Source organism: Chroicocephalus ridibundus, chromosome 4, assembly GCF_963924245.1.
Source record: "Chroicocephalus ridibundus chromosome 4, bChrRid1.1, whole genome shotgun sequence".
Lineage (NCBI taxonomy): Eukaryota > Metazoa > Chordata > Aves > Charadriiformes > Laridae > Chroicocephalus > Chroicocephalus ridibundus.
In genome coordinates, this window is record NC_086287.1 from 9648273 (window position 1) to 9854217 (window position 205945).

The following is a 205945-nucleotide window of genomic DNA, read 5'->3' on the forward strand; positions in this document are numbered from 1 at the left end:
AAGAACACTGCAATAAATACAGAGAACAAGCTATTTATAATGGAGAAAAATAAAAGGTGAGTCAAGGAAAACAGCAAACAAAGAGTACAGCCCTACAAAAGTTTGTCATTTTTCCTGGGTATGTCTTACATTTCTGCCCAGTTCCACTGGGCTACTTCTTTTGTGTGCGTGTTTAGTTTTGGTTGGGTTTTGTTGTTGTGTTTTCGTTTTGGTTTTAGCTACACGATGCGCAATGGAAGTGGCAATAACAGCAGTGCCCATGAGCAGGACTGAAGGAGCAGCTAAGGCCCTTTAGGAGAAACAGACTGAATAAGGTGGGAAGGCTCCTGTGTATGTGACGGATCATATAGGAGGACTGTGAGGGAGGAGTGGGAAGTTGGCAGAAAAGTGGGTCAGATGTGGGAGGACTTTGGAAAGGCTAAGGCTCAAGGAGCTTCTGGAGTGTAGGTAGTTGAGGAGCAGAGGGTGTAGGAGTCAGGAGTGGTCCGAGTTAGGGAATAGCTTCAATTAGGCACGCTGCAACGGATACACTGGCTGAAAAGCGATGACAAGCCAGCAAAGTGATCTGGTGGCAGGTGGTTATTCCTAGCAGAGGGTCCCACCAGAGGGCTGTTAGCATTTTTGCCACACACGATGGCTTTAAAAGATTAATTCAGTCTAGTCCTAATTCTGCCTTTTGTTTTGCTGTAAAAAGGAGGTTTCTTCAGTTTTGGAAAGCGGGGGTGCCAGTATATCGCTGCAGACAAGCAGTGGTTTTTCAGCGCCTCTTACTACAATCCTTTTTTGAGCGTGTGTATTAATGGACTGTGGTTCCTACTCGGGTCATCCTGTATTGTCAGTGCTCCAACAAGTATGAGGAGAGTAAAAGCCCTTTCAATAAGTATTTGTGTTGCAGTCACCCGAGACAAGAATTTTTATTTTATCTTTGCAAATGCAGGTATATCATTACAAGTTTGGCACTTACTTCAGATGTCCATGTGAAGGGTTAAAAAAAAAACCCTACGACTGTGTCGTAGCACGAGTGGATTTTTCTCTGAGTGTAGAGTGTTTGAATTATGATTATTCCAAATAAAGCCAAAAAATGCTACAGCCCTGTGCAAATTGTGACTTTGACATAGCTAAGGAAATTTTTTGGCAACAAGTTGCTAATATTTTAATTAATCCAGTCAGGTCTTTTACCTTGATGTAGAGAAATGTGTGTATGGTGAGTGTACACTGAACCGGCCATTAGAAGGGGGGCATTCAAGTAAGTGCACGTTAGCAAGAATAGGAGTAATATGAAAATGTGAGAAATGCTAGCAGTAAACTAAACTGTTAAAATTTCCATCCAGTGTACAATTAATATATTAACTTCAAAATACTATAACTGAGTCCTCATGGAACATGCTGAGCAGTTAACTATTAATCATGTAGTTTGTGTAAAAGCTTCAAAATCAAAGTATTTATCATCTTCTAGACACGCTGGAATGTTTACACACAGGAGAATTCGAATTGTGTATCTGATCCTGTGTGTGATAAAGGTTATAGATGGTAGCAGCTGCTCTTGGCTCCAGTTACTATTTTTTCATAGGTGTTTTTGGTTCAAATTATGATTAAATTAAGTCTCTCTTTATTCTACATGTGTTACTTGATTTTAAACTATGTCATTGGTAGTACAGGCTGTAGCCTTCTAAGACTTCCAGGGCTTGTGATAGCAAGACATTTTAAGTAAAATTACGTTGTTTGTTATCATCCTCTCCTTTCTAACTGTGGTGGCTGCTAGTGTGATTTGTCTGTGTATTATTTGTATCATGTATTTTTCCTGCGGCAACAGAAGGTAAATGGTATGATAATTGAATGAAAGCTGAAGCATCAATGTTTTATCATGTGGTTATGTCAGATTGGTAACTTGTTCAAAGCTCTGGGTGAATAAGGTCTTGGATCTGTTCTCTAAGTAAAGCAGCTTTGGTGGGTTCTGAAACCTCCCAGATTTTTGTTGTTGGTCAGCATGTAGAAATTACCATCCCTACAGCTTTGGTAACAGCACAGAGTAAGTGAATGCTTTTTATTTGCTTTAGTGCAAGGTCCAGCAACTTTGTTTAAACAGCCAGAGAGGTAGTTTGACCACAGGCAATGGACTTTGCACTAAAGGAGTTGAAGAGAAAGCTGGCGTGTTGTGTGAGAATTCAAGTGTCGCAATTCTGGAACCAGCTGGTAAAAAAAAAAAGGTAGTAAGACGTGCTTGTGCTTGGCCAGGGATTGTTATTTTCTTTTTGATGTGAACTCTGCAAGTTCTCTTTTGGTTTTAGTTGGGGTAACAAGGCTCTCTGCAGGGTGCTTCTGGGGCTGTTTTCCCATCCTAAACTGTGGGCTTGGCAAAACATGGCATAATTGAGTTTGGTGGCACCAGCACATTGTACAGTAATATAAAAGGTGAATTACAGATTCCTGCTTGTACCGTACATGAACAATAAGCCTGATCCTCTGCCCTAGAACGCAAGCCTTACACTCAGCGTAAGTATAATGGGCATGTAGCTGTTTTCTAAAGAAGCCAAAACAAATGGTCAAAATCAGGGAATCAGTTAAGCTTGGCAAATCCATTTAGAGTTCTCCCCTTTTATCTATCAGCTCCTATCCCATTAAGCTGGTGCCACTAGTGGCTGTTTACTTTGGGAGCAGAGACATGAAACTTGTCCCCAGTAGATCAGTGTAAGTTACTACCTCACCATGCTTCAGCTGGAAATCACTGCTCATTCAGCTGGAGCCCCACAGGCTGACACAGTTGTATGAGACAGTGAGAGCTGCTCCCCTAATGACCTACCTAAAGCCTCTTTCGGTAGTAATACAAGTTAGTGAGTTTGGTTTTGTGTTGCAATATATAGAAGTTCACATTCAGTCAGTTACTGCAGCTCACCTGAGAAATGCTCTCCCAGCTGGGCAGATGGTAACTTTCAATTATTTGTGTCTGATTGTACTTGCTCATTCTGGTTGAACAGGTTTCTGGTGTGTAGATGACAGTGAGTCCGTACTGTTCTGTGAGGAGTCTTTGACCAAACAGTGTTGCTAGGATCATGCCATCCTGCGCACATTTAGGCCTGCTGTAATCCATCTCTGGTCGTAATATATAATAATTCTTGGAAGTCACAGAGAACTTCCACAAGAGGAAAAGTTGAAAAATCCATTTAAGACAAAATGCCTTACTGTTTATTAAGATTGAGAAGCAGAGGCCTGTCCCTGTGTTTTTGGTGACATCGATAATAGTCTTTGATCCCTGTACGCTTCCGTACAGTAGGCCATGTCAAGTAATTCTGTTCTGTCTCCAATTCGCTCCCTTTCCAGCCGCTGTGTGTGGATTCCTACTCGGAGTGCAGTGTGTTCCACCGGAGGTCAGTGTGTACCAGCGCAGGCTCGGCACGTTGCCTCCCTGCCCTTCACTTGCCATTGCCCTGCTTGACTTGGTCCCGCAGCCACATTGGTATTCCAGCCCAGGAATGGAAGGACTGCACTCCTCAACAATGCACCCTTTGTCAATTCAGTCAGTCATCCAGAAGCTTCTGTCCTGGGAACTTGTTTATTGTTCCAGTCTCTTCAAAAATGCAAGGGTGGAATCCTTACAGATTTCGCATCGGTATAAAATACTGGAGATTGCATTTTGGGAATACATTGTACTCTTGCCCAAGCAAGAGTGCACCTGCAAGTATCCTCTCTGCGGTGGGGCAGATGTGGTTGGTATGGGTTGAATTTTGCAGGATGGCATCACTATGTCCCACAGAACCTACTACTGCATGATCTTTTTTAATTCAAATGTAGATGGGAAATGGGGACTAAGCAGAGTGGATTTGTGAATAACCTGCTCTGCATCTTGAGGGAGAGTGTCCGTCCTCTGTAACCCATGGAGTTCCGCCCCAGGCAAACCTCTCGAGCTCTTTAGTACGAATAGCAGAACACGTTACTTAGTAATAAGGCAGAATCACCGTGGGAGTTCTTTCAGCTTCCTTCATATCTGTCTAGCATATCAAAAAGCCTTTTGCAATCCAATATTGTATGTATAGATGTTCATTTTCTTAAATGTGATACTAATAAAGGTGGAAGAGAAAGTTTTCTGGTTTTTACAGGACAGTTTCAGTATTAAACACATACTGGACTTTGTATATTCATGCAATGAAATAGAGGGGATTTGATAATGTTATGATAACTGTGACTTAAAAAAATAGTAGTTTCTGTAACTGAAGCTGTTGATTTTCCCTTAGATGGATATCTTTATGTGACAGTGAACCATATGTCAAAATTTCATTTGTCTCATCATTTGTGAATGGAAGGGAGCAACATTTTAAGGGTTACTGTTTAAAATGTTCTCCTTTCATCAACTTCAGCACTGCAGTGAATACAGGCATTGTTGATATTTAAGTGGGGAAAAAACAAAAGAGTAACTGTTCTAAATAACTGGAATATTTTTCTGAATTTTTATGGTAATTATTAATTGCTATGCTTTTTCAGAAACAGCCATAAAGATTGGGCTCAATAGATCGTTGCGATTATGGCAATAAAATTGTATGTATACATAAATTTAAGCTGTGTTGACATACACTTAATCTTTAAAGCTTATGTTGTTATGGGAAGGCATTTTAAATCAAAAAAAAAAAAGCTTGGTGTAAAACAGATAGTCTTCTGTAGTCTGACGTGTTTATGAGATGTAAGATTAGCATTTAAAATGGAGAGTCTATGTTAATCCTTCAGAAAAGTGGAATCTAAATTCTTTTGAAAATAAATTGGATAGTACTCTTCTGCAAGAATGACTTTATTTCATAGTCAGTTTTCAGTGACATCAATATTTTTTTCCTATTCTTTTGTCACTGAAAATGTGAATAATAATTGGAACATTGAATACTTCTTGGGTGTAGAACATTTTATTTTCTAGGTTTGGGGTCCTTTCAGTTTTTCTAAAACTTTTGAAATTGAAACAGCCTTTTTCCTTTGTTTCTTTCAAGAACACATAACATTTTCCAGTCACTTAACCAAGCATTGATCTGCCATAGATAAAACAGCAGGACCCCATCTTTTCAATTAATATGCCTCCATCTTTATAGGCAACACATCCTCCAACTTTTGTCTTTTCGGTAATGATATCGAAAGGCTTAATCACACAGTCATTTTTACAGTTTGTAACATCTTGTATTCAATTGCATCTCCTTCATTTGTGCCCAGAATACCTGGAAATTACAGGTGCTCTCACGTCCAAATACTGGTTGGCTGTCCAACTTCCAACTTCATTATGGAAACAGCTAGACAGCGCTTTACATAAAGGTATTCATCACTTTCTCACTTTGTGATGATACAAGTTTCCATTTTGCCTTCTCTCTCCTCATAATCAGAGAAGACCTGAATGTGGATGAGAGCCCACGTTATCCTTTATCATCATCTTTATCCTCAAGCAAACACTTAATTGACATGAGTAAGTGAATCGGAACCTGAGCAGCAGACTTGCCTGAAATTATGGCTGTTGAATTTAAATACTCTTTCTGCTCTATGCTTCTGATTAAACCCTACAGTTCTTACAAAAGACTCACAGAAATTCTTGAAAACTAAGTTTGTAAATTCTTCAAAATGTAGGCCGCTCTCTCGATCCTCTTGTAGTTGGTGAGAGAGTTCCTAGATGACCTAGAAATAAATCAAAATAGATTTTTCTTTTGCCGGCCCTCACTGTAAATGTTCTTTATAACAGTTTCAAAGAATTTGACACAACTGTACAAATTAGGACTCGGCTGCATAATTTGTTAAAAATGCATTTTAGTCACCATGACTAGATCACATGCAACTTCACATAACATTATTAGACAGGGAGCCATCAGTAAAGCTTTCCATATTATCAAACTTCCTTCATTGGTGCTGTTTATAATCTCCCTTGCACACCTACACCCTGCAGACCAGGTTTTGATATATTTGCCTCCAGTAGTATCTGTCTCTGTATGCAGTCCTGTATTTTTTTTCAGTAGAACTGCTTTTGGAGCAAGGTTACTGTTCCATGTGCACGTAGGAATGCCACTAAGTTGGTCCTAAGTGTTTTGTTGAATTAATTATGTTAATTATGTCTTTGTAATTAGCATTCTCTTACGCATCCTGTGTTCAACTTCATGGAGGTTAATTTGGGAAAAACACTGTGGAAGGTGAAGCCAAATACGATGCCTTGCCATCTCATTCTCAGATCTTTCCACTGCAGTCTAAGGAATTAAGCAGCTAAGAATGACCATAATGGCTGCACAAGATTGCATTCTTTAAAAGTACTATAGAAAAGTATAAATAAATTAATTGCGTATATATTAATAATTACATAAAAGTACATCTGTGCTTTAGGAAAGCATTTTATAATAATGTAATGTAAGAATTACTAAAAGTTGTATCGCGTTTTTCAACATCCTTTGATACCAGATACTGTTCAAGAGCAGCTGGCTGACCAGCCAGTAGCTGCCCACCAGCCCATGGAGGAACTGGTGTGTTGTGGTTGTGGTCACTGTGGGAAAATGCGGAGGCAAAGGCAGAAATCCGAGGTAGGCTGCTTATCACTTATCATAAAATACAAGAATAAAAAACCTTATTAGCAGGTCACAGTGCATTAGCCATGGTTCACTCTGTTCCCTGCAAGCAATATTTTGTAAGGTGTAATGTTCTTGTTCGCTGGTACACCTCCTATCTGAAAATGTTTGTAATTCTAACCTCTCTCAAGATTATGTTGAACCATTGCAGGATTATTGACTGTGTCACTTTATTTCAACAACTATGCAAAAATAAATTATTTTTAAAAATGAACTCAGGCATTTGCTGATTTGCAGTTAATATATTTTGGCAATGCATCAAAAAACTCTAGCATCAAACTATTCCAAAAGCAGGGAATAATAAAATAATGTATCATAGAAATCCCCATTGACCCGTGCGTTACAGATTTTTTATTAGGTTCTGAAAGGCAACTGTCAAAACAGACACCTGTGAGTCGGAACTGGGGTTTTTTTAAACATCTTTCCCTTGTCCACCAAGAAAGAAATCTCTGTTTGTCACTTCCTATTGTTGAACAACAATATGAACTTTCATTTTCAAAGGCTGGCATTCTGTTACAGTTTGAATGGATTCCTTTCTCTCTGGGCTTAAGCCCAGAGACTTAAGACTTCTTTATGGGAAAAACTTAACAAGAACTTCCACTCTTGGAACTCCATTATTAAGTACTTTATTGCTGTGTCAGTGAAACACGAAGAAATGTTTGTTTGCTGTAAGTTTGTGGTTTCTAGTTCCCTGTACCAATTTTTCACAGCCTAAAATGAAGTCCATTGTTTATTCATTTGTATACGATGAAAAAACTTGGAGTGCCCTACCTTTAAGCGTGACAAATAAGGATAAAAGAAGGCTAACTTGAGCTTCAGGGGATAGCAGATGTCCTGCTCTTCACACCTGCTTGCATGGAACTCATCGTAGAACAGGCTAAAGTTTCACGGGAGATTTTGTTTTGCAGAACTAGCATCAACATTTCAATAATGTGAGAACTCAAAATGAATTTTTGTGTCACTTGTGATATCTATATTATTTGGGTTTTAATGTGCATTATAGAGTTTTTGAGTTTGTTTATCATGGAGATCAATTTGGCTTTGTGCCTGCTCCTATTGAAATCAGTCCGAAAACAGATTCAATTAATGTTGTCCTAATACACTATCATTGAGTAAGGAATCATCAAAATATCCCCTACTTAGCAGAAAGTGATGTTGGATCTCTCAGCTGTTTCCTGCAGACAGTAGAAAAAACTTTTATTACCCTGAAAGTGAATTTATTATTTCATTCTAATAAAAAAATGCCTACTGCTATAATAAACAGCTCATATAATACATCAGAGGGAAATTTCAACCATATGTGATTGTTAAAGCCATATGTTGTGGTAACAAGCAAGAACACTATTGAATGGTCACGTACGAGGCCTATTCTTGGGTTAACTTAAAGAAATTGAGATGACCGGCTTGATTTTTTTTAAATTACAGAGTACATTCAGGGAAAAGTGCTTTACCAACAGGGTCATGTGCCCCGTTGCTAGGAATGCAGGGTAGCGTTTGTATCCTTGTGGGAGGCATTGGGGATTTCACAGCTCGGGTGTTTCGGTGCAGTGTTGTTATCCAGCTGTACCCTCTCGCACCAGAACCGTAGTGTTAGTAAACACACACAGACTCTTTGCCGCATTTTCTCCCCAGGGACAGTCACCGTTTATGGATCTTGATGGTGTTCGCATTCACAGCCACAAAATCACGTCAACCTGTCCGGCTGCGAGTCAGGCAGTGCCCGGTTGGCGGATGGCCCCTCGGCGCGGCTCCGGGGCGGGGCGGCTAGAGGGCCTTTCGCTGCTCTTTCTGCCGCCGCAGGCCCTTGGGAGAAGGGCGGCGGGGCTGGATTTCTCCTCAGCGCACCCCCGCCCCCCGAGCCGCCATCTTCGCGGCCGGCTCCTCTGAGGCGCCCCGGCCTCGCGGCAGGCATGCGGGCAGCCGTTCAACCGCCGCCGCCGCGCGCGCCCCGCCCCGCCCTCTCGCCCGGGACCGACCAATAGGGGCGGGCACGGGCGCGAGACGGCCCCGCCCCTCGGCGGGCTACTTCTCCGCGCGGGCGGCGCGCGGCGCGGCAGTGCGCGGAGCAGCCGTCGGTCATGGCGACGGTGCGGGAGAAGGCGGCGGCTCTCAGCCTCAGCGGTGTCTGCAGCCCCGCCGCTCGGCCACCGGGTACGGGGCGGGACGCCTGAGAGGGGCCGGGGTGGGGGGGGCACGGGGAACAAGCTGCCCTCAGCTCGGGCTTGGTGGGGGCGGCTGGTGAGGTGAGGTAAGGTGAGGCGAGGCGAGACGGGTCTGTCCCGCTCCGCGCCGGGCCCCTGCCCGCCGGGAGCTCCGTACCCGGCGCCTTTCCCGGCTGTACAGAAGTTCAAAAGTTGGCCGCTCTCCGCCGGTGAAGGGGGGTGTTTCCGCTCGGGAGGCCCCGTCCGGGCTTCGCGCCTGCCCCGCCGCCGCCGCCCCGAGCTCGGCCGTCGCGGTGGGCTCGGGCGAGGGGGCGGTGGCGAGAACGCGATGTCTGTCAGGTGCCGCGGGGCGGCGGTGAGTAACGGGGAGACTCGAGCAGCTGTTTCTGTCCTAAAAGCGGGTAAAAAAGCAGGTGGGTCGTTAATGTGATGTAAAAGGCTAAAGGGCTTGTTGAGAACAGTTTTTGCTTTTTTTTCCCCACCTTGAGCACCTTAATGCTTAATGCCACACTTAATACCACATTCCCTGAAAGGTTTGGGGTGTGTGTTTGAAAGGAAGAGGTGATAAAGTAGTGGTTAATAATAGAATTATTGCAGGTAGTATGTGTTGATATTTATTTTAGCAGCAGAAACCAACGTTGGTGTATGCTTGGTGGTGTTGGGTTTGGGTTGGTTTGGTGTTGTTTTTTTTCCGCAGCAAAATGTAGGACTGGAAGGAAATGCTGTATCCTGTTTTGTTTGTTCTGCCTATCTGAAGGTGTCATCGCGTTAAAGTATCAGCAAGCGCGTGCTTTGTCTCTCTTGTACTTCTGTAGCTTTAGAAACTGGAGGTTCTGGAAGGCTTCTACCTAGTCTGGTTCAATGCCTTGTATTAAAAAGCTTTTTTTTTCCTGATACAAGTCTTTTCAGAAAGTAGGTGTTTATTTGATAATGTCTCTGAAGCTGTCTGTTGCTTTCCTTTATGACAGTGTTGGTGTGCTCAAATGCTATTGAGTTCTCTGTCTTCCCCCCCCACACACAATCTTTACTGCATGCCCTAGCTTTCCCCCTGTGCCTCCTCCCCCTGCCAACTTGCTAATTTCTGGGCTCTCTGGTAGATGGAGATCAGCTGGAAGTTCTGGTGCCTAAAATTGGAATACAATTCTCTAATGCCACTTCAGACTGAACAGAAAAAAAATACCTCCTGCATCTCTGTGGAAAATGTTCATGGTAATATGTTCCAGAATGAGTTTCATGTTGTTTTTTTTTAAACACTGCATCACACTGTTAATTCATTTGGTTTGAGGTCTGTCATAACCCCAGATGGCTTTCTGTAGGATTGCTGCCAACTCCTCATTCCATATTTTGCCCTTCAGCTTTTGATTTCGCTCCTCTTCCTCTGCTTTCTGTCTTAATAAATTATTCATTTGATTTACTGAGAAACATATAAGCTAATTCTAGCCTCTCTGGTGGCTGCAACTCTTCCCAGTTGGGTGCCACCTGCAAACTTTGTAAGTGTATCCTGTATTTTTAAGTCCTTGTGGAGGCTGGGTCTAGCCTCTGGTCAAACTTAGTTGTTAGCATGCTATTCTTAATCAGACTGGTAAATGAGTAATAGTTCAGTGGTTTTATTGTGGGAGGGAAGACTGGTTGGCTCAGGGAAGTGGTACTGAGTACACAGAGCTTAAGTCTTAGTTGGAGCAGAGGTGGTAGAAGGCTGTTTTGTGGGATAAGTGTTGAGTGAGTGGTGTCTCAAGAGAATTCTTGATCTTATTAGTGTTATGCTAAGCACTGGTACTAGGTAGCTTATGTGTATGCACAGTCCTGTAGTAAACAAGGTTCTGATGTGTCTCTTCATCCCTGCTTCCCTCTTCCCTGCCCACGTGAATAGTTTTGTCAGTGTCAGTAGAGGAACTAGGGAGTTACAAGTACATGCAGCTAGCTTTTCCTTGTGCGAACATGTGTGCTTAGGAGGAGGTTCTGTAAGAGTAACAATTAGGTGATGGAGGAACATGGAAAAGCATAGTGCCACAAAGTGACAGGCTGAAAAAGTAGAAAGTCCTGGTTACAAAGCTTCAGGCTAATTGGTGAGAGCAATCACCAGAGTGAGGTACATTGGTACTTTGGCAGACTTCCTGAGGAAGTAACAAAATGTTAATACATGAGCGACTCAAGCCAAACTGGAAATCTCAAAGATTTTTAAATCCTTACAAGATTTGTGAAAGCTAGTAGCCAGAAAGGGGGCAGTTCTCTTCTAGTTGCAGCATGAATTCAATCTTTATGCTTTCTCTGTTCTTAGGCTTTAGCTTGGCGCAGAAACCATTTGGGGCAACATATGTCTGGAGCAGCATTATCAATGCACTTCAAACTCAAGTGGAAGTGAAAAAGCGTCGCCAGAACCTGAAGTGCTACCATGACTGTTTTATTGGTTCGGACGCGGTGGATGTTGTCTTTGCCCATCTTCTACAGAACAAGTATTTTGGGGATGTTGATATTTCCCGTGCTAAAATAGTGCGTGTATGTCAAGCCCTGATGGATTACAAAGTATTCGAGGCTGTTTCAACTAGGGTCTTTGGAAAAGACAAACGCTCTGTATTTGAAGACAGTAGCAGTAGCCTCTACAGATTCACAAATGTCTCAAACCAAACAGAACTCGATAAAGATTACCAGCAGGGTACACCACAAAGGTTAGTACATAATGGAACATGAAGATAAGAAAATTTTTGCAATAAGAAAATGTTCTGGGGGAGAGAAGACAAAACTGTCATACAATTACAGGACGTGGGTGGGGGGAAAAGTAGATACAGATGTTTGTGGGTGGAAGATAGGTAGGAAACAGCAATTTGAAGCGAGTAAATCATTCAGCCTGCATAGTTACTGGTTTTCTGTGTCTGTTATCACATTGCCTTAGGGAAGGAGGGTAGAAATTAAGTGCATTACAGATACTGATCTGTTGGGCTCTAAACCAGTATAACGAACTGGAATTCAGGTGCATCGGGCTAAGGCAAGGGAACAATCTTTAGTCATTGCACACCTAGCTCTGGCATAAGGAAAAGAACAGGTAAAAAATAGGTTTTTTTTCTTTTGTCATCTTAATTTCACTATGCTTCAAATTTAGCTTTTTGAAATGTTTTCAGCTGTTTCTTCATGTGTGTATGAGTTGTTCACAGGCTAGGTAGCAGGCTGTTATGCTATTGCATGCCATTGTAGAACCAGAGGGAAGTGCAATGGTGTGGTTTTGTTTCCCTGTCTCTTTAGGAGTGGGCAAAGAAAACCCCGGTACTAACTGAACAATCACAAAACAGAACACACTGCTGTGTAGATGAGACTTTGCCAAATAACTTCCCTTAAACGGTTTTTGTCAAGTGTTTGTCTCCGAACATACTGTTACAAGAAACTACATTTGTGTAGCTATTGCAATAGTTTTAGCAATGCACACTTTTGAAAATTGCGAATAGTATTGACCTAAAAAGAAAATACCTTAAATGATTGATGTGTTCATGAGTAGCAAATGCAAACTCAAGTGCATCAACCTAACTGATCAGAAAATTCTAGAAGCAGAGATTAAAAATTGATAGTTCCTTCGTCCTGTTTCTCCCCCCTCTTTCCCCCAACTAGCTTTTTTTCTGTGCTAAAGCAAACAGTCCCATGCCTTTATATGGAAAGGGGAGGATTTGTGAGGAATAAAAAACACTTTAATCAAATGTGATATTTTCAAATATATTCATCACAAGGGCTGTTAAAGCAAGACCTAGAATATATTGGACAAACAGTCATGAAACAAGGTTATTCATGTTCTATTAGTGTAGAACGAAGGTGTTTTTCTTCTGGGCAGGGCACAGATACGTTGAATTGCACTTCTCCGTTTAGTGAAAGGAACAGATCTGTTGATACATACAGCTTGTCACATACATAGCAAAGATAGTGGACATCAAAAGGATTTTACAGTGCCCTAAAACAAAGAAGCTATAGAAATTGAAATTAAACAAATATGCTTGGAGAAGTAGTCATTTTGTAGCTACCTGAGAATATATGAAAGCAGTTATGAGAAGAACCAGCCAAAACACAGGAATGGGTGACAGGTTTCTGAAGCCTTCCACTAGTTGATGGCATAAAAAAACCCTCATAACTTTAGGAGTGGTGATGCTACAGAACAACCACCTTCTGGGTTTTTCAAGAACAGCTCTTAATTTTTGTCCTCACTTGACCATCAGGAATAATGTTTCAAAACTCAGGAGGTTTTGAGAGGGGGTTGTTTTTTGTGTTTTTTTTTTTTTCTTAAATAATTTCTCCTCCTTAACTATTTCCTCTCTTAGATTTTTTTTTTTTTTTTTTCCCTGTGGTAATTGAAGTATTTTGCCAATGCTGGCTGTGACAAGTTCCAAGAGAGGAACTATGCACTTGCATGCGACAGCTGCATGCTGGTAATTCTTTAAGGTATCATACATTCTCTCCTGTGTGACTTGGACAAAAGAAGTGTCGGGGGGAGAAAATTATGTAAATATTTATATAGAGAAAACATTTTTTAAATCTCAGACAGTTATCCGCATCTGTATGTTACATGATACGTTTGGTTATCCATACGTATGTATATAAATATATATAAAAACTGTTTTTTAATCTCAGGCATGAGAAGAGCATGTTGTTTCACTCTACTCCTGTCAAACCAGAAAGCTTGGAGGATCTCTGGGAAAACCTGAGTTTAAAGCCTGCAAATACCCCTCAAGTAAATATCTTGGATAGTTTGTCCCGTCAAGGTAAGCCAAATGATGTCTCGGTCATTTATATGTGGGAGAAGGAAGATAATGACTGGAGAGGCTTATACCTGTCAGACTGGAGAGGGAGTCAAACTGACTCTCATAATATTTTGTGTTGAGCACCATGTTTAACAAAGGCCAATTATATTTGTTGCAGGCTTGCTTTTTACCTTTTCATTTCATCAGACAAGGACCCGTTATCTCTAGTTGAAATAAATCAGTGTTGAATTTTGTGGAGAAGAATACACAATTGTTTAGAGCTTGATTTGTGTTAGGAGCATTCTTTGTAATATTTAACTACCTGCATTTTATCTGTGCTTGACTTAATCACAGACAATGGTCTACTGTTAGCTAAAACTCTTCCCTAGCTTTTCAACTGTGTATCTGTAGCGTCCAGTGTTCCTTCAGTATTACATAAAACTGTTATTGACAATTCATGTCTTCTCTCAGACTAAACTATGATCTAATGCGTTTTTTCATTTGGTTAAAAATGCTAATACATCCTAGAAACTTGAAACTCAAAACTCGAGCCAGATCATAATTGTGGACGCTGTGGACTAAGGATAGTGTCGCTGTTACACTTTTTTTAATCCTTTATCTAGAACAAAGATTGCTTGCAAATTAGAGCACAAAGACTGTAAGGCATTTCAGGCTTACCCAAAAAGCAGTTCTCTGACGCTTGTAGTTAACTAAACAAATGGCTAATTATTTCCTTTTTTGGTGATAAAATGCACTTAAAGCTGATAAAGGCCTCACTCTCTGCTACTGTATATCTTTATTTTGGTAAAATCTGTTAGATTAGGACTGATGGGAGGATGGGGAGTTGTCCTTTTCATAATCTCTCTTTTTGCACATGCTGAATCTCTGTGTGCTTTGTGTGTTCCATCCTTCCTAGTTATTAATGAAGTATGGCGAGAACAAACAATTGCTCGTCTGCTGCAGCTTGTAGACCTTCCACTCCTTGAGTCTTTACTTGAGCACCAAGAGGTCAGACCTCAGCTTCCACAACCACGGAAGGGAACTGGATATGTCATCACAAGTAACTACCTAGACAGAGAGATTCTCAAGGCTTTCAGTGACTCACAGTAAGTATTCATCGCTCACCTCTGCAACTCTGAAAAACTTTCTGCTTTCAGTACCGCAGAAAGGATGCAAGTAGGCACTTTTCTCCGCTAGACTTTACTGGATTAATTGGTAAATAGCAACTGCTAAGCTCTAAATCAGAAGTAGCTGAGACAATTTCTGCTGAACAGTGGAAGAGTTGTTGAATGCAATGGTAGTATTTGATAGTATTCAGAGGGGAAATTTTTGCTGCATTGAGGGAAGAAAAGAGCATTTTGCTATTACCTTGAAATTTCTTCCTTAAAAATTACCAAGAGGGAATAGTTTAATTTCTCCTACTATATTAAAAAAGCCAAGAATGCTGAGCCTGAAACCATGTATAAATACAGTTAAAAACATAGAATCAGATCAAGGTTCATGTTTCTGTTTATCTAGTGATAATTATGTCCTTGTCTAACAGCAGAGGACATCACTATCTTTAGGTGTAACTGCTTGTGACTATTTACCTGTGCGGGTTACTAATTCTTCATCTTGATTAAATACATAACAAAGAGGTATATGGTGGTGATCTACCTGAGTGTCAGGAAAAGTGTATTTTTAATTTGTGTGTCAATTTCTAATGTATTTAAGGGCCTACACAAGCAGTGGGAAACCAGTCTATTTACTTTCCGTGAAAAACAACACAAACAACTCTGAAAGGCATCAGTAATGCTACAAACTTTAAACCACTCTCTCTTCTAGAACGGATGAATGGCTCTCAGCAGCAATAGATTGCTTGGAATATCTTCCAGATCATATGGTGGTAGATATTAGCAGGAACTTGCCTGATCAACCAGATAAAGCAGACACATGGAAACTGCTGCTGTTTGAAAGTATTGGTACATATTACGGCCAAAAAAAGGAGCCGCTGTTAAGCCACGCATCTGAAATTCATTCAGGAATTGCAGAACTATTAGGTAAGTAAAACAAAGCTCCTAAGCTTATGTGAGAGATGTTCTGACAAACTGAGTATTTACTACAGCAGCCAAGCTTAAAGGCTAACTTCTGCAAATTTCTCTTGTTTGGTTGGTTGGGGTTTTTTTTAATTTCTAGTCATAAAGACTGTGGTTTGAAATTATTGGTCCTGACTGTATGCGTTTCTGTAGTTTGTCTCCAGGTCTGTGTAGGATGGCTCTGAAACTGGTGTGCTAGAATCTGGGAGTAGTTGGTATCCATGGAAATTAAATGTCTCTGTGAAATTAAATATAAATACAGCCTAATAATAAATATTTAGGCAATAAGATCTAAAGTTAAAAAGCTGCGTGGATGCTTTGTATCCCATTCGCAACTCTTCCCCTCTTGTCCATAGAAATGTGCATTTCTTAAAACTTATGTTTTGATGGCATTTTAGAAAACTCTTGATGTTTTAGTCATCAATTAACATCTACTCATCCCTGTTCTCCTTATTTTTCATCCTCCTCTGGCTTGATTGTTCTTCTTATTCCATGTTGGTAGGAATGTTTTGCATTTATATCTCATTCCTCCTTCCTACATGATAAAGGGGGGGCTATCAGTATAACATACTTTGTGTAAATAATTCATGCATCTAAAATGGGAAAAAGATTCCTTCACTGCATAGTAAGGCAAACTAAATAAAACTTAGTGAAGCTCTACAAAATGGCTTGCAATTAATTCATCAAGCTAACCCATTTATCCAGGACATATTCCTCATCTCTTGAGAGATCTCTATTTCTACAACAAGTCGTCATTCATTTTGTTATCAGAACTGTTTTCTTCTTTTCAGTATTTCACATTCCATTCAAGATGGCTGAACTGTAATTGAACTTAATTGAAAGTGAGTTTTCTTAAATATCAGGCTAAAAGCCTGGGTGTGGGCTGTTCTCAGACTGTAAGCAAACAGCTCTCGTCAGCCTGTGAGAAATTTTCGTGAGAATGGATTGCTCTGTTTGACCAGCTCTGTTTAGAGAGATGAATGTCTCTTCAGTGGCTAATTTATGTGGTTTATTGTAACACTTCTGTAAATAAATATGGCAATAGATATCTTTATCTCTCCCCAGTGAATGGGAAGATGGAACAATCTTTAGAAGCTGTTCAACTCTATTTGAAACTTCTAGACAGCCAAGTCAGGGAGGAGTTCAGAAGGCTACTGTACTTCATGGCTGTTGCAGCACATAATTCTGAGCTCAAACTACAGAGGGAGGTAAATGTGCATACTGAACTTGTTGCTTTACGCTTACTGAAATCTAGAAGTCCTGGGTACTGGTCAGAAAACATATTTGTAGCTTAAATATGTGACTACAAGAAAAGCTATGACTCAAAAAGAACAAAGACCATGCCCTTCTTAAAGGGGCAGACTAATTCTCCTCTTCTGGTCATTATTTCACACTATTCTTTAGAGTGACAACAGGATGGTTGTGAAAAGAACATTTTCTAAAGCTATTATCAACAATAAAACCTTATGCAGAGGGAAAACTGACCTCCTGATCTTGTTCCTTGTGGATCACCAAAAAGATGTGTTAAAGGTAAGTACTAGAAAATGACCGGGTTTTTGTGACCTTGTATGCTTATGCAGAATTGCCTTTTTCTGAGCTGCTGTTTGACTGTCTTTTCTTTCTATTCAAGATCCCAGGGACACTGCATAAAATGGTCAGCAATAAACTGGTGGCTTTGCAGAAAGGCCAAGATCCTAGTAAGATAACAGGTAACAGTTTAAACTGAACCTTTTATTCTTGTCATGCACCCAGATAAGAAATGGAAGGGGCTGAGATGATGCAAAAAGACTTGCTGAAACAAGACCTAATTTGCCTCAAAAGGAAGATGAGTCTGTAAAATCTTGAAGGTGGTTGACTGTGGTGGTAATTATCTGAATGTCTCGTGTTTCCTTTTAGGCTATACCTTTTGCCAAAAACTCGATGAAGGAGAGTATCGTTCCAGTACAGAGAAGACCACAAAAGAAGAGCTATTGTCTCTATTGAAAGCTATTGATGAAGATTCAAAGCTTTCTGACAAAGAGAGAAAGAGACTGCTAGGTCAGTTTCATAGTAGTAATCCAAGTATTTTTATGCAGTATTTTGGAGACAGAGTTACTAATATGTGTGTGTGACTTTAAATATCGATTACTTTCTATACTCCAGCATTGAAAACACTAATATATTTGTAAATCTTTTGTATTCATGTATCTAATAAAATTATTTTGTGGAAATGGATGGAATTTATACAGTTATTACCAAAGCCAACAGTACCCAAGTTTAGCCTGTACTTACAATTTAGCTTTGCTCATTCTTAATTGCCGTAGGGCCAAAATGATCCTTTCTTTTCCTCACCTAAAGCCAAGTCTATTGACTCCCTCTATTCAAGTATTGAAATTACTGAGGATGGGAGATGCCTCTCCAAGAGTGAGATCTCTCTGCCTTCTTTTGTACCAGCACTGAATTTTGTTGAACATGTTTTGGTTTTTTTCCTAATTCCCCTTGCGTTATGTGACTCCCTCATGTAGCATTGATCTATGACTTGCTGTGTAATGGACAGAGCTGAGTAGCATCTTCTGCTTGATATTCCACTGCTTTTCTTCAAGCTTGCCAGCTAACTGTACTGTGTATGTATAGGACAAATTACTATGCTGTTTTAAGGTGAAGTGGCACCATATTGAGGAATTGCCAGGGAAGATGGCTCTTTCCCAGCTGAATCCTGCTCTGTACCCTGAACTGTTGAGTCTCCTGGGATGGTGAAGATATTCTGGATTTTTAAGTCAGTCTGGCTTTGGCTGCCACAGAATGTACTGTTTATGGCTAGTTATCTTCATCCCTGCAGTGTTTTGCTCTGTCTGTAAGTCTTATTGATGTCACCAGCTGTAATTAGAAAAGAGCTAGAACAAATGAAAGGCCTTTGGGTCTTCTTATGGCTGTATATTTTATCTGTGTCTAGTCTACAGTGGAAATCCCAAGCTGTGCCAACACAGGCAATTGCAAGCAGGAAAATAGATAACATAATCAGAGATCTAATTTTGACTTCTGTGGAGCTATCTTTGGGATGATGCCAGCAAAACTTCATTAGAGTCACTGTTGCAAGAACTCACAAATTTTGTTCCCATACCCAGTGTTGGTAGAGCTCTGTTCTTTCATTTGAGGGGGGAAAAGGCTAGTGTAATTGGGATCAAAAGTAACTTAATCATGAAAGCAAAGTGGTAGTAACTGTTACAGAGAAAACCACAGTCCTATTTGAGACACTACCCTGTAAGGTATCGCTAAGTAACTCTTCAGTCATTAGTGGCATCTGTTGCCACTGGTTATTTCTTCTCCAGAGCACTTTCTCTGAAAGTGAGATGCAGACGTGGTGTGTAACAGGACAATGTGTTACTGTATTCTGAGGGGGGATGGAAGACAAACGTACAAGAGGCTTATTCTAGTCAGTTAGAAAAGACTTCTAAAAGATAATCAGTTCTTGAAAACTAATAGTAGGGGGGAAGCGTAACCCTTTTTAGCAATTTTGGGGGTTTTTTTTGTGGTTCTTAGTTTTAACTGAAAGCTTTTGATTATAAATGCACTTTCTCAGAAAACGTGGCTTAATCCACGCTTTAAAATGTGAGGGTGGAAAGGCAGAGTCTTGTTCTTAGAATCTCTGATCGTATTTTTAAGTTACTTGTGCTGTTGCGTCAGCAGAATTATATTCCTTCTCTGCCTGCTGATTCTGTGTGCTGTCTGGGCTGACCTCACTGGGAAGAGGATGAGATTTCGATCTTGACAATGAGCTCCTGCCTATGGGCATCGCCAGCTGGAGAACGAGTTCTGAATTACAGACACCACTGTGTGGTGTGAGTCACCGCCTGGCTTCGGTGCCAACTTTGCTTTCAGGCTCCCCAAAAGCAGTCTGCAGAGAAGAACCGGGCAGGAGAGATGTTTGGGAGCCTTCGCTGATAGGTACGAGGCAGGGCCAGCATGGCCTTTCCTCTACTTGGGTGTGATACAGCTTGTCTGACAGTAGCTAAGATTTAAGTATGGCTGAAGGGACTGATGGTCGCAGTGTCAGTGAGTGAACACATCCCAGGGGGACAGCAAGGAAAAGCCACAGCTGCTTTACCTGGTTGCTGGGTGGATTTAGTCTAAATGAGCAGAGTGTGGTATGTGTTAAGAGTCCAGGTGGAGGCTGTTGTGGTGCAGCTCTCTTGAGTGCCCCTTGCCTACATGGTGGCAAACCCCCCCCTCCCCCCCCAAAAAAAAGCACCGGTGACCCATAATATTGAAGATTATACTCGCACCCTTGGAACGGAGGAGAGCGGTGCCCCATCGCCTCCCCTGTGGGCCCGCTTTCTGATGAAAAAACCCCCCAATAAATACTCAGAGAGGCGCGGGGCGGAGTTCCTCGCCCCGCCCCGGCGCGGGGAGGTGGCAGGGCCCGGTGCGGGGCGGGCCGCCGGCAGGCGCTGGGCCCGCCCTGCGCTCGGGCTGCGCCTCTGGCCCAGCCTCGCACCGCCGGCCGGCAGCAGCGGGGAGCCGGGGCTGGGAGCACCGTTAGAGCTGGTGGCCGCGGCTCCTTCTCCCAGCGGCGGTAAGGCGGCGGGGGCCTGAGGCGGAGGGCGGCGGCGGCGGCGGCGGGGGGGTGCGGGGCTGGGAGGCCGCCGGGCCTCCGTGGGCCTGGGGCGGCGTGGAGGGCCCCGGGCCCGCCGGCGGGACTGGGCCCGGGCCCTGTTTGCTGGGGAAGGCGGCTGGGATTCGCTGCTGTGACATCCCCTTTTCTGTTCTCTCCCTGCCTCGCCCGTTTGGCGTCTGGAAACACGCACCACACACACACACCCCCACACACACCCGGCCGCGCCGCGCCGGGGCTCGTTTTCCGTGTGGCCCGTTTATGAGCCCCTGTGGCATCTGTGCCTGGAGCTGTTGCCACCAGCCCGGCTGGGCGACGCAGGGAGAGCGCCCCGAAACTTCCCGACCCGTGTGAAATGCGTATTGCAGGAAAATCAGCGCTCAGCGAGGGTCAGGGGGTGGAATGGTAAGATTACTGCTATGTGATACGGTGTTTCTGTTGTGGTACCTTGTATTTTGTCAGACCCTGCTGATGGACCAGGACTTTCAGGGCCTTACACAGAACAGGTTGCAGGTAGAGAGAACAGTAGAAGTTCACAGGCATCCCTTTTAATTTGGAAGAGGGGACAGAGGACAGGCTGCAGCTGCACCACGCAGAGCTGAGGTGCTGCTTGCCTTCTAGTGGGTTACCAGGTTTTGGTGTGGCAGGCGAAGGGAGGGAAGAGGAGACAGTTCAGCGTTGGAACGGAGCTTGGAGAAAGGTGGCCTTCAGGGCCTGTGTGTTTGGCCTGCAGGTAAGGGGAATTGTGGAGTCTTATCTCACACAGACCAGTGGGGTCGCGCGTGAAGCGAGGAGGATCTGCTTCAGTCTTGTGCATGCTCCACAGAAGCGCAATGGAGCTTACTTAATGCTGGTGTGTGCATCAAATGATTTGAGGACCTTAGATGGAAACAACCCGTGGAAATCTTTTTGTTTTAATTTGTGGGGTTTTCTCTTGCACTTCGGTTTTTACTAAAAATAAATCGGAGGAAAGCGTGAAGAAACAGATTCTGTTCTATTAAGAGTCAGAATCGTTTCTGTGAAAAGAAAGATGATGATCACATTTCTGGAAGAGGTATTGTCAAGCTTACTTACCCAGTGGAAAGAGGATTTGTTCTAGATGTATTCTGGCAAATAATAGCAGTAATCCAGCAGAAAAGAGTAGACTATTGCAAACTAAACAACTAAACCAACAAGTGTGCCTGTTTACCTCATCTGCTGAACAGTCATTTGGTAAAATGGCCCAGGAGTTCTTGTTCCCACTTTATGCAGCTGAAATAGGAAATTTTTTTTTAACAAATGGTATTTAAATGAAATCGTTCATTTTGAGACTGTAGCTCTTGTTCTGCCATTTTATGGAAGGCAATACTTTAGGATGTAGTCTGCATGGTAGGAATGATGGCCTGGTGGGCAAAGCTGGGGCTGGTAATCATGAGACTGATAATCACCTTGGCCCTGTCATTTATCTTCTGTGAGTCCTCAAGCAGCTTAACTGACACCTCAGTTTCCTTTCTGTAAGTAAGATATAGTATTTCTCTGCTTTTCTAAGGGTAGTGAGGATAAAGCACAGCGAGAGATTGCAAGGCATTATGAAGTGTCATGTGTATTAAAGACCTAAGTGAGTCTTAGTTGAGTCATCTTTATGCTTCAGATTTTCACTTTAGGAGGATGCTTTGTGGTAGAGAACAGATAGGAAGAACCACTGTCTAGTCTGGTTGGATGAATGTGGAAGCCTTTATGATCATGCTTTTATTCTAGCCAAATTCAACAACACATTTCCCTCCTGTCTTTAACCAGTCCTATCTTATAATTTCTACTGCAATTGTTGCTATGATCTTCTCTACTAACTGCTTCTTTATTAACAGGGCTACTCATCTTCTTACTGATAGACTGTTTGCAGTAACAGCCCTTTTCTCTGCTAGACAGGAGATTCACTTCTCCTGGAGCACGTCACCGGTCTCCCGCTTGCATGCTGGTTTGGGTGCCTTGCGTTACACCTAGCTGGAGGCTATCTCTGCCTTAGTCAAATGGGTGGCAATATGACTCCAGCTTTGCACAGACTACCACTTTCTTGTCCCAGCTGGGACTGTCTGTGTGTGCGCAGTGGGAGACGATCAAGAATTTGGGGCAGGGACATGAGTGTCTCTCTTCCAGCTAGAGATGGGGGCTAATATATGGGGTCTAACAACACCCGTGTTGATATCTTAGTTTTCCTGTGTAGTTTATCCCATGCTTTGTTTTATTTTCTAAAATAGAAATCACACAGTGCTGGGGACAAGTGTTGCGTGCTGTTGTGTATCTCATGCATCTAGCAACATGATGATCCTGAGTCATTGCTGTAGAACAAAACCATTTCTTACAGGCACTGAACTTTCCATCTGTCCTGGAGAATCACATTGGCGCAATCAATTTAAGCACTGATGGAGTAGGGTTAGTTATTACAGCTGTTCTATGAAAATAAAAAAAAAAATCTCAGTGCTGTGTTTTATATTTCTACACTGTTGCTTGCTTATGCTGCATCCTCCTCGGTGTAGTCTTTGATGCTGCAAGTATTTTTTCCTAGGAGCTGTGAGGCGTCTCCGGAGGCTGTATCACTTGTTGGAGTGGGGATGGTGGGATACATGGTCCACTTTTATTCTTTTTTTGAAAGGCTTCCTGACTTCCCACTTCACAGAACATCCAGGTTATTTAATCAAGTAGAGACATCACATGCTCTCTAATAGATTTTTGTAAAATTGAAGTGTGAACAGTAGCCTTCTGTATGACAGAGAGTTTTCAGTGGTAAGACGTGCAAATTACGTTATTTGGAGGGAAATCTGTATGTGAAATAAGTGAAGATAATGAATGGTGAGACATGCTTTTCTAGCAGTCATTTTTTCAGTGTAATTTTGGGTACACTGCAGGTATCTGTGATGTAATATAAATATTATTTAATATCTAATGTTTAATAAACAAATATTTTAAATACTATAACTATGTTCTTTACTGTCTTAATGTTTTGGGGTTTTTTAAATAATCCTGATATTTTATGCAGAAATCATGACTCTTGCATGGAATGAAAATAAGGGAGTAGTATTTTATATTAATTTCTCTCTAGTCCTTTTCCTGCTTCTTAACGCATTTGGATGGCTCAGAGTGAAAACTTAAGTTCTGAGCAGTTGGGGAAGATCATAATTCAGGAGTGTGTTATGTTCAGAAAGCTTTATTGTTATGTAGTGGGGAAATGTCTCGTTTGGCACAATTTTTTTGTAAACCATGTTTGTAATACTATTCTGAAGGTGTTTTTCATAAGCAATGCTAAGAAAGAAAATAAAACATATTTTTCTTTCTCATCTGTATGCATTGCGGTGAGGGAACAGTTTCAGATTTTTGAGAATTTACTAGGAATGCAGATTAAGTAAACGGAAGCTGTGTTGAAAGCATCCTGTTCTGTGTAAGATGGGAAGTGAGTCATGGAGTCCAGGTCCCCTACCATTATGGGAATGACATCATATAATTCCTCATAGGATTCTTTTTATTCTTATTTTTTTCTTAATCAGGAGAGCTCCTGGTGATGTTTTCCCACTCAGCCCTGTCAGAAAATGCTTATTCATTCCCTTTTTCATCTTTTTTCTTTTTTTTTTTTTTTTTTTTGAAAAGAACCAACTGAAAATGTCTCAGAATCCTGACAAGCCACATTCAAGTGAAGAACAGTTGAGTGGTTTGGAGGATGGTCAAGAGGAGAGCTTGGACAACCCAGATCCATCTATCAGAAAAAGAATACGACAGAGTGCTCCAGGGTCACACAGAGATGATACACCGAAGTGTAAGCAAAACTGCTTTATAAAAAAAAAAAAAGTAAATTCTAGAATTTTGTTGGTGGAGACAATCATGGCATTTTATAGCATCTGTGCGAGTTTGACTGTTTTGCAAATAAATGTCGTATGACTCCTGATCATTTGCTTTGAAACTGTGTGTAACACCTTTCTCTCCATTTTGTTTTAATACTTAATTGCTCACAATAACCATGTTGCTCTGAGCCAGATACCTTTGTGTGTCTGCACCCAGGGAGAGGACAGGCACTACTCCAGTATATTCTAGCTAAATTCTAGCTAAATTCTAGCTGTTGCTGCTCTTTGCATTATCAGCTGAACCTTCTGGATTGTTGCAGCTCCTGCTTCTACCGCAGGGCAAGGGAGGCTGTTATCAACAAAGTAATGTCCTGTCACACCACACACACCCCCCAATACAGATGGAAAGCTGTATATTTAATCCTAATAGTACTTCTAGTGTCAAGCAGGACTGCATATTTTACGTTTCTTCCTAGGGCGTATTTTTCTTTGTCATTCTGCTTTTAAAATGAGAAGCTGGATGCAATATGGCTGCCAATTATTTCTGGCAAATCTAAAGATAAAACCAAGGGGAAGTTGTCTGGTCACAGGGGTTCAATTCAAAGAGGCAGAATTGCTCAGATAACTAGTTCCAAATTTCTGTAGAGAGTGTCTCAGCGTGCAACATTCTCAGCATGTTGCATTCTTTTTATTTTTTAATAGTGTTCATGATTACTTGAAATTTAATGTTGGTTTTAGTGTCACGTTACACAAAGGAGACGTTCTGAGGGAGTTTATGTTGTTTTGTCTTGCTGGTTGCCTGATAGGAAAAGCGGTGTATGTATGGAGAGAGGCTACAAACATGTGAAAGTAAAATGCATACCACAGTCTTGCGCTGCGTTGTACCACAAAGAAGTCGTTGATCTCAAACCCTCTCCTCTTGTAAGGGAGCAGATATAATATGAGGATGAAGTAACATGATTTAAGAGCATTCTTTGGTAAATGAAAGAGTCTTAGCTTTTAGTGCATCCACTGCTGGAGTGAAGTCATTTGGCAGTCGGACAAGAGCACTCTCATTCAGCTGTGAACTTTGTTGTCCTGCTAGTTCTTCTCAGAATATCAATCCTTGCTGTGTTCCTGGAGCCATGGTGCAAGATTAAACTCCAAGCAGAAGGAAGTAGGGTTTAAGAGCGCTGCACGAAAAGAGCAAGATATTAATGAAACATTAGCCCATTGGAACCATACTGTGTGTACTTGGAACAGCTTTGAATGGCAGACAAGTGACGGACAGTTACTTTTGAAGGACCTTTTCTATGTTACTAGTTTAAGTCCAGTCAAACTGGATTATCAAATGAGGCAGACGTGACAGTTTGCCTAAAACGTATCTCAGTGAACCCAGCCTATGAAGGTCCCTGGTTGGTTGCTTTCATTTTGAGAATTAGTATGTCTTTTCTATGCCCAGACTGTAGTTGAAGTGAACGAACTACAGAGAGGAATCAATCCGTTAGGGCAATTCTGTTGCGGCTCTTTTCCCCCTGTTGTGCTCCGCTAGATGTTTTCTGGAGGAGCCAAGATGAACCTTGCCATTCCTGTCTGCCTCGCCTGAGGACACTAATTGACCTAGCCTTCTCCTTTAACTCAAATACCCGGACCAGAGAAGAGCTGTGGTGCTTCTAGCTTTTGTCAAGGCATTTCAGGGCACCCACACGCACTGCTTGCACTGATGCTGGCACAGCTAGGAGGAATCTTCACCACAAAGAATCCGTGGCAACAGATTGCAGTTGACTTCGGTGGGGATGGGATTGCTCCCCTCACCAGCATGGTCTACACCCATGGCGCCTTCTCTGTCTTTATGTTGCCTTGTTTTTAGGGCTGTGATGCTTCCTGCACTACAGCAATGCCAGTAGCGTCCCAGGAGTATGTTATGTAGTCCAGAACAATAAGGAGCTGTAATTCCCACTTCATCCAGGAAGCTGAGATTGTCCCTGTCCCTCTTCTACCTTCTAGATTTCTACAGTCATTCACTACCTTTGTCTCCTGCCTAATGAAAACTGGCCTGTTTTTTCAGGTTTGGTGCTTCCTCTTACTCGCTTGTGTGCCCCAGGGCCCAATTTGAAGCTGCTTATTCATCCTTGTCAGTCCCAAATGCCTTCCAGAGGAAGAAGTCTTAGGCATTGGTGCTGGAACTAGGTCTTGACGTCCTTTGTCACTTGGACGATGGCCTCTGGGGAAAAAGTTTGGAGAGGTGCCAGTTGCACTGGAAGTATTGAGAATAATTAGCTACTAGTACGTTATTGCTTAATGTTAATGGTGGTTTCTTTGCTGACTGCTTTAGAGATGAAGTCACTTCCTTGAAAAATATAAAATTGAAATGGCAACATCTGCACAACAATTGGAGAAATTAGTGCAGTGAAAATACTAGTATTTTTAATGATTTCTTCCTACTGTATGGAGAAAGATGACATTAAGCAACGCTTAAGAAGTGGGGGTTTGTGTATGAGGTTTATTTTTGCTTTTTAAAAGAGCTTGATGGAACTTGGAAGCAATTGGCATACTGAGCCCAGAATATCCACTTGGGTTCACTCCTTTGTTTCCTGTAAAACTCCAAACCTGCATCATCTGCCAGCTGGGAAGAGGCAGAGAAGGAAAAGAGGAGAATCTTCAGATGATACTGTCTTTTGGCCCTTTGTACTGTCGAGAAGGTGGAAAGTGTCCAAAAGTATTAGGACACTCTTTTCCACAGAATTTTATATATAGCTGTCTGACAGTTTAATTTATGTTGCAGCTAGCCCTCCTCGGCCTGTGTCAATAGAAGAGCTCATGGAAACAGCTAAGGGAGTAACCAACATGGCATTAGCACACGAAATTGTTGTTAATGGAGACTTCCAGATAAAACCAGCTGAATTGCCAGAGCACAGGTAAGATTGTTATCAAACAAGTACATAAATTAAACGTGCGTTTGCAGAAGTGCATTAACAGCTCTAGTGGATCAGGCAAAGGCTCTGCCTAGTATCTTGTCTGGCAGTGCCTGACAAGAGATAGGAAAGAGCATAAGCAGAAGAACGTAAGCGTGCAGTTCTGCTTCTTCAGAAACGTGTGTGTGTGAAAGTTGAACCTCTTGGAGTAATTGTTTGTGTACGTGTGGTGTGGTTTTTGTCAGTGTCCCCTTGTCTGCAGTCTTCTGAACAGCCAAGTGTAGCTGCAGATGCAGGTACTGCTCTTAGCATCCTTTAAGATTTCACTGCCCGCGGGAGTAAGATGAAACCGATCATTTTAGCTTTTTCTGAGCCTAATGTCTGTTTCGGCAGGGATCTTTTTGGGAAGAGACTCACATATTTTATTAAGTTAGTCCTCCTTTTAACTTTCGAAGTCTTTCCTTCTCTTTCTGACCTACAGTAGTTCTTTCCCCTGCTGAGAGGGGAGAGGGAGAACAGAAGAGACCTTGATGTCTGGTCGCATATTGGCCTGCATAGCTGCCCCAGTCCTGTCGACAGATGCTTCATCTGCTGTTCCTTTTTCTTTCAGACACAGAGATGTGGCTGACAGTGTGTTTCTTGGGTTAATTTGTGAAAGTTGTGTGCATATTTCATAGAAGAAACTTGGTCCACATTGGACCCAGTGTTGTCTGAAGGTGTCAACATTTGAGAGAGAGACCCCAGAGCACATTACCTTCACGGGTGCTGCAGGAGAATATGCTTTGGGTGGCTCTTAGAAGACTGGCATTGGTTGTCCTCTATAGAAAGTGGTCATACTGAGACAAAAGGTCTGGTGCCAATCTCCACCAAATCAAGGTGGCGGTGGTTCCAGTTAGTAATGAGAGGATGTTGCTTGGAATTAGAATTGTCCCTGAGTGAAAAGGCAGTAATGGGAAGTCTCATCTTGCCTTCACACCTGGACTATTACTGTCTCTCCAGCTCTGACACCAGCATATTATACCAGTGGTGTTTCATTAATGGCCGTGGACTGAAAATATGCTCGTGCTATTAAATGCACTGAACCTCATGGTCTCAGCAGGAATTGCCTTTGAGTAGGGGTTGAATGGAGCAGATGAGGGTCTTTGCTGTACTTTGTTCACCTGTCTCAGCCTCTGAGGTAGGAAACAGAATTGTGGCCCCCTTAAATGCTGAGGACAAACAACATTTAACTGAGCTAGCATATGACAATAAATTTCTCTGTTGTCCAGCAAGACTCATGTACTCTAGAGCTCAAGCAATGATTTGATCTGTCTTCTCAGCACCTTCTTCCAGTGTCTGCCTTGTCTGTTAGATGGACCTGGGCAGGGTGGTCCAGTCCTACTTTGTTGGCTTACGTGCAGGTTGTGTGCAACTCATGTGTGGTCCCATGAGCTGGAACCTGTCTCTAGCCTGCACAAATGCTGCCTCTAGAAGCAAGCATTTGGGAAGTACGTCTGAGACATGCAAAGCTCGTTCTCCTCATTCAACGTTATCTTCTCTGTCCCAGCATCTTTTGGGGGAACTTCCATCAGGTATTTTCTGCTCGGCAGTTGATGGCTGAGAATAAATACTTCATCTAAAGTCCCACAGTTAAGAGAGTGCTGTTCTGTTCAGTGTCTGCTTCTGCTCCATGTTCCTTCACACGGACTTCTCAAGTAAAAACGTGCTGTGATAATGGATGAGTTTTCTGGTATGCCTCAGTGCCATAAAATTGATCTCAGCATTTTTCAGGGAAGAAGAATTTTAGCATATTTTCTTTTTTCCATCCCCCTTTAAAAAAAAAAAAAAAAAAAGAAAAAGGAGGAAAAGAGCTGGAGACCTACACTGTACTTTGGAAAGTTGGATGCTTTTGCTCACTGATGCGGAGCAGTGGCTGTAGATGTTCACCAGAGCAGGTGATTTGCATTTCTTCACTTGATCACAGAAACAAATGTACTGCAGAGGTCACCTTGCTCGGGAGGTTTTGTGATGGGCCGGGCCTGCCTTAGTACGAGATCCCTGTATTTGGCTTTGGTGAGGATTTTGTGTACAGCACTTTACCACCTAGAAAAGAAAGAGCAGTCCTTCAGATTTTGCTTGAAGAGACACTCTGGAATCTTCCTTGGATTAAACGTTTTGTGTGAGTATAGAGTCCCCTGCAGCTTTAGCGTATGTGTAGACAAGTGGTTGGAGGAGGAAGCAGTTGTGGCTGTATTTGCAGTTGTAGGCACTGTCAGTAGAGCATGTATTGGCCCCTCTTAGAGGGCCACAGGGCATAAGGGCCTCTGGGCGCTGCCTGAACCTCAGCTGCACATGGAGTCAGAGCTTTGGGAATCTGGTGTTTGTTGTGGGCATTCTTTGTGTGCATGCCTGTACGTGTGAGCATTTTACTTTGGTGTTGAAGTTAAACCTGGTGTGAACAGGAGCCTGCCTGCTGAAGAGGAGTAAATTCCAGTATTTTGAATTCGGAATTTGTATTGAAGCACTGGAATTCGTTTATTTTCTTACACAAACTGAAATTGGCCTTTATCTCAGAGTTGTTGCAATATTTATGCATTGAAATGCAGAAGTTTGTATGTCAGGGAAGTTACTTCATGTCTGTTAGGTTTACTTAATGAATATTACTTAGTAGAATGGCATTTCCTTAGTAAGGCTTTTGAAAAGAATATGAATACTTGTCTTTTGAAGACAAGCTATAATTTTTGTGATTTCTTTTTTTTTTTTCTTCCAGTTGTTTTCTCTAGAGGTAGCATATAATAGATACTTTCAAGGATTGTAATTTGTAGCTGCCTTTGCTTGTGTGTAACCCTTTATTAGGATATAAGCCATTCCAAATCCCACGTCCAGTTTTTCTTGCTTTTCTGAGGAACTTAAAATGACAGATCTCTGTTAATCGTCATATATTCATTACTACGTTATGTTCATATTATTACATGCTGTTCTTCAGGAGCTGCAGGTTATCTATGTAAGGTGGTGCAGAGACAAGTATCGTTCTTTTTAACTGGTCATATTTACCCACAGCTTAGAAAAAAAAGTAAGAGATATTGTTCATAAAGCTTTCTGGGATTGTCTGGAAGCTCAGCTAAAGGAAGATCCACCAACGTATGACCATGCAATTAAACTATTGGGAGAAATTAAAGAGGTAAGATGATGTGATATCAAGGTAACTTAGTGAATTTGTGTAGCTGCATTGATATGAATGGGCAAAAGTGGTTGAAGTTGGGCTTTTCATAAAGGACTCTCTTGATCTTTTTCATTACTATAACATTAGCTGTGAACATATATAATTTGCGTAACCCCAGAGGAGAAATTTGAATGTAAAAACAAATGCAAAACCATGTAAGATGAATAAAAGGTAAGCCATACTAGTTTTATAATTCCAAGCTTCCTTCATGTTACGATAGTGGTATTAATTACGGAATCAATGAGATGCGCCAATGCTGGGCTGACAAAACCAAGTACAGTAGTCTTAAGTGCGACCTGTACTACAGAATATTCACCGCTTAGTCATTTCACTGTCTTTCAGAATGAGGTGAAACACTTGGAGTTGGTGAACAATTGGTTAAAAAAAAAAAAAAAGAAAAAAAAAAGAGGTTCCACTTGTAAAGGGCAATTAGTTTAAATAAAAAGTGGTTCAGTAACTGTTTTGATCCTTGTAGTCTTTGATATGTAGAACTAATGGACTGTTAAAAACTTTCCATTTCAGAATCTCCTGTCTTTCTTGTTGCCTGGTCATACTAGACTGAGGAGCCAGATTACAGAAGTTCTTGATCTGGATTTGATAAAACAGGAGGCAGAGAATGGGGCCCTTGACATTTCTAAATTGGTCGAATTTGTTATTGGCATGATGGGAACTCTCTGTGCTCCAGCTCGAGATGAAGAAATTAAGAAACTGAAAGATATTAATGAAATAGTTCCTCTGTTCAGGTACTGAAATGGTATTTATTAGTCATGTTGAGAATCTGTTAAATACTTTTAGATGTGGGGAGGGGGTTCCAGCAGGGCAACCTGCAAATCTTCGTAGAAAAAAAGAGTGATAGGGAAAGGGATGTAGTTGTGAAGGGGAGAGATGTTCCAGAAGCCTTTAACAAGGACCCTCTTTGTTCTGGTGAATTGGAGTGTTTGTCTGGCTCCTGCATGTCACTGAAGGACATTTTCTTAAATACCAAATGCATGTAAGGCTTAAGATAGCAGGTGAACAGTCAGTTTGTATCAGAATTTAATATCGACAGCAGAATGGGAAAAAAAGCAAGCAGGAGCATAGGAAAAAGTTATTATTGTTTTTCCTTTCCCCCCCAGTTTGAGCGCTCTCTACCCTCTACCTCACTCCCTGTATAATACCCTTTCAGCTCTAAAGGGAGTGTAGACACCACATCTGGGAGCTCAGAGGCTTCTGCTTTGTCACCGATTGAAGAGCTCAAGGTCTCAACAGTTAGAAGAAATTTCATTAACTTTGTTGTTTTCTAATTTGATAAGCTTCTAGGAGTTCAGGATTGACTTGGCAGAAATATTGCCAGCAGGAATTAGGTTACTTTGAAATTAAGGTGGTTTTCTTTGTTTGGGTTTTTTTTTTTCCTTTTTTTTCCCCTTGGGTCTGATTATTCACTTCCCACTGAGGCTGGCTTTATAGACATATACAATATATAAAAAATATATGGCCAAGAGATATAGTACGCAAGCTTGGAAATCCAGATGTCTTCTTATGTATTCAGCATACAATATTGCACGTCCTGGGATATATAATCTGTGGAGCTAGTAAAGTTAATTCCATGGAGGCTTTTTTACAGGAGAGCAGGTTTTATTTCCTAGTTGGAAGAGGCACATGCATGTGTGTACGTGCTTGCTCAAGCTTTCTCTCTGTCTCGTGCTCTTAAGGTGTTAAGCCCCCTGTTAATGTTTCCCATGCATGTTTTTGCTCTTTCCTTAGACAATCTGTAATAAATCTTGTATATAGTACCTCTTAAACATCTGCAGCCTTGAATAACTGTTTCTGTTTGTTTGTTTAGAGCAATTTTCTCTGTATTAGACCTAATGAAAATGGATATGGCAAACTTCGCTGTCAGTAGTATTAGGCCAAAATTAATGCAGCAGTCTGCTGAATATGAAAGAAAGAAGTTTCAGGAGTTTCTTGAGAAACAGCCAAGTATGACTTTGTTCCTTTCTTTCTTCCCCTCTGATCTCCCAGTAAACTGCGTGTCTTTGCTTGTAGATCATGAAAAGAAATTAGATTTTCTTGTAAGTTCTAGAATTCATCTGGTAAATGACAGCTTGTGCCCCAAAACTGTGGTTTGAAAAAAGTCTGCCAGAACAATAGTTCTGCGCTTTGTACACTGGAGTTTACTTTCATTTCAATACAGTGTAGGGCGTAATTAGCTGGCATCAGCTCACCTCCAATTTCCTGTAGCTGTATGGTTTTAATTTTGTTTTAGATGTTCTGCTTAATGCAATAAATGAAATGCATGTCAAAAACTAATATAATGGGTATTAGTAATAGTAACTAATGGGATTATTTGGAAACGATTGGTGGAAAAACCTAACTTTGAAAAGGAATTTTCCTAACAAGATTTTCTTTTTTTCCCCTGCTCTTCCAGATTCTTTAGACCTTGTCACAAGGTGGTTGCAAGAAGCAGCAGATGATCTTGCAAAGCTGAGGTGTAAAATGTTGCCTCCCCACTGTAGTAGTGATGGTGCCACTGGTGGAGCTTCCGCCCTGTGCTCCACTGCTGTACAAAACCAGGCCTACCTGAAGCTCCTAAAGTGGGATCATGTAAACAGGCCTTTTCCGGAAGTAGGTATTTAACAGAAAAATGGATTTCTGTGCTTGTTCTACTTTTCTATTTCTGGGATGTAACAGAAGCTGTTTCGATTTGTAGCCTTGCAACAAGTACAATACTGAAACATTTATCTCTTGATTGAGAGCTCTTGTACCTCTTCTATGAGGTACTTCTTGTCAGTATGGAAACCTACTTAAGCTGGAAAAGAGGAGTTAATTCTTTCATTTTGTTTCTGTTACTCTCCTGCTGACCGTGTGTTGCTTTTTTCCGTGTCTTTGTCTTACCCTCACTGCTGTGAACAGGTAGGCACCGCCGTGTCACTTCACAGCCCAGAATTCTGACTTTATTCTATGCCGGCTTCCTCGTTCTTTGCAGACAGTGCTGATGGACCAGACCCGCTTTCAGGAAATACAGCTGGAGCTGGAGCAGCTCCTCTTGGTTGGGACAGTCCTCCTGGTCACGTTCAGTGCAGCAGGCTCGGCGCTCGTCGATATGCCTGGATTTGCTGAGAAAATCAAAACCATTGTGAAGGTGCTGCTGACGGGAATGCATCTTCCGTGAGTGTTGAATAATCCTTGTCACGCAGAGGCAGGTGTAGGTCCATTTTCAGCCTAGTAAATAATCAGTTTAAGCCTCTCTCTGGAGGAGTATGTAGAGGACCCAGAGTATGTAGAGGAAGTGACGAAGACTTTTGATGAGCCCAGGCTGACAATTTTCACCCAGCTTACTTGGACAGAACAGTCTTTTCTTGCTCTGTTCTTTTCTGTTATGTACATGCGCTTTTTTTCAGCCTGTGTTTTTCAGGATGCCTGGTTGGCACAGGAGAGTGCGAGCAGCCAACCACGCTCACGGTTTGGGCCAGGCTCTCTCGAGGATTTGAGTGTGGTACAGCAAGCTGCTTGCGGGTTTAGAATGACGGCTGTACACGGTCGGGGGTGATAACTGGTTTTTGCATCAGGCAGAGCTGTCTGTGTAGTAGGAAAGTCAGCTCTTACTTGCATGGGTTGTTCAGGATGGAAAACTTGAATGCTATCCCACCTCCTTGTTTTATATCCCAACTTTATTTTTCATATATAAAAAATGTGTTATTGTTTATAGTTCTGGCCTTTATGTGGATTACACTTCTTCCGTTACATTTGATAAATCAGGCAACTGTAATTGGATAGTTTCTTTTTAAAAAGTGGGGAAAAAAGTGAATAACTGAAATAGCTGAGTAATGTTCCACTCCGCATTCTCTAGCTCCTTTAACCTGAAGGAATCTTTGGCTACCATCGGTGAAAAGGTGTGTGCGGAAGTTAACAGCTGCCTGTCCCAGCATGGCTTTACACCGTTCTCAGCCGAGAGAGAGACTGTACTTAAAGGACAAATCCAAGCAGTGGCCAACCCAGATAACACCATATGCAAGCTAATAGGTATGCTGTGGCACAACCGCTCTCGTCTCAAGTGACCGCTCGTCTGTCTTTGTAAAACTGTTGGTGGCATTTCGTGCATGGTTTCTTATTTAATCTGTTTCAAATACTTGTTTACTATGTTCGGGCTTTCTGTATTTTACATGAGATTACACTATTTCTAATTGACTGTCTTTTTTTGAAAACAAACCAAAACCCTTGGTCCAATTTTTCCAGATTCTCGAATTCAAAAGTTTCTGGAGAATCATCTTGCATCTAGTCAGCAGAAATCATCACCTGCCGTTCCTGGAGGATTAGGCCCTATTCAAAGAGAGCTGGAAGAAATTGCTGTGAAGTACGTTCGTCTCGTCAACTACAACAAAATGGTCTTCAGCCCTTACTATGATGCAGTCCTTGGCAAAATACTGACTCAGGAGGAATCCCGACTTGTAGGGAAGCCAGAAGAATCATAAAACCAGTTTGTATGCTGCCAATACGGTATTAACTTTGTCGGCTATTTTAAAAAATTGCACCAATATTTGTCTAGGAAAACAGCTTTCCGTGTAAATATCGGTTCCTTTTAATTCACTAGTGGTGTTTGATGAGGAAAATCCATGAGATGGAAAAGAGGTTTGCGAGTAAATGGTGAGAGAGAGATGCATTTTTAATGTAAGTATGCAACCTGGGGGGGTGTCTTGGTAGTTTTCTGGCTGCGATTTTTAGATTTTTGAGCTGATGCCAGGTAGGACAAGATTAAGAACCAAACTTTGTATTTAAGTGGCTCATTTTAGGGCGTTTTACTCTAATTTACCGTGAGTTTAGTTTAATTAATCCAGAGCAGATTAGCAAAGGTTCTTCCCAGAAGGGGTGATTTGGCTTTAAAGAAATCTTACTTTAAAGACTTCAGAAGTAAGCTAAAATTCTAGATAAGAGAAACTTTAACAGGCAAAATACAAAGTCAAACAGCACTTTATTGTAACATTATGGTTAGTATGGTAGTCTACTAGTTTTTTCTGCATTTTACTGCATTTTTAATAGCATTTTTTTGCTGTTTACCTGCAGATGTTACAAAACACATAATATATTTTTGTAGCAAATTTTCTGGTTATTGGGTAACTGTCCTCTGCTATGTACAGTACTTACAAAGGTGGCAATCTTATAGATTGCAGCTGTATTTATCTCTTGTAAAGACTTCAGAAGGGCAGAGCTAAAATGTTTTGATAAAGTGGCATTTCTTACCTTTTTTTGCTAGTCGTTTTCTCCTTTTTATGTGAAATACTGATTTTAAAGTAAATCTTTGTCATTTTCAGAAGGTGGATTTAAAGTGTGTGAAACATTAGGCTGAAAATTTTACTTGTTTTTTAAAACTACACCTAGAGATGGTTGCATATTCAATCATGTCTTCAAAAATATCCAGGAAGTGCAGAGCACTATTGAAAGTGTAAGTGATTTTAATGTCCTGTGAGAAGTGAACGGTTTAATGTTCGTTTGAACACACAGGGAATATTTTCAATAGATTTCTTTCTGCTTTGTAGAAATGTTCTTGAAACTTAAAATATTTATAGGTCTTGAATTTAATTAGCTACATGTTGTATAGATGACCGTTCACAGAAGAGTTCAATGATCAACCACATCCTGGGCTGCATCACAAGAAGCGTGGCCAGCAGGTCGAGAGAGGTGGTTCTGCCCCTCTACTCCACTCTGGTGAGACCCCACCTGGAGTGCTGCATCCAGCTCTGGAGTCCTCAGCACAGGAAGGATGTGGACCTGTTGGAGAAGGTCCAGAGGAGGTCCACAGAGATGATCAGAGCTGGAGCACCTCTCCTATGAGGACAGGCTGAGAGAATCGGGGTTGTTGAGCCTGGAGAAGAGAAAGCTTCGGGTAGAACTTATAGCCCCTTCCAGTACCTAAAGGGGGCCTACAGGAAAGCTGGGGAGGGACTCTTTATCAGGGAGTGGAGTGATAGGACGAGGGGTACCAGTTTTATACTGAAAGAGGGTAGGTTTAGATTACGTATTAGTAAGGAATTCTTTCCTGTGAGGGTGGTGAGGCACTGGCACAGGTTGCCCAGAGAAGCTGTGGAAGCCCCATCCCTGGAGGGGTCCAAAGCCAGGCTGGACGGGGCTTTGAGCAGCCTGGTCTGGTGGGAGGTGGAGGTGTCCCTGCCCAGGGCAGCAGGGTGGAACTAGATGATCTTTAAGGTCCCTTCCGACCCAAAGTGGTTTATGATTTGATGATCTTACAGCCTTATTGCAATTTCAGGCCCAGCTAGGAGGTAAGTACATGTGAAATTTTCCTCTAGTTGAGCACGATGCTGTATTACAGTAATCAAAATTTGATGATTTTATGAAAGCAAAGTTCATAGTTATAAACAGTTAAGTGTCCCAAGTACGAGACTATCCAAAATAGAACGTTGTCTTCTTTTACATAATTTTTAATTTAAAAAAAAGTAAAATAAATAAAAGGCCCCTTTTATTGCTAACATCCAGGTTCATTTTATTCATCAACCAGCCAACTGAAACAATAGAACTTCCAGAAGGAAGCACGTGATTATGAATCAGTGTCGATGCTTCCCTTCCCAGTTTTCCTTTAAATGTCAGCGTGTATATAGCTACACAAACGATGAGTTTGGAGGAAAGTGGGGTAAGTAAGACCTTTTATTCCATATTAGCCTGTCCAACTATAAAACAAATCTTCTCTCATTCATTACAAACCCCCTTCCCCAAGGAAAAAAACTACCCAAACCCCGTAAGAGATCACCAGCTCAGACAAGTGATTTTTCTCTTGGCTAAATGTACTCGGATAGTAAAATGGCCGTTTGTCTTTGAATCTTTCTTTGGTAACTCAAAAATGAATAGGTTGGTTAGCCAGAAAAACAGAGTTCTGAGTAGGTTTTTGGGGTGGCCTATTTCACGGTTGGAATCAGCAAAGGATACTACAGAGGTCTTCAAGACTGCTGCATCTGCCTGCTCTGCTTTGCTCTTAGTGCAGGATCCACCTCAGAACACAGCCTATAGCGCTGCCGCGCCAAAAAATTCATTCAGTAGTCCGCGTAACAAAAGAGCTACCAGAAACATTATTGCTAGAGATATAAAAAAAATAAACAATCAGGACAAAGCTATTTTTCATTTTTGTTAAATGACGGTGGCAGAAGTTATAAACCGCCGCTGTTATTTTATACTTCAGTATTGCCTAGAAAGCTGCCTTTAAAGGCCCCTGTGAATTACGCGTGCTGCAAAATCGTAGATGCTGCAGGGGATGAGCTCAAGGGTGTGGGGAGGAACAACATCGTGCTGAAACAACGTACGTAGAAAAGGCTTTGAAAAGTGTGTGACTGATGCCCAAATGAATGGCACTCCGGCAGCAAGAGATGAAATTGTACGTGCTTCATCTCGGCGATGGCTGCTCCCAGTCCTGGAACTCAGGGTCCAGATGTCCACGACGACTGATTCCTGCTTACGCTGACATCGAAGCATGGATTGTGCTGCCACTTGTGTGTGTGTATTGCTCGCAGGGTCAGTACAGTAAGTCCCATCTCTCCTCGCCGAAGGGGTTCGATCCTAAGGCTTCGATCCCAAGGCTTAGAAAAAGACGTAGAAAAAAAGAGCACCCCCCACATCTGGCTCCAGTCTGACCTTTGGGGGTGCACGCAGTGGGAACGCGTGCCTCTGTGGGGAGGTGCCGGAGGCCTTTCAACGGTAAAGATGTGAAGAGACTGTCATAAACATCCATGAGCGCAAATCACATTTGTGATTTTTTCCCAGGTTGTTTTCTTTTTTAACGGTAGTGGTTGACAAATACTTTCTCTACATTCTCTTTAAAAGAAAGGGGGAGATACGACTCAGTGGCAAAGCAAACCAGAAATTCTAGGGTTGATAAAGCCAGACCCTCCCTCCCTGTGAACATTTATATGGTTATCCGTACGCTCTTTCACCTTTTAGGTAGACAGGAGCGCTGACCTGCAGTCACCTACACTGCCGGGGGCAGGAATGTCTTGCAACTTGTCCGAGTATCTGACCTTCCTGTAGTCCCCAGGGGTTCTTGGGGTCTCACCAGAGTGCAATTCTGAGGAGTCAATTACAAGTTACAATCTCCAGTATGCATAGAAACCGCTTTGAAAGTAAGTTCATATAGTGTTTTTGTTAGCTTGTTTAAAAATAACAGGTGAAACTACGTAGCTAATCTATAGCATTTAGCTTTGTATAGTAAGCGGAAGACCAATGCAGTTATCCAGGACCAGACTGCGTTAGCGCATCCTCCCGGACAATCCCCATTAGAAATATGTACCGAGTTTGTCTTACGATGCTGTTTTCTTTAAACAGTCATGGAATTCAAAGCAAAAGTATACTGTATCCTCTAGAAAAATGGGGAAAAAGCTAATTCTAATATGTATGCTCTGATCAATTTCCTGTGATGGTCTTATTAACATCGCTTTTGAAGTGGCTGAGTAATATTTAAGAAGTAACTTGTTGTGTTTGAATAAAACCGGAATGAGGCATGACGTTATGGATATCCTTTTATTTTAAAGGAATGTTTTTTTCCATTTTCAACTACAAAACAGATTCCATACATTCTGCCATAAATAAAAATGAACAATAAGGCAGGACACTACATGAACAAACTGAGAACAACTGTTTTCCAGAAAATGTGAATTAAAAATGCTTCACAAGTATAAGCCATCCAGTTTTTAAAATAAAACTGTTGAAAACCCACAAGATTTCAAGTGGTAGATGCGAACACCCTTGAAGAACAAAATGCAGTTTTGCCATTTTGCACTTTTGGTTTTGAAAACCTAGTTTTGTTCAGAGCACATTCTAAGGTTGTTCTGGCTGTTTTCGGATCAAGAACCATATGGGAGAAGAGGCACCACAGTAACAAAACCATTTTCCAGATTTTTCTGTTTGCAGCTGTCCCTTTTAGATGGTTGACGTTAAGAGACTGACGGACTCGATGCAAGTCTTTGTCTATCACAGCAGAATCCAAGCTTGTTTCACCGGATTCTCTTCTGCTGTCGTGCTCTGTAAATGTCGTGTACAGGGGGAACTACGGATCCTTTCTCCTCGTCGTCGTCAGAATCTTCATGTGGTCTCTTAACAGCCTTGTTCAGCATAGCGTTATTTTCCACAGGTCCGTTGCCTTCCACAGCTATTTCAGGCAGGCCTCCGGTAATTATTCGTACAGCTTCATCAACAGCTTCGGAAGGAGAAAAAGATTCATTTAATTTGGGAAACTAAACTCCCTGATGAGAAATAAGCATGCAGACGGGGACACTGAGATAATAGATACGTTGTGGAGATTTCTGGAACACGAGACATTTTCCTGCCCTCTTCTACAAATGTTAAGAATGAAGTCTCGACTGTCGAAAACTCTGAGCTATGGCAAACACTAATTATAAAGCAAATGCCGCCGCTTCGGCTCGAGACCTCCCTTTATACAAGTATTTAGGTCATTTGCAAGCTTAATAAAACAGGAGAGCCTGTTGGGGAAACTGTATAGCTAGTTCATGATTCATCCGAAAGTACGCAGAGCAAGTCAGTTTCTGCTTATGAGCAGAGAAAGCTTTAAAAATACCATGTATAATTTAGATAGATGTTTTATTTTCACTCTAAAAGAAATTAAATCCTACCTTGCTCTCTGATCATTTCCTCCTTAAACTAACAGAGGGGGTGAAAAGTAGCATATTATCATGTGCTGTAGTTTACGTGAAGCCTGGAGCATGGATCTGTCCTCTTTTTAGAGTTCAGAACTCTGCCTTCCTTGGAGGAGCTCCCAGAACGCTGTTCTGAAGCACTGCAACAATGTGCATTCCCAGTTACGCCTCCCAATGAACCTACCGTACTGCAAATTCGTAATTTCATTTTACAGCTGCAACGCTGCTAGAAATAATGCCTTGCTGCTTTTAAAGCCTATTCCAAAAATTTTAATTTATTTAACGGGTACCACCAAAATGTTATTAAAGCAGCAGCTGGTGATTTTCAGCTTTTTGTTGATCTCCCCACAGTGAAATGCGCAAACATCTCTATGTAGACTCCAACCTACGAACGCAGCCGATTCAACAGTACACTCTTAAATAATAATTACACATCTGTAAATGAGGTCTGGGTTTTAGACAGTAATATCCATAGGTAAAACAAAGTCACAGGCAGCACTATCACAGACTCCAGAGCAAACAAATAACTTACTGTCTGGCAGTTTGCATCTCCTGAATATTTCCATGAGCTCATCCACTTGGACAAAGGGACCCTGATGTGTTAAAAAAAGGAGAAAAAAGTTTAAAGGATTATTTTCAATGGAGTGATACATACCGCGGTTCTGTCCAAACAGAACCTCTTCCACAACTTTTTGAAGCTTTCAGCGTTCATTAAAACACACCTGAAAACAAACAGGAGGTGGCAGGAGCTTCATGAGAACTACAGCTGCTGGTGGAACAGGAAATACACCACCCGGGACGGGATGTAAACCTGGAGCTGTGGGAAGAAAGACACTGTGATGCCAGTGCAAGACAGCTAGACTTCAATTGCTTTGGCAGCGTTATTATTTGATGCAAATAATTACTACCCTGTCACTTTTGCCTCTAATTACATATTGTTTAGTCAGTGATCTGAAGTCTGTAAGCAGTATAACAGCTTATTACCATTTACCAGACTCCAAACTACTTGTACTTATTTCCATGTGACCTTAGTAAGTAAAATACATATGCCTTTAGCGATCCAATTAAATAACAGCCTAACATTTAAGTACATGTTTAGATGACTGAAGAGCAGGGAAGTCTCTGTGATTAGCTTTGCTAAACGCACAGGTTAATGACTTGCCGCCAGGTGAAATATAACCACTTCCAAGAGAACATCTGACTTACGTGCTAAGTGTCTTGGCTGAAATGGAATCATTTGTTGAGTGTCCGGTTTGGGATATTCCGGTTTTCTGTCTACCTCGTCTTTGAGAACAGGCACGATGGAAGGTGCAACCACAGGGTCGGGAATTATAGCTGCCAGCTTGGCCCGGGAGACATCCTGCGAAAGCCAGTTAGAGAGCACTGAACCCAGCAGGATCGCACCGCTTGTTTAAATTACAGAACAAAACATCTCTCTAGACCGGTCGCTTATTCTCATTTTGTCATCATTATAATTTCAGATGTCCTCCTAGAAGACCATCTGGGCAAAACTTGCGTGTTCTCATCAAACATTTTAGTCCTACAGTGTCCCAGCTGGGAGCGGAAACGCTTGTTTTTGTTACCGAATGGGACGGTATTCGTCATTTTTGAGTGGCCCCTTTGTGTAGGTTGAAAAGATTTAGGTGAACAGGTGCAGAGCACTAGGCCTTCACAACTATCATTTCTCCCTCATTTCATTCCCTAGATTGCTTTAGCTGGAAAAGAAAGCAAGCATAAGGCAGTCAGCAGGCATGCAAAGCATCGGTTCAAACAGGATTCTATTTTGGCATGTTGCGAGCAATAGAAACCAGCCCAAGGGCTGAATCATCTCGGGCACACGCCACCTCGCCTGCATTTATCAAGACGTTACTCTCTTGTAAGCACACCTGTAACTTCACACTAACTTTGTCACCACCACATTTAAAGTATTCAGTGGCTCAACGGGACTCTTACTTCCCCCCATCCGATTATTTTACAACTGCATGAAGACCAGTAATCCGTCTGCTTTGCTAACTCTAACGACTTCTGTATTTTTCAAAAATTCCTTGTCTCTGTAAGAAATAAAGGCAGCTGAGGCACTATTTTTGAGACATGAATTAACGGTTCATGCAAATGGGAAACAGCAGTTCCTCCAACAGAGCTGTTCCTGCTTCTCTGGCAGCCTATTTTACGTCATGCTTAACAAAAATAATAAAATCAACGCTTTATTCTGTTCTAATTGTTTGCCAAAGCGTTATGGCCTTCCACACGACTAAAGCAGTAGTTAAGATAGATGTGGTCAGAAATGAGATGGGAGACCACCAGAGACGGGTGTCTGACCTAGACTTTAAATTCCAAATCATGGCACCAGAGCACTTGAACCATAATAAACACCTGAAAAAAAAGCAGGCAGCCACTGATCCCTACAGATCATCTTCCTCAGCCGGCTGTTTGCAGCACTCATTGGGACTGTAGGTGTTGGTTTTAATACGGCTCCCAAGGAAGCGAGCGGAGCTTTGCCAGCTGGGGCGCAAGGGCAGCCAGCGATGCTGCACACAGGTGCCCTGATGCTACAAACTTCTGAAAGAATTGTGGGTTTTGTAAAAGCTGTAGCTGAGTGGCGATGGCATTAACACATCGCCCTTTCCGTGGGCTGATGCGAGGCAAACAGGAACGTGTGAAGTTGCACCTGCGTCACGTTCCTCGCCCTGTTCTGCCCTCGGCCCACAACGCCTGGCACTTTGCTGCCAAACCCGACAAGGAGGCGGCACACCAGGCCTGTTTTACCTGCTTCTCTACCAAGGGAGAAAAGCGTAATGCAAGTCCTAAACAAGGAATTGCTTAAGTTTGCTAGGAATTAAAAGAATATCAGTGAAATTAAGCGTTCTTATCCACTTACCTTATAACCAAGAGCCTTCAGTTCGCTAGCAGAGCAAGGGTACAAATCCATGAACTTATACCTGTCTACCAGCAGAGCTGTTTCTTTACCCTCATATTCTTCCTTGAACGCCGTAAACCTCCGTTTTTCAACTTTCAGTATACTAGCTAGATCACCAATGTTACTTTCAAAAGCTAAAAACCGAGCCCAGATTTCCCTGTAAAAGAACAGATAAACAGACAGTTGCTGAAGGAGGAAGAATTACTGCTCACGACCCAACCACAAAACACACCAGAGGAGGGATTCAAAGGGAATCTGGGAACAGGTGACCATTTCTGTTATTTATTTCAGACGCGTCTATAACGTGCATTACCTTCCCAGCGCCTTACATATTTCTGTAAAAGCTTTCAATCTAGCGGATTGTAAAGGACTTTGTTGCGAAAAGGAAAGGATTACTGGAGTAAATGACTTCAGCGTTTGCGGCAAGCTTTTATCGCCAATGTAAGATGCACAAATAGACTCTACTCAGCCTGCTGCACAGAATTTCCCGCTGATCCTGATACGTGAAGGACTTTTCAACATAGATTACGATTTAGTTCATCTGCCTAGACCAGCATATTCTAGCAGGCAAGAGCAACACCCTAGAACACAACAGGCAGCACTGCAGGATTTTACACAGCCCAATATAGAGAGAGTAACTGCTTATTTCTCTGCAGAAAATCTCACATATAACTCAAGCAACATCTGACCATGTTTCTGGACTTGATTCAGCTTTCAGTTTAGCTTTGGAGTTCACCTTCGAAGAAGGTTCAGCTTTTAAATTCTTGGGTTTTCTCACTTTTCAAATGGACAGAAAAACATTTCTCGCGAAAGATGAGAGCTGAAGCGCAGGATGAATGTGCACAGCAGCGCGATGTTTGATTTCGTAGGTTTGACGCCTTTTGTCTGCCAGAATAATAACGGTGAACGCTTGGACCGCAAAGGGTTTTAGTAAGCATTTTTTCAGAGAAACAACTTTAAAAACTAGTAATGAAAATGCGGCGGTGAGTGGTTAATCCAAGTCTTTTCTGGTTCTTTCACTGTTTCATTTTCAGTTGGCTGGGAGCTGTTCAGCATTCCCCTCAATAAATTCCTGACTCACCTGCTCTCGTATAATCCTCCTAAAAAACCTTCTCCTCTCCCCACCTACCGTCTGCCTGGTGAGCGACACATGCCATTAGCCCTGCCACCTGCTCAAACCCTCCAATCCTTCACTGCGCAGGAGGATTTTGCGCTCTATCCTCAACAATCCTGCGTCAACAAGGTTTTAAAGTCAATAAATTAATGAATTTCACCGCAAGTGGGATAGGGACTTTCACAAATCTGTCACAGTCGTTGCTATTTTAGACAGCATGAAGAAGGGAAGGAACATCTGTACCTAATTTTGTCCTGCTGTTTATTTTTCTAATTTCTTTGGGATGTTTGTAGCTGAAAGGGTATTTTTTTTAGTGTAGTGAAACTGCTTTCGCAGACGTACCCAGATTTCTCAGGTGGAAGGCTCCCTGAAGTTAAAACACGTTCAAACAAAACTCTTGTATTATTGTCCTCTTTAAAAATAGAAAGAAAAAAGAAAAATGACACTGTGTAAAATACATTAAAGACAATTTTAAAATCATTTCCATTCAAATAAATGCGTACATTGAATTAAATATGAGGCCGATATTCTGATACCTGCATTTGAATTTCAGTAAAGAAGAAAAAAAACCTGAACACCTGCATAAAACTTTACCAACGGTAAATTCTACTGTGAATTTTTTATCTGAAAGTCTGTTTTTGTTGATAGCAACAAACCAATCCTAATACGGGTTCTTTTATGACAGCACAGCTATTGCTTGGCATCTCTTCAGGATCTCTATTTTTTCCCATTAATTATCACAACAGCGTATCTCGGTAATTTTACATTTGGCATTCCAATCCATTACTTCCCTTCTAAATTAGGGCAGTATTAACATATTCCTCAGAAGTCTTCGCAAAGTTACTAGAGCTGGTTCCCAACGAGCAGTCAGCCTTTGTACGTGGCCAGCTGGGGGAAAGGAGCGGCTGGTGGTTTTGTCCTAAGAACTCCCACTTCTGCCCCGTCTCTCGCGCCGTGTATTTTACCGTAGCTTACATTTACGAAAGTTTAGTGATCAATTTTCTTGTTTTACAGTAAAGTCTGCTGGGTGTTGCAGAGCAATACACTGGCAAGTTTTGAGATAATGTTTTCAGATGGCAATCTATGCAAAGGCGTTGCAAATATTCATGTAAGCTTAACACCATTTCTTGCAAAATTAAATATATTTTGATTTGAAAAAAATCTCTCTGTTTACAGCTCACAGGAGGGGAAAAAACCCTCTAAATCTGTTGAGACTTTCAGAGCCTGCGAAAAAGGTACTGACAGGAGAGATTCACGTGCCTGGTGCCTACAGAACGTGCTGGGAGGTTCAGAAGATGCAGCAGCACAGTTACCTGCAGCCACCGCTCACCCCAGCGGCGTGGAGGCCGCCTCACAAAACTGAGCTGGCGATTTGCAATAAAAACCAGATTGTGTTACACCTCTGCGTTGTTATGCTACAAATAGTGAGCCAGACTGCTGAACACGTGACAAAAGAGCTGAAGAAATGTGAAAATCTAATGAGTACCTGGCAGACAGGACTGTGCAGGGGAAGAGCCTGGGATGAACCGCTCTTCTCCCACTTCTCTAATTCCCCATGAAACAGGGACCAGGAGAGTTCCACAGAAAGCTCTCTGTCGGCCCCTGCTCCCCACAGCAGCTCGGGTTTCTTTTGATATCTTAACTCCTCCATTAAGGAATCACACACAGAGACCTTCCGACACCACCACCTCCTGGCCCGGGGTTCCCCAGCTGAGTTTTATGAAGAGGTTTGATTGCTCTCCAAGAATAATTAAAACTAAAATACAAAGAACTAGGCCTGAACCTGAACTCACAGAGAAGGCAAATTAACGCTTCATTAGACCTCTCAAAGCTTAAAGCTTACCATTAAGGTGAGAAAGGTAGTCGATGTACGCCAGTACGTATTCTGGAATGTCCCCGTATTTTTTCAGCCCTAGCTCAAAAATCTTGAAGGCCACAGATTTATCCTGCAAACATTTAAAAGAAAAAAGTTATTTAGCTTCAGTGAGCTACATGCCCTCCTGACACTAATATCAAATTGAGCATCTCCGATTACCTTACTACAATAATACTCCATTAAAGCTGCTGTGACATAGACGTGGTGGCGGGTCCGGGCATCCTCTCTTGCTTTCTTAAATATCATTCTTCCAGATTTTATGCCTTCTGCTCGCCTTGCAAATTTCATATATTGGATATAAACCTAAGGTGCACATTAATATTTATATAGTATCAGTGCTAACAAAGAATGCTAGGATATAATAAAGTTTTTTACTACATCTGAAATAACCTTTACTCACAAATACAGCTAATAAGTCATAACAGAAACCAGACTGCGTTGTGCTTCCATATGGTTTTGCTGGAAATACAGAGGCAAGGCTTTTTATATACTTTTTTAAAAAACCGGAATATACCTAAGACTGATCCCCTGAAATGACAACAGTTAATATACAGATTTTTCAAGGAAGGGGAGGTAAGTAGATGAATGTCATTTACATAAGCTGGTGCCTTCAGAGAATTAGAGGCTTACTGTAAAAATGGTAACTTTCCAATAAAGTTAAGACATCCATAAGGCTGAAGGAACAGCCAAAAGGCCTGATGAAGCATTTCACTGTACATTATACAATCCAAGATACAAATCGTCCTGTCTGCGAATATTTATACCCAATCAAGGAAAAAATGAATGTGCTATTAAATGCAGCGGCCAATTTGTGATTTGCATTTCTTTGGGATTTGACTTCCCTCCACTCTGAATCAGATCACAAATAACAGCATTCCGCAAACAGGGAAAAATGGTAGGTGGCTTCTCAGAAAACGTGTATTTGGGAAGCATTATGATCCGCCTTTCACAAATCGAGCATGTCAGTAAATGGATACCTGTCCTCTGATGCTGACCTGTTGTTTAATTTTAGACCCGGGACCACCTTCTTCCTCTTCATGCTTTGTTGTGTCTATTTATAAACTAAATAACTTTTTGAGGGCAGGTGACATCTTACACCATTTGTTCAGTACCGCTGGCACTACAGACAATGTTGTTCACTGTATAACTTAAGCAGATGTGCAGCAGTACTCTTTGATACTACATGCTGCATTACAAAGTTATTTGCAAACGACATGTATGCGGGACGGTGTATTTCTATGTGGGGAGAACAACGGGCAAAAGCAACGTGCTTCTCATCAGTTAAGGGCAGGCAAAGTGAAATTTTAGTCGAGCCAACAAAACATACACCGATTCTTATGAGCTGCGTCATGAAATCTTTAATATCTTACATCTTCATTGCTTCTTTTAAGAGATTTTCCAAGAGAGACAGAGGGGAAAAGTGCACATGACTCGGTGTATCTGAGTGGACTAAAGGCTATAATTATCAACCTTGCTGAAATTTTAATCTCACTCTGTCATCTCAGTACTCCACCTGCTCAATCATCCTGTGACCCAATGAACTCCTCTGGGCACTTCCCCATTCTTCGGGTGTACCCAGGTGACTATCCAGCCACACGTGGAAGAACTCGATACTAAGGATCATCTTACCAGAGTGGGATCAATGTCTTCGATAGCCAGGAGTCGGTTATATATGCTGTGTACTTTCTCATACTTCATTCGACTCTAAGTAAACAAAAAGGAAGTACAGACTGCTTGGTAATACTACTACAAATCACCTGTAAGAATGCAAAAATCAGTCCGGAGAGAAAACCTAAAATTTTTGTTTCCTTTTTTCCCCTCAGTTGAACACTATGTATGTCAGTCCCTTTTATCAGATGCATTTTTTGTCTTGTGCAGTCATTTCTTTACTTCCCACATTAATTTCTCAGTAATAGCTTACGTACATGCTTTTCGAGAGTCTCTGAAGTCTTTTTCTGATTTAGTAATACTGCGGCAGAGCTGCCATTGTAGGTGTTTGGGATAAAACGACTGTTTCCTTTACCTCTGTCTAAAAGTAACATGCAGCCAGCTCAGGAAACCACCTTCAGCACTCTCCAACCTACGCATTGCAAATAAGCCATTCTGCTCCCTGCCAGCTGCAGCCCTCCAAGTTGTATTGTGGAATGTTAAAAAATTTAAACAGGCAACACACTTAGGATACAAGAGGCTGCACTGAAAGCCAAGGAAGCGTTTTTCTTTTAAGGGCAAAGGTTGGTTTTTTTTTTTTTTGCTGTTGTCCTCAAGATCTTCCTGCAAAGACTCTTCCATATCATGGTAAGTTGGCAAAATATATCCTGCAGAGAACTCCATTGTCCTCATCTGGTCAGCGGGAGACAGCCCTTATTCCTGATGGTTAAGGAAAACCAACTCATTGCGGAGGCTGTGCAATAAGGTGGTAGCCTGGGCAAAGAGATGCCCCAAGAAAGCGGCAGTACAGGGTGCCTCCCATCCTCCCTCACGGCCGTGCAGATACAAACACTAAGCTCCCAAGAATTAAACAGGAAAGGTGTTCTTTAGCACCATTTTAAATGTAAAGAAGCCGATGCTCTGGTAAATGTAAACCTATCAGCCTTTCAGCTTCACGGTAATTTGAAAAACATAGTCAATATGTAAGTGGAAAGATAGTAGATTTTAAGAAAATTTGTAACTCATGTTATGGGCTTTTCCCCTCCATTTTGTCAACTCAGTCTCCGAAACACTGAATGAAGTTAAGGCTAGAAGAATCAGTGCATTAATTCTACAGAACTCTGTGTATTCGGTATGTTTCAAATCGATAACATTATTCATGGGACATGTCCTTAGGTTTTAACGTCAGTACATCACTATTTTTGCTCACCTCTTCATAATCTGCATATGCAAAATAAAGAAGCATATTCTTCTTTAATAAAGTGCTGATCGCTCTTTCATAAATATTAGCAGCCTCATCACTGAAAAGTTTAGCATTGTTCATGTCCTGTTACAAAATAAGTACGACAATATAATTGTTCAGCATTGGTGACAATGAAGGCTGATCTATGGAATATCTTCTGTCTGTGAAAAGTCCCCGCAAACTTCCATGCAGTGCTCCAATAAAGAGATAATCATCTCCCCAGTACTTAAGGAATCGCAAGATCAGGCCAAATAAACCACCCCAGACCTAAAACTGGCCAACGTTGAAATAAGTTTGTCATAATTCTTATCTCAAATGCAATTATTTTTATTTCTTAAAATAGCTCCAATTTTAAAATTCTGAACATGACAGAACTTGCGGTGCTAAATATTTTTCACCCTTCCCCACCCTGGTTCTTAAGTATTTGAGGAAAAATTAACAGTACACCATGTCAAAGCAATCAAACAAGAAAGAAAAGCAACGGCAATCTGCTTACCCCCTTTTCAGCTAGCAGTTTACTAGATTGCTCGAGGTACTGTGCAGCTTCATACCAGATATCTGGGTGATGTCCCAGAACCAAAAGGCATTGCTCATAGGCAAACATAACTGGGGGGAAAAACGCAAGAAATACGCCTCATATATTATCCCAGAAATGGTACCATCTTGCACAACAGAGGTAGGAAATACAAAACCCAGCAAATAACTTGGGCAATATTAACACTAATTGGCTTTGAATACAATGATTACAACTGCAGTTCTTTTATATTGCCAGGGACTTCATGAATCATAACCAGCAGCTAAAACCTGCCTCCTCCACAGAGGAGGCAGCAGAACTCATTCAAGAACACCAGCCATGAAATTAGGCTGTGATCCACCGTTTCCTGACCTCCAGTGAAAATTCAGTGGCACAGGACTATAGCACTGGCCCCCAAATCCCACGTCTCACTTTCAGCTTGGCTTGAGCAAAAACGAAAAAGCAGTTTAAATGAAATGCCCCCACAATTCAAGAAACTTGATTAACTTCTGCTCCAGCATGATCATTGAACAGTAAATCACATCATAACTACGCTGGAGGCCATTAATGGAGCTAAGAAATACAGTTGTACATGTACTAGCACAGTATCTAATTACCTCTTTTTGTTATGAGAGTTTGATCTTCCGTGCGCAGGGGATTGCTCTTTTCCCACTGGATGTATTTCTTCCACATGTCTACCTGCTGAGCCTCCTGGGGGGTATTTTGTGGGGGGACGGAGGGAGCATTGCGGTCCAGCCCTTTCATCACTGTCTCATACTCCTGAAACAGAAGCAATGTTTTGAACAGCAGATTTAAACACATTAAACACTTATTTGAGGTTAGGCTTTAAAATACCCATACAAACACTTTAGCACATCAACCTTATTAGTCTAACACGTAATTGAAAATAACAACCAAGTTTAATGCTAGTTTGGAGAAATAAATAGAACAAAGAAAAGTCAACAGAAGGTTGTACCTTTGCTACACGTCGTGCATTCATATAATCTCTACTCCTGTCTTCAATCATCTTCTTAGCTAAGTGAATATTGATGCCCTGGAGAAGGGTGAAAAAAGGAATTGGGAATGTGCAATTTCACTTTGGAAATACTGAATCTCATTTCATACAGAAAACAGCCTGAAAGGGGATGCAAAAGTGAGCAAAAAGGACAGTTATTTTAAAAGACTGATCTCGAAATGTACTGTGTTTCTCCTAATAAGTATATGGGCAAGAATTTATTTACCAGGGTATAAACTCACTACCAAAAATCAACTGACCTGAAGCACCTCAATATATTTTTAATCTCTTACAGCTTTTAAAAATACAATGAACTTCGCATCAACCTGCTGGAGGAGAAAGTGGAAAGGATCTATTTGTGATTTAGAGATTTACATTTTTTCTTTTAAATCCTGGCCAGTGCCCGCTCAGAGCGACAGCTCCCTGCCTCACTGCTGCCTGCCGCTCACCAGGCGGAGACTGAGACAGCACACGAGCAATGCAGTTTCCTTGGACAACTAATAACAGAGATTGACCTCAAAGCTCTGCCTTCTCCTCTGTTCCTGAAGCAGCTGACAGCTTCCAAAGGAGGTTATATTCAACACACACCCAGCCATACACATCAGCTGAGAGACACTTGAGACCCGTCACGGCAGAGAGTGACCCCCTCCAGGAGCGCACACTGTGCTGCTGAGCAAGAGCAGCGGGGGATCTGGGGCAGCCAGGCCCCCAGGTACAACCCACACCTCAACATCAGCAACACAGGCCCGGTCACGGGGTCCCAGGCACGAACAAAACCTCCAAGAATCGCTCTTATGGCAGAATAAGCAGCCGCCCTTTTGTTCGCGCCTGTGCCAGGGCGGATTTTGGTGGCGTGGCCTGCCAGGAGTTCGAGGAAGGCGAGCAAAGCTTTCAGTCCTATTCCATACAGGCACCCGGGCAGGCTACCGACTCATCACAGAAAATGTACTGCCCGGACTCGCACCGAGTGCTGTCTGGGGGAGCTATCTGGGCCACTTGGCATACAAAACCAGCAACGCTCCATATAAACCAGGAGCAGGCTGAGGACGCAGCAGTGTTCTCCCAGGATGCACTCCCAGCCTCGTGAGGTGCAGCTTTGTGAACAAAAATTGTCACTTCTCCATTCACTAGGGGGGTTACCACTTTTGACTCTGTGTTGAATTAAAGATACTGCTGACTGACAGGCCGATATTGCTACCCAGCGGCTACTGACTGAGCTAAAGGGAAGTCTGAGCGTATTTTAGTTGCAGCAAATAGCCGGTAACCTTTTGCACCGAGACCTGCACGTGATCTCCGAATTGTTGGGCTACTGATGTGGGGAATCGCTTCCCCCTCAAAGAACCCTTCTGGTGAGCAGCACGTCCGTCCCTGTGCCAGGACACCTGCAGGTAGCAGCCCTTTCCCTTGAGGCCAGCCCAGCCACAACAGGGCGTGCAGAAACCCATGTCCAAGCAGAGCACTGGCCCTTGGCTTCCAGCAGCTCCGAACAGCCCGAGGAACTGGTTTGTGTTACAGGTGTCAGCCAAAGCTGCCTCAACTAGTAGGAGATACAGATCGAACGTAGGACATTTCTCAGCTACTGTTTGGACAGTCTCCCTACGTGTTAATGAAAGCAGTAAGAACCCGCAGTGAAGGCCTCCATTTGCTATGTGGGAGGGGAAGAGGAGGTTTACAGGGAAGTTGTAGCAGGGATTTTTCTAGGCAGGAGAAGGCATGTCGCTGGGTATCTGCCCTGGTGGCCAGCAGGCTCTCTGTGGTACCCCTGAATATCAACGTGGTGATGAGCTGCTACAGCACATGCTGTGGCCGTGGATGCCAGCGGGTACTCCCACTGGCTAAGCACAGTGGCCTTATTAGTGTCGGGTCACCAACCCTACAACTTGCACAATTAACAACAAGGAAAGAGAAATTGTCCCTTCTTTCCCGCTCAGCGTGCGGCTGACCCGCAGCATGCCGGCATCTGCAACCCCAGGAACAATCTGCGGGACAAGGGGGAGGGCTGTATGAGCATCCCTGCTTGACAGCGCCGAGCATGAGGGCATCTGCCCTCAGTTCTGCATTCCCACCTCTGCTCATGGGGAGAGGTTAATATGCTGTTACCAAATGTGTTTACAAATACACTATAAAGTTGCAGCTACAAATTAGCGTGCAAGGTCAACGAGCTGAGATTAGGCTTGCTGAAGACAGTGTGGTAGCAGACTCACCTGAATTGATGCTGTAATGGCTTCAGGTGAAGGATGGTGAGGAACATTTTACATGTACTTGAGACCATATAACTTAATACTGTGAAGGAAGTCCAAACCATCGCAGCCAAATGCCATTTTACCCTGTTCAACTATAACTGAAAGGAGGGGAGTGCCTCCTTGGGGAAGCAAGCCCTCATTACCAGCTGATCTGCTCTAGCTTCTGTTAAATATATTCTCTTTCATTGATACCACTGATTTCTAATTCACCAGCAACTCTACTGGGCCAACTAGGAAATGGGAGAGTTCAATGTATCCTATAGAATGTCTTTAAAATAATTAACACTCAGGTACCTGTACAGTTTTGCCATGGGTCTTGGTACATACTGCATACGCAAAATGTGTTTATAATGCTGGTCATCTCTTTCACACGTTAATTATTTAGTGGATACAGTTTGGGCACCATACTTAATTATATATACATATTTTTTTTTTTAAATGTCACAAACAAATGTCATGTTCTTGATTACCTCTTCGTATTTGTTATAATCTCTCCAGAGCTGTTCTATGTTTATCATTGGATTCACGCAACCACGCTGGTAAACCCTACGGACAGCTGTTATCCTCTGGTTTTCTGCATAAGATCCTACTGCTTCTCTAAATAGTGGGGAGAGAGATTAACGTCAGCTATTACAGATTATAACTCGTATGAACATCAACGTTACATTAACTGAGTTTAAAAAAAATTCTTTTAAGGTACTTACACGCCCTTCAAAAAATTGATGTAATCCACCCAGATCTATGTGAGAAAAAATATTACATTTAATGAAACCAATGTTTAGTTTTAATTCTTATAAAGTAAGAAATAAAATGGGTTTTTTTGATAAAAAAAACATACCTGGTATGACATGATTTCCATGCCAATCTTATCCAGAGCAAAATCATATGCCTGAGCCATTTTTTCTCTGAGGAAAAAAACAAACCACAAAGACCATAGAGCAAGTCTTTAGTATTAAAAAAATTCTTTATTTAAGAGCATTCTTTTGTGCAGCAAATTCTAAACAAGTATTGAGGTATGAAAAGTATCATTCAACAGTTGAGAGTAGAAACTGGCATTCAGATAGGTTTAAATTCTGCATTTAGGGGTTTGGTTGTTTGTTTCATGTTTTAAGAAAATTATTTAAATCTATCGGTGGTGATCTAGCGCACTAACGGCTCCTGAGACACCCCCTTCCTTAAGTAAGTAGAAATCCAGACGTACTATGCGCACTGGAAATTGAGAAGACAGAGAACAACTGCTCTCTACATCTTCTTAGCTGACAGATGTACCTGTGGTTTCTTTTTTATTCCCCTCACCCAAACCTTGCTGTAGTTCTCCAGGAACACCAAAAGGCTGGAGCAATTAGGAGTAGCTCCCCTGCGTGGAAACTCACCAAAATCTTTCACATGATTTCTTATCCCTTAGATTCAAAGTATTTCCCCCCAAATTTAAAATGTTAACACAGTACTTCCTTGCAAAGAAAACAGCTTTTCCTCTCTCCCACTTTTCTCCCAGTTTCCTTTACTCAAGCATCTTTCAGTAACTTACTAATTCCTTGACTATATTAGCAGGAAAAAAAGAGGAATGTTAAATTAGATAAAAAGGGGGGGGGTGCTGATATGTTTTAAAACTGTTTCAAAACAGTCTTGTAAAAAAATAAATTAAAAATCTTCTTGTTTCTGTTAATGCGTTAGTTATCTTGCCAGTTATAATACAAATAAATTATGGTGGGCTGGGAAAGAAACAGTTTATAGATGGCGAAAGGTACTGATATTTTTTGAAACCTCAATCAGGAAGAAAAAAACATTAGACTCAGTCTGCAGGATTATAAACAAGCAAAACGTAGTAAATGAAAAGGGATGAAGATTACTGCATCCCAAAATTATGATACCCCAACTTTTATGCTTTTTTATGCCTTCAGAAACTTTCTCTAATTACTGAACTATTTACTAGTGCTAGTCAAATACAGTACCTCAGCTGGAATCAATGCTGAATCTTGACTCTAAACAGGGCCCTAAGGGGGGGGACAGCAAAAGGTCCCGACTGCAGCAGAGTGTTTCAGTTTGGCTCAAGCACCAACCTCACCTGCAGGGAACCAGCACGGATACTCCAGCTGCTCCCTGCTCTTGTCCCACCCTGCTATACGGATCCGGACTAAGGAAGCAATTTTACCCAACAAGGTCAATTAAAGAAACTTTAAAGAAAATGTTTCTAAGTGCAGATTATATGTTATCCCCCCAACACTCTACCCCAGCCAGGTTTGCCACCCAGGTTCCTCCCCACCTCTTAGTCAAAAATCAAGAAGAAATTCACCGTAAACTAGGATAAATTCAGAGCGACTCTGTTAACTTACTTGTAACTAGGTAGCTTCCCCTTGGTTTCTCGTACATAGGAAAGGTAACATTTCCATAAATCAATGTGTAAAACCTTCATAAGGCATCGCTGAAATAACTGTTTAATACATCAAGAAGACGTGATCAGGATTCCAGATACAGGAAGTAGGTTTCTACTTGTAAAGCTATACAGTATGAATTAAAATAACCTTTGTAATTATGATTGAGATTTGTAAGAAAGAGTAAGTTAAACTACTCATCTTTTTGACTAAAGCATCTCCATGCTGTGCAAGCGAGCCGGAGAGAATTAAGCAGAGAAATTCCTCCGCACACTTCAGTGGTTACAGCTTGGTTGCAACAACAAATCGACTTTAGCAATACTTCTTATCTGTGTTTTTGAATAGCGCATTCAATGACAACTATAGTTCTTTACAACCTGCTTTAGCCCAATCACAAGATACTTGTTCTTGCTATAGAGATATATTACATATATTGATAGGACTCACCTTTTCCACTTTGTCATAATTTTTTGCTTTAATCTATAGGGAAGCAGAAAAAAACAAATCACTTCAGAAACTATTTTAGAATAGTAGGAATATATTCTTCATACAGTACTAAAACATTTCAGTTTGTACTTCGGCTGCCTAAACTAATTACATTGTACCACCACATAATGTTGCAAAAATATAATTAAACACACAAAAATCATGTACTTTGCTTAGTTTTCTCAAAATTAGCATTTTTAATATTTTTTTTTTTTAAATTTTTCACTTCCACTAGGGCCAAAACTTAGGTATCGGTAGGTAAAGTTGATTTCCTTAAGTCTGATTTGGAGACCCAGACTTAGCCTCTTATTTCAAGGTACTCTGTTGCCTTAAGTGCATATATTGACTTAGGTACCAAAGCCTGTAGATCAGGATTTAGTAAATTAAGGGTAAAATATCACATTTACAAAACTAACAGGCTAATAAATGTATTATATTTGAATATTTATTTCTCAAAGTACACTTTGCTATAATATGCTGATGCTGAATAAGGGAATAATAAACCATAGAGAACCTGGTTTTGGACAGGTGCCCCCCAGCCCTGGTGCTCCCTTCCAGGAGGGACCAAACCACGCTCACACCTCGGCACTCGTTTCATTCAGACAGCACGCACACCGCAAGGGCAGAGGGTGAAACCTAGTCTCGAAGTAACAGGTTGCCTTTCGGACAGGACAAAGAAAAGCACGAGACAGATGCAGAGGGCAGACTGGCACCCTTCATGTATTTATTAGCTCCGGTTACGTTAACATAGCAGGCAATCTGTAGAGACATATCCTGAAGAAACAAGGAAAATCTACAATGCCTCTAGAAGATGCTTACCTGCATTGAAATAAAGAGCCTTTAACAAAATAAGGATTTGTTACGCTGGATTGCATTTTTTTAAAGCATCAAAACCCCCTTTTAAATCTCATTGCTCTTTGCCTACTTCAGGGATTCACAGCTTTCATTTTAGTGTGAAACACAAGAACCACAGGAGCAGCTCTGAAAGCCTTTCCTTTTCCCCAAGGAGCTCGGCGGTGGGCAGCAAACAGCACCCTTTTGCACCAGGTATTAATTATACCATTCCCATTCTAAAGCACAAGAGAATTTTTAACGGGAGCATTAGGAGACACCGACCCATCTGCAGGAGGCCTTAAAATAAGTACGTCCTGTGCTGCACCATGCACTGCTGTTCTTGTTTCCCGAGTTTTCATACTCCAGCAACAGCCTGGCCTTCCAGAGCCCTAACAGAGCACCCCCATTTCTTTCACTCCTCAACAAGATCAATTAAGAATAACAGAATTCAAACAAGTTTTGCAGAAAAATTTTAATGGTACACATGGCAGACTGGATCCTTGTGTCTGTACCACTTTCGAACCGGAGTAGTATCCTGCCCTGGTTGAAAGGATTTCACAAAACTCCAGTTTGCAGAAAGTTAAGCCTAATTACGTCCTGCACACACGATTTTCACAGTGTTTCTGCAAACTATTCAGTTAAAAATTAGATGACCAGAGAAACGACTGATTACAGAAATAACAATGCTCTGAAGTAACACTTAACTAAAATCAGGAGGTGGCATGTCCATGCTACGGGGAACACCTCCAACCCCTGTGGAAAGACACGCTGACCCAGCACACCCTCAGGTACGGGTATGTATCCCCACCCCTACTTTCTCATAGCTTTTTTTGGGTAAAGCACAATTTTTCAACCTTTAAAAAGCACTTATAATAATTGTAAGGTTGTTTAGAACTTTTGTGGACACAAATTAAGGAGTCTGATCCTGTCCTATTTCTAGTTGAGGGAAAGTAAGTTTTTGTATTTTAAATTTCTCGTCCATTGTAAAGTCCAAAAAAGACATCTCCCATTTTTACTCCCTCCTTTTTTGCCAGTAACTTTTCAGATTCCTCAGTACCTCTTAGGATATGACAAAAAAGATGCATCTCTCACTAAAGAATATGAGCTTGCAGTCTACACCTCCCGCCCCCTGCAAACTCCTTTTATTCTTCTTCACTGGGTGGAAAAGAACAAATTAATCCTGGTTTGCGTGTCTAGCACAGACAACAGCTGCCTGCACTGCTTTTTCCATTGTACTTAGTCAAGTAAAATCTTCAATAAGATGAGCAGAAGCTTTTTTTTTTTTAAAAAAAAAAAAAAATAGTAAATCCCCAGGAAATAGTATAAATCCCTTTTTTGGTGAAAATTAAACAAAATTAATCCATGGCTTTGCCACTGACAAAAGGCATCACCTTGTACTTATTCAAGAACAAGACAAAAAATAATTTTTAAAAGCTCAGAATGAAAAGCTGTAAGCAGGCAGGACAAAAATCAGTGTGCCCTCCTGGTTTAGCCACGTAAAATGTGTTTTGTGTGTCTGCCTTGAAATACTATGCCACAGAGAATTCCTAGACGTAGCTCATGGGGCTGCGAATGCTCTCCGCCTGCTTAGCATATCTCCCTGCCCCTTGTCACCCAAACGCCCAGTGACCGCTATTACTCAGCGTAAGTGACCCAGACCAACCTCAGCCATTGTTCACAGCACCAGGTAAGTGCACAGTAATCCCACTTAATTGTTTACTCGAGCAACTTTATTAGCACCTGGCAGCACTGTCGCCAAGCAACACCAAAAGACGGAGCACAAGGAGTACTTATCAGTTAGACTACATGCGCTTCCAATAACCAAACACCTTTAAAAGTAAAATATTTTTCTAGGAAAAAAAGCTATTTTCTTTATTTGCATGTGTTATGACTCAAAGAAAAAAATACTTTCTACATGAATTATCAGATATTTGAAAAGCTGACCACATCAGGACTTCAAGTCAGTGTTATATATTTGTTAAATCCACACAAGTGGTTTGATATTGATATCTGAGAATTCAGAAATGTTGGTACCCATGAAGTTAGGAGGTTGGGGATGGGCAGGATTTGTTAAAAATACGGGAAAAGAAAAAGCAGTATTGGTCAATGCTTACTGGGTGTCTCTCACTGGAGAGATTTTACCAAGCAGAGCCAGAGGGAAGAGCAGCTTTCTCCTGCAGGAATTTGTTTGCATTTCTTGGCTCACCACTGCCAGGCAAACATCCTGGAGCCCTGGCTCAGGAATGCCACAGGGATGGGGAAAGCCCATCACCAGAGAGGGCACACATTGCCTCCAGGACCCACTGTCACACATTTCTGTGACATTTCTTGTTTTTCCTATTACAGACACAGGAACAGGCAGTGATTAGACGCGGACAAGCATTAAAGAATTGTCATTAATACTGTATTTTTGTCCTTAAAGACAAACATAAAGTCAACTATAGATCTTTACAGCTGATTATCCTTCAATTTCTAACACTGCCTGTATTCCTATTCAGATTGCTTTAATTCAAGAGGTAGGTGTTACCCTCATGGAGGCTAACATACAGGGGTGTCTCCACCATGAATCCACCACCTACAGAATGAGCTTAGGCATATTGTTATTCTAAGGTAAAATTGGTATATACGAGTATCTCCCCTCCGTCCTTGAAGCCTATACAAAAGCCACCCAGCCTAACCTTACTTAGACACTCCTGTAGTAAAACACACCTGACCTTGCCTTCCCCTGCCTGTTACTGAAAGAGTAACTTTAAATTTGATGCTTCAATAGGAAATTTAAGTCACTACTGTATTGGCTTTGTACAAGATGAATTTATAACAACAGGGTCTTCCCAATAACGAGCTTCACAAACATTCAAGGGCAAAATTTAATCCATAAATTACACTGCCCTTCACCCTTTTTAATAGACTTATTAAAAGACACAGGTGTCATTTATGATTATACAAAGCAAGTGATTTTATTAATCTAGAGATTCTCTTGCCCTCTCCTCTACTCACCGCCCCTGCACTGCTCTTCAACATTTTTTTTGAACTTTATTTGGAAGAGAGACCTGAAGAGAAACACCATACAGCGCTGGTGAGGGACACGCTGGGAGAGGAGAAACCACCACAGCAGTGTTAACTTTCCAAGGATTTAGTCTGTAGTGGCTGGTATTTTTAGAATTACTATTTCCTAAAATCTGGTTTTGTCATAAATACTGCCATGTATGCTACATCTTTAATTTTTTTCTTTTAAAAACATACACACAACATATGTTTCAGAGTACAAAATGACAACCAGAGCATACATGTATGTATTTGGAAGCATTGCTTTTGCTTATTAACTGAAGGGAGCTCACAGTTAAAGACCTATATTTATTCAAACAGTTAGATGACTAGGTATTAGATAATTAAAAGTTAAATTTTAAAAATAAAATCAGACTACACAAAATCTATTATCACTGAATCCATCTGTGTTGATCATTTGCCTTTTTATGTTTTGGTTTGGTTTTTTTTTTTTTTTCATCTTGACTGCTAAGGTAAATCCTCAACTAGCCACTGTCAAGCCCAGTGGGATGTAATTCGGGTCTCTACTAGTAGAGAACCGTAGGTATAATAAGAAACATTCACATTTCTCCACCCGTTTCCAAAATATAGGCTAGGGTTGGCTGGAGAGATGTTTCCACTACATTTGCAGGATAAATACTGCTTGGACCATAGCAGTTCAAACTTTTCAGACTGCCTCAACAAAATGTAATCTTTGAAAGGATGTGGAGAGTGCAACACACTAATTCACTCTTCTATCTTTAGCACATTCAGCCTTTTGCTATTTGCTGAGGCTTCCAGCCACTGACTAATTGCGTGAGTGCTTAACACGACAAATTTGTTTTCCTACAGGTCAAGTAACAGCAATTACCTTTGCAAATAGCGAACCAAGCTCTGTTCAAGTACATGAAATGCAGGTGAAATGCAGGACTAACATTGCACTCACATGTGGTCATTAACCCAAGGAGGCTGGATTACAACTGCCTAGATAACTTGATGTAAAACATATCTTATGTATGATGAACAAAGCACATATTCCATTCGTGCAAGATATTCCAAGGCTAAACCAGTGAAATCCTTTATTTAAAAACATTAGCATACAATTGCAGGTGTAATTTCTGCAATATAGAATTTTACTGCAATTTGTACCAGATAAGGATTGAATGATTCGGTGTTTCTGCAGTCATCATTCGGAGTTTTAATATTCCTTGTGAAGATACAGCTTTTATCTTGCTATTAGTGAAAACTGCAAGGAAGAGCTATAGTACACCGAGTATGGGAAAACTAATTTTCTCAAAATGTAATAAAACGACATTCTAAGTATCTTCATTCAGCAGGGTGTATTTTTTCACATGGCTGTGTCTCAATTTCACACTGCCATAAAATAGGATTTGAAAAGTTCCTTAAAATTATTCTAAATGAAATGTCTCCAACTACTATCACATGTATTATTTCTAGAGCTTCCACAACCATGACATTACATTAAAATTTAAAAATCATGTTGTTTCTACTAGATATGTCATCACTCGAAACAACAGCCTCCTTACAGGATGCGGTCCCAGCTGCCATACAGGCAGACACAACACAGACCCGAAAAAAGCACCATTTTGCATTCGCTTCCTGATCACAACCATCCTTTAGGTTTCACGGCTGTTTCCTGATTAACAAAATAGCAGCCTATCATATACACTATCATGTATTTTTATTTATATTTAGACATACTTTGAATTTGCTCACGGTATTTAAGAATAAATCAACTTTTCAGTAATTAAGACTATTGTTTAAGCTAATGAACAGGACCTGTAATTCCGTGAACCCAATTACCAGTTAGTATCCTACACATATATGCCCATATATGGGCAGCTAGTGAAAATGTTAACTTTCTATAGCAAAATTAAGGGCCACGTCCCCGTTCTCTGTTAAAGACAAAAAACCCGCAAAAGGCAGCCCTGCCTACAGGAAAAGCGATCAATAGTAAATGACGGGCAGCATTTTTCGTAAGGAGCCAAGTTGCAGCGGGAGACTGGGACAGAACAGTGGCAAAGCTGGAGAGAGCTGCTGCGTGAATAATGCGTGAATATGCAAGGTTGCTCCTCACTCTCTAACTTCTTGAAAATTGTTATTACAGCCTCATGACCTCAAGCTTTTAATAGCCTTCAGGAACAATTAACTAAAGCACATTAGGTTAACGCACTCGACCAACCTTTCTCCTCTCGGAGGCAGCAGCCTAGAGAGAGCTCTACATGAGCATCTCCACCATCCGACTAAACGTAAAAAAAAATAGGCATGACTGAAGACCTGAAAAGTCTATTTCCACGTCTGTGAACATAAAACTAGATTTATCTGGAAGCTCAGGAAAGGGAGGAACCCAGCTGCGCCTGCTGAAGGGCAGTGAGGGAGCAGCTCAGAGCAGAAGTCTTCAGAAAAAAGTGCAAACGAAGAAATTGTGAAATGTTACTCTGAAGCCAGAGTAATGTATGCCCCAGCTAAAACAGAGTTAAAGCATTCTTAATCAAAAAACCTACATAAACAAGTAATTACCAATTAAAAAAAAATATCTGCAAGTGGAAGATGTCTTTTTGTTTAATCTATTAGACTAAAAAACCCAATACCTTTAATTTTCAGATGCACCAGGAAAGAAATCAATCCAGAAGAATACATGAATCCAACATCCTTAGGTACCAGCAAGCTGTTTGCATTCTGTAGGTGCAGTAATACAGGGACTGAGAATCTGGACAACCTTGCTGAACAAACTTACAGTAAATGGACTGATCTAGAAGTGAATAAAGATTAATGCATCCCAGTAAAGAAACTTAACTTTGCTACTTAATAGTTTGGAATATTACAGAACTACCTCCCCCACTTAATTCCTAAATATCTACTCCAGCGTAAAGAAGAACAAGGACTTAGTAAATAACAGAGATCAGAGGTGGAGTTACTAATAAAATAGCTACTGTGCTTTAATTTACATCTTAGTGCAATTTGAATTAATTTCCACGTCCAGACAAATCTTTAGCACTAGCACCTGCCTCTACTCCCTTACAGAAGATGCTGGCCTCTTGGTCCTGCAGCGAGGCACTTTATTCATGTTAATACTTGGAAAAGCAAGCATAAATCTCAGGCACCACTGTCAAGAGACTAGCCAGAGGCTGTACAGAGAAATATTTCAGCCTTAAAAAAAAAGTTTTGTGGTGACAAAACTGTTAAATGATTTCGCTAGTTGGGGAATGGTACTGAATTGTGATCACTGATTCACTATCTCATATATTTCTGATGTCACATATACTTCTAATATTTCTTCCTTTTTTCCCCCAATGTGGATTACAAAAATGAAGAAGCAATTTCTCAAGCTTATTTCCCCTTTCTTCCTATCTATTTCATTCTGCTGCTGTTTTTTCTTATTTTGCTTCTTTGTGTTTTACTTCCTTTCCAGAACATTTCTCATTCCTTCTTCCAGACCAGAACAAGTTTTCAGAAAAGAACACTTCAGGTTTGCGGTTATCTTGAAACACCAAACCCACCTCATGTTAATCTTTTGCACTGCTATTTTCCTCTCTCTTTTACCTGTGAGTACGGCCTCAGTCTACTGAACTGACTTTGCTGTATGGGTAAAGTTCATGTATATATGGCTCACGTCAAGCAGCAGCACTGCCAGCTTTTCTTGCTTGTTCTATCTCCTCAAACTCTTTTGTGCAAAATAATTCAGAAGTTCCCCTTACTAATGTTGTGAGACAACTGTCCCCAACAAAAATTTCATATTAAGTATATAATCAATAGTTACACTTTCCCCCACAAATCAGTCTTCGTATACCTGCTCTTAGCATAAGCAGTTCTTATACACCAATTTAAAAATCAATAGATGGTAAGACCTCTTTAATAAACACCTTGTTTGTGGTCATACCATATTTAGTAGATGGAAATCAGTATTTCCTGATTAGAGAAAGGCAGGACGACATTATCACTACAGTTACTTTTCTTAAATATTTTTTTAATAGAAAAATCTTGATCCATTCTTTTCTGTTTAGTCAATTTTGGCCCCTATACTAACTTTTGCTCACTTTTTGCATCTACCAGCTTCACATGGTCATTCTGAGATACTGTTCACTGATTTCACCTGACTGAACTGCACCATCCCCTTCACTCTCCCTGCTCCGAAACGTGCCTGTAACACTCCAGCAGCCTACTGCGAAACACATCTGACTTAAAGCACCAAGACCTCCTACCCAACATCAGGAAGATGTCTCTCCTGCTCCTTCCTCAGCACTATTCAAGGAAACAAGAACTTGTCTTAGGTGTTTAGGTCTTGCCATGTACAAGCATATTTTCTGTAACAGTGTCTCGCTTTATGCTTCTAATTGGGGAAGTATGAGTTACCTACTCCAGTAATTTTTCCAAATAATGGGAGACGATCCAATGTTCTTTGTTCCTTCAGTATTTATTGCGTTTTACTGTATGACACATCTTTATCTGTGCTACCCACTCTTTAATATTTTCTCCAAATCAGGAAAATCGTCACCATTTTCATTTAGGCAATTTGCCCATTATCAAATTTAATGTAATATTAACTGCACTAATTTACAAATGCTAAGCATCCTTCCGTTTTCCACTCCTTTCTAGCCAGATTCAACTTCATGCCTAGATTCTCAATTTGCCTGCAAATCTCATTTTAATAAAAAGTCAATTTTCAACGTGCCCTGTGGCTTGTAATTTCCTCTTCAATTTCACACTCACTTTAAGCCACAGCAGAAAACATCACCCCATATTCACACTCCTGCAAACGACCTTGCTTCCTTCCCGACTTAGCCATTTTGGTTCTTCCTATGTATTTCAGTTCTCTTTCGCTCCTCATTCCTGTTTCTCCATGTCTTTTGTATTTTACAGAAGCAGTGGGAAGTTTTAAAATGCATTTTCATATAGCTAACATTAACAGATCTACTGATACCCTTTGCAGTTATTAGGAAGTATGCCATTTCACAAAGAAGCAGTGCTTTTTTGCCTAGAATTAATTTTATATTGGTTTAACTCTCAGAGGAACAAATTTATAGGACTCAAAAGCACATACAGCACCCGTGGATTGCAAGATAATCTGTTAACATGACAAAACGCAATGAGATAAAGACTTGCCGTCTTATCTATTGTCCAGATCATCAACGTTAACATGTTAAATTAAGAGGGAAACCTAAAAGCATGGTATCTGGCCCATGTCATTGGGCTACAGATCCCTAATTTATAAACTCAGATGAATTACACCGGTCGTCTACCTCAAATGTGTATCGTAAGCAAACAGTCCCTCAGCAGGTGCAATGGAATTGGACATATGCACTCCTCTAATGCTTTTTTTCAGCTAGTTTAGTAAGATAAGAGGTGCCAGTATCTTACACAAGGTTGCCTAACTGAGGAACACAGACAAATTGCAGTCTGCCATCACCACTAGTGAGGCACTAAGCTCATAAAACTCCTTGCAATACTGACTTTAAAAACAAGGCAGGGACCACACCGCTGCAACAGATTACATGTCGTAAGACGTACGTGGGGCATCACTACCTAGGAAAAATAAAAGCCAATTGTTTCATCACACAGATCTTGCACCTTACAATGCTCTAACTTAAGATCAAACTTAAGACCCTTAATTTAAAATAATCTAGTTGCTTTTCACTTCTATCAGAAATCAGTGTTCATTACAGTAACACCCTGCTCTAAAAAAAATAATTCCTTTGATTTTGGTATCTTCAAGATATCTCAGAGAAAGTAAGAAAGCAAAGTTTGTAAGCAAATGGTGATTTGATGACATAGCTGAGGAAAATGGGACATTTTAGGGGGCATTAAGTTCCCCATTAGGTTTATAGTTCCGTGATTTCTCACTACACTCATCACATGCCTACACTTTTGATGTATTCTTTTCAAATATGCTTGCATAAAAGTGCAGAAAAGGAGAAGTCTGATATCTGTAATTGTTTCACACTGGATTATGATATTTCAGAGAATCTCCTTCTGTAGAATAAAGTTATCAAATAATAATAATTTTTGCATGGAAGGTTTTAAGAATTCTCCACTCACTAACCAAGATTATATGTTAATACTACACTCGAACAAACTAGAATTTCAGAAAGATCTTACTTTTTAAAGGGAACCTTGAATATCTATTTAAAAAAAAGAATTAACACATCTAGAAGTCAGCAACAGTCCCTTAAACAGCCCGGAAACATCTTAGTACCAGAAAGAACTGCTGCCCTTTTGAGCGGTCAAATTCATTCAGAGACTGTGCATTAATTCCTTGCATTTTCTAGCATGGAACTGGTCTAATAAAGGCTGTCCCCGCCAAAAAAGACACCCAAACAAGCAATTCTCCTGAAGAAAAAGAACACGAGCTTCTCAAAGAGTAAAAAATGGTACTAGAAGATTGTAATTGTATCATACAGCATAATCCTCTTACTGTTACAACATTAGCACAACACTAGCTCGGCCAGTCAGCAGAGGACAAATTGTTCTTAATATTTCTTCTCCATGGCTGGAACGTAAAGAGTAATTCTCCAATAATTTGTTGCAAAAATGGTCCAAAGAATGGTTCTCAAAACCGTTAGATTGGACCTAAGTCTCCGAAGGTGCTGAGGGCCTTAATGTTTGACCACATTAGACAGTTGTCTCAGCACAGGAAAACAAGAATCAGAAATCTCAAAGTTAATAGTGGAGAATAATGCTCAGGCAGAAGTAATTCTCTTCAACTGCTCGCAGCATCAATTTGCCGTTGACAGGATGTATACTGCATCACAAAATAAACCTTACTAAACCCAAACCAAGTGTACTTGAACTGCAATGCTACAAAAATAATTTTCTAAGGAAGGGATGCGTGTCCTGGCTTTGCCATGAATTTCCTACAAAATCATGAAGAAACATCTATTATGTCAGTCATTTACTAAACTGGGAAAATAATCTGCCTCAGAAACATTAGATTAACCTAATGACTGAGCTGTCTTTGTTCTACAGCAATGAGATATTCCAGCTGAAGTTCAGGGAATTATCCTATTTTTCTAATACAGGCAGCTGCCCTAATTAAAAATCTTTCCATCTTAAAAGTCTGTCAGAAATCAAGGAAATGTCTACTGTTTCCTTTCTGAGAATGCATATTCTTAATTATAGTTACTGAAAAGTCTCATCTATAACGTTAAAAAAGGAAAGACTGTATTTTAGAAGCTGATTACAGAATTAAACATCCATATGAAGAGGAAAAACAATTCACTATAAAAGTAAAATTCAGTGGTAAGAATTAATGGTTTCCTTCAACATATAAGTTTTGCTGCAGGGTCTTCTAGTTACCAAGTCTGGACTGGTCACATCCCAAGTCGAAACAACATGAACAATACAGATCTTTTTGGTTAAAGACTTGATCCAAAAACATTTAAGTGGGTAGACTCTACACGACTATTCTGGGATCTGTTTCCAGAATACCTGAATTTGAGTGTAATTACTATCCCAACTAATCAGACTGCTTCGTACATTAAAGAGCAGGTTTCCAGAATATTTAAATGCTATACTGCTTTCCCCACTTTAAAAACTGCACTTGTACAGTGTTTAAGTCGCTTGCCCTTCTCCTTCCCGTTTAAACTTCAGCCTGATGCCTTCAAAGGTTAAAGCTCAACTGGCTGGGCTTCCACCTATGGGAATAGTCCCACTATTCATAAAACAGGATTAAGACAAAAATATACACGCAGCTACTTTTAAATCTATGAGAGCTGATATTAGTGCTAAGATCATTTATTAAGTTACCTTACATTTCAATAATTGGCTATGTAGAGATGCACTGAAGATGGAAAACAAAAACAGATTACACATTCCCATGCTTTAGAAATGAAAGCTACATAGGTAACATTTCCACTGAAAGGGCAGAGGCATTAGCTCTACGCTGAGGTCTTTAATTTTACAGGTCAAGTCAAAATAGCTTACACTTTATGGGAGATAGGTTTGGGGAGTTTGGGTTGGTTATTTTTTGTTTGTTCGTACACACTGCATGCAATTAGACTTATAAATCTAATAATTAAGATGTGTTTAAGTTTAAAACACATTTAAGTCAACTGTACTTTTTGTAAGACAAAAGACTTGTAAGGACAATTCATTACGTTGTTCCTATTTGAAATTCACCGGTGTCAGATTAGCAGAGAAGAGCTCCTCTGACTTCAGATTTCAATATAACAGAAATGTCACGTGCTAACATTCGTTTCACATGCGCCTAGGTAGGTGCATTTACAGTTTATTTCACATCTTATGACAAAGATGAAATGCAACAGCCTGTCACAAAAGCAGGACAGAAACTCCAAGCCTATGTAGCCTAGCAAGAGAGATGCAATACAACTGACATCGCAGTCTCCTCCCACCTCTCCCCATCTCAGTATATAGAGAAGAAATACCAGAAGTTAGGGTCAGGTATTTAAGCTGGAGCCTCTGAGTAATGTAAGGACACTTACTTTGGAGTAATGTAAGGACACTGCACAGGTAAACCCCTAGACTTGCCAAAGAAAGGCTAGCCTTGACCCATAAGGTAGAAAGAAAACCCTGCTTACTGCCCAGAAATGGAAGCGCTACTTTTATGTACACCTGTACAGAACAAACAAATACAGCTGCTAGTTCTGTGCCCCTTGCTAGAGAGCAGTCTGAACAATTAATTTCCTTTCAGTAAAGGCCTGTTTGGTACTGATCATCTCATTTCTTTGTTGCTTTTCGTAATGAAAAATGTGTTTGCTTCTACACCCTGACACCGGCAAGTGCTGCCCATGTAGAATTAGACACATTCTAGGAAACTGCTGTTTGATACAGCAGAGATCCAGTCACTTTGATACTTCTTCCCTCCACCCCTCAAGCATGTTGTGGCTTTTCTGCTCTAATTGATGATTCAGAAATCCCAAGTAAAGTGTTCTATAACTTTCCGCAAAAAAGAGCCTCTTCAGTAGATGGACAGCTAGTAAGTATTTGATTTGGACTGAGGGCTGTACTTTAAATGCTAGGACAGATGCATTGTTACACAGACAAAGACTGGACAGAAAAATACAGAATACTTTCAGATAGCATTTGCATTAAAGAATGTTCCAAAATGCCTGCCAGCGTCAAGCATCGCATTAAAAAATAGTATGCAGGCTCTCAGCTCATTTCTTCCATGTAATTTGTACAGAAGCACACAAGGGATTTCAGAAATACTATGACAATTCTCTGTTGTTATATTTGGCTTCTTTAAGCTAGGATGTCAGGAGCAGCACTTGGTCTGATGTAAAGACACCAAACACACAATACTAAACCACCATAATCTGTAAAAGCGACATGTAACTAATGTAGTAGCCCAACTGATAGTTTGTATTACCAGCAGAAAATATTTGGTTAAGTATAAAACAAAGAACTGCTACTAAAATGTAACATAAACTACATAAACTGAGAAGCAGCAGCTTCAGACAAGGTTCACAAGAAAAGGCATTTATTTCCCCACATTCAAACTTCAGCCTAGGGTTGGAAGACGACGGTGCTTGACTTGTTTTTGGTGTACGTCATCACGGTGATGCAGCATCTTTAAAAAATCCAGTCTGAAGATTTAGCAACATGGTAAAGCATCGCTACAAAACCTCTGTGATTCACTGAATGAGCCAGCGCCTGAGCAGAGAACTGACTGTGAATATAGATTGTAACAGAAAACTCTGCTGACACAGGTGACAAACATCATGATCTAGACAGTTTTTAGCAACTCTGCCAGCCTGGGAGAAAGGCAAAACGGAGATAATGCTACTGACTTCAAGCAGTCAGTGCAACTTAACAACTGGGTCAAGATTTCTCTGCATCGGAGGCACAAAAGTACACTCTAAGAGCAATGAAAAATGTTTGACTATGAAGCTTTTGTAGAAATGACAGACCGCTGTACGTCCAATGCAGGCTATCGATAACATCTCGTCAGTGCAGTATCTTAATTTGATTCAAATCAAAGATTAACAAGAATTATCAGACTTATTTAGAAAACCTATACTTTTCTCATTATTAAATTAAAAAAAACCACAGAATGACCTTAGTTTTAAAATTTCTGCAAATGAGGAAAAAAATAAATCACCGAACTTTTCTGGGGGTAAAACAATTTTTGGAACATAAGTAAAATGACAAATAAACATGTAATATCTAACTTTGCGCCTTTTTTTGGTAAATAGGTGAGATTTCTTATGGAACAGTACTTTTTTGACAGCTAAGACTAGTAGAAAGAACAGCAGAAACTTCGTGGCATTATGAAAAAGAGAGACTTACCTCCATCTGATTAGTGCCAGAAAAATATTTCTGCTGAATTACAGTCTGTCAGCTAATTTTAAAGTTCCATAGTTCTTCCCTTTTAATACCCATCTTTAACACATACAAATAAGCATGTGGTATATAATTCTTAAGTATCAATCTTAAATTGAATTTACAGGGGAGGGGGGAAGGTCAAAGCCTGAATTATGTTTAGTCACATCTTATGTTGGAGAAATTGATGTTTTATTCTTTAACAATAAATTGTATCGTCAGTTTCCTGCTCAGGCTTACTGCTCCAGTACTCCTGTGCAGAATTTCAGGTGACAATACATTGATAACACTTCCGTGAGGAATGCTAGCTAGCAGGCAACAATAATAAGCAAATAACATACACTTTCCAAGGCAGCAATTCCTTTTCTTAGGGGGTGGAGTAGGGATGGGGACACTCCTTTATACTAAACATTTTAGCTTGCATCCACAGCATTTTTTCAGGTAGCTCGGAACCAAAAAGTCATGCACCGGGGGCTATTTTAGAGTGAATTTTTACACAGAAAACCTTAAGTAGCTAGTAGGGTTGCCAGGGCACCTATTTGTACTTTTAAACATTTCTTCCAGTCTATTTAAGACCAGTCCACTTGAAACTACATTCTTCATTATAAATGAACTGTACTTTCTTTCAGTTACTTTTTACACAACGATCAGTCATCATCACCACAGAGTAAGCATTTCTAGCACAATTTTACAATTAGACAGAATTTACAATTCCCAAAGCCACAGTCAGTACTAGAATGATGAAATTCCCCTAATGACATTAAAACTGCCAGACTAAGGCTCTCGGTGTAAGGCTTCCCATTCTAATTTAGCATAAAGGAAACGTTTCTTCATGTATGAACTTGTCGGCACTATCAGGTTATGTAGGTAGACTTTCAAAGTGTATTGCTTGTACTAAAAATACTAATTACTGCAACATCTACAGAAAATCTGGGGAGAGAGGTCAATTGACATAGCCGAGGGAAGGAAAACTGCAAGCTAAACTTCCACCAGCAATATGTGTTAATAAAGCAATTTTTTGTAAACTTATTCACTGTCAGTTATCTTCAACTTATATTAATTGGATGTTAGTAAAAGTGCTTAAGACCTTTAAGTAGATGAAAGCCTACATGTATTAAGTTACCGTCATTCTATTTTCCACAATAGTAACATCAATGAGAGGGCTTCTTACACCTCAAGCTCCTGCACGATACAATGTAATTACTATTTTATCTTCTACGTATCTGTGATACAGTACAAAAGAGTAAACTGAAGAACTTAACTAAGCAAATTTCAGGGAAAGTTTAAATGAAACTCAAATCAGATCTGTTCCTACAACATACTGCACATCCTAGGCTGCTAAATGTGTTTTATGTGCTTTATAAATGCAATACCATTACAATCTCACCAGCAGCCATACAGTTGCATTAGCATAATTAAGAGATGTTAAGATCACCATATTTCTTCTGTGACAATTAGGAAATAAAAAGGTTTGTCATGGGATTAGTTTTAGATTTTTTAAAAACAGAATCAGGAAAGTTACAGAACAGTGGGAAAAAGTTACAAATATTATTTCAGTACTAGACAATTCCACCACCCACCCCACCCCCCCCGGCTTTCTGCCCCATCAAAACGTTAAGTAGAATCATGCTTCTTAAATTCAAAGAACATGTCTGAACTGTCCAAGGACAGCTTCCTGATAAGGACTCTTGGGACCTTGTCATCTGAAAGATGAACTGCAAGGGCACATTGAAAGATACAGCCCACAGCAATACCTGATAAAGTCCACAATTCTTACGTCAAATACAATTCTAATTCTGCCCATAAAAACATATAAAATCTTTTGATGGATAGGGAGGAATGGAGACAAGGCAGGCCAATACCGGGTTCAAGAGTACAGAAGTTAAGCAGGAAATCTAGTTCTACTTTTCTCATCATTTACATAGTGCATCAAGTCAGGTTTTTGCACTCAGACTGAAGCTGTATATAATGTAGAAAAAAAAAATCCATTAATTGTTATTCTAAATATATTCCAATTCAAGATTATGCACAAATTATTTTTTAAGTTATAAGTACCTATAAACGTAATTTAAGTAAATTTTCTGTAGACAATTTGCACTGATATGCTCATACACAGATTTCTATTTAGTACTGTTTTAAAAGAACATTAATTATTCTGTGTGACCTTATTACATTAAGATGTATATACACATCAATGAACATGTATACACATACATAGGTTGAGGTTCCTCAGGAATCCACAGACATGGAACCACAGCATGTTTTCATTTAACCATAAAAACTAAAATAATAAAAATGTTGTCAGTGAATTTTAAATGGTTCCTTTTTAACTTTGGAAATACTACATATACTTTTTCTTTTTTATGCTTCCGATCCATCACTTGGTTAAGTAATATACAGATGTGTGTATATACTGGGGAACAAGCCCTTAACGGAAGCTGCAGGGACAGACTTTGACAGAAGTAAAATACAACATCTGTTTCTTCCCCTTCATATAGTCTGAAAGCAGATTTGAGATGAATGGTATCAGTATTAAAATAGAACAAGTCATTTCATAGTTCAAATTCCACTTTGAAACTAACTTTTTTGAAAATATGCTAAACTAGCTCCTAAATTAAGAGAACTTTGCAACTAAGTTGCAACTTTGTGTTCTTTGACAAGGCATCTTCCCCCTTTCCTAAGGAACACAAAGACCCAGCTGCAACTGAGTTGCCCTTTTTCCTATTCGGTCACACTATGAACATTTTAAAAATACTTAGTTTCATGTATAAATGTAGTTCCACTGATTTATCTGCAGGATAGGACATACATTACACACCTGCCACCTCATTTTTGTAAATCTAATCCATTTTAATCTCTGAGTAGAGAATTTATTTTTATTTTGTTTAAACAGTAAAAATGGTGGTTGAAAACCTGTACTTCCAGGAGGGATGGTACAGGAAGGAAGTTGACGGCTTTGCTGCAGTCTGGACATAGAAAACACTAAATCAAACAATCAGGCATCATTTTGCAAGTTAGCTTTCCAGCCCAAGGGCATGACTTGCAAAGTATTTTTTAAAATACGTTTGATATTCATTCTTACATAAACCAATATGAAGTATCAGACTGTTTATAGTAAGAGCTCGTTCTGCTTTGGTCATGAGTTAACACTTCAAAGCAGGTACAGTCATTTCTCTTTCCAGTTTCACACACTGGTTATTTGTTATTTCTTATTTCTATTTCATGCACTAATGCAAACCATGGGGAACTGGAGAGAGTAAGCTGTCCTCATTAGAAAGTCTTAAGTTTTATACAGTCATATTACAGGAATCAAACGAAGTAAGACAGTCGACCCTCTATCACACTACTGAACTTTTCAAATTAGTTAATTCAGAGAAATAAAGCCTATATAATTTAGATATATGCACAAGCTCCGTAACTGTTTTGCTGAAACACAGTGCAAGTGTGAAAGTATTAGTAAAATTACCAAAAATACTCGGCACACCAACAATCCTAACCCTCCTCCTTTTGGAGAAAGTCAAAGTTGTTAAAGCTCTGAAAGCCTTTAAACCAGCAATCAGTCTACAAGACCTTTAGTTACAGGATCCACTAAGAGATCAGCAACGTGTGCTCCCTGGAACTCTGAAAACTGAGATTAGTATATGGACCCTGTCACATGGCTGAGTACAATCTGCCTCTAAGGGAACAAACCCAGACAAAATGTTCAAAAATGTTCATGCTTAGGTTAGAAGTGAGTTCTATTCAACTGTCTTGTCTCAAGTTGCAATAGGACTCACTCTGCTCTATAGCAGTATTACTGAAAATTGTCTAACTAAATTTAAAAAGAACATCTTACTGCTTCTAATGCCTGTCCTTCCAAATGAAAACACTTCTGATGCCACAACTCCAATGAACTCTGGAAATGTTCCCATCCTTCTACACGATGAACATTTGTCACTACCAAACTAGTTAAACCCCACTATGGATCAGATTAAAATCACGGAAGATCTTCTCGTGTAGTTAACTGCACGTATACAATCCACCACAAAAACCATGAAAGCTGCCTGTGCAATGGTACAGTTATGCATCAATGCATATAATTTCTTCTCACTTTGAATGGCTTTATGTAAGAAAGGAAAATTATCAAAGCTTACGGTATTAGGTACACAAAACTTCACTGCAGAAGTCCAAAACTGTTACTGGATGTAGAGCACCTGTCACACTGAAGCCATCAGTGAGAAAAAGCATACGCTAACAAGGGGAAAAAACAATGCACACTCTTAAATGAAGAACATTTGTACTAACAGTACACAAGAGTGCCAGAATGAACGGCTTGCCTTCACAGAGTCTCTAGCTAAGAGAAGCCATTATATTTCATCACAGCAGTGACTCAAAGCCTTTTCCACAGTCTGCAAAGAGATTCTGTAGCAAATAAAGTCAAGCATTATTTTAGGCAGTAGCACTAGGAGGTCGGATTTAATGGGAAGTGTTCTCTCAGTCATCAGGCTTCTCAAAATCTGAATAAAGAGTGTTTGGTAACTCAACCAGCTGACAACTGGAAGAGATGTAGAAGTGAATGAGAAATTATGATTACAGTTCCCTCACCCATGCAGATGAAGATAACCAATCTGTAGCTAGTACAGAGTACACAAGAAAGCTCTATATTTTTGCTTTACTTCTGGTTCAGACATGAGAAAGAAGCTCAAGTTTGTGCCTGTTAGCACACATATTTCCCCCTCAAAACATCACAACAAAAGAAAGCACACAACGAGAAAAGTTTTCACTGTCTTCATTACATTTGAAAATGAGACTTCAAAAGTGTTGTGAACAAGAGTTTTATGTAACTAACACTTCTAATAGGGATGTTTCTGTCACCCCATATGGAAAGAATACAACAGAACAGGAAGCAGTTCATGTTTATTCATGTAAAAACAGCAACACGCTATAGAAGAAGGTTCATAGTAATCTCTTCATTAGGCATCACTCCCACTTCAAAAATTAAAATTCCTAACTTTCCCATGATACTTTTTATGATCAAATACAGAAAATAGAATTTCAAAGAAACCCACTAGTGTTGTACCACGCATCTTCTGAAACTACAAACGTCAATCATGTGGATAACTTTCTGATATTATACAACTTATAGAACCATGGCAACTATGCAAGATGTACATGCCTGTATTTACATATTGAGTAGAAAAGACAGGAAAGAAGTTGCATTCACTTTCTAGTGCAAGTCTACAATAATCACACAGACAGAACAACATTTATTAACAGGAATGGAACAAGTCCACACATGAGTAAGAAAGATCATAAATAATACAGTTGTAAAAAAAAGATTAAAAAAATCTCAGACTGAGGCAGTCAAGAATGTGCAATATGGACATTTGTACAGAGCAGCTGTACAGCACTTTCTCAAAAGCTGAAGTTTACTATGAGAAATGTGATGGACTAGCAGAGTGGCCATGGATTATAATGGGTATGCCTTTCATTAAGAAATTAACAAAGATCGGCTAGTGATATATACAATATTTTCAGTTGAGAGTACCACTAAACAGAATCTCAGCCAAGAAGTCTACACTACTTTGACTTCTGATCACTCCAACTTCATCCTGACAGAAGTCAGTTCCCATTTTTCCCCACGCAGAAGAATTTTGGTGGTACGTATAATGATTTTTTTCTGAACTCAGAACTAGATTGAAGTAAAACAGGGGAAGAAAATGCTTTGAAGAAACACAAACATTTTAAACAAAAACAATCATTTTTCTAAATGGTTTTATTTACATTTTTCATATACAAATATGTTAAATGATACATTCTGACTAGTATCCACACCAGTGTGAATTACATAAATTAAAGATACTGATGTATTGCATATGATGAAATGCAAAACAATCAACCCTAAGCTTTGGTCCCACCCTCTGAATCCTCATACAGCATCTGGTTTGTTACTGAGACATCTAAAATTCGAGGTGTTCATATCAAATAGAAGTTATCTGAACAAACATATCTAGTTTAATTTCTTTAGAACACGCAATAACACAGGAGTCTCACTTGCAAAATTCGCAAGACAAAAAGTACATATTAACAGCCAAACACTTTACACGCACATTACTAGCTTTGTATTTATTGTTTCTAGACTTGGGGTATTTGTTGCAACTGTCTTGTGCTTATGATTTTTAAATCTTTAATTATGGCAACCTTTCATCTCCTACTAACGAGAATTCAAAGTGACCAGGATATGATGCAACATACTCAACAATAAAAAAGGTAAAAAGGTGTGGTGTGAACTGGCCTGAAACATTCAGGACAATTACAGATTAAGGTTTCCACTTAGAGCAACTGGAACTAAAAATTCTTTAGATCATTAAAAAAATGTTGCAAATACATGAACACGGTTTAATAAATGTGCTTAAGAGGATTTTAAAGCTGGTGATTTCTCAAAAGGAAACTAGCAGAAAAAAAGGTGACAACTTCAAATGCTTGCTTCAGAACTACTGAAATATTTACAACACTGGTAAAGTAAAAGTTCTTTCAAGTGCATGAAAAGCATTATCAAGTCTTTCTGTACCTAAAAGATGGTTCAAACAGTCAAAGAGATAAAGGAAATAGTAAAAGACAGCTGGGCCTATGGGATCATAGGGTATTACAGCAGAATTTATTTTTACATTTCTGTAACTCCTTTAGCCAGATGCCAAAAGCACTTTAATCACTAAAGTGAGCCTCACAACAACCCTGTGAGGTAGGTAGGTATCTGTTTTAATAATGGCAAAACAGGTTAAATAACTTACCCAAGAAGACTCGGCAAATCAGCAGAACAGGCTAGAATCCAGATCATGTGATCTATGAATTTAACATTATGGCACATGGGGGACCAAGACTTATATGCTCCTTTTTAAAACTGTGAAAGAGGCACTGACGTGAATTGATTCAAGTTTTCTGGATGTAGATTTTTATGGGAAAGGTATCAAGACAAAAATGTGCTTGAAGCAACTACAGGAAACAAGAGTCTGAGTAAGAAGAGTGGCATTACTGTACCACTTCCTAAATTTTGTAGATGCAGAAAAGCAAGTTAACTATTTTACTTGTTAAAATATGTATCAAAAATAGACTACACAGTCTGTCAAATTCACTAAATGAAACTCTGTTCTAACAAGTCTCAAGCATTCAAATGTTATGACGCAAAAACAATGTGAGCTGGGAGTTGTTTCATCCAATTCTATTATTTCTATGTCCTGCAACTGCTTCTTTGAATGTCGGAAGAAATAAGAACCAGTGTGAGAATGAAAATGTTTTGACCAATTCAAACTTTAATAGCAGAGTTCCCATTAACAAACTGTCAAAGCTCTTCCCAGTTAATCTCCATGTTCTACCAGCTACCAAATCAGTCATAACAGGGAGACCAGAGCATACAAAATCAGTGCTTGGCACATGGAAACGTGAAGTATCCAGTTACTTCAGCACAGTCTGTGTATCAATAGCAGTAAGTTAGATGATACACTAAGCGCTGCGCACTGCTTTGGACTATCTTCCAATAGGGAACGAAGTCATACACGAAAAGGAAAACAGTCAGTGAGCTGAACAAATGCCGTCGTAAAAACAAGAGGTAATCACAGCAGTAAGGCCTGCACTTAAAAGTTATACATTATTAACTGAACCGGCATATGCAGGGAAACAGTTTTTGTTCATATAAACAATGATTTCTACTTGAAGATTGGAAGTGACTAAGAAGAACACATTTCTCAAGTTAGGGAAAGGGAAATTTAAGGATTTCTAACAATTTTACAAAGAATACAGCTGTTAAAGGGCTCATTCCTTTTTTGTAAGGCCGTAATCGTAACCCTCACCCTAGCTCATCTTCCAATAATAGACCACCACTATGTAATAATATTCAGCTCCAATTTATGTCGTTCAGAGGACAAAATTCTCTAGTGAAAGACAACCTGACAGAAAACAACCCCCACTTTCCTCTCCCTTTTTGTCTTTCTGTGATGCCAAGAGAAAATGTTACCATGTTAAAGAGGAAAGTAATATGCTTGTTTTGACATCAGGAAAAACACAGCTGACAGATGACTGAAGATTCAGCAATTTTCACGTTTAAATACTGAGGCAGTGCAAGTGGATCAAAAGCAATGCTAAACAAAGATTCACCACAGGTTTACTTTCCCAACTCAAGGCTGGAGAGATCTATACTTCTGAACTATCCAAGAGAAACTTTCTAACAGGAGGAGACTACAAGGATTTCCAAGGAAAAAAGATTTTGGAAAATACCTTCCCTATATTCCTTGTACATCTTAAGGCTGCAATAAAAGAAGCCTCAAAACAATTCCTCTATCTCAGTAGCCTTCAAAAATAATTGAAATCTTAACTTATATTCAAACACACTGATAAAAGATCATTTGAGAAAACATTTCACTTTTAATTTACTTCCGGATGGGACTATACATATGATATCCAACTTAAAACAACACTGACAACAGTGCCCAATTGTGTGAATATATTTTTTAGAGATAAATTTTGAAATAAGAAGTTATTTCAGCTGATAGCTATAAATGTTTACATATATTAAAAAAAAAAAAAAAGGGCAGAGATAAGCATGTTGCTTTTTAGTTAATTGGTCACTATGTTTTGAGTGAAGGTACTGGAACCAGGAAAGAAAAGTTGAAAATTTAAGTCATAACTGGGATTTTAAAAATTTGCCTATTAAAATGAGAGATAAATTTCTAAAAAGTAACACCCTATGTTTCTTTCAAATATAACCCTTTTCAAGTGTATCCTCTACCAGAACTCTACAGTTCATGTTTTTCCATTGTTTAGAATAACAGAATCGTATTTCCATTTCTCTTATATTTGAAGAATAGTTATAGGCAGACGCACACACACACACACACGTGAAGAACTAGTGATCTTTATGCCAATTCTTTCCTTCTCGAATTTACCTTGTGTTACCTGGTTACCATACCTGCTGGGTAGAAGCTGATCTTCCTTCCTTGAAGAAGCATGTAAAAAATTGTACCCTAGATTGTTTTAAGCTTGACTACTGTTAATGTTGCTAAATACTATTAGATTACAAATTAGTTAAAAGGTATTGATTAAGGGAGGTAATGTTTGTCAGTTCATCTCTGAACGTGGTTCAAGACAAGAAGCCTCAGACAAGAGGCTTTACACTGATAATACTACTTTCTGCTGAAAGATCTATAATGTAGTACAGGCTGAGGTGGTCTTATTCAACTCTTAAATCTGAGGCATGGGAAAGATATAGGTTTTAAATAAGCACAGAGATCAGCTAACTTAATGTGATCATCAAGCTAGATTAAATTCTAAAGGCTAGATCATGTAGGAAACATTACCGGGTACAAGGGGCTAATGGATTTGGCTCCTTTTCCCAAAAGGAAAAATACGCATCTGTATGTGTTAGTGCATTCACAATCTCCCACATATGTCCATTCACCAACATTCCAACTACTACTACAAACTACTGGAAAGAAAATAGTGAAAATTCTACAATATTTGATTAGGTAATACTAAATTTCGGTTGCAGTATTTTGCACTATAACATCTTACTATAAACTGCAATATAAAATTTTCTGTTAGATTCCCATGATCCCAATTTTATTTAATAATCTTCAAAATTTACTGCCAGAACACATTTGGATACGTAATTTAATGTAAAATAAGATATAGTAAATATATAATGCAGTTTTGCCACTCAGATTGTTGCTTAGCAATTTTCACATAAAATGGAAAAAAAAATTTAGCTATCTCATTTCTCACCTACAGAACACAGGTCCCCACCCCTATAGTTTAACATGTAGAAGATTTGTCTCAAGGAAAATGTGCAGCTAGAAAATGCCCACAAAAAGTATGTGTATTAGTATTAAATATCAGCTAAAGAAAATTAAAAAAAACCACCACACCAAAACTCAGATTATACAGTGCATGTCATTAAAGACTGCACTTAGCAGGAAGTTTTATATAGTTATGTGTAAACAATCACAAATTTGTCAGGATTTTTAGAAGCTAATGAGTTGTGCTAATGCATTTTCCCAGCATTTTCATTCCAGAAATCAGCTTCCATCCCACACCCTCCCTGAAAACACTGTTCACAGAAACACTCAATTCCCTAAGAAAGCAAAAAAATTAAGATTCAAACATTCACAGAAAGTCATTCAAGTAAGTTTGCACGTATAAATAAAAAAAAAAAGTCCTCTAAATAAATGACACGGGAGGCAATAAATTGACACGACAAGTAAATAAAAGGCTAAAGCACTCCAATACCATTGAAACGGTTTTAATGTTGTTGCAATTCCATAATGCAACAATCATCAAGTCATAAAAGACCCAATACTTTAGAATTCATTTTAATCACTCCTTTGCACCTATTTTACAAAATAAAGGCAAGGCATATTTAAAATCCCCCTTTCCCTAGATATTATGTGCCTATCTTATTTATGCTTATGAAAGTGTAAACTTAAACTCCTATTAAATGTTATATAAGAAAAAATGTAAAAATATTAACCTCTGCTTCAATGTACAGTTTCCAGAATCTGCCAGAACTGGGGAACTGGGCAACAAGGCGTTCATAGGTCTTCCGTGCTTTGTCTATAGGTTGATTCTAAAAATTGAAAATCAAAACAGCATTTACAATATTATGGTTTATGTAAATGAATATGCTGATTTTACTCCAGAACCAAATAGTGTGAGTGGACCATAGAGAAGGAAATGTAATCCTATGTCACTAAACCTGTGCCTCTCGAATGAGAATGCTCCAAGCGTCAAGGTCATATGGATTTTCTTCTAGTTTCTTTTCAGCTTTCTTCACTTTTTCTGGGACATATTCAGCAGCCTGGAAAAATTAAAAATAAGACATAAGAAATCACAAGTAGAGTTTGAAAAGTTCTGTCCCAGCTACAAAGTCACACCAAAGACAACATTCTGACAACGTAACATTCCAGATCTCGGTTTTTGTGCTGGAGTTACTACACTGTAGTTTCATCTGGAAAACAAGTTGTCCCAGTAAGATAATGCACTCTCACCACAACAAGTTCTACATATTTGATGATCCAGCAAAAAACAAGACAAAATTGACTGCTTCTGAAACACTACAACAAATTTGAGTTTGTCACAAAATTTATTGCACTATGAATTTTAAACAGTGTTACTAACCTGAAACTTTTAAGATGTAAAAAGTAAATTCAGACCGATTTTTCTATTACAGATAGATTTCAGCCAAACAAATCCAGGTCACTGCATGAGTCATTCTGTATACGCATTTCCAAGACAGTAAGTATTTCGTATTACAAGTTACAGATTCAACAAGAAAGCTAGAAGATGGCAGTTCTAGCAGCAACATATACATGTTATCCAAACACAATTAATCAATCTAATCTGTCAGTTAGTATATTTTATTAGTATATTCTTACAGTTGCCTTCCTGTAGCTTTGGCACTAAATACCTTAAATTGCCTTTTTTTTTTCCTTTTTTACACTCAGACATTCATATTGGAGTTTAAAAGCTTTTTTTGATACTAAAAGCTTTACTAAATTGAACATTAACTTGTTAACAGTTACTATTATAGTATAGCTTTAAGTGTTCTTTTAAAGACTTGTGGAAATACCTTACTTCACGGTGTCCACAATTTCTTTTCCTAGATTTAACACTGTTAGCAAAGTAGATGAAAAAAAATTACAATCTGATGATCATATCAGACAAGCCTTAAAATACATGCTTGTTACAACCCTAAATGATATGAAGCTCTTTATTAAGCATGAAATATTGTTCTGACCTGTACTCCAAACAACTTATTTACTAGCTTTCCAAACTTGACTCATTTTCAGGCAGATGTTAGCAGTTCCAAATCACACGATCAAGTAAATTCTTGCCTTCACGAGATGTAACGATAATTACCTGTAAATTATTACTACAATACCTTTCTTGTGAAATTTTACAATTATCTACATAATTACTGTTAAAATACATGTTTCTGTATTGTATAGCGCAGTGTGACTGATTTACTGTACAGAAAACTCTATAAAACCCTGTCAATTGCTACAAGAGTATTTCAAGGAAGTAATACTAATTCTTAATATTAGATCTAGGTCAATACATAGCTCTGAAGATGAAAGACAGTAAACAGGACAGAGAGAACCGATACTCCTGTCTATCAAAGGTGCCATCACACACTTACAAAGGGAAACAGAAAGTAACTAGACACTACAGAGGTATGACTTCCAGTAAAATTAACAGGCAGCACTATTGTGCATCACTATTGCACATCGCTCCTGAAGGAAAGCAGATATTGCAAGAATACAAATCCAAGGTATTATTAATCGATTTTGCTGGAAGACCATTTACAATGGCATTATATGAAGACAAGCTGACAGTGAAGTACTGCACAAAACAGTGACTTAAAAAAAGAAAAGAAAAAGCTGGGGCTAGGAAATGCAGCAAGCCTGAGTTACTTAGGACCACTAACCATATTTTCAGGAGTGCTCTGCTCCTTTGCTTTTGTTGCCCTCCTGCTTTTGTTGCTTACGTTATGCATTGCAATTCAACTTGATCACTTAAAGCTACAATATTGTTGAATATTTTTCAGCACTACCAGTTTTTGCGTCAGTCCTACTAGCAGGATATAATTCAAGGCATATCCCTTAAAAGATTTTAAAATTAAATTTACTTATAAAATGGACAAATGATCAAAAATGTTGCAGAACTGTTAAATTGACATATAATAGCAGCCATGCATGAAAGGGAAAAGGGAAAAAAAAAAATCTGTAGGAGGGGCTTTATAGAAGTTTAAAGACCATTATTCTTTTTGATTCAGTCTGAGTCATTCTTAACATGCATTTCTCAGTGCAAAACAGCATAGCTCAAAAGGCAAGTACCATGTCCTACAGCAAATTAAATTATAAAAGTAATTTGATTAAAAAAGAATTAGTAGCTCAAAGTTGTCAACTCAGAAGTAGTAAATTTATAAATTTACATATGAATATTTTTTCATCACTAAATCCATGAAATTTCTGACTCTATAATACTGCATATTATAGTTCAACTGATAGATGGTTAACATGCAAAACACAGTATGAAATGAACTAGTGGTTTTATTTCTTCCAAAATGACATGCATAAACATATTTCAGCTTATAGAAAACAGCACCGAAGCTGAAATTTCCAAAGTTTAAAGACTATTTATGTAAGTTTTCTCTACAGATCACCCAAAGTTGAAATGTTTTTATTCAATAAAGCACTACTTCAAATTTGCCCAAATCAGTGGTAAGCATTGTTTCTCTTTATATTCCATCTCAGTGAAATCTACTTGTCTCAAATATTCAATCAAGCATATAATTATTCTGCATTCAGTTAGATAGAAATGCCTATCAGGAGTACTATTAATGTCAGCTACAATGAAAAAAACCAACCCCACCCTACAAAAACAACTGAAGCATTTACTGAAGCACAGAGTCCTGCACTGTTAGTAGTGACTTTCAAACAGGAAAAAAAAAGACTGGGCCACTGAAACACACCTCAACTATTTTAGTAGTAGTTCAGTTGTGTTATCTCAAACCTTTCCACGTGACACACAAAACTCAGCTGACATTGCAGTGAAACAGTTAAGGCTTCCAGGAATTTGATTTCACCTTTACAGATAACAGGGCAATAAACTCAAAGGTTGATATAAGTTAAGCTGACGGAAAAACCAGATGCTGATAAGATGCATAAACATAGCAATCCTACATGAATTTTGTATGTTTGATACAGGACTCCTAATCTGTGTATGATGCATAATAAAATGTTCATTCTTTTATTGAAAAAAATGAAAGACTGATTTCCTAAATTAGCAAATATTCACTTAGCAGCAGCAGATAAAGTTCTCCATGCAGTTATATGAGACAAAAATTACAGAAGCTCTACAGATTTGAAAATAACTATATCATCAGGGTTTTAAACAGGACTGCTTGGAATTGCTTATGGCATATGTAAGAAAACATTCAACTTCTTAAGGCCAGTGAGTACTCCCTCTCCTGTCCCTACCCATCTCCAGGATGGATAAAAGCCATCCACATTTCAGAGAGGCACATGACACTGCAGGCAAATCAGTGTCCTGGTTCTATCTGAGTGAAAATAATGCTTCATTACCTTGCACCTTTACAAATAATCGCTCCTAATAACTTGGAGAAATCCACACTTAGGATTTCCAGTCTGGACCATTTTGCCAGAATTAGGTGTGTAAGCAAAGATGCCTTCAATTACACATCAAATCTGTGAGGACTAACATCTAACGCAAGCACACAGTGAAAGGGAACAAGGAGCTTGACTTTTAACCTAGCTCAACTATAGCCAGAAAGATATTTGATCCCAGTTATGAAAACTGCACACTAACTGCACTCTGTGCTTAGATCTGCCATTATCAATGGCATGTGGCTTTTGATTCTGTATTTTTCATTGTACTGCTTGTACAACTGCCAATATCCAAAACTGTGAATACTTAATTCTTGGGTGTTTGTTTGCTGCCATGATCCTATCCCTAGTTAAGCATTTTCAGTCCTTCCCCCTGGTTAACAGAGGCACTTGAGTCAATCTCATCCTGTAACAACCCAGTTCAGGGAGTTAAATCAGCACAAAAGTAATTGTATTAGAAAAGGGAGTAACCTTCTAATGGTTCAGTTCCCTGATTTCAGGATCGGATGTGATGCAGAATAAACGATGCAAAACCATACAGGACTTCAGCGGTCCCAACTTAGATCAGCTTAAACTACCATAAAACCGCAGCCAATCATACAGATATCGGCTTTTAATTTTTCTTTAATGCCTGAAAAAGAAATAAATTCTGCAAAGAACTGTTGCATACAAATCTGAAAAATACTTTTTCCCCCTCTGCTTTTGATAATTGTTCTCAGTATACCTCAGTATACCCACGTAATTGGGCTCCTGTCCCACAAACAATCCTCTCAAGGTCACAGAATTATTTTAGCACCTAAGGTTCCATGACCACAAGTATCTGTATTACTACCACCTAGTCTGATTCACAGCTTCCCTTTTATTATTTATACACAGATAAATAGCAATAGGTTTTTAGTTTCACAGATACTAAGAGTGTAAAAAGGGTCTTTATGACCAGTTTCCAAAATCTGAAAAGACCTAAAACCAAATTATACAACGAGAAATCTAGCAGCCCCTTTCCTGCAAAATACACCAAATGCACAAAATCCAATATTGAATTCATAATGGATGTCTGAGGAAACAAGATCAGAAGAAACAAAGTTGACTTTTGATATTTACTACAAGTTATTTAACAATCACCTTCCAAGAAAAATTCTTGGTTTATACCTTACTGATAAAGCAACAGTTAAGAGTTTCCCCTGGCCTTTGAGAATGAACCCTTATGACTCCAAGCGTGTAAGAAAATACCTAGCCAAACACCTCTTTCAACTATTTGCACCACCTAATGCATCCAATTGCTTAAAGCATCCTCCTGTTTCCACAAAAGGATCTTCTGCAGTGAAAATGAAATGTATTTAAACAGCTGTTCCACCTGTGAAGTGGCCAGTTTAAGATGCTTTAAAACCACCACTAATTATGAAATGAGAACTTCTACAAACAAGACATATAGAGAGTTATACACAAAAAGACAGTCATTTTAATGGCTAGCTCAGTCAAATTTGTTCAACATCCAAAAGGAGTTTTATGTCCATTAAGACACAAGCTACTGTTTGGAGGTTTTGGCTGGCTGTTGCACAGTTTAGCATAGCCTGGACTGTAATGGACCCAACGAATGTAATTTCAAATATATTAACATGCAACTTAACAAGCATTGTTAGTTGTTCAGCTAGGTTAATTTACAGGTTTAACTAGCCTAGGGTTTTTTTCTTAAAGTTTAGTTATAGTTGTATGTGCACAGAACAAGTTTTAAAATCCTTTCTTCCGTAACACATGCCTTCACTACACTATAGTTATACCTTATCAATCCTTGCACTTCCTTAAACTACAGTTAACTACAATAGCATTTACTATTGCATTTAGAATTCAGAAACTTACACCATGTACTATATCAAGCAGGCACATGGCATGAATGAGAGGAAGGAGTAGGAAGGGACAAAAAAAAAAAAAAAAGAAGAAACCAGAAATGACTGCTAAAAGATTAGAAGGCAACTAATGCAGGAGTAGTGCAAAATTTGCATCAAGTCTTCAGACAAAATTGATGCCTGGCAATTACATACTTACTAAGTGGATAAGAAAAAGTGGTTCTGCCATGGTAGAAAGAGGCAGAGAGCACAACTAATTTAGGTCTTGCTAGAGAGTACATGAAACAACAACCACACAACTGAAATGAAACTAGATGTGTACATTAAGGCACAGAAAAATGTGAAGACATACATAGGTGCAATTGTGTATGCTCTATAACTGACACATGAAGAGACCGGGATGAGCTGGTCAGGGAATTTTCTGGCAAACCCTGGCAGATGTAGCCTTTCGGTCTACAAATGTGGATTTCTATGATATAGACTGGGCTAAGTGTTGGGTATTCTAAAAAATGACCTTGGAAATTCTGGTTTGTTTAACATCATGTATGCTTTGCCAGGAGTATGGCAGAGACCTAACAGATTTTAATTCCTGACATTTCTGCAGAAATTAATTTGGGTCCAGCATAGTTAACACAGTGTAAGAATTTTAAATATACTGCAACAGTGGTGGCAACATCACATTTCTGTGCCCCTCTGCCCCAGTCCGTTCTACAATAACGATGCAAGGAGGAGACAATCTACATAACATACTTTAGGCTCCTGCTATACACACTAAAGCACCCTAACAATGCCTGAAACTAAGCTCAGTCTAAAGGCAGAAAAGCCACATTTCAGTTGCACTGCACCTGATAGAATAAAGCCTCCTAAACCCCAGCTGAGTCTTTAACCTTACAATACCTTTACTCTCCTACCCTCCCCACATCAGCATTCCACTCTCTGTTCCTCCTTCCTGCGCTACCACAATTTCATACTTGCTAGAGACAGAATGGCAATTTGTTATTCACCTGGTTGCTTTTGGAAGTCCCCTCCAAACTCTCAGATCTGGGAAGCAAGATGCAGACGCCTCTCAGTGTCAGTCAGAGCTACCAATTTTGATTTGTCAAAGATCTTTAACATCTGCATCATACACTACCACGTACACATCTTATGCACAATGTAGATGCAAATTAACTGTACAGTCACACCTTTATATTGATCTCTGTGACTGTCAATTAAAATGGCACCCAAAAACTCAGAAGCTGGTCATGGAAGCAGTAGATGAAACCTGAAACAGGAAAGCCAGACACAACCCAAGCTTCAGCTTCCTACAGAAAGGAACATTTATAGCCATAAGAATATAGCGCATGCAAAGTCAGAGAGCCCTTCAAATAGCACTAGATTACAATATATAGCAGCTGCAGTGTGGGGAAGGGAGCAAGCCACAACTGCCCCATTCACAATGTTCTGTTGTTCCTTCTTCCACAGAGACACAGTGAATTTAGGTATACCATGTTCTGTAAGACCACACTGAAACTGGCATTAACACATAGTTAAGGTACACCTCCCTCACTACGCAACTGGGTGAGTGGTAGCCTACAGTGCAGAAAACTTCATGGTAGTATTGCTAAAGACATTGCTATCAAATTATGGCCTGCCTTAACATTAGGATTAAGAAACAGAAGTCTGCCAAGGTAAGAAAAAAAATTTGTAAGTGATAAGTCACTGAAACTGAAGCAAACTGATGGAACAGAGGTAACCGACCATAGCAAAATTAGAGTCTTCTAGGAAATCAGAATCCAGAGGCCTTCATAAAGATGGAGTAGGAAAAAAAAATAATCCAACCCAACCTATAAAACAGTTGTGTTTTTTAATATTTTTATTTTAACTGCACACAACATGAAAACAGTAATCACAATGGGTAAAAAGGATGAACCTTAATATGGATCAAAAAAACAAAACCAAGCCATACGTTAAACTACATGCTTTATACAGGCAACAAATAATGATTTGCAGTTTTTTGAATGCTAAAACTCTCTGTGATATGGTATCACAATATTAAAGTTGTTACTTTCCAGAACAGCTTTTATTTCAGTATACAGACAATAATTCCACCTTTTGCATATTAAATTCTCCCTTACAAAAGAAAATACAACCTTGTTAAAAGAGTTTTTAAGTTAAATAGTAACATATTCCAAGCTATAGAAACAAACACACTACTTTAACTAGCAGTTTAATTATGCAATTAAACATCAATGTAACCTTTTAAAAAATACATGGACTGGGTAAGCTTAAATGTGAGATATATTACACACCAGGATTATAAAAATTTTATTGTAGCATATTCCTACTTCTTTTTAGCCACCTACCTAGTGATAAAGTAAACTATTCTTTAGAATCTCTTGATAAAATGTACTACAAATATACTTATTAACCTGACCAGCTTTGAGCATACAGGCTGGTAATTCATAGAATATTTTCCTAATGAGACAGAAACTGGGTATTTAACACTCTGAGCACTTGTCTTTCCTACACCCCCAGAATTAGTGATCTTACAAAGAGTTTATACACCACCCTTTCAGAGTACAGGCCCAGACACACAGAAACATAACCTGTTCTGTAAAGATAATGACATTCTACAAAGAAAAGCTTCTTAAGGGAGCACTAAGTCATCAGTTTAATTTTAAGCATTTTTGAAGGCTACACTGGCCACTAAGGCATACCACAATGTTATCAATCACTCCTCCCTCAGTCAGGAACTTTCATTGCCACTGCTCCAATTGATACCGATTTTAAACATAGCCCTAACTATTAAAAAGACCTGTTTAGAGAAATCATGTCAGTAAGTGCAAGATAGCTCATGGTAATAGCAGATTTTAAAAGGTGACATACAACACTGATTGCACCTGCCTAGAAAATAATAAGTTATGATAAATATGTATTTTAGTATAATTAAAGAAACCGAAGCCAAAACTAACTGAAACAGTAGTTATTCCCCCCCCAACAGCAAGAATGCTGTATCATAAAGATTCTAAGATTCTTTATTAAATAAACATATTTTTATTGTTTCTAATTTAAAGGTGTTTTAATAATGCCCTATTCCGGAGGAAAAGGGTATTGTTAAAGAGGGACACAATCTTATACATTAAGCGCACACGTTCACACAAAACACTGGAAATATATCAATGTAAACAGCTTATCCAGATTTCAGTTTTCTTCTGGAGTGCGTGTACTCAACGACCACGAATAAATGAGATCGGGAAAGCGAAACTCACTGAACCGTCTATTGTCCGCCTCGACCTGAATTAAAGTTTGCTTACCAGAAACGCGAAGGCCGAGAAAGGCATATTTTTCGGAGCATTACCGGTTTGACCGAAGGCGGGCGCTGGGAGCGGCTCCGCGCACCCCCTTACTCCGGCGCAACGCCTCGCTGACGGAACAAACCCGAGTTCCTCAAAATGGGTGTGTGCGGTGGGGGAGGGGAGCCCTTCGCCGACCGCGCCGCCGAGGAGACCGGTAAGGCGTACGAGGGGCACGGGAAGAGGCGAAGGCCGCACTCCCGCACCCCGACCAGGCTCCCCTTAGCACCCCCAGGCCGGCCCGCGCCGCGGCCGATAGCCCAACGGCGGCTGCAGGCGCCGGCCGGCCCCATACCCCGCTCCTCCCGCCGAGGCCTACACCACGCGGCCACACTAAGCCAACATCGGGCCCACCCCACCATCTCTAGCCCCCCACTATTCCCCTCAGGCCTGCGACCTCACCCCCCTCCTCCCGCTCACCTGGTCGCCGGCAGCTCCCTCTCCAGACATGGCGTGTTAAAACAGGGCTAGGGCACGGAGCCCCCGGACAGATTAAAAAAAAAAAAAAACAACCCCTTTTAAAAAGCGCCCGGCGCTGGCGCTGGCGCTGCCGCCGCCGCGGGCAGCTCCCCCGGCCGCACCAGCCGGAGCTCCAGCAGCGTTACCAACAAAATGGCGGCGCAGCGGCTGCGGCCCGGCTTTCCGCGAGGGCGGGGGAGGAGCTGCGCGCGCCGCGCCGCGCGAGGGATGCCGGGAAAAGGCGGGGGCGGTGCTTTGAGCGGCCGCTGTGTGGCGCGGGGGAGAGAGCGGCAGGAAGTGCGTCACGGCAGCGCGCGGGGCGGAAGCGGTCACTGCGCGCCCCCATGGGAAGAGCCTGAGGGAGACGACGGCGGGGTCCGGGCCCCCTTTCCTGGCGTTGTAGGGGGCAGGCCCGTCTCCCACCGGCTACCGCCGCCGCATAGGGGCACGGCGACGCTGCCAGTGGGGCGCTCCCCGGAGGACGGGCGCGTGGGGCCCCGGGCGCCACAGTAGTTGTGGTCATGGCGCCCGTAAGGGTCGCAGTGTGGGCGTTTTTTCCCTTTGGCCGGTCGCTGTGTCCCGGCCGACTGCTTGTTGTTGAAGCTCTGAAGGACGTTGGGCAGAAAGTAGAAGGTTTTTGGTGACTTCTAGCCCTGGCCCTGTGGGCTCGTCATGAGCTGTTACATTACTGAAGCGTTGCCTCTTGAACAGTCACTTCTTTGCAGTAGGCCATCTACGGTAGTGTCAGCAATGTCTGCTAGGAGTGCATCTATCTCTTTCACCTCACGAGAGCTGTTGTTGATCAAGGAGGCAAGTTCAAAAGACAGGCTAAGAGGTCCTTGTCTCAAAAGACCTCAAGGACACAGGAAGCAGCTTCCCCTAAAGCTACTTAATTTTATTTGCGAAGTAATCACCAGTCTGTCTGCGGGAGAAGGGCTTTGAATCGGCTACTGCAGAGAAACTCCTATATGAAACAAACTCATTGAAGGAGGCTTGGCAGATACCAAGGCAAAAGCTGACTTAGCTGCCTTCACAACAGCAGCGTAAGTGTTCTTAAAATTGTATAATACAGTCATATTTATGCAGAAATACTTAAAGTAACTTGATACCAGCACTCCTTGGGTTCCTTTACGCTTCATCTTCCAGAAGTCACATTCGTAAACCACAGTACTGTGTATAAAGAAGACATTAGAAAAACACAATACATAACCTTCTTAAGCTTGACTCCCACAAAAAAAGAGGGAGCCAGTCATAAATGCTTATTTGACCATCTGTGGAATAACATTTTTCTTCTCAGTATTGAAGAATTTTGATTCTGTTACTCTTCAGAAGTGAAATACAGACATGCCTATCAATCTGTCTTGATAAATAAGCTGTCCTCCGATTTCTTAGAGAATAGTGATTTTATGATACCAGACTAATTTGTTGTTTCTTGTAGGCTATTTCTTCCATGTCACAACAGATTTAATTTTGAAAACATTTAATACATAAATACAGTTTATTTAAAAAAAAATTGCATTTCAAATTCATCGATGTAATGTTTTTCCATTTCCCATGTATGAATCAATTCTTTATAATTAATCGCTTAAAACAATGCTGGTGAAACTTCCAGTTAGTAATATGAGTTATTCTTAGGTCTACAGGACCTGTTTTAGTTCTTTGTGTTTTTTTTTCAAGTATGTAGTTTTAGCTGTTTGTGGTTTTGGGATTGCCTTATTCAGTTTCATAAAATGATAAAGGTGTTTTTGAATGATGACGAGACCTAGGACATCTTGCTTGTCTCATAGAACAAGTCAGTAAAGAGCAAAATGAGGAATGCCTAATGTCATTTAGACTTTTGCTCTTTCTCTCCTACAGCCCCTCACCCCACATAATAAAATAATGTACTATCTCTTAAACTGGTGTTGCTTTTGATTTCTCTAATTCCATGCATAGAACAGACCTCAGGCAAAATCCCAGCTGTCAGGCAAAATTCCCTTTCTGTCAAGTGTTGCTGTGATAGTTTGCATGAACTGCAGCTCTAATACATGGTATTAACTCTGTAACGTGTTAGTTGGAGAAAATTAAAAGGTAATATATGGAAATAAAATTAGATTTTAAGTTCGTATTGATATCTTGTATCTCACCAGTTAAGCCCTAATAGTTCGACTTGTTTTGCAGTTAAATGTGAACTTCGTCACAACTGTGTGATGATGAAGATGTTTATATTTTAGCATGAATCTCACATGAGGCAGTATTATGTACAAAACCTGTGTGTAAATGATAGGTTATGTTTCAAAGTAACTTTGAAGATGTTTCCTTCTCTTAAATTTAGAGTTTAGATGTAACAGTGTTAACCCAAGTTTTGCCTCACTGTAATTTAAATTTGGGCCTCATAAAAGTCTACTGGGTTGAGTTCAGTAGTGTGAGTTTGTGTTGGTTGACCCATTTGACAGGCTGATTTGTAGCTTTCTGGCTGACGGTGAGAGGGCAAATAATGGGGATGCAGCAGTTAAGCTTACAACTACTTAGCTGCTAATTTCTTCTGCATAGCTGTAATGTTGTTTTAAAACGTGGCTGTTTCTTCCCTTCCTTCTCAAGCTGCGTCATCTCGAGTGGAGTAGCTCAAGGCTTCTAGCCCAAGGTAACTAGAGCAGTGAAGACATGATTACAGGCCTGTCTGCTTGGGATGGCTGCACTTTAATTTTCAGATGGTTTGTGATATCAAAGCAACAGGACATTGCTAATATGTATTATGCTGTAGTGATTCATGCTTAGTTCCGTAATTGACACGAAATTTAATGGCAAGCTATGAGTTAACAAGTAAGCTATTGTGGATTATAGTGCTCTGTGAGTGTTGCAGAAATTGAAAACGAATCTGAAACTGAACATGAATTGAAGAGCTATACCTACAGTTCAGTGGTACTTAAATATTTTTCTTGGAAAAAATATACAAAAATTATGTGTCACTTAGGGAAAAACAACTAGAAAAAAATGAGATCTTAAAACAAATAGATGTTGAACCTTAAAGGTTGCCAGGCCAAGATCTTGGCAAACCATAAAGTGGAGCAAACTTGAAAGGAAATGGTGTTCACAGAGTTGGGGCAGTGGTTATCAAATAGAGCTGACTTACATGTCTTCCATGTAATTTTAGCTGCCACAGCAGATTATTTTTTAATACTACTTGTGAAATCACAGGTTTTGTGCAACTCTATAACCATAAAAACATTGTTCAGAAACTTCTTTTAAAAAGGATTCACTCGCAGATATAATTATGTCTATTCAATGCTAGAGAGAATGTTTACAGCTCTTGGATTTGAACTGCCCTATTAATTTCTATATGTTAATGCTGAATCACAAGCTACGTGAACACAGGTGATGCTGGGGATTGTCCTCCCCACTCATTCATAATATTATTGGAGGCTGTGGGCTCTGTCACCCCTCCTCTAAGTTGGATTTCAGCATACATAGAGTGAAGACATGTTGACCTGAAAACTGACAGACCCTGTCTTACTATTGGCAAGGATGATGGTGGGCCCTGTTGTTTCCTCATCTGAGAGTTCTGGAGTACTTGAGTACCCCTATAGAGCTCATAATCTGTCCTTTTACATTTCTAAATTGACAACAGCATGGGAATTCTGTGCACTAAAATAAGAAGGTAGTCTAAATTTATATTCCCATAGGCCATAATTAAGAATGAAATTCATCTTTGTGCCAAACTGGTTTTGCTCCCCACTTGATGGTTTAGAGTGAGGTGTGTCTCATTAATTGGTTGCATCAATGGCAAAGATGAGGAAGAAAGCAAAACCCAAGCTAACATGCTTTGCTGGGTTTGTTTTCTTGTGCTCTGCACTGGTACTGCTGGGTTTGTTGTGAAGAATGAAGGAAGCAGCTGCAGGGATTTGGGCGGTGAGGAGGAGAGGGCAGTGGTATCCTGTAAGCACCCTTCAGCTGACAGGAATGTCATCGTGTGAAACTATTTGCATTGGTATGTGACTGGTAGGAGCTGTGGCATCAGATCTGTTGCCTGAGTAATATTCTCTGAAATAGGTTTCATTCTGGGTATTTTCTAACTCTGATCCCCATGTCAGGTGCAGCACAGCCCTATAGAGAGCCTTTCTTTGCTCTAAATACATGATGTACAGATGCTGAAGTAGGATATTGGAGCAGTGAGCCACTTGCTTATTACGTGAGACTCAGTCAGACTGATATATGTTCTGTGGGATTTGGAATACGGAAGACCTTAATGTGTCAAAATGATGCAGCCCAGGTATTGAATCTGTTGCTGCTTCTATATTGCCAGATACCGTAGTGGTCTTGTTTATCATCAGTAGTTGAGGAGATGTCTTGTTTTGTTCTAATTCTGCTTTTTTTTCTAGTTCACGGCTTTTGTTGTCATCTTTCCCATTTGACTACTGTAGGCATTCTGCACAAGAAAGGCATGGGAGGCATACACTGTGCATGTGTTATTCCAGGCACCAGTGTCTGAGATGCTCATGATTATCTTCCCAGTAGAGGTCTACGATGTGGAAAGTGGAGAGAGGGTCACGTGTCATGAAAGGTGTTTAGATTACAGGTGCAGAAAAGTAGGTTATGTCAGCAATAGCAAAGGATGAAATTCCGTGTCCCTTGTTACCCAGTGAATCAGGCTTCATGATCACAGTCTGCTATGAAATTAAAAAGGGAATCAGTGACATGCAGAGGTAAATGCAATCAAAAGAAGTTTCTTTTTTGGAGAATTGAGATAAATTTGACAGATTTTAAAATTAGTTTATTTAAGGAGTGAAACCAATTTAGAAATGTAATATATGAGCAGAAAACAAAGGTGAATGGATTAGTGAATAACTGGGGTGAATAATGGAAAATAATTGTAGCAGACTGCATAGTTGCAGTAATGTATTTTAATAGCGTAATAAGATGTTAAAATTATGAATTGAATTCTAGCCTCCTCAACGTCAATTAATTTGCTTGAATTGGCTATAATTTAATGCTATTTAACACAGTATTGCCGAGTTTATTTTTTGTAAGCAGCTTTTCAGCTTTCCAAGAAAAGTGTAAATAATCCACATTTATACTGAACAAGCTTTTTAAAGTCTTGCTAGTGTTCTTTCCCAGTGTCAGTAGTTGTTCTCTTTTCTTTCTATAACACTACTTGCTGCTGCAGATCAGTATTAGTATTCATCAACATTTATTTATATTACCTTGTGGATTCTTTGGAAAATTTACCATAATGAAATGAAATCTGAAGATGGATGTCTCTGTTTAAAACTGTATTTTAATAATGAAACATTAAGCAGTGAAAATAGTGCTGAAAGTTGTTTAAGCCAACAGCTGGATAGCCTTAGAGGCGGGGTTACATTGTTTTTTTCTTAAGATTTGTGGACAGATATTTATGGGTGTACCGTTTATAGTCTACATACAGTGAGTCCAATATGTCCTGAATGCTTTGGGTGTATAGTAAGTGTGCAGATCAGGTCTCCAGTACGTGCACAGCCAGTCTCGCATGTCCAGCAGACATTTCTATGGCATTCCTGCATGCCTGCCACCAGGCTGCAACAGTGTCCAAGTGTCTGAAAATCAGAGAGAGACTGACATCCTTCAGTGCTGCCTGGACAAAATTTCCAGGCAGAAAAACAGAAGAAATCTAAAAAAACTGAAATTGCAGAACAAAGTTTAAAAAAAACCCAAAACAACCAAACCCAAAACAACCAACCCAAAAAACAACCAACCAAATGAAAAACCAAACCAACAAAAAAACCCTCCAACTGAATAATGCTATTTGTGTACTGAATTAAAGTGGAGTCCAAAACAAGCCTTGCAGCTAGAGGGATAAAGATGAAATAATGTATACAAATACAGCAGCACAGTTCACTAATGCAGTGTTCTCAAATTTTTGAGTGTTTGACTTCGTAACCTAAGTATTTTTGAAGTAGTTAAAATGCGTTTCATGATCACTACCCTGACTAGATCTCTTCTTGCGGCCCGTCCCTGTTGCCTGTCACCACTCTGTGTCCCCCGCACTGTGACTCACCCGGGAGGTGGCAGACAAACACCACTCTGGCTCGGCTGGAAGCCCAGCGAGGGGACAAGCAGCACGTACCTGGCGGCCACCCAACAGAGAAAATGGCATGGCAGTAATTTCGGTTCTTTTTATGTCTAGATTACAGGACTTTTTCCTGCCACATTACTGTTTGACATCAGAAGTAGCTTTCTATGAATCTTACTATGAGTCACAGCTTGCAACAATTAATCATTTTTAAAGTATTTTAACTTTATTTTAGAAAAAGTCACGCGCATCCTGGTTTTAAGGGTATTAATACTCGAAGGTAATAATAAGGGCAGAAAGTAGAAACATACGGAAGGAAAATAGAGGCATCAAAGGATGATTGGAAATCAAAGGGCGAACTTGCCAGTATTTAGCATAGCAGTCATCAACAAACAAAAAAAGAGAACAAAGTGAGGTGGGGCGGAACATACTCATTTGTAATTGGGGTTGCATGCTTTTGCATACCAGTATTCCTCTTGTTTTTTTTCTAGTATATGCTTACTCTAGTTGTAAATACGCAGACAAAGCTTTTAAAAGTGTTGATTGCAGTTATTTCTCACGATCAGTGATACAAAATTTAGTGTTAATGGTGATTATCTGATATAATACTGGAATGCTTCCAAAAATGTTAGTGATTAACAGCAAATAAAAATTGACTACTAAGCATAGTGTTGCTTGCACTGAAAATGCCCTCTACCTATCTGAATAATCCAATCAATGTAAGATGAGGGTGTAAAAGTAAGTTTATATAAGACATTAGATGCTATTCATTTTCATAATATATTGGAATACATAAACTCAGAACATCACAGGTTTCCACCTCAGGCTGTTTTGGGTAGAACTCTTGTTTTCTTTAATACAAGTTGTCCACAAATGAGGAAGTTCACCCTGCTGACATAAATCCTACCTATTCAAGCGCTGTGTTTGTGCAGCCTAGAGAAACAGGAAAGGTGGAACTGGCCAACCAGTCCACCTGTAATGGGGGTGGGGAGGTTGCTATGCAACTATAGTATTTGATGTTTTACTTGAAAGCTCAGCTCCAGGAAACAAGGGTTTACATAAGAATCAATCAATCTTTCTTTCTTCTAAGTTAGTTTCCTTCTGTTACGAAACAAAGCTTGTTTGTATGATCCCAGTACATCGCAAACTCTCAGAAACCTAGAAGCAATGTGAAAGAAACCAAAGTTTAGGGTTGTTTTAATCTCCTTATTTTAGGCAAGCTTGAGTTACAAATCTTGGAAATGCCAGTACTCTCATGGTCCTGGAATAGCAATCACCCTCTTCTTCTGCATTCATGATGTACAGCTTGATCCACAAAATTTTCTTTGCCTCAGTTCACCTTCAAAACCTATTGGGACTGTCCTGTGTGTCCCACCTTAAGCTACACTTCTGTCTCTCATGCAGCTATTGTCAGAGTTTATGGTTATCAAAGTTTATTTTGAAGAAATAACTAATGTTTCTGACCTCAGTGCAAATCTCCTGTACTGGTGATGTTACCTACTCCAGATTAGACTTGCAAGCTGCACTTGAAATAACAGCTCCCTTTGAGTTTACCCCTGTGTAAATTTACCTTGGCAGATTGTGCGCTCTTTGAATTAAGGATTATGTTCCTGTATTTATCTATAAAGCATCTGGGTACCATGGTGATCAGATCAGACAAGCAGGCAGTTAAATTTGCATTTAATGTTAATTTACGATGCTGGGGTCCTTTTCCACAAGAAGTTGGACTTCATGTTAACAGAGCTGTGTTCTCTAGTAAAACAGTGATTCCAAGTGTTAGCATGTGGTATTTTTTAGTAAATTAATAGGGACACAAAGGTAAGGAAGTGCTTTTGCATTCTCTTTATTAGCTTGTAGTTAGCAGTGAAGTTATTTCATTTGAACCTCAGTCATGATACCTCAGCTCAACCACCACACGCTATAGCAGAATTTGCTTTGGTTTTGTATTTCTAAAATAGCATAACACTGCACTTTGAAATCTCAGTTAAAAGAAATGTCTCAGCCTAAATATAAGAAAAGATACCCTTTAGGTCAACAGTCTGAAAAGTATTGCCTCTTCCATACAGCTCTAATTACATATTGATTATACTTAAAGCTTACATTACGGTTAATTTCATATTGCATTCATGCATTTGTTATTTTTTTTCCTTGTGTTATTTTGTCAGTTTTTAAATAATAATACATGGATGAGCGTTTATTCTGGAACAGTCATTTCATTTTATTAGCTTACCCAGGTCAATGAGGCAGAAAAGGGAATGTCATGCTTATGTATTAGTTCTTGTTCCAAGTAGTAACTTTCCAAAGACTGTCTGGGGACAATTCGTGGGGAAAATTCCTCCCTGATTATGGTACATGTTGTCACATACTGTTTGTGAGTTGCTATTGCTATACAGCGAAGCAGTTAAAACCCTCAGTGGTGAGCTACAAGACAGGCCATGAAGAAGTTCTTATCATATATTACTAAAATTGTAGATGCATATATGTGTATGTATATGTAAAATTACCCAAAACATAATAATGCTGCGATGATTTAACACAAAAATCAGTATACTATTTTTTTTTATTGTATTTGTTTGCTCCTTGTCTAGAAATGATCTGCCTTTATTTCTTGTCATTCATTCTTTCCATTTCCAGTCTTTGTGCAGTCATTTATCCTGGTTTTGTTCCTTGAAGCAATGGTGAAAGAGCTGCTGTGTGTCAGAAGTACACATCGTTACACTGTATGAAAACCAGAATTGCAATGCAAATTTGATCCAAAATGAATGAATCCCACAACTTTCCTTTTTATTTCTGTAAATCATTAGAAATTATGAGCACAGAAGGATGCACATATTGTATCTCAGCACAGTTTGGGAATGCCGTCCACTCAAACGTGACACTAGGATTGGGAATATTGTCAATGCTAATTACTTTGTAAATACAAGCACCCATTGCAACAACTGTAGCTTTCCCAGTTTTAAGCATATCGCCAGCAGATCTGAAATGATTTAGCAGTAGTTGTTTTCACGGAATGGTAGAAACGTGCCTTTGGGCTATCATTTGGATGCTGGAAGTACCAGGGAACTTTCTCAGAAAGCTGTATGCATATGAAAAGCTCTGGACCTACTGTGGCTTAAACGTCAAAATGTGCTTTCTGCAGTATGTTCTCTGTTCCTGAGCGAAATACAACCTATTTAAGAATCACTGGTCTGTCAGAACAGAACCAGTTCAGCCCATGGATCTGTGTCAATGCAGTCTGACAAAGTTGCTGCTAATGCTTTTGTGGACTTCATTTCTAAAACAGCTTCTGAAACTCCCATTGCTATCTTCTTGCAGAAATGTTGCATGCCTAAAGAGCAACAGGGCTCTATTTTAGTAATTACAGAAAACAGAATCCATTTCTATGTCCTGTAACAGATTACCCCTACGTTAACTTTGTTACAACTAAGAAATTAATTTCAGGGGCCTCCTTTATCCCATGATCCTGGAGATTAACACAGAAGTTATCCTTAATTTCTTTTGGGTGCAAGCAAGAAATAAGGTGGTATGCTGTGGTCCTGCATGTCTTGGCATACAGAGCCAGGCAGCTCTATTTGAGGCTGGTGGGAGCGAGGGCATGGAAGCAGCGTGGAAACTTATCAGCAATGGCGTGGTATTATGGAGGGATAGACAAAACTTGTTGAAAAGCGTGTGATAACTTGCTGCTTGGTTCCCACACTGAAGACACATGTCTGACTAATCTGATAGCCTTCTATGATGGCATGACTGGATGGATAGATGAGGGGAGGCCGGCAGATGTGGTCTACCTTGACTTAAGCAAGGCGTTCGACACGGTCTCCCACAGCATCCTCATAGGGAAGCTTAGGAAGAGTGGGTTAGATGAATGGACAGTAATGGACAGATAGACAACTGGTTGAAAGACAGAGCTCAGAGGGTAGTGATTAGGGGCACAGAGTCTAGTTGGAGGTCAGTGACGAGTGGTGTTCCCCAGGGGTCAGTACGGGGTCCAGTCGTCTTTAATATATTCATCAATGACCTGGATGAGGGGATAGAGTGCACCCTCAGCAAGTTTGCTGATGACACAAAGCTGGGGGGGGTGGCTGACACACCAGAAGGCTGTGCCGCCATACAGAGAGATCTGGACAGGTTGGAGAGTTGGGCAAAGAGGAACCTTATGAAATTCAACAAGGGCAAGTGTAGGGTGCTGCCCCTGGGGAGGAGTAACCCCATGCACCAGTACAGGTTGGGGGCTGACCTGTTGGAGAGCAGCTCAGCTGAAAGAGACCTGGGAGTCCTGGTGGACAACAGGATGACCATGAGCCAGCAATGTGCCCTTGTGGCCAAGAAGGCCAGTGGCATCCTGGGCTGCATCAAGAAGAGTGTGGCCAGCAGGTCGAGGGAGGTCATCCTCCCCCTCTACTCTGCCTTGGTGAGGCCGCACCTGGAGTACTGTGTCCAGTTCTGGGCTCCCCAGTTCAAGGGACGGGGAACTGCTGGGGAGGGTGCAGCAAAGGGCTACCAAGATGATTAGGGGACTGGAACACCTCTCTGATGAGGAAAGGCTGAGGGATTTGGGTCTCTTCAGTCTGGAAAAATGACGGCTGAGGGGGGACCTTATCAACACTTATAAATACTGAAAGGGTGGGTGTCAGGAGGATGGGGCCAGGCTCTTTTCAGTGGTGCCCGGCAACAGGCCAAGAGGTAATGGGCACAAACTTGAGCATAGGAAGTTCCACCTCAACATGAGGAGGAACTTCTTTCCTTTGAGGGTGGCAGAGCACTGGCACAGGCTGCCCAGAGAGGTGGTAGAGTCTCCGTCTCTGGAGACATTCAAAACCCGCCTGGATGCGTTCCTGTGCAGCCTGCTCTGGGTGACCCTGCTCTGGCAGGGGGGTTGGACTAGATGATCTCCAGAGGTCCCTTCCAACCCTATGGTTCTATGATTCTAAGACAAACATTTAGGGAGTAACTGATGACAGTGTGCATATGTGATTAGACTGAAGGCTGACATGTAGTAGTGTCTCGTACATTATTTGCTCATCAAAGGCTGTAATTGTGTTTAGAAAAGCTGAAAGACAGCAGCTTTAGAAAAGCTGAAAGACATGCATATATAAAATTGAGGAAACAACTGCCCTTTCTCTTTCCCAGCTGTATTTCATTCATACTGATTTTTGTATTTAACTTGTATTAAAAGGGAGGCCATGTAGTGCATGATGGTAACAACATAAACAAAGGCATTTATAAACCCCAGATATAAGGCGTCTGGGTGAAAAGGGAATTTCAGCCCTGAATATTTTTTTTTTCTAAATCTGTTTAAAATATTTCATAATGTTAAAATACATTTTAGTTCAGACAGGCCTTAGGAGCTGTGTGGGCTGATGCTGTTGTTGCTGTGTACTCAGGGCATTGCTTGTACATTTTTCTAATATTTTGGGTATTTGTCTTAGGGTTATAGAAAATAAATGGAACTGTTACCAAACGTGCGACATAAGTCACATAGATCTAAGGTGATATGGCATGTTGTTTCAGAGCCATCTGACAGCTTTCTGGTAGCATTGCCATCTATTTCAGTAAAACATTTGAGTGACAGTGAACAGCAAATGACTGCGAAATTCCAATAATGTAAGAAGGAGGAATAAAACACTATTTTAAGGGAAACTATTTTACCTTTTACATTAGGAATAATATTTTTTCTGAATACACAAATGATTATTTTAATATGTAGGATACAATTAAAGCAATTCCTTTTGTATTTCAGAAAGTAAATACCTTTTCCCATTATTCCGAGAATAAAATGGTAAAGAAATACTTAGGCACTTGTAAAATGATGAAAAGCAGGGAAAGTTTATGTTACTTTTCTGTAGTCAGTACTTTTAAATAACTATAGACTATCCTTTAGAGGAGTTGCCCAGATTTTTTTACTAGGGGTAAAGAGGTAATCTCATTAGTTGGCCACCTGAGTAGTTCTTTTTAGGGACTAATGCAGTTTGTTTCTATTAAAAAAGGGCACATACTGAAAAAAATGTCTGAAATAATGTTTAGAATGCAGTGTCAAAATGTGTATGAATGAAACCTGCCACAGGCTAAAGCAGATACCAAATGCTTGAGGGAGCATTACCAGTTCACAAAGTTATTTCTGTAGGAAAGAGTAATCACACACACCCCTTTATCCAGTTTTGTAAATAAAAACTTGTAAATACAAAGCTTCAAAAGTAATAAATAAATAATAAAATATTCAATGTGTCAAAGCCTGTCTCTCTGTATGTAAGGAATTCCCTCTTTCAAGCTGTAGGCCCTCTTGAACCAGCACTGACATTTACAGTCAAATCCATTTCTAATTAAAGAGTAATGAATGCTTAAAATTGGAGTGTAATTTGAAAAATACTATAAAAATAAACAACAGCCAGACCTGAGGTCGCCATAACCAAAGGCAGAAAAAGTCCAAACCCACCATCTGGAGAGCCTGTGCTTTCCCCAAGGCTATTATTTCATATTGACTGTTGGATCCTTCTTTCTTCTCAGATTGTCCTTATTTTTGGATTAAATTCTGATCCTAGAGAAGTTAACTGTAAAGCTCACAAAGATCTTACTACTGGACTGCTTTAGAGAATCACTTGTGGTAATTTGCAGAGCTTTGGCTGCAATATGGGGTTATAGAATATTTGAGGTAACCATCATGTTCTGAGAGCAATGCTCTTTTCTGCACATCAGATCTGTCAGATCCTATAGACTGTTGCACGTGTCCCATAATTGCAAGAAAAATGTCTTGTTGTCCCTAACAATTACTATAAAAATGTGAAGAGGTGCTGTAGTTGTTCCAGAGAAAATTGTATTTTTGACACCTATTGACCCTTCAAATCCTTTTAGGAACTGGCTATATTTGAAAAAAAATCACTAAATCATTATTGAATTGTCTCCCTGGCCTGCATCCTCTGCCTGTTTTCTGACCAGAAAAGAAAAAGGCGGGGGGAAGGCATTCCATCCCGATGGTATGGCACCTCTAGGCTGTTTGAGTAGGGGGAGAAGTAAACTGCTTTTATAAACAAGGTTCCAATTACGAAGAGCAAAAAGGTAAAACCAGAAAAAGACATTTTAACTTGTTTACTTGCTTGCTTCTTAAACTTTCCTAACCAGCTTTTGCGAATCCTGTCATATCCATCTCTGCTATTCATGAAGCAGCCGTCCTGCTTTTTTCACGGCTGTCTTTAGTACCAACAGTACGCTTGCAGCTCACCAGTTCTTCTTTACTCTAGGCTAGCTCCATTAGCAAATCAGCATAGGAAATCCAGAATGTAGTTTGAGAACTGTAAAACTTCACTAGTCTAGTTGATGCTGAGCTGGGCTACTTTCCTTGCAGGATCTTCCCTATTCTCTCTACAGGCTCATAGGACTTTCTTTTCTTTTTTTTTCTTTTTTTTTTTCCCCTTTATTTAATTTTATCTGTCTTTTCTTCCTTACAGAACATCTGATTTAACAAATTTCATTCAGACAGGATTTTTTTTTTTTTTTTAAAAGGAGGTTTTTCGGAACAAACTCCAAACCTAATACATGTACTTTGGTCATTTCTCTGGTATCATTTGTGTCAGTAGCTGTGTCACATCGTTCTGCAAAGCACTGGGATTTGCATGTGTCATGAGTGACAGAGTCTATTTCATATTCTCTTTGTTAATGTCAAGGTAAGAAGTAAACAGTCTCCTCCCAGACACCACTGACGTAGCTTTAGGACTACAGAGTACGTGCCACGGTACTCATTAAATTGTGCCCTGGTTTCCTCAAGTATCCTAGTGTAGGAGTTGTTACTGAGGCAACACAAGGACTACTGTGCAACTCCCGCAAAAACAAGTCACTGGGGTGTGTCAGGCGTCTACATACACAGTGACTCTGGATTGAAAATTGCCTTTTTACAAATTTTATTTTAAGTTAAGCAACTGAGAAAAGCAAATGGTGATGGGAATTGTAATGTAAAAAGAATGCTTAAAGGTTTTTTTTAAATATTTATTTGGATTTTATGTTACTTTACTCTGCCCTGGTTTGGGTAGGAGAGAATAGAAATGCTGCTCATCAGCTGACCTGTGCCTGCATGAAGCTGATGGGCGAGTGGCTTTACCAAATGGCAGTCTTCTCACCTGTCAAGTCTGGTACTGAAGGTTGAGCAGAATCATTCCCAGGTTGGACTGGGAAGAGTTATTTCTCTACTTTATATGCAGAAATTTCTCCATGGAGCACTAGTGTTTTGTCCGTGCTAGCTGCATGAAGGTGTGGAGCAGCCCAACGAAGGATACGACTATGTTGTTCTCAACAAGCACCGTTGTGATAGTTGAAGTGGTCTGCTGAAGTCACAGCTTTTACATTTAGCTAGAAATAGACAGGAAGCAGAAAACTTTTCAGTTAGCCCCAAATGAAAGAACAGTCCCTAGAGACAGGCAGCAGACACAGTTCTCTCGTATTAAGTCATAAGTTGCATATAGTTGTTTGTCTAACCTTTTTGGCTTTTTGTGTCTGTACAGCAGATGTTAATGCACCTGAAAATAGAAAGTCTGAAGCTTATGTATTCACCCTTGTTTCACATTTTAAAGCATGTGTGTATTTATATATGTATGTATAAAAATATATGTACAAATATGTATGATGGGCCCCTTTAACAGTAATCCCTGACCCATTCATTTGCATCGTGCACAGCTGACTACCATTTATCTGCTTTGTTCCCCAGAGTCAGTTTTGTATGTTAACATCCACGTTGCTTTCGCTGGTAGGATGGACGGAGACCGTAACTGGAATTACAAGGCACTGACGGGCTTCCTGCATACACCATCTCTTGGAAAAAGCCTATTTGCACCTATCTTTCCATGAAGCAGGGTATGTGTAGATACTGTTCTATGGTGGCCTCCATTTGAAAGTCCTCTTGAAAATCCTTCTGAAAGTATAAAAGGCAGGTGAGCCTTGCAAGTTGTTGCCTGACACAGGTATACATCCAGGTGTATTTTCTGCTCAAATTCTGATTTCTGGAGCATCTTTATTTATAGTGGCTAAATGTTCTGATAATGGCAACCTCAGACAGGTAATGTGAGATCTTCATGTAGTGGTGCTTGTTGGGTTAGCTAATTTCAAAATTACTTGTTTTAGCAAATTACTGTATGTTGCCTAACACTTGTTCCACAGGTGCCACAAACAGATCCCAGAAATGAAAGGTTCCTTTGAAATGCACCCAGGTTTTTGTTAGTAGGATTTGGAGGAGTTTTGGAGTAGCTTAATTTGCCATGGTGATGAAGTATGAGGGCATATATGAATTTAAGACCAGCTTGAAAGACCTGGGAGGAACCATATTTCAGTGAGTGCTTTGGCTGTGGTGTAAATACCAGTTAGGAAAGGGCTCCATCCCAGGCTGCTCTTCCACCTGCTGTCCGGTTTCCTCGCCAGCTTAGTCAGTCAACTCATTTCAGGCTTGTAGCCAGATGATAAGATGGCACATAGGCACTCTGAATGCAAAATCAAGATTAAAAAATGGAAGAAAAATAAAGTTTGAAGCACAGGAAGTGCTAGAAAGAGAAGTCACTCTAAAGACTCTGAATTACTTGATGGTCCTAAGCTTGATTAGGAAGGGTCCCAGGATACTAACGGATATGGCGGCATCCTTGTGTCTAAAAAGGTTAGGCAGAAACAAAATGTAATCTACTCAAAACACATGCAGAAAGGGAAAAAAAAATGGGCGCGAATGAGGGCTTCGTCTTAGGGGGGTGTCCAAGAAAAGCCTCTGTATCTACTGAATGATTTCTGCATGGGCTGCTTCATCCATTGACCTCCATGCGCAGCTTTTATTGTACCAGCATGTAGGTACAGGAGAAAGATTAGCTCTGAAAAACAAGTTTTGAAATAATTGCTTTAGAGCAATTTTGAAAGATTTTTTTTCTTCTATTCAGCCGTGAAATGGAAGTGTCCTGCTGATGGCTCCAGCATACTTTTTAATTGAATAATTAACATGGATAATAGGTATTGAGCAGCATTTTTGTTGGTAATCACTGGATTTACTAATCTCCCAGAAGGTGGGATGATTCACAATCTTTTAATGCCCCAAAATAGAAGATAATTAAAACCCTACACACGCAACTTGAAATAGAATTGAGTACAAATGCTGAAGAGGAAAAATTAGAAAATGAGCTTGAAGGAAAAACTGGGGAGAGGGGGAGGAAAATAATACTCTTAAGTACTAATAATAGTAAGGATACTTGTGAAGTTACGTTTGAAGCATTGGAAGTTTACCTTACCCTGCCACACTTTGCAAGTGACCAAGACTTCTTCTAGAAAAATCTTCTCTCTGTGCTAGTTTCTTAGCAGGACTGCGCTGCTTGCTGCATGGTAGGTGGGCTTGGCTGGACTGAGAGGAAAGTGCTCACAAAAGCCATGTGGCCGCTTTGTGGTGGGTCTCAGGAGAGATTCAGTGTGGTCACACATGTGTTCGTATGGAGTGTATTCTATACTGGTCAGCTGCTGAAAATTACATATGTAGTAACTGTCTGGTGAGGTCTGTCATGATGAGAGGAAACTGTAAGGGTTTTTGTGGGGAGGGTTAGCTCACAGAATCAATACTTCATTCCCGAAGAAAGTCTAATGAGCAAATACACATCCTGCGTGTACTGCATCATCCATCTATCAATCGTGACTAAGAGTTATAGGCTCCAGACACGCCAACATGCAAAGTTGCACAGCTTAGGTTAATCTTTGGTGTAATACCTTTTGTTGCAGTAATGCAGTAGATGTAGACCACTGCTTACATTCTGTGTATCACTTACTATGTATCACTTACAGTCACTTGACAACAGAGGGGCTACTACTTGCCACTGGAATTAGCTCTCACTGTAACGAAGAACTAACACAAAGCTAACCACTTTCTTTCCCAAGCGCAAGAGGTATTCTTTTAACATTAACTTTTCCTCCTCTGGAGGGGGTGGAAAAAGAAACTGCAGCTGACAGATGTTAGTCCTGTCATTTACGTGAGTAGATGCAGACAGTCATGCTGAGGTGACTGGGCATAGGATGGAACCCAAACAGAATAAGTGAGTTACTAATCTTATTTCCAGTGTCCATAAACCAAGGCTATTAATTAACCTGTATAATAAGTACATTTTTTACAGGGGTATAGTGGACACTTGAGACTTCGCTTCAAAGAACTAGTGATCAAGTTCACATTGGCACAAGCAGGGCAGGGCTAGATTTCTCTACACTGTGCTTCTCTGCCAAATTCTGTCCACTAAAATACATGAGTGTGCGTTTGAAACATTATTTGCAGGCTTTGAAAAAAGATGCTGTACAAAGGCAAACGTTATTTGGCAATTTGGAGCTGCCCTTTGGTTTGTGGCAAAAATCTGTCATGAGATTGGGAATCTCTAAAGTCTTGTCTGCTCCCGTAGAAATTTTACAGTCCAAAATACTGAGAAATGGGTCCAAGAGAGACGGAGTACAACAGTGCGCAGGGCATTCCCACCAGTGTAACCTTAACTTGCTCTAACTCTTCTTAGGCTGTGTTGCCTTCCAGGTAAAGACTGAAGAGAGACCAATTGTTACTCATCCAAGGAACGATGAGGGCCAGAGGACCTTATTGCCACTAAACAATTCCAGATTAGGTAATAAGACAATGGCTGTCATGAAATAATGCTGATACAATAAAAGGATACTTACATTATTATGCAATATAGCAAAGCAGCATGCATGGGAGATGTTTTGGATGTACGTCCGCATTGCTGTATCATGATAGCTTGGCAGCCTCTCTGAGTTTTCCCAGAATCAGCAGAAACATTGCAAGTCAGTAATTCCTTGCTGGAACTTTGAGGAAAAGTTAGACTGTGTCTTTCGGGATCGTCCTTGCCTCTAGCAAGTAGTACTGTTTTCTGTCTTCTATCAGTACTCTTCGGCAGACAAATCAACAACAAAATAAAGCAGAAGTAACTTAACAGAAAGAAAAATGGATTTGGAATGCTGCTTTCGATGAGAGGCCAGACTTTGCCCAGCTTTTGTGCATCAGGAGGTATAAGAGCTACCAGGAGCTTCGTGTACCCTTCACACAACAAGTAGGCAAGAAAAAGTGTATTAATTTCTCCTTTTACGTGTGTACACCTGGGGACGAATGTTGCCAGAAAGGGGATAGGCAAGAGGACTAAGATGACTCTATCCCCCATTTCAGTCTCTACAGGACACAGAAGGGAAAGGCTGCAGTGCCTTCTGATCAGAAGTGGCAAGCCTTAGGAGTCTCTTCTCAGTTTCACAGCAGCTGGTGTTTTTTTTCTAAATCTTGCTCTTCTTGAAAAATACGTTATAAGTTTAGTTTAATTGGGTGTTGGGTTTTTTATTGAGCAATTGTTTTAGAAAAGAGAACAAAGAAGTGAACTTTATGAACACAGAATGGAATTTAAACTAACCCACTATTTATTAATATTTTGAGATCTTTTGGATGTCTGGCTAACTGCTTTAGTTTCTAGGTCTATATCATGGTAGCTTTCATACACCTCCCCATCCCAGCTATCTCTGGGAGTGAGTGTCTTCATAAAAGCAGTACTTTTCCACCAAAACTCTATGGAGTAGTATAGTATTTTACCACTGCAATGCTATGTTTTTTTGGATTGGGATTGTTTTGTTGGGTTTTTTTTGAGCAGTTAGCATCATGTTTATTAAATACTTAACAAAGGCCTGATTCTGCAAACTCTTAATCCCAGAAGAACACACTGGGAATTCTTAGGCAGTGATTATTCATGTAACTAAAAGTTGTTCACAAAAATACATTTTGAAAGGGATAAAATTATATACTGTATATATTGTAAGTTACTTGATATATAGGGATTTCTGAATTAAAACTAGGCTTTGTTAATAGAATACAGATAGTATCACTGACTGAGCCTTTGTACAATCTGTCTTTTGTAGATTTTTTCCCCTCTTGACTTATCCTTTCCAAAGTCATAATCCTGTAATTTTGAACCTGAATTTTAAATTTCAGGTTTGTGTAAACTAAGCGGTAGAGCCATATCACTAGATCTGAATTCACTTTGCGTTGCTCTGTGCTCCAAAAATTCATTCATTTAGTGCTTTGAAGTACAAGTGTGATCAGTGAACACATTGTAAATGTTAATAAAACTGTATTGCATGAACATTAAGATGAATTATGAAACAAAAATGTGCAATTCAATACATTCAGTTTTAAAATAGAGAACGGATGGTGCCTGTATCGTTTCACATAATCAAAGTAATAGTTGTTGGTTAATAGTTGTAGGTTGCATTCCATATATACAAAACTGTGGAAATAATTATGTTCTCTGTGATTTCAAAGATATTCTTAATATGCTTAAGAGTATCGTTTGTCCACATGCTGATAGAATTATTGGAAATTCAAATCTGTGCTGGTGCACCAGAGTTCACTTTTTGTTGTAGTTGCAAGACATTTTTTATGGATGACAATCTTAGCGCTTTTTACCTAGGTATTACTATCTTGAGCAGCTTGGGATTTAAGAAAATATTTTGGTTTAGTGTACATTTAATCTGTTTTCATTTTCATAAACCTGCATGTCGCTTGCACGGCATGTTATAGGATTGATCGAATGATATTGAATTATGATCTGCTATCTGAGCTGGCTTCATTACTCCACTGCCTTACTATTTTGGCATGCAAAATTTTTGAATTAAGTTTGCATTAAAAGGTAATGCTATCCTCTCATTTGCATATGCCAGACATGGTGCTTAGTTGCTTGAGAGAGAAAATTCTCTGTATGCATCCCAAGTACGAGCATGCTCCAGGCTGCAAGAAAGGCAAAGTCGTGCCTTGAATTGTCTCATCTTCCAGCTCTGTTGGCAGAGTGAAAGAAGTAAGGTGGTGGGAAGCTTCCTCTTCTCTTATCCTGTGACTGGAGGAAAATATAGGTTAGCCTTTAAACTTCAGTGGGAAGTAGGATACTGAGCAGGATTTCCCTGTGCTTTAAGCTGTCCCTGACTTGAAAGAGAAGGGGGGAAACCCCCATCCCTGTTACTGTTGGTAGAAGCTTCATACTAGTGCTGCTTTTCTACTTTGACTTTATTTCTGGTGAATTATTATTTTTGGCAATATGCATTAGTTTGTGCTGCTAGCAAATGTTGGTAAAAATAACTAGCATATAAAAATGAGAAGTAGCTTATTTGTGTCAGGTGTAACTTAAATTGCCTGGTTTATTCAAAGAAAAGTCAGAGTATAAGTGGTGATATGCCATTAGAGACTTTCTTGCCATTAACTTTATATACCTCCTTCCACTTCTAAATATTAAAATTCAAGCTAATAAAATCAGTATTAAATGTTTTATATTGGTCAGTTTCCCTGGCTTATTTTGTATTTTTATAAAAGTTATATATAAAGAAAAATCTATTTTAAAAGCTTTTTGAGAACTCTTTGTCTTCCATCTGGCACGAAGAGCATTTCTAGAGGGGAGGGGAAAGAAACAGAGTACAGTCTGAGGTAAATTTGATAGTAGAAGATGGGATAAAACAAGAGGCACTTAGACTAATTTAATTAATGCCATGGTGAATTTAAGAATATGCTGTCCTCTACAAGCATAAACATAGATCAGTAGCTGAATTAAGGAAGCAGTATTAGACTGCACCTGTTGGGTTTCAAACTGAATTCAGACCTTGTTTCAGTATTGCAGTTGGGACTGGCAGTTGCTGAAGGGATTAAATTATTTAAAGCCTTCAGCTGGCTAGTGTAGGCTAGCAGTAGCTTATAAAACACTTAATCTATTTTTTTAATCTCTTCATATGTTTGCTTTACTTAGACAGTAAAACTATACATGACACACACCTGCCACATTCTGAAGCTTCTTTGTCAGAGATTTTAAATTTATCAATTAGAGCAGCCTTTAAACTGTAACCATTTGGGTTTCTTTGACAATACACTTCTTGTTAGCCTGTACGTTTTCTTTGGTGAACTCAAAACCCAACATGAAGTACGCAGACATAAAGTTCTTTTTCCACAGTTTCTTTTAAAAAAGAGGTTCCCTTCTAAAGGCAAATGTTGCTGTCCAAATAATGAATGTTTACTGTCACCGCTTGGTTTGTGATTTAAAAAAGAAACTAATTCCAAACTGTTTGGAGCTCTGGAACTATTTTTGCAGTGCATTAGCCAACTGCTTACACAGTAGTGCAGTAAACCAGTTCAAAAATAGGTAATACTGTTTAGCTTGTTACGTGATATGTCACTTGTTTCTCGAAAGCTAAGAGTAAGTAATGAGTAGTTACAATATGGATTGGACAGAAAAGCAATCTGGATAGCTGCGCAACACAGGATTAATTAGGTAAATCCTCTTAGGTTTGATTAGCCATTGCTTAGATCCACAGTTTATTTTGTCATTGGTTGCTCTTATTAATGTCTTCTTTCTGTCAAAGTTTATTACTCTGTTTTCAGTTTTGCATCATACCTTTTCTGTGTCAAAGTGAAGTGCCACTGAATTAACTTACAACTTTACAAATAATAAGCAGAGTAACACCTGGAGTCAATTCAAATCAATGTTGGCGTTCTCTTAAGAGTCTTTTTAATAATAAGCGTTTTATATGGATAATTCCTGTTTTGTTCAGCACATAATGTATTACATCTTTTTAATTTGTCCTTCAATGTTAAGTTACAGGACAAGTAGGCATATATATCTGCTAACAAGGATGAGTAAATGCTTATTCATGCAGATGAGATAGTTCCTGCAGTATGCTTCATAAAGAGCGTATGTTATTGGTATTTCTGGCCAGCCTTTCATTTTCTACTTCTTTTTCATTACATGGTGAAACTGTGATTTTATTTCTGCAAAATGAGTTTTTTGTAGTACCATGAGTAGAAAATAACCCAGGCGATTGCTCTACTCTAGATTTTTTTTGATAATGTATAGTGTAAACTTGGAAAATTTAAAGTACATATGTTCAAGCCATAGACTTGAAAAATTTAAAGTACATATGTTCAAGTTGTTTCACTAATTAGTGTTCCTTATTTCACACTCTATCTTAAACTTTTTTTTTTTTAGCTAGGGAATATGCCATTTTTCAGGAATAAGAAAAAAAAAGACAGGACAAATAAAAATTCTTACTAGAAATAAAAATTTTTACCCCCCAAAAACGACACAGAAACTAACAAACAGACACTTCAGGACTATAACAAGATGGCTCAACCAACTAGGGGGGAAAATATGCAAAAAGGCATGGGAGGAATTGGGCATTTCAGTGGGTGGTAATCAGAGTTTCAACAGCGCTGGGATTTCATACTGTTATACAATGCTTTGTGCATGTCAGGGCAAGGCTTCAGGTTGGATATGATACATGTAGCACAAAATCTGGAAGAAGAGCGTCTATGTTTTCACCACTCCTGCAGTGCAATTTGTTAGTTAGAATTTATTGCAAATATTTGTTCAATATTCATCTAAGTATTGTTTCTTCTATAAGAAAGTATTACATCTGAAATTCTGTTTCACCTTGAATGACCTAGGAAACTTAGCATCTTCATCTATGATTCATCTAATATGATCTATAAAAGCGAATTGGGTTAGCCGCTGTTATGTCCCCAGACCAAACCAAAATAAAACGTAATTATAATAGAAATTTAACTCTGAGAATACAATGCCCTTTAGTAGAAAATCAATTGAATATCATAGTTGTTTCTAAAACCTGCAGGAAAAGACAAACCAGAATGCTAGTTGAAAGAGAAAAGTGGGGAATGCAGATGATTAAATGGTACCTTTACAGCCTTCCCATTCCTAAAGCTAAAGCAGGAGCCGGGTTGGTGTCTGTGAAAGATGAGAATGATTCCAGTCGGCTTCTCTCTGACAGTCCCCTCGGGGACCATTCCAGCAGCTCCGTGGACTTGGAGTACAGCGTGTGCCCTGGCACACCTCTGTGCCGGAGGCTGTGATGGCGGTGGCTCAAAACTGCGCTGTAGAAGCCTCACTTCCCAGAGTCAATCAGAATTACGGCACGCTGGGAGAAAGGGAAGGGTCTTAACCTTTCAGTGTGTGGGAGGGAGAGCTCTGGAAGTGGAAAAATAATCATGCAGCCCAGGAGAAGTGTGTTCTTAATACAGGATAAAAAATGATTAAATGTGATTAAGTTTAACAATCTTAAATTTCTACAGTGTTGGCTGAGCTAACTGTAAAGTTTAATATTGTCTCATTCAAAGAAAATCAAAACTTTGCTGATACTACAGCTAATTTTGTGCTTCCTGACAGACCACTACAGAGCACTATGGAAAATTCACTTTCCCTTAACTGGAAAGTGAATTTACTATAAAGCTTTGTGGTAGAAAAAAAAATGGCACGATTTTTCCATTGCTTCTCTTTGATTCCTCGGCTGGTTTTCAGTCCTGCTGTGTTGCTGGACCATCAGGGACATAAAGCAACACCACAGCTACTGAGGATACATCCCTGGGTGGTTGAGCTCTGCATTGAAACGGCATCGGTGAGAGGAAACGCTGCAGGTGACTGCAAAATCTGTCACCGTATGCCTCTCACTCCACGACCAAAGGGGACTGTTTGAAAAACATTGAAAAGTCTTTGGCAAAGTGGTACAATTACTACCCACCAGCTTGCTGCTAGGAAGAGAAAGATGAGCTTAAGCCTCCGGATCATGAGTATTTCCCTTTCTCTTTGTCTTCTAGATGATGGTGGGATGCAACTCCCCACATCCACTGTCGTTGGTGGGTGTCATTCCCAGCCTGATAAGAAGCATTTCAGATAATTGAGCAAATTGAGGAATACATGATTGGCAGCAACCACTGTTTTCCCAAGCCATTGCTTGGTCAGAGAGGGGGATTGAGGCATTGTCAGTCAGCACTCCCTGCTGTGGGATGGGAGGTACCAGTGAGACAAACTCATTTCAAGAACTTCAGTAATAGGGGAGTGACTATCAATGGAAGGTAGTCCTTTTTTTTACTCCTTTTTTTAAAAAAAAACAACCCACAACGACACCAAAACCATAAACCAAAACACACAATTTGCAATATTTGCACATACCCAGTGCCAGGGATGGGATTATATTTGTAAAGTTCTCTTACAGAATAAAATATTAGGAGAGCTTTTATTTTGATTAGCACATAGCTTAAGTTCAAGTTTGCAACATTTACTATTCTTTTCTGTGAAATACCAATTAAACCTGGTTTTCTACTAAGAAAGACTGATTCAACTAAATGGGAACGATTCATGAAAGTGTGGTCATTTTGTAGATATTTGTAATAAATAATGTCAACATGTTGGAATGTAATCAAACCATTGCATTTAAATAATGATTTTTTTTCCAGTATACTTCAGCTCAATCAGTTCTGAGGGCCGGCTTGATGTGTCTTAGGTAGAACAATCTTTCTACAGATGTCTAAAGCAAACCTTTTAGGGGATGTGCTAACTACCTCTTTTCTAGGTACCCGGTAGCACCAACTAAGCAAGATCAATATACAGAGAAGGACTACAGAGAGACAAAAAAAATTATTTTAAGGTGCCTGGGAAAAAAAGCAAGTGGAATTCTCATTGTGATTTGTGGAAATAAGGGGTTGTGAGTTTTCCGTGGACTGAAATTAATTACTTTTAAGCAGCATTAGATACATTCCCTGTCACAGTTTACTTTTAATGGTAAAATATATGCTCTCTAGCTCAGAAAAAAAATTCTCTAAGCTAATATTGATTTAGGATTAGAGTGAAAAATAGATTTCACTTTCTCATGTTAAACTAATTCCAAATTAAGATTTAAATTAAGAGGTTAGAAAGAGATCTCAAAAATAAATCACTTTAGAAGCCTCACAACTTCATTATTGTTTGTCTAATAAATGTCAAGCCTTAAAAATTATACTCTAAAAGAAACTAAATGAAAAGAGTTATTCAGAAAGGAGCTTTGCCAAAGATGTTTTAATGAATAAGTTTGATTCCACAGTTGCTTAGTGAGAGTAATAAGGTACAAAAGGCAATATAAAATCATTGTAAATAATGTAAACGCAATTGATGCTAGAAATGAGAGAACAGCGTCTGCTAGACCAGAAGGCATTTCTGAGGCTGCTGTTGAAAGATACGCTTACTGAAATGAAAGGGGAAAAGGATAAATGACCAGGTTGCTGCAATCAAGATACTCCATCCCCGATCAGAAATACGGCTAGGAGCTGATTTTTTTTCTTAGGTATTTAAAGCAAATCAGTTAAGAGACATGAGTAACCAGTTCATTTTTAAGCACCCCTTAGTGCAAAGGCTACAGACGGTGATTAGAGTGCCTTATACTAAGAAGTACACTGTTAAAGAACTAGATAACTAGGCAATTCCGTATTGTATTTTTAATTAAAGATAATATTTTGAGCTTGGAATTGAAACGTGAGAAAGTTAAACAAGTAATTATTGAATTAAACTAGTGCTTTTCAGTATCATCTGCTGAGTGGAACGCTATTCTGGCTTAAAAGCCTCACATAAACAGCTAAAGCAATCTTTCACACGTGTAATAGATACAACTATTTAATAAAAAATGAATGAAGAGCTACTCATACCCTGCTGTGAAACAGTTATTAGTTTCTAGAGTAATACATGAATTTGCATCTGCTAAAGAAGTGCATTTAAATGGTAAAGAATGTTTGATGACTGATAGTTAAATTTCATGCATTAAAACAAAAATATTTATACTGCTTTTAAATTCACAAGTAAATAGCTGTCATCACGCCAGGCTATAAAAAGCTGATTTCCATGTCTTTCTGGCATGTAATGTTGAATGGAACCACGCTAACAATCCAGTTCATGTTTCGTTTTGTTTTGTTTATTTTTTTTACTTTTCTCAGTAAATTTTGATCTCCCAAGTACTGGCTTTTGAGGGTATGTTGACACACGTGTAATCAGTGCTTGAAGAAACGGTAAAATACCCGAGTAAAATCTTGATCCCACCCATGTCAGTGAAGTACTATTTGAAGATTTCAGAGAGATTGGTACTATATTTCTTGGGCTTTACGTGGTATACACATTTTTCTCTTTCAGGAGAGGGAAAATGTTGGCAGCCCTACAATAACGAGTAACACTGGCACTGGCAAACTTTCTTCCTTCAGGAAATAAGGACTCCTGAGGCAGGCGGGCAGCTGGTGCGCTGAGATGACTCTGCCTATAGTGCTGGCCAACATTGTCTCCTTTTCCCTTGTATACCCCCTTTCCTTTTCGAATCCATCTATTGTCTCTTGTCTGATACTTAGAGAGCAAGCTCTGTAAGATTTAATTCAGAAGCCATCGTTTTGGTTTATATTCTAGGTTACTTCTGACCATGAAATTCTGGCCCATCATTTGGGCTGCTCTGCTAATATTATTGTTCTATGTCTATTAAAATTAATATGAGTGTTTTGTGTATTTCCTGATAATTAGTAATTTAATTCAAGCATCATGTGATTTTGATTGAGTTTTATGTAGTAGTTATAACACAGAAAGCACCAGGAGCTATTTGAATGAAAATGGAACTTTTACTATTATTCCAGCGTTGATCTTAATAGCTGTATACGTAAGAAACTTGATAAATAAAATATTCAGTGTGCAAATTTTCTTCAGTAATCAATAAGCATCCGGAGCCATATTCATCCTAGAAATAATTTTACTGACCATAATGGATTTACACCAGGAATTCATTTAGCCAGCGTTGTGCATAACTGTCCATTAGCTTCCTTTCTACAGTCAGATATTAGAAAGTTTATGCCTAACCCCGATTCAGACCCTGATGCTGCTGATCCCCTGGCCTGTTCCTGAATATATGATGATTAATGGCTAGTAGTGCTGGTGGTGGTAATAATCATACTGTGTGAGTAACAACCACCTAGAAGCAGAATACTGGGTATAAAAGGAAAGTCTGTGAAGTGTCAGGAGGAGAGCAACACTAATACCAGGTCTGCTTTTTTGCATGTTGACTGCAGTGTAGGATGTGGTACCCTGTGTGCGATGCCCACCACTGTTGCCATGGAGACTGTGCTGAACACAGACCTTCCGTCCACCTGGGACCTCTGTCCTCTGGGAAACCCGCAGGATTTCTCTCCGAATAATGACTCCTCTTCCGCGATCTGGGACGCCGCTTCCTAAGACCCGTGCGTTTCATTCAAAACCTGTCCTTGCCCTTGTTTGTCATCCCTGCTTAAGTATAAATGATAAACAAGTGAATAAAACCAGATATAAAATGGGCTATACACATCTACACTAAGTACTTATGTCTCAAAAATAAACACCTTAAAACATGTTGAGTGAATTAAACGGTGTTGCTTTTACTATATAGAAAGGTTGGTTGAAAAGTCCATACCTGTTGATTAAGTAGTGCTTTTTTTCTGCTTTTTTTATGCCTTAATTTTGAGGTATTTCAGTCTGTGCCCTAACACTTGCCCTTTTAGCTATGACCTTGCGCTGCTTTTAGGTATTTTTGTGAAACATGAGTGATAGGTGATAGCTGACCTCACAGGATGCACTTTTAACACGTTTTGAGGTATTATCCAGAATAAGAACTATAGATTACAGTGTTTAATATTTATGAAATTGAACAACAAATTCAATTGAGTAACAAAGCATATTTTTAATTAAAAGATCTGGCTACTCAGATTTTTATTTTTTATTTTTAAATACAAAGGTGCCTTTTGTCACTGAAGTAGGAAAAGGATAAATTAATTTACACCTATTAAATTGTATTTGTCTGGAATAGCTGTACACCTTTTCCTTTTGAAAATATGGCACAAGATGTATGAATGGAAGTACTTTAATCCCTGGCAGATGTACTATTCGTGTAACACATGCCAGTTCATTGTTTTATTCTGAGATGTATTTTGTATTTAAAAAAGAAATAAAAGTCTGAAAATGGTCTTGAGGTTCAGTGCACACACCAGAACTGTAGAAATTGTGTCTTCTAAGTCACAAGTACAGTGTTGACAAAAATAACATATTTGTAGAAGGATCGCCAATTTTTGGTTTTCTAGAGACCTTCAGTCTGTTTTGAATAGCATCTGAGACGGATGCAGTGGGCCTTTTCTTGTGCCTGTGTCCTGATGGCGGTTCTTCCATTACTTGTCATCGCCTCCAAGAGAAGCTCCAGCAAGATAATTTTATTGTTGCAAAACTCTGAAGATAACATTCAAACTTTTGCATGCACACGTTCAGTAAAATCTCATCATGATCTAGCAAGGCTCAGTCTTCCTGGTGTAGCAATAGTGTTTCATGCTTTGCAGTCTCTGTTCCTTCATTTTCTCACCTGTTTTATCACTGTTCATTTTACTGTTGAGCATAACATGACGTCTCTGGCCGTGTTTTTATTTATGGATACAGATTTGCCATTTTCCTTTCCACTTCTGCTTTGTCATCTTCTTTTAAACTTCAGATCATGTATGTGTAGGGTTGTACTCTCTGTTCCAATAACAGAGAGTGGTAATTATATCAAAAGATGATAAAGCCAGAAAAACAAACCGATTTCCTGTCTGCCTTCACCCCAAATCTAATTAACATGTTATACGGGTAGACATGTCATCTTCAAAAACTGATGTTGTGGTGATATTTTAGTGTATTTTACATGTTTGTTGTTTAATCAAAAGTCTCTGTAATCTTAAGTCAGCGTGAGCTAAGTCTTGCTAATAACACTATGTTAAGAAAATCGGGAAATGAAAACATTTATAAACCTTTTCCTATGGTTAAAATGCTGATAAAATGTTACAGGCCAAAGCAACTGCACACGCAGTTAGCCGAGTAGAAATGTTACCTTATCTTCCCCTCCATTGTTTGGAGAGAGATTGCTCAGAGGTTACAGTATTTTGTGGACCATAGTGACGGGCTGCTGCTATTGTTCTTGTGATGTGATACTTTCTGCCAAGTGTCTCATTACTTGGAGTGGACATGGTGTATTTCACTGGGTCAAAACAATTCATTAAACTACTGCTGAGCATCACGCTTGCCTTTGGAACAGATTTGGGCTTTTACTGGTTTGGAACAGAAAAATAAGAAAAAAGAAGCACAAGTTAGTTTTGGAACATTTGGAAAAATTCATTACAATATTTGTATCTCAGAATAAACACATTTATATGGGAATATGTTCTTTGCTAAAGAAGGAAATGTTTTTTTTCCTTATAATGGTTTGATCTGGTTTCATAACTCATGTAATTAAAACGTGCCTTTTCTGTTGTTCATTCTAGGAGGAGAGTCTCTAATGTGGTAATTTAAATCTTTAGAAGATATTTTTAACTGGTATTTCATTAATGATGTCTCACGGGGGGAAAATAAGGAAGACATTAAGATATCTGCTTTTAAAAAGTAGGGAAACATATGGGTAAGTTCCTGATGTATTGAACTATTAAGGGAGGGTGTAGGTGAACATTTGCAAGCCATGTGCAAATTGACTCGGGTAAAACTGCTTCTCAGGAAGGATTTGTGCCACAGATGGATTAGTAACAGGACCTTACACCAGTGCAACAAAAGGGGTTTTTTTTTGTTTGGTTTGGGTTTTATTTTTGGTGTGGTTGGACTCTGGCTGCTGATAGCAAAGCCCTGGCTCAGTCCCCAAGTGCTTTCACAGGGAGGTTGGAGGGACCCAGGTAACAAGGTCTTCTTCCATTTAAATCTAAAACAGGCTTGGATGTGATTCAGTGCCTGCCAGAGTCTAACTAGGCTTCGCTCCTGTCTGCTCTGGTTTGTGGGGGAGAGTGATATATTCTCCATTAAGATAAAACTTCTTATCTTTGCCATGATAATACATCAGCCTAAACTAGGAGTCAGTTAATCAGACTATTTACTTTAAAAGGCTTCGGAATATGTCCCAAAAGCACAACCCCGGAAACCTTTATTCTAGTAAATAGTTTTCCTGCAGTCAGTCAACCTGCTAATAAGCAACTACTCACTTGAGTAATGCAGGATTATGTTTTAATTCTGTAATTTGACTGCCCGCTTATGTTTAATGACGTTTATTTGTAGGAATGATGCATTTTGGAAAGTGAGGTCAGCTGGAACATTTGTGGTGTTCATCTGTCTGCAACCCTTGATCTTGCAATGTATCAGTCACTAAAAAAAGAAATGATTACTCAACTGTAAAAATTAAATGGTTGGTAATATTAGTGGATGGTACCCTATGAATATTCTCAAGTGTGGGGTACAAAAATGATGCTCATTTCAAAACAACAGTAAAAAGTACAATATTTTCTATTAAAGATTTTACAAATTAGCACTATATTATTGGAATTTTAGTTTGAAATAAGTTTTTTATTTTAAAAAGTCATTTTTTTCCTCCATAGAAAAAGTGTTTCAATATGTTTTTAACTTTTTATGTTGAGCAAAAATAATTTTTTCCAATGTTTTGATATCATTAATTTGGTAAAGGATTACTCTCACTACTTGGCTCCAAAATTAAGCGTAGCTTTTAATGCCACCAGTTTTAAAGTTGCATTTTTTTTAATCTGTCAGTGTGATTCTGTGTTATAATTCTTACTTTTCATTGTCTTGTATGTTATCTTTCTCAGATTATATCAGATTCCGACAGATCTTTTTGTGTAGTATTCTGATATTTTAAAATATTTGTCCTTGCCAGGTGCCTCAAAAGTAGAAACACACTGGATCTTTGTACACATTTAACATTTGTTAATCCTAACAATCACTTCAAATTATTTTACTGCTGCAGAGGGATATATATATATATATGAATATTAAGTATACTTATGTGAAAGACACTCAGACACCACAAAGGCTAATAACTACATGAAAATACCTAGTTAGAAAGACTCTTGCAAGAAAATTTAGAAATGTACATTATCACGATACATTTCATGAAGATATACCCTTTCCTTGTGGTTCTCCTAAGGTGTATGTGTGAGGAATGATCTACTTCTGTAGCTCTTAGAAAAACAGACTGAAAATGAAAATACAGACTGAAAAATAAAATATCATGATACGTTATCGTTTACATGATCCAGTAAAGATGTTTAAACTACCCTGCAGAATATTGCATTATTCTAACTCTTTATTGTCCTCATATGGTAAATATGAACAAGAACTTAGTATAGTTTAAGGCACAGTGACGAAGCATCTGTCAAATCTACACCTATTGATGTAGTACGAGCACAAGCAGAGAAATAAACATTTCACAGTATCCCTAAACAAAATCAGCTGTGACAATTGGCAAGGTGCCGTATTTTTTTAAATATAGTTTCCCAGTTGGTTGTTTCAACAATTGTGGCACTTAAAAGAATAAGGTTGGAAACAAACAATTATTAAAAAAAAAAAAAAAAAAGAAAAAAAGTTGTGCAAATCCTAAATTGAAGTAGTAATTATTTATGTTATTTCAAGATGAAGCCTTGATGTTTTTCCACTTCTGTCTTTATTCTGCTGCTTGATACGTAAGTCTAGTCGTACTGCCTTTCTGTGATGTGAAAAACGAGGTGATTATTGTTTTAATTTGGATGAGGTGTGCGTTTCTGAAGAGATCTTCTTGTTAATCCTAATTTACCATGCGTTGGTAACATCGCAGAGAAACCTGGGAATGAGCAAACTTTATTCTTTTGGGGTGAGACTAAACCAGAAGAGGTGGTCCAACCATGAGCTGGGCGGTAGTATTCATTCAGTGTGGATAGCAGGTCCTCAGCACCCACTCTTCAAGTCCACTTCTGTTGGGTTGCATCGGAGGAAACATCAGAGGTTTCCTGCTGTTTTAATTTTTCAATGAAGAAGCATAACCTAACAATTCTTCAAGGCTGTTTTTTTCTTTAGTGAGTACTTTTTTTGAAAGCTGTAAGTCCTTGCACAAAATTAATTATTTTTCTTAAGGAAAGCATTCATTACAAAGCGAGAAGAGGCAGTTCGTTTTGAGTCATCCAGCTTTTATCTGCGTGATAACCAAAAAGATTTTAAAGATTCTTTCTACATTTCCTAAGACCATTTTAGTCACCCTGTCATTATCTTTGTATGCAAGACTAGTTAATTTCCTAAGAGTTACCATTAACACTTGGTAGAATTTGAAAGAGCAATGTCAGGATGGTGTGTGAGGTTCCTTAGAACTGCGTTTTAATGGCTGAGGAAGAAATAAGCAGAAAGACAGACAAGTGGAAGGATATTTTCAGTCTGATTTTTTGATTGCTCCTCATCCATACCTTAGGAGATCCACAAGAAATGGTGATGTCTTCATGAAATGAACATCTGCACGAGCATGCCCCTTGCACAAAGCCCCAGAAACCGCCACTAGCCCATGGAAGGTGTCTTCTGTCCTTTGCAGCTTTTAAATCTGATGAAGGAGCCAGGCTTTTAACTTGCAAGTTAAACAGCAAGCAATAAACAAAGTGCCTTCCTCCCCCGCCTTTTTTTTTAAAGTTCTATATTAAAGCTGTTTTAGTAAAGAAAGTAGTATTTTGATGAAAAAAAAAATGAAGTGGAAATAAAAGCTGAACTTTGTGTTTGAATATGCGTGCTTATTTTAGCAAATGACTTAACTAATGTAAACTGCATAGAGAAACCTGTGTGAGGTTTTGAATTGAGGAAATACAGGGCTTCTTAACTGACCTTCCAGTTGTTGCAAAAAGAGCAAAGTGTATATTTGCTTTCAGTTTGAAAGTAATTTTCCATTTATGCCCAGCAACAGAAGGTTGGATTTTTGATATGTCTAGCAAACAAATCTATGGGGAAGGGGTCTGGGGAACTTTGAACTATGTTTATCTGAAGATGATGGTAATCAGCGGAAAGTGTGAATTTCAATTTTGATGTTTTTAAAAAGTGCTTTTTGTCAGTTTAACTCTGATCCCTTTACAGGTTTCAGCACAAATTTGGATCTTGAAAAGTTTTAATCCAAATGCATCACATTGAGTGCTTGTTTCTCATAATACAAGTCATACTTCAGTGGCAGTTACATCAGTTAAAAAAATACTTTAGTTAAGGAATTGCGAGGATAAAAAAATAGTTGACTTTGTCCAGTCTTATCTCTGTTTTGGAAGGATAAATATTGTAAACATAAAATATTTCAGACAATGTGAAAAACAGTAAAGTAATGGTATAATTTGAAATCCTACCACAAATTAATTCCCTGCTTCACAGATACTGTTAAATGCTGTGGGAAAGGCTGAAGACTATGGCCTGAAAGTTAAAAAAAAAAAAAAAAAAGAAAAAAGAAAAATTTAAGTGGAATTTGCCCCTATTCCACCCTCCTTGTGTTGATCTGTACTTGCCGCTTGTAATCTTCAGGTTAGGTGACTGCAGCCTGGGTACCTTCAGTGGTCACAACAACGTGTTGCCAACCAGTGCTCTTCTGGTTTGTTTGGATTTCATCATTTATACCCAGAAAACTAAACTGAAGTCTGCGCAGCTCTACCGCCTAGCTGACAAGGAAAAGCACTACCTTCCTCTTCATGTTAGATCTGACATCCATTGAGTGTTTTCCTGAGCTGATGCAACTCACACAAGAAAACCCTTTTTTTGCTGGACAAGTTGAGTCTGCTCAATGGGAGGTCCAACGGCAGCGGAGAGTTCTCACTGGCAGAATTCAACTGGATGTGTGGGGAGCAGGTCAAGCAAAATGGAAGAGACCAGTTCTCTCCCTTTTCATGGGGATGAACTTTGAGCATGGCTTGCTGTTTCATGCGATTGCATGCTGTGTTACTAGTGACCGAGTGAAGGGCCTGGTGGATGGAATTACAGCCCTACGGTCTTGCTTTCTCCCGTCCTTATCTCTGTGGTTTTGCTCCTCTGGGCAGCTCTAATAGCACAGCCTTGTTCAGGACTCAAGTTCGTTCAAGAATTAAGAGTCCAGCTGATATAAACAACACCTAAGCTGATATAAACAACTTATACTGGCCATAAGAAGTGTTTTGATGATAGAGCTTATACCAGTTTGATGAGTAAAACAAATTGTTCTAGCCAAAGCATTTTCTGTCTGTGTCTACGCTTGGGATTTTGATAACAAAAATAGCACAGAATGTCATTGGTAGGTGTGCTGCCAAAAGCTTCTGGCCTGTGTTTGTCCTCAGATCATCTCTCTTTGCTGCATAATAGATTACATCTATTGGAAGTATCCTCTTCTATAACTTTTGTTCCTTCTTTCCACTCTGAGGACTCACACCTAACTACTGCTTATCCTCTGCAAAGGTATAGAAACGAGGAGGAACAAAGAGCCTATGGAGGTGTGTGTTTCAATGATGAAGTTTATAAATGAATCTAAATGACACAGGCCTCCTTCTGCTGAGTTACTTAAGTACTTTGAAACAAAACACCCCTCCTCCAAATGGTATCAGTAGTCCACATTACTTACAGGTGTAACAGGAGTTTGCCTGTTAACCCCTCAGTCGCTTACCAGCACAATGTACCTGCCAAGAGAAAATTAGGACAAGGAAGTGTTTACAGGTTTTCTTATGAGAAAAAAAATCATGTGAGGGCTTCTCAGACACTCACATTTAACCTTTGGTAGAAATGTTCATCAGAGTGTTTAAAACTTGCTGATATGTAGTCTTACTGCATGTTGTAGGTAGTTAAAAACTCTTCTGCAGCCAAAGTAAGCCTTACGAGTAGTGGCTGAAGGAGGAGATTGAGCGCTCCAGCTTGCAATGGCACTAGCCCAGCCTTTCTTGTCCGTCCTTTGGGCCCTTTAGTCCTAAGTAGGATGAAATTTGCACTAAACACAAGGAAGCTCTTAATAGAAACAGCCCCCAAGTAAGGACCAATAATGGATCTGCAGAGAGATGCTATGCTCCGGAAAAGCAACTAAAGGAGTTTCGAAGAGATTTGAGAGTTTGATTACAGGCTGGTGATACTCCCGTTGCAGGCTGAGTGGAAGTCTAGCTTGATCTAATTAGCAAAAAACTGGAACATGAGGACAAAACTGGCAGTGGTGAGGTGTTTTGGGAGGCTCTACAATTTAGCAAACTTTAGCAACTCAAAACTCCAAAGGGAGACCAGTGTGAATCATCTCAAAATCATCCCCTTCTTTTCTAAACCTAAATTAAAATCCATTTCTGAAAGTTGATGAAAATTGTGCAAATGTGTCAGTGGAGCATTGGATTCATAATTTTGTCTATTTTTTACAGGATCAGTATCATTCAAGTTTACAAGCATATTTGGATCATTTTGGTTACCAAACTATAAGATGTTGCATGGTGAAAAATAAGAAAATTGCTAGAAATAGTTGCAAAAAACCATCCGTAAAAACTATGTTGAGACTAGTTAGTAGCTGAGAAGGAGGATTTTTTTTTCCAGTAGACCACAAGCGTTTAATTTGGGGTGACACGTATGCCAATTGATGTTTGCGGATGAAATACACTTCCAGATTGAATCAGCATATACTTAATGCTTTATTTTGTTAAGTCATTTTAGAGTTTGTATGGTTAAGTAATCAACCAGATTATATGTTAATAAAATGCGTATCTGAATAATTCTGTAGGATGTTATTTTTTAGGAGATGAGTGAAGAGAAGCTTGATTAATATTTATAAAATTAGGAAGCAAAAGATGCGATGAGTGGCTCTTGAGAGCTATAATTTACTAACATTGACACCCGCCTATATTTCCCTACCCCTAAATTATATGTCTCATTACTTACAAGACTGAGTATTGGTGGCGTTACAGTAGTAACTCCAATGTTAGGTTTTAGTACTTCCATACAATAACTCTGTCTTCTCCAATTAATTAATTCAAATTCTGACTTAGCATGCTGGCCATCTTTATTACAAGGATTGGACTTAAATAAAGGTTTAAATCAAGCAGACATGCGTTGAAAATACCGGAACAAGTAGTGGGAGAAAAATAGGAGAGTACGTGTAGTTGTGCAAGTAAATAAAGAAATGGTTGGTTATTTTTGGTAAGAGGTAGAGAAGCATGTGATGTCCAGTTGTAGCTGTAGCCAAGGATTTATCTTGGGGCTAACAACTTTATAGGCAAACAGTAATTCCTTTTTTGCCCCACATCAGCTGAATACTATTTAGGGTCAAGAATGCTGTTTGCAGGAGTTGACCAGTCCTACAACCAACCACTAATATTTAAGTGATGTTTAATATTAGGGGCATGTTGTTACTGAGGGTGTATCCTGTTATTTTGTCAAGAGTTGAGCAAGGCAAAATGCTGAACTGTAAAGTGGGGCACAAAATGGTCATTATGTTTGCTCTATCCTGTTACTTGTATAGCAAGCGGCGTGTTTGGTGGTATTCTAGCTAATGTGGCAGGGACTACTCGTCGGGGAAAGATGGCAGACTGGCTCTAGAAGGTTGGTGCTTCACAGTTATTTTTCAGGGCTGGGTAGGGGAGTCTTTTCATCTTATAAAGAGAGAGCACTAATTTAAGCAAATTTGGAGTTAATTTGCACGTTGTCATCTTCAAAGTTGCAGGTCTGGAGCGTCAGGTCTTTTCCCTGATGCCAGTTTCCACATCTATGGAAGGATGGGAATGTTATAGGAGTTGGCAGCTAATGAGATAGGCAAGAAGAGCTTGCCATTTGGTGTTTGATGATGAGGATGGCCGTCGATGGAGGATTATTAGGGGTCTTGCAGGTGCTCCTCGGGGAGTTCTCAGCATGAGGTTGTCTTTCTCTAGGGAGCGACAGCGGGCGGGTGGAGGCGAGTGCATCTCAAGTTGTCCTCACACAGCTTCCCCGCGGGGACGGCTGAAGTGGCACAAGGTCCTGCCTCGGCTCTGCCACCAACCTGCAGCTGGGGGAGATGGTGGCCACTCACCGGTCTCGCCTCACGGGGCCAAGGGGCAGGATGAGCGCCAGGCGCCCGGCTTCGGCCGAGCCCGGGGGGCAGTGACCGGCGGGAGAGCTCCGTTTTCGCCCTTGGGGGCTGGAGAGGGCCGGCTGCGGGCCCGCCGCGCTCGGGAGATGGGGGGACAGCGGGGGGCGGCGGCGCGGGGCGGCTCCTGGCTGCGGCGGGCGCCGCACGGCGGGGCCGGGCGAGGGCGCTGCCGCTGAGGCGCCGGGCGGCGGAGCGGGCGGGCGGGCGGCCGGAGGGCCCCGCAGGCTGGGCCCCGCAGGCTGGGCGCGGGGCCGGGGCACGCCGGAGCGGGGCCTCGGTGCGGCGCGGCCCGCGGGCCCCCTCCGCAGCGCTCGGCGGGGCCGCCTCCCGCTGCTCCGGGGCGATGGGCGGCGGCGGGCGCCGCTAGGCCGCCGCGGGCAGGGCAGCGGCGGAGGCGGGAGGAGGCGGGAGGCGGAGGAGGCGGCGGCCGGGGGCGGGCTGGGTCCCTCCCCGGGAAGATGAGGCGGAGGCCCGGGCTGCCGAGCGGGCTGAGCTGGGGCTCTTCCCTCCCAGCCGCCAGGACAAGATGGCAGCGGCCGAGGCGGCGGCGGCAGGAGCGGCGGGGGTGAGGGGCTGAGCCCGGCCGGAGCGGCGCTTCCCCGTGGCGCTCCCGGACATGCCCAGGGCGGCGGCGGCAGCTCCAGCTCGGACGCCAGTGCGGCCCGATCCGTGAAGGTGAGCGGCCGGGAGAGGAGTGGGGCCGTCCCCGGCGGGCGGAGAGGGGCGCTGCCTCCGCTGGCGGCTCTCGCCTCCTTCCCGCGGGGGGCTGCGGGGCGAGGGACCGGGGCAGACCTTCCCCCGCCGTCCTTGCCGGAGCCCGGCGGGAAGCGGGCGGGCAGCACCGCTTCCCCTTCCCGTCGCCCTCGACGGCGCCCGCTCCCGCCGCGTCCCCGAAGTTTCCCCTTCCCCGGCTGCCGGGCGAGGCCGCTGCCCGGCGGGGGGGGAGGCGTGGCCGCCCGCCTCGCCCGTTACCGGCCGCGGGGCGGCGGTGGGGCTGGGAGGGGAGCGGAGCACCGCCGGAGCCCGCCCGGCCCCGCCGCCGTCTCCTCGTACGGTGCCGCCCGGCCGGCGGCGGCCGCTTCCCCCGCGCGGTGCGGGGGGTCCCGCGGGTGGCGCCCGGGCGCGGCGGCTCCTCCCGTTACGGGTCCTGGCTCCCGGCCGCCTCCGCCGCGGCGGCTCCTGGTAGCCCCTAGACGAGACCCGCGGGACCCCCTGCCCTGCGGGGGAGGCTGGGGCGGGGGCAGCAAACGGTGCCGAGGGGACCGGTATAAATAAAAACGACTGGAAAGGAAGTTGACGCTTTGAAATTTGGTCAGTTCCCAAGAACGAGCTCTGTAAAAACAGAGCGGGTTGTTGCTGGTGGCTCCAGCGTAATGACTGCAGCAGGGGCTGTGCCGCCTTTGGTCTGGTTCTTGGTTCATCGTGGTATCGATTATAAAACTGGCAGATGTGTTTGCATGTGTTTTAATGCTGTAGGAGATAGTGATTTTAGTTTTATTTACGTTAAGTCCTCAGTTGTCAGTGCTTTGTGCTTATTGATATACAAATATCTTTTTTTTGAGGCTATACTTCTGTTACTAACTGTTGCGTCTGACTTTAAAACGTCAGTGCCAAAAACTGCGATGGTTTCCTTTTTTGTTAACTTGGTAAGTTGTTTTGAGACTGCCAGGCTTGCCTGCCCAGAAATTATGCAGTGCTCCGATGTTTTTGCATCTTTCTGCTTGAGTATAACCTTGTTTATTTCAGTTACTGTAGCATCTTTAAATTGTGGGAAAACGTGTTATTAACATGAGAGTCAATTACATTAAGTAAAGCGGCGGTTGTTGATAACAATGCATATTTCTGTGATTATTCCCCCCAAGTATTACTTCCCATTACATCATTTGCAAAAAGTTTATGCTCTGATTGATTTCACACAAAGTAGAAAAGCTTGGCTGGACTGTGGGGACTTACTTTCTGACAAAAAAATAATTCCATAACAGAGTTAATTTGCTAAAGGTTTCTGTGAACTAAGTTTAAAATTCACACAGTAACTGTCTAATAAGCGTGGCAGCCGGCAAAGAGATTAATTAAGCACCTGGAAAATAGGTCAAGACTGTATTACGAAGTAGCATGGTGAGATCACAAATAAATAGAGCAAAGTGTTAACGTGGACTTACTGGGAGAAAACTGATACTGATATAACAGTAGCGACTGCTTTATCTGTGCTGCCGCGAACCATTTATGGTAGCGCACGGTGAGATGATGTTTATAATCGTGTAAAACAGGAATTAGATAGAGTTTTCATTTAATGCGCTTATTACTGGGGACTTGTGTTGTAGTGCGAGTTCTGCTGCTTGCTCAGGGTGTGGCATCAGTTGTGCTTGTGAATTATTTTTTCATAGATATGTTCATCTAGATGCTCTAATTTGGGTGGTGGTGGTGTGTGGCTCTCCGGGTTTGAGGACACTTTGTAATCGGAGAGATTCCATCAGCTGGAATAAAGTTTCATTAAAAAATTGTATGGGAAGCTGCCCCTGACCTGAGGTCTCTGCCGGTGCGTGTGATTTTTCTTTGTTTCAGATTTTTTGTGTTTGCATGTTTCCTCCCTCCTATCTTTCAAACAACCACCTACAGCAACAGGGAAATGAGACCGGCTCCTGCATAACCAGAGACAAAGACAGGGTGTGGGGAGGAAGAGCAAGCTTTCAAATCGCCTTACAAAAGTTGAAACAACCGATAGAAATATTAGAATTTGTGTGTGCTGCTTTTCCTGTTGTGTGCTTCGATGTTATAGCAGTTGCTTCAAAACAGATGTTGTTTTGGAGGTGATTTTTTTTTTTTTTCCAGAAAGCATCTATGGGATTCATTGCCTCCATTAAAGGGGATGGGAGGCTAAGCAACACTTTTTAGAGGCAGAGTGTTAGCCTACCAGCTCCTGGGTAGAACAGAATTAACTATGCTTAATTCTCGTGAAAATGCCAACTTAAACATGTAGGAATGTCAGGCTGTGCTTCCCCAAGCTCGTATGTTTAGCGATGTACCCCTCTGTACCATTTTAAGGGTTTGCACTGCTCCTGGTTTTCGAATAGTTTTCTTTTCAACAGTATATATTCTCTTGTATTTTCCATCCTGCCAGTACGCTAATTATGGCAACAATGATCCTTTTGACAAAACGGTGCGTTTCGAAACAGGAATTTTGTAGTTGGCTTTCTTATATGTGTGCGGGGAAGAAAAGCATTGGGAACGGGCACAGCGCTGTCATTTGAGGCTGAACATGTGTTTCAGAGGAATGTTAAATACAGAAGGAGAACTTCTTTTAGTTGAGCTAAATTTCACTATTGCAATGTGAGGATTTGAGGTATTGTGGGATACAACTGCTGTGTGTATACAGAATAGTTACTGTAGGCAGTATTGCTTTCTCTACAGAACTTTGTGGAAAAAAGCGGAGAACATCTATGCTTTTTATTTTTATTTTTTTTAATTAGACAAGCCTTAGCTTCACTGACTATATAGTTATTTCATTGCTCATGCAGCAGCATTACAGCTGAGGTGAACTGCTCTATCAACTAATAGTAACTCTATCAACTGTAAGTATGAGTCGGGCAGAGCAGGTCTGAGAATCAACTAGTGATATTCAATCAAGGGAAGCAGAAATGTGGAAGTTGGATGTCCTTATGGTGATACCAGCACTCCTCAGTTACATGTTCGTTGTTGAATTTTGTGAAATAGTATCCACCTTTCATACCTTGAAAAAGCTCATTTGTACCTTTTTGTGTTTTCTGAGTTTCTTCAATTTCCTGCCGATGTTACAGTGCAGTTACAGGAGAATTTCAGAAGGCTTGTCATAGGGTTATTTTGATGAAGAAAACATCCTTAACGCTTCTTCATTGAAACTATGAAGATCCTGTAGATGGGTTATGTAAACTCACAGCTGGTCAAATACTTACTTTCAGCTGGTCTAACTATTAAATCTTCTTGCCTTTGACGATAGGGGAAGTAAGAGTTGAGCTCAATGATGGGGAGCTTTTACTAAGTTAGTGTCTCTGTTCCTAAGTCACCGAAATATTATTGTTCTTCAGCTCTCTTGACTGAAAATCGGAGATGGAGAGGAAAATAGTGTTTTACTTTCAATCCAGGTCTTGGAAGAAAAGCTTATTCTTCGGCTGAAGTATGAGATGGATCTCTCTAGGTACCTGAAACTGTATTTCAGAACTCTGGTTGGGTTGTGTGTGAAACCAAATACGAAGAAATGAGCAAGGATGAGTGCTGAGCCTGTTAGAGGTGGCTGATGAGTGTGCAGTGCACCTTAAATGACGGTCAACTATATTTAAAGCAGCTTTCAGTGGCTAGTGCTGTGAAATGGGTTACCAATGGGTTACCTTTTCTGACTTCTACAGGCAGTGAACACCCTCTCTTTCACCTGAAATAACCTATAATGAAGCATAAAGCCTGGAAAATCCTGTTACCTGTTCTTGGCTTCCCCTGCCCCCCCTCTACAGACTATTTTAATTTAGAGCCTCTGTCTCTTTTACAGGTTTCTAGAGAAATTGAAGCTCTGTTTCTCTGCAGAGGAACTAACTTTTGAGTGACAGATGAGCAGAGGAACAACATGTAATTGTGAAAGTGAGTTTTAGTCTGTGACTTTATTTGATAGTCCAGTATTTCCTACAGGGTAGGTCCTGTCCCTGAATTCTTCAGTTGTTTTATGTCAATATAATGAATCTTGGGAAAGATGGCAAGAATTGGCATGAGTCTTGTTTTTAGATGCAGTTTGGGGATAATCTTTGTACAGTTTTGTAGTATTTTTTTCACAGTGTCACTTTTATTTAATATAGTGTCTTAATATTCCACTTCAATTTTGAGAGTGGGTAACTTTCTAATGAAATGGGGTTAATCTCTAGCTTAGCAATTTTACTTGAAAATGGAAGAAGAGCCAAATAACTGGAGTGTTTTGCAAGCAAGTCAGTTCAAATAGTTTAGTTTTGTTTGTTTTTTTTTTTTCTTATTCAGTGACTTGGAATCAGTTTAGTTTCAAAATCTTGCCCTGTGTTACTAAATTTACATATTTAATAGTCACAGCATTATGTAAACTTCTTATACAGTCTTTTTTCACCTTGTGTTTTCAGGAAAAAATTAAAAAATACTCCTTTTTAGAAGTATGGCCTTTGCTCCAGCTTTATTGTGCCCTACAGTATTGGGGTATAACAGGATGAAGCCTAGAAAAATGTTAAGTTCAAGTTCTAAAAAACAGCAATAAAAGAAGACCCATTGCAATATCCAAAGACAAAGCAGATATAAGAAATATTTTCATATATTTTTAGTATGATCAAAGCTACAGCAACTATCTCAATATTAAAAAAAGTAATTGGATTCTTATGTACAGATAATTATTATTGCATGTTATAAATGAGACTCCCATCAAAAAGCCCTATTTTTACGAACAGTAATCTTAAACTCATGTGACTTTTCCCATTCTTGCTAAAATAACAGTTCTAGAAAACTATTTTAGTGCTTTTTAGAACGTTACAAATTAAATACAATTAATGTTTTTCATGTAAAAAGTCAGTTATTATCAAATGACATCCTTTCATATTTGTATAAACATTACTTGTCATATAAGTATGGCACTGCAGTAACTACCTATTCAGAATAAGTGGTGGAAGACGTAAGGACAAGAAAGCTCCCATCCTTGTAGCTGCGCAGAGTCCCATTAGCATCCTCGCTAAAGGAGGAGGGTGTGGGTGCAGGTTGGAGATGCTCGCAGCCACTTCCCACGCCTGTCGGAAACCACTCTCTGTAATTCCACACAGGAGCGTTTCTTACCCTTCTCTGCCCTGGAGGCTGCGCACCTTTAGGTTACTACACTGTATTGTCCTGCACCTGTTCTTATGTGACCGAGACTCTTAGCTTCCAAGGCATGAGATTATCGAGAACTTAAATTGCTGGGCGAGACAAGATTTTTATCACAAAGCTGAAGCTTGGCTGTTGCCTTGCCTTGGGGCAGGTGGTGTCCAGTACCTGAGAAAACTTGCTTTGGGTTATTTTATGAGTTTTACTTGACTCTTGGTGAACTGTAAGATGGAAGTGGGTCAGCTCACCTTGTGCTCACCTTGTCTTAAAGCCTGAAAAAGTGAGATAGCAAAACTGGTCTCTGGGCAGGAAAACTGCTGGTTAGAACAACTTCAGCTGGGCCTATGATAACTGGTGCAGCTGTGCTTTGTGTGGGGCTGGAGTGTCTTTCATTGCAAAGATGTTTGCTGCTTTTATTAGTGTGACCAAATCCCTCCAGGCTGGCTCCCTAGGGTCTTTGGATGTGAACTGACATCCGAACCTTTCTCCAGTCCTACTGTTATCAACTGAAACAAGTGCCTGTCCACAGAGAGGAGCTAGCACAGGCTCAAGGTCTGCATAAGAAGGTTGTCATATAAATACAAAAGTGCAGAGAGGAAGCAAACTGATAATTGATACGAAGCTTGTTATAAAGGAAGCAAAGCAACTTTTTTTTTAACTAGTGATTTAAGCTTGCTCTGGAAGGTAAGAGTAACCACTAGCATCTGGTACTCATAAAATATGCACAATTTTATCTGAAACCATAGTAATTTAGTTTTGAAAAGTAATTTACTGTTTTGTATGTGGATACAGAAACACATTTCTTTTCTTATGTTTCCCCAGTCTCTGTTGTTTACTACTTTGTTTTGGTCCTTCCTCAGTGTTTACAAAAACAGTGTGTTAACCTTTACCTTATTCCACTAGTTTGAGTAATATGTACTCATTTTTTCACCCCTTTCCATATGGTGCAGATTTTGTCTGTGTTGGTACACAACAATTGGTGGAACTTGCAATTTCCAGAAGGCTTTTTGTTTCTTGAAAGACGTCTTTCTGCCTTTCTGACTGAAAAGCTCTTAATGTGCATCATTGCCTTGTAAACCTCTTCCTTCCTGTGTTTTTCTAGAGACTTTGGTCATCTGCTGCTTCTTACCCTTTTCCTTTCAATTTTTCTGTGTTTTCTTTTTTTTTTTTTTCTTTCAGGGTTAGAATTGCTTGCTTGTCTAAAATCTGTCTGTTCTAGTTGAGAAGTTTTTTCCACAGCTTGTTTTTGAAGATTCAGACTATTTATAGGGGTAGAGGAGGTCCTCACAAGATCATTATTTTTCAGCACTTGAATCTGTTTAATATGGGAATTTTGGTTTTCAGGATCTTACTTGTGAAGCCCTTTGGAAGGAACAGGCTTTGTTCCGAAGAGAAGGAAAAAAGCTCTCTGTCCCCTCTTTCCTTATCTGTTAATACCAACTTATTTTGTGATGCAAGAAATTAATTGGTATTCAGCCTGATAGGAAGGGATTGCTATATGGGATTCTAAAGGTTTTTTTTAAATACGTGTTCTTATGGCTTTTGAAATGATGCTATGGGCTAACTTCTTTGTGTCACCTCTGAGCCCTGCAAGAGGACGTTGTGGGAGTTTTTCTCAAGAAATATTTTGAGAGCTTTTTGCAACAAGTGCTTTTTGAGACTAAATGTGTTTTTAAAACTCAGCTGAAGATATGTCTGAACTTTGTTTTAAAGATTAAAACAAGAGTGAATGTTAAAAGTTTATTTATGCTACAAATGGAAAGATCATTAAATATGGAAGGGAACGCAACAGAGGAGAAACTGAAGCATGTTTATACAGTATTATGCTCTAGCTAGGGGGTTATATGCTGCATGTAATCGTGCCTTTCTTTTTGCATACCTTTTTGTATAGTTAAATCAATAGGCTCCTCTGTGTAGGAGAGAGGGAGAAATTTCTTGCGGTGGTGGCTTTGGGAAACATTATAATATGGGTTATTATTGTTATTGATTCGTTAGGAGGCAAAAGGCTGCGCCTTCTGTGAGAGAATATGCATTTCTAATGCACTGATTTATGCCCATAGGAAACTGCTTCCTCCAGGTCTCTAGAAATCTGAAAGAAGTGGTAAACACCTATTTTCCCTCTGTTCTTTCTTTTTTGTTCTACATATGCCATGTCTAATTTATATAGCTGTTTGCAGTAAGCAACCAATGATTTCTTCACAATGTTGTTGCTTACAATGAAAGAAAAACACCTGTCTTACGAAAGCAATGGTTTTAAGTAAGGAATTTGTATTCTGAACAAAATAATAGATCTTTGAAGAGTTTTCATTCAGTGTGTGTGTGTATATAAAAAAAAACCTTTCAAACATATACTTACTCTGTGTGTGTATATATATGTTTGTGTGCGTATTCCTCAGTCAGTATATGTTTGAAAGTTGTTACTGGGTGTAGCTGAAGTGACTGACCTGAAAATTGTAGCAGAAAAAGATAAATCAAGAGAAGTGTGTTGGGTTTAGGTGTCCCAATTCTTTTGTAGTTAAGTCAGACTTTAAACAAACAAAAAAAAAAGCTAAGGTTCTTATTTACTGTAATATTTTTGTTGCAGAAGGAATTTAATATGGTCTAGGTGTGCTGTCTTGGCAACTCAGTAACTGCTTGATAACTAAGTTCTTGTTGGTCCTATTGGAAGAGTGATTATGATTTTTCATGTGTTTGGGGAAGGTTTTAACCCAAATGTTACTTACTGCTGTCTGATTCTCAATGTGTAAGAAAAAATTTTATACACCTCCCGAACTGTGCTCTCTTGGTACAGTAGACCCTGATTTGCAAATTTTTTGCATCACATGTCAGGCTTGATGAGCTGGATGTTATTTGTGTGTGCGCTGATGCAAACCCTAATGTGCAAGTCCTGTGGGGAGAAGTAGTAATTTTGCATTGCTGTACTGATGCTTGCTCTGTCCGGATGAAAATCTTTTCTAATAAGAGGGAGAAAGATAATTTTGAATGAATCTCCTCCACCTTGAGTACTTTAGAGGACCTGATGAAGAATCGACTTTGTGTAAGTAGGATCCCTTCATGGGCATGCAGATGTTCTGGCATAGCAGCCATTCTGTGAAGATGAAGTAGTAACTAGCAGCCGTCTAGATTTATATTCTTATAGGAGCTGCATTTGGTATTGTCTAGAGCTATTCTAAAGTGAAAGTTCTAAATAAATGTCTTAGCTGGGTTGGGCTGCTGTTAATTCTAACAGAAACTCAGCAGACTAAGAATGCAAAATGAAACAATGAAAATAAAATGGCTGGGAATAAGAAGGAAAAATGGCATATGTATTTGTTTAGGGAAGTTAGGGAAGTTTTTGTTTGTTTGTTTTTTAAGGCAGTATTTGAACAGGTGGTTTACCAACAGGCAGTTTGAGCCGAAGCCCTCTTATTAAATTTTGTTTCTACTTAAGGAAGATGGCAAAATCTTTTGGAAATACTCACAGCAATGAAGAAAGCGTGGCTTTATGTCCTACCTCTCCACGCCTTGATCCTTACTGTGTTGAAGAGCGACAGCCCGTAGCAGCAGTTTGAATCCATCCTTCAGCACTGGGCTGTTGTGCAGAACCCGAAGGTGTGGGCTCTCCTAAACACTGCCGTTGGGGACTTTTATTTCAGTGTGCCCACTGTTTTCAGGTTCGAAAAGAATTAATCTTTTAAAAGAAGAGATTAGGCTGGCAAAGCCCTGGCTGGTTGAAATGCGCCGTTTGTGTTGATGGTGGCACATTCTGATTTGGAGAACGCGGTCTCTTTTGGGGCTGGTGGCCTGCACTCTGCTGCTTGTGCTTTCTTTTCGGTTGCGTAACAACTTCTTGCCCAGCAGAAAAATAAATGCTTGAAGTATTGTTCCATTTGTCTTTTTAACTATGATTGCAGTCATATTGGCATCACAAGATTTAGCTTTTGATATCTGTGGAACATATGAATATAGCGATTGTATTCTTCTGTGCTGCTACTGGTACAAATGAGTCATAGGAGTTCACTCTGATATTTTATGTTAAATATGTTTGTGTTCAGTGTATGGCGTTAGTTCTTTTTCCAAGTATTGAGACAATAGCACAATTGAGACTGGTTCGCGTCACACTTAAATGAACTTATATTTTCAATTTCTGGTATCAATGCAACAGCGGTAATGTCTGATTTAAAAAATAAATAAATCTCAAATGTTGCATGAATCTAAAGTCAGCCTTGTAACATTTCTATTAGGTAGGTAGTAACTGCATTATGCAACTGCAAAATTGGATCCTTTTATTGTTTACTTCTCACTAAGGCTCTCCAAGCTTGGAACCAACCTCTGGCCTTCCAGCCTCAGCCTTTGCCACTGATCTGTGCAGGACTGAGGTTTTGTGTCAGGTAAAGCCTACCATCAGCTCAGCTTAGTTTTGTTGGTGTGTCACGGGCCAAAATTCCTATTTTAGTCAAAGAATGTAATCGTTGCTTTTGTTGTTAAACTTTTGGGTGTCTGGTTGCTACCCCTAGAAGTGGGTGTTGGCTTTTTTGGTGAGCTAGCATCAGGGCCACCTCTGCATCGCTGTTCTCTGTGGTTCATATCCAGAATTGCCTCTGTGTCTATGTGAGGAAACAATTCGTATGGCACGTGTTACTTGAAACACCTCGTGCTTTCTCCTTTGCTCTGCTCCCTCCCTTCCATGGGTCAGAGATCTCTTGGCAGAGCTGGTTTTGAGGTGACCAGGGGGTGGGATTCCCTGCATTTTGTCTCTTAACTCTTTGTACTTTCTGTAGATGTGTTTTCCTTTATAAATTGCAAGAAGCCTCAATTGCCAGTGCTTTGTTATGAATCATACAGCTGGAGTAAGGGAATTCCTCAGGGTGAACAGTTCATGGGTATGAAAGTACTCACATCAGTACAGCTTGTTCGGCTACATGTCCAAAATAAACAATAACACAGAGGTGCTGCTACTACCAGCAATAGAGTTTCTTCTGCGGGGAAAGAGAGAGCAACTAATTCAGCTTTGTACTTGCTAACTTGAAAAGTTGTGTGGCACCTAATATAAAAAATAAACACTTTTTTCTTTTTAACCCGGGAAAAATGACACTTAGTATCTTTACGGTCTTATCAAAGTGATGCGTAATGTGAATAAAATACTTAAGAAGTGCTGCTGCTCAGATTAGGCATTTGCTGGGAGTTACTGAGCTTTTAGAAAAGCTTTTAGAAAAGCTAGAAAAGCTCCCTTGGTGCCCAGCTGCGCAGCGAGAAGGGTCCAAGTGTGTTGGAACCGGTTCTCACCAATGGAGGCTTGAAAGAAGTTGGAAAACAAGTTTTCTTGAGTTAAATTGTAACTATAGTATTAGGTGCCTGCCATGGGCCAGGCTTTGCCTGCTGGGGATTTTATTACAACAGCAACAACATAGTGATTGCACTTCTCGGGGCAGTTAAAAGGGCCTGTTTATTTTGTAGAAAAATTAAGGGTGTAGCGAGGCAGTTTTCTCTTCAACTCTTCTGCAGGGGTCTCAGTAACTAGTTACTCTGCTGCCCCACCCGCCCCCTTACTCCGCCATGAGGAAATGTCAATGTATAGTTAATAATTAATGGTGGTCAGGCCTGGAACAGCCTGTGCTTCTCCAGGTTGTTACAGCCTGCCCCATCGGTCATGTTTATGAATTTGCCTAGAACTGCTCGAGAAGGCTGGAGACATAATTTTAAAGAATCTAGTAAAGAGCATTGTTACAGTTAGGTGAACATTAGCAAGACGTTACCAGAGATGCTCCATTTCCCCGAGCAATGTCTGCCTGGTTTTCTCTGTTCAGTTTTTGTAGAGAGAAGCTTGACTGGGATGGCAAACTGTGAAGCGTCTCCTGTTTATTGTCATTACGTTGTGAAAATGTATTTATTCATTTATTTAAATGAATAAACAATGAATTTACTTATTTAAAATGTGTTTACCTCGTTACTTTGTTTGACTTTCTTCAGAAGCACAGAATTCACAGTCTTAACTCTGATCAAAATTCACACATTTCGTATGGTTTAATGTTTAATAAGTTAATTGCAGACTTCCAAGTTCTCTGCTTCGGACTTAAAGCCAAGAAGACTCATTTCCTTCGAAGGGACCCTATTTAGAGGTAGTAACAGGCTTTCTTTTCCATATCCCCTGCAGTATTCACTAGCAGCAGCTGGCACGTGAGTTGGGATGCAGCAACCTTGGTATCGGAGAACTTGGGAGCCAACTTCAGCTTGTGTGTGCCACTGCCTGGGAGTGGTCACTGCGCTGGGGTGAAGTTACGATGGTCATTTTGCACTTGGGGAAGGAGAAAAGGGCCTTCAAAATGCGTGTAGGGGGAATGGACAGACTTCTGAGACTAAAACTGAAAATTGAGTCTGAAGCTACTCGAGTAGCAGCAGGCTGCCCAGGGTATGTCACCTAGGGATTCCGCTTTTCAGGCCATCTTCTGATAGTTTTGTTTACTGTGCTTTGGTTTGCATCTCAGAGTGGCCTTGTAGCACACACATTTAGTTTTTATTTTAAATTAATTTTAACTGGAAGATGTGTGTCAGTTGCTCGTGAGTGTTCAGGCTCAAGTAACTTCCCTGAAACAAACATGGAATGAGGTTTTTCTTTCCTTTAACACCAGCTGATTTGCTCTACACATCCCTTTCTTATTGTGCTGCTGAACTTGTTCATGTAGATACAGTCTGACAAGCTTCAGTTTGTATGAGGAGGCAGGAGTAGTCTCAATAAGAAACGTGCAGAAAGATCTGTAAGCTCGGTGATGTGGGGAAAAGAAAGATCCACTCTGTGGTGGGTGAAAATGTGCAGTAAATTATTTTCTTTTACTGGAAGACCTGCGAAAAAACCCAACCAAACAAAAAACAAACAAACAAACCCCCCCCCAAAACCCAACAAAATCAAACCAACAGGCCCCCCCCTCCTGCCTTTCCCTTTCCCTTCAAGGTTTGTTGTGCAGCTCTTCTCTCTGGCTGTGGGGATGGGTTTTATCTGCGTGGGGGGAAATCAATCCTGCTAATAAACTTAGCTTCTCAAGGCAAAGGCCTCTGGCAGCTGGTTGTATTGGACAGTTTCATGCTGTTCTGGTGTATTTCATTGTATATATGATAATGTGTAGTAAAGAGTGTGATTCTGTCTGAAATGTCTTCTGACCACCATGTATGAGTGCATGGCAGAGGTCTTTAAGATGTGTCAGGTGTAGGACGCTGCAGGATTTTACTGTGCCTGTTTCACAGGAACACCTTATTCATTGATTATATGAAGATACTGTAGCTTTTCCAAATGAGATTGCATCTTGAGGTATACGTTTAAAAGATGACAAAATATTTGGGGTAAAGGGGAGGTACGTAGGGGAAGGTAAGAAATAAGATGCTCGTACAAGAACTTCTAAGCACATTTTCACTTTCCTGGAGTAAAATTTGACTTTTTTAGTTCAGTCTGTCATGATTGCATCAAAGGTTGTTCTCCCAGGATATGTCATCTCTTTTATTTAGTACTTCATTATTATTTTTTTCTTGGAGTTGCTAAAAATATTCTCATAATAACTGAATAAACACTTCTGATCTGAGAACAGAGCTGTTGCTGCGGTCAGAGTTCAGGGTCGTGGAGTTAAGTCTGTAAGAAACACACAAAGCCCAGAAGATGGTAGCATAGTTTTTCTCATCCAACTGATATTAATCTTAAATAGAGAGCTGGGACTATGTACTTCCAGTCTTCCTGGACTGCTTGGAATAATATGAGCTGTAGAAAACTTACACATTTTTGAATGCCAGTGGTCTCAACAGGCTCAGGTAAGGATTTAAGTGGTCCTCTGGCCATGCTAGAGGATTATCCCCCCCCCCCCCATTCTCACCCCACTGGGTTGTCTTCAGAAAACCTCCTTAATTGCAGTGTAGGTTTATCACTGCTTTTTTCAAAGTAATGGTCTTAATTTCATGCCATCAGCTTTGTCAGCACACTTACATGGGCAAATACCTTCTCCAGAAGTTAAACCAAGCAAGACGTTAGCCGTTTGGTAACGGCAGATCCAGGGTGAATGGACCTGCTGGGGTTGCTGCAGCTTAGTAAGCCTTTTGCCCACGGGTCAGGCGTCCAGGCTTCTTCCCATCGGGCAGCACAGCTTTGGCTGCTTGTGCTGGACCTGTGTCTGCCCGGGAGGCAAACAGCTTGGCCTGAGCTGTGCAGGTGGGACTGGAAGCTCCAAGTAGGCTTGGACGTATGTGTGCTCCGGGGCAGCCAATGAGGGTTGAATCTGGAGCTCTAAGTAATGTGATCAGGTTAAATGATTCATTTAAGTATTATGGCAAACAAGGTAAGTCTCATAGTCAATAACGTGCTTATCCTGTGCACCAGGCACTTTGTGATGGGGTATGTTGTTTAGGAGGAGATTCAAGAACTTTGAGAATTTTTGCCTATGTTTTGAGATTGAGAGTAAGTCCTAAATCCTTGGCATGGAGCAGGGAGCCAGTGTCAGTCCCATAAAGTTTGGTGGCAAGAGGGCCTGGCTGCTGGTGATCTCCAGCTTTCTACATCGTCTGTCTCTGGGCAAACAGCTTTGGAAAGGAAAGGGCTTTGAAGTTTTCTTCTATTGCTGGGGGAAAAACCATTATAGGATGCTAAACTGAGGTGATGGTATGATGATTTTAATTGCTCTTAAGATGTTTAAGTGTTAATTTGCATAAATCATATCACAGCTTCAGAATAATTATGCCATGCATTTGGTTAGTTTTCGTTTGATCAGAGTCATTGCAATGTCTGGCTCAAGTTTTATATGACTCATCTGCAATTTAAATACCCATTGCCAGAATCTTCATGTGCTTGGTATGAAAAAGTGATTTAATTAGAGTATTATTGGTATTGAATCTGTCTCTGAGAGCTGATTGGAATGGTATAAGCCTTGTAGTAATTTACACTGGGGTCCACCCAGTGCCTTTTTCTTAGTGTTTAGTGTTATGTGACATAAAAGTTGGAGAGAGATGGATTTGATGGGTGGGCTGTTTGCTGAATGAGGAATTGGTTGGATTGTCTCATCCAGAGGATAGTGAGTGGTCAAGGTCTCAATGTCCACATGGAGATCGGTGACAAGTGGCGTCTCTCAGGGGTTCATATTGGGACCAGTACTGTTTAATATCTTCAACAGTAACATAGACAGTGGGATCGAGTGCACCCTCAGCAAGTTTGCAGATGACACCAAGCTGAGTGGTGCGGCTGAGGGATGGGGTACCATCCAGAGGGATCTGGACAAGTTTGAGAAGTGGACCGATGTGAACCTCATGAGGTTCAACAAGGCCAAGTGTAAGGTCCTGCACCTGCGTTGGGCCAACCCTGGTTATCAATACAGGCTGGGGGATGAAGGGATTGAGAGCAGCCCTGAGGAGAAGGACTTGGCGGGTTCTGGTGGATGAAAAACTGGACGTGAGCTGACAATGTGTGCTTGCAGTCCAGAAGGCCAACTGTATTCTGGGCTTCATCAAAAGAAGCGTGGCCAGCAGGTCGGGGGAGGTGATTCTGCTCCTCTACTCTGCTCTGGTGAGACCCCACCTGGAGTACTGCATCTAGCTCTGGGGTCCTCAGTACAGAAAAGACATGGACCTGTTGGAGCAGGTCCAAAGAAGGGCCACAAAAATGATCAGAGGGATGGAACACATCTCCTAAAAGGATGGACTGAGAGTTGGGGTTGTTTAGCCTAGAGAAGAGAAGGCTCTGGGGAGACCTAATTGTGGCCTTTCAGTACTTAAAGGGGGCCTACAGGAAAGATAGGGACAGACTTTTTAGTAGGGCTTGTTGTGATAGGACAAGGGGTAATGGTTTTAAACTAGAAGAGGGTAGATTCAGACTAAATGTAAGGAAGAAATTTTTTACGATGAGGGTGGTGAAACACTGGAACAGTTTGCCCAGAGAGGTGGTTCCCATCCCTGGAAACATTCAAGGTCAGGTTGGATGGGGCTCTGAACAACCTGATCTCATTGAAGATGTCCCTGCTTATTGCAAGGGGGTTGGACTCAATGACCTTTAAAGGTCCCTTCCAACCCAAACTATTCTGTGATTGTAAGGCTGGTGTTGGCAGGTCTAGAAGGGGACACAGCAGGGTCGGTGCAGAGACGAGAGCTGGAAGGTACAGCATCCAAGAGAGGTGAGGTCCATGCACTTTAAAGTGGAACTGAGATTCCTCATCCTACATGCGGGCCAGGTACCACTGCCGTTGTCCTCCTCCTTCTGACACTGCTGGCAGAACTCTGCTTTGTGTCTGTGAAAGGGAGGTACTGTGTGGAGTGTGACCCTGGATGGTCTTGTGGCCCTGCTTTCCATACAGCTAGTGTCCCGAGTCGGGGACAGATTCGGGGAGGCAGCGGGACTAATCCTGCGCCATCACACGTGCTGTGCAAAATGGAACTGCTCTGCTCGGGTGGCTTCCCGGGCTGGCAAACTGCCTCCTCTTGCACAAAACTGCTCTTCGTTCCTGATTTCCAACCTGCGAGTGTTCTTTCTGAGAGGCTGTACAGCCTTTCGAAAATGTGATGACCTCAAGGAAAGTGGAGTCACTCAAGTTGAAATTTTGATCCCAGCCTTACTGGGAATTCAACAGTTAGAACAAAAGACGATGGATAATTTTAACTTTCACTTCTCTCTTAGCAAGGAAGTAATTGTGCTGGCAGAAAAAAAATATATGAAAAATATTTACAGAGTATAGAAAGCATATCTAGAAAAATATATTATTTTTCATCCTTTCACATTCACTTGAAAATAAACTTTCTGTGAGAAATCTGTCCTTGTAAGTTCTCTGTGTACAATTATCGGTGCAGTTGTCAGAAATGAACTTGATCAGGGACATATTTGGTAGATCTGTAAAATATTTACTTAGTTAATTTAACAGGTTGCCGTAGAGTGCAAGTTTTCTATGGCCTGACTCATGAAATTGGCATATCTGATAGTATGAGGCTAGTACTTAGTTTCCAAGTCTGAAGTGGAGCGGAACGGGGCCGGGGGGGGTGGTGGAAATTGTTGCCTCTGCCCCTGCAGCTGTCACTGATACACAAACTTCTGCAATGGGATGGTATATAACTTAGAGAAAGCACTTACCTTTCATGAATGGATTAGATTATTGTACATCTTAATTTACCCAGAAAGCTGCAATTGTTTATGTGAACATACACTTGCCCCTAAAGTATTTTGGGCCCCATCGCGCAGCCCGATGCCTTTCACTTTGATCATGGTGAAATTGTTGGAGCAGTGGCAGTCGTGTCACTTGTCCGTCTGCTCTCAGGAGCCCGATGGTGTTTACGATGAGTAGGTCAGACGCCTTGTGTAACGGGTAGCACTGGCTCGCAATTAAGAGCTTTTAAGTTATTTTAAATCATCATCGATAAATACTTGAATTGGTTGTTTAACTTATGTTACTGAACACTATAGTAGTTTTGTATGTAGAAATGCTGGGGTTTTTTAAATGAAAGCTGAGTTTTTAATAGCACAAAGGTAGTTCCCCCACTTGAAAACTTTAGGAGTCGTGTCCTGCCACAGGCTCGCTCCTGCCCTGTGCAACCAGCAGAAGCACTTTCTGCTGTACCCTGCTGCTGCCGCAGTCCTTGTGTGCCAAAGTGTGTGCGCTGGTAAGGCACGAGGACCTTGCTATTGGCCGTAAGAAGCTAAATACGAAATAACTTTAGGCTAGCTTGTTTGGAAAATATACTCGTGTCCTGATCTTTTTAGGAGAGGGATCTGCTGGAAAGCTTGGAAATATGAATGCAGGATTCTCACTCGCTTTTTGTTTTTTTTCTTCCTCCGTAGGTATGGCCTCACAAGTCTTGGTCTATCCACCATATGTTTATCAAACCCAGTCAAGTGCCTTTTGTAGTGTGAAGAAACTCAAACTAGAACCAAGCAGTTGCGTGTACCACGAAAGAACCTACCCGCAAATCTATGTGAATGGTAAAAACTTTGGCATTTCTCCCCACAGGGTTAGTACGTACTTTCAGACTAAAAACCCATTTGACAGACCTCGAGGACAGAACTTTTTGTTGCAGTCAAATGCTGTCGCTTTAAAAAATATCGGAGGTGCTACAAAAGCATTAGCAGCGCGGGCGCAGCGAGCTCAGTTAGAGGCACCTCGGACTGGGACGCAAGGAAGCCGATCAGAGATCCTGGAAGGACCCCAGCGATGTGGATTGAAGCGTAAGAGTGAAGAGCTGGATAATCAAAACAGCACGATGCAGATTGTTGATGAACTGTCCATCCTGCCTGCAATGTTGCAAACCAACGTAGGAAACCCAGTGACGGTTGTGACAACGGCTGCGACTTCAAAACAAAGTGGTACAAGCGGAGATGGAGATTACCAGTTGGTACAGCACGAGGTATTGTGCTCTGTGAAAAACACTTACGAGGTTCTTGATTTCCTTGGGCGAGGGACCTTTGGACAAGTAGTGAAGTGCTGGAAAAGGGGGACAAATGAGATTGTGGCAGTCAAAATCTTGAAGAATCATCCTTCGTATGCACGCCAAGGACAAATAGAAGTGAGCATATTAGCGAGACTGAGTACTGAAAATGCTGATGAATTTAACTTTGTGAGAGCCTACGAATGCTTTCAGCATCGTAACCATACTTGTCTGGTTTTTGAGATGTTGGAACAGAACTTATATGACTTCCTGAAACAAAACAAATTCAGCCCTCTGCAACTGAAAGTAATACGGCCTATTCTGCAACAGGTGGCCACTGCACTGAAAAAACTAAAAAGTCTGGGTTTAATCCATGCTGACCTCAAACCAGAGAACATTATGTTGGTGGATCCTGTTCGGCAGCCTTACCGGGTTAAAGTAATAGATTTTGGGTCTGCCAGCCATGTATCAAAGACTATTTGTTCAACCTATTTACAATCTCGGTATTACAGGTAGGTGTCTTTTACTTTGTTTTTAACTTTTAATGGAACAAGGTTTTAGCACTTATTAAAGTTAATGGCTTAGATAATTACTCTTCCAGATAGCTAATAGAAATAATGTGGAAAACATAAGGGCCATCTAAGAAGGAAGGCCATACTAAGATTAAGTGGCTGGTTACCATTTTAAATGTGAATAATTGCTTTGAATGTTTTTATTTGTTATTTTTTTCTAGAAGTGTGTTTGTGTTGCACTCTGAAGTCATCAGTTGCTGTTATTTTGAGACCTCTGAGACTTTTTAAAAGGAAAATTGGAAAAAAAATTAGCTTTCACTTGGTGGATTAGGGTGCCTTTGCTGCCTTCCTAACATGATGGGTTTTTTCTGTGAGCAGCTGGACAGTGTACTAGAAGTGCCATATTTTTATATCCTGTTGCCAAAGATTATGTAAACGCCTCTGTTTTTCTCCAGCACTTGTAAATATTTTGCCTAGGTCTTATAAACTGAGTTCTGATTGAGTGCCTTCAACAGCTGTGGGCTTCAGTGAACTTCTGAAGTTAGTGAGTGATAGGGTGTTTAAAATGTTTAAGGTGATAGCAGGCAGGTATTTAAAGTGATTTTGGTACATGGTTGCATTTTGCATAGGCCTCACAGTGGAGGTATATTTCTTGTTTTGTTTTTTAATCCTTTCTTTGTATAGTTATCCAACCTGTATGACATGTGAAAGCTGTTCGTATTTAGCATCTGAGGTCCTTTTGTTTTCTTCATAAGTTGAACTTGTCTTGATCGAAGACCTTTTTCAGTTCTGCTTTTTCATGGTTGGCAATAGTATGTCCTGGGTATTGCCTGTCTCTGCAAATTCAGTAAAAAGCTAGTAAACTAGGACAATGAGTAATTTGAAGAAAATTTTAAGTATTTTACAGCTATTCGTGTTGGAAGTGAAAACTTGTGCAGTGTAGACTTGATGAAATTAGTGATTGGACTTCATGCCAGAAAAATCTAATTACTGTTTGACTGTAGCTTGTAAACAAGAACGTTTCATGTGTAGTGCTCATTTAAAATATTCTAATTCACCTGCATTTCCTCATTACTTAATTACAAACTGCAGCTAAAGGTTTAAAAACTACACAAAGTTCGTCAACAGAAAACTAAATTTGGAAACCCTATGAATTGATGCAAACCCACATTATACAAAAATGTGTGCAAGAGGAAATATGAAATTAAGTGAGTTGAGAGTTCGTTTTGATGTAATAGGTGTACACCGCTCAAGATACAGTATTTTCAAGCCCATCAGGACAAAAACATGCAAGTCTTGAAAAGTCAGCATGAATTTTGTGAGGTTCTAGACCAATGCAAATGTCTTAACATCAGCTGTTCTGTACAAATCCATAATTCAGCAGCTACTCAAGATGCATGGTCTGAGAATACTTCCTTATGTATTTTGGCTGTTCATTTATTGAAACAGTTACAGATTATTCTGAGCTATTGCCATTTCTGCCTCCTGCCTCCCCAAGAACTGGCAAAGGGGGAGAGGCTGTAGACAGCCAGGCTGGGTGGCCCTGTTGTAGTACTTCGTTCTCAACTAACTAGTTTCAAATTGTTTTTTCTACTTCAGATGGCTCATTAGGCATAGTGGTGGTGTGCTTATTCAGTTGCCTACATACAAATTTTAGCTGTAGTTACGTTTTACTTGGCCTGATGTTCTTTTGCACCTATGCTTTACATAGAATTGTGACCTATGACATGCTTCCAAGGTTGAGCAGGTCTGTATGCTGGCAAGATCAATGTGCAGCTCCCGGGCACTCTGTGTGCATTTTGAATACTTGTATTGTATCACATGCACTGAAGCGTGAGTAAGTGGGGTTTGTTGTGAATGTACATCCAAAAATATTCTCCCCTCCCATCCCAAGCATAAGACTTGTGAGTGTATACGCTTGTCTTGGCTCAGTGATGTTGAATGATACTCATATAGACTCATATAACATATGCATCTAAAATTCCCTAGATACTAAGCTGCACTTAAGTGCTTTGTAAATATTCAGGCTGTTCAGTAGAAGATCATATTCTTTTATCTGGTATACTTTTATAATCCTTCTATAAAGTGGCATTTAAGCCAGTATTTTTTTGAAAGTAAAAAGGACTTGCAAAAAGAAAAAAGATTAGGGTCTATCTACTGGAATAGTTTTGATGATATATTTAAGTTAAATACTGGTTGAGATAATTTTGAAACTGACTTAGTTTTGGAAAAAAAAACAACAACCAAACTACAAAATTATTTTCAGCAGAAAGTTTACTTCTGCAAAGATTTACTTCTGAAAAGGTTTTTAGCATGCTGGATTTCATCATGGATGCATGGGATTCTACCAGCTGAGTGATTCAAATTAACTTGGTGTGGCTTGGCATGCAGTTCCTCAAATGTTCTTTGTGTTGCTTTGGAAGCACCTGACTAGTGTAAATAATATGAGAAAATAGGGATTTGATCCAAAAGGTCTCAAAATAAATGATGCCAGGGAAATTTGAAGAGAAAAGCCTTAAAGAGGAATGAGAAGAGCCTTCAGAGATGTATCGAGATGGAATTTATTTTGCAAGAGATTGTGCTTCTTGTCGATCAAATAAGGAGCTACTTCATAAAATATAACTGTACTTAAGTGTTTTTTGTATTAGGAAAGGGTGGGAGTGATAGTGCAGGTTTGACTTGTTTGACTATGACATGTTGAAACAAACTCTTTAAGAAAATCAAGCAGCAGTTGGGACATTGAAATCTCTTTTTTTTTTTTTTTTTCTTTTTTTGGTCCCCTTGCACTCAATGGTGCTACATGTTTGTTCGGGTTATTTAAAGATCTATTTAAACAAATGTTTTCTTGCTATTTAAAGCTTCAGACTAAATTAATGCAATTAGTCATATTGGAAATGGTTTTTTTTAAAATGCTTGTGCCCTGCAGCACCTCTTTTATTAGTGTGATCTCATCTGTATTCTTGTGTACAATCTTTGAAAATTGTTTCTGTGCTAAACTGTATGTGTATTATCATGAGCTTTACCCGTAATTCTTACCAGCGGGGATCCCTGCACGGTCAGAGATGACAGTGCTTGAGACTTTGCTTCACCAAGTGACAGGCACAACATACTGCTTTTACCTTGGAAATATCCATATAAATGTCAGTTGATGTGAAACTGGCCTGTTCTGATATGCAAATGTGCTCAGCCAAGAATTTAAAGAAGAAGTTATTAAGAGGAAGCATTTTGTTTTTAAATGACTATTTTAGGATCTGAGGTTTTAGGAAAGTATGGAGTGAAGTGCCCTTAAACGATGACGTATGTTGAGAGGAAGCGGGGCTGCATCCCTGCGGCATTGAGATGCTGCTTCTCAGCCCTGTGGTGCCCGTGTCGTCCTGCTCCGGGGTGATGCTCACCCCATCCCTGTCCCTCCTTCTGCTCACCCCACATCTCCCGGGGGGAGGTGGCCTGGGGAGAATGGGAGAACAGTTATTTCCGGCAGCGCTGTTAATTTATGCCACGGTCATTTTCAAGAAAAGGATTTGCCCTTTCTCTATGGAAATGTCCAGCCACCAGTGTCTGTAGAAGTGTATGTTGAATGTTCAAGAGAAACCCATAAAGAAGTTTTGTAAAAGTGAATAGAGATAAAAAGGTTATGTTGTTTGTGTGCAGTTGGTTTTTTTTTTTTTTTTCTTCTAGATCTTGTCACTACTTTTTTTTTTTTCCCCTCATTTACGGGACTGTCATTAGGTAATTATTGCGAGAATGGAGAACGCCATAAAGTCTACAGTTATGGTGTTTATTTTGAATGGTATTATCAGTATTTTACATCTGTAAGAGGAAGTGAGTAATGAATTGGAAAAATAAGTAGAGGATTAGGACTTAAGGCAGGGAACATAATACAGCCAGGTGAATGGATAATGAGCTGACTTACCTCACTTACGTTAGTCTGTAGCAGAAAAAGAGGTGACATAATGATGACTATTGCAGACACTACTGTGCTTTTGTATGAGGAGAAATCCTGAAAAAAGTAAGACTAATTTAAATTTAAAAGAGTGTAGACAAACAGAAAAATGGAGACAAACTGGATGGTATGATAACGATTTTATGTTTTCTGTTTCTGGTTCAGCTTTGTCAAACAAAGAGAAAGTAAGAAAATAGTTAAAACAAGTATAAAAATACTTTTTGACAGTTTGTTACCTTTGGAAACTCCTCGTTATTATGTCTTGCTAGAAATCAGAGTACTGATATGAATAAATATTAACCACAGTATCCTGTCTTAAGTCACAGATTATTTTTTTTTTCTTTGTTTTAAAGATGAAATAATATTTTGAATACTTGTTCCCTAAAAGACAGTGGCTATGCTTACATGCTGGTTTTATGCTGGTCTGGATTTTAATAGCTGTGGGCTAGAGGGATCTGGTATTTGAAGCCTTTTCTGTGCTGCTGGCCTCACACATTAAGCCTGTTGACCTTTTATGAATGATCTAAGTAGGTAAATAACTATGCAGTGTATACATTTTGAAAAGAAAAAAACCCTTACATCCAGCGTAGGTGATCCAGCTTTTGTCATATATGGAAATGGTATGATAAGTATGTTGCTGTCCTTTTGGTCAGCTGTGCCCCAAATCACGAAAAGGGGAGCGTTGCATCCAAAATCAAAAGCTGCTTTTCCCCTTGTCCCAGGGCGCAGGCTGCGGAGGAGGGGAATCAGCACATTTCTTTTATTTCTAAGTCTGGTGTCTTGCACTCATCTGGTGAGGCAGAAAGTTTTCCCAGGGCATAGTGTTTCCCTCAAAGGCGTTTTCCTTTGCTTTGCCTCTCTCCTGAGGCTGAATGTATTTAGGGAAGTGGGTATGAGAAGAGGGGCTTCGAAATGTCAGGCTCCAAGGAGCTGTAACCTGCAAGAAGAGTCAGGTGATCTGAAACAGTCAAGGTGGTCCTGCTTATCTTTCCTTTCTGTTGCTGTGAGAAGCAATGGCCTTCTCAGCATTTTGCGTTCAGAAATAACTCTCTAGGTCTGGTTTCACAGCAGACCTCTTCTTTCTTCTGGTACTCCCTCCAGGAGTTTTTTTTCCAGAGAAACTTCTGTTGAAACCCGTGTATAACTTCCCCTCTTTGAATCAGCTGTGTGCAACACCACCGTTTAAGGAGATGTGTTTGACTTGTTAGCTAGTATCTAACTGACAGTTAGCGATGCTGGCTGCACCTCGCTGTCGGCTGCACCATTCAGCCATTGTTCAGAGTGGTTAAAATTTTATTAAGAGGACGCACAGTTCCATCTAATGGTAACATCTATGTGGCAGGGTTTGGTAATGATGAAGCCTCTTCCTTCTCTGATACTTTTGTTCTCCCACTTACTGCTTGGCTGTAACACCAGCTGAACTCATAAAACGCATCACCATGTTGGCATTTACCATCGAGTGTAGATGTGAAATCGAGTATAGCTCGAAGGGAGAGCTATAGCAGTGTTTGTGTGTGCAGAGCTTCGTGATTTCTAGGGCTTGCTGTTGGTTGGGAGGAGTTACTGCTTAATTGTTTTTCAAGGGGAATCACCTTCATGTTGACTTAATTTGGGGTTGTCTTCCTAAAAGACAGGATTTTGAAAATGAGATTTTGGTAAACCCCACAAAACTTATAATTCATAAAATCCTTCTAATATCATGCACTTGACAGTAGCCATTGCAGGTGTAGGAGTGAGGGCGTTCCTTCATTGCGCGTTCCTTATGCGCAGCCTCTGAAGGGAGCGGAACAGTCGCTGCTCCCGTTCCCTGTGTAGCTGCCCCGACAGTTACATTTCCTATCTTTTGCCTCCTTTCTCCAAAGAAAACATCTGCTTCATCATACTGTGGCAGATTATACTGCTGTTAGAGTCCAGCTGGAAATTTTACTGAAATATCTTTTGAGAACAAGCACTTAGTTTCCTGACGGAAGGACGCTCCTCTTGGCATCCAGCGTCCGTATGCGAACTGTCGTTTAGCATAGTCAAATTCATTGGGAAGATGAAGTGAATGGGAAGCAATATAATTGATCTCCATACAAAACAGGGCAGGCTGATGGACAACTTGAGTGATGCTGGCAGAATGGAAGCTGTCTGGTTATTAAGGGACACTCATGGCTTGGAAATGTTTTTCTGCTCCACTGGTGACAGAAGTAAAATCTGATCCTCATTATTCAGCGATTTGCCCATAAGAAAAAGCAAATGATGTGAGTAGATGCCCTCAGTGGAGTCAACTCATTCCTGAATCGGACAGTGATATCCTCCCTCCAGCCTTCCAACTAAGGATAGCTGCTAATCAACAGACTTGTTCCAGACAAAATGCCAAATGTCACTAGTGTTGCAGTGGAGCTCAGAGAGATGGAAAAATCGCTGTTGGATGTATTCCCGTTGGACAAGAGCAGGCTTTTCCCCCTCTCCTCCTTTCACCCTCCTCTCCCATGAAGGATGAGAGAGGATGGAGGAAGAGTGATAATCATCGTGTCCTGTGGTCCTGACATTGCTTTCACTCGCCCAGTCAGTTCTGCTGCAGCTTGGAGGGGTGATTTGATCTTGTTTAAACGGTTTTGGAAAAACAATGAAGTAGTTGAGTTCTGCAGCTTAATTACCGCCCGTGGGCTGGGCTGTAGCGAGGGCTATGTGTGTGCTCTGAGGCTGTTGTACTAGGACAGCTTTTTATTTACAACTTTTTCTGCTTTATACTTAGTTTCAGAATAAACCACCAACAGCTTATGCTGGTTTTTTTTTTCCCCTCAAATTTATGACATCTGTTTGATCTGTTGTTCTCCCACTTTCTTGTGCACATTCCTTGAAAATCAGAGAAAAAATTTTTGTGGCCATGAATTCCTGGAGAGGCTTGTTTTCTCACTGGCCTTTAACCTGATTAGGTGTAGCCCTTGTCACTCCAGGGACTCCGGAGAACGCAGGCTGACAGTACCTCCCTAGAGTGTTTTTGTTAAATTGAATGTTTTCTTTTCGTAGGTTAGGATTGTCGTCCTGATGGGTAACTATGACTCAGTGACGCATCCGTTGCATCCAAGTAACTTGTCGATTATTTTCTCCTAACATCAGATCAACATACAACTTACATATGTTTAAAACATCAGTTAAAAACATGTATTCAAGTAAATACTTATCTGAATACAGATTTCCTTTATAGGCATGACCAAGGGAAGAAGTCATGCAAAACTGACATCTCGGGAAGCAACTGCTTTTTCAAGTCTGCCTGTTGCTGTCACATACTTGAAGTTTCTAAATAAGCTTTATCTAGAGTGGGATGTCTTGGTTTTTCTCCTTTCACAATGCCTGAAATTCTTGCCCGAAGTTTTTTGGGTTTTTTGTTGGTTTTTTTTTTTTGTTTGGTTGTTTTTTTGTTTTGTTTTTGTTTTGGGTGTTTAAACAAGCAGCAAAGCTCTGTTAATAGATTGAGTTTTCTGTCAGTTAGGGAAGCACAGTACGAGAACAAGCTAAAAATGCCTCTGTAAACAACTTGCACTTCAACATGCTAGCAGATGTTATTCTATCACTTTGAACTGTGCATCACTGAAGTGTATTGGGATATCTTAAAATAGTCAGGGGTGGTGGCCAGAGACTCTAGACTACTATAGATGGTGAGGCTGTTTCGCTGTTGCAATGAAATAAGCCAGAAGTACACGCTGCTAAGGTCATTTGCTTGCTCAAGGTCAGCATGTTCAAAGTCAGCTGCTATGACTTGCGAGCGTGGTTACTGTCAGTAGTATATATAAGAAAAGAGTCCTGGTAATGTAAGGAACTGCTATTACAAGTGAATTGGGACACTTAATAATTTCGACCACCCCCCCTCGGCGAAAGTTGCTGGGCTGTGATTGCTGGTTTGTTTTCTTATCTGAGCAAACAGAACTTAATGTCAAGATAAGCTTTTGTGGTCTGTGACTGCGAACAAGTTGCTTTATTGATTTGGCAAGATCTTGTTTGCATTTTTTTGCATAGTGTTCATTAATTGTTTAATTGACTTCCTATTTTAAAGTTCTGTTTCACAGTTGCTAGGACCCAACCAAAAAACATTATAAGTATCCTCTGGGAGTGGTAATCTTAGCTCATCATAACTTCTTGTTTATATAGCTATTTGATAACAAACGTAGTTTCAATTATTACTTTCTAATCAACATAACATGGTCTCTAATACCTTATTATTCTTTGTTCATAGAAGCAGAAAGTAAGAGAAGGTTTTTGGTAATGGTGTGGGTTTTTTTGGTTTTGTTGGGTTTTTCATGTTTGGTAATTTATTTTCTTTTGCATGCTGTGGAAAAGAATGGCAGGGTTACTGTAAATTTGGAACTTTTTTATTTCTTTTTCTTTTTTTAATCCTCTCTAAGGCCCAGAGGAGTACCGTGGGGATGGGAATGGATGAAATGGTGGCCAGCCTTCTAGTTGGTCATTTTTCTGAGCTAGAGATCTTCCAAGTAACGTAAGCTGGGATAACACATGAAGCATTCAAAGGTACCTGCTGGAGACTCTAGTAATGTCAGCCTGATTTCAAATTACTAGTGATGGTAGGAGCAACAACTTAAATCGGAGTTCAGGTGATGGTTCTCTTGGTCTTTAGATTGCTTCAGTTTGAACAGACGGGAAATTCTTTCTAATCTTCAAGGCAAAAGAGCTCTTGGTTCTTGCTGTATTTCAGTTTTTTAGAGATTGAACGACAGACCTAAGTTTGTCATGGCTGAAATTTTGGGAAACAGCTTTTATTTTTCACACATTAAAATAGATCTACTGAAATGTGATCCTTTTTTCTCATTGCACTGATATTTATGTCACAAAGACTTGTTCGTCATACATCTGCGTGTACGTGAGTGTGGATATATCGGGTATCTTAATTGCAGAAAATATCAGTGGTAGCTACAGTGCTGTATTTGTAAATATTGTGTCTTGCTGCTCCCACTGTGCCTATTTTGAAAATACGGCTGTGTGTTTCTGTTGTAAGAGCAGGTAGTACTAGATCTAAATCAACATGATTTGAAAGCAAAGCCTGTATACGTCAGCCCCCGTCTCGTCCATCTGGCATTCCTGTCTGCGAAGGAGGGCAAGCTGTTTTGTGGGTGAAGGCTGCCTTCTGCATCGGCTCGTGGCATCCGACACAAGCGAAGGACGCGTCGGGGAAGAAGTCTTCTGTGCGGCTGAGTACACAAAGATTGTCCGAGCTTCTACTCTGCTGACACAACCTGTGAACGGCTGGGGGCTCATCCCATCAGCTCATCCCGTCAGCCGCAGGAGGCAAACCGCCTCAGGTTGAACAAGTACAAGTAGAGAATGTGGGCACCTGTAGAACATTTAACACTTGGGCAGGTTCAGACCAAAACCAGCAATAAAATACTATCATGATTAAAAAACAACACAGCGACAAGAAAAAAAAAACCAAACCTTTTGTGAATTCTGGCATTAATTGGAAAGTGCTAGGGGTGGCTGACATAAAAATAAGTATTTGGGATGTAAAATAAAATTAAAATTTGTATGAAAGTAAGTTGCCTTAAATGTCCATGTTGTCAAATTTTATACTGTATGTTTGAAGGTCCTTGATTCTATGGTGCTAGCTAATATTTTTGGAGGGATTTTTGTTTGGACTGTTAATAAAATACCTTCTAAAAAGTAAAATTGGATTAAGGAGCTGGAGGAAGCAGGCCATAAGCATTTCACAGATAAGATCTTCAAGCAGTTGCATTTTGAAACTATGATGTTACCTTAAGAAGTGTGAAGTGTCATTGTGCTTAAAAATCTTGGTTTGTTGGTAATTGCACAGCAACAGTTGATTAAAGGGCAGGCATAATGTAATTTAAACCAGTAGTACTTGCGTGTGAGTAGGTGAGTATGCAGACAAGATTGTGCTGGTGAGGCAAAAATTGTTTTTATCCTTATTAAGCGTTTTTCATAAAACTCCGAATCTGCCTGCAGGTGTAGGTGCGAAGTACATGGGAGAGGGGGCAATGGTGTGGCCTCCGTCCCACGTGCTCGTTGTTGGAAGTGGGCAGAAGCACAAGGTAGTGGCACTAAGCCTCCACAGAGGATGGATGGTGGGAAGCATTGTCTTCTGTCCGTGCGGTGTTGTCCAGCTTGTTGTATGGCACGGTACGACTGCAAGCGAACTTCAGCTCCCGTGTCTTAACATCAAAATCTGTCCATTAACCTGCTAAGTAATGGAAAAAAAGCTGCATTCGTGCTTCTTAGTGAAGGCACAATTAAATGGTAGTAAATTCAGAATACATTGGGGTTCACTTCATTTACTTGTGCTTCCAAAAGTCTAAGCTTTGCTTACCAGCATAGAGATGAAGTCAGGATTATAACCAGAATATCTTTCTCAGTGCACAATATGTACTTCAAGGATAAATTACTAAAAATAGTTTATTTGGTAATGCATGGTATCTGGAATTTTGATCAAATGTGAGTTATTATGTATCCTGCAAAATGCTCCACATTATCTGGATTGCAGCAGCGTGGGAGCCTGGCTACGAAGCCCTTACTCTGCGAGAGAGCGGGGAAAAAAGATAGTCACAGTGCATCTTTAGAGCAGGCAAGTCAAGCCTGTTCTCCTTTCTCTTAAACTCATGTTAAATGCTCCACGGGATTCAGGATTTCTCACTTGTACCTTCATGGTGTGTGTCGTGCTGGGCCTGCCATATTTAAAACTACCTGAAACAGCGAAACAGAGCAATTTGCCAGTTGTGCTGTTTGTGTGCAGCTGAGATGTAGCCAGTGAGTTTCTCTTGCACAGGACACTTCCTTGGTGCTAAAAATTCAAACGTTTGTGAAGTTTTGTTCTGCACTCTAAGGACTATTGTAAATGTTGCCATTTTCCCCTTTATAGATACCAAGGACGTCTCTGTTGTCCCAAGACAGCACAGCAATCTCTCGCAAAATATTATCTCTTTACGTGGGTCCCTTAATTCAGAATTGCACCGTAGTTCCAGAGTTGAATTTTTGATCAGTGTTTTGAATACCTTATTGGATATTTTTGGGAACGATAGATTCTCACCCTTATAGTCAATCATTCAATACTAACTGTTCAAAATATTTAAAAACACCAGATACTTCACAATGAAATCTTTCACGAGAGCATGCTTTATTGTTTCAAGTGTAGTACATACAGGTAATCTTGGAAAAAGAGCTGTTCCTTTAGCAACAGTATCAGTATTCAGGTTGTGTGTGTGTGTATGAAAATATCTACAATACAACTGAACTGTCTTTTTTTTTGATGTTGCAGGTTCAAAATTAATGTAAATTTAAAATGTCTTTTAATTGTCCAAAATTGATTCTAGGAATTGAATTGGAACATTTTTTTTTATTATTTTTATTACTTTCAATAAAAACTACTTCCCCGATAACTTTTGGATGTGTGCGTTTCATAACTTCTTTGAAAAACCGCATGCATTACATTGCTTATGTACAAGGCTTTTATGTAAATGTCACACTATATGAAGCTTTTAAGGTGCGTATTACTGTAGCTCTGTCAACTGAAAAAATTTCATAATTTTTACAATTGGTTTGAGTTGTGAGGGTATGCTGTAGGTCACAAATTGGTGGTAGCGTTTAATGATACTCGTCAAAAAGGTCTAAAGTCAAAAGCGTTGTTCACAGTAATAGCGCTGGCTGTTGTGCTGAGTGCCTTTATCTGAACTCCAGTAATGTTTAAATTTTTGAGCTGTTAATTTTCTCACTCTTGATAATTAATCTGTTGCTTCTTGCTATCCAGTACTGTTTTAGTTGAAGCTCTAGTGTGTATTTCTCTATATAAAATATGCTATTTGTCTCTGCGTATTCTGTTAAGAATGTTTTTAACGCTTTGACGTTTTCATCAGCATTTCCACACACTGCCCCTCTGCCCCACCGTAAGAATGGTTTCTGAGGTGCATTTAAAACATGTTCTGCATCTTCTATATGGCCAAGTTTCTGAATTCAGTAAAGTAGCTGTAGTTCATGGGGTTCATAAGTTCATAAGACTTTGTTACGGTAAATCCAGAGGCTATACCATCAGTTTTTGGCTTCTCTAGAGAGCTACCTGGTGCATGAATTCTGCGTTGGCTGCTAGCAGTGGGTGAGAGCAGGGTTAGAGACACCTCCAGCTGCTGCTCTGTTTGTGGCAGCAGTACAAGGGATCGCGGGATGGTGCCTGTGCACCAATGCAGTTGCTGTTCCCATCATGAGACAATCCCACTGGGCACTGTGTTTTGTGGAGATGCAGCCAGTTTTGGACACTTCACCTCTCCAGAAGAGTAGCTAGAAGTGGAGCAGAGGGCCTCAGCATTTTTGGCAACACGAGCCCTAGAAAGTAGAACAAGAGGAGGTAATTTGTAGATCATATGGTTTGGCTTATGACTGTGCTTTGGTTTTCATCTAACCTTGAATTATTTCAACAAGTTCCACTAAGAAAGTATTCGCTTTCCTGTATATGCAAAGTAGCCGAGCAAGCTCTGTAGTTAAAGTTGGTATCCGTCTGATTATGCTGTGTAATTTCTGTAGAGAGAGGCTCTAACAAAGGTCAAGTGCTTAATTGATACTGAAGTTTTATCTCCTGCTATTTCTTTACTGGTCTCACTGCCTTACCGGTAGATGAACGGAACGAGTCTCTTCTCTCACTGAGTTGACGGAGACCTGTTTTTTCATCACCAATACCGCTTGACCTCCCTAGCGTTGCCTTGCTCTTTGTGATTTTTCCTATTTAACGTAGTGTTTAATACAGGCAGCAGTTGTTTAGCTGTTAAAAACCTACCAAAAAAAGTGAGGAAATTGACAGATGTTTAACAAGGGAAAAAAAACGGTGACACTGTAGGGTATTAGATAGAAGGATAATGAGGAATTAGCGTGTGTCATTAGTGCCCGAGTACTCCACCCTGCCCTCTGAATTACCGTCCCACAGGGGAGGTTGCTGATGGAGCGGTGCCATGTGCCGTTTGGGATAGTCAGTTGGTAGCCATGCAGTTGCTTTCCTGAAAGAACAACTTCAGGACTGCTGAAACCTAATTAGCACTAATTTTATTTCGCTTCATCTCTGTCTGTGCTGAGGTTACATTGGCTATGATTATTAAACATTCACATGAGAAACACCTTTTTCTTTGTATTTCTATCTGTAGCGTCATTATTAGCCTATGTACAAATGATGTCAAATGACTCTTCCCCCCACCTATTGTAATGTAGAGGTATCCGGTGTAAAATTAAAAGAGATGCCCCAAAACTTAATCTGATATTTAATGCAGATTTACTAGATTGGATGGAAATCGTGCCTGTCTGTGGTTTCCTGTTTTGTAGCTGTTTTTTGACACTTCAGCATTTTCATTCTGTGTGCACGGAGGATCCAGCTTACGTGAGACCACTGGCTGACTCTTGCAGGCTTGTATGAAATAATGCTGGCGTAATACCCATTAAATCATTTAGGTAACCAGCGTATATAGGTCATATTCCCTCAAAATAAATCATCTGTATCACCTTTAACCATTTCACAGAAGACAATGTTGTATGAATTAGGAATATCAAATACAGACCAGTAACCTCAGCCCTTCCTCTCCCTTTACTGACAATGAAACTTGTACTAAAAGTTAATTACTTTGTAATTAGTGCTGTTCCCCCTCCTGACCCAGGAGAACTGCAATTTCCTAGTTTGTGTATGGGGCTTGGTTTGGGTTACTCTGTGTTTCTGAGCGGGAGGCGTGTTGAGTCACGGCAGGGGCGAGTGCCGTGAAGGAGTGGCGTTCCTGCTGCTCGGGAGGCTGGGGATGCGCTCTGCCGCCGGCACGCTCAAATCTGTGCCGGGAAGCAGCTTGCCAGGATGGCTCCCGAAGAGCCGAGTCCCTCCGCTTGGCGCAGAAGTGAACGGGGACCGGCGTGGTGCTGGAGCGGGAGGAGGAACCGGAGACCTGCCTGCCTACACTGGAGCCACGGGCTGCTGCGGGCCTGGACCTCCTGGTGGCTTCCAGTGCTGTTCCACAGCAGTGGGGCTAGTGCACTCCATTTGGGGAGCTAGGGACTACCTAACAAAATGCGTACCTTTTGGTTTGAGCAACACAAGATCAATTTATTTTTCAGTAATTTTACTTTTCAGTAAGGTCTCTTCTAACGCTTGGAAGAACTGTATTTTTAGAAGACTGTAGTGTCTGAATTTGTGAAAATATTTACTTTCTAGCCAGCTATGGTGTGCTGGTTTCAACGTCTCAGTGTTTTCGAGCCTTGCCGGGTACAGGGACGAGGAGGAGTGAGACTGGGCACTTGACCCAGGCTGCCCAACAGGATTATTCCACACTATGAACCCCACGTTCAATATAAATAGAAAGTTTGCTGAGGAGTTTCTCTCTTCCATGATGGCTGTCACCCTGAGAACTCCTTGCCCCGGTGCTGGACCACTGAGCCCATCCCTTCCTCCCAAAGCCACAGCACTTGTGGTGTCCCACATTTGCTGTCCGTGGCTGGGAGTGCACAGCTTCCTGCTGAGAGAATGGGCTGAGCATAATCCTCATATATTTTATATTGGTATCAGGATCAATGTTGGTTCTTTAGTATTATCAATGTTAATTATTTAGTCGTCTTCCATTAAATCTGTTTCTATTTCAACCCTTGGGCTTCCTTGTTTTTTCCCCAGTTCCCCTTCCTGGTTGGGGAGGGGTCATCAGGTAATAGAATAATCATCTAAACGACAATAAATTGTTGTGGGTTCTTCAAACCATGACAACCTGTTAGAAAGTTAGTCTGTTGATTTCTAGTTGCTTAAATATAGTGAAAGGCTGCTAGATATGGTGGTGTGGTTGTGTTTCATTTATACATCCCCCCTCCATGTATCACACACGTGCCTCTGGTCTTTGGTGTTCATGAATTGCATCGCTTGTTTGTCTTAAGCATGTATAAAATCGGATGCAACAACTCGTTTCCCCTTGCTGCTCTGCTTTGATTTCAGCTTTGCTTTGGAAGTTTATAAAGATATTTTCAGACGTTTTCCCCTTATCTTAATTGTTTTTCTGGGTCTGTGCCTTACGAAAGCTCTCTCTCTTTTGTGGGACAGACGTAACATTTTGTCAAGCAGCTGACTTACAGGGTTTGAGGTGAGAGCAAAAATGAAAGGCAGTACACAGGCTAGTGTGTATTAGCAAATCAAAAAGTACAAGTATTCCGTGGCAGCTTAATGGCGGTCATTGGAGTGGATTCATTCTTCAATTCTTAAGTTATAGTGATGTAGCTTAATTCTTCTTCTGTGCAGGACTGTGTCAGTGTAGTTCCTCTTTAAGATTCCTTGAATGTTTTGTTTGACTTTACATATTCTCTAAAGATTAATGAAATAGATAAATCTCTGAGGTTTCTCTGCGTATGTTGCATCTGTAACTTTCCAGTGGTGAGCTGTGAGGACAAGCAAAAGCGCCTGTTTTGAAGATGGACCGTGACCAGCTGGGTGGTGGGGACATTTGGTTGCCTGCAGTTGCAGCTCTGAAATGGGTAATGCAGGGAACTCCTGTGATAAGAAATAAGGTGGTTGCTGTGTGGGTCTAATCTAGTGAGGATTTTTGGAGAAACTTCTGAGCTTTTTTGGTTGACTTCTTAATGTGCATAAGTGTGCATTTGTCCAAATACCATTGAAAGTTTCATGTACTTCAAACCACATCTGACAGCAGATGGAAGTCCTGAAGGTGCCAATACCAGCAGTACCAACACCAGCTGCTGAGGGAAGATTCAAAGTAGTGATTCCTGCAAGGTGAAAAGGAAGAAGTTGGTGGCTATCCTTGCTGTTTTGCAGTAGCCATCTGGCTAGTCAGCTCTGGACTAACTAAATAACGTGCAAGGACAACAAGCATGTATTATAGAAGGCAAAATAGAGATCTCGGGTTGTTCATTCTCATCTGGGGAGAGTAGTCGTGCAAATCTGAAAAACAGCAACAGCAAAGTATAATTAAGTCCAGTGGTTGTTGATAAGCTTCTTCACATTTGTGTGGCATGACAGCAGATTCTCTTCTTCAGCAGAATCTCACACAAAGAGCTGTGGAGAAATGTGTGAAAAGCTTCCTGACTTCTAAAATGGAAATCATTTCCTGATGTTTACTAAGAGCCTCTGTTCTTAGTTCTCTCTCCAGCGCATTGCTCAATGCTCACTTCTCTCATGACTGGCACTGCCGCTGCAAGAACAGAAAAACATGCAGACAGGGCAGGGAACTTTATTTAAAAAAAAATCAACAAAACCCAAGCAAGACAAAACACCCATAACGCACCCCCCACCATCTCAAACAAAAATCCAAACAAAAAAACCTCCACCCAACAACCAAAACAAAAAGCCCAGACCCCTCAAAAGCAAAAGATATCGCCACCCAAAAAAGTATTGGAGAATGGGAAGAGAGTGCACGATCAGAACCATGTCAAGCTAACTCTAGCTGTGTATACCTGTACTTACAGGACTGTCTTCTCAGAGCAGTGCATTGCTGTATTTGATTTTTCTCCTGGTGTGTGGTTTGTTTGGTTTCTTTTTACCTTCCCTTGTAGAAACATATATTTTATAATGCCTTACTTGCTTTAACTAGCATATAGTATTTTGTGCCAAACTTCTGTAGGTCTGAGCCTATGAGAAAGTATCTGAAAAATTAAAATTAGCCCAGATTGTTCTAAAATACGCTGTGGTGCTTGACATCTGAAGGACTGCCATGTGGGATTCTTCACATATTTCCACTGCGCACTGTCCTTTAACCGCAGCATGTCGAGCAGATGCCTCTTTAGGGATATTAGTACTGCTAAGTATCCTTAGGAGTTCAAGTTTCTGCTGTTCTGCTCCGAAGAAAAAATACTCGGCGCCTCTAAATTAACTTTTTTTGGGGGATATATTTACCTTATTGATATACCATGGCTAGTTCTGTGGTTAGGGAATCCTTCCATTACTTGGAAGCGTGTGGGTGTACTGGGAATAGTGGTGAGTCCTATTCTGCCTTGTAGTAAACATGGTAAACACGCAAAGCTCAGCATCTCCCACCGTCAGCCCTTGGGGCACGGATACCTAATGCAGAACGCACATGGGGAGGGTGTGTTTGAACAACTCCTTATGACGCTACAGGTGGGCAGCTCTCTGGTCTGACAGTCCGCTGGCTAATCTCTGTAATTATTTTGAGTATTTAAGTATCTTCAGTTAAGTAGCCAGCTTTGCTGCCTTAATAACATCTTACGCAATTGAACCCTTCCCACGCTCCTTGCCGGCTCAAGGTGACGTGGTACAGTAACATTTTTAGTGTGCAAAAGAGGTAGGAATGCAAAGGGAGTTGTTGAAAAGTGAGTACGTGCAATTAATAATATTTTTCTTTTGGAAGTCAAAATTTCTTTATTTTTTTCCCCCTTTTTCCTAAATCTATTGTATGTCCATTACTCTTTTTGTATGTCCATTACAGCTTTTTTTTTTTTCCCTTGCATTGAATGGACTGTTGCATGTTACTGAAGAACTGGTAGCTGAAAGGCATTAGTACCTATTTCCCTGGGTATTAATCTGTGATGTGGTTAAACACAGTCTCTCTTTATTTTGTGAAACTTAACTTTTAATTTAAACTGGATTTTAAAGCAAGTATTTTAATCTTTGCACTTTCCGTTTATAGTCAAACTAAATTTCCAATGTTGTGTTTTCATTAGCCGTAGTCTTTTTTTAATTCATTGCGCTCGCATGTGACTTGCCTAAGAAAAATGTGAAAACTTTGTCATGCTGTGAAACCTGACTTGAGGAATTTGCACAACTGACAAATGCGTGCTTAGGGGTAATGTTTTTGATACATTTTACAAAAATAAAAATAACCATTAGACCCACATTCCTGTGAAACCACGTGTTATTTCAAGTAGATCTACATGCCAGTACAATACCCTTTCCTTTGTAAAGGGGGATTCTTCCTGTGCTTAATCTCATTATTTCTCCTTTATCAAACATACCCCATTCAGTAAAAGGTGGGATGAGGCAAAGGGCTGCAGAATACGTGTGTGAGCCTCCAATAACCTTCTGAAGAATTATAAAACCACCTCTGAATGATCTAAGATCCCATCGGTATCCGGTCTCTGATAGTGACCAATAGCGAAAGCCTAAGCAAAGACAAAGCAGCAAAGAAGGTACATTTATATTGATACTTCCTACTATATTGTCCTAGCTGCTGCCAGCCTGAGCTCATTAACTTCCTTAGGTTGGACCTTTTGTGTCCAGGAGCACATTAGAGGTAGCTCCCCCCCCCCCCCCCCGCCCCCTTTTTTTTTTGAAAGACCTACACTTCTGGCATGGCCAAATCCAGCAGTGGAGCTTCACAGTCCAGTTCTGTTTTATGAAATGGATTTTGTATTTGTTGTACAAAGAGGTCCAGCTGAGGCACTGCTCTCTGGTGCAACAGACAATTTTATTGCGTGAGTGACCAGCGCTTTGAAATGAGATCGTTGGCTGCTGATGTTGCTGAGCCAGGCAAGAGCCCAGGAAAATAGAGTAAATTGTGTTGGAAAGATGGTCTCATAAAATTTTCCGAGCGGCTCTGTTGGAGTACAGTAGGGTAGTACTTTTTGCCAGTACAGAATGAGGGAACTGTAGCTTGTTTTCCGAGTCCTTTGTCTGCAGCCGGCGCATCAGCCTGTCCTGTGCCTAACGAAAATGTTTTCTTTGGATTGTGTTCCTTGTGTACTTTAACCTTTTTGGTTATTCCCCTTTGGCCCGTTGTAAGGGTGTTTTGGGGCCCTTCGTTAGGAAGGCCTGTGCTCTGTCTCCCACCCGGAGTTATTAACATCAGGAAACAAAAGTGTGTTGCTGGGAGAGGAGGAAGGAAGTTAGATTTCAAAATTCCCCAGTTTGGAACCAGTTGAGGGTTTTTTTTTTTGCATCTTGTTGTTCCTGCTACTAAACCTAATTTTAAAATCGATTCTGTTTTGTGAGAAGCACAGTAGGAACAAGCTATAACTCCACTTTTAAGTTTGCTTCTTTCTGATTTTAGCTAGATGCTAAGAATGGGAAGGAGGTAACAAAGAGAAATGAGGTCGGTGCTTGTACTGACGTGGCTCTGGGTGACTGCATGGACACGGAGGGCTCAGGAGTTCCTCTTCCTTGCCCTACCTCTGCGTTACCGTCCTGCAGAAATGGAAGGGTGAGGGAGGGCTCTGCAAAGGCGATCAGCGCAGGACAGGGCCTGTTTTCCAGTAGCGTTACCCCAAGTCCATGCTTGTGCAGGAAATGTTATTTTTGAGGTAGGTTACTTCTATTCTCTCCTAGCTAACTTCTCCATGTATTAATAACTCTCCTATGTATTGCGTGTTTATTAAGAAGTGGGTGGAGAAAGTGGGTGTAGATTATCTGTCAGTGTTGGTTTTGATAGGAAAAACATAAACATTTTCATGAGAAATGTTTGCTGAGAATGCAGAGCTGGGTTTGCTTTCCCTGGAAAACATCTCGGGGTTGAGTTCTGGGCGACAATAAATTTTTACAGCATCAAAATGGAATTGTCTTTAAACTAAAAAAAAAAAAAGCAATATTGAAATATCAGATGTTAATTTCTTGGTTGGCTGCAAAATGTATTTAGCCTTCCAACCTGTGACTGATGTACGGTCTAATTTCATTAGAACAGGTAATCCTGTGTCATGCATCTCCTGAATGTTCTTTGCAGCAGTTTTTTTCAGAGCACTTTGGTAGCAAATTCATGATGAGCTTGTTGTAATAGTCTCGCACAGGATAAAGAAAATAGCTTATAGGTTTGTTCTGGAAATGATGACTTGACAGTAGCCTCCGGCAGTGGCATTTAGCTATCAATAGTGTGTTAATCCAGTTAAGTAGAGAGCCTTTCATAGGGAAATACGAGTCATGTGTTCGAGCTAAATAATTACCTTTAAAGTAATCATGCAACTTGTAAACATTGCCTTGATATTTTGGGGATTTCTTTTTTTTGACACGGTTATGACACAGCAATAACTTCTTATTGAAGCGGTAGCGCATGCGGTGGCTTTGGGTGGTGTTTATTTCAGAACATTCTTATCTAAAGCTGTGTTGCTACGTGTAAGCATTGACTTCGTCAGCTAGTTTTTGCGTTTTCCTGTTTACTCTTTAGAAAATACAAAACGTTGTGATAATTGTAAGTACTCTTGTAATAATTGTAATAAAGTATATTGTAATATACAATATATTGTAAATACTTGTAATAAAGTACTTGTTTATACACCACTTTTTAAATCATGGCAAGCTTGCATTGAGACACACTGAGCATTTGGAGAAGTTTATGAAGCCAGTGCTCGGTACTTTTACCTGCCCAATAAGTAGGTGTCCCCAGGGGTCTGTTTTCACCATAGAGTTCCCCTGGACACAGTTCAGCTTCCGTCCTCCTCCTCTTCACCTCCTGGGGGTACAGGCAGTGGTTTGGCACTTAAGCAGCAGTTCAAATCAACTAGAAGATAACCAGTTAAACGCATGATAACTTCCTTCACTTAACTCCTATTATAACTTCAATCTCTCAATTCATAGATTTTTGATATTATTTTTTTTTCTACGCTGAACGGTGGAACAAAGAAACTCTATGATTTCACTTGTCTCTCATTTCAGTGGGTATACTGGCACCAGTGGGGGATAAGAAATGCACTACAGAGTGAGGTATGTGCTTATTCTGTAGAACAAAGCCTATTTTTGGTAGCACTCTTGCGGTTGGTAGAGCTGGTAACGGTGTGCCTTATTAAGATTGCCGTACCATTCTTTCTTAAAAGATGCTGCTATAGAGTACTTAAACCGTCCCGATGTAAAACATACGATCACAGTCTTTTGGTTTCAGATGTTTGAGGCTGACTGTAGGGTTTTGGGTGGGGTTTTTTTTTTTCCCTTTATCCCCTGATGAAACTACTCAACCGAAGTTAAACACCCCCCTCCCCCCTGACCTGGGCAGATAAAATCTGATGGTGCTTGTTAGGCTGGTTAGTTAGTGTTCCTGATAGCTCACCATGCTGCTTTGACCTTGCAAAGGTAATGGAAGCAAGTGAGTGGCAACTGTCTGCCACCATTTGTATGGACTGCATGAGAACTTAAATTGTTAGTGAGTCTGTTTTTGTCATGTTTAAAGTAATAAAATAGATTTGGAAACAGCTCTATGTCTTTGGGAAACCTTCACACCTGTAGTTTTATAAATCGCGTAAAGCTGCTTACATCAGATCTAACTGCAGTGGGTCCGTAAATATCCTCCACGTAACCTCCTACGTTAGGGTTATAAGTTGCAAAAATGTATATGATCACTTAGTCCAGGGAATTGTAACCAACTTTGGGAGAAAATTTAGTATCATAATGCAGTTTATCTCTACCTGATGCTTAATAAGCCTTAAAGTTAACACTGTAATATTACATTGACCATCCCTGGAGAACATAAGGATGTAATGAACTCTGGTTTGGGACAGGACCATCTTGCCTTTTATTTCAGAAGACAGTTGCTTGAGGTCTCAAAGTGTGGGTAAAGATCTCTTTCCCTGGTACATCACCAAAGCAGCCTTTTTGACTTTGGGTCATAGTACTGTAGTACTTAGTACATAGTACTGTACTAAGACTTGATAAGTCATTGACAAACTTTTTGTAGACTATAGTGATTTTTCTCTTCAGATTAATATTTCTTTCCAAAAAATGCAGCTTTGGGGATTTTTTGGCTTTCTGCTGGGTTTTATGTCTTTCCCGGTTGGTTATTTTTAGTTATTTATGTTTTTTAAAAAATCTGTAATCTTGAATCATGGTACAAGCTGATTTGCTTAAAGGCATTTGCAGCATCAGAGCCAGAAAATAATAATAATAAAAAGTTTGTCACTGTCATCTAGTCTAGTTCTCAAATGACTAATGAAAATATTCTTATTTATCATTATGCTTTAATGGACTCTTTTCCTCATAAGGTTATGTTACTAGCCTCTAAGTCTCTCCTATTTTGATTTTGATGTAGATCTGATGCTGTTTTCGTTTCCAACTATTTATTCTCAAGAGGTTATTTCTGTATAAGGCTTCAAGTATTCCAGCATCTCGGCAATTGTTTGATAATGGATAGTTTTGCTGCTCATGTCTCAGCAGCATCATTAATGTATATGTTGTTCATAGAGCCTTTTCGAGGCTGGTTGACAGCAGTTCTTCCTGGGTAATTCTAAACAAATTTATAAGTCTGTCTTGGCAGTGGGATTACTGTCAAGGATTTCTTTAAGTAAATTTCTCTGCGTGTGATAGTTTATACTACCCTATTCATGGATAATCCAACTTTTTAATCATATCTAGCCAATAAAAAGTTGACTCTGTACTGCTGTCAAACTTAAAATCAATATTTCACAAAGAAAACATTCATACAAACTGTTTTGGGCGAAATTAATGTTATACAAAAATCCCACTGAGCTGATGATAATGATCCTGTCTGATTTTAGCTATAGTCTTTGGCCAATTTCGGTGACCAAAAAGAACTACAGGAACTTCATGAATATGAATTGAAGAAAAACGCAAAGATTTCCCCCACTGATAGAAGCGTGTGTGTGTGCAGGGACTCTTCAGGTTACAGTTAGCAAACTCAGGACATTGCTGAAACAGCAGTACTGGGCTGCTTTTGGTCTTTTTTTTCCTCCCAATTTTAACATATGCAGGTTACACTTAGGTTTTTAGATTGACTTCTTCCTAAAAGCGAAAAACGCAATGTAAAAATCCCAGAAAACTTAATGAAGTTGGCTCGAAAGGAAATATTAACTCTGTTAGTGAATGCGCAGCAAGGCCAGTGTTGGGAGCCTTGCAAAAAGTATGACATAACGCAGGGCTGGCCTTTGAAAGTTTGTCCTGTCAATTTGTGGTTTGACAACATAATCCAAAAATAGTTCCTGGGACTAAGAAAACATAGCACTTTGATTTGATTTTTTTTTTTTTTTTCCCTTGGAAAATTCATATATGCTGGAAACAAGTGTTAATTCCCCACATCTCCAAGGAAATCACAAATACCTTTTTAGAAGAGATTTGTTAAGTGAACTTTAGCTTTCATCTTTTCAAAGAGCAGCAGTTCCCAGTAAATACTCCTACTGTGTAGATTCTCATAATAGGTTTGCCTTTAGAGCAGCGTTCAGGGTTTGGCCAAAGGTTAAGTTACATGCAAAGTAGTCAGAATTCCAAATGGTTTTATTTTTGCAACTTTTGTTAGTAGTTGGCATTTTGAATCAAGTTTTAGAAGGCATGTTTTTGTTTTGTATTTTGGTGCGAGTCATTCGGAAGTTGAAACTAGACTGTCTCCCTGACATAGTATGGTATTTAGTGGATTACGTATATTATTTGGTATATATGTCAATTTTCAGTTTAGGACCTACTTAAGAATGCTTCACAATCCTTATTGGTATTATAATCATGCATTTTTTAGTAGTTCAAATGAAAGGACAGTTGTGTTTTCAAAAACCTTTTTTTCAAGTTCAGGAAATACTTATCACTCCTCGCACTTTGCCAGCAGAGTTTCTCGCAGAGTCTTGCGGAATTCTGTGTGATGTGTTCTCTGTACGTGGAGAAGAGCGGGCAGTGAAGAGAGCTTACCTTCCCTTTTTTCTCTTGGAGATAAAAATTGTTAGAGAACAGCATCTCAGGGCAGTGAGCAGTCAGCGCGCTGCAGCCCGCTCTGAGCAGCAGCACTTCTGCAAACCAGGGAAAGGTCCCCGTCTATTTGGTCCTTGCTGCTTCTGTTCATATTGTCAACAACTGCGCCTTTTCCTAACGTGAGTGCCCGTCTTTGGGAACAGAATGAAGTTTTTAGCCGTAAATAACGAGCCGCTCGCAATTATTAGTGTCCTGGACAGGACTCAAAGGGTTTACTCAGACGAAAGGCTCCCATTATTATCCAATTATTGTCTAGATCCCATTATTATCTTTTTTTTCTTTAAACGGTGCTACCTGTTTTTAACTTTTATTTGCTCTGACAGCAAAATTATAACATTCCGCTTAACTAAAAAGAATTCCCAGTGTAATCTGGTTACCTCGATTTCCTTCTCATTAGTGTGATGGTAGAGGAGGGTCTGGTTTTTAGGATTAGATATCAAGCAAGAACTGCTTTAAAAAGGATACCAACATTTCTGTAGTGGGAAGAATAAACGGGGGAAAAAAACCCAATCCCATGTTTTAATGTTTGAGTAGTGTGTTACAGTTTTGTAATATTACTTTAAAAATCTTTAGAAGCAGAGCTTGCAGAAGCGTTGGGGTTCTTTGCTGTAGTCACATTCCTGTTGCAGCGTGTTGTCAGGGTCTGATGTGACATCAATCTAGATGTAATAGATACATAGTTAAGCAGTTTATTTTAGGATCCGAAACTCTTCTAAGAATAGGCAGGCTCTCCTTTCAACAGGAAAGGACAAATAAATTAAAACGGGATACCAGGGAAGGAAAATCAGGAAAAAAAAGAGAGGAAGAAGTATCTAAGGAGAACAAAAAAGGGGAAAACCAGCAGACTGGTACTGGTGGGGTTCAAGGCTGGGGTGAAAGACGTGGAGGGACCATTGCGTATGGGTTCTTTCAGCAGACTGCAGTGCAGTGGCAAGCAGGTGATGTGACATACTGGAAGGATGAAGTCTTACAGTCCAGCCTACCAAAATAGACTTGTGTAATTTTCCTCGCTAGCAGTTCATAGGTTTAATTCATCAGGGAAGGGAAAAAAATAACCTTTTAAATTTTCTGATGTAATTTCTTATTTTTTTCCGAACGTAGGCAAATTATTTTCCACAGTGCCCCGAAGTTTAGGCTCTTCAGTATTTCCCCATGATTATGTTAGTGCGATCACTAAACTGGGGGTGAGGATGTCACTTGTTCTGGTGGTGTCGTATTTACACCAGGGATCTAATCATAGAAATCTGTATGGGAAAAACTCAGCAGGTCAGCCAGTCAGTTCACTTGCCAGAACATCATAAATTACTACAGCAGCATACAAATCAAAATTAAGGTTGTTGAACCTCGGTTCGTACTGTATGTTGGATTTATTTTTCTGCATTGTTGTATGGAAGCAACAGATCCCAATAAAACATTGTGCCAGGCATGTGTCTGTTGGGTATGAATCTAGCCGTAGATTTCAAATATAAAAGTATTTAAGACTTATTTATTCACCAAAACGTCTCTACTAGTGTAACCTTGAGAAAGCAGATTTAATTTCATGTATGTTAACGCACCTGCCCCAGTTGCTGCTCTGTATGTATTCTGTTATAAATTTCTTATAATGTTTCTATTATTTTTTCCATTCAGCAGCTGACATAGCTATTAAGTGATTAGATAATACTTTATATACGGGAATGTCCAAAGCGAAACATTTTGTGATGTTACATTTATTTAGTGAACATGACATGAATCTCCTTTGTGGAGCTGTGGCACCAGTACTTGACTTTTTGCTAGATGCTACTTTTTTTTTTTTTAAATGGTGTATGCTTTGAATATTTAAATTTTAAGTGATCAAATGTCACTGTTAATCCGATATGATTCTTTCTAAATGTTACTGTCCCCTACGAGTCTTTTGCTTGTTTCTCTTTTTAAGATGAAACAACTTTAACCAGCATACTGCCTCTATCCTGTTGTCGGGGTTTGATTCTTGATTTGGCAATGTTTTTATAATCCAGTATCACTACATAAATTTTCTATAATAAAAATACTGACATTCTTCTAAAATTACAAATTCTTTTCTTTTTTTTGCTTCTGACAAATTTTTTTTTGAGGGCAGGATTTTGTCATGGGCAGCAACCTTAAGTCTACATGTCAGGATAGTAGACTGTGAAAGCCGTATTCCAATACTATGTAGAACATTTTTAGGAAGGTAAATAATATAAACATACTAGTTCATATGAATACAGAATGATCTGGAGGTCTGAGCGAGATGAATGACATGACATCGCTCCACCTGTTCAGAAACAATTGTGTTTATTTTTGGTGAGCTTCTTATAATTCAAACAATGCAATTTTAAGTCAAAATTTATCAGTCTGAGTTGCAGAATTGCACCAGAATATCACTTTGCATCATCCAGGTGGGCAGACATCAGCAGTAAAAAAAAAAAAAAAAATCTTTTCATGATGGAAGAGGATGTGAGCAGATTTTCTTGCCTTCCCAGGTATTTATAGGGTGTGTTCATTTCCAGTGCAGTATCCCTACCTGATGAACTGTTGTGCAACAGATGTGTGCTAGAAAATGATTTCAAATAGTTCTGTGGTTTCTGGAGCTCTTGCGGCCGAGCTGAAGACCTGCAGCAGGCAGGCGTGTGGGTGCCCTGTGGCGGAGGGCAAAGTCTTTTGCAAGTGTTGCTACAGAATGAAAGGAAATTCCCTTTGTGTCTTCAGGGTAGATTTTCCTTTGGTCTTGGTTTTTTTTTTTTTAATAGCTAATTAGTATAAAGTAATATATTATGTTTCACATGATTCTTGACATAACAGCGATTTCCATGTGTTCTTTGGTATTTTACCTGAACTATGCCAAAGCGAGAATCCATCTAAATATAATGCTAATCAGTCATATCAGAAACCGATACCTCTTTCCGTTCCCTTGTGTCCGGTGGGTGTCCCTCGGTAGGGTTTTTACAGCAGGATCAGGCTGCTTGCTTCTTTAGGACCACCATGACTTTGTACCCTCAGTCCAGATGCAGGAGCATCGTCAGCAGGGGTGAAAGCACAAGAAACCTTCACACAGAACTCACTCACAAGGTCTTGCTATTCTTGACGAGGATGCTACAAGCAAATGCTGCCCTGCATATTACTCTTTTGTAGAAACTCTCTACCTGTTCTTCAGCTGGTGTGTTGGGTCACTGCAAGTCCATGAAGACCCTTATAGAGGTAGAAGTTGATATTCCCACAAAATCAACACTAACAAAGCAAAGTAGGGTGGAATTAAGATCTGGTATCTCTGATTTGTGAGGCCTTGAAATCTACACTGTGCTGTTCTTATTTTTCTCTTATGCTTGTTCAGAGCTGGAAATCGTTGCTAGTGTTTGATCTCTCCTTGGGTGCAGGCCAGTTTGTGGTTGCCAACTGCCCCACTGCGTGGTCTTCCACAGTTACCTGTGCTTGCCCTAACTTCTATCTCTATTGCAAGCAAGATAGTTTCAAGATAGGTTTTCTTCAAAAATAATCTGGACAGTTAACTATCTCAGCTTGGAGTTTTGTTTTGGCACAAAATTTTGAATGGCTTCATTTTCTAGATGTTGTTTCTTTTTTTTTTCCCCCATGGCGTCTTCCCCCCGCCCCAAAAAAAAGAAAGAAAAGAAGAGAAGAGAGGGGAGAAAAAAAGCAACCCAAAGGTGGTTGTAGCATATAGGGGGGCATGTCAGGAACAATACACTATATGATAGAGACAGTCTCATTAAATTAGAAGTGTACGCTGTTATTGCAGCGTGGGAAGTTAGTATGACTGCTTGCAAAACCGCAGAAGAAAGAGTGTCTAGGTCTTTCTAGTAAGAGATGTGCGAAACAAGAACTTAGACATTTATATGCATACACACACACCTGTATATAGACCCCTATAGTCCCCTGTACTCTGGGGCAGGGTGTGGGAGGCTGCACACACAACTGCATACGCGTAGGAAGGCAAGACATGAGGAAACTCACCTGTTGGAGGAGAAGGGTGTTACCTGTCACGGGTGACTTTGGTGTGCCATCCCGACTGCCCGCCTCATTCCCCACCTTGAGGTTGTCGGTGGGAGCGGAGCGCGGCGTTTGGGCAGAGCGTGCTCCCTGCTGCAGGGAGGGCAGAGGCAGCGTCTGTGCGAGCATCTCTTGTGACCGCCGGCTCTCGAGGATAAAGCGCTGCAAGGTGGTTTCACAGTTATAAGCATAAAACACACAAGCGCCAGTGCACAAAGAATATTGTTAAAATTCAGTTATGGGTAAGTAGCCTGATGTGGTGCTTTGAGTATTGACATTTTGCTATCCAAAATGTAAATAAAATGTATTAAATTGCAGATTTTATCACCAATAAAGCAGCTGAAAAGTTTCTCTGTACACAGCTCTCTTCGTTATATTGCTACATCAATATCTACTTTGCTTAATTTTCATGTAATTCAAAAACTGCTTATGATATCAAGTACATAAATAAATCACTTGGTAAATCGCAGTCTTTCTAAGGAAAAATAAAATCATGAAAAGGCAGAAGCATAAACATCTTCTGGTTTTAATAAAATGAACATCTCATTTCGCTAGAGATAGTGAATAAGTGGAAAAGAATCTGTTGAAATCACTTATTTTATTATTCTCAGCTGAAAGAAAACAAGGAATAACTAAATGTCTTTACTACTTCTTATAAGCGGTAAGAGAAGGTGTATTAGGTTAAAATTTGTGGTGGCCCTTTCAAAACAAAACTCTTTTTCAGTATCAGGAAAGAGTGCTAGGACAGTTTGCGTGTAATTTTGTTTTATTTGATGAAATCACCTAAGATTTATTTGTTATTTGTCTGGTTTGATTTCCTGTTGTCTTTTTTCCTCCCCCTTCAGTTGTGAGCCCTGTGTTCAAATTAACTCTTTCTGCAGTGATTGCTTCTTTTTGTAAGTAGCTACATATTTGGGCTACTCTCTATATGAGGTTTTTAAATCCTGTCTCTTTCTGAAGGTCAGATCAGAGTTCAAAGTTAAAGTGGCAGCTGCGTGTCAGTCTTGTACGTTATAGTGGAAGGCTGTGATGTTAAGTAGGGCTTTTCTAGTCATTGGACATTGCATAGTTCTATGAAAAAGTTTTATTACATTAAAATGAAGGTTTTTTTTCATACCAGGAAATGAGAATTCCTTTTACCCAGCGCCGTGGACACCACCACAGCAATACCGCAGCCTTAGAAGTTTGCGGGAGATACGGTGACTCATTTCCTCCTGTCTTCACTATCAGTTGCCACATGAGGGTCTGATAGCGCACCAAACTCTTTCAAAGGAGGAGTGAAATTATGAATGAGGGGATAACCTCTCGTATCTTCTTGAACATATTTGTTCTCCCTGTGTTTTGTGATATGTGGTGACATAGCCCTAAATTGCAAAGTGATATTTTTGATTCTTTCCTGCCACCTCAAAGACACAGATGCCCCTATCCAGCTGAACTGATGTTGCCAGAATCTGTTTCTGAGCACTTGCATTTTTACTTTCAGTTTAAATCCTCTTACCTTCTTAGAGTTTTTAAAAAAGCCAAAAAACAAACCCAAGAAATCAGCATTTACTAGTTATGTACTTTCTAATGCCTAACTGTAGCAGAGTTAAAAGAACACTAGGAAACTGTACAAGAAAAGCCAGGATTGTGAATGTAAATCTATAATGCAAAACTGCATTACAGATTTACAGCAACAATCCTTTCAAAGGATTGGGAGGAAAGCTCATTGTCTGGCATAGTACCAGGACCATACTTCCATTTCAAAGACCAAATGTACATTAACACGTGACACTACCAATCTGTATTCTAACGTCTCAATGGCCTTAAAAGCAAGAGGCAATTCAGCTCTGAAATGTTCTTCAGAAAAAAATAACTCAAACGAACATCTTACTTGTAACACAACTTTTTAAGACTTCTGTAAATTTCATTGATATAATTCTTATTCTAATGAAATGGCATTACGAATAAAAATTATTCTGACCACGGAGAAGATTGTAGACTTTTTAGTTTGGATCAAGGGATTTGCTTGAGTAGCTCTTATCTTTGTGCAACAATAGTGATTTTAATATGTAGGAAAAGAGATACATATGCTATTAGATCCATGGTCTATGTTTTCTGGTATTTTGTCACTGGAGGAAATTTACCATAGCAGAAGGTTGCACTTCAGTGTGTTCTGGTGCAAGTTTCTTCCAGCTCTACACGGCTGGTGGCAGTTTTTATTGTAGTTTGATATGAACCTTACTATTTAATCTGGAGCCCTTGTTGGATAGTTTTTCTGTTGATCCTTTCTTAAATACTCTTAATATTTTTACCTCAACAGTGGCCCATGGTTCAAAGGCTAATTGTATTCTGGCTTTAAAAAAAACCCCACTTTTATATTTACATCAGTCTTTAATCTCAAATGGAGTGGGGGATTCCTTGGTTTTCTGTAGTGATGTAGGGCATTAGAAACACCTGGCTGCTTCTCTTCCATTATTTTATACATAATTTGAGTAATGTTGCTGATCTTTCATTCTTTCCTGAAGCTTTATAGTTCTAACCAGGGCTGCTTCTTGTACCTGTCTCTTCAAGTCTTTAATTTATATTGTCCTTCTTTGCGTCTGTTCTATTTGATGTATCCTTTTTCAGATGGGGGTGACCAAAACTGAACACAGAATTCAAAAGTGAACACACACTATTCAAGGTGAGGGAATATATAAGGCATAATAATTTTTGATATGTCTTTGTCCTTTAAAAATAAGTACTGACATCCTGATTATTTTTGCTCTCAACTGTAAGATATTTTTCTTGAGTAATCTGTGAAGTTGTCTACCTTTTTTTTTTTTCCATTGGAATGTTGGTTAATTTATAACCTGTTAATTCTTATGGATAATTTAATTAATGAATGAATAATGTACATTAATTTTCACTATTGTTTACTATACACCGTGTATACTCTACTGCCTGTCGTTGTCTTGATCTAATTGCATATTTGAAATTCCTTCTGAAGTCCATCACAAATGGGCTAGAGAACCAGCTGTTCTTGATATCCTTCATCAGCCAGATTTTGTCGTTACACAGTTCATTCCCATTGCATCCTTCAGAAGGGTACTTGCTTGTGGGGTTTTTTTCTGAGTATTGCCAACCTTGGTTTGGTTCCCTCTAGCTTAGGGTCTTTCCTGTGTTCTTGCAGATCTCAGAAATGTTTGCAATCCAACATGCTCATCATGAAAACTGGTAGTGAAGAAAATTAATTGTACATGAGAATACTTGTTAGAAAGCCCATGACCATCTCTCATTAACTTCTTCACTGCATCTGATCTTTCTTTTAGACCTCCTTTCTTTAGAAGAAGAACTGCACATCTCACAAACCATATCTGGTTATTCCTTTTGTAAAGTAGATGCTTCTGTTATGCTAGTAATGGTAGTGGGGGGAAAAAGTGTTATTCTTGGGTTTGTAATCCATTTTGACTATAACTCTTGCAAATTGGATTCGTCTATACGTGAGTTCTTTTGATCCATAGGATGGCTTTGAACAAGTCATTACTGAAAAAGATAAATGTTTGATAACTTCTTTGCCTAAGTATTCATTATAATGATGAGAGTGTGCTGTATCCTGAGCAGATGAAGTAGAAGGCCTTGTTGCAATGAACAGTGGTAATTAGGAGTAGTAACGTTTGGCTTATATGAGAGGAGTATAAATTTTGTGTTGCATGCTCATATTTGAAATGCTGTCTGCATTTACCTCCAACTATATGAATATACAGAAGTCAAAAATTACGGTGAGACAGTATTAAAATTCTTACTCTGTGTATTTTGAATTGCGAAGTTGAAGTGGCTTGATAAGGTTTATATGCCTGTTTGGAAGGAATTTTACTGCAAAACTTGTAATGAAGAGGTAATGCTGCCAAGGATATACCAGCATTCCCGGTGTCCAGCATCTTTAGAGTAGACAGTAGCACCTGGGGAGAGGAAGTAGCTCCATGTTCCTCATATGGCACCGTTACCTTCAGCTTCTGGCATGGAAGTTGGTACAGGTGGTGGCTAAAGGTTTTGGTCTTGGAGAGAAATCACGTGGACGAGTTGAAAGGAGTGGGAGGAAGGCTATTTATATACTCTTCTCTCATCTGGAGAGTGACAACCTGGTGGTCAATAAATAAAACAATGGCATGTGGTAGGCAGTAGATACATTGACCCTTTCATACTGCCAGAGGAGAAATAGAAATAAAAATTGCGCAGTCTTTAATCTCATTTCCTTGATATGTGAGGGGGTGCATATAATTGTTACAGGACCTCCAGTGGGAACATATTTGCAAAATTATTCATGCATTCAACAGAATTTTTCATAAAGTTAGCAGTTCCAGAAAGCTGCTGGTTTTATTGTTCTATGCTGTCTTCAGTTGTCGTTATGTACGTTAACTGTTGGATTTTAGCTTTTTCATTTAAGTTATGTTCTAAATTGGATTTCTGAATGAAGGCTTCTAGGTAGCAATCATTTGAAATGGCTTGACTTCTTACGCTTTTTGTCATGACTTATTTTTTTAATATGGCTAATTCTCGTTCTTTATTCCTCATTCCCCCAGTCTAAAGATTGGAAGAATTTTTCTGTTGCTACGCTAAGTTTTTGATTTTTGTGTAGTTTTTGCTTGTTTTTTTGTTTTTTTAACCCTCCCTCAAGAAATTATTTCACTTTTCTTCAAACCGTCTTATTTTGTTGCTTCATTCTAAGCTGGCTAACATGCTGAACCTAAATTATTTTATGAAATATTCTGGTCTTCAAGCAAGTTAACAGAACCAATTGTGTGGTTTCTTTCCTAATAAGCTTACAAAAACCTATGGAATAATAGGTATAATCACAGTCTGTGATGTAATAAATAGAAATGTGACTATCCAAACAAGCAGCTGAAGTAAACATTCATGTCTTTCATCTTTTTAGATATTTCCAACTGATAAGTCTGATTCAAGAGAGTTGAATTGAGCTGTGCTGTGTCAAGCGAGAAAGGAGGATTTCAGATGTGTTAACCTAGGAATAGTTGCTTAATAAAGTGAATCTTTCCAGTGTAGTAATATTGCATTTGAATTTCTAAATGAATTTTTCTCTTAATATTTTTAATAAATGTTCAATTAACATTGATAAGAAATCAGTGTTTAATTAACATCAATGAGGAATTAACATTGATAAGAAGGAAATAGATGCTCTCTCTGTAAAATCTTGCTTTTAATTTAATTTAAGTACATTTAAGTAAGATTTGGTATCCTTAAGAAGTTTAGAAAATTCTCCTTGGTGATGTCTGGGTATGGGAAATCAGATGGTATTTACTAAGTTGGGGACTACAGTAGCTTCTGGTGTGCTGAGCATCTTGTCATCTGCAGTAGATGCCAAGCAGTAGCGTGTGTATGTGCGCGTGGTGGTGTTTTGAGAGACAGAAGTACTAACTTACAGTCTTTTTTGAGAAATCTGATGTTGAAGAGACTGTGTTGGGACATCTGGAATTCCTACCACTTAATTTAGTGTCTATGGTTGTAGTTAGGAAAGTGAATACCTTCCTTTTAAGCTGTGTGTAAAAATATTTCTTACATGAAAAAAGAGCTGTGGCTTATCTTAAAAAAATAAAAGTTGAAGAATGACTCCCTCCTCTTTAACCCTTTCCTCCACAATTGTCCAAATAGGTTTTTAACTGGAAGTTTAAAAGAAGTAGAGAGGAAAACAAAAGGTTCTTTTGAGCACACCATTAACAAACTGTTTTCCTTTATCAAGAATATTTGAACTCATTAACACCATTCTGAACATAATCAAAGCCAGTACAAGTTCTCTTGTAACTTCGTCTGCTGTGGGAGAGTCGCTCGATTTTAAGGACCATGCATGGTAGGAGACATTGAACCTGAAAAACAGGGAATTTGACATCTCTGTGGAGCAGCAGCTCTTCATCTTCCTCACTTCAAGATAGCCTAAAAAGGATTTTTGTTCACTGTACTGTGGTAAGGTGCAGGTAGCCTTGTTTGGGAGCACATTTATTTCCTCTTCCTTTCTGGATGGTAGGTCAGGTGTTGGGAAGTGAGGAGCACCGGTCTTGCCTCTCCTTAAATACATCCCTTTTCCTTAGACTTCTCAGCACTTCTGTTGGTATTGCAGAACTACTTGATACCCATGAAAAACTAACAGATTACTATATCGTGAAACACAGTATACGTTCTTTTTTTTGATCATCGTATCTACCTTTATCATTCTTGTAATTGCAACCCCGTCCCTCAAAAGAGACAAGCGACAGACCGACCGACTGCGGCTATTTTTACACGGTGCACATATTAACCGTTGAGTAAATGTATGAGATTTTAAAGAGCTTATTTTAGCAGAAGCATTTGTTAAAGCCCCTATATCCATAGGCTGCGTGTATATTCATTAACTATTCAGAGCTGTAATATAATACAACAAAAGGAAGCGTATTTTAACAGAGATGTGTAACAACCGTACGCAGGCTGGCACCCAGCCAGCGGCTGAAGGCAGACGTTTCTTACGGCTATTTTTAGTCTTGTGGCATCCAGATATATTAAATTTATTTCTCGGATAACAAAACTAGCTAACGCTTACTGCAATGTCATGATCCTGCATTACAAAAATACGTAAAGTTTCATCTCTAGAAGTTTATTGTAATCAAATCTCTGAAGGCAGTGGAAAACTGAGCCTCTCCGGTTTCACCGCCAGTGTGGCAAGATTTATCCTTCATATAAACGCATCCGAAACAGTTTGTGACAAGGATGGGAAGAATTGAAGCGCTGGCATGAATGGAAAGTGCGTAAATATTTAAGAGAATATCCTGCCCCATAGACTTTCTTATCTGTGGAAAGTCTCAGGTTTTCCCTGTAGCAGAAGCCCAGGTGGTTTCACTGGTCAGGGATGATGGGGCAAAGGGTCGGGAGTCCTTCCCCAGAGGTGAACGTGCATCCTTGGAGCTTGGAGCATGTCTACATACAGCTTCTGCCAACTACTCTGTGTGAAAAGGGACGGAGGTGCTTCAGCTCTTGGTTCTGCTCTATACTACAAAATAGCTTCTCTGTCCCAATGTAGCATGAACATAGGACTTCGTTCCCAATCCAGTACATTTTGGTGAATTAAAGATTATTTTGATAAAGTTAAATGTCAGAGAAGAGAAATGAGATATGCAGGCATTTACTGTGGTCAGAGAGTCTGTTTGGTATGTGGAATGTCAGTAGGACACAGCAGCATGTGCTGAAGTATGAGGCTTTTAAGCTTTTACACAGGTAAGAAACGGCGATTTTGCCCACCAGTGTGTTACCTGGTCAGCTGAATGCTGCTCTTCTGCCCAGCTGCAATGGGAATTACCCTCTTTGTTTTAACCGACATCCTACCATTCTGCGGCAGATTAAGCTGACAACAGATTGTCTGTTTTAAAAGTAAATCACTTCATAGTATGATGCATTTCTTTACATCTCTGGGCCTCTTTGTGTATTCACAAGTAGATATATTTTAATTCTTTTTCCTTTTGTTAATAGCTTCAATGATCTGGGAGGGAAGGTTTAAAAAGAACAAATGCAATTAAAATGGTTATCTGTGAAATACTTGAGTTTCGTTCCACGTGAACAGAAATGTTAACAGCCCCTTTAGCAGCTGTGTCAATACCAATTTTTCTGGTTCTTGAGTACAGAAATAAATTCAAATGCTGTTGATTAAATAATTCACATTTGGTTTAGGTGAAAAATGAGACCTGGTCTCTTTAGCGAGTGCAATGGTTTTATTTAAAGTGATTTAAAAATTGATCACATTGAACTGATTTGAGTGCATTAAGGGATTTGCAGTTATGTAATTAAATTGATATTTTAAATAGCTTTAAGCGTACTGTCCAGTTGGGAAGTGTACCAGTGTGTTTTCAGAAAAAACTGTTTGTTTGCTTTTGAGATAAATGACTGTATTGAGTTTAGAATGTAGTTACAGGCATATGACGCTCAGTGGACGAATCATTTGGGGGACATACTCGAGGAAAGGCAAAAATGTTGAATCAGTGACATTCTGTTTTTCAGGCATATCAATTATTTTGATGTACATAGCAAACTGATACTTGTAGGGAAAAAAACATCTCAGAGCTGCAAAAATTTACTATGGATTATCTAGAGAAAGAAAAATGCAATTTATGATGTTATGATTTTATTGAAATAATTAGCCTGTGTTTTCAAATAACAGACTTTGGGAGTTTTTTTGTCATGTTGGATTGTTGAATTACCTTTTTTTTTTCCCTAAGGAAAAAATTCAGTAACCATGTTTAATTTGCAGAGCACCAGAGATCATACTGGGATTGCCGTTTTGTGAAGCCATAGACATGTGGTCGTTAGGGTGTGTGATTGCAGAGCTGTTTCTTGGATGGCCACTGTACCCAGGAGCACTGGAATATGACCAGGTAGTAGAATGAATTTCACAAGCATATGCACACTTCCTGCAACTTAAGAATTTCAGGTCATTAAATCTAGGATTTCAAATGTTAAGAGCATCCCCTATTCTTCAAGTCTATTCATTGCTTTTAATTTAGTCTTACTGATTGTCCTAGAAACATAGATCCTGTTTCTACACCAAACTGTATATTGTGCTGCTTTTCTGAATTAAAGTTCAATTTGTCTTCTTTATTTTTTCCTTTTTTTTTTTCTTTTTCTATCTTGCAAATTAAATGTTAGTATTGAAGCTGCTTTTTCTGATGGAAGCCAAAGTTTGTGGCCACCGTCATTGCATTGTAATCTCTCATTCGCTTGCCACAAACGGGATTGACTCTGGAATGTCTGCTCAGATGTCAGGATTAGTTGCCTTCTGAATATTTCCTTATGTTTTCTGCAAACCCAGCATAGCTCAAAGATTTGAGAGCCTATACTTCAGGAGGAGCAAGGATCAACTGTTGCACTAATACTGTCTATATGCAATGGTAAAGCTTAAAGCTGTTGAAGATGTGCCTTTGCTTTGTTGGAGTTTTCAACTATTGACACTATTGGCATTAGTGAGCTGAGGTAACTTAAAAAAAAGTTGTTTCTAATGAAAGATGTAGAACATTTTCTATTTAAAACACTCCGAGAGAAGCCTTTAATTTTCTAGCATAATGTGGAAATTTGGAAGGAATGTAATCAGCATTCTCACTATCCCCGCCTGATTTTGGACTTCGAAAGTGAAGAAATCTCCTGAAAATCCCAGATGTAACAGCACTGGCTTGTTACTAACTTAAACCTTTTTGATTCACCATTCAGTTTAGGGGCAGTTTCTCCAGCATGTTGTTTACCTTATTCAAATCCTGATCTTCATGCAGTGGGCTTTTGGCGCCCTGTGCTTACGCATCAGACCTGCTTTTCTAAAAATCCTTTTGTTAAAACCACCGTCAGGGGATATATTGATTTTTGTGTTGATTTTGGTAATAGTTCTTATTTCAGTTTCCTTCATTTACACAAAATTGAGTGTTTCATGGGTAGGAAGTAAGCTGTGAGTGGAACGTGTGTTGAGGCCTTGATGCATTTAGAAGACCTTTGTGCAGGGTATTGCTGTTAAAATGACGAACAAAAGAGGGAACAACTAGCAACTGTATAATTAACTGTGTTCTTTAAGGAAAAAGTGAAGGCATTTGTTTTTGGAAATAATCTGTAATGCTGTCTCAAAAATTTCCAAGAACTTAGCAAATTTATTTACCTTTTATTTTGAAAGAAACTACAGGAGAAGATAGGGACTTTCAGAAAAAGTGCCAAAATACGTCACTTCTGGAATTACTTTCACTTTGACCCCATACTGCTGTTAAGTCGCTGTTAAAGGGATGTTACTGGGGGTGAGGAAGGACCTGTTTATGGTCTTCTGGTCCTGGTCTCACGTATAGGCAGATGCTGCTTCTGGATGTGGAATGTGGCTTTGGACCACATCTTCACTCACTCACAATGCAGTAGGGATTTGAATGGTGGAGAATACTGCCCATGTCCCGATTCTTTCCTCAAATTAATTTGTGATTTGTCATGATGGCAGCAGCCCAGACTGTTAATGTGTGCCAGCAGGCTTACATAGCTGTGAGCCTCTGACTTTTGTGCAGAGAGCCGGAACAGGGTAAAGCTCAACCTCATGATTATGAGCATGTTTTTTTCAGGATAATACAGAGTCTCATTTGAAAAGAAAAGGCCCTCTTTCCCCCACTGCACCGCAGCCATCTTGTTGTGTACGAAACCCAGGCAGAGGAAGGCAGTTTAGAACGGTGCGCAGAGGACCTACCTTCATAGTGCTCGTTGGCTCATCTTTTCTCAGTTTTAGACAGCCAGGTCCTTACGACAGCATATTCCTGGCACTTGTTTCTTGCCGTTGTAGGCCCAGGGCCAACAAGGCTTGACCTCTAGATACTGCTGGACAGTGCAAGTAAACAGCATTGTCACCAATGGCAGCCACCTTCCAAGGTGCTTCATGCAAAGGTCTACACGGGTTAGGGGTTAATCTTGATGCCCATAAGATTTTCTGCTTGCTTTACAAGTGAATACTGAGTTTAAAAGACATTTAGTTAAAGACAAACATATCACTCAAGTTTGCTGGAAGCGTCAGTTAATAACTCATCTAGCAACTTGTCTGGTCTTCGTGTCGGAGAAGTCATGGTGGAAGAGGAGCCATAACCTCCTCCGCACCAGCAGGAAGTACCTTACTTCAGTCAGCCTTGTCATTGTGCTCAAGCAGGTCTGCAAAACTTGCTTCAGAGATACTTGATTCAGGGTTTTCCTCAGCGTACATGAGTACAGCAGTCATAGGAGATGGCTCCCAAGGAAATTCCTTTCCTCCTGCTACATGGTGTGTGCCACCGAGTAAACGAACAGGCAGGGGCTTTGTGCTGCCTTTCCCCCTGCCCCCCTGGCATGTGGCAACCAACACGCTAGCCATTGAAAGGAAGCTCTTAGTTATTATATTCATTTGTGATTATATCCAGTAACAGCTGTACTTCTCAGTGCAAAGTAGCCATGTCTTCTGAGCTTTAATGCACATTAAAAGCAGGCACAGGTGCCTAACTGCTAAATTTTTGAATAAATGCATTGTCTTCCCCCCCCCAATTTCTAAAATTTTATAGTGTGCTTTGAAAACAACTAAATGATCTAGAAAGAGTTCTGGTCAGAGTGGGATTCTCTTTAGTCTCTGATGTAGGGAATTATGCAGGATACCAAATACCAAAAATGGGCAGCATTGCGTTTAGTTCCTCCCCACTTCGGTGTGTCACTTATATTTCGGCAGAAGCCTTGCCTGGACCTTGCCTCTCTACTGCCCATCAGTTTGTCCCTTCTCAGGTGCTCCTAGCTCTCTAGTCCTCCATCTTCCATTGAATTCGTCTTATCTCCCAGTTTCTTTTTTTTGGTGTATTTCACTGCTCTCTCCTTTTGATTTTTTTCCTTTCTTCTGTTCTCTTATTCCCTGGCTGCTCCACCTTTTCGAGGGGCTGGCCCACACCAGCAGCCCCTCCGTGGAGGTGTGTGGCATGGGACCCTGCCCGGGTCCTTCAATCCTCACTCCCTCAGACCTTCAGCCCTGGCTGATGGAATCCATACTCCCTCCATCCTCACCTGCAACAAGCTCAGTTTTAGTGCTAATTTTTCTCCCAGTTCATCTTTCTTGAAGGTGTTTTTTTTAATTTTTAAAGAAATAATACTCTTGGGATAGCTCCCACCTTGTACAGTGAGTTAACATTGCATGCACAGTAATTAAAAACACATGATAGTGTGTTCTTTCAACAGATTTCTGTCAAAGCCTTGAATTTTAACTACTTTAGGTAATGCTCTGTATCATCAACTATAAGAAAGGTAATGAAAAATGCATAGTAAATTATATTCTAAAATAAACGCACGTTAATCATTTAAGTGGAAAAGAGCAACTGACCACTTCAGCCATAAAGCCAGTCCATTCCCATTGCATTCAGTAGCAGATTTTCTGAGACGAGGACAGTATCTTTTGCTGGATGCCTAGAGATGTATGTGCACTCCCTTTCCAGTGGAACATTTGCTTGAAATGCAGGTGTGTCAGACAGGTAAAAGACTGATGCACTGGAAACAGCAAGCGGGAAGGATTTTTATAGCGTTGTATAATGAGAGCACGCCAAAAAATATCATCATCAAACTTCTGTACACGAGCAAAGAATTCCTACTGATTTTCCTGTTTAGAATGAAAATATTACATTTAGGATTTGAAAGGTTTGAGGAGGTACTGACAGCCAGTCTCCCCAGCTCCTCATTTCTGTGACCAAACTTTAAAAGCTTGCTTATATAGGTCACTTCAGAGGTTTGTTTATGTATGGCTTTCTCTTGAGAGCCGGAGAGAGCAGTATCAAGCGCTCAGTGTTAGGTTTCTCTCCTTCGTAAGATGTAGTTGATGAGCTACCATGCTCTGAGAGTGATTCATTTTGCCATTTTTTCAACAAAATGACAAGTTTTTAACTGTGTGGGTCAGATTTTGAAAATAGAGGTCAATTATTTCCCATGTTTTTGGTTTTGTTGTTTTTTTTTCCTTCCTCAGATTCGTTACATTTCACAGACTCAAGGTTTGCCAGGAGAGCAGTTGTTAAGCATGGGAACGAAAACTGCAAGATTTTTCTGTAGAGAAACGGATGCACCATATTCTAGTTGGAGATTAAAGGTAAACAGTAGAACATAGTAGAAAACAGTTTATTACTTTGTAAGCAGAGAAGCCGGAGGGGCCAAGATTCGCTGTGATACTCTTAGCTCCTTTCCACATCTCCTGTGATTTTTATCAGTCCTTGCTCTGTCTCCCTTCCATTTTTCCCGTTCCCCAAACCAGTGCTCCGAGCTCATTCCCACCATTCCTACCCACCGGCTGGCCCGGAGCCAGGTCTGGTCTGGTGCTGGCCGGCCAGTGTGCGGCTGCCAGGTGGGGAGAGAGCATTGAATTCAAATTAGACCTCGTATCTCCAGAACTCCTAAATAATTTTTTTATTTTTTCTTCTTGCTTGGTCACTGCTTTTCACGCCACTTTGCAGAATTTGTCTCTGAGGCCCAAACTGGTCTGTCAAAATTTGTTCAAAACTGGCCTCAGGACCTGAAGTTCATAGGAGAAAAGAGATTAAGAAACAATATGACTCTGTACAGCTCATTTTCTTCAGATCTCACGCTAACACAGTCTTTGTTGGCTGAAAGCTGCAATACAATGAAAGCAGACAAAATTTAAAAAATGTACTTTTATGGTTTTCACACTCTAAACAATATTATTGCCCGCTGGCCAAAAGCAGAGCTTTAACTTCCTATGCAAATATATCTATATATTATTTTTTTTTTTAAATTGTACTACTTCATGGCACTGCTTCACCACATTTACGGAGGACTCGAGGAGTCAGGACACGGTTACCGTTGACATACAACTTCTGCAGTAACAAACAGCTGAGCAGCTCAGAGCACAAGTTGCGTAACTTCTCGCAGTAACTGGGTAAATCCCTGGCGCGCGTTGGGTCGAGCAGCCCAGGCCGGTGCTGCCCAGCCGGAACGCTACCGCCTCCGCTTATGTAAGGATTCTCCAATTACACCGTCCTCGTTACTCCAGTTTTCTAGTTTTTCGGCCGGTTGATCATTAGGTGACAGTTTACATCTGTTCTTGATGCAAACAGCCCTCCTCATTTTCCGAAGCCGTTCCCTTTCCGAGGTTAAACCTCTCACAGCAGACTAAACACTGTTTTGGGGGAGGAAAGGAGTTTTGGTATGGACCGTCGGTCATTACCTGCACTTTTTGTCAAAGTTAATTTTGGAAACTTTTCTGTAATCTGTATGTTAAAAATTTTTTTTCCCTGCAGTCCTGCCTTACCTCCTGCAACACAGTCTCTTAAAACAAAACCCGCCTCCTGGTGCTGTCTGTGTTGAGGGAGGAAAATTGTAACAGAAAGTGGTATTCCAGCTCATAAATCACTGCTAGGTGATCGCATTCATTCTCTGGGATTTGATTGTTTGTTTCATACTTCAGTATTTAAAATACTTTCACCAACTGTTGTATATGCAAAGGAATAAAAGTATAAAAATAACAAAAGAGAAAGCAAAGAGAAATTGAACAGAACCTGCCTGGTTTTTGTTTTATTTTTTTTACAGTGATACGATGTTGCTGCTGTTTGGAGTTAAAAGTCTGAGTTTGAGGAAATGTGTAAAATCCAAGTAATAGAAAACCTGTTGTATATAAAAATCTAAGCACATGACAGAGCTTCATTAAATGGTGTTTTGCCAAGGCTTTCAGTGCTTCCTGCGTGATGTCCAAACCATCTATTGTAGTCCGGTACTGTGATCACTCAGACATGAAACTCAGTAGTTTTTGTATTTCGATTTAGAAAATGAAAGTAGTCAGCAAAGCAGCATACAATAATACAATTGAAATATTATTTTTTTTAAAAACAGATTTATTACATCAGTAAATATGTAAAGTTACTTTGTAGCCATGTGTCCTTTATTGTCAACTTCTAAACTCACTTTCCTTTTCTTTTTTGAGACATTGGAAGAGCACGAGGCAGAGACAGGTATGAAGTCTAAAGAGGCCAGAAAGTATATTTTCAACAGTTTGGATGATATAGTGCACGTGAGTATTAAAGCATTCTTCCTTTGGAAAAGGAATGTGTGATTTTAAAACATTGCACCAGTTTGAAATAAACACCTTTTAGAGTATTTATTGTATATCAGTCATATCCATTATTCTCTGTATATTTGGCTCTGAGGAAAATGTCTATAGCTATGTCAGTCTTTGGGGCTTTTTTTAAAGATTTTTCTTTGTGTTAAACAATGGTACTTGTCCTTGTGGTGGGGGGAACCCTTTAATTTTATGTATAATACATACTTTCTCTTCTAGCTGATCTGCCATCACGAATGTATATGGATCCTGCTATCTTAACCGTATAATTTCCAGTATAATTCTTCTATCTTAACGATATAATTATCAATGTAATTATTTTTTTGCTTTTTAAAAAAAAACTTAACTGTTTCCACACTTTTCTTTAGCTTTATAACTCTCTAGTCAATTACAAAAGGAAATTTTTCATTCTCTGCCATATCCTCAAAAAAGAGTCAAATTTCTTTGCAAGATTGGCTTTAATACATGTTTGAAATTCTTTTTTGAAGATTAGCTCTGTAGTTTAAGTTAGACCGTGTAAAGATCTTTATCCGAAATCTTCCTTTTGAAATTTCAAGTCCCACACTGGAACAAAGCCTTCGGGGGTTTTTAGATGGGGAAGGTGCACGGGGAGCAGTGCGTGTGCAGAAAAAAGGCACCAATTCCAAGGCAACTGTACTGGGATAAGCTAGCAAATTCGCTGTGCCCGCCTGATAAAATCATTAAATATTAGTATTTTATAGCAGAAGGTGGTAGCAGAAAGAGGTAAACCAATATGCGTGTCTTCTATCTGACTGTTCTGTTCAACGCCAGGTGAACATGGTGATGGATTTGGAAGGAAGTGACCTGTTGGCAGAGAAGGCAGATAGGAGGGAATTTGTCAGTCTGTTGAAGAAAATGTTGCTGATCGATGCTGATTTAAGAATCACTCCAGCTGAGACCCTGAACCATTCTTTTGTTACCATGAAGCACCTCCTTGATTTTCCTCATAGCAACCAGTATGTAACACAAAAATTATTTTTTTTAAATCTCCATTGTTGTGATTCACGTGTATAATAGTGTTGTTTCATCTGCTATCAGAAAGAAAAATCTTTTGTCATTTTTGTAACGTCATAGAGAATTCTTTCAAGTGCCTGCAGTATTAGACACACCTACTTGGTCAAGGAAACTGAATAACTATGTTTTTTTTCCTGAAAAGTAACATTTTAGAGCAACAGATTTCTAAGTTATCATTTATATGCCTGGCTGATAAAATTGCGGCACTGCAGAAACTTGGGCTTGAGTTTTGGAAGTACGAAGAGCCTTAGTTCCTGTCAGTCATTGAGAGCTAGTGTAGGTGTTTCCTCCTGAGACGGAACTCTCAGACAACTTCTTTTACGCATTGGTTAACATGGAATATACTGAAAGTTTTCTTGGCAGTTCTGGAGTTGTGTGTTTCACTGTGGGTTGCCTATAGTGCAAGTGTTTCACTGAACGAAAGAGCTTTCCATCTATTTAGTTAACTATCCTTCCTGCTTGCATGCGGTTGTTAGAAAGTGGTGTTAGATACAAGGAGCAGGGAATAGTGGTATTTTTCTTGATTTTAAAATATACATTACCAATGCTTGACATGAACATAGTAATAGCAGTGTTTCTTTTTTTTTCTACTTCTGTCTATGATGCCTTTCTGTGAAAATGGGAACCGTGGGCTTTGAACTATTTTTTTTTTCTTGTTCAGGGGAATTTTTTTATACATTTAACAACATGAAATTCTAATTAATGCAACTTATTTTCTGGCTTTGACAGAGTGAAGTCCTGTTTTCATATCATGGATGTTTGCAAATGCAGATCAAATTTGTATGACTCAAGTAATCGCAATAAAACATCACTCATGAGACCAGTTGCCTCGGGCGGTGCAGCGAATCTGACTGCCAGCTTTACCAAAATTGGTCCAGTAAGAAGTCAGGTAGAAACAGTGGGTGTTTTTTAAGTATAAATTCCGTTAATGCAGTTTCTGTAATTAATTTCGTAATTGAAAAAGTACATCCGGTATATGACAAAATCTCCTGGCTTTTACTTGCGTTTTTTCCCGCACGTTTTCTTACCCGAACCAGCCGTATTGGGGATGTTGCGCACCGAGCGCCCGCCGCGCGGTGTTCTGGTGCCCTCCGCTGGCCGCGCCGACGGCTTCCTCCGAAATGTGTTTGACGTTTTAATTTGTGTCAGTGATTTTAGTTGCTTATGATGTAGGCTGGGGGGAGAAGTGTGTGAGAGGTTTTCGGGTCACAGCTGTAATGTTTGCCGTGTCGAATCTGTTCCCGTAGGCACTGACTGCGTCTGCCCATTCCGTTTTGCACCAAGGGATACCACTGCAGGCAGGAACTGCTCAGTTTGGTTGCAGTGACGTTTTCCAACAGGCATTAATTATATGCCCTCCAACTATTCAAGGTATGTTTAATTTTGCGGCTCCTGAAATATGAGCGTTACTGTCGGTCTGTTAGCAGTATTTGAGTTTTCCGTTATAGCCACTTAAGCTATATATTTATAGAACTTAATTATGTCATGAAAAAATGAGCATGTGAGTCAGATAAATTGCACCTTTCTGAAAGAAACAGCAAATCAGCATCTGCAGAAAATCCAGAGCCCATCTTCATATACCTCCCCCCGACATAGGTATGTGTACGCATACATATGTGTATATCTTGAATAAAACAGAGGGACACGATGTGGAAGCTGAAGCAAGAAAGGAGGGTATTCTGAAATAAAGTTTGAGAGGAAACAAGAAGGTTGAGGGGAATATCAGTGTTGTGGTAGGTTTTTTTGGTGGTGTGGTTCCTTTGTTTCTTTTTTGGTCGTTGTGTGTGTTGGGGTTTTTTTGTTTGTTGGTTCAGTTGCGGTGATTTGCTTGGGCGTTTTGGTTTGTTTGGGTTTCTTGTTTTGTTGTGGTGGTGATTTTTTTTTTTCTGAACTACATCCCTGGAGTATCCCAAGGATAAGGATAAGAAAATACAACAGTTCTTGTGATAAATCTGTCTGGGTAATAAAGTTGTTCTTTTTTTTATTGCACTTCCAAATGAATGTTTAAGAAAACATCTGGAAACTTGGGGCTTCATTTAAGCTGCCCTACATGAATGCCCTCACATTTACCGTCCTATGGTTATAGTGCTCGATAGAACTGCCCCAGCTTTCTGATGGCTGAAAAAGACATAACTAAATCTTTGAGAACGTTGTTTGCATCGTGCTGTGAAGAGGAAAGGGCAGCTTGGCTGAACTCTTCCGTATTACAAAGGATAAAGTTGGAAGACTGTGAGGTAGAAATGCTAGCCCAGAAGTATTTCCGTAGTGTTGAAAACGACCAAATAGGGATACGCATCTCTAAAAGGACACATGGTAATGCAGTTGATCTCAGTTTCCCTAAAGAAATGCATTTGCATCGTGCAAACGTAGGTCCTGTTTTTTGGAGAACTCTTCAAAACTTCAGTTAGATCTCAGGACATGTCAAGCAAAACTTGTTTTTTCTGTTTATAATGGGCTGATCAGAGAGGAGCTGATGAAGACCAGCCTTTCTTATCCTAGTAATAGCGGTTTATGGAGAGGGAAAGGTGGCTTATGTTGTTTGCTTATTAAGTTAGCTTGATTGTAGTCTTCATCCTTAAAGATGCCATTTACTTGTCTTGGTGACATTCAGTTTTATGTTGAGATCAGATCTTGAAATGATGGAGTTCACAGGAAGTAGGGTGGTTGTTTTTTTTTAAGAATTACTTTTAGACTCCTCCTTAGATCTGTCTCCACAGTTTGAAGTTACAGAAATCACATTATATTCACTCTGAGAAAAAAAAAACAACAAACCAAACCACAAAACACTTTTAACCTAAACTTAGAGCCCGGGAAGTCTTTATCTCTTTAGATAAAGACAGATACAGCAGATTTTATCAGTAACATTGTTTGTGGCTACTGCATCTATCTTGGGTTCCAGAAGCTCATGAAAGCTCTGAGTACTCGCCATGCAGAGTGTCAGAGGCTGTATGGGCTAAATGCATAGCTTCATACAGATTTCCTCCTGAGCACTTAGTATTGCTAAGTAATTTCCTATTTAAATTGTATATATGCTTTACACAATGAGATATTCCATAATTTAAAAACCCCTACTGTTTTGATTATACCCAGATGAATAAAGTGATTATAGAAACGGAAACAATACAGGCAGATACTTTATCTGTGATCTGTATACTGTATTCTCAGTATGACGATAAATTTCCAAATTTAAGTTCTGCTACAGCTTGAATGAAGGCAATAGATTGTTTTCATCACATAGGTGACGAGTTGCTGGCGCGGAGGGAAAGGGATATTAATGGTGTCTGGCAGGCCTTCAAGGTTTCCCTGCTCAGCCGCTCTGTCGAATATCTGAAGTGCTAAAGCTCGCTACTTCTGGCAGAGTTAGCATGTTGCTGTTCTAGATGGCTGTATGGAAAAAATTAGTCAACAGCATTTCAAAATTAAAAGCTTTGGAGTGCACGGTTATAACTTAGTATTGTGTTACGACATGAGAGAATTACATCAGATGAAGATTTGCTTTCATCCTTTGTTGTAAAGATTTTTTGAAAAGCCCCACTTTTAATCCTTAGTTTAGTAGATCTTTAGTAGGTACCTCCAAACACCCATTGCTTAGTCTTTGACTGAAGCGCAGGACGCAAAGTACAGTTAGAAGATGAAATTACGACATTTGCTTAGCCAGTATTTTCTTCTAGCATAGCTGTTCTGTTGCAGTATCGGTTGAAAAAAATTCCTCTTTCATTTTAGTTTAACGTTTTTATCTTAAAAATTATTAAACATTGCGGTGTTGCTATATGTCTGTTAGTTCCCTGTGACAATAACGAAATCTACAGAGAGCATGAGATGCATCTTTTTCCTATTATGCCCTTGTGGTAATATTCCAACAGTGCTACGGTTTGCATTATTTTGATGAAGGGAGGAATAGGATTATGGAAGTATTTGATGGCATACATAGAAAATTTTGCGTTGTTTCCCACAAAAGCACTGGTAACAAAAATGGGCATTGTGCATGTGGCATTGACAGCTATAAGAGCTAAGAGGGATGGGTTTCAGCTGGCTGGAAATACAGAGCATGAGATGTGCAGGAGTCAGCTGTGAGAAGCTTTGAAATTCAGTTCTGCTTACTTTTGTCTGCTTCCTTTCAAATTCTTTTAATGCAGTTTGTGATAAAGGGTAAAATGCTTAGCTTTGCAGAACTTCCTGCCAAAGTCGTTCGGCTTTCTAGTAGTCTCTTTCCAAATAGTAGTTATTGGCAGTTCTTTCTGGAAATGACAGCATCAAATATTTGTGCAGATACGTAATGGCAGAAAAATCTTTTAGGTGTTGATTTAATTGGTTTGAAAGTCTAAATTATGGAGTTAGATCATAAACGCACCGAGAAAAAAAAATGGTAACATTAGCCTTTATGTTTGCATTCTGCTGAGAAAATAACATGCAAGACCGCTGTTTTGCTTAAAGCTTGGGGGTGTGTTTTTCTGCCTGACAGGAATTCCTACAAACCACAGTAAACCCACCAGCTTCTCCCTGCGGGTGGATAATGCAGTTCCGTTGGTGACCCAAGCCCACGCAATCCAGCCGCTACAGATTCGAGCAGGAATACTTTCTCAGGTTGGATTGCTTTAAAATGAAAATCTTACTTGTTTTGTTATTAGTTGGTAAATATTTTTGCCCGTTAGAGCTGTGTTGCAGTCTCTCGTCTGCTTTGTGCTGAACTACAAGTAGCTACTGTAAATTCAGTCGTTCCTTGCATCGTGAAATCTTCTCTGCTTCCCAACAGACGTGGTCGAATCAGACCCAGCAAATACTGGTTCCTGCGTGGCAGCAAGTAGCGCCAGTGGCAGCTCCTGCTACATCTCTGGCCTCTGATCCTGTGGCTGGCCCACAGAGGCTTGGAGACTGGGGGTAAGTCTGCGGATTTTTGTGCAACACCTTAATGGCTTTGCCTTAACAAAGATCTACGGATGCGATGCAAATGACTTGCAATTTAAAACTGCCTTTATTTTTCCTCAGGAAGATGATTACCCAGGGCACCCATTACAATTCGGTGATACCGCAGCCTCTTTTAACACATCAGATAACCTTGTCTGCCCCTCAGCCAATTAGTGTGGGCATCGCACATGTTGTCTGGCCTCAGCCTGCAGCTACCAAGAGGAACAAACTGTGTCAGAACAGGTTGGCAGAATATTTCTAACATTCAGAGACAGCGTATCTGTAGTTGCTGTTCAGTGGGCAGGGGAATAGCCTGTAAAAATAGCATGTTTATTAGTGACAATTGTGCTTAAACAATCTTTTGGGAAAATCTGTTCTTTTTGCCCTAAGTTTCCAGTGTTATTTTGGTCATACAGACTACATGGAAAAATACCTGGAATAGTAAGAGGTCTTAGTTCCTGTTGATTAGTATGCGCCTGTCATGATAGCAAAGTTGTCTTTGTAGCTTTTAGGAAGGTATAAAAATATATTGAGGTAGCTCTAATGAGATATTCCTAAGCTTATGTGCATGAGGATGTATCAGCTTTAGACAACTAAAAATAAAGAGATACTATATAACAGCATTGCAAAATGCTTTATAATCGTCTTAAGAATAGTTTGTCTTTCACTGGTGGCCAGAAATACTCCAGCTGCCCTCTAAAGAAAATATGCCCCACTACCACACAAAGTATTCGCAAAGGTGTGGGATGCTCAGTAAAGGGGAAAGCGTGGGTTACAGAGGGCAATGTCAGCAGGCTTGTTTTAAGCAAGAATTTCATCCAGAGGCTACCAGCTTTTGTTTTCAGGGACAATCTTTGCAGGAAATCTGGCCAGGTTTTGTTTTCTCGTTTTTCACCCAAACGGGATTTTAGTTTCTTTTTTTCTTTATAGGAAAACGGTATTTTTAATGCAGCGTATTCAGTGTCGTTGCAAGTTTCAGTCTTAGATATTACTTAGTTTGGATGCGGCAGCGTAGCTTCTTATTAGCACGTTTCTGGATTTTTTTTTTAATTAATCTCTGATATCATATATGCCAAGTATTTATGACTACATTTCCTTTTTTGTGTTTTTCTTTATATTAGTTTAGAAAATTGGTGGTTTCGCCTACATTGCTTGTTTTGTTTTTTGTTGAAAATAGTACAGTTTTCAGGCCTGTTGGTAGAGATTCACTAAATGTCAAATGGTGTGTTTTCTTCACAGGAGCAATGCGTTACAGAACACCAATATCCAAAATTCAGCCTTCCTGTCTCCAAAGATACTTAACCTGAAGGCTGTGAAGAGAATAAGTTGTATAGAAGCACAGGACAATCATAACTCAGACGGACGGGAAAGTAACTGTTGTGAAGCGTCGGTCAGGCTGGACCCTGATTCATCTCTTTCAAGCAAACAGCGGCAGGCTATCTTCATTGCCGGTTCCCCCAGCCCAGCGGTCAGTGTCATCACCATCAGCAGCGACACAGATGAAGATGACGTAGGACGAACACATTCGCTGAGAGAGTAAGAGTCGATGTTTACTTTTGTTAAGGTGTTACTTAAATATAGCCGTTTTAGCCTAGCTACTGGATCTAATGAATCTGAGTTAGAAAAAGGCAAACAATGCATTTCTAATAAAATTTCACTATGAAGTTAACTCTGTAAGTAGTACATTATTTGAAAGTGAAAAATACTTTCAAAAGTCTGCCTTATTAATCTATGAATGTTAAGCATTTGCAACAGGAAACAAATAGTTTGTTATTCTTTTGTAACAGATGTGGTCAAAACAGTATACTTTTAGCTCCAGCATACTTTTTTTTTTTCTTTTGCTTAATACTGTCATACCCTTTTTTTTTGTTGTTGAAGATCAGTCTTCTGGCTTTGTATCATCAATGTTATCATTCTATCAGTAACATCCAGTAGATAACATTACATATATATGGGTAAAAAACACTTCTCTAACAGTATGAAAGGTGTGCATTTGGGTATAAAAGCAGATGCTGAGTGTGGTCCCCCCACAGGAGGGGTTTTTTTTTCCCCAAAACAAGCTATCAAAGAAGCATGCATTGCTTTAAATGAAGGCTTAAAACTTTAATGGTTGCTAGACTTTATTTTTACTTGTAACGATTCTGAAATGGAGGAACTTGTATTTTAAATATAAACTTTGTCAAACGTTTCAAGGTTCTGAACTGTTGTATTAAAACCTCTCATCTACTTGTTTTAGTATTGATTCAGTAAAAAAATTATTCATTTAGTAGGTTTCAAAAAAATGAACATTTAGTCTAGAATTTACAAAAGAACTCTGAAAAGATTTAAAATCTGTTTCGGGTGTAAAAGCAGCAGTGTTGATTTATGTTTAAGGGCCCTTTTCTACTGTTTGCCCCCTTTTTATTCCATAATTACACCGAAGTCAGTGGCGTATGGAAAGAAGGAATGCGAGATGGTATGTCTGCTCACTTTCTTTTTGTGTGGTAGGTGTAAAGGTAGCCTTGACTGCGAAGCCTGCCAGAACACCCTGAACATTGACCGCGTGTGCTCTCTCAGCAGCCCGGACAGCACTCTGAGTACCAGCTCCTCGGGACAGTCGAGTCCGTCTCCTTGCAAGAGATCCAACAGGTAAAAAGCTGTCCTCCTTTCTGTAAAAAGAAAGATCCTAGTGTACAGCAGGCTCGGTTTATAATAACAAATGCAAACGTTTTGTTATGTTGCCATCTGGTGAGGCTAAATGATGTATTTAAAAATTAATTTATTGGCCTACAGTTGCACAGCATAGACTGCTCTTTTATCGCGCCTAACACACCCGTCTTGCTACATTGGAAATTTTCAGAATACTGAATAAATGGTGTTTACACAGGAAATATAAATGTGTTGCATGCAACTTCCTTTAGAACAAAAATTTTCCAAGGTTGCAAAATTAAGTAAGGCAAGGTAGGATGTGACAGATTTGAAGTTACCAGAACATCTTTAATTTTTGCACCCTCTTGTTCTCCTGTTGTATATCTTGTATTGTAATCTTTGATGACATTGATGCCTTTTTTCTTCTGCCAAACATAAACTTCACTCATGTGAACACTGTTCATATGAGCAGCTTTTGAAGATTTTTACCTTCACTGCTTGATGTCTACTTCAGCCTTTATTTTTTGCACATTATTCAAAATTCACTCTTAGAAAAACATTCAGCGTAACTCTGAAAATGAATGGCATTTTTGATACAGTACCTGAAAGCTTGATGCTGAAGCATCTCCCTGTGTGATACTCATAAGACACAGACCTGTGACACAGTCAGAAGTTCCCACTGACTTGAGATGTTCTGGTTGGGGCTTTTCCACTTATTTCCGTCTCTGCCCTTCAGGTGCGAATACGTAGAAACTTTAGTTGTGGCTATGAGTACATGGCACTTCCACAAATCAGATTTCTAGATATGAGTTTGGGGACCAAGAAATATTTGCGATAAGTAGTTGATGGTATTGGTGAAAAGTTTGATTTAATATTATTCACTCAATATCCCATAGAAATTCTGTGGCCTAGGGATACAATTCGGTTTTTTTCAAGCAACCCGTGGTTGCCATAAGCATAACCGATTCTTCTAATTTTATTCCACAGTTCACTTCCTATTTTCTGTAGAATAGCTTGGTGTATAGAAAAGAGTGATTCAAATTTGGAGCAGTTTCGTTGTGCAAAATGGATAAGATTGGAGTCTTAATGAAAACAAAAGGGTTTTTTTTAAGTAATTAAATACTCTATCACAGCATGTGTTGACAAGGAAATGGAACTGCTAGTCTGTATAGGCAGTTTTATTTGTTTTAAGTTTTGGACAACCAGACTTAATGATGCTTTTAATGGATAATTTATGGCTAATATAATGGATAATATAAATTATAATATAATATAATTGATAATAATATAATATAATATAAATCTTTGGTGAATAAATCTCTGCAGTACTGGGCACTGGATACACTGGAAGGTGCAGAGAGTTGTTCCTGTCTGTACTGTCCAGGGCTGTGAAGGCGTGTTCTAAGGAGGTGACGTGTTTCGTCTGGTGAGCGCCAGGACTAGGGAAAGGTTTTCTTTACTCAAGATGCAGCTTTGTGTTATACATAATCCGGTCACAGGGGGTTTTGGGTGGATTAGTTTTCTGTTAGGTTACTAAAGGGAGCCAGCTCGTTCTGCAGACACAACAACATTATGCTGGATCCAACAACGAAAGTACAGTAATGGAGCATGTGGATAGATTTTTAATTTTTTTAGGGTGACTTGATGTAAAAGATAATCCCAGGCAAATTTCTGCCATTTCTGGGACTTTGGAGATACTGCTATAAAAGTTGCCAGTGTTATACAGATTGACTAAACCAGGTATATTTCCCTGGTCCTTTGTTCAAGCATTTGTCATTTTTGACTGTGAAACAAGAGAATAACTAGAAGCATTTGAAGAATTTCCATTCAAATGGCTAAATTTTAATAAAGATTTAGGTAACAAGACGTGTCTTGTACTGGGAGGCATCAGTTAGTCTTACTGGTTGATAATTGTCAGTCCTGCTTATGATATTCTATAATATCAAAACATTCAAAACTTCAGACAAGTTTTTTTTTATAAAGACCTGCTTGATTTTAAAGTGTTTTCTTTGAATTGCAAGGAACTGACCTGTAATTTGAGTCCCCTCTGTAATTCAACTTTATGTCAATAGAGAGGAATGCATCAGATTCTGGTTTCATTAGCATTCGACTTACAGTAAGTCATATAATTAGTAACTTGAATCAAAAGTAAAGAATACAGAAATATAATTAATTGCTCACTAGTTGTCACAGTATCACTATTTGTTACTTAAAAAGCTATTCAGAATTACCTAGTTCTGTTGACTAAGACTTCAGGTTTTTGTGCTGGCCCTCGTAGAGTCAAAGTACTTTTCATAAAAAATTAATTTTATAAATTATTTTATTCATATTGTCTTAATTTAATCACCATGCTATAAGAACCTGTTACATTATCTATAAAATCATCTAAGGACTTGACCATATGGTTAGGGGTTAGTGAATTCACTGCTGTTCCTTGATTGTTTGAAGTTAAGCCACCAATTTGTAATATAAACTGGAGTTTGCATGTTTTTCTAGTTTATAGAAATTCTTAATTCTCATGCCTATTCCGTCTAACCAGGAGCTTTGTTAGCATCTACACTTACTTATTCATCACCCCACACCATTCTTTTTACCTCCATTAAGTGAATGATGTCTCTTTCTATCTATAGAATCCATGCCCGGCATAGTCCCAGTTGAGGACTAGTCAAATTTCTTTTTTTGTTGTTGTTAGTGATGCATCTGTGACGTATCTTTTGCTCGTGTAATAAATAATACATAAATGGGATTAGTATCTTGTCTGGCAATATACCTCATTGTAAATTAGTTTCCTTTCCCAGGTTGTTTACTACTTGCTGCCTAAAAGGTAGTTGGTTCTGGTTCCACTGATTGAACTGTGTTCTTGCTTCTGGCAGCTGGTATTTACCATCCTCTTAGCCCTTTCTTCTTCTGATACAAGCATGGAGCTTCAAGAAATGTTAGCTATTATTATGAGTTGGTTTCTCCACCTCTTCCCCCTTCCAGCTCCTTTTGTAAAAGCAGTGGTTGAATAAATGAGTTTGCACCACTTGACCAGCGTGGATTTCACAGACCACAAGTGCTAAAATAACCGCCATGTAAACAGAGGGTTGCATTTGTCTCCTTAATCTAAATCTGTGAAGAAGAATCTATCGGTTACGCGCAGGCAGTGTTCTCTGGAGGAGCTTCGGAGAGACCTAATTGTTCAGTAGATAAGGTCTAGCGTAGCTGCTGGTGGTTGATATGCAGATGAGAGGGAGCTGCCTGCCACTGTGCAGATTGCTTCCTCAGCGCTCGCATCCCATCCTCAGGGACGGCTTTTCGCAGACTCCGGGATGTGGCTGATTTCTAGAAGGAAATTAGATCAGTATGTTCTCATTTGCTAGTAATAACCATCCGGAGAACTTTATGTTTTGATTCAGGAAGAAACGAAATAATCTTCTTCAGCCTTTCATTTGAGCTAAAAATCTAAACTTTGGGTGGTTTATAAGTACAAAATTATTTACAAAGTCCACGCAAGTTGGGTTACACATCTAAGTCTTTATGTAGAAGTGATCTCCTTTCTCTGAGCCTTGCAATTTATTGGTAGAATGAGTTTGAATATTGAACTGCCATCTGAATGTCTGTGCTTGTATAATTAAAATCTAACGTTTTTGTCCACCTTTGAGTAGTTTCACTTCCATAAATTTTATGTGTTAATTTAATAAAATGCATCTATATTATGAAAATGTATTTGTTCCAATGCAGTACTTTTATTTTTCGATAGTATGTCAGATGACGAACAGGAAAGTGGATGCGATACGGTGGATGGTTCCCCAACTTCAGACTCTTCAGGACACGACAGCCCTTTTGTGGAAAACGGCTTTGTAGCCAATACCAATAAAAATAAGGACGCAAGAGCATCGGTTAATCCTGAAACCAAATCCGCTCTTTGCACGGTAGTAGTACCGCCAATGAGACTTGAAAACAGGTTACATCTTGATGAACAGATGGTGAATACAGGTAAGTTAGGTTTTTTTTCCTTCTATACCTGTAGATAAGAACAGAAATCTGAATATTTCTTCAGCAGCCATACATAGGAAGGTATCAACCTACTCATATATCTGCTAGTCTCTAGTAAACGCTTCTAATTTGTGTTGATTTTTTACTTTAGTCAGTGTATTATTTTATTATTTCTCCCTGTATGCTGAAGCAGATGAAACTTTGTCTAACTTTTGTTACAAGAGAATAGTGACAACAAAAACATAACATTGTTCATTTTTTTTCTTGAAAGATGCTTCGTGCCAGCCACTGAAAAAGGGTCGGTCTGTCCTGGGAAGAATAAACCAGTCTTCTACTGTAGGAAACCGTCAGCAAAAACTGACATCAGCATTCCATCAGCAACATATAAACTTCAGTCAGGTATGTGTGCTTACTCACATCTAAGAAGTACTTTTTCTGTCTTGAGGTTCCAAACATGCTGAATGCTCACAATTTCCATTGCTGTCAATGGCAACTGCAGGTTTTCAACAGCTTGATTACAGAAGCGTTCAAATCTTGAAAAATGGATTTCAACTTACTGGGCAAGTCATAAGTATCTTTCACTTTTGGTCATTTTCTTAAAGCAGATGACTTTGTTTTTAAAAGTGATAGAAAAGCCACACTGGGAAAATTAATCAATGCCTACCCAAAATCAAAGCACGAGACAAAATGAAAAACATCTTAGCATATTTTTTTTTCCTACATCCAAATCATAGGGCGCAGTTAAAAACTGCGTCTATATTTCGGTCTTGTTACATTAGTAGCGTGCATGAAACCGCTTGTAGTTTGAGCATCCAGAGGTGAGAGAGCTCAGCAATCCCAACCTTTGCTGCCAGGTAGTGAAGCTGGTGGGGAGAGAGGTTGTGGTTGTAGTTCAATCCAATGTTGGAAGATACCCAAAATTAATTTAAAAGCTACTTTTGTCGTTACCCAACAACATAGTAAATGTGTCTGCTGTGGCTGAGAACTGAAGTTGACATGTGGCATCAAGTTTAAGCCCCTTTTTAATTAATTAATTCTGAGCTGTAGGTGCATTGAGCTTTTGGTTAGATATCTGGAGGTACATTTAATATAAGAGCAGTACCTGTTTGTCTTGCGGAGTAACTGTGAATATTAAATTGTAAGTTAAATACTAAATGCAAGCATGCTATACGTAGATAAGAGGATTTCCCAATAATGACTTGAATAGTTCAGATTGAAAGAAACATCTGGGTGGGTGACACAATCTCCCCTTCTGCCTGATTATGCAGAAGGATTGGTTTAATTAATTCTAAGCAAACCTTAATATGATCAGCATAGTATTAATTTTTAATCTTTTTAATGACTGCAGCTCCTCAGCCTCTTGGCAGAAAGCGTAGAACGTTATTTTCATTACAAAAATTTATGCTAATCCTTCCTTCTTTGGTAGATGCCCTATGTAGTTTGAAGTCTGCATCATGTAATGGGAGTAATTGATTTTTAGTCTTTCTCTCTGTAACTGTTAATGATTGCCACATCTTCCTGTGATCATAGCCCTAGACTTCTGTTTGCCTAGTTGTCTCAGATATTTTCAATCCGTTTCTTATTTTTTCTGCTCTCCTCTAAAATTTCTCTCCTATTTGTCCTCTTTGTGCCTCATTATGGTGCCCAAACTGAATGCAGCACTTCCAATTGATGCCAAGCCAGTGCTGAGTAGAGTGGAATAAGCACCTTGCTCATGTGATACATGGTATTTCTGTTAAAACAGCCCAGCATGGCATTATATCCTTTTTTTTTTTTTTTTTTGCAAGAGCATTAAAATAACTTGTGTTCTGTTTACCATCTCTTATTGTCAGATTTCCTGTCTGTGCTACTATCTAAATAGCTGATTTTTTTTGGTTTCTTTAAGCATTTAATTATTCCTGTCTCTATATTACTCTTGATTTTAAGTTGACTAGTTTTAGTGCATTATTCCATTTTTCAAACTCTCTTCGTACTTGGAAACGTTAAGACCCTGCCCGTTTCTGTGTGTGGACAGGTTCAGCACTTTGGATCTGGGCCGCAGGAATGGAACGGAAACTATGCTCATCGGAGGCAGCAGGCTTACATCCCGGCCAGCGTTGCCGGTCACGCTTTCTCCCTTCCGCAAGGAAGTCCAAATCCCACCACGGTGCACGCGCATCTCTCTGGAAGTACCCACCTTGGAGGACAGCCTGCTATTCTTCCGTACCCGTCGTCGGCACCCCTTAGTACTGCTGCCCCCGTCGCCCACCTCCTTGCCTCGCCATGTACCTCAAGACCCTTGTTACAACACCCAGCGTACAGTATCTCTCACCCCGGTGGTATAGTACACCAAGTTCCAGTTGGCATAAATCCCCGTCTCTTACCTTCCCCAACCATTCATCAGACTCAGTACAAACCAATTTTCCCACCGCATTCGTACATTGCAGCATCACCTGCTTACACAGGATTTCCATTGAGTCCCACCAAACTCAGCCAGTATCCGTTTATGTGAGAACTCAAACACAGTATATTGAGGAAGCTCAATGATACAGAAGTTTGATTTAAGAAGAAACATGGTATTTATTAAATATTAGCCATGGCACAACAGGAAAATTATTTTTTTGATTCATGTAGACTTGGGTGCAATTTAAACAACTCTGAGCTTTAAAAAAAAAACTCACTTTTAATGTGTTTTGCACATTTGGTATAACTTGTCTTTGGTCATGTTATCTTCTTATATAGTAACTTTAGACAGGTGACTTATGGGAGCAGAAGTCTGGTTTTGCTCCTGCTATTTTTTATAAAATTGCCTTCTAACTAGTGCAAGACACGTCTACATTTGGGAAGCCATTCAGTGTACAGAACTAGAGCAACAGATGCACATATGTCAGCAGTACAGTGTAGAAGTAACTTGTTCGTATTGCGTATCTTGGTGTTTAAATGTTGAGTCACTTATCTAAAAGTTGAGCTGTTGTTCTTCACATTGCATGTGTCTTTTGCATGGGCAAAAAAAAAAAAGAAAAGCCTAAACATTGCTCTTAAATGTTGTTGTCCTAATAATCTCAGCTGCATTGTAAACTGTTCCCACACATAGTGCCTTAAATATTTGAGGTTGTTAATGTTATTACTTATATATAAATGTTGAGGACTGCAGCACTTAAAAATTCAGATCTGCTGATTTTTTGATAGCGTAATGCTCATTTTGGGTTTTGTGTGGTATGATTTTAGTATTGGGTGTGTTTTCCTTACTGAGAAGGCAGCATGTTTTGCTGTAGCCGAATTTTGCTGTCTTTTTTTCCCCCCAGAATGATCTAGCTTCAAGACTTGACTTTAGTAGTGCATAAGAAAAGTTGATTCAGTAGCTCTTGAGTAGTGACACACAACACAGTATTTCATACTGGTCGATGGAACTGCAATACAACCTAAGTAGTTTATTTTAAAAGTGTTTGTCTAATTGGATATAATAAAATGTTTAGAGGTGCAGTAGGCATGACTGACTAGCTAATGAAAGAAAAAGCCAAGTGCTCATTGATCCGTGGTGTGGTTTCATCTTAGCTTGAGCAAACCATGCAGTATTTAATAACTAGTAGCAGAATATTTACTATTGAAGCTTGAAAAGATGTGAGTTCTTTGTGTGCAATCTTTCATTTATGCATGGGAGAGATTTTAGTCTTTTTACATTATAGTATTTGTTTTAGCCTGTTGCGGGTGTTTGCTTATTTAATACATTCCGTCAGGGACGTAAACTACATGCTTTTTGCATTTTATTTTTTTTTTTTCCTTAGGAAGTGTGTCTTTTTCGTTTGTTTTGGTTTTTTTTGTTTTGTTTTGTTTTGTTCAAATGAAGTTGCTTTTGCAGCACCAAAGACTTAATCATCCATTTCCTATAAAAGGTAGCTACTTTTTCATAGACCTCAAGTATACTGTAGTGTAGAGATGGGATTTACAGAAGGTATTAAGCTGAGGCTGTGTTTTAGCTTATGGGCAAGTAATAAATTGTATCATTTATCTTGAATGTATCATAGATAAGCTGCTATATAATGATTGCCACTTCAGATAGCTGTGAAATTAGGTGATTAACTAGTTCTTTCTTAGCCTTCTAATTTCTGTACAAGTCTAATTACATGAAATAGAAGCCGGGTTTTGGGTTTGTTTGTTTGTTTTGTTTTTTTTTTTTTTAAAAACTTTATTTTGTTTTCATGTTTGAAGTGTCGTAACTACTATACTGTAAATGATGGAAGATGATTGCATACGTTTTTTTGGGGTGTGTTATTTGCATCAGTATTTTATCTCCATTAACTTTGAGCTCATCACTGCATATAAGTGGATGTATTGATGTAATTTAATTTTTTTTATGTTTTCATATTGGCATTGTGTAGACACTTAAGAAGCTGCATCTTGCAGGCTTGACTTAACTTTTTTTTAAAACAAAATCTGGAATACAATCCTTGCAATGTTGACTGGAATAAGAGTGCGAAGCATTTGAGTTTAACTCTGTCAATAAGCTAATAACTGGTAATCTTTTTCTTTACTCCACTAACACAAGCAGTGTTTTATTTAATGAATGTCTGAATGAAATAAATGTGCCTACATTTGATTTATTTTTTAAGTAATAACTAAAATACAACAGTATTAGATCATAAAAGAAAATAATAAAAATACCAGCAGTACATTTTTAATCACACTGAAAATTAAGAAACCTAACTTTTCCCAAAAGTTTCAGTGTTTTTAGTAATCAACTCTATGCATTTTGTACAAACGTGTGTATATAAAGTATACATTAGAAACTAGGAGTATCCTGAGGAATTTGAAATCCTATCAACACATATAAAGCCTAAACGTAGGGAGCCGAGAAAATGCTCAAATTGGATGTCCACCTCGCCACTTCAAACGCGTGCTATATGGTCCAGCAGATAGTTTTCTGTTCACTCCCTTGTGTTGGGAAGCGATGGGTTTTTGGTGCTTACTCCGTTGCAGGCAATGGACACACCAAGAATCACCAATGCAAATGGAGGAAATGAATTTTGTATCGTGATAACAAAAAAAAAAAAAAAACAACCGCATTTTTTTTTTCTGGGGCCATGGGGATCATCATTGGTCTAATGTATTTGCTGTACTTTCTTTTTACTGTGCTTAAGGTTTTAAGCTAACGTGCTTGTTAAATTGACACAGTTATCTGTATATCACAACAGTATCCTATCGTATGCAGGAAAAAGTTGCTGTAAATGCGCCCCAAATTAGATCCGCTGCTCTTTCGATGTGTTGTAATTCTAGAAATGTCTGCATTTCAAAGAATGAAACATTTGGGATCCCGCCACAGCTAAAATTTGATATACCGGGTGACTTTTCCCCCATCCTGCAATACGCTTGGAGAGAACGGACTCTTGTCGCTGCAAGTGTCCGGGGCCCATCTGCAGAAAAAAATAAAAGCTTTCAGGGTGAAGGCCTTTTCTGTGAAAAAAGTCATCCTCTGAGAAGCATTTATACACATTACCGTTTTAATGCCTTTTTTAAATAAAACACTGCATGACTACGGAATTGCATATCTGCATATTACTTTAATTTGCAAGATTTTATATGAATTTCTTGTGTTTGGTTTTTAACTTTACTTCAGGGTGTTTTATTGGTCAAATATGCTACTGTATTAACTTTTTTTTGGTTTTAATTTTTAAATTTTCGGTTTTTACTGCTAATTAACTTGGTTTGTGTTAAGTAAAAGTTAAATCACACTGCAAGCTGTAGGAAGACTTGTTCTAGAAATACCCAGTGATAGAGACTTGATTAATAAGTTTGAACTGTTACTGTTTAACAATTTGTAGACTTGTGGCTTTTTTTTTTTTTTTTGCTTTGGATTTCTATGCTACACTAGTTCGCCATGTAGCAATTGCACTGTGCAATATTACAATATGAGGACTGGGAAAATTTTTTATGGATGTAATGTCTCTTACAGTTTGCGATAGTATTTCTTTCTAGTTCTCAGTGATTTAAATGTGACCAAGCCTTCTGTACTTTGTCACAAAAAGCGGGTTTTCCAGGTGACTATTTTGGTGAGTGTCAAAATAAGAATTTATGGTGTATTACTGTCGAGATTCACTTTGAATTAAAATATATATTGCAGCAGATGACTTTCGGTGGCTTTCATTTTTTGCTGTGTTACATCAAGGCTGGATTAAGGTATTAAGGTATTTCCTGATGGAAATTCACAGGGAGGGCTCTGAAATTCTGATATAATCGTTCGACTAAGCTGCTCTTCCTTCTGAAATTTAAAATTTCATTAACTTTCAAGGTTTGCTCAGGAGGATCTTGAGAATCTGCCTGTAGTGTAGCCGAACCTTGAAGGTTCTTTGTTCCGCATGTCCCACATTTACGACCTTAGGGAAAGGTTATCTGGCCCAGATACCAGCAGATACGTCGCTGCTGCTGCAGCTGGTATCCAGCCTGTGGCAACTGCTGCTTGGCCAGCAGGAGGGCGGTCCCGCTGCCGCAGGTGGCCCCGCACGGTCAGCGACTCCAGATGGCCAGCCTGGTACGGACCAGACGTCCGTGGAAGGCACGTTTGCTGGTGCTGCTGCCGGCCAAATGTGCTCCTTCTGCCATGGGGTTACAGTGCCCGCTGAAACCTAGTGGATTGGAAGCTGCCATGAAGCAGGCTTTTGGGTACGCGTATCTGTGAAGTAGCGTGGTTTCTGGGCTTGACATCCCCTTTCAGGCGCTGTCGTAAATGAAATTTAAAAGACTGAAATGACGGTGCAATATATCTGTGATACCAAAATACTTCAGAATTGGCAGAAAGCTTTACTTTGCTAAATACGAGGTGCTACCGTTACAGACCTTTTACAGTTGCAAAGCTTTTCCCGCAGCACTACACCTTAGGCTACGGGAAAACGCATCTGTTAAATTCTACAGACACCTCTGCTGCC

At 39.9% G+C, this 205945-nt stretch overlaps 4 protein-coding genes and 1 long non-coding RNA gene across 8 annotated transcripts; 4 read left to right on the forward strand and 1 right to left on the reverse strand.

Moving 5' to 3' along the window:
- Positions 1-8590: 8590 nt before the first annotated feature.
- On the forward strand, positions 8591-18384 carry DEPDC7 (DEP domain containing 7). Of its 2 annotated transcripts, none has more exons than XM_063333932.1 (9): positions 8591-8720; positions 11010-11397; positions 13337-13467; positions 14363-14552; positions 15271-15485; positions 16587-16729; positions 16926-17051; positions 17152-17230; positions 17418-18379. In XM_063333932.1, exons 1-9 carry the CDS (start codon positions 8648-8650, stop codon positions 17630-17632), a joined length of 1560 nt encoding a protein of 519 aa, XP_063190002.1. In that variant the 5' UTR covers positions 8591-8647; the 3' UTR covers positions 17633-18379. The 2 variants fall into 2 exon arrangements, with proteins under 2 accessions (XP_063190002.1, XP_063190003.1); XM_063333933.1 differs by lacking the exon at positions 8591-8720 and adding an exon at positions 9814-9940 and having other exon boundaries at positions 17418-18384.
- A 1525-nt stretch (positions 18385-19909) lies between these two features.
- TCP11L1 (t-complex 11 like 1) lies at positions 19910-38497 on the forward strand. 2 transcript variants are annotated; one of them, XM_063332643.1, is made up of 10 exons: positions 19910-20073; positions 23731-23896; positions 26686-26818; positions 29855-29975; positions 30540-30760; positions 31840-31976; positions 32425-32621; positions 32983-33164; positions 33847-34019; positions 34233-38497. In XM_063332643.1, the coding sequence occupies exons 2-10, from the start codon at positions 23743-23745 to the stop codon at positions 34466-34468; spliced, it is 1554 nt and encodes a 517-aa protein (XP_063188713.1). In that variant the 5' UTR covers positions 19910-20073; positions 23731-23742; the 3' UTR covers positions 34469-38497. The 2 variants fall into 2 exon arrangements, with proteins under 2 accessions (XP_063188713.1, XP_063188711.1); XM_063332641.1 differs by lacking the exon at positions 19910-20073 and adding an exon at positions 20098-20517.
- Positions 38498-38556: 59 nt separating this feature from the next.
- On the reverse strand, positions 38557-89251 carry CSTF3 (cleavage stimulation factor subunit 3). Its single transcript, XM_063332640.1, has 21 exons — positions 88986-89251; positions 79954-80055; positions 79729-79824; positions 55035-55067; positions 54549-54646; positions 53054-53120; positions 52920-52954; positions 52686-52812; positions 49934-50011; positions 49575-49737; positions 48940-49049; positions 48411-48527; positions 47183-47257; positions 45713-45856; positions 45521-45623; positions 44020-44089; positions 42525-42720; positions 40853-41006; positions 40369-40463; positions 40179-40239; positions 38557-39189 (listed from the first exon to the last, which is right to left on the reverse strand). Exons 1-21 carry the CDS (start codon positions 89013-89015, stop codon positions 38987-38989), a joined length of 2157 nt encoding a protein of 718 aa, XP_063188710.1. The 5' UTR covers positions 89016-89251; the 3' UTR covers positions 38557-38986.
- Positions 89252-89349: 98 nt separating this feature from the next.
- LOC134514613 (uncharacterized) lies at positions 89350-124260 on the forward strand. Its single transcript, XR_010070754.1, has 4 exons — positions 89350-90067; positions 115916-116083; positions 118160-118293; positions 122181-124260. It is a non-coding gene; the product is annotated as an uncharacterized LOC134514613 (long non-coding RNA).
- A 1837-nt stretch (positions 124261-126097) lies between these two features.
- Positions 126098-205147, forward strand: HIPK3 (homeodomain interacting protein kinase 3). 2 transcript variants are annotated; one of them, XM_063331972.1, is made up of 16 exons: positions 126098-126387; positions 143312-144407; positions 180183-180306; positions 184401-184520; positions 186366-186452; positions 187293-187477; positions 188265-188433; positions 188783-188906; positions 191998-192119; positions 192289-192413; positions 192522-192683; positions 193680-193976; positions 194928-195068; positions 198811-199046; positions 199318-199445; positions 201061-205147. In XM_063331972.1, the coding sequence occupies exons 2-16, from the start codon at positions 143314-143316 to the stop codon at positions 201535-201537; spliced, it is 3591 nt and encodes a 1196-aa protein (XP_063188042.1). In that variant the 5' UTR covers positions 126098-126387; positions 143312-143313; the 3' UTR covers positions 201538-205147. The 2 variants fall into 2 exon arrangements, with proteins under 2 accessions (XP_063188042.1, XP_063188043.1); XM_063331973.1 differs by having other exon boundaries at positions 126099-126387; positions 188265-188424.
- Positions 205148-205945: the final 798 nt, after the last annotated feature.

Excerpts from the sequence above, each read along its gene's own strand:
- HIPK3 (XM_063331972.1), top strand. The coding sequence starts at position 143,314 with ATGGCCTCACAAGTCTTGGTCTATCCACCATATGTTTATCAAACCCAG. Across the intron at positions 188,907-191,997 it reads ATGCCCTCCAACTATTCAAG|GAATTCCTACAAACCACAGT; the intron begins GTATGTTTAATT and ends TCTGCCTGACAG. Across the intron at positions 195,069-198,810 it reads CCTTGCAAGAGATCCAACAG|TATGTCAGATGACGAACAGG; the intron begins GTAAAAAGCTGT and ends ATTTTTCGATAG.
- DEPDC7 (XM_063333933.1), top strand. The coding sequence starts at position 9,829 with ATGGAGATCAGCTGGAAGTTCTGGTGCCTAAAATTGGAATACAATTCT. Across the intron at positions 11,398-13,336 it reads CAGCAGGGTACACCACAAAG|GCATGAGAAGAGCATGTTGT; the intron begins GTTAGTACATAA and ends TTTTAATCTCAG. Across the intron at positions 13,468-14,362 it reads GGATAGTTTGTCCCGTCAAG|TTATTAATGAAGTATGGCGA; the intron begins GTAAGCCAAATG and ends CATCCTTCCTAG.
- CSTF3 (XM_063332640.1), bottom strand. The coding sequence starts at position 89,015 with ATGTCTGGAGAGGGAGCTGCCGGCGACCAG. Across the intron at positions 79,825-79,953 it reads TTCTCATTCGAGAGGCACAG|AATCAACCTATAGACAAAGC; the intron begins GTTTAGTGACAT and ends TTCAATTTTTAG. Across the intron at positions 48,528-48,939 it reads AACTGCTAGCTGAAAAGGGG|GACATGAACAATGCTAAACT; the intron begins GTAAGCAGATTG and ends ATTTTGTAACAG.
- TCP11L1 (XM_063332641.1), top strand. Across the intron at positions 29,976-30,539 it reads TATTGGGAGAAATTAAAGAG|AATCTCCTGTCTTTCTTGTT; the intron begins GTAAGATGATGT and ends TTTCCATTTCAG. Across the intron at positions 32,622-32,982 it reads TAAACAGGCCTTTTCCGGAA|ACAGTGCTGATGGACCAGAC; the intron begins GTAGGTATTTAA and ends CGTTCTTTGCAG.